Below are 288,358 nucleotides of genomic sequence, written 5' to 3' on the forward strand. Positions count from 1 at the left end.
CGTTGTAATCTTTGTTAGAGTCTCTTTAAAGTAAACCTTAACTGACTTACCTGGGGCCTCCCCAAGCCCCCTGCACGACGATGCTCCAGTCCCCTGCCGCAGCTTAGTTTTGTTTTTGGCCGACTGAGAGTCGGCGGGCCACTGCGCCTGCACGGCTCTGGCTGAGCGCATCCTTGTTCGCGTTCCCATCGTCAAAGGCATCCTGCGCAGACACAGTATGAAGTTTTCTCTTATTGCACATGCGCAGGATGCGTTTGACGATGGGAACGTGAACAAGGATGCGCGCGACAGGTGCAGTGGTCCGACGACTCTCTGTCCGCCGAAAACGTAAATAAGCCACGGCGGGGGACCGGAGCATCGTCAAGGGCACAGGACGGCTGCAGGGGACTTGGGGAAGCCCCACGTAAGTGAAATGTTTTTCAATTTTTTTCAAGTCAATTAAGGTTCCCTTTAATAGTCAACCTGCAGAGTAGAGTAGTATGCTTCTCACGTTGTGGTGGATGTACTGTCTGGGATTGTGCAGTGCTCTGATGCACAATAATGTTCCCAGGGCCGGTCCCCCCCCCCCCCCCCCCCGGGCCCCAGGCGCCTCGATCATTTATTTTTTTTACAGTGGCACCCATCCTCACCCTCCCCACCGGCACCCTCACCACCCACGGGCACCCTCACCCTCCTCCCCACCCACGGCCATCCTCACCCTCCTCACCACCCACGGGCACCCTTATCCTTCTCCCCACGGCCATCCTCGGCCTCCTCACCACCCACGAGCACCCTTACCCTTCTCGCCACCCACGGCCATCCTCACCACCCACGGGCACCCTTACCCTCCTCCCCACCCACGGGCACCCTTACCCTCCTCCCCACCCACGGTCATTCATCCTCACCACCCACGGGCACCCTTACCCTCCTCACCACCCACGGCCATCCTCACCACCCACAGGCACCCTTACCCTCCTCCCCACAGGCACCCTTACCCTCCTCACCACCCACGGGCACCCTTACCCTCCTCCCCACCCACGGTCATTCATCCTCATCCTCCTCCCCAGCCACGGGCACCCTTACCCTCCTCCCTAGCCACGGGCACCCTCATCCTCCTCCCCAGCCACGGGCATCCTCATCCTCCTCCCCAGCCATCCTCATCCTCCTCCCCAGCCACGGCCATCCTCATCCTCCTCCCCAGCCACGGCCATCCTCATCCTCCTCCCCGGCCATCCACATCCTCCTCCCCGGCCATCCTCATCCTCCTCCCCGGCCATCCTCATCCTCCTCCCCGGCCATCCTCATCCTCCTCCCCAGCCACAGGCACCCTTACCCTCCTCCCCACCCACGGTCATTCATCCTCACCCTCCTCCCCACCCATGGGCACCCTTACCCTCCTCCCCAGCCACGGGCACCTCATCCTCCTCCCCAGCCACGGCCATCCTCATCCTCCTCCCCAGCCACGGCCATCCTCATCCTCCTCCCGAGCCACTGCCATCCTCCTCCCCGGCCATCCTCATCCTCCTCCCCGGCCATCCTCATCCTCTTCCCCAGCCACAGGCACCCTTACCCTCCTCCCCACCCACGGTCATTCATCCTCACCCTCCTCCCCACCCACGGGCACCCTTACCCTCCTCCCCAGCCACGGGCACCCTCATCCTCCTCCCCAGCCACGGCCATCCTCATCCTCCTCCCCAGCCACGGCCATCCCCAGCCACGGCCATCCTCATCCTCCTCCCTAGCCACGGCCATCCTCATCCTCCTCCCCGGCCATCCTCATCCTCCTTCCCACCCACAGGCACCCTTACCCTCCTCCCCACCCATTCCAAATAAATATACCACGGTCTCCTCCACCAGTCAGTCTGACTGCATTACAATACATTAAAATACAAAATAGGAGGAATCCGACTCGACCCCACCGTGAAGAGCAGCAGCCAGAGCCAGCCGCAGCAAAGTGACTCACCGGGGATGGTGGGGTCCGGCGACGACGATGGCGGAGGGCAGGCCAGGCGTCGGGCACGAGCCAGCAGCATCCATCTTGTGCCGGCGGCCAGAGGGCAGCGAGCTTGCTCCTCCATCTCTCGCTGGAGCCTGGCAACGGCGGGCAGCGGGCTCATCATTGTCACGGTCACGGCCGGGCGGCAGCACTCAGTGACCCGTGACTATCATGATGGCGGGCAGGCAGCGGGCGGACTCGGAGGCAGTGTGACTCTCCTCCAGTTACTTCCGTTCCCGCCCGGATTCTGCAGGCGGAGCGGAGGCAGCGCAGCGGTGCAGCCAGGACAGCCTCAGAGTCAGAGGCCTAGTAGTATGCGGCCGCGGCAGAGCTCGCCTCGGAAGTCCGGCATGGTGGGTGGGCGTGGGCGGCACGTCACGCAAGTGGCAGGGCTGGCGCCGCGTCACTATGCACACAGCAGGCAGCCAGACCAGGGTCAGGGTGGGTCACTCACCGATTCGGCGTGCTGCCACTGCCAGGCAGGGTCCGGAATCTTGTCTGCAGCACTTGAGGCGGCCAGGCAGGTGGGCGGCGGTAGGTAGCACACACTCCAGTCTTCCTGGAGGGCAGCAAGAACCAGGTGCAGGCACTTCCTCTTAATGCCTGGTGCCGCCCCTCCACTTCCTGCCGCCTGAGGAACCCGCCTCACCCCGCCTCATGGACGGGCCGGCCCTGAATGTTCCAGCTACTGTTGGGAATGCTTAGTCTATTGGGAACAGCAGCCAGACAGCAGAATGGGGAAGGTATGTAAAGTTCAGTCAACAGATTTGACTTTCCACCTACTGGTACCTCCTGAATTGGACAAATGATCTACAGCAAAGTGCCATGCAATTTCCTTCAGGGCCTGTTTCCACTTGTGCGAATCTTCATGCGTTTTCTGCATGCAGATTCACATAACCAATGCTAGTGGATGGGCCTGTTTCCACTTGTCAGAAATCCTGTGTGGTTTTGTGTGCAGGAAAAATCTGCACGGCAGAGCCATCAGAATTCGCATACAATGTATTTAATAGGAAATTCGCATTCGTTTTCATATGTGAATTTTACCACGAATTCGCGGGCATTTTCGCATAAAATCAATGTAAAAGCACACAGACACTGACATGGTTAAATTCGCATACTTACTTACATATGCGAAAATGCCCGCAAATGTGCGGTAAAATTCACATCCGCGTGCAAATTCGTTTTTGCGTGACCCGCGATTAATTCGCACAAGTGGAAACGGCCCTTAGCCTTAATCCTCATGTGATGCTGAGATAAAGAGGCTGGGGATTTGCATCCCTCCCAACTTTTTGAGATGAGAAAGAGGGACACTTAAGCCACGCCCCTGCCACACCCCTAATAATGCCCCCGTCACACCCCTAGTCACGCATACCATAAAGATATTTAATGAGAAAAATATGGTGTTTTATAATTCAAACAACACTGGTACTTTCTATCCTGGTTCATTTTCCTTCATATTAACATTTTAAAATGAGTAATATATCAATTTAAAGGATGGGATTAAAGTTTAGAGTCAATCAAACACGTTTTAGTAGAGAAATATATATATTTACAAAGAAAGAGGGACAAAGTCCTGAAGGAGGGACAAATGAGGCGGAAAGAGGGACAGGGCTCCCAAAGAGGGACTGTCCCTCTGAAAGAGGGACAGTTGGGAGCTATGGATCATTTGTCTTAATCCAAACTATTTATATAGTAGCAAACACTTGCTCTTCATGTCTGGTTTCTCAGCCCCATGTATGCTACACCTCAAACAAATAACAACATACAGTCAGGTGGCATATTGTAACACAGCCAGTCATAAGCAACCATAAAACAGACCAAATTTTTTTTTCCTTTAGTTTTAGTTATACCGTATTGTATTTTATTCTAGATTCTCATGTAGAAAGCATCATTGCTGCATAGCTCCCAACTACTGGGCCTTTTTCAGAGGGCCAGTCCCTCTTTGGGAACTAAATCTCTCTGCCCCTCTTTCTCCTTCATTTGTTCCTCTTTCAGGAATCATGTACAGATCTATGAAAATATAATCATTTTTCTACTGAAAAGCTGGAAGCTATGATTTTATGATTTTTCAGTCATAATAATCTATAAAAGTTAATTGTCCTCCCCCTAAATTAGCCCTAGACTATGATACATACACTACACAACACGTACATAGACATACAGCTATGGTAGGCATGGGCGCGTCCGCAGAAAATTTTCCCGGGGGGGGGGGGGGGGGGGGAGGAAAAAGGCTGAAAATGTGGGGTGGTGCTGAGTGGCGTGCACAGTGCGCCAAAAAATGGGGCTACCTCATATGCGCGCCGCGCCGAAAAATGGGTGTGGTCATGAACCAGAATGTAGGTGTGGTCGTGGGTGGAGACAAGTTTACATGAACTAAGCAATGGTGGGACATTAGATTAGGACAGTGGTGGCGAACCTTTTGGAGGTCGAGTGTCCAAACTGCAAAGTCACTTTACTATCACAAAGTGCCAACAGCAATTTAAACTAAATACAAACGTTTTAACTCATAGATGAACATTATGGAAAATCCAAGTTGAAAATAAACTGTGAAGATAAACAATTTCATCCATCCTACTCCTGAAAAATGTATTCATTTTTTTAGAACCTCCCAGTTTCATTTTCTGTTTTAAAAAGCGGAAAAAGTAGGTTTAATGCTATTGTCTCATATGATGATGATTCAGCTTTTTCTATAGTCTCGCAGTTAGCAATCATGTGACCCCCAACAAGACAAATTCAGCAATCATGAGGCCCCCCCATCAAGACAAATTCAGCAATCATGAGGCCCCCAACATGACCAACTCAGCAATCATGAGGCCCCCAACAAGACAAATTCAGCAATCATGAGGCCCCCAACAAGACAAATTCAGCAATCATGAGGCCCCCAACAAGACAAATTCAGCAATCTTGAGGCCCCCAACAAATCATGAGGCCCTCAACAAGACAAAGTCAGTAACCATGAGGCCCCCAACAAGACAAATTCAGCAGTCATGAAGCACATAAATAGATAGCATTTCACATAAATAGGCAGAATGCCCCCTTAATGGTAGACAGCTCTCACCTGGCAGCAGTTCCCCAAAATACACTCAATCTGACAGCAGTGGTTCCCCAAAAATAGGTAGCCCCAGGTCTATAGGTGTCCCCAGAATAGGTGGCCAGCGGTGTAGATGTCCCCAGAACAGGTAGCCAGGAGTATATGTGCCCAGTATATGTAGGCAGGGGTATATGTGCCCAGTATATGTAGTCAGGGGTATATGTGCCCAGTATATGTAGTCAGGGGTATATGTGCCCAGTATATGTAGGCAGGGGTATATATGCCCAGTATATGTAGGCAGGGGTATATGTCCCAGTATATATAGCCAGGGGTATATGTGCCCAGTATATATAGCCAGGGGTATATGTGCCCAGTATATGTAGGCAGGGGTATATGTGCCCAGTATATATAGCCAGGGGTATATGTGCCCAGTATATATAGCCAGGGGTATATGTAGGCAGGGGTATATGTGCCCAGTATATGTAGGCAGGGGTATATATGCCCAGTATTTGTAGACAGGGGTATATGTGCCCAGTATATATAACCAGGGGTATATGTGCCCAGTATGTGTAGTCAGGGGTATATGTGCCCAGTATATATAGCCAGGGGTATATGTGCCCAGTATATGTAGTCAGGGGTATATGTGCCCAGTATATGTAGCCAGGGGTATATGTGCCCAGTATATGTAGCCAGGGGTATATGTGCCCAGTATATGTAGCCAGGGGTATATGTGCCCAGTATATGTAGTCAGGGGTATATGTGCCCAGTATATATAGCCAGGGGTATATGTGCCCAGTATATATAGCCAGGGGTATATGTGCCCAGTATATATAGCCAGGGGTATATGTGCACAGTATATGTAGTCAGGGGTATATGTGCACAGTATATGTAGTCAGGGGTATATGTGCCCAGTATATGTAGTCAGGGGTATATGTGCCCAGTATATGTAGGCAGGTGTATATGTCCCCAGAATAAGTAGCCAGGTGTGCCCCAGCAGGAGGGGAGCAGCGCAGAGAAGAGAGAGAGCTATGGGCACAGCGGGGAAGGCGGACATCCCCCCCCTTCCCTAACCTTAGGGGGCTCTCCCCTCCGGAACGAAGTGTGCAGCGACTGGGCAGCGGGCGGAACTTACCTCATCGCAGGCGCCGGATGGATTAGCCGCTACTCTGGTCTGGTCTGGTCCAGACCAGAGCGCAGCACCAGAACTTCCGGCGCAGGAGCGAGACGAGGTAAGTTCCGCCCGCTGCCAGCCGCTGCACACTTCGTTCCGGACTCCGGAGGGGAGAGCGAGGGAGGGAGGGAGAGCCCCTTAAGGTGAGGGAAGGGGGGGGGGGAGACGTCCGCCCTTCCCCGCTGTCCGCACATAGCTTTCCCTCTTCTCTGCGCTGCTCCCCTCCAGCTGGCTGCACGGGCACGCGGCCAGGGTGGGGCAGCGGGCAGCCAGGGTCAGGCAGATGCCCGATTTTGCCATATGTGCGGACGCCCATGATGGTAGGAAACCAGGGGATCTGGTTTTTAAAATAGATACAGCTGTGAAGTATTTTGACGGATCCCTCCTAGGATGTGTTTAGAAAGGTAACTTGAAAGTTTGTTTGACTTTCATGTAAACTTTCACCTTAGACAAAGTGTTCCAGAGCATTACGCATACCTCCCAACTTTTTGAGATGAGAAAGAGGGACACTTAAGCCACGCCCTGCCACTCCCATAATCATGCCCTGTCACACCCCTAGTCACGAATACCATAATGATTTTCAAGAGAATTATGTTGTTTTATAATTTAAACCTCACTGGTTCTTTCTATCCTGGTTAATTTTCCTTCATATTTACATTTTAAAATTAGTAATATATCAATTTAAAGGATGGGAATAAAGTTTAGAGTTAATCAAACACATTTTTTTAGTAGATATATATATATATTTACATAGCAACAGGGACAAAGTCCTGAAAGAGGGACAAATGAGGACAAAAGAGGGACAGGGCTTTCAAAGAGAGTTGGGAGCTATGATTACGTCAGAATCAGAATCATTTTATTTCGCCAAGTACAACGGGGGTTGTACCTGGAATTGTTTTTGGCTCATACAGGGTCGGTGATGGTACAAACACATACATGCGAACTACAACACATACAATCATATACAGTATAGTACAAAGTAACCATATACCTATGTGTACATACGGCACATAACTATAGTGAAGGACGCGTGGGGAAGTCTGGAGTGCTGTGTGAGGGGAGCAGCCTGCCGACTACCGACGGCGCTCGCACAGCTCCGCAGCAGCTCCAGATGCCCCGCAGTGTCCTGGAAAAGGGTGGATAGAGAGTGAGAAGGGATAGCTAAGAGAGAATGAAGAAAGAGAACCAAAGCAAGAAGTGAGAGACAGAGGCAGAGAGTCCCTTAGGGCAGCAGATTGGAAACTCGCCTAGGTACAGTCCCAAAACAGTCCGATGGTGGTTGCAGGCAGACCCGGTGCTTCAAGGAGCAAAAAGAACCCGTAGACGCAGAGGCCGATGGAGCTGGTGGCTGACCTGTGTGGAGGAGGGACTGGCAGCCGAGTAAGTTCATCCTTGGATGGCTAATCCCTCCAGGAGACAGAGATGGGGGCCCGACTTGGGGGCACAGCGAGGATATCAGGCTCACCTGGGTAGGGCAGCGGTGATGTGCCACCAGGGATTGATGAAATATTCCCTGTGGCCTGGACAGATGTGGAGGCATCCTGCATGTTCCCGAGTGGCTTCCTGGCAGCAGCGGTGGTGGATCAGGGGCAGGGTGAGTAGAGCAGTGCTCGGGCCTATGGTCACTCCACATGGGTGGCGGCGGCCGCTCATCTGATGGTGTCCCAGCAACCACGTCCTGCAAATCCGGCATGTGTACGATCCCCAGTGCCTTCCTTCCCCTCCACTGACCAGCCTCATCTTCTCTCCAAATAACTCCATCAGAGGTACACCAATCCCCTCTGGGCCGCGGTGGTGGATCAGTCTGCATGTCCCTGCGATGGTGCCTGGCAGCGGCAGTATCGGGTCCTCTCGCTGAAGAGCCTCCGCGTCCTCAGATGCCGGCAGAGCAGCCGCATGTCTCCGGCAGCGTCTGGTTGCTCCGGCCGTAGCTGCCAGTGTGGGCAAAGTCAGGCCGCCTCCGAGTCCCTCGATCGCGGCAGAGCAGCCGCATGTCTCGGGCTGGCGGGCTGCTTCGGCAGCAGAGTTGTGGCTGCACCTCGGTGGGTCTCCGTTCCTCCCAGGCAAAGCGGCAGCGTGAGGAGATGGGTCCCCTTGTGCAGCAACGAGCAGCCAGCTCGCGGCAGGAGCAGTCCAGAAGTCCAGCTTGGGGGTGGGAGAGCACAGGGCCTGAACAGCTGATCGCATGATCAGCTGGGAGCTCGCCGCTCAGACCCAGGGGCTCTATGCATGGATCAGCCCGTCTCTGCCTGTCTCCGATTGTCTCCACGGCATCCCCGCATCCTCCCCTTTAGATTAGGGGGGATTAGGGAGTAAAAATCTTAAGGTTTAAGGAAAGAGAAGAGGCCGGAGCCCTGTGGCCGTGGCTGCCGATGCAGCGCCATCTTGGTGATAGTCCAGCTCAGTACCAGCCCATAGTGGTGCTGGGTATAATTGTAATGCATCTGGGTGCTTCGTATCGTCCAGCACCCCTGTTTTCACGTCCGGTGAATTAGAACTACCGCCACTGATCAGCGGTGCTCTGCAACTTCCCAACGTCATGCCGCAGGTCATAACGCGTGCACAAAATCGGGTTCATGTACGGCATTATGTAATGTGAAAGAGGCCTTAGGGCCTGATTCACAAAGCGGTTCAAAGTGTTTGCACGTGAAAAGCCCTTTATCATGCCTAAATTCAGTTTAGGCGTGATAAAATGAAACTCGCGCGGTGCAGTGCGCGCGATGCGCCCATTAAACCCTATGGGCGCTGCGCACAGAGTTGCGCGATTGCGCGCGCAAAACTTTGCGCGTGGGACTTTGCGCGCGATAAAGAGCACAAAACGGTGCTAACTCAGCAGTGCAAAGGTTATCACGCCTAAAGTCTTTTAGGCGTGATAACTGAGTTATCACCGCTTTGTGAATCAGGCCCTAAGTGTTGTGGTATCCAGGAAAACTTAGCACTAAGAACCCGACAGCTTCCATGCTGTTTCTCACTAGCAAATGTACGCTTCATTCTCATGTGTCTAAACAGGAGAATAAGTGTTTCTGTTGTTCATAAGCATTTGTAAATGTAGTGACATTATTCATAGAATACCTTTTCCAACACCGTACAAGCATAAAACAAGTACAAAACTGTTATAATTCTTTCACTAGCTTATTTTGCTGTAGTAGCAATTATTTTGCTGTGACTCTCAGAAGTGTCATGTTTGAGCTACAACAACATGGCCGCCGCAGGACAGGATGAAGTCTTCCTTGCCGAGAAGAGCCTTGAGTGAGGGCGGGGCTTGATGTCCCTATAGCCAATCAGTGTGCCCTGCCATGCTAACCCGTGGAGGAGCTTGGCAGTGAGACGGCTGGGGTGTCCTGGCTTGTTGTGATAGCAGTGGCTGAGCATGGAGAAGCTGCGCTTCTTGCTACAGAGGTCGCTGGGGTCAGTGAAGCACCACATGGGCACAGATCAGTTTGGAAACAAATACTATTACATCCCTGAGCAGAAATCATGGACAGGTAATCAGACGTGACTGGAGCTATCTGCAGTTATCTGTTACTACAGTTTTGTTAATAAGATACATGTTGTTTATGTGCCAGTTGCACAGATTTATAGGCAGACTGATACATTTGGGTTACTAAAAAGCAGAAATGAATTAAACTTTCCTTTTAGCTGATCCTGATCTCTGCCATTTTCTATGTACGAAAATTACATTCTTGTGGCCTGTTCTTAAAAGAGAGCACATCTGCTACCAGAACAATTAAAGGACAACTGTAGGGAGGCTGCCATGTCTTTTTTTCCTGTTGTGCAATACCAGCTGCCTGGCAGCCCTGCTCTATTTGGCTGCAGTAGTGTCTGAATAACACCAGAAACAAGCATGCAGCTAATCTTGTCAGTTCCGACATTAACCCTCCTGGCGGTATAAAAAAATCCGCCAGGAGGGAGCGCAGCAGTTTTTTTAAAAAAAATTTCCTATATCATGTAGCGAGCCCAGGGCTCGCTACATGAAAGCCGCTGCTCAGCGGCATCCCCCCGCCCTCTTTCAAAGAACAGGATTTACTGGAGGGCTTCCCCCGTCGCCATGGCGACGGGGCGGGATGATGTCACCGACGTCGGGACGTCATTGGGAGTCCCGGGCCACCCCTCGGCGCTGCCTGGCCCTGGCAAAGTGCTAGCTGCGTCCAGCAAAAAAAAAATTAAACAAATCGGCCCAGAAGGGCCTGAGCGGCACCCTCCGGCGGCTTACCCCGAACTACGTTCGGGGTTACCGCCAAGGAGGTTAATGTCGGAAATACCTGATCTGCTGCATGCTTGTTCATGGTCTATGGCTAAAAGTATTAGAGACAGAGCATCAGCAGGACAGCCAGGCAAATGGTATTGCACAAAAGTGAAAAAAAAAAACATGGCAACCTCCCTACAGGTGTCCTTTAATTTAAAGGGAACCTGAGATGGGGCCTTAAAAAGAAAATATACATACCTAGGGCTTCCTCCAGCCCCCTCTGGCCTGATCTTATCCTCATCATCCTCAGTCACCGCCTGGTTCGTCTGCAACGGGCCCCGTTAAGTCGATCAGTCGGAGCAGGTGCAGTCTGGCCGCGCGCTCCCCCACTGTGCAGTTGTGCCGCACATGCATATTTGGCCCCAGTCCGGAGGACTTTCCGGGCCAAATTACTAAAGAACAAGAAGGCAGATGAGGATGACAAGGGAACGATCAGGTTGGACGGGGGCTGGAGGATACTCCCGGTATGTATATTTTCTTTTTAAGGGCCCATCTCAGGTTCCTTTTAAAAATGTTTTTATGGAGGTAAACACGATTCAGCCAATCACAAAGCTTTGTGCTGTAGCGGGTGCTGTGATAGGAGAACTGTTCGCTGTGAGGTTTTCTGGTGGGTCACCTAAACTAGACTGGAGCCAAAAAGTGCCCCTAAGGGTAACTCCTCTTGGGAGGGGGAAGCTTCTGGATCCTCCAGCGGCTTCTCCCATCCTCCACCAGCCCATCCCAGTGCTGGGGCCTTAGAAAAACTCCTGTTTTTTGTCAGCATACGCACTAGCATGGACCTGCTCGGTCTTTAACAGAAAAAAGTGGCGCTAGTCTACTTTAGGGCACCCAACAGGAAACATCATAGGGAAATTCTGCTAACGTGACTGGGTGGACAGCTCCCTCTCAGACTTATGTTTTAGGTAGGTTGTAGCAAAGTACGCCCCCACACTAATTGGCCAATCACAACGCTTCATGCTGTAGAGCAGTGATGGCTAACATTTGGCACTCTAGCTGTGGTGGAACTACAAGTCCCACGAGGCATTGCAATACTCTGACAGCTCTAAGCCTAACTCGGGGAGGCAGAGGCATGATGGGATTTGTAGTTTTATCACAGCAGGAGTGCCAAGGTTAGCCATCACTGCTGTAGAGGGTGATGTGATTGGATTACTGTTCCCTATAAGGTTTCCTGCTGGGCCTCCTAAACTAGCGCCGAAAAAGCTAAGCCTGATCTGGTCTGTGTGTAATGCGCACCGTTCGCACCTGCGCAGTAGCATGGACCCAATCGGGGATGGCTTTTTCTGCCTCCACCTCTTTTATCCCCTTATTCTCATGCATGCTGGTATTGCCACAAAAGCTGAGCCAGTCAACATGGGGCTCTGCTGCTTGAGCAGTACCAGTCCACAAAGCATATGACATGGTAGAGGCCTGAGCAAAAGGAAGGGGGGGTAGAAAAAGGGCTTGTCTATGTTGGGGACAAGGGGCTCATCCCCTTGTGAGGTAGGAGTAACTACCCCCGCATATGTGAAGACAGGTCCAAGGAACCTCAGATGTCTGTCCCCGTCACTGATTAATAGATAAAGGGAGTCATTTTTGCCCACAGGGTTTATATGAACAGTGAAAGGTAAAACTTAATTTGAAGTAAAGTCCAACAATAAAATATTTATTAAAATCATAATAAAATATCCTTTTTTCATCTGTAGCCTGTTTTTACCATTTGTGTTATTTTACTATCTGTTCTGTAACCAAATTTCTGCTTCTGTATCTGTGACATCATCTTGTGTATACCAGTACTTCTATTTTTTTTCCTCTTTTCTTTTTTCTTTTCTTTAGTCCTCTGTTGTTTTCTTCTGCCTCTTTCAATTTCTTGATTGGGAGCCCCATTGCACTACCACCAAAGCACCGCCAGATGCTACAGCAATACTGATAAGGGCTCCCCAGCAAACACTTTAAATCACTTGCCGGGGAGGGGGGGCACTGTTCCATTGATTGGACCAACCCTTCCTGAGGGGTATTGCCATTGGTCAAATAAAAGGACAAAAGGGAAGCCTCAATAGCAGATTTAAGGATGTCGAGATGCTTTATGGCACGGCTGTTTATTCTCTCTGTTGTTGCTGCAATATGAAAGATTCAGAATGTAATTTTCAGGCTAGATGGGATAATGGATCCCAAAAACTCATCAGCCAGAGTCTTTCTACGGCTCTCTTAAAATGGTAGAGTCCCGCTTTTCCAGAATTCAACTAACCAGCAGTCTCAACCAACTAGCACAAATCGCCTGACAGTGAAGTAGTTAGTGGTGGTTTTAGTAGCTCATTCATTTTACTGTTATTGGGATTAGATGATAAAATATACAAGGTATACTTGACCTTGTAGTCCACCAAATGTGCAATTGCTTCTACTGTACCTCCAATGAGAGGAGAGAGTTGCTCCTTTGCTGGAGAGAATGTATGCATGCTGGGCCATTTCTAGGACAATTTCTGCTATAGTAAACCAGTTTTCCTGGTCCCTTGGAGTTTACTATAACGAGATTTTACTGTACTGGTGTTTTTTGGATGACGTATGATTTTATCACTTTCCTCGTTACTTCAATTTCTTCAATCATTTTTTGGGAATAGTCACATTCTAAAGAGGGCTTTTGTAGTTTATCACTGAGTCATAATGTTCTGCAGGTCTGATCAGTTTTCTCCAATGCATTAGTATGGATTACGGGATACATCTGGAGGGGCTCCAGCTAGCGGTATATACCGTACAATAAAACTAATGACAGTGGTTTGTGGACTAGCGCAAGTGACCAGTCTGGGGTTTTCCATTTTGCACGTGGTTAAGTGAAGGTAACTCAGACACTGGCCGCCAGAATTTAAAGCAAACTTCATTTATTATTTTCTTTGAGCTGATCTACATCTCCTACAGCTGCCCATGGTCCTCTGTCCACAACACTAGCGCATCATCTGTGTGTTTGTGCAAGGGCAGTGACATATCAAGGGGAGATAGCACCTAGGGTAAGCACTGTAACCCTCCCCCCACCTCCCTCCTCGGGGCACTAAGAATTTTAATGGTGTGTTTCAAAGTTGAAGTGAAACATAAATAGAGATGGTGGGAGGGAAATGACAGAGTGAGGGATAAGGATGAAAAAGAGGGCTAGGAGGAGGGAATGGAGGATAAGGCGGAGAAGAGGCTGGGAGAGGGAATGAGAGATAGGGCTGCCAGAAGAGAATGTGGCATAAGGAGGAAAGGGGTGGAGGAGTGGGGGGATTGAGGGATAAGCAGGAAAGAGAGGGCTAGGAGGGGGGGGGGGGGGGGGGCGTCGGAGGGAATGGTTTTAGAGGAAAATTAAAGTGAGAAGAACCTGGAGGCTGCCATAGTTATTTCCTTTTTAACCACTTGAGGACCCACCCTTTACCCCCCCCTTAAGGACCAGCGCTGTTTTAGCTGATCTGTGCTGGGTGGGCTCTGTAGCCCCCAGCACAGATCAGGGTGCAGGCAGAGCGACCAGATCGCCCCCCTTTTTTCCCCACTAGGGGGATGATGTGCTGGGGGGGGGTCTGATCGCTCCTGCCTGCCGGGTGTTGTGGGGGGGGGGGCACCTCAAAGCCCCCCTCCGCGGCGAAATCCTCCCCCTCCCTCTCCTACCTGGCCCCCCCTGGTGACCGGGCTGCACAGGGCTGTCCTATCCGTCCTGTGCAGCCAGTGACAGGCTGTCCCCTGTCACATGGCGGCGATCCCCGGCCGCTGATTGGCCGGGGATCGCCGATCTGCCTTACGGCGCTGCTGCGCAGCAGCGCCGTACAATGTAAACAAAGCGGATTATTTCCGTTTGTGTTTACATTTAGCCTGCGAGCCGCCATCTGCGGCCCGCAGGCTATTCACGGAGCCCCCCACCGTGAATTGACAGGAAGCAGCCGCTCGCGCTGATTAATCAGCCTGCAGCTGGCGACGCAATACTGCGTCGCTGGTCCTGCAGCTGCCACTTTGCCGACGCACGGTATAAGCGTGCGGTCGGCAAGTGGTTAAACAATACCAATTGCCTGGCTGTTCTGCTGATCTTTCTGGCTGCAGTAGTGTCTGAGGCCTCTTGCACAGCACGTGCGATTCCGATATATATATATATATATATATATATATATATATATATATATATATATATATATATATATATATATATTTTTTGGTACTTATCCGTTAGCCGGGCGCATCCGGCAGGTGGCGCTAATTACTATTCCTCCTCCAGGCCGACATGGATAGTAGGGAAAGATGTAACTCTGGTGGAGTTTTGTCGCCACCTAGAGGATGCGCCCGGCTAACGGATAAGTACCATTTTTTTTTATTCCGATTAAAAAAGTACTGCATGCTGCTACGTTTTTTAATCAGAATCAAAAATCAGATCGTATAAAGAAATTGGAATCGCATGTAGTTTGCAAGAGGCGTCAGACACTACTGCAGCCAGAAAGATCAGCAGAACAGCCAGGCTATTGGTATTGTTTAAAAAGGAAATAACTATGGCAGCCTCCAGGTTCTTCTCACTTTAATTTTCCTTTTAAAACCCTTCCCTTGAATCAAGCATGCGGCAAATCCAGTCAGACTTCAGTCAAATATCTGGTCTGCATGTTTGTTCAGTGTCTATGGCGAAAAGTATTAGGCAGGGAACACACTAGGCAGAAACGCTAGCGTTGCGTAAAACGCAGCGTTTATGCTTATAATGTTAGTCAATGGGCCGCATAATAGAACCCGTGTGTGCATTTTGTAATATCAGCAAAAACTCTGTATACAGAGGCGCCAGAGTAGAGTAAAATGTTTTAAAAACCGCTTAAGAGCAGAGGAGGATGTTAAGGTGGACTTACCTCCCTCTTACAAAAAAAGAAAACTCACTTGAGTCTCGATAAAACAGAATTGACAAATAATTTATTCAACAAATGCAACGCGTTTCGCGGGCGTGACCCAGCTTCCTCAGGCAAAAATGGGAGCACAACTCAGTGGGTCAAGCAATAGGCTTGAGCGCCTCTGTCAGAGGTGAGTCCACCTTAACATCCCCCTCTGCTTTTAAGTGGTTTTTAAAACATTTTACTCTACTCTGGCGCCTCTGTATACCGAGTTTTTGCTGATCTTCTAGTCCACCCTGGGTGGAAGGGTGCATCCCCATCTACTATCTACAGAGAGCGACTTCTTAACCTGAGTGGGGTCAGGCCCTAATGCTCCCCACCTGCATTTAAAGTGGTTGCCTATGGGTAACCCGTGTTTGTGAGTATATACACATAAAATTGTATTGAACTCTTCATTTTACCTGACAATACTGCACCATATTGGGCTCTCGATTCTCTTCCTGTTTTTAAGCATTTTGTAATATGCGTTTTTAAAAATGCTGGTTTTGTTGCATATTTTTCAAAAACTCATCAAAAACGCACATAATGAAAGTCAATGGTGACACAGAGGTATTGCGTATTGGTGCGGTTTGCATGTGTTTTCATATGCGTTTACAAAAAAAAACTGTTTTATGATGTATTTGCGCTTCCTGTTGAATTCCTAGTGAGTTCCATAAATGCATTAAAAAAAGCATGCAACACGCATATGCATTTTGTATATGCAAACCACAAATGAATTAAAACGCAAACAAAACGCAATAAAAAGGCGTGTGTGAAAAAAACACAAACGCACTTAAAACGCGAAAAGCACACGACAGAAAACGTGACCTTTCACGCACTAAGAAGTGTGCACTCAGCCTAAAGGTGGGTACACACGTCAGATAAAAGTCTTTGGAAAATGAAAGATCAGACCAATTTTACCCCCTTCCATGTAGTATGAGAGCCATACTCTACACAGTCTATTCTATGGAGCTGAACTCCCTATCAGGTAAAAATCTTTGCAAGATTCTGCACACAAAGATGCTGTACACATGCAACAGATCAGTATCTGCAAAAGATCCGTTCCTGCAAAAGATCCATTCCTGCAAAATGCATTCATAGTCTATGACATCTGCAGATCTCATACACACCTTGTTTAATGGACATTCATCTGCAGATCAGACAATTATCTGCCGATCTGAAGATCCAACCTGGTGGATCTGATCTACAGATAATTGTCAGTTAAACAAGGTGTGTACGAGATCTGCAGATATCATAGACTATGAATGCGTTTTGCAGGAACAGATCTTTTGCAGATACTGATCTGTTGAGTGTGTGCAGCATCTTTGTGTGCAGCATCTTGCAAAGATTTATATCTGATGGGGAGTTCAGCTGAATAGAATAGACTGTGTAGAGTATGGCTCTCATACTACATGGAAGGGGGTAACATTGCTCTGTGATCTTTCATTTTCCAAAGACTTTTATCTGACGTGTGTACGCACCTTTAGAGGGAGATGATCGTGACAGACAAGCAATTTATTTTATTTAAAAGGAAATAAATGGGGATAAATATGGCAGCCTCCATATGAGGTTACAAGGCAGCATTGCCTGCTATTTACTGGAGTTCCATGCAGCTTTCGCATAGGTCATAGTGGTCCATAGTAGTGACTTGTAAACGACCAGTGATTTTGCTATGGCGATTGCTTTGTCACACATGCGCGTGCACAACTGCAAATGGGCAGTTGTCTCTTTGCTGAGCTACTAATGCTCATCAAGGTCAGACTTTGTGGGCGGCATGGCTTCAGACCTAATACTGTATGTTTCACAATTTAAAGGACAACTGAAGTGAGAGGGATATGGAGGCTGCCATATTTATTTCCTCTAATACCAGTTGCCTGGCAGCCCTGCTGATCCTCTGCCTCTAATACTTTTATCCAGAGACCCTGAACAAGCATGCAGCAGGTCAGGTGTTTCTGACATTGTCAGATCTGACAAGATTAGCTGCATGCTTGTTTCTGGTGTTATTCAGGACAGTACTGCAGCCAAATAGACCAGCAGGGCAACTGGTATTGTTTAAAAGGAAATAAATATGGCAGCCTCCGTAAACCTCTTACTTCAGTTCCCCTTTAAACATATTCTGGTACAGGAGTATGGGTCATTCCCCATGGACCACTGGAAATTGAACCAACTTACACACTGGTTAGGCTCTCTCAGAGGGGTAAGAGCAATAGTAGACATGACCCCCTGGGAAAAGCTTTTCATACAAGAGGCGAAACCCCCGCATCTAACTTCCTACTTATACCAAGCTCTTTTGGATCTCAAAGGAGATACTAAGGGCACTTTTCCACTAGCAATCGCTAGCGTTCACGCTGAACGCTAGCGATTGCTGAATCGCAATTACCGGCGATTCCCCGACGTTCGCGGCCGCGATTTTGCTATGCTATGCACTGCATAGCAAAATCGCGGCAATAATCGCTCCGCCGCGCGATCGCGATCCGGTCAAAAACGAATCGCGGTAGTGGAAATGACCTACCGCGATTCCTATGCTAAAAGCAAACTGTAGCGATTTGACAAATCACTAGCGGTTTGCGGTTTTGCGATTAAGCAATCGCAAACGCTGTAGTGGAAAAGGGCCCTAAGGCAGATTTTCTGGGAAAATGGGAGAGAGATACGGGGCACACATTATCAGACCCACAAACAAGTAGAGCTCTGGCTATGGCTCATTCTGCCTCAATAAGCTCACATATTCAAGAAGGGTGCTATAAGCTATTAGTGCGATGGTACAGGACACCCTCCCTTCTTGCTAAGATATATGAGGGCCAGAGTCCCAACTGCTGGAGGGGCTGTGGAGAGCATGGCTCAATTCTGCATATTTTCTGGAATTGCCCCTTGTTGCATCCGTATTGGGATGCAGTAAGGGAAATAGTCAAGGAGGTGGTGGGATGGGACTTGGAGGATAATCCATGGCACCTATTGTTTCACCTTTACCCAACATCTATAAAAAAATATAAAGCCACGGTCACCCCATTCTTACTAAATGCAGCTAAGAGCCTTATTCCAACATACTGGAGGACCACGAGGATCCCCACTATTAAAGACTGGTTCTCTAGAATCCATAGAATTCAAGAAGCAGAAGAATCTATTTTGATGGCCAGAGATAAATTTGATAAATACAAAAAGGTCTGGATGCCATGGATCCTCTTCCAAACAACTGAAAGATATCTTTCTATTGTGAATGAGGGGACGGACTAATAAGGGTTCTAAGCGATATTCTCAACTGAGAGGACTATGTCCTTAACACATATCTACAATGCTGTTTAAAGTAGCAACACTATATGCGGTACCTGAGAACTGTTTTGTTTGGTTCTAAAATGTTCTAGTTTCTATTATGCTCTTTACTTTTTGTCTTTCTCTATTCTCACTCGTACAGATAGCGAGAATTATCTATGCTATGTACACTCTAAAGAATACTTAAGTGTTATGAATATGATGTGTATCCACACTATGGCCTCAATTCACTAAGGTTTATCAAACACTTTACCGAACGTTTGATAATTTATTTCATGGCTAAAATCTCATTTTGAATTCACTAAGGTGTTACATATTTATTTAATGTGTTATCGATAAAACATTTGATAAATATATAACACCTAAGTGAATTCAAAATTAGATTTTACCCATGAGATAAATTATCAAACGTTCGGTAAAGTGTTTGATAAACCTTAGTGAATTGAGGCCTATGTGAGAAATGACAAAGTTGTATTGATATGATTCACTTTATTGAAAATAAAAATTACATTAAAAAAAAAAAACATATTCTGGTAGTAAGATTAATACTGTATTTTAGCCACTGGATGGCAGCATTGCATGTAAAATATGTCTTCGCTATCTGTCAACATTGAAGTTCTCATCCTTTGTACAGCTTCTAGCCTTGAATTACAGGTATACTGTGATATGAAAAAATTTCCTCAAGATTAGAACTTTCCATGTTAGCTGATGCCATTCAGCTTGAAAACTTTGCAGTTCCTCTCTGCCACTTGCAAAGCCAGGAGTAGACAGTGCTTCAACGCGGACCTGAACTCAGAACGTCCTCTCTGTTCTAAAAGATAAGCAACAGCATAATAACATTTAAAGAAAAACATTTCTTTGTTACAGCTGATACAACTCCTGCAAGAAATCTGCAGTGTCTACTTCCTGATTTCATGGAAGCCTACATAGGGTTAACATCCTGTGTTTACAAATTAGCTGCTCTCTTATGGCAGAGGAGATTCCTGAGTTGACACAGCTGAGAGATCAAATTATAATCACAAATTAAGGGGTATTAGACAGGCTAAACTCTCTAAGGCCCGGTGCACACCAAAACCCGCTAGCAGATTTTGAAACGCTTTTTCTTATTTTTCTATGGCGTTTTGCTAGCGTTTTGCGGATTGCTGCAGCGTATTTCAGTATAGTAGATTTCATATATTGTTACAGTAAAGCTGTTACTGAACAGCTTCTGTAACAAAAACGCCGGCAAAACCGCTCTGAACAGGCGTTTTTCAGAGCGGTTTGCGTTTTCCTATACTTAACATTGAGGCAGAAACGCATCCGAAATCCCAAAAATGCCTCACCCAGGCATTTTTCGTTTCTGCAAAATGCCTCCCGCTCTGGTGTGCACCACCCCATTGAGATACATTGACCAAGCGGATCCGCAGCCACAAGCGGCTGCAGAAACGCTGAAAAAGCCGCTCGGTGTGCACCAGCCCTCAGGGCTCGTTCACACTGCAGGCGTTTTCTCCATTTTTTTTTTTTCTCCCGCATGTGCCTTTTAAAAATGCCCCCCGAACGCTTGTGCAATGAATGTCTATGAGGAGGTTCCTATCAGCGCGGGTTGTGCGCTGTACGGGCAGCAAAGCTGTGCGTGGATTCTGCCTCAATGGAAGGTATAGGAAAAATGCAAAACGCTCACAAAATCGCTTTGTGCAGCGATTGCGGTTTTAAGAATAAATACATTGTATTTATTCCTTTCCGGGTCAAAGAGTTCACTTGCGTCAGGGAGTCTATTAAAAAAACGATCGGGACAATCGCGTAGAAATGCGCTTTGCACAAAAACGAAAAGAAAAACTCCGCGAACGGCCACGCGAGCGGAACGCAATGTGAACAAGGCCTACAGGCTGCATTTCTCTCTTTTTTCCTTCTGTCCTATGCAAGAGTTCAGGTCCACTTTAAAGTTTCTGTGACTGCACTTAGCACATGTATTTGTGTCACAAGCGGAGGGCTTATGTTTAGTGTTGTACTAGAAGATCTGCGTATATTGGGAAAGTACTGCAGAAGATTGTCTCTTAGATCAAATAATGGAACTCTGGACTGTTTCAGAGCATGACATTTTTGGGAAACAAATTTAGTTTTGTAGTCTGTTGATGCATCCAATTAAAGGGAAACTTAACTCTTAAAAAATAAACATTTTTAAAAATGTACGTGTTAATGTCCACAATAGCTTCTAGCACCAGCGGGAATGCATGCAAAGGTGCGTGTGGCGGCTCACCGACTGAGTCAGCAAAAATGAAACTAGCTGGTGGATGGGACTGGAGGAGCCGTGACTGCGAGGGCACAGGATGGCTGCAGGGGGCTGGGAGATGCCCCAGGTGAGTGAAACTCATTCATTTTATTTTTTAGTGTTAAAGGGACACTTAAGGCAACCTAAAAAAAAATAGTTTTACTTACCTGGGGCTTCTACCAGCCCTCTGCAGCTGTCCGGTGCCCACGCAGTCTCACTCGGATCCTCCTGTTCCCGCCGGCAGCCACTTCCTTTTTCGGTGGCAGGCGCCCACAGGCCTGGGAACGCAAGTGATTCTTTGCGTTCCTGGCCGCAATAGCAGTATAGAGGGCGCTAATGCAGCCAGGTATGCAAAGAATCACTCGCGTTCCCAGGCCTGTCAGCACCTGTCGCTGAAAACGGAAGTAGCTGCCGGTGGGGCCGGGACGATCCGAGTGAGACTGCGTGGGCAGGGGGCGGCTGCAGGGGGCTGCTGGAAGCCCCAGATGAGTTTCCTTTTAAACAATAACAGTTGCCTGGTAGTCCTGCTGCTCTCTTTGGCTGCAGTAGTGGCTGAATCACACACCTGAAACATCCAGTCTGACTTCAGTCAGAGCATCTGATCTGCATGCTTGTTCAGGGGCTGTGGCTAAAAGTATTAGACACAGGATCAGCAGGAGAGTCGGGCAACTGGTATTATTTTAAAAGGAAAAATACATGTCCTTCTCAGTTTAGGTTCCCTTTAAGTGTCCTTTTAAGTTTCCCTTTAAAGTAAATCTGAGCTGGTTGGCTGGTTTTCTTTAGTTAATGCTGATTGTATGTCTGGCTTTTCACTTTGCGGCAGCTCACCTGAGAAGGGATCCAACCACCTTCAACAGACAGGAAACAGGAAGACTATCATTTAGGCCTTGTTCACATTTATAAATAGCGGGGGGGAGGGGGTGGTTTCTACTTCCTGATGTCAGTCAGGAACTGAACTCTTTGACCCGGAAATGAATAAATACAATTTATTTATTCATTAAAGCGCTTAGTAAATCGCAATTCAAAGCGGTTTTTCAAGCACTTTGCGACTTCCCTATACTTTCTATTGATTCGTAGACACTCAGAAAATGGTGCAGGAGCCGCTTTAGCGATTGGATAGAAAGGTCATCGCTTATGTAAGAACACTCACATTAGCTAACATTGCACTATTGCTATTAAAGAGAACCCGAGGTGGGTTTCTGACATGAATATTAGGACACAGGCACATTCGGCATACAATGCCCTGCCTCTGTGTCCTTACAGTGTACCCCCAGGCTTTCCCCGTGCTCTGCTGTCCCCCATTATACAAACCGCCAGGCTAGCGACACACAGATTGTCGCTAGTCGGCTGTTTACCTTTTGGCTGCCATTCCCCGCCGCTTCCCCGCCTCCTGTATAGCGCGGCTCCCCGCCTCTGTCCCTTCCCTCCCCGCCTGCGTAAGTTTCCTCCAATCGGCTTACAGAGTTGGGGAGGGAAGGGACGCAGGCGGGGAGCCACGCTATAGAGGAGGCGGGGGAGCAGCGGTGAGTGGCAGCAGATAGGTAAACAGCCGACTAAAGACAATCCGTGTATCAATAGCCTGGCGGTTTTTATATTGGGGAAAGCATAACGCGCGCGGGGGGGGGGGGGGGGGGGGGGCTAGGGGCGCACTACAAGGACACAGAGGCTGGGCGTTGTATGCCGAATGTGCCTCTGTGAAATAATATTGATGTCAGAAACCCACCTCAGGTTCTCTTTAAGGTTATTTTTAAAATTGCCATCGCTAAAAAAAGAGCAAAATTGCTCTTCGGCCCATTCAAACTAGAGCATTTTGCCGCGATTTCAGCAAAACGCTCAAACGCTAGCGCTTTTTAAAAGCGCTAGTGTCATGAAACCCTATGGGCCCGTTTTTACTTGGGCGATTTGTGCTAATCGCCGCAAATCGCCCAAAAATGGCCAAAAACGTGAAACGCAAACGCATCACCTGCACCATTTTCAGGCGATTTCCCGGCGATCACATTTCAGTGCTATAGAAGCGCTAAACGCGATCGCAGCAAAATCGCTGCAGTGTTCAGTGTTTTTTTTTTTCCCTCGAGAAATTGCGGAAAAATCACTCCTGCAAAACGCCGGCAAAAATCTTTCGCGTTTCTAAGTGTGAATGGGGCCTTAGTGTGAACAAGCCCTCAAAGAGGAACTGTGACCAAGGATCTTCATCCCAGTCAGTAGCTGATACCCCCTTTCCCATGAGAAATCCTTATGCCTAGTACACACGATGCAATTTTTCATCAGATCAACAGCCGAATTGATTAGTTCCAATAGTTCCGATCTGATTTCCGATCGTTTTTCTGATCAATTTTTATAGACGTGATTAGAAAATTTATCAGAAAAAATGACTGGAAATCAGATTGGACCTTTCGGAAATAATCAATTCAATCTCATGGAAAATTGCATTGTGTGTACTACCTTTTCCGGAATAGATCATCAGGAGGGTCCGTAGGGCTGATATTGTGATGAAACCCATCCCACAGTTTGATACCATGACCATGGTCTGACAGTTTGCTGTTTGCGAACCTTGTTGCATTATGGGAAATAACATATATTTTTTTCCAACTGCCAAGCAAGCAATATATCCCTCCCTGTGCATAGAACTCACAGTAACGAGCATTCCATACGGATCACCTGGCAGGACTAAAGAGGTCGCCACCGGTGATACATTTTAGAATATAAATCAGGGAGGAGAAGAATTATTTTACAATGGGCAAACCGTGACTAAATAATCTATACGGTAAATGAATATTGTAAATGGAAAGCAAAAGTTTGCTTTCTTAAAACAGAAAGAATTTGCGATAATTCAGGTTGCAGTGAGCTTGAGATGTCTCCCAGGCACCACTGCTGAATATATGCAAATTAACCATTGTACCCTTAGAAGCTAAACACACCTCCAGAACCGCTGGAATGCAATGATGTGTCAGCTGTTAATTGTAAACGATATGAATATGAATATTGTAAACAATAAGCAATTTGATTCATCATGTTGTTTTCAATACAGTTCCTCTTTAAATTGATCATATTCCTTTCTCTTATCTCTCTCTCTGTTTTTGTTTTGTTTGGTGTGTGTGGTTATATTGTCTCTCATAAATGAGATTGTAATGAGGGGGTTTGGCTGCCATGCCGACACAATCGGACTGGCGAGGAGGTATGGCGGATGAGCCTTCTATTAGAGATTGATGAGAGGGGCTCTTTCCCTTCATTTCATTAGGAGTGTTAATATAAGAATAGTAATGTCTAGGTATCAGGTTTTGGAGGAATTGGTTCTCTTATTTATCATGTGAATGGGAAACAAAGGCACCAATGTAGAGTAAAATTTAGTTAAGATCAGTTTAATCGTGCCCATAAACGGTACGATAAAAATGTTCGATTTTCCCGTCTATTCGACCAAACGATCAAATTGAATGAAAGTCAAAAAGATGTGCGCTGCGGGCGGTGATTGAAATCTACGCCCTGCCAGCCAAGAGCCCACCAAAGCAGGGCGTAGATTTCAATCACCTCGGTCCTAAAGTAGTAAACTTCTATGGGATTCCATAGTATGGCTGGATGTCTGTTGGCACAGTGTGGGTAGCAATCTGTGCTACCGACAGTGTGTAAACCAAGCATCCAGCCATCAAGTGTAGCGGCGGGCAGAGAAATTGCGGTGGCCTCCCTGCAGCCATCCTCCCCCCAGATGGGATCGCTCACCCGCAGTGACCCCCCCCCCCCCCCTCAGCAATTCCCCTCCCAGCAGTAATCTCCCCTCCCTCTGCCGCCATCTTCCCTGCCGCGATCTCCCTCTCCTTCACCCTCCTCTCTCGCCACATACAGCTCCATCTACTGTCTACAGTACCGGGACACGGCTTCATGAGGTCATCAAGCTGTGTCAAGATACTATAGATGGTAGATGGAGCTGTACGTGGTTGGGGAGGATCTGTGATTGTTGCTGGACAGAGGCCACGGAGAGTAAATCCTCTTTTCCTGCAGAGCACCAGGGATCCCTGGGGAGGGGGGGGGGAAGCACATTGGCACCTGCAGCTGGCTACACTTGTACCCTGGCACCTACAGCTGGCTACACCTATACCTGGCTACATATACCCTGGCACCTACAGCTGGCTACACCTATACCTGGCTACTTGTACTGTGGCACCTACAACTGGCTTCATATATTGGCAGTACCTATACCTGGCTACTATAGCTGGCTACATATACTGGCAGTAACTATACCTGGCTACCTATACTGTGGCATGTATGCGTGGCTACCTATACTGAGGGGGCTAAATACTGCTTCACAAATAATGTTTTCGAGCCCACAGGTGGGGAGTGCAATTTTACTCATTCTATGAGAAAATGTATACATGCTCAAACAACAAGTTTAACCCTAGCAAGTCTGGCCTAATTGGCTATTCATGAGGCAATGCTCATGCAAATATGTATTTGCTTTCGCATGCCAAACTATGCAGGGTCAAAAAACCAATACCACAAAGCGGTCGCCCTGCGGGAATTAGTTCATGCTACATTAGCACTATCTAGGAGCGCCATGGGGAGGCTTCCCAATGCCCCCATACAACCGGGGGGGACCGTGGGGTCCCAGGCTCTCTCACTGCCTGGGAACCACAGCGGCACCCCAGAGGGGGAGGCTGGGTGGCGCAGGCGACCCCCCCCCTCCCCAAGCGTGGCCAGTGCCGGGGAGAGCCATCCGCTCCAACCTCCCAAAATTAAAAACGTGCACTTACCTTAACATCCATTGCTATACGGAAATGCAGAGGCGCCAAAGGAGTAAAATTTTCTAAAAGGTTTAAAAGTATTCAGGGGGCGGTGGTGGCGTTCTGCTACATGCGCATTAACTTGGGGGCACCACATGAGAATGGAGTGAAGCATGGGTCACCCCAAGCTTTAGAGCTCAGGGCTGGCTCACACACAACACTCCAGGGGGGGGGGGGGAGGACATGCGCAGACAACTCACTCCAGGGCTCACACCTCCAGAGCAAGCCACCTGCCTCCATAGGATACAACTACAAAAAATGCTTTCCATGAGAAAATGTATACGTGCTCAAACACCAAGTTTAACCCTGGCAAGTTTGGCTTTGCAAATCTGGCCTGATTGGCTATTCATGAGGCAATGCTCATGTAAATATGCATTTGCTTTCGCATGCCAAACTATGCAGGGTCCTGGATCGCTCCTGGATAGTGCTAGTGCAGCATGAACTAATTTCCGCAGGGCGACCGCTTTGCGGTATTGTTTTTTTTGACCCTGCATAGTTTGGCATGCGAAAGCTGCCCGCCTTTGATAAGGCCGTTAGGAAACGGCGAAACATGTTAGGCTACATCACAGCGAGATACTCTGCCACCTTGCCACTTGGGACTCCTCTCCAATAACATCATCCTTCTTCTGGAAACCATTTGGACAGTCGGTTTGGTAACTATATCACCACCCATGCACCACTCTACGTGGATCTCCACTATTGTGTGTGGAACTTTACCAATTGCTGAGCTATACGCTATATCAATATACTCAGATCCTAGGGATCTCTAATGCTGGATTCCTGCTGGCTTTGGTCAACATACTGCTTGCCTACATATGGTTTCTCAGCTTGCTACAGATTCTGTAGTGGAACTGTGCTAACTGCTGTTTGTGGAACTTTGCGTACTGCTGAGCTATATGCTATATAACCGCACTCAGATCCAAGGGACTTTTAGTGCTGGATTTTTGTTGGCCTCCATCAACATACCGCTTGCCTGCGCACTGTTTTTCCAGCTTGCTACAGATGATATTGTGGTCATTGATCCATACACCAGGTGCTGCTGTGTTTGAAACTATACTGCTCACTAACAACCTCCTGACAACCTGCTTGGCTTACTAACCACCTACTAGCACCATTCACCTCTGCGAGTGAGGGGTGCACTTATGTGAACACCAACAGCCATAACAGTGCTTTTGTGTCATTTGTTGTATAACTAGCCCCTGCGAGTGGGGGGCTCAGCTGCTTCACCTCTACACCCTGTTTTTTACAATGGAGAACTATCTTTATCCCCATACATGGTTTCCTTTACATTAATTGAAACATCTCTATACATAACTTTTTTGGGGGACTGCAGCCCCACAGTATAGACGGAGATTTGGAGTTCATAGTGGCCTCTCTGTGGCGGAGTTGTATGACTACAATTTTTAACGTTTATATTTAGATTGTGTGTACATGTTTAGTTTTAGAATATTTGTATTTTTGTACTAATAAAGTTGTTGTGAATTTTCATGCACCCAAGAGCCAACTCTCTCTTTTTTGTTGCTTTCTTATATCTTTGTTGGCAGGATGCATGAAAAAGATTTTTTCTGATAATTAATACTACGTGTTCATTCATCCATTCACTATTCCCAATCAATCTCAGGTTCCCCTTTGAGTAATTTACACATCATTTTTACAATAATTATGTATAAATGATTTAGTCAGTGTTTGCCCATTGTAAAATCTTTCTTCTCCCTGATTTACATTCTGACATTTATCACATGGTGACATTTTTACTGCTGGGAGGTGATGTAGCTGCTGCTTGCTTTTTTGGCAGTTGGAAACAGCTGTAAACAGCTATTTCCCACAATGCAACAAGGTTCACAGACAGGAAACTGCCAGGCGTACCATGGTCCTCAGTTTCTTGTGGGAGGGGTTTTACCACAATATCAGTCATACAGCGCCCCCTGATGATCCGTTTGTGAAAAGGAATAGATTTCTCATGTAAAAGGGGGTATCAGCTACTGATTGGGATGAAGTTCAATTCTTGATCACGGTTTCTCTTTAAAGGAGTTCTGTGGGGGGTTCTGCTAGGGGTAAAAACCGCCACTTACCTGGGGCATCTATCTGTCCCATGTAGCAGTAATGTCCCACACTGTCCTTCTCCGATGCGCCGTTTGCCGCTCCCGGTCTAGCGCGGCACGCCGTCTAACTGCGGCTGCGCGGCCGTGCTTGCTCCCGCCCACGTCATCAGAAGCTTACTGCGCAGGCGCAGTACAAGAAAATTTCGTACTGCGCCTGCGCAGTAAGCATCCGATGACGCGAACGGCAGTGCGCATTATTCGGCTATGACAGACAAATAATGCGAGGAAAGGCAGATCGGAGGAGGACAGCGTTGGACATTACTGCAACAGGGGGCTGATAGAAGCCCCAGGTAAGTGGCGGTTTTTATCCTTGGCAAACCCCCACAGAACCCCTTTAAGTCGGTGTCAGTATAGACCAGAATATTAGGATGACTCCATCACTACTCTGCTGCTGAAGCCATGACTTGTATCCATTGAGTGGATGTATTGGCATCTGCAAAACTCTAATGCTGGGCATACACAATGAGATTTTTCAGTCGATTTACTGTCCGATCTTATTTCCGATCGATTTGCTTATCTTTTCTTATTAATTTCCATTCACTTCTATGAGAAATCGATCAGAAAAATGATAGAAAATCGTACATGTTGGAAATTATCTATCGGATCATCTATCTGCTGAAAAAACTTAGTGTATTCCCAGCATAAAGCTAGGGGAACAATTTAGATTTTGCTTGACTAAAACAATAGTTTGTGATCAACTAGGATGTATATATTTTCATGGGACAACACTTTGATATAATGTAAAGTAGTCAGTGTACTGGCCAATTTACTGGCTCATCAAAATAACTAATTACACAGCTATGAAGACATCACATAGCTGGTGGATGTTAGAGACCTTTCACTCCTCCACCTGGAAGCAGGAAATTTGGGAACATGAGGCAAGTGGACAAAAAGGGAGCTGCCATTGACTCATGTTAAATATCGTTTGGCTGGCGCCGAACGGGAAATTTGGGCGCCCGGCGAATAATAACGTTTACAAGCATACTTACCATATAATAATGGTTACAAACATATTTACCATAGTTATCGTTTCTATCTATGTAAAGTGCAAATACTCCTTAAATGGCTAAATATATTGATTTTAAAAAATAATTTGATGAACGATATGGGAGTTTTAAGGTTTAGGCACCACTAGGGGGGTCTAAGGAAAAGGGATAGGTAGAGGGAGGGATCTGTGTGAGAGTAGGGTTAGTTTTAGTTGTAGTAAAATGTGGATAATATTTACTAATGTTTTACTAAAGTTATTACGAATGTGTGTGTGTGTGTATGTATATATGCATGTATATATGCATGTATATATGCATGTATGTATGTATGTATATATATATATATATATATATATATATATATATATATATATATATATATATATATATATATATATATATATATATATATATATACATACACATACATACACATAATTATTTGACCCCCTCACTGATTTTGTAAGTTTGTCCAATGACAAAGAAATGAAAAGTCTCAGAACAGTATCATTTCAATGATAGGTTTATTTTAACAGTGGCAGATAGCACATCAAAAGGAAAATCGAAAAAGTAACCTTAAATAAAAGATAGCAACTGATTTGCATTTCATTGAGTGAAATAAGTTTTTGAACCCCTACCAACCATTAAGAGTTCTGGCTCCCACAGAGTGGTTAGACACTTCTACTCAATTAGTCACCCTCATTAAGGACACCTGTCTTAACTAGTCACCTGTATAAAAGACACCTGTCCACAGAATCAATCAATCAAGCAGACTCCAAACTCTCCAACATGGGAAAGACCAAAGAGCTGTCCAAGGATGTCAGAGACAAAATTGTAGACCTGCACAAGGCTGGAATGGGCTACAAAACCATTAGCAAGAAGCTCTTAGAGAAGGTGACAACTGTTGGTGCGATTGTTTGAAAATGGAAGGAGCACAAAATGACCATCAATCGACCTCGCTCTGGGGCTCCACGCAAGATCTCACCTCGTGGGGTGTCAATGGTTCTGAGAAAGGTGAAAAAGCATCCTAGAACTACACGGGAGGAGTTAGTGAATGACCTCAAATTAGCAGGGACCACAGTCACCAAGAAAACCATTGGAAACACATTACACCGCAATGGATTAAAATCCTGCAGGGCTCGCAAGGTCCCCCTGCTCAAGAAGGCACATGTGCAGGCCCGTCTGAAGTTTGCCAATGAACACCTGAATGATTCTGTGAGTGACTGGGAGAAGGTGCTGTGGTCTGATGAGACCAAAATAGAGCTCTTTGGCATTAACTCAACTCGCTGTGTTTGGAGGAAGAAAAATGCTGCCTATGACCCCCAAAACACCGTCCCCACCGTCAAGCATGGGGGTGGAAACATTTTGCTTTGGGGGTGTTTTTCTGCTAAGGGCACAGGACAACTTAATCGCATTAACGGGAAAATGGACGGAGCCATGTATCGTGAAATCCTAAACGACAACCTCCTTCCCTCTGCCAGGAAACTGAAAATGGGTCGTGGATGGGTGTTCCAGCACGACAATGACCCAAAACATACAGCAAAGGCAACAAAGGAGTGGCTCAAGAAGAAGCACATTAAGGTCATGGAGTGGCCTAGTCAGTCTCCGGACCTTAATCCAATAGAAAACCTATAGAGGGAGCTCAAGCTCAGAGTTGCACAGAGACAGCCTCGAAACCTTAGGGATTTAGAGATGATCTGCAAAGAGGAGTGGACCAACATTCCTCCTAAAATGTGTGCAAACTTGGTCATCAATTACCAGAAACGTTTGACCTCTGTGCTTGCAAACAAGGGTTTTTCCACTAAGTATTAAGTCTTTTATTGTTAGAGGGTTCAAAAACTTATTTCACTCAATGAAATGCAAATCAGTTGCTATCTTTTATTTAAGGTTATTTTTTCGATTTTCCTTTTGATGTGCTATCTGCCACTGTTAAAATAAACCTACAATTGAAATGATACTGTTCTGAGACTTCATTTCTTTGTCATTGGACAAACTTACAAAATCAGTGAGGGGTCAAATAATTATTTCCTCCACTGTGTGTGTGTGTGTGTGTGTGTGTGTGTGTGTGTGTGTGTGTGTGTGTGTGTGTGTGTGTGTGTGTGTGTGTGTGTATATATATATATCATAAAATTTTGGCTACACCACACGCCCTTTTTTCCAGGTTCTCTTTTTTGATGTACGCCCTCCACCTTCCCTTTGAGGATGCCCCACAGATGCTCAATAGGGTTTAGGTCTGGAGACATGCTTGGCCAGTCCAGCACCTTTACCCTCAGTTCTTATAGCAAAGCAGTGGTCATTTTGGAGGTGTGTTTGGGGTTTAGCAGAGCATGATCCCCTCCCTTCAGAAAATGGGTGTATTCCAACATAATAATGACGCCAAACCCATCTCCAAGACGTCAACTGCCTTGCTTAAGAAAGTGAGGGTAAAGTTGCTGGTCTGGCCAAGCATGCCTCTAGACCAGGGGTGCATACACCTTTTCAGCTCGCGAACTACTTTAAAATTCGCAGAGGCCAGGAGATCTACCGACCTACCCCCTCCCCCCCCCCCCGGGAAAGGTAGTTAGGTATAGGTCCCTTCAGTATAGGTTAGCTGGGTATATGTGCCTTTAGTATAGGTTAGCTGGGTATAGGGCGGGCACACGCTATAACTTACCTCCCTCCAGCGGTGGCGTCCTGGTCTTCACTCCCTGGAGGGCAGATATGCAATTCGGCGGCTGAGAGGCTCCAGCGGGCAGCGTGAGTGGAGGTGGAAGTTTTGTTTCCAGCGCCGCCCCCAGCTATGACACTGCGTCATGGCAGAGCCGCCCCTGGCCTCTCAGCCACGCCTCTCTCCTCTTGATTGGCCGCACGATCAGCGGCCAACAGCAGAATCTGATAGGACGCTGCCAGTCGTTCTACAGCCGCTGGCCGTAAAATTCAGTGGAACGCGACCATGAAGCCGCGATCTACCGATCAGGCGGTCATGATCTACCGGTAGATTGCGATCGACCTATTGGGCAACCCTGCTCTAGACCTAAACCCTATTGAGCATCTGTAGGGCATCCTCAAATGGAAGGTGGAGGAGCGCAAGGTGTCTAACATCCACCAGCATTGCCTTGGAGGAGTTGAAGAGGATTCCAGTGGCAACCTGAGAAGCTCTAGTGAACACCATGCCCAAATGAGTTCAGGCAATATTGGAAAATAATGGTAAGCAGACAAAATGGTGACACTTTGGGCAGGATTGTGTCATCCTTCACTTAGGGGTGTACTCACTTTTGTTGTCAGCAGTTAAGGCATGAATGGTCATGTATTAAGTTATTTGGATGTGGCAGCAAATTTACACCATTATACAAGCTGTTCACGGACTATTTTACATTGTGTCAGTGTCATATCTTCAGTGTTAATAATAATATATTTACCAAAATGTGAGAGATGTACTCACTTGTGTAAGATGCAGTAAACCTCAATACGTACAGTCTCTCGATGTCTTCTTCCTGCTCACTGGCACAAATTGCTGTCCTCTCATTGCACATAAGTGACCAGCATGTATGTACCTGTACTGGCTTGTTCCTATGCTGTCACCCAAAATGTGCCTAAAGCATGCACGTTGCCCGAGGTAGATTGAGTGGACCTTTCTACAGAAGCCATTTGCCCTGTATGGCCTCTGCAGTTCACTGTCTGATTTCATCTGTTGATTTTTGATACAGAGATAGCTAACAAGTCCATAAGCACCTGGAAGCCCTTCTCCAGCTTTTACCAGCCTGTATTCCTGTATGTGAAATCTGGAATGGACCTTGCAACTTCAAAAGCCCTTTCCAATTTGACAGCCCTCACAGGTGTCAGGCACATTTTGGTGGGGTTCTTAACTAGCAGCCTGGAGCACAGAATCATCCTATTTCTGCCAAGCTGACAGTGACGTTGGACAGCTGTCAGGACTGAGATCAGCTTCTGATTGACTGATTGATTCATTAGTGTGTTACATGTTCTCTTTGTGCCAAATGCTGAAGCTCTTTTTATAGAGAACACCTAAGGTATTTTTGTGTCCCATTGTTCGTTGTATTTTCTCTTTTTTAAAGGGCCAGTCCACCCAAAACTTTCAATTCCACATTTGATACATCGACTTGCTTTGGAATTTTGTTTCTGTTTTTTTTTTTCTGAAATATTTTGGTAATCGTTTTTGCTCCTTAATATATAAGGTGATAATGCATTATGCAATGCTTTAGCTTAATGGCCAACTGAACCCAAAACTGAACAACGCAATTTTTTTCAAAGCAGATGTTTTGTTTAGTATAAATTATAATTACCTTTTGAACGGAGCTATACAAATTAAGTAAATAAATTGTTTAGATGTGCTTGCTTGCAGCTGTGTATAAATTGGGTGTGTGTGTGTGTGTGTGTGGGGGGGGGGGGGGGTACAAAAATCATCCGATGACTCAATTTATGAGTCTAATACTTACCAGGGCTGTGGAGTTGGTACAAAAATCATCAAACTCCTCATTTATGATACCACCAACTCCAGGTACCCAAAAGTTGCCTTGACTCCTCGACTCCACAACCCTGGTATAAACCCATACAGACTTCAGACTGTGTGGCTAGTTTTCTGTTACCAGTGGTGAGGTGTTAAAATAAGTTACCACCTACTTCAGGGGTGTCAAACTCAAATAGGCGGAGCATGGCCCCGCTCAAAGCTCCACTCAGAGAAGATGTCGGGAGCGGGCGGAGAAAGGGAGTGAGAGCGCAGCTATGCTCAATCACTCCAGATAGATAGATTGATAGATAGATCGATAGAATTTTCAAAGCCTTGTAAGGGTTTTTTTGCCTTCCCCTGGATCCCAAGTGATCCAGGGGAAGGCAAAAAACCCTTACAAGGCTTTGAAAATTCTATCGATCTATGTATCTATCTATATATATATATATATATCAATTGATCATGCCATATTCTGTGTAGCTTTTGTGTTTTGGAGGATGTAATGAGCACACTTGATTTGGGGGGCACATTGGGGCACTTCTTGTGGGGGGGGGGGGGGCCTTAATGGTAGCAATTGTTGATGAAGTACATAATGTGTGGATAAGTATTGAGGGACATAATGGATGCATACAGTATGTTGTTGAAAGATATTGGCAGCGTTTTTTGCAATGGAGGCCAGAACAGCAGCATGTATTGATGAAGGGGACATGATAGGGCTCTTGTTGTTTGGTAACCTAATGGAAGATCTTGCTATTCATGTGGCTATGCCCACTTTTGTACATCAGGACCACCCATAATGCTTTGCGCCAGACAGTGGACACCGCTATGCCTTAATACCACCCTGGGGGTAATGCCTCTATGTTCTAACAAGAGGATAAATAAGGATTTTGTGTTTGGATCTTTAGAGATTTTCTCTCTCAGCATACATACTGTGTGTTGTTTATATAGCGTTGCTGCTATAACTGTAGATGTATGTGTGCAGCAGGCTGATGCACAGCGTTCCCCTCACCTGCTTGCTGTACGCCTTCTGCCGCCTGGCTTCCAGGATTTGTACATTGCACATTAGTAACACTTTCTCACTTGTCAGTCAGCATCCTGTCACCTTGTTTAATGAGCACCACTACCCAGACTCGCATGCTAAGTTATTATTAAATATTGAGCTGTGTTCTATTCGGCTCTTCCTCCCCCCACTGTTGTGCTGAATGTTTTTGTCATGCCAGTGAAAGGACAGAGAGAGCAGCCCGGGCCTGCATTATTTCCCCTTCTTTCTAATATTAATATATTCTGCATTTCCGCTCATGTTAACAGCAGAGGGGACGGCTGGCTTGTGTATATTTATGGCTGGTGGCTAATTGGTAGCGTATAATGGGGGATGTCTGTGACAGAGTGTCCTGGCGTCGTGCTCTCCACATTGTATTCTTGTTCTCAGTGGCGGCTTTGTGACAGGGTGACCAGCAGCTCAGATCCGTACCACACAACACAGCGCTGTTACCGATCAGCATTTACTGTTTATATGTGGATGAAACAGTCATTCACTCAGGTGACTTAACCATACCAGAGCGTTCAGTTGGTCCAATTCAACATGAATAGGTTTCCTTTGTCTGTTATTTGAAAAATATCAAAAAACAAGTAAACCTGCGACTCTCAAAAGAATTACAAATCGTCCATACTAAACTATGCACCTGCTTGCACACACCACAACCACGCCTACAATGCAAATGCTACTCCACCGCCTACAATGTGAACGCCATCTCCGCCTAAAGCCTATCGCTTCTCAAACCCTGCATGCACACACCACAGCCGCCGCCTTAAACAGGAACGCCGCGTATACCCAAAAGCTACATGCGCACATCACAGCCACCTATAACAAAAACACTGCCTATACCTAAAACCTACATACACATACCACAACCGCCGCCTACAACACGAATGCTGCCCCACCGCCTACAGTGTGAATGCCCACCACTGCCCAAAGCCTGTATGCGCACGCCACTGCTGCCACCTATAACGAGAACGCCACCTATACCCAAAGCCTTCATAGGCACACCACATCTGGGGCCTACATCACAATTGCCACCTATACCCAAAGCCTACATGTGCACAGCACAACTGCCGCATTTATGCATAAGTACATACTTTGTTTAGTATATATAGGATTCTTGGCAGATTGGCTTTTGCATGAGCAGTTGCTACTTGCTAACTGCAGTTTCGCTGTCAACTGGCTGCAGTGTGTCTGTGCATAATTACATCCTTTGTTTAGCATATAGCATAAATACACACCATGGTTTATTGCACCAGGACAAAACAGGGAAAAATCCCCTTTCTTTGTAACCACGGGGGGTTCTCTCTCTCTGCCCTCAAAAGTTGGTGTGTAGGAGGCCTAGAATTTAAAGAATTGTTAGCGATTCTGTTAAAGATTACACTGAGCATGCATGGCAGGAGGCGCAGCTCCGTGATGTAGGGCAGCATGATCTGACAGTTCACCGTTCCTCACCCTCCAAAACAGAACACTCCATTTGGGTATTCCTGAGTCACATGTCTCCGCAGTGTTGCCCACAGGTTCCAGCTTGATCCTGATGACACTAAGGCCAGATTTAACCCCCTTAGTGGTAATCATGAGTTCAGCTCGGGGTGGAAAAAACAAGCCAGGAGCGGTTATCCCGAGCTGAACTCATGGTAGCCTCCGGGAGGTTACTGCTGAGTATACCACGCAGTGGGCATTTTAACTCTCCTCCCGGGGGATCCCGACGTCATCTGCCATTCTTCTTCCCCTCCTCTTAGGCGCTGCTTCCCCCTGGAAATCTCACTATAGGGTTACAGTGCCACCCGGAGGATGGAGGGAAAACTGCAGCGCTGGATCCCAGGGAGGTGAGTCTGTGCTGAGCTGCTGCAGCACTCCCAAGCAGCATGATTTTTTTTCCAGGTTTTAGGGTCTGAAAGGGTGCAAAAAAAAAATTGTACTGCTTTTAGACCCTAAAATCCGGAAAGAATCATAACGTCAAGGGGGTTAAACTGGATTTGTGTGATGCGGTGCGAGCACCACAGAGAAGAAGCTTCATATGACCATGCGCCAAGGGGCGGCGACAGGGTCATATGCATATGCCCACCCCCTGGCTAATGACACACTCCCTGCTGGGCAGATAGTATGTCGCTGGGATTACTGTCGGTCTGTACATGTGCACCGCACCCCGCTACCATCATACACACGGCCTGCGCTGCACATTGACTTGAATTACTGCATGATCTGTGCTGTAAGTGCGGTGCATGCAGTAACGTGCTGCAGACTTTGCGTCAGAACGGATGCGTCCCGCACATTGCGCCGCATTACCTCTGCAAGGCTCCATTCACTCACATTGCACTCACAGCTTCTTTAACACTGCAAATCGCAATTCTGATTAGCGAATCTGATTTTCACTGGATGCTGGCAACACAAGAAGAAAAATGCAGCATGCAGAACTTTTTTTTAATCGCATCAAAAATCGGAATTGCATGTCTGTGTAAAAGAACACTCAGGCTTCGTTTACGCTGCAAATTGCAACTCTGAATTTCGATTTGCGATTCTTACTGGATGCTAGCAACTGAAAAAGAGAAATGCATTAAAAAAAAAAAACTCCTACATGCTGCATTTTTTTTTTTAATTTGCATCAAAAATTGAAATTGCATGTAAAATTGCAACAGAATCGCATGTAGTGTAAAAGAGACCTGAAAAGCCCTTTGCAGAATGGGATTTTTAGTGTAAACTAAGCCAGCAATGTTGTAATGTATATAAAATTTTGATAGTCTTTTCAATTCACATAACTACCCTGGCAGGGGCGTAGCAATAGGGGTTGCAGAAGTAGCCACCGCATCGGGGCCAGAGGGGCCTTGCAGGGCCCTCCCTCAACTACAGTATTAGCTCTCTATTGGTCCCGTGCTGGTATTAATCACTTCTATAGATACTTATAATGATAATCATTAAAAAAAACTGTTCCCCATCCACTTCTTGCTCCTCTGACACTGGTTGTCCTTGGCAGGTTTTGGTGCGCAGTATCAATTATGTAACGAGTACTGGGGGGGCTCAGGGGCAAATCCAGGATTTTCAAGGGGGGGTTCCTGATAGGTCTCTTTTGGCAAGCCGCACACTACCGCGCATGCGTTTGCCCACAAAATCCACATGATGCACAGCATTTCTCCACAAAATACACACAATGCGCAGTGTTTCCCTACAAAATACACATGATGCAGTAGCGTTTCGCCAAAATATATATAATGTGGCAGTGATTAAGTAGCCAGATAACCCCCCTTTATTATGGATAACGAAATTACCCCACCCCTCTTTAGTATAGGTGACCAGATGACCCCCATTTATCACACAGGTAGCCAGATGAGGCCCCCCCCAGTTAGGATAAGTAACCATATGATCCCCATTTATAGTATATAGCCAGATAACTCCCCGTTCAGTACATTCCCCCTTGTATTTCGCCAGATCCCCCTTGTATATATGGCCAGTGTATATAGTCAGATCCCCTGTATATATAGCCAGAGATCCCCCCCTGTATATACCCATATACCCACTGTATGCAGCCAGATGCCTCCCCCTGCATATAGCCAGTGTATATAGCCAGATCCCCCTGCATATAGCCAGTGTATATAGCCAGTTCCCCCTGCATACAGCCAGTGTATATATATATAATCGTAATGTGGGCAGCAGCCATCAGAAAATAATCGTAATGTGGGCAGCAGCCAGCAGTCATCAGAAAATAATCGTAAAGTGGGCAGCAGTCACCAGAAAATCACAATGTGGGCAGCAGGCACCAGAAAATCGCAATGTGTGGGCAGCAGTGACCAGAAAATCGTAATGTGGGCAGCAGACACCTGAAAATCGCAATGTGGGCAGCAGACACCTGAAAATCGCAATGTGGGCAGCAGTCATCAGAAAATCGCAATGTGGGCAGCAGTGACCAGAAAATCGTAATGTGGGCAGCAGACACCTGAAAATCGCAATGTGGGCAGCAGTCACCTGAAAATCGTAATGTGGGCAGCAGACACCTGAAAATCGCAATGTGGGCAGCAGTGACCAGAAAATCGTAATGTGGGCAGCAGTGACCAGAAAATCGTAATGTGGGCAGCAGTGACCAGAAAATCGTAATGTGGGCAGCAGTGACCAGAAAATCGTAATGTGGGCAGCAGTGACCAGAAAATCGTAATGTGGGCAGCAGTGACCAGAAAATCGTAATGTGGGCAGCAGTCACATGAAAATCGCAATGTGGGCAGCAGTGACCAGAAAATCGTAATGTGGGCAGCAGTCACCAGAAAATCACAATGTGGGCAGCAGGCACCAGAAAATCGCAATGTGGGCAGCAGACACCTGAAAATCGCAATGTGGGCAGCAGACACCTGAAAATCGCAATGTGGGCAGCAGTGACCAGAAAATCGTAATGTGGGCAGCAGACACCTGAAAATCGTAATGTGGGCAGCAGACACCTGAAAATTGCAATGTGTGGGCAGCAGTGACCAGAAAATCGTAATGTGGGCAGCAGTCACATGAAAATCGTAATGTGGGCAGCAGACACCTGAAAATCGCAATGTGGGCAGCAGTGACCAGAAAATCGTAATGTGGGCAGCAGTGACCAGAAAATCGTAATGTGGGCAGCAGTGACCAGAAAATCGTAATGTGGGCAGCAGACACCTGAAAATCATAATTTGGGCAGCAGACACCTGAAAATCGCAATGTGGGCAGCAGACACCTGAAAATCGCAATGTGGGCAGCAGTGACCAGAAAATCGTAATGTGGGCAGCAGACACCTGAAAATCTAAATGTGGGCAGCAGACACCTGAAAATCGCAATGTGGGCAGCAGAGACCAGAAAATCGTAATGTTGGCAGCAGACACCTGAAAATCGCAATGTGGGCAGCAGACACCTGAAAATCGCAATGTGGGCAGCAGACACCTGAAAATCGCAATGTGGGCAGCAGTGACCAGAAAATCGTAATATGGGCAGCAGACACCTGAAAATCGCAATGTGGGCAGCAGTGACCAGAAAATCGTAATGTGGGCAGCAGACACCTGAAAATCGTAATGTGGGCAGCAGAAACTAGAAAAAAAATGCACCTGTGAAAAAAAACAAATCACTTACCTGACAGAAGTCTTCTCCTCTCCTGGCATCTGGCACCAGCTCCCCGATGATCCTCCTGCAGCACATCTCCCGCGCTGACAGGCAGAGTGCAGGGCTACGGCAAGATGGCTCCCGAAGCCCTGTACTGGAGACACAGTCTCCAGAGCAGGGCTTCGGCAGCCATTTTGCCGTAGCCCTGATCTGCCTCCGGGAGACTGCGGGGCTGCGGGGAAGAAGCAGCATATCTGGCTGGGGGGTCCCTCAATAGGGAGGGTGACAGCGCTCCCCCCCCCACACGGCTAGCGGGCCCCGGGCCCCCCTACTGCGCACACACATGAGCAAGCGGCAGCTGCACTATTACATTCAGTGGCTGCCGCTGCTCAGATTCCGGAGGCACTTCCGGTCTAGGTGCAAGGGGGTGGTTCCAGACACCCGGAACAACCCCTTCCGTGCGCCAGTGGGCCTATTGTAAAACTTGCATCGGGGCCCACAGCTCTTTTAGCTACGCCACTGTACCCTGGGTGCTTAAATGGATAAAAGGGAATAAAGATCGTGACTGGACTCCATGTTGCTCTCACTTCAAATTTCCCTTTCAAGCAGACGGCTGAGCAAAATATTCCCACAATTTCTGATTAGCCACTGCACTTTTCATACTTCCTGTAAATAACTGTGTGGATTTTCCCCAGCTTTGTCTCTAGTGAGGACGTATATAAAGTCAGGTATGATTCTTGTGAGGCAAACAACCCGCTCATCCAAGGTTGGCTAAATTCCCATGAAGATTCACTATAAACACAATTTCAAACTAAATTGTAATGTTGGGAAAGGAGGATTTACATGATTAGGGCACAATCTGGAGCCTCCTTCTTCATCTTAAAACATGCTCTATCCCCTTTTGTGTGTATTGGTATAACGGTTGTTCCGATTATTGTGATTGATTGTGAACTATTTATGGCCTGAATTTTTCTTTCTTTCTTTTCCAATCTGGTGTCAGTTCATCAATTCTCAGCTGCACAGATCTACAACCAGAGAGACGGAAAAAGTATTTTTGCTGGCATGGAGATAGATGGGAACCCTGCTAGGCAGATGAATGATCCTCTCATCCTGGTGATGCATGGCCTTCTATTCTTTGTTCTCAAACATTGGGCCCTTTTCCACTAGCAATCGCTAGCGTTGACGCTGAACGCTAGCGATCGCTGAATCGCAAAATGCAGGAAAGTTCCGGCGATTGTGTTCATGATTTTGCTATGCTGTAGTGTGCATAGCAAAATCGCGGCAAATATCGCTCCGCAGCGCGATCGCGTTTGAGCCAAAAACGAATCGCGGTAGTGGAAATAACCTACCGCGATTCCTATGTTATTTAGCAATCCGTAGCGATTTAAAAAATCACTAGCGGTTTGTGATTTTGCGATTCAGCATTGCAAATGCCGCTAGTGGAAAAGGGGCCCTTAGGCGTGGAAATCCCATCCTCTATATACTGGATGGAGATCCTGAGAAGCCAAAGCCGCCATGTTCTTAAAGTGAAACTGAGGTGAAAATATACTGATGAGATAAACAGTTGTATTTATCCTGCTACGCCTAATAATCACTCCCTTTTTTTTTTTCTTTGATAACCCATGTTTTTGTTTCTTTTTTTTATTTTAAACACTTAAAGGAAATAAATATGGCAGCCTCCACATTCTTCTCATTTCAGTTGTCCTTTAAAGGAAACCTTAAGTCTGCAAAACAAGATGACTTTTACTCACCTGGGGCTCCCCTCAGCCCCCTGCAGCTGAACGGTGCTCTCGCCGTGTCCCTCCGATGCGCCTGGACTCGCCGGCGGCCACTTCCGGTTTGGCCGTCACCGGCCCAGAGGCTGGGAACGCGGCTGATTGACGGCGTTCCCGGCCGCAATAGCATTATGGAGGGCGCTATTGCGGCCGGGAACGCGGGTAATTGGCCACGTTCCCAGCCTGTCGGCCGGTGACGGCCAAACCGGAAGTGGCCGCTGGCGAGTCCTGGTGCATCGTAGGGACACAGCGAGGGCACCGTTCAGCTGCAGGGGGCTGAGGGGAGCCCCAGGTGAGTAAAAGTCATTTTTCTTAGCAGACTTAAGTATCCCTTTAAGGTGTGCATCACAGTGTGGCTGATGGACATGTAACACGCAAGCAAAACCGTTGACTACTTACGGTATTCTTTATTCTCTATTTTCTGTGATGCCCTCAATCATTGTCACTTTCAATTACTTTTTCTAGCTTGCCAGCAATTGTTTTTTTTTTTTTTTTTTTCCGTGGGCTGTAGGTCAGCCAAAGCATTCTCTTTGACCTTTTGCATCACTGTGCAGCCTTCAGAATTCTGGCGTATAATCTCCATCAAGCAGGAATGTAATAGCGGTGAATATTGGCATATTTTTGGATGTGTGAAGACTGTGCTAGGGATAAAGTGTGCAGGGTCACCTTCCTGATTTACTTGTTCAGTGGGTTTTTTTTTTCCACAGACTGATCACTCAGCAAGTTTATGAAACACTAAGACAGCTTCTATTTGTATTTAAATAACACGTTGGTTAAAGCAGACCTAAACTCAAATGAGATCTCTGCGTAGTTAGGGTGACATTCTGAGGAGGGTGGAGAAGCATATTAGTCATGTGCATAGGCTTACCTATACGTTGTAATGGGGGAGATCTGACTGAATTAGTGCTGGTTCATAATGCATAAGATTTTTCTAAGCACTTTGTGATTTTAAAAGCTCTTGCTAATGTAATACTATGTGTGTGTTCTGGCCTGAGTGATGGGATTTTATAAAAAAATATCCATAGCATTGCAAGAGCTTTTCAGATCACCAGCGCTAAAGCACTTAAAGCGGAATGAAACCCAGCATTGCTTCTTTGCTCTTAAAAAAATATTTACAGCATTTTATATACTACCACCATTTTTTTTTTTTTTTTTTTTTTTACTAGAACAGCATTCAATTAGTTAAATACAGGGCTTGAAAGTTCAGTGCAGAGAAAGCTGGATGCATCTGAAGTGGTGATAATTTTTTCTTGTGTTTACTTAATTGTATCAAGTGAGGAATGTGAAACATTCTCTGACTGCAGACGCTCCAGGACACAGACATTTAAAGCATTTCTGCCTTCAATACAAGATGGATAAAACCAGTTATGCATAAAATGCAAAGACAGCTCTCAAAGCAAAAAACTGTATATTTGGGAACTTGTACTTTCTAAATGAATAATAATACTTATGCACAAATGCAAATATGATAACCGTATAAAAAGTAGATAAACCTGTTTTTATGTCAGGGTTTTATACCACTTTAAAGTAAAACAGAGATCATTAACTATAAAGAATCAGTACTTACCCGGGGCTTCCTCTGGCCCCATAAGCACGTGTGCGCCCCTCGCCGTCCTCCCACAGTCTGCCATTCAGCCGCGATCAGCCCCGGTAACTGACTCAGTCGCGTAAGTCCGGGACTAGTGCACATGCGCAGAAGAGCCAGACTGGACCCGACTGAACCTGTTACCGGGGCTGATTGCCGCTGAACGTTTCAGTAGATATTACTGGACAGGTGTTAACAAAGAGATCTGTCTGGTCACTTTGGCCTTGTCCTTAAATCACAACACCCTCAGGGCTTGTTTCCACTGTTGCGACGCGATTTCGCCGGCATTCCGACGCTTGTAAAAACGCATGCGGATGCGTTTCCACATGCGTTTTTACCCGCGATTTCGCATGGCAGGGTGCCATGCGAAATTAACCATGACACTGCCAGGGCAAAATAAAATAGAAAAAGGTGCGAAATCGCGGGTAAAAACGCATGTAACAAACGCATGCGTTTTTACTATTAAATACATTAGCGGCGATTCGCATGCATTCCACTCGCAGGCAAATTCGTTGGCTCTTTTGTGCGTTTTTTTACCGCTGAAAAAAACGCACCTCAACAACGCTACAGTGGAAACAGGCCCATCCACTTGCATTACATGTGCGAATCCGCATGCATTGGACGCATGCGGATTCGCGATAGTGGGAACGAGCCCTCAGGTTTTGTTTTTTTTTCTCTAGAATATTAAGAAGAGCAGGCTTGCTGCAGAGTGAGGTCTGGCTTCTATTATAGTGGACCTGAACTCTTGCACAGGGCACAAGGAAAACCGATAAATGCACCCTGTGTGTTTTTAGAGCGAAGAGCCTAATTCCCCCTCATCTGTAAGTAATCACTAGTGTAATTTGATATCTCAGTTGTCAGCAATGAAATGTGGCAGTCCTCTGCAGACACCGCTAATATGTTGGCACAGAATGTTAACCCTTTGCTTCCATTAAAGCAGGAAGTAGACACACTACAGATTTATTGCAGGTATTCTGTAAGCTGTAACAAAGAAATGTCATTAAAGGTTATTATACTGTTGCTGATCTTTTAGAATTTTTGCAGGGCCCCTCCCACTTGTCTCCAAACACTCCTCTCTCCATAGAACAGAACAGGTTGCTCTGCAGATAGCCAAAGAGCATATCTGTACAGCTGTTCCTATAAACAATCAACTGAGATGACCACTACTGATTGTTTCAGTCTACGAAAATTATTTTTTTTACGTAATGTAACACTTCACTGGCCATGATACAGAAGTAGATTAGTGACCATCTACTTAGGTCAAGAAGCCAGCCCATGGGTTCACATGCTGACATCAGCCACAGTAGGACTATATTTTCATGATAAAAGCATTGGGTTCTCTATCTTAACCACTTAACATCTCAGTCGTTTTCAGCTTATGCATCCGAGCAATGTTCACCTCCCATTCATTAGCCTATAACTTTATCACTACTTATCACAATGAACTGATCTATATCTTGTTTTTTCCGCCACCAATTAGGCTTTCTTTGGGGGGTACATTTTGCTATGAGCCACTTTACTGTAAATGCATTTTAACAGGAAGAATAAGAAAAAAAATGAAAAAATTCATTGTCAGTTTTCAGCCATTATAGTTTTAAAATAATACATGCCTCCATAATTAAAACCCACGTATTGTAATTGCCCATTTGTCACGGTTATTTCACCATTTAAATTATGTCCCTATCACAATGTATCGCGACAATATTTTATTTGGAAATAAAAGAGCATTTTTTCTGTTTTGCATACATCACTATTTACAAGCTTATAAAAAAGAGAGAAATATTTCATCTTTACATAGATATTTAAAAGGTTTAGACCCTTAGGCAAATATTTGTGTTTGTTTTTTTTTTTTATAGTAATGTTTTCTGTTTCTTTTTTTATTAAACATTTTATGTGGGCATTTTTGGGAGGGTGCGATATAAAAGTGTTTTATTTGGGGAAATATTTGTGTATTGTAATATTTTTTTTTCTTACATTTACTTGTAGTTTTACTTTTTGGCCACAAGATGGCAATCTCTAGTTTGTTTACATGACGTCACTCCAAGCGTACAATGTACACTTAGAGGGACATAGCTTCAGAAAGAGCGAAGCTTCCGAGAGAAGCTGTCGCTTTTTCAGCGGGGGAGAGGAATCCGTGATCGGGCTCTATAGCCCGATACATTGATTCCGTGGCTACCGAATCCGCGGCCGGGAGTGCACGTGCACGCGCGCGATCGGCCGCGGGAGCGCGCCTGTCCTCCTTGACGTTTTTATACGTCAAGGAGGACAAAGTGGTTAAACACTTTTTTAATTTATGGTCTTATTATAATGGCTTTGATTTTTACATTAGACTACTGTGCATTACAGTGGTGAAGTTTTTAGTTGCGCAGTCTGGAATGGTACGTTATTTCATCATTATATACCATTATTGTTTGCTAAGAAAGAATGATCGTTTAAAAGCGACACCTGTTTTGTGTTCTAGATTAGCGTTTCCCAACATCTATCAGAACCTGTACCTTTTAATTAATAATTACGCTGGCAAAGTAACGGTTGGTTAGGCCTCGTTCACATCAGGGCCGTTTCTATGCGTTTTTTACAGCGCACTGCCCTGTGCGATCAGCAAGGTATTTATTTTCCCATGTAACTAAATGTAGCTGGTTCACATCTATGCGCTGCGCTGAGCAGCGTTACAGAAACGTAGTGTTGCATCTGTGCGTTGAGCTGGAAAGCGGACATCAATGCAAGTGAATGGGTGCGCTTTTTTAGCGCATAGAAGCGCATGCGCTTTTTACCCCTAATTGGAGAAAAAAATACATTTACAAACAAAAACAAAGTTTTATTGACAACTGCTGCTGGTACAACAAGCAAAATGTGCTTTAAAGAAGCGCAGCGCACAAACGCACACTAAAGCGCGCACAAGCGCATGCGTTTTTTACCACGCACTTTCACATGTTTTTCAGCGCAGCAGATGTGAACGAGGCCTAACTCATCTTCACTACTCCTTGTTGCATAGTATATAGTTGAGTGTATATTTGTTAGAAATATTCCATAGTTGATTTTCAAAGATTCTGAGATGCATTTAATTAACTCCAAATACTTATTCAAATTGAGATCTATATGATTTATTATCTTTTAATCTGAAAACATTTGATAATGGTGCAAGTACCCCTTGTGCCCCACTTTGCTACCCCCTAGGGTACACGTACCATGTGTTGCCCGAGATATTGTTTTGTTGCTTGTACAAGAAACTTCTCCTGTTCCTTTTGAATTCAAAAAGTTGCTTGCAAAAAACTTCTACAGCACAAAAAATGGGTTGAACTAAAACACTCCTGTTTTCTATTTAATGAATCATTGATCAAAGAGAACCTCCGTGTTCTCCCCAGAATTTTTTTTTCCTGCCGGGTGGCATGAAAAAGTAGTCGTGTGGGCGTGACAGGAAATGCAGGGCCGGCGCAGCTCTGCTTATACTACATAGGAGGAGGGATGAGGAGGTGGGCCGATGACAGCTGGGTGATCACCAAAATTAGCTGGGTGGCGCACCCGGCTAAAAGAGCCTGAGAAGAACACTGAACCTTCACAGATTTTCAGCATTAATTACATGCAGTTGATTTTTAACTTGCAGCAATTCATTATACACAGTGTAAATGATGTCCAATAAACACTGATAATTCTGAATTCGTGCAAACTTTATATACAATTTTGATGTACACACTTGGAAATGGACCAATCGAATAAAGCAGCAGAATTATTAGCATGTCACTGACCATCCCTACTAAATGGTAAAACTGAAGAATGAAAATATTACTTTTTAAATGTGATATTTTTCACTTTTTTTTGTGATGGTTGGGTGTTAAATTAATAATGCAATGTTATTGATAATGAAATATTAAATAGTAATTGATTACAGTACTTTAATTCATGGGCTGCTGTTAGTGTAGTGTAAGTAAACAGATAATGATTTGTATGTGTAGTACAGAAAACAAATAGAACATAAGTAGCAAAGATATGAGTCTCATATTGTTTCCAGCACAGGAAGAGTTTAAACACTTCAGTTATTGATGAAAAAGAACTTCTCTGAGCTGTCAGACCAAGCTCGGTCAGCTACAGTGCTGTTTTCTGAAGCAGTTCTCTCAACCTATCGCTCACAGTTTCTTGTTTGTTTAAAGTTTTACTGCAGGAAAGTTCAAAGGGTGTTTATTATCTCTGCTCTGTTTCATAGTTTAACCATTTCACAACTGAGGGGTTTTACCCCTGAAACACCAGCGCGATTTTTACCTTCCAGCGCTGCTCTCATTCTTGTATTTATATACTATGATTGGTTATTGGGGACTGGAGTCCCCATAACCAATCATTGTACTGCAGAGCCAGGGTGTGTGCACGCGCGCCGGTCGCGGGAGCGCGTGATCGCGCGCTGCACGTTTGTTTATCTTACGTTGTTATGAATGAAGACTGCTTCTGTTTGAAGCAGTCTTCATTCTATTCGCAATCGGCGAGGCTAATTGGATTTAGGAACGCTTGTTCCTAACGTCCAATTAGTCACCTGCTGTGCGGGCTGGCTGGAGTGTGCGCGCGAGTTCCCCGCCCACTCCCAGCCTGTAAACAAACAAGTGCGCCTTTCTCTGTCCCTGGGGGTGAAGCGGTGCGCAGAGGGACGGAGAAATTTAGCACTGGGGGGGTGAAGTGGTTAAATTTAGAGCTCAGTTTGTAAACCGCAAATATTAGAGAATAATGCAATGTTAAAGAAAAAAAGTTATATAACTGAAAATAAAAATGAGACTCTATCCTTTGCTACTTATGTTCTATCAATTATCCTTACTACACCTATGTGAGGAATCGCAGGGAAGCAGCCGCCTCTTCTCGGCGTGAGGCGGCTGCTTCCGTGAAGGGCATGGCGGAACGCGGAGAAACCGCTGCGTCAGACGCGGTGGTTAGCACGCATGGCCCTGTCGCGGATACACCGCAGAGCGGTGCTGGTATGGCTGGGACTCATAGTCCTCCTAGGTTCAGAATGACGCGCGTGCGCGCGGAGAGGCAGAACTTATATGGCAGCCAGAAAAAGGTCAGCTGACCTGGTCGGTCAGCTGACGACTCTGCTCCTTCCCATTGGTCCAGAACTTAGGGAGGTGCTGGAGAAACGTCTGTGTATATATACTGCCGGCTGTTCAGTTGCTGGTTGTCTGGCGTTGCGATCACAATGTGGTAGCACTCAGACCTGAGTCAGATCCTAAAGTGTGCCAGGACCAGCTGGAGCTGTAATCCTACACTTAGCTAGATTCTGTTGATAGTTTAAAGTACTAGTTTGATTGTGATAAAAGGAGAACAAAAACTGGCACTAAATGCGGCAGGGATGGATACTGGGTCACACTGGGCTTACCTGCAGCGTGCTCCCAAACAGTGCAAAGTCCAAGTCAGTCAAGGAGGAGAGAAGGGCACTGCTGCATAAAAATACCCTTTATTGTGACCGGGTCGACACACAGGTTACAGCAGTGGGGGGAGGAAAGTTGTCTGACAGCTGTTTCGCAAGGGTTAACCTTGCTTCATCAGAGACTCTGATGAAGCAAGGTTAACCCTTGCGAAACAGCTGTCAGACAACTTTCCTCCCCCCACTGCTGTAACCTGTGTGTCGACCCGGTCACAATAAAGGGTATTTTTATGCAGCAGTGCCCTTCTCTCCTCCTTGACTGACTTGGACTAGTTTGATTGTGATTATCTGTTATGACCCTTTGCTTGCCTGACTATCCTGCTGAACTCTGATCCTGTACCTTGCCTTTCTGATACTCTGTTGCCGAACCTCGGCTCGTCCTTAGACCCTGCATCTGCCTCCTGATTTTGTACCTCGATATTTCTGATACCCTGTTGCCGAACCCTGCCTGTACTTTAGACTCCGCCTCTGCCTTCTGAATCTGTACTTTATCTGTCCATGTGTTTACAACCTGGCTTGTCCGACCTCGAGAACCGACCTTACTGTTAGAGGCAGTTCCCAGTCCTGGTAGTGACACTCCCTCTTGAGTGTCACTCTCGTTCAGTCGTTCCTTCTCTCAGCCTGACGCCTCCTCCCGAGAGAGTCCAGAAGGAATTGTGCAGGACTCCTCACTGCTTTGAGGCCAGTCCTCTATATATTACTGTTTGCACCAAACACTCTTACTTTTCTCCGGTGACCAGAGGTTAGCTTAAATATCTGATTATCGGTGATACTGCAGATCACCGGTAATCAGATCCTCTCTCTGTGTTATACCGATCGTTACAACCTACAATTCATTGTTTCATATGTTTTTTTTTCACTTCATTGTCACTTTAAAGCTTCTCACATCCAACAAGAGAAAATGAAAAAAGTTTGTTACATCTTGACCATGAAAGTCTTTCAAATGTAATTTTGTGACAGATATATCTTAAAATTACACAAAGAATCTGATTTGAGAAGCACAGACCTTTCCCAGTCTTCTTTTACTAGAACTTGGTCTTTTTTCTTTTCTTTTCTTTATGATTTTTAGATTTTTCCAGTTTGGTAGTGCAGTTAATTATTAGCAGATATTAACATGCTTGTTAACTCTCGATCAAACAATATTTATTTTTATATTTTTTTTTTTATTTAGTCATTTAACATGGGCAAGGGCTGGCGGCGGCTCTGCTGATTCTAGTTTTGGGGATTGTCACCGTGTAACACTCTTAAAAAGTGTACCTTTTGATAACGAGGAAAAATTACTTGCCTCAAATTGATAGACAGGATGTTGAGGTTTGCACGATTTTCCCGCAGCTGAAATTCAAACGGGAGGAAATTGCAGAAATTTACAATTCAATGTGCGTTTCGTCGCATAGAAATCCACAGATTGTTTTGACACACGGTTAGAAATCCAGCATGAAGATGGACGTCTCATGAAATTTGCAGCTGCTGATTGAATTTAGATTTCCATAAAGGCCATCAACAATAGCAGCCTTGGGGCACAACAAAAATATGACAAAAATCGTGAGGCTTGCACATTTTTTTCCCCGGCCTTATAGATGCAAATTATTTTTAATAAGGGTTCCGGCTCACCAGGAGATGCTGAAATTCGGCCAGTCAAAGGGAAATCATTTTACCTTAATTGATTATAACTAAAAATGTCCAGACTTGACATCTAAATATATTAAGTTTTATTCCTTTTAAAAAGTAGATTCATTCCAGGCAAAATGAGATGCTATAGCTTGTAGCAAGTCGTTTTAAACTATTAATAGATTTTTTTTATTTTTATTTTAAATAGCTGTTTAAAAATATATTTAGAATTGCCTAAAGATTTGCATATTTCACTCAATGTTTTCAGGTAGGGTACATTTAAAGGACTTACGAGTCCAAATAACAAAAAAAAGTTAAGTCCCTGAATTGAATTTGAATGCACGGAGGACAGGAGAGCCCGACTCGGGCTGTGGGGTTGGGAGCGGCCCCGAGGGCACTATTTAACTGCGGGGACCCGGCGGAACGGCACGGAGGGTGCGGATGGCGTCCTCCGTGCATTCAAATTCAATTCTGGTACTTACATTTTTTGTTGTTATTTGGACTCGTAAGTCCTTTAAGCTGGCACTGTTCAGTGATAAATGACACCTGAGGTGAAAATAAACTAATGACTTTTTAAGATATTCCACAGTTTTATTTTATGTTTAAATTTACTTTAGGTTTTAACTATTTTATTGTTTTCGCTCAATGACACATTCATTGAAGTATGCCAGAGCTAAAATCTATGAACTATTGGCCCTTTTTATCTCTTCCATGCTTTCAGAAGCCATTTACTGCTAGGAAAGGGTTTTATAGTTGGAATTTCTTATCAGTGAGGGTTACACTGTAGTCACTTCCTGTCTGAGTCAGCCACTTACATACCTGATATTTAACGGTTTCAGGCAGAGAAAGAAAAAAAGGAACACAGCATAGTTATTTGTGTGCTAAGAACTGTTGATACCCATGTCTATCTCATCATGTCACATGTCACATTGGGTATCGTTTAAGTTTAAACTGCATCTAAGTTACAGAAGTAATGCTGACAAAATGAAATATATGTCACTTTTACTTGTGTGTACTCATTCATAGGCCCATATGCAATTCACATTTTCTCCTGAGTTTTCTCCTAGGGCAGTGATCTGCAAACTCGGCCCTCCAGCTGTTAAGGAACTACAAGTCCCACAATGCATTTGCCTTTATCAGTCATGACTGTGGCTGTCAGACTCCTGCAATGCATTGTGGGACTTGTAGTTCCTGAACAGCTAGAGAGCCAAGTTTGCAGATCATTGTCCTAGGCGATATTTTCACACGTTTGCCTTTTAAAGCCCTAGCACAAGCAAGAAAATACTCCAAATAATTTTGATAGTATTTTTTAACCAAACTTGTAGGTACTTTTTCAATTGTAAATTGCTTAAAAGTTATTTTAAAGAGAATATGAAAATGATCTCCTAGGAGAAAACTCGGGAGAAAAAATTAATTGCATATGGCCCATAGTGTGGAGATTAGAATAGCAAATGGTCATGTCCACACGCATGTCCAAAAGTATTACTTATCCATATAATTTTCAGGTAAAAATATATAGCAGTACAACATTTTAGTCCATTGTGCATTCTTGTATCCATTGTTGTGATTTCTTCTTAGGAAGTAGATCTTCAGTTAGAGCTGTTTTTGAATTGGTTACAAAAACACTTAAAGGATCACTGCCACGAAAATGTGTAAGATTTAACACACATGTAAACAAATACATGTAAGATTTACATTTCACCCTGAGTAAAATGCAATATGAATTATTTTTTTTCTTATGTTTCTGTTGCTTAAAGCTGTCAAAACTGATTTTCGACTAGTCCATCTCCTCATGGGAGGTTCTCAGCATTTTCATTATACTTTACAAAAGCAGTTCTTGTAAAGTATCTATACAATGATACCAGCCAGTCTCCCTACTTGTTTGCATAGTGTTTTGGCAGTTGGACTGAGCAACTTCCATTCTGCTAGTGAAAATAAAAAAAACACCTTGATAATCCCCTGTAAGGAGATGGCAAGTCCAAAACCTGTCAGATTTTAACTATCTACTGTAAGTGACAGTGACATAGTAAAAATAAATTTATAGTGCATTTTATTCTGAATCAAATATACATTGTAGAGGTATACATTTTACAGTTTTTTTTATTGATAATTGTCTTTTAATTACCAGCTTGTAAGCCTTTCAGTCTTAAGTGAAAAAAGTTCTTCTTAGTTCAGCCCTGTGCATTTTATGGATTTTGGCAAAGATTCTTTCATTATTTATGTACATAGAAAAACACATGCTCCAAATGTTTTTTTACAGAAAACTGAAGTTTTTGTAATAGAACGCGGAAAAGCCGCCGCGTGTACTGACAGCAAGGCGGCTGATTCCGCGTCCAGTGCGGTGGTTTGCACGCAGCAGCGTGCATCTGGTGTGGCTGGGTCTGTTAGTTCACACAGATTGAGGAATACGCGCGTGCGCGCTGAGGCAGAACCTTTATGACAACCAAGGAGGGATCAGCTGACCAGGTTGGTCAGCTGACTTCAGAGCAGGTGACTATTGGTTGTTCGTTGATGGGTGGCGCCGGAGAGCGCCGCTCTATATATAGTTACTGCTGGTCAGTCTCAGGTTGTCTGCCATTGCGAACACTTACGTGGAAGCACTCAGACCTTAGTCCTACAGTGTGTTAGAACCAGGAGGACCTGGGAATTCACACTGAGCCAGATTCCTTCTGTTATCATTGTGTTATACTTCAGACTAGTTCCAGGGTGTTGAGACCACGGACCTCACACCCAAGACTAGGCATTGTTTTGATATCTGTTATGACCTATTGCATTTCTGACTATACCTCTGCTTTCTGATTCGGTACCTACGCATATCTCATTACCTGTTGCCAACCTTGCCTGCCTTTGGATACCGAATCAGCCTTCTGTCTCTGTACCTTGTCTGTCCGTGTGTTGCCTACCCGGCTTGCCCGACCTTGAGAGCTATCTCTCTCCATCAGAGATAGTCTCCAGACCTGCTAGTGACATCCACCTTTCAGGTGTCACTCACTCACAGGTCCTTCCTACTTTCAGCCTGGGGCTCCACCTCTTTGGAGGTCTCAGGCTGTTGGAAGGGTTTTGCACTTCTCAGAGGGCGGTATCGCCCATACTGCCAAAGACAACCTGCTCCTCGGGTGGTCCAACTCAAAGTCATTACTGTTGCACCAGACACTCACAATATATAGGTGTCCAGAGGTTAGTTATACTTGGATTATCGGTGATTCTGCAGATCATCAATAATCAGGTATATATCTGTATTCTTGGTGATACTGCAGATCACCAATAATCAGATTCTCTCTGTGTGCTGACACCGATCGTTACAGTTTTGAATTGGGATGAAACCAAGTATTGGCTTACTTTTCAAAAGATTTTAAAGAGTAAAGTTTCAGCCTACAGTTTCTCTGGATTTTTGTGAGCTGAAAAATAATTTACAAAGCACAACTTAAATACATTTGAAGGCGGCACATATATTTTTTTTCCTAATACAGTATCAATAAATATTATTAAGGTGGATTGCAACTGGACTTAAAAAAAATGCCTACAAAGATGTTTGCTAATTGCTAAAATGTTGTAACTGTATTTACAATGAAAAGATAAGATCCCCCGTTTATTTCTCAGATGCATAGGAATGTATATCCTGGCCTGTAAATCTAGAATTCACTCAAATAAGTTTAACGAGCTGGAAGAGAAATACGCCAATTAGATTAATTAATTAAAAATTATACAAGCATAAAAAATGTAAATCTCTGTTCAGTCGTTGAGCTATAGTTTTGAACTATGTAAAGTGCTACTGGAAATGTTGATGCTGTATAAATAAATAGCCACTGACTGTATAAATTTGGTTCCCCACATCCTTGCTCTCGCTTTCTCTTTGTCATTTGAAGTCACTCATTAGTACAGCAAACTGGTCATCCAAGCAGTGTCTTTTGCAAGATGTGCAAGTACTGGAAGATCAGTTAAGCTACGTACTTGCCACCCGACGGGTCCAGGGGCGTTCACTTGACGACTGTCATCAAGTGACTACATGATTGGTGTGAATGGGAAGTAAGCGATCGCGGTACTTTGCGCAGAGTCGTCTGGGTTCTTAACTCGCCGATGTGTCTGTCGCTTAACGACGCACGATTGCAGCGGAGTGCAACATCGTTTAACATGATTATGTTAAACGATGTTCCCTGAGGTCAGGTAACATTGCCGCAAATATTGCCTCTTGGGTACGAGGCTTTAGATTGTTGTTTATAATGAATATGTGCATCTTCATATCTTGATAAAGAATTTGCCCTGTTTCTCCTACATAAAGTCATGTGGGGCATTTAACGGGACTCCGAGCACCTCTCATGGGCATGCCTTTAACAGATGACTTCCAATAAAGTCGTGCTATGACCCCTCTGGAGGATCCTCTTGCAATGGCCATGCGTGTCACTTCCTCTTCCTGCTTCATTCAGTGATGCACTTCTCTAACAGAGAAGGCAGGGGTGACCCAGAAGTTATAACATAGCCAAGATGGCAGCCGTGATTTTTAAATTGAAATTGAACAAAAACTATTTGGTGTAGAACAGCGATTTGGGTATGAAATGAAAGATGAGAGCACAAGCTACAGAAAGGTATGCATCTTTAAGTACTTTGCAGTACTGGTCGAAGTCTTCAAGGCATGCCCATGAGAGCTGCTCGGAGTCCCTTTAACACTCATGATCGGGTATACTAGGTTGGTTTATCCGCAGGATAAGATGCTTTGTGTGCGCCACTCCTACAGCTAGCCTGGTGTTGCTAACTAGTGATGTTCACGACTTGGAGCACTCATGGAGAAGCATGTGATTTGTTTAATCAGCTGATAGATTTGCAAAGCTCTGATTTGCTGTGATCACATGCTGCCTCAGTACATGATCATGACTAGCAAATCAGAGACTTGCATATTTATCACCTGACCAAACTGATCACATGCTTCTGCATGAGTTCTCCTAGACATGACCATCACTAGTGTTAATGTGTCTGTGGAACAGATGTGTACAGTATGTAGGTCTCAAACCTTTTTTGCTGGGAGATGCTCTATTCTGAATCGATCTATTCAAGGAGGTTTTTGATATAGAGCTCAGCTTGTCTGTGATTTAGACCTATTACTGATCTTCTCTATGGATCTACAATATAGAAAGCCTTTTGCACTCTGATGGGCTTAGCTCAATGTCTCCTTTTTTTCTGCCTATCTGCTGAAGTGTTTGAAGCCAGCTGGAAAATCAAACATTCTGAGGTCTAATAGCTCCGCTGACAACTCACTAGTGGACATGTTGGAAAATCATACCCGAGAGCTTTTGTTATTTACTGCTACACCTTGCTCTTGCTCATCTTCCCTTTTCTGTAGAGTGGAATGTGCCGCTTGGCATCAAACAGCTTGTTTGTACAGCATTCCAAATAATGATCATTATGGCAGCAAAGTATTTAAACGTCAACTAAAATGAGAAGAATATGGAGGCTGCCATATTTATTTTCTTTTAAACAATACCATCTGCCTGGAAGCCGAGCTGATCTATTTGGCTGCAATAGTGTTTGAATAACACCAGAAACGAGCATGCAGCTAATCCAGTCAGATCTGACAATAATGTCAGAAGCATCTACAAGATGCTCCTGGAATATCAAGTTTAGGGTATTATTTTGCCCTTTAAACCTACAGTATCTTATATGGTGGTAAATACGCTATGGAACTATGCCATAGTCTGTTGTCCCTACTATAAAACTACCATAGTTAAAGAGACACTGAAGCGGAAAAAAAAATGATATAGTGAATTGGTTGTGTACTATGAATGATTACTAGAAGATTAGCAGCAAAGGAAATATTCTCATATTTTTATTTTCAGGTATATAGTGTTTTTTCTAACATTGCATCATTCTATAATATGTGCAGATTACACAACACTCAGCATTCAAAATGATTCTTTCAGAGCAGTCTGTGAACTAATGACCTCTCCTCTGGCAGAGAAAAAGTAAATAGTCCAGGAACAGTTGAGATAATAAAAGTCAGATAACAGCCCTCTCCAGGACTTTGAAAGTGGTAGAGCTTAATGGCTTGTTTGCATAGAGATAACAACTGGAGTTTCTTAACTCTTCCTGTACTGGAAACAATTAGACTGATGTATCTGATCTTAATGTTTTATTTCTTAGCTGTACTACACATACAAATCATAATATCATCATCATTTTTTTTTCGCTTCAGTGTCTCTTTAAAGTCTATTATCCCTACCATAGTCCTAGTCTATTGTACTTACTTTAGTCATAGCTTAATGCTTTATCATAGTCATAATCTGTCACTTTCTACCATAGTCGTAGTCTTATTCCTGCCACTGTCATTGTGTAATGTCACAGGCAGAACACTACCATAATCATACTCCATTGTCCCTGCTATAGTCAGTCTATTGTCCTTTCCATAGCCCTAGTCTAAAAACCCTACCACAGTCCTATTCTAATGTCCCTACTCTAATCCTAGCCTAATTTCCCTATCATAGTCAGAATCTAACGTTACTCTCTGCTAGGCCTGAACGATAAAGTAAATTTTTAAACCAAAATCACGATCACCAAGATCACGATTTTGGAATCATCAAAGCAGCGATTTCCGCGATGACATTTCTGCATGGGGAGGTTTGAAGAAGCGGCTTCAAACTTGCCACAAGTCCCGGGGCGTGTGCGGCCTGCAGCTTCGGCAGCATTGGACATACCTTCCGCACGAGTCCATCGCTGCCTGTCCTCATACAGGAAGGATGTTGTGCGTTAGAGCCTGCGGGAGGTGAAGTGGATAGACGTGCATGGCTGGACTCGTGCTGGAAGGTATGTGCAGCACTTCTGCAGCTTGGGCAACAGAGGGGGCACAGAGAGACACAGAGCGGGCACAGAGTTGGCACAGGGGGCGCAGAGAGAGAGACCCAGAGGGGAGCACAGAGAGAGACCCAGAGGGGGGCACAGAGAGAAAAACACAGAGCGGGCACAGAGAGACCCAGAGGGGGCACAGACAAAAGGGGCACAAAGAGAGATATAAAGTGGGCAAGAGAGAGACCCAAAGAGAGATGCAAAGGAGACACCGAGAGACAAAGGGGGCACAAAGAGAGACGGGACAGAGAGGCGCAGAGTGGGGACAAAGCTTGATTTGAAGGAAGTTGTGAATCGAATTGAATTCGTGATTTCAAACAGAAATCACTCAATTCAATTTTTTTTCCTAAAATCGTTCAGACTTGCTCTCTACCATGGCCACAGTAAGGTAAACACAGCGACTGGCACCATGACAGCGTTTAGAGCAATTCACTTCTTCCAAAACACATATACAACAGTTCCACGGGTATTACACATGTTCAAAAGTCTGCGTGCTCAGGACCCAGAAGTAACAGCAATAAGTCCATACACCAAGCAGAGATGTATAGGATCCGACACTGCATCAATTCTAGTTTAACCACCCTGGCGTTCTATTACCTGCGTCAGGGTGGCGGCGCAGCAGTTTTTGTAATTTTTTTTTTTTTTTTTTTTAAATCATGTAGCTAGCCTAGCACTAGCTACATGATGCCCCCCTCCCTGTGGCGTCCAGCACCTAGTTCCAATTGACGCCGGCGTGTAGCCACGTAAGGAAATCCCGTTCTGAACGGGATTTCCTTAAGGGCTTCCCCCGTCGCCATGACGACGATACGTCGGGACGTCATCCGGAGTTCCGATCCACCCCGCAGCGCTGCCTGGTACTAATTGGCCAGGCTGCGCACTGGGTCTGGGGGGGGGAGGGGGCGGCGGCGGCGATCAGAATAGACACGCAGCAAGCGAAGTGCTTGCTGCGTGTTTGAAGAAAAAAATTAAGCAAATCGGCCCAGCGGGGCCTGAACGGCGCCCTCCGGTGGTAATGGACGAGCTGAGCTCGTCCATACCGCTAAGGAGGTTAAAAGAACTTTATTGCTAATGGCTCTCCAAGTTGCTTAAAAGTATTTCACGTGCAATAATAAACATGTATGGTGCACATACCCGTTGTGGTTAGGTAAAGTTGTGGGGCATGATGGTGGTTACGGCCCGCCTAACGAACGTTTCGCTTTGGCAGCGTCTTCAGAGGCAGTGTGGCCTTTGCCCCCAGGACCCACACTGCCTCTGAAGATGCTGCCAAAGCGAAACGTTCGTTAGGCGGGCTGTAACCACCATCATGCCCACAACCTTACCTAACCACAACGGGTATGTGCACCATACATGTTTATTATTGCATGTGAAATACTTTTAAGCAACTTGGAGAGCCATTAGCAATAAAGCTCTTTTAAACTAGAATTGATGCAGTGCCGGATCTTATATATCTTTACTCTCTACCATACTCATAATATATTATTCTTGCCACAGTCATTGTCTTATGTGTGAATACTTCATCCTACTATCAACTACTGATTCTGAGATGGCCTAAGAGCTTTGAGTCCTATGGGAGAAAAGCACTAAAGAACTGTTAATATGTCCCTACCATCATAGTCTAAGCCCACTAACATAACCCCATCTTAATCATAGTCTATTATCCCTACCCTACTGTCCCCACCATAGTAATAACCTACTTTCCATAATATAATCTTTCTGTCCCTACCATAGGCATAGTCTATTATTTCTGCCACAGTCTGTTGTCCCTATTCTAGCCCAATGTCCCCACCGCACCATAGTCCGAGTGTAAAGTCACTGTCTGTTAGTCCTGCCACTGTAGCCTCTGACATAGTCTTAGTTTCATGTCCCTAGTAGACTCTAAAGCAAAAATAAATAAAACATTGCATTCATTTTGAGCCATTACTTTGGTACAGAATCAGAAAGTAAATTGGCATCCACTTCCCTGCCCTGTACACAGCACAGGATGCGACTGATGTGCTGCCAGGGGCGTAGCAATAGGGGGTGCAGAGGTAGCGGCCGCATCGGGGCCCTTGGGCCAGAGGGGCCCCGAAGGGCCCTCCCTCAATTACAATATTAGCTCTCTATTAGTCCTATGCTCATAATAATCACTTCTAATAGATACTTTGATTAGTGGTAATCATTAACAAACTGTTCCCCCATCCCCTTCTTGCACCTCTGACACTGTAGTTGCCATTGGCAGGTTTTGGTGCGTCGTATCAATTGTTATGTATAGAGTGCTAGGGGGGGGGGGCCCATTGTAAAACTTGCATCGGGGCCCACAGCTCCTTAGCTACGCCACTGTGTGCTGCTGGCACTGTAGCAAATTGCTATGGCTTGTTACATGTACAATATGTATAAAAGGGCTGCTATTGAATAGGTCTCCCATGGCTACCCCATAATATATTCAAATGTAATTGTTTTATTTTAGCAGACCTGTATTAATAGATGATAAAAGCTGACCTCGTTCTAAAAGGCTGCCTGGCTGTCACAATGATCCAGTGCCACTTATACCTCTCTATTCAGATCTAATATGGAGATCCGTTGTTCTGGCTTTTGCTTGGCTGCATACTAGTTGCTTGTCTAAATCTACTAAAACAAAACAAAAAAAATCACCATGACAGCAATAAAAAATCTATTTTTAGAATAAGGTTCTCAATGGCAGCTTACACAGTCTCTCAATATAAACGTTCTTTAAAGGAAACACGAGGTGATAATAAACCGATGAGATAAACAATTGTATCTTTCCGACTCCTCCTAAAAATTCCTTTGTTAAAATATGCTACAGTTTTATTTAATATTTAATTCTACTTTTCAAGTTTTTACCGTTTCATTGTCTCTGCTCTATTACGCATTCATTGAAGAATGCCAGAGATAAAATCTATGAACCACTGCTCCGTTCTTTCTCTTTGCTGCTCTCAGAAGCCATTTTCTGCCAGGAAAGTGTTTTATGGCTATATGGTCCCGACTGGACAGACACTGTCATTTGCATACCTGATGTTTAATGCTACGTACACACTTGCGATAACGATCATTTGCAAGGAACGATAGTTACCAGACGAACAATATTGGAACGATTGGAATGCAACGATGGGATGCAGCGATCATCGTACACATTTTAACGATTGTTCTTGCAGAAAAGAACGATCAGAGGGAAATGCTGCGTACATATTTATATAAAATTAAAAAAAAACCACTAACATGGAGTTACAATAGATAAAAATATATGATAGTTAACTTGAAAACAAAGTTTATTTGAAATTTGTAATGTAACAATCTTTGCTGGTCGCGCTACACAGGAAGTACGGAAGCTGGGCAGAATCCAACGCATGTGCATTAGCCCTTGTAACGATCCTTCTCAGCAGATAACTGTACACACTATAGTTTTGTAATGATTGTCGCTCGATATAATCCGTCCTGTTGGATTTTCTCATCGTGCCGATATCGTTCGTTCGTTCGTTCGTCGTACTTAATGATCGTTTGGTAAAGTTATTTTCCTGATTGTCGGCAGACTGATCGTTAAGCTGCTGTTTCAAACGACCGTAATCGCAAGTGTGTACGTACCATTACTCTTTCAGGCAGAGAAAAAGGAACACAGCATAGTTGTGTGCTTGCTTGGTACTCAACATACCCTTTTCTATCTTATCATGTCACATGTCACCTCGTGTATCCTATAATAATACAGTACATAGCATCATGAAAGTAAAAACAAATAAAAAAAAATCTTATGACCACATCTTGGCCACACACATTTCAATTGTGATTACTTCATGGTACTTTAGATCTAATAAAACCATCTATGTAAACTTGAACGGACAAATAGAGAAAAAATGTTAATTTCAGCTATCTTAAATCAGATTAAATTGTTCTAGGGAGTGAGAGCTGGGAATTTTAGATCTAATCAAGTAGATCTTTTCAAGATTAAAAGGATTAGTTTGGATTTAGTTGTTGATGGTTTCAGATGATTGTAATTGGTGTGTGTTCGTGTGTGTGTGTGTGCGCGCGTGTGTGTGCGCGCGTGCTTGCTTGTGTGTGTGTGTGTGTGTGTGTGTGTGTGTGTGTGTGTGTGTGTGTGTGTAGCACCAGCTCTGGATAATGAGACACATTTACCTAGCCTAGATTGCCTAGATTTACATCACAGGAGCCTATAGGCACAGATATCCTGGCACCATAAACTCCGCCCTCCATTAACCCTCCTGGCGGTTTATTAAAATCCATCAGGGGGCAGCACAGCCGTTGGTTTTTTTTTTTATTTATTTATTTTTTTATATCATGTAGCGAGACTCTCCTGGAGGGCGTCCCCCGTCGCCATGACGACGGGCGGGATGACGTCACTGACGTCAAAGGGGACTCCGATCAACCCCTCAGCGCTGCCTGGCACTGATTGGCCAGGCAGCGCACGGGGTCTAGGGGGGCAGCGGCGGCGGATGGCGGCGGATCGGTGGCGATCGGATTGCACACGCAGATAGCAAAGTGCTAGCTGCGTGTAGCAAAAAAAAAATTATGCAAATCGGCCCAGCGGGGCCTGAACGGTGCCTTAAGCTCAGCTCGGGCTTACCGCCAGGAAGGTTAACCTACAACCCCCTGCGAACCACACCGCAAGTGTGCTGGCTGTTCAGCTGTTACTTCTCCCTTACTTCCCTTGCCCGTCATAGGTAGCTACAGGTGTCCCTTAGCATTAGGTGGCCAGAGGTCTCCTCAGTATAAGTAGCTAGTGGCGCCCCTGAGGGAAGGGAGATCTTGTCAGTGGAATGATGGGAGCTGGGTGAGTAATCTCTCATTTATGCTCTGTTCAGGACTCTGCATAGGTAAGGCAGGAGAGAGGGGGGAGGGGAGTGAGCCAGCTTTCCATCCTCAGGCGCCTGTAGGCATGAGCCTACAATGCCTTATGGTAATTCTGGCCCTGCCAAGATAATATAAGAGTACTGGAGCAAAAATAGTACAGTTGAGGTGCCCATAGACACATCAATTTTCCTATTTGATTCCCTGCAAATGCTATCACTCTGATGAAATCGGATGGGTGTCAATTCCTTTAAATGTTCGATTGATCGAGTTTCTAAAGTATCGATTGAGCAGGGTAGTAAATCTAAGTCGGGGGCAAGGCAGGAGCAGCGGTAGATTGACAACAGAACGACGCTGCAGCTCGATCGATTGGAATCTATTAAAAATCAATGTGCTGTGACAGGAATCGATGCCTTCTGAATCCATCCCCTTCAGAGAAGAATCAATCGTTTGGAACATTGGGTGGAAAACCATTTGTGCATAGCCAGCGTTACACTGAATAACCAATTAAAGTCTTTGTTTAATTCCACAACTGCAGTCTGATTGGTTGCTCTGCTTTTGGTGCATTTTCTTTGCGCCTTTCTTGATGGTCTGTAGATATTTGGGTTAACTTTGTCTTCATATATTGAGGAAGACCGATACAAAGAAATCAAACATTTTGATACATTATGAGAATTTATTCTTCCTGCTTCAGCGCTCAAACTGTAGTCATTTCATACATTACTTATTATTCATTTAACACTGATTTAAAGGAAAAAGGTTGACAAACGAGTAACACAGGAGTGACAGCTTCATAGCAAATTGCAGCAAAATTCTCCATTTATTTTACCATTGTCTATTAACTACTACAGTTGCCTTTAGGAGCAGTCTGCTGATTTACTAATGACTGAAGTTGACCATTTTTCTTTTGTCGGAAGCAGTGTTGTCAGCAACCAAGGCAACTTGTTCATATTAGTAGCTACAAGCAAATGACTTCTAGTGATTATAATCAAGGGTATGCTAATAATATGGAGTTCATGCTAAAATTTGCATCAATGTGAAATTATTTTTTTATTGACCATATTGATTAGTTTCCCCAGCAGCGGGATTCTATAGCTAGCTACAAATCTCCAGTGAGAGAGCGATCTGTAGATGTTACGCTTTCCCCGCATGGCGTTGCCCTTAGGCCATGGAAGTGGTTGTCAGGGATAACTAGTTTTGAATCTATTTCCTTAAAAGCAGAGGAAACCTAGTGATTTACTGGGGTATATTTTACTATTTCATGCTGATCATACGGTTTTACAAAGGGTCATATGATCATGGATAATTCTTTATTTCTGCCTAACATTCGCATTGGTTTTGTGGGATCATAGCAGTAAGCATTGACCTGGATACCATAAAATGAATTTGTTTCGAAAGGAACGCTAGTGTTCATACCTTTCAATATGCTGCTTGTCTTAATATGTCCAGTAGGTGTCTGTACAAGAACGTGACATCTACTGGCTGACTAGCACGTGTTACAAGGGCACTTAGTAATATATGGTAAACTCCTCACTGTATATACTGAAATGACAATGCAAAAAAAAAAAAAAATGCAAGCAAATAGCTGTCAGATTCTCCTTTTCTTTTTTTTTTTATTTGCTTTTGTCACAAAATTGTAAGCTATATTTTTGTATACTTTTCTCTTGTACAGGTAGCCGGTACTGAGACACAATCGTATGATAGATAACAGACTGTAATTAAGCAAAAAATAAAAATCCCACTGCAAAATTAAGGCTAGTTACACACCAGGACGTTGCGTTTAGGGGACGTTATAGGGCACATAACGTGCCCCTAACGCAATGCCTGGTGCTCTCTGCTGTGGACGTCAGAGTGAGCCGCGTTGTGCAGCTCATTCTGGCGTTCGTGATGCCGTGATGCGCACTCTTGGACGCATGCGGCATCACGTGGTCCTGCCCGGCCAATGGCCGCTCCAGGAAGTAAACACTGCACGTCACTGAGTGCAGTGAATATTAATTAGCCATGTGCCCAGCCGTTCTCCCCTCCTCCCCAACATGACTGAGCATGTGCAAACAGTCTAACGCGGCTTAGCCGCGTAGAACGCACAGCATGCAGCACTTTGCTGCGTTACAATGTAACGCAACGTGGGCAGTGTGAACAGCCCACTTGTGTTACATTGCTGTGCGTTGGGGGAGCATTACAGGCTGCACTAGCGTGCGCCTGTAACGTCCCTGTGTGCAAAAAGCCTAAAAGGAACCAAGGATGATTATATATAATCCTTTTAAACCATGCACGTTGCTGCTGATTCATTGCGTTTAATATTTTTAGCCATAAACTCTAAACAAGCATGCAGGAGATCAGATATTTCTAACATTATTCTCAGATCTGACATTAGCTGCATGCTTGTTTCAGACATGTGATTTAGGGCTGGTGCACACCGAGAGCACTTCTGAGCCTTTTTTAAAATGCTTGCACTTCAAAAAGCGCTTGGCTAATGTACTTAAAGAGAATCTGTATTGTTAAAATCGCACAAAAGTAAACATACCAGTGCGTTAGGGGACATCTCCTATTACCCTCTGACACAATTTCGCTGCTCCCCGCCGCATTAAAAGTGGTTAAAAACAGTTTTAAAAAGTTTGCTTATAAACAAACAAAATGGCCACCAAAACAGGAAGTAGGTTGATGTACAGTATATCCACACATACAAAATACATCCATACACAAGCAGGCTGTATACACCCTTCCTTTTGAATCTCAAGAGATCATTTGTGTGTTTCTTTCCCCCTGCATCTCTCATGCACTGAAGTTGCTCTTTTCTTCCTGCAAACAGCTTTGCCCTTGTCTGAATTTCCTCAGTATGTGAAAGCCCAGCCAGCTCAGAGGACGATTTATCCAGCTTGTAAAAGATAAGAGAGCAGAGAGAAGCTGCACTAATCTAAATATCACACAGGCAGTGTGCAGAGAGGGGCCTGAAAGGGGGAGATCATAGCAGAACCACAACACTGATGAACTTGGCAGCCTTCCAGACACAGGCCGACAAGTCTGACAGGGGAAAGATACATTGATTTATTACAGAGACTGTGATAGCAGAAAGTGTTGCAGTAAGCCAGAACACATTAGAATAGCTTTTGGAACTTGTAGGATGATAAAAAACAGGATGCAATTTTTGTTACGGATTCTCTTTAAATGGGATGGAGCACACCAGAGCTATGTGATTTTCTCCCAAACACAAACGTGAGTCCTGCAGCATTTTTGCTGATTTCTGAGGCGATTTAGCCTTAATGTTATGTATATGAAAATGGAAAATCACTCTGAAAAGCGGTAGAACAAAGCGATTTTCCAAGTGTTTTTGTTACAGAAGCTGTTCAGTTACAGCTCTACTGTAACAAAAAAAATGCTACACCAAAACTCTCTAAAAATCGCTAGGAATGATTAGAAAATTGCTAGGTACATACCTAGAATCGCCTAGGAAAATCAATTCAAAAAGAGATAAATAAGCATTTGCCATTACGCTAGCGCTTTTGTGTGCACTGGCCCTCAGACACTATTGACCAGAAAGCTGAGCAGGACTGTGCCAGGCAACTGGGATTGTTTAAAGTCCCAAGTTGGACATGGGCTCCCTAGCCATCCTCCCAAGTCGCTCCATTGTCCTGTGGTGAGTTCTGGTAATTTGGCCAGCTGCCCCCCAGTCCTGCTCCACTGCACATGCCCCTGGCATGCTCTCATTGCTGGGAATGCTTTGTGCCTGCCGCAGCGGGTCCACGCATGCGCAGTGGAGTGAAACTTGTCAAATTATCAAAGCTCGCCAGATGTAGGGCTGGAGGAAGCCCCAGGTAAGTATTAATGATACTGCTACTTATGTCTCCGGTTTCCTTTAAAAGGAAATAAATATGGCAGCCTCCATATGTTTCTCACACCGGGAACTTTTTCAGTACAGTCAATCGAATGCTGTGTTTTTTGTTTTTTTTTTTCCCCCATTAAATTATGGAAAATTAAGATTTGCGTAATGTTAAAGCGTTCGTGCTTTTCAAAATTGAGAAAGTGCCGCGATTTCTCAGAGCGTTCACGATTTGGCTATTGTAGCCAATGATGCGATCACTCCCAAACTACTGCAAACAGCGTTTGCTGCTAGTGGAACGACCCCCATAGGGATAGGCATAGCACACATTAAGACTGGGAACAGGCGATGCGTGAAAGGTTGCGTTTTGCTGCATATGCGTTTTTGTCATAATGAAGTGTGTTGTGAGTGCGTTTGCATTTCACACATGCTTTTTACTGTGTTTGCGTTTCAAACATATGAATCTTAAGAGCCGTTTTTTGTATGCGTTTCTGATGTGTTTAATGCAAATTTTTGGGAATCTGGCCAGTATAAAAGCATGCTCTCGCATCTTTTGTCTTGTGGGTTGTTTAGGAGAGCTTAGACGTTTGTGGTTGTTGGAGTTTACTCGTGTGTTTGAGATGCTTAGCCTGAACATCAAAAATCAAACCCTCTATTGTAAAAGTAGACGTTTCCATTCAATTATCACATTGTTGATGTCCTCTTTGGCTCATCACGAGGAAGTCAACAGGAAGCGGAAATACATCATCAAACTTGATTTTTATACAATAAGGCATAAAAAAGAGCAATAAAACGCCATACCTCTGCATCACCATTGACATAGATTACGTGCAGTCTTCTCCCCAGGCTCTTTTAGCCGGGTGTTCCACCCGGCTAGATTTGGTGACCACCCGGCTGTCATCGGCTCTCCTCCTATGCTGTAAGCAGAGTTGACCTGCATTTTCATCTCAACCCACCCGGCTACTTTTTCATGCCACCCGGCTGGAAAAAAATTCTGGGGAGAACACTGACGTGCATTTTAGATTTGTTTTTGGAATAATATGCAGCAAGTTCTGCATTTCAAAAACGCACATTGCAAAACGCAAACAAATGCATTTTTTTTTCCCATGTGGCCCACTGACTTACATTATGCGCGTTAACGCTAGCGTTTTACGCAACACTAGTGTTTCTGCCTAGTGAGTGCCTACCCTAAAGCAAATTAGAAACTGCACTTCAGAGCTCTACCCGTACCCGCGTCGTTGGCTTGGTTGCCGCAGTTGGCTGTATTTCACATCACTTCTGTGTTGCCCTCCCTCCGTCACATAGACGCAGTTCCGTGTGAACTCTGTATGCATGACACTGTTCCAAACACCAGCTCCTCTCCATGTCACGGCAAACACTAACACTGATCTCAGGCAGTTTATTGCAGCTAATTAGTGTAATTCTGTTGACACCAATAGTCAGGGGTAACTTCACAAGGAATTTTCATGATGTGCTTGGAAAAAAAAAAAAAAGTATCATGTTTAATCCACGCTTGATATATCATCTGTTAGATCAGAGCATTCATAATTTCCTTCTTTCTTTTTTCCTTTATCTACGGTTTGGGGGGGTGGTTGAGGGGAGACATGGTGGAGTCACCTATTTAAATCAGCCTGCTATGTCTCAGAGTTGCTGTCGCATTGGGTTATGTTAATTAATTGAAGCTCTCCGCAGCTGTATCTTTATTCTCATTTTGAATTCGCAGTTCATGCATTAGCTGTCATTTTTCCTTTGCCAATTTCAGCGAAACTGCCTTGTCCTTCCCTGGCACAATATGTTCCTCTAATAAAAGTACAAAGCATTTTTTTTTTTTTGCTCCCCCCCTGTATGTTGTTTAAAACACAGATTGTGTGTCTTGCTCCTTAGCAAAGCAATATTCATTTTAAAGTCCCCCAGCATCCTATAAACCTTTGTACAATTAAAGACATCTTTAAAAGAGAACTAAAGCATAAAAAGTAATAAAGACGCATCGCTATCAGACAGGTCTACTGTTAGTCCTTGAAGATGCTTTAGGCTTAGTTCAGAGAGATGGATGACCGGCTGGCAGTGAATCCAATACTTTGTCCTGTGTCTTGCTCTGGCGTTTATGAACAACTGGTGGTGGTGGCAGTACTGCGATAACAAAGTGCTGTGTGCATTAAAGTAATATCTAGACAGGCGGCAACCACTGACCTCTACACCCATGTAGAAAAGCAGCAACCACCGACCTCTACACCCATGTAGGAAAGCAGCAACCACCGACCACTACACCCATGTAGACAAGCAGCAACCGCTGACCTTTACACCCATGTAGACAAGCAGCAACCACTGACCTTTACACCCATGTAGACAAGCAGCAACCACTGACCTTTACACCGATGTAGAAAAGTAGCAACCACTGACCTCTACGCCCGTGTAGACAAGCAGCAACCACTGACCTTTACACCCGTGTAGACAAGCAGCAACCACTGACCTTTACACCCATGTAGACAAGCAGCAACCACTGACCTCTACACCCATGTAGACAAGCAGCAACCATTGACCTCTACACCCGTGTAGACAAGCAGCAACCACTGACCTCTACACCCATGTAGATGGCCCATATAGTTGTATGTGCAGCAGTTGAGTCTCTCAATGTTTGCTGGGTAGTTGAGCCATGTGGTCCAACCATCCAGCTGAAATATCACTTATAGTTGTAGTAGGTTCAGCTGTGTTCCATCTTTTTCTGCCTGTAACGGCTCCAATGTAATAGCTTCTAAACCCCTGATAGATTACATTTGAGGACCCTTCAGAATACTTTTTTTTTCACATGACAAAGTGGGAGAAATGGCCCCCTCCCGCTCCGGAAGATTTGCTTGCCAGACATAGTGCCTCCAGGAGTACACCTTCTCCTTTGTCAGTACAGTAGGAAGAATGAGGGACAACCAAGCCAACCTGCCTTCAAAGTGCTTTGTAGGAAGGAATGAAGGGAGGGTTAGAGGCAGTATGGGTCTAGCCCTCTCCCTGAAAGGTACTCAATCTGAAAAAAAAACCCCATATAAGCAATTTTTAAAAATCTGTTTGCATACTACTTTGTGCAACATGGACAATAGATTGGATAACTAAAGTCTTTAGTATAAGGTCTAGTACACAGTGCATCAGTTGCGTTGTACAATAATTCTGCATGCCGATGCCAACTCCCTACCCATATAATTCTATGGGCCTGTTCTCAGTACTACGTTGTAACACATTATTCTAATCTTGCTGCATGCAGGCTCTGAATTAATGTCTATGTCCAGTCTCCATTGCTGTTCACACAAATTGTAACGTTTAACAGCCTAATGGTTTTAAAAATGTGGCTAGAAAATGTTACCCTTTTTAAGAAATTGCCAGAACTCCAGTGACTAGCCTACAGCTTCCAGGCAAGGCGCTGAAATGAGACCATGTCTGGTCGCCAGTAGAGGATGACACGGCTGGGAGACAGTTATGGTATTCATCTAAAGGAGTAGACCGTCTCCATTCTCCCCTTATCTCACTCAGACAGGCTCTGCATAGCTAGAGCAGAGCTAAAGTGAAGAATAGGAAGCAGTCAAGCATATCATAAAGTTACAGTAGCAAAAATGCTTAAAATGCAATTTAAACCACTTCCTCTCTGGGGAAGCTCTGTGTGCAGCCTAGTCTCAATAAATGCATTCTTTTATATCTAAAAATAAATACATGCATCTGGCAGACACTACTAGAGACTGCTGGACAGTAGAGCAGTTATTTTAAGCAGTCTTGGAATGCCTCTTATCCACAGTCTATTTTTAGACTATCCCTGTAGTTTAATAGTAGCCCTTGTGTGATGGAGTCTGCCCAGACCACCAGAGATGGAAGAAGTTCTGGTCCACCAGAGATCAGTGTAGCCAGATTCCTGCTGATTGTTGGAAATCACTACTCCCGATTTGCTAAATAAATGTTCCATCAGTTATAGCTAGTTCACAGTGCACCAATGCTGCATTTCAGCTCCCTATCCATACAATTCTACATCTCTGCGTTGTGACGGGTCGCAGTATTCTAACTCGCTGCATGCAGGCTCTGAATCTGCGTCTATGTCCAGTCTCCATTGCCGTTCACACACATTATAACGCATGTGTCATGCTACTCACCACTAGGAATCCAGCCATATTCAAAACTGTGAGTGGTCCAACCAACACTATTCATCCAAAAATGCAAAAAAAAAAAAATCCAGAGGCTTCCAGAATCATTCTGCAGCCCACTGTTCCTGCGCAAGCTCCCTCTTCACATATCTGACTTGGACTTTTCCTCTTTGTTCTTGTTGTCGCACTCCTGCCTGTGTACAAGCGATGATGTCCTGTGCGTGAGCTGCTTTGTGGTACTGGGGAGGTGCAAACCATACCCGTGCATGCAGATAATGCTTCACAAAATGATTTGCGAATGTTTCCTTAATTGTGATTTAGAATGGCTCTAATGCTGCTATAAAACTATATGTATCTGCAGCAGATCTCTCTCCATGCACTATATATGCCAGGTGTCTGCTTCAACCTGTGTCCGTGTGTGCCTCTGTAGTGCGCAAGGCCACAGCCGTGGAAGAGCATAAGTTGCAGCTGTGGGCAAGCACTTGCGGTTCGCGGCTGAGGTTTTGTGAACTCACATGGCCCTGCGCATGTGCATTATGGCACCGCTCCTCACACTAGCACCTAACACCCTTTAGATTGTAAGCTCGCAAGGGCAGGGCTCTCACCCTTTTGTGTCTTGGAATGTTATTCATTTAATAGCTTGCGCTCTGTAATACATTTTATTCATCATGTTACATCTGCTATTGTAATCACCAGTTCTGTATTTTGTCCCATTGTCCATATTTTGATATATATCATTGTCTGTATCATTATGTATCCATTGTTTGTTTTCCTACTTTGTATAGCACCACGGAATATGTAGGCGCTTTATAAATAAATAATATTGATATAACGGGCCTGACAGCTAATCCTGAAATAAATGTACAACTCAGTTGATCATCTTTTCCAAGACCCCTCACCACCAAGATAAATAAAATAAAATAAAAATGGTATTTGAGAGTAATAAAGTTATATTGTGAGCCGCTTTGAGGGACCGTTAGTGATGTGATGAATGTGCTGTCTGTAAACACGCTTTCCTTGTCTTGGAAGTCATATGTACAAATACAAATTCTGTTGATTACTCACAGGATATGGTAGCTATGTACGAACATCAAAAAAAATGCATCTTGTATGAAGGGATCATTTGGAACATAGGTCTGTCACTAATCTCTCTAAATGAGTATGTTTAATATACAACTGTGATGTGTGTTACCTCATTATAGCAATTGTCAGTAGTCCTGCCAGTGCTAGGATTAAGACCCTAATATATTCTAATTGGATCCTTGAAACGGTGATATCTGCCACTTCCCATAGCTCACTCCGTATATGTTCTAAGCAGCAGGGTCTGGGAATTAGATGGGCGCTCTCACACAGGCGCAGCAGCACAATCCCTGGTGAACTGCATAAGCCCAGTGTTGCCTATACTGGGGGTTGCTCTCAAATGCTCATATAAGTGCAGCCTATAACCAGGGCTGTGGAGTCGGTACAAAAATCATCTGACTCCTCATTTTATGAAACCTCCGACTCCAGGTACCCAAAATTGATCCGACTCCTTAGTCTAAAGGCTATGGATTTGATTCAAAAATCATCTGACTAGACTCCTCAGTTTATTGAAACCACTGACTACGACTCCAGGTACCCAAAATTACTCCGACTCCAACTCCACAGCCCTGCCTATAACGATCTTGTTGTGTAGAATGTTATGAAAGCTGATGAACTGACTCCTATCCCGAGAGGGATATGGACAATATATATTTCCTTTTAAACAATACCAGTTGCCTGGCAGTCCTATTTTTCCTGTGTCTCTAATACTTTTAGCCAAAGATCCTGAACAAGCATGCAGCAGATCTGGTACTCCGCTGACTCGGGTTTTAACTGGATCAGCCATATGCTTATTCCAGGGTTTTGAATCAGACACTACTTACCAGAAGATCACCAGTGCTGCCAAGCAACTGGCATTGTTTACAAGGAAATAAATATGGCAGTCTCCATATCCTTCTCACCTCAGGTTCCCTTTAAGAGTAACTGTAAAGGTAGCCATTCAACTAACGGTTTTGAATAAATTGAAAAATCAATCAAATTTATAGGGCAATCTACTTCAGTATGGTTGATCGAAAGTTGATCGACTAGTGGCTCACACACTTCAAGCGATATCCTTTACCAGGGATGGCTAACCTTGGCACTCCAGCTGTGGTGGAACTACAAGTCCCATGAGGCATTGCAATAGTCTGACAGCTCTAAGCATAACTCGGGGAGGCAGACGCATGATGGGATTTGTAGTTTTGTCACAGCTGGAGTGCCAAAGTTAGCCATCACTGTCCTATGTGATTCACCTTCACTAATCCATCTGACCGATGTCCTCCATCCTGCTCGATCGATGAAGCTGGTCGATTTGACATGATATAGGCCACTTTTTTTGTGATTTAATAGGTTGGTTGATTGTACAGCCAAATCTCTAGATGTATGGCCACCTTAAAAGAAGGCATTACCTGCTCCCGGTGCAAGCATCTTCTCCACTTCCTGGTTGGTTTGCAACAAGGCCTCTGCAGCCAGACAATCACCATGCAGGTACTGAAGCCGCATGGTGATTGGCTGACTGCACAGCACTTGCAAACTAACCAGAAAGTGGAGGTTACGCCTGCTCCAGGTGCAGGTAATGTACAATATTGCTGCACTGCACTCTGCATTGTAATGTATCGGACTGCCCCTACAGGTTCCCCCCACCACTGCAGGGGTAGTGGGGGCTATAGTAACACTTACGTTATAAAAGTTTCAACCCTCATAAACAACAGAGAGGTTAAAGAACGCCTTCATGAGATCAGCTAAATAATATGGCTTGATGTTAGTGAGCAAATAACATTATAGGCAATATAGCTCACTAAAATCAAGCCAGGTTATTTTAGCTGATCTCATGAAGGTGTTCTTTAACCTCTCTGCTGTTTATGAGGGTTGAACCTTTACAGAAGGTTTATGGAAGCACTATTTTTGATACTTTTTGATGTATTTTTTGTTTTGAATTAGAAGAACTGTGCTGTGGTACCTCATTGAATTAATCATTGGTCCTTTATAACATATAAGTGTGACTATCGGGTATAGTGGATCACCCTTTTAAGGACTGTGTGTTTTTGCCCTTTTTTCACCTAAAAAGAGCCATCCCGTTATATTACATAGGGGCTATAGTTACGTCAGTGTGCATGGCATTATACATGTAATTTTGACTGCTTAAGATAGAAGGGTTTTTATTAAAAATTTGTTTCACACAAGCAGATACTCGTGTGATACATCACTTCAGCTCAGTGAGCGAGTATGCAAATCATTCATGCCAACACTCATCAGAGCGGCTGGTGTAGTGTGTTTATAGCCTGTTCATTTTACAGAGCCATACTTATCCAACTTGTACACTGCTGATTCATTTTGTTGGCCTACATCAGTGCAAGGTATGGATTGATATGGCTATGTGAGCTTGAGTTGTACACCACCAACTCCCGTATGCAGCCTGGCTTTGCAGGGTTGTAAAGGAATGTAACTGTGAACCAGGGAACAGAACAGCAAAGGGGAGATCTGCTAAAAAGTGAGAAGGGAGTTGGATGATGCTGGAAATTCCTTCAGTTTTATTTAGGCTAAACTATATTTTGCAGAACAGTACTCTAGGAAACCTGTTTTATTAAAAAAAGTGATTGCTGCCAAGCCTCTGGAGTCAACGAGTCAGAGTACCTGGAGTCGGAGGCGGTGGTTTTATAAACTGAGGAGTCTGAGCCGAATGATTTTTGTACCGACTCCACAGCCCTGATTGGAGCACTTATAATGCTAAATATATAAAATTGATTAGAATTTGTCCCCTGATAAGTACATAATTAGTGCTTTGATCACCATACCATAATTGGCCTAAAGTGGCAATCATTCATTGGAATGGAGAAAGTGTGTGACAACCATGACCGTTAAACCTCCTTACAAGGGAGAATTTTCATAAGTGTTAAACCGTTTTTAAGCTCATGTTCTGACGACATGATGCAAATGCTTTCATTTAGTTTTATTTATTTCATACATTTCCTGTAACTGCCAACTCTTATTTTGAAAATGTAGTATTTTGAAGATACTTTTAACTTTTCCAAAGATAAATATTCTGCTGGCCTAGTTAGAAGCTTAATGCTTATAAAAGCAATCTGAGCTGATCTGGCCTGCTGCTTGCCATAAGAGGGTTGCTTTAAAGCATACCTGAAAGGACACGTGACATGATGAAATCAACATAGCTAAATATAGTACTAAATATAATACTAGGCAAACTTGTGAGGCTGTCCCATCCCCCCCCCCCCCCCCCTTGATTTGTAATGATCGCACAGCACTTGACAATTTTTTCTGCTTCATTTAATGTTCTCACATGACATGCTGCAGCTCAACACAATAGCACACTGGCTGGCTGTGAGTCTGGCTTCTCCTCCTACTCAAACTGCATGCTGTTAGTGTAAACACAGTACAAAAATGCTGCCCCTGTAATCTCTGCGCCTGATGCAAATGTTTTACCTTGCTTCATGAGAGAACTGGCCCATAGATGGACAATCTATGTACTGTAACTCAAACAGCCTCTGTGACTAATCCTAACCACTCCCCCCCCCCCGTGCGTAGCTGTAACAACCCCCAGGTGTCCAATGTAAGTTCCCCCCCCCCCCCCATGCCTAACCTTAACCAACACAACGCCCCCCCCCCCTCTTCCCGGTGCCTAACCATCACTCGCCCAGTACGTATACTTGTATACTAACTACCCCATGCATAACCTTATCACCCACCCCGGTGCCTATCCTTAACCTTTGTCCCTAGTGACTAAACAGTCCTTACTCCTAACACCTAAATCACCCCACTGACTAACTCTAATACTGATATTTTGATAATTAATTGCGGCTTTTACTATTGCCGCCTTTGATGGTGCACTTCCTCTACAATTCTATGGGCCTGTTCATAGAACTGTGTTGTAACTGATCACGTTATTCTAACTCCCGGCATGCAGGCTTCGTATTAAAGGGCTGGTGCACACCAGAGCAGTTCTGGAGCGTTTTTAAAAATGCTTGGGGATAGAAAAACGCTTGGCTAATGTATTTCAATGGGCTGGTGCACACCAGAGCGGTTCGTTTTTTCCACAAACGCAAACTCTGGGGCTGCAGCATTTTTTAGATTTCTGAGGCATTTCTGCCTCAATGTTAAAGTATAGGAAAGTGGGAAACCGCTCTGAAAAACGCTAGATCAGAGCGGTTTTCCAGGCGTTTGTTACAGTAGCTGTTCAGTTACAGCTGTACTGTAACAATATTTGTAATCTGCTACACAAAAACACTCCAAAAAATGCTAGGCATGTTTAGAAAATCTCTCTAAACACGCCTAGAATCACTCTGAAAATCTGCTTCACAAACCTCTAGTGTTAGCAGATCTGCTAAGGGTTTTTGGTGTGCACTGGCCAAAGTCTAGGTTCAGTCTCCATTGCAGTTCACACTCATTATAATGCGTGTGTAATGCAATGGACCATTGTGAATCCAGCCTAGCACACCTATGTTTCTAACCAGTTTGTAATGAAAATGGAATATCCCTTTAACTTTGAAGTACTCTGTGGTAGCAGATAGAACTGTGGGTAAAATCCTCATGAACATTCAGCTTGCAGAGAAATGTAGCTTCTGTGTTGATGGTGTTAATGCGTGTCAGTGATGTGGCTTAAGCGGGGAGTTTCAACTGGTTGGTGAGGTTGCCCCAGTGCAATCCTGGCAGCCGCTTTGTGCCTATGGGCCTGACTCCCGAGCCTGCCGACAATGAGAAGTCTTCTTTGGCTTTGATCTTCCACTTTCCTTCATGTGACCTTTGCTGACGGATGAATTATTTCTTTCTAATCCATTTGAGAATATTAAATCCTTAAGGGTGCGTGTTACTCTTTCTTGTTCAAAGCCATGCTAATTTGCAATGCAATTTTCATTGTAAATATTATACAGTAAAGCCATCTTCTTAAGATCTGCTCTGTACTGAAGAACAAATACCTAGAGTCTCCTCCAGCTCGGGAAGACTTGCAGCTTGTCTCAGAGCCTCCTCACTTCCCTCCACCTACCATATTGAGCTTGATGTATGAAGAGGAATCTACATATCCATTTGCCATATGAAGCATGAAGGCTAGACACATGACAGGGAATATATAATGGGAAGAATATAACCTCTGTTGTGCAGTGGAAGGATGACTATCCAGCTTTTGCGCACCAAACAATAAAAGGATGCATTTCCCATTCCCTTTTACATTTACAGTATTTTAAACTAATCTCAGGCTACTGTTATGTTTTCTAGTGTGTTTCTGTATCTAAAAAAAAAGTTAAAACTTTGCGTATCTCTCCAGTAGAGATGGCCTGAACCTCCGATTTTTAGGTTTGCGAACCTCCCGCGAAAGTTCGGTTCAAGCAAACTTTCGCGACCCGCAATAGACTTCAATGGGGATGTGAACTTTGAAAACTAGAAAAATTTATGCTGGCCACAAAAGTAATGGAAAAGATGTTTCAAGGGGTCTAACACCTTCAGGGGGGCATGGCGGAGTGGGATACAAGCCAAAAGTCCCTGGGAAAAATCTGAATTGGACGCAAAGCAGCGTTTTAAGGGCAGAAATCACATTGAATGCTAAATTGCAGGCCTAACATGCTTTAATACCTCTTGCATGTGGATACATCAATCAGGGAGTGTAATTAGAGTACTGCTTCACACTGACACACCAAACTCACTGTGTAACGCACCGCAAACAGCTGTTTGTGTTGTGACGGCGGTGCTGGACTGGTGCGCACCATGGCAAGAGTGCAGGCCGTGGCGGTTTTCAAGCCCATATGGTCGCCGGGCTGACGTAGCTGAATGACAGAACAGTGATTGTACAGCTGATAAAATTTGGTCTGTTCACAATGAAACAACGACCTTATTATCTTTGGTGTGCCACTCCCCGAGACACTCATATAGCCGGCGGTCATTGCTTCATTGTGATACGCAATCCCCTTTACCGCGGCAAGGTAATGATCACAAAGGGGAATGGGCACATGTACATGCCTTTTGTTTTGTTGATGAAGCCGCAGTGCAGCCAGAAAAATTAGGCAGGCATGTACATGCACCAGAAAAAATATTATAGCAGCCGCTGCTAGCATTAAAGACGCCATCTGCACAAAGTTGGATCCAGACGTACTATCCATCTCCTCTTGCTCTTCCTCAGTGACGTCCGGTAAGTCCTACTCCTCCCCCCCCAGCCACGAACAATACCAAGGGAACGTCGAGCAGCACAAGCCCCCCGCGACGCCTGCTGTGGTTGTTCTTCTGCCGCCGCCTCCTCCTCCTCCAAAGAAACACCTTCCTCATCATCCGAGTCTGACTTCTCTTCCCCACACGACTCTTCCCCCATCTCCCCCCTTTGTGCTGCCGCAGGTGTTGAGGAAACATCTGATTCTGATGAAAATTGCTCCCACAACTGTTCCTGTCGTAACTGTTCCTCTTCACGCTCCTCCACAGGCTGCTCTTCTGCGGTGCCGCGCTTCGGCGTGCTCCCGCCCCCGTGCTGTCCCCCGGTAGCCCTGGGATCAGTGAACGGGAACATGGTTCCCGATCACCGATCCATGTCCCGAGCAGAAAAACCGAAGCGCTCTTACTAGAGGCTTCAGTCTTTCTGCAAAAAAAAAAGTTCCTCCGTCTACCTTGTGCTTCCGGTGATCGAAAAGCACAAGGAGAAAAAATAAACTCAAGGTGGCCATCTTGTGGCCAAATCGTAAAACTACATCTACATATTTTTTACATTACAATTTACACATATAATATTAAAAATTAACAGTTTATTTCCCACACCAAAATATTACCCAAATAAAATTTTTAATGGAAAAAAAAAATTGCAATTAAAAAACAAAACCTAGTTACCTAAGGGTCTGAACTTTTTAAATATGCATTTGAAGGGGGTATACTATGAATATTTTTTAAATTATAAGCTTGTAAATAGTGATGGACAGAAAAAATGCACCTTTATTTCCAAATAAAATATTGGCACCGTACATTGTGATAGAGACAAAATTTAATTGGTGTCATAACCGAGAGAAACGGGCAAATAAAATACATAGGTTTTAATTATGGTAGCGTGGATTATTTTAAAGATATAATGGACGAAAACTGAGAAATAATGTTTTCAATTTTTTTCTTATTACTGTAATCCTGTTAAAATGCATTTTTAAAAAAATACTTAGCAAAATGTACCACCCATAGAAAGCCTTATTAGTGGTGGAAAAAACAAGATCTAGATCAATACATTGTTTTAAGTAGTGATAAAATTATTAGCGAATGAATAGGAGGTGAAAATTGCTCTGATGCATAAGGTGAAAAATTCCTGCAGGCTGAAATGGTTAACCTTCCTGGCGGTAACCCCGAACGTAGTTCGGGGTAAGCCGCGCAGAAGGTTTTCTCCGGCCCTACTGGGCCGATTTTCTTAATTTTTTTTTTTTGCTGGACGCAGCTAGCACTTTGCTAGCTGCGCCAGCACACTGATCGCTGCCGGCCTGCGCCCGATCGCGTTGCGGCGCGCGCCCCCCCCCCCCCCCCAGACCCCGTGCGCTGCCTGGCCAATCAGTGCCAGGCAGCGCCGAGGGGTGGATCGGGACTCCCAATGACGTCGCTGACGTCATCCCGCCCCGTCGCCATGGCGACGGGGGAAGCCCTCCAGGAAATCCCGTTCTTTGAACGGGATTTCCTGATCAAAGAGGGCGGGGGGATGCCGCTGAGCAGCGGCTATCATGTAGCGAGCCCTGGGCTCGCTACATGATTTTAAAAAAAACGCCGCGCTGCCTCCTGGTGGAATTTTTCATACTGCCAGGAGGGTTAAGGAAAGGTTAAGATTAAAGTTGGTGTCGGAGAGGGTGCTTTTGTTTTTTGTTTTTAAGGAGGGATTAGGAGTCATGAAGTGGATTTTCGTCTAGAGGAGAGTTTGTTAGGTAGGAGGGATGAGCAAGTTTTTTCCAATGCTATGCAAATTTTGTTGTAACGCATATGAAATTAGACCAATCCAAGTCAGCAGCAACAGTATATGATTGCTCCCATTTCATTCTGCATTCAAACTGCAACTAAATTAGCATCAAGTTAGAATAATGTTCATCTGATTAGCCACCTCTAGCAGTAGGCACCTAACACACACAACTGAACCATGACAACAAAGCACCGCTGGTGCTGATCTCATGCCTGCCAGTGAAAAGTGGTAAAGTTAAAGTGAACCTCCGGACTAAAAATCGACTCAGCAGCACTGAAAAGGCTTGGTGTTTCTTTAACAGTGTCACAGCATCAGAACTTTGTTTCTCTTATACAAGCCTCATTTTTAGTTGCACAGAAGAAAACTGCTCAGGCTTTTTTCCCCTGATGCTGTGCAAAGCATGATGGGATTTCTGATGTTGTTGTTCATTGTCGTTTTGGTGCATTTTTTTTTTTTTTTTTTTACATTTTGAATTTGAGATTTGAAGCCTTGTGCGTGCAGCTGGGAGGGGTTGGAACTGTGTCTCCTGCTCCTTGTCACCTCCTTTCAACCAAAAAGATGGCAGCCCCCATGAATCACAAACATTTGCCTGTTCTTTTAAAACCGGGTTTGTAAAAGATTATATTACCTATCTATTCTACTTAACATAACTAATGTAACTTGATGACAGTATGTTTGTTTAGGCTGAAGTTCCCCTTTACCTCCCATCATGTAAGGCCCTTTTTTCATGACCAATTGATAGGCCGTGAAAAGCCAGTTGAACTCTCACAACTGCTTGCTGCTGCCTGGTAACTGCTCACTGAGCACACAGTTTAGTTGCATGTGGAAAAGGGCCCTTCCTTTACTACCTACACGGCCAATTATTACATTGAATGTTTGAACTAATAACTGACTTTGTAAATATGCAGAGCCTGTCTTTACACCCAGAATGTGAGATACTTTGATTGGGTGCTGCCCTCCTAGCACAGTGTTGTGAGGCTGCTCAGTGTACGCTGAAGTAAACTATTCTTTGGGTTACAGTCGCTGCCGTTGGGTTGTAAAAGACTTCATTGTAAGAAGGGCAATTTTGCATGTCATAATTGTCCTCTATAATCCATTAACTGAATTGCTCTCGCTTTTCACAGCTTCCACTTACTTACCTGAAACCTTTGCTGTTCTGTAAGCCTAACCTTGTGTGTATGCCATAAATCTTACCTGCACCCATAATGGGCTCTTGTTTTGACCACAACGGAGTTCTGGAGAAGCCGGAACCAAAGTCAAAATAAACATTTTGTAGAGCAGCGCCACTGTGTGTTCTTCAGGAATTGAATTATGGCTATTTTTATGCGTTCTTGTTGTTCCTGTTTAGTATTCATTGCAGCTCTTATTGAATGCACCGGTGTACCGTGTGTGATTGGCATAGCAACATACATGTACAGCACAATGCCCATCTTGTTTCTATGTAGCCTACAGACTTCTGTTTTTGCCTTTTTCCTGCTTCTCAGGTCAAGCAGTTCGGGCAAGAAGAATAGTGGAACCAGTGGAGAAAGATGTCTACAAATACGAGTTCGGAAACATTCCCACTGAATGGGAAGGTAATTTCATTTTTTTTATCCATTCACTTAAATTAGGTCTGAAGGAAAACCTTGATGTTGAGTAAATGGCATAATGTGTTCTTTGTGTGTGTTGGGCATACATGTTTCTGTAGGTAATAAATAAGACCAAGCCGCTCACTCTGGGGTAGAGTATAAAATGTATGCATTTTTATGGTAATCACACAGATAAATCCCCTTGCACGGGCAATAGTCCACCAGGAAAACCCTAATGGTTACATAATACAGGGCATGCGTGGATTGCACCCACCGCCAATACCTAGTAGGATGTTCCACCTGTGTGATATTAACATCCAAACAGCACCCACTGACTAGCAGGCACACGGGAGTCCCTGATTATTGTCAGCAGGTGCTCTTTGACATTTGTGCAGGGTCCTCCTCCTGATGTTTACTGTTTTTGTCACAATATTTGTGCTGCTTGGAACTCTGCTTTACAATTTGTTAGTATATCTATGTTCCCCTTGTCGTCTTATTGTGCTTTGTAAAGTGCTGCGGAATATGTTGGCGCTATATAAATAAATAATAATAATAATAATTTGTCAACATGCATTAAAGCTGAAACTGAAATGGTAAGCACTCTGAGGCCTTGTCCACATTGCATTCCGCTCGCGTGGCCGTTAGCGTTGGGCGGTTTTGGAGGAGTTTTTTTTTTTTTCTACTCCCAGCAATTGGGTGGGCGTTTTTGTGCAAAGCGCTTTTCCCGAGCAGTTTTTTTAATACACTCCCTGACGCAAGTCAGGAAGTGAACTCTTTGACCTGGAAAAGAATAAATACAATGTATTTATTCTTAAAACCGTGAATGCAATCGATGCACAAAGCGATTTTGTGAGCGTTTTGCGTTTCTCCTATACCTTCCATTGAGGTGGAATTGCCTCCAAAATGGTCCACACACTGCTTTGCTGCCCGCACAGCTCACGACCTGCGCTGATATGAACCTTCTCATAGACATTCATTGCACAAGCGTTCAGGGGGCGTTTTTAAAAAGCGCACGCGGGAGAAAAAATTAATCCGAATAATAATCCGAACATTTGTATAGCGCTTTTCTCCTGTCGGACTCAAAGCGCTCAAGAGCTACAGCCACTGGGACGCGCTCAAGAGGCCACCCTGGAGTGTTAGGGAGTATTGCCTTGAACTCCTTACTGAATAGGTACTTGACCTAGCCAGGATTTGAACCCTGGTCTCCCATGTCAAAGGCAGAGCCCTTAACCAGTACACTTTCCAGCCACTACAAATTGAGAAAACGCCTGCAGTGTGAACGAGCCCTTAGTCAGGGCATAACCTGGCTTTCAGTGGTGTAACAATAGCTCCTGTGACTCTTGCAGCTGCAGGGATGCTATAGGCGCCCATTCCTCCCCAACCCCCTCAAACGCAGGAAGCACTGCATTGGGTCTCTGCTTCTTCCAGGCATCTGTGTTCTGTATGCTCCTGATACATGTGATAAGGAGCCTTAGGGGGGCAGCATGTGGCTCCCGGGAGAAAGAGGTGACCAGAGGCAGCGATGACTAGTTAAATATGACTGCTCCCTGTGCACAAGAGGGGGGGGGGGGAGTTGGGGCGGAACAGCTGACCACTACAGTGGTCTCTGTCCGGCCATGATGCGGAGTGGGAGGTGCCCACCATGATACTGCTGCAGGGGGGCATGGACCACTGACGTTACACCTCTGGTAAGGCTGCAGGGAGGGGTTTCTCAGCCAGTTAAAGGCACCTACTGCAATTGTACCCCAGTGCAAACAAAGCAGGAACTGAAAAACTACTGAAAATTCAAATAAACAAGACACTTGTTCATATGGCTGCACACAAGGGCCAGAAACGCCCTAATTCTATTATTTGGGGACCGCAAACTGCCTTGTTATATTGTTTGGGAGACACTCTGTCTAATTTTATTTGACGGCATACACAGCCTATATATTATTTATTTGTGTAGACCTGACATCTTCTGCAGTACTTGACATGTCACTGACTGTCCTCAGTGGAGCTCACATATTGCCCCCTACCATAGTCACAGTCTTATGTCCCTACCATAATCCGAGGAAAATACTTCAGGGGCACCGATTTAACTTATCAGTATATTTTTGGGATATGGGAGGACACCAGAGTGTGCAGAGGAAACCCAAACACTGGAGAGAACATTTCAATTCAATGAAGTGTCCTGGCCGGGATTTGGGACTTTAGACTCTCAAGTGAGCATCTCTCTTCATTAACTGGGACTTCTCTGCTTTCTTATAGCAAACCTGAGGTGCATTAAAAAATGTATAATTTGTGGTAAAAAAAAAAAAGCATTTAGTACTGCTGATTTTTGCCTTAAAGAGACACTGAAGCGAGACTAAATCTCGCTTCAGCTCTCATATATAGCAGGGGCATGTGTGCCCCTGCTAAAACGCCGCTATCACGCGGCTGAACGAGGGTCCCTGTCCCCCCAACCCACCCCCCGCAAACCTTGGTCGTCTTCTTAGTCGCAGATTAGCCCTTCCTAGAGGCAGGGCTAACGGCTGCAGCCCTGCCTCACACGCGTCTATCAGACGCGCATCGCCGCCTCTCCCCCGCCCCTTTCAGTGAAGGAAGACTGAGAGGAGCGGGGGAGAGGCGGAGATACGCGTCTGACAGACGCGCGTGGGGCAGGGCTGCGGCGGTTAGCCCTTCCCCAATGCGGAAGCGTTCCCCCGCATTACGGAGGGGATTTGGGGGGACAGGGACCCCCGTTAAGCCGCGGGATAGCGGCGTTTTAGCAGGGGCACACATGCCCCTGCTAGCTATGAGGTCTGAAGCGAGATCTATTCTCGCTTCAGACTCTCTTTAAAGAGAATCTGTATTGTTAAAATCGCACAAAAGTAAACATACCAGTGCGTTAGGGGACATCTCCTATTACCCTCTGACACAATTTCGCCGCTCCTCGCCGCATTAAAAGTGGTTAAAAACGGTTTTAAAAAGTTTGTTTATAAACAAACAAAATGGCCACCAAAACAGGAAGTAGGTTGATGTACAGTATGTCCACACATAGAAAATACATCCATACACAAGCAGGCTGTATACAGCTTTCCTTTTGAATCTCAAGAGATCATTTGTGTGTTTCTTTCCCCCTGCAGTTCTCATGCACTGAAGTTTCAGGCTGCTTGTTTCTTCCTGCAAACAGCTTTGCCCTTGTCTGTAATTCCTCAGTATGTGAAAGCCCAGCCAGCTCAGAGGACGATTTATCCAGCTTGTAAAAGATAAGAGAGAAGAGAGAAGCTGCTCTAATCCTAAATAACACACAGGCAGTGTGCAGAGAGGGGCCTGGAAGGGGGAGTTCATAGCAGAACCACAACACTGAAGAACTTGGCAGCCTTCCAGACACAGGCCGACAAGTCTGACAGGGGAAAGATACATTGATTTATTACAGAGACTGTTATAGCAGAAAGTGCTGCAGTAAGCCAGAACACATTAGAATAGCTTTTTGAACTTGTAGGATGATAAAAAAACAGGATGCAATTTTTGTTACGGAGTCTCTTTAACCACTTGCCGACCGCACGCTTATACCGTGCGTCGGCAAAGTGGCAGCTGCAGGACCAGCGACGCAGTACTGCGTCGCCAGCTGCAGGCTGATTAATCAGGAAGCAGCCGCTCGCGCGAGCGGCTGCTTCCTGTCAATTCACGGCGGGGGGCTCCGTGAATAGCCTGCGGGCCGCCGATGGCGGCTCGCAGGCTAAATGTAAACACAAGCGGAAATAATCTGCTTTGTTTACATTGTACGGCGCTGCTGCGCAGCAGCGCCGTAAGGCAGATCGGCGATCCCCGGCCAATCAGCGGCCGGGGATCGCCTCCATGTGACAGGGGACGTCCTGTCACTGGCTGCACAGGACGGATAGCGTCCTGTGCAGCCCGGATCACCGGGAGGGAGAGGTAGGAGAGGGAGGGGGGTGAATGTCGCCGCGGAGGGGGGCTTTGAGGTGCCCCCCCTGCAACTAGCCTGCACGCAGGAGCGATCAGACCCCCCCCAGCACATCATCCCCATAGGGGGGAAAAATGGGGGGCGATCTGATCGCTCTGCGTGCACCCTGATCTGTGCTGGGGGCTGCAGAGCCCACCCAGCACAGATCACAACAAACAGCGCTGGTCCTTAAGGGGGGGGGGGGGGGTAAAGGGTGGGTCCTCAAGTGGTTAAAGGCAACTGAGCACCAATAAGCCTTTTTTTTTTTTTTTTTTAAATGAACCTCCCCATAAGGGGAGGTTTGTAATGGAGTGTGGTGCATGGGTTGAGCCTCACTATTTACCTATGCGGTGCTTCCTTGACCAACCGCATCTACCACCTTTTGTAGTTCTCTTCAGGTGTGCCTGCCACAATGCATGCTGGGAGATGTAGTCTGTAGATGCAAGAGCCTCTCTGTACTTACATCCACAGACAACCTCTCCTTATGGCATACCTCCCAACTTTTTGAGATGAGAAAGAGGGACACTTAAGTCACGCCCCGCCACACCCCTGATCACTCCCCTGCCACACCCCTAGTCACACGTACCATATTGATTTCATAAGAAAAATGTTTAATAATTTAAACCACATTGGTGCTTAAACTTATCACGCCTAAACTTATCATGCCTAAACTGAGTTTAGGTGTGATAAGGGGCTTTTCACCAGGGTGCTGTTAGCACCGCTTTGTAAATCAGGCCTATACATTTAAATAGAAAGAAGGACAAAGTCCTGAAAGAGGGACAAATGAGGAGGAAAGAGGGACAGGGCTCCCATAAAGGTACTGTCCCTCCAAAAGAGGGACAGTTGGCAGCTATGCCTTATGGGGAGGCTCAGTTTAAAAAAAAAAAAAGTTTCTTAATGCTCAGTTCCCTTTCAGGGTCTCTCCCGTTCCCCAATCTAGCTTCATCTTTCTTTATGCAATCCCATGCGGTTTCCTCAGGGCCGTGCAAATGGCATTTGATGTGGGTGTGCTAAGTTGGGAAATGCTTGTCCACCTACAGGCATGATTGCTTCCGCTAACCAAGCACGGGCACTTCTGGCTAACAGCAGTCCACTACATTCAAATACTAAGATAATGCAGGACAGGGAATGGGAGTGACCCTGAAAGCAACAAGCAACAGTAACAATAGAGGTTTAGTGCTTTATGCCAATAATGTATTTATTTATTTTCCCAAAGGAGATCTTCAGGGTGCTACCTCTAAAATGGCTGCTGTATCCTGCCCCTTCTGAGCACCATCACTATAGGATGGCAGTGGGAGCTGTCTTAAAGTGAACTAAGCATTCAGTTTGAATAACATGTTAAAGGAGCCTCCCCCTAAGGGAGGATCGCAAACTGTGTGGGACTTTCAGGGTTGCAGCAAGCATTCACTTATGGGGTGCTGCTCTGTAGAGTAAGCCCCCCCAGCGACCATAACACATGCTGGGGATGCACAATGCATACTGGGAGATGTAGTCCCTATTGATGTGATTACATCAACTGGCCAGGAGATATAACCACACCAATTACCTTCTCCTGGCATACATCGCGTGTCCCTGGCATGCATTGCAGCCCCCAGAGGATGTGGATATCATTGCATATTTTCAACCTATGGCACTGAGTTAGAAAAAAAGATGGAGAATTCCATACAGATTGGGGGCAGGGGCTATGGAGCAGTAAATGTCAGCTGCATGCCAACATCCCACACAGTTTGCCCCCCCCTTCCCCCAGAGGGAGGTTCATATCATGTGGTTGCCTGACACAGAAATCCTTTAACTTACATAGTGGCTGCCTAATTATAAGTAAGATGTTTGGAAGCTGCAGGGCAGATGGACCTGTAGACTGAGGCAGAAGAGGCTTCCTGATCAGAGAAGGGTGGAGCCTAGAGCCAGGATGTCACTCACTGGAGAGGGTAGTACAGCGCTTGCTCCTCAAAGAGTACGTTTCACGTTTTGCCTGGAGATGAGAATGAATGTGTCCAGCATCTGCCAAGAACCAGAATACCAGTTTTGTCTGGACTGTCCGTTTAAAGTGAACCTGAACTCAGAAATTCCTCTCTTCTCTAAAAGATAAGCATCAGCATAATAACCTTATAAAGAAAAAAAAAACATTTTTTTGGTACAGCTGATATAAATCTGCAGTGTCTTCTTTCTGCTTTCATGGAAGCAGACATGGGGTTAACATTCCATGTTTTTATGAATATAGAATTAAAGCAGCAGGCACAGTGGATTTCTGAGTTGGGGAGGGTTTTACCTTCTGGTACAGGTGTATAGGGTATCACCTTTTGTGTGCTTCAGATAGTTGAAAACACGTCACAGTATAATAGAAATAAAGGATGAAAATATCTGGCACTGCTCCAAGGTCTTCATTCTGTCAGTTTAATGTCATATTACATGTACATGGGTTCATTCCACATCATACTGTACAGTATACTCTGACCTACCCTATAGCCGTCCTTGCTGTGGGGTAATGTGGGAGCAGCAGCGGCCTGCCTGACAACCGCTTCGCTCAACGAGCTTCTTCTGAGTTGAGCTTAATGGAGCCTCAGTAGAAGCTCGTTGAGCGAAGCGGTCGACAGGCAGGCCGCTGCTGCTCCCACATTGCCCCACAGCAAGGACGGCTATAGGGTAGGTCAGAGTATACTGTACAGTATGATGTAGAATGAACCCATGTACATGTAATATGACATTAAACTGACAGAATGAAGACCTTGGAGCAGTGCCAGATATTTTCATCCTTTGTTTCTAACATCCTATGTTTACAAACTAGCTGCTCTGCCGAGGCAGCCAGCTGATGCAGCTGAGAGATCAAATTACAATTAGATTAGTCACAGATGAGGGGGAAATAGATGGGCTAAACTCTCGAACAACATACAGGGTGCATTTCTATATGTTTTCCTTCTGTCCTGTGCAGAAGTTCAGGTCCACTTTACCCTTCACCATTTAGCACACAATAATGCGTGGTGAATGGATATCACAGGTAATAACTGTACAAGACTACGAATTCTTTGAAATAATCCCCAGTAAATGCCATGAGGGACTCTGAAAATCAGAGTGTGTGCTTTGTTGCCGGCATTTGAATATCTAATCCCCAACGGCTCGCGCTCCCCCTCCCCTCCCCAATTCTCCCGTATTCCTCTACCTTGGCAAATTACCATTCCATAATTTTCATGCTGAATGGTCACCTATTGTCTATGCTGACAGAATATTTTATTTACTTCTTCCTCCTTGTGTCAGCAGCGCTCCTGAAAGCCGATCCGTCATTGCCAGGACCTATGGAGATTTAGCAAGAGCATGCCTCCCGCTTCATTTTACTGCCTGCTTGTTCCTGCCTCCCCTTTTCCCGTAGCATTTAGTGATTAATGGCAGTTTTAATTTGCATGCTCACTTTTATGCTCATTAAAGTGTATTATGTGCCAGTAGGAGTATAAAAGTTCAATGGAAATCTCATGCATACTAATCAAAATGCAAATAAGTGCAGATGAAAGAATGCTGGGGCTCGATAGGTGCAGAGTGTCCAGCGTTTTTTCTTTCTTTTTTTTTCAATGCTCAGCTTAGGTGCACACAGTGCTGCTGGAAGCAGATCTGTTTTGGGGAGTGTTGCAATGCTGTAGGAAACACTTAAAGGGAACCTGAACTGAAAGGTATATAGGGGCTGCCATATTTATTTCCTTTTAATCAATACCAATTGCCTGACAGCCCTGCTGATGGTTTTAGCTGCAGTAGAGTCTGTATCACAAACCCAAAACAAGCATGCAGCTAATCTTGTCAGATTTTTGTCAGAAACATCTGGTCTGCATGCTTGTTCAGGGTCTATGGCTTTAGTATTAGAGGCAGAGGATCAGCAGGATAGCCAGGTAACTTGAGTTGTGTAAAATTAAATAAATGTCAGCCACCATATTCCTCTCACTTCAGGTTACCTTTAAGCTTTTCCATCAAGGCAACAATTACTAAGCCATCTACAGTGGAAAATTAAACATTGAGGATCATTGTGTTTTCTTCAAGGGGTTCTCCAGGGGGGTTGAAAATAAAAACAGACACTTACCTGGGGCTTCTATCAGCCCCCTGCAGCTGTAATGTCCTGCGCCGTCCTCCTCCGATCCGCTTTTCCTCGCCGCTGGCCTTGGTTTAGCGTGGCATCCCATCTAATTGCGTCTGTGCGCATGCTCGCTCCCGCACGTTATCGGAAACTTACTGTGCAGGCGCAGTACAAGAAAACTTTGTACTGCGCATGCGCAGTAAGTTTCGATTACACGAGCGGGAGGGTGCATTATTCGTCTTATTAGGCAAATAATTGCCCGGTGCCGGCGGTGGGGAACGGCAAATCCGAGGAGGACGGCGCGGGACAACTACAGGAGGCTGATAGAATCCCCAGGTAAGTGTCAGAATTTATTTTCAAACCTCCCTGGAGAACCCCTTTAAGTATTGATGGAAAAAAATGATGAGGTAACTTTGTGCCAGTATAGAAAGCTACAGATCAAGACAGGTAAAAAAGGCGCTGCTTGGCGTCAGAGATTTGGGCGCCGGCATAGGCCGTAATGTAAATTAAACAAAAACCAGGGCCCAAATGACAAAAAAAAAGGCCATAATTTGGCTGTCAGCAATAGCTAGAAGCCATATTACGTCTTACCCTCTGAACGACGGCTTCAGAGGGGGAAAATAGTATTCTAGGTCGCCGAGAAATTTGCCAAAGCATGATGAGCCTTGGGGGACAGCAACCAGGGGTTTCAGCCATGTTCGTCGTTCGTAATTAACTGAGACTGCCATGCACTTGATCGATCACGTCGGCCAAGATCTACTGATGGATTTTTGCGTAAAATCAGTTGAATCGTCGATTCGGACGTGCTTGTGGCAGCATCCATTTTCATCTGACTCGATATTTATCGAATCAGATAGTCGATCAGCTGCCAAGTCGACAGATGTATGGCCACATTCAGAGTGATTAATTTATTTAGCTAATCACCCAAACAAAAAGCCTGTGCACTGATATACAGCCACACAGTGCCCGGAATAAACCATCCTGAGCTAGTGGGGGAGGTTGGAGCTATATTTCCAACATCCTTCCTGTATCTCATTGTTTAAAAGGAAATAAATATGGCAGCTTCCATAGATCTCACACCAAAGGTTCCTTTGAAAAACAACACCAGATACCTGGCAATCCTGCTGATCTTTCTGGTCAGAAGGGTCTAAATCAGGGGTCTCAAACTCGCGGCCCGCGGGCCATTTGCGCCGCTCGATACAATATTTTGTGGCCCTCGCCGGTAAAAGCTTCCTTATAGTGCGCTTCAGTGCTCCCAAGTAATCCGCCGCATCCCCGCCGCTAAACAAGGGCTGCAGAGCCCCCAAATCGCCCGGGGGGCAATCCGCCGGCATTTCCTGGAAGGGGCAGAGCTTTCAGCTTCAGCTCTGCCCCTCCTGACGTCAAATCGCCGCACGGATCGCCGCCCCTCTCTGTGAAGGAAGAGTGAGAGGGGCGGGCAGAGGCGCCGCGATTGTGAAATTCCTTATGCGGCCAAGCCTCATCCTGACTTTGCCTCCTGCGGCCCCCCAGGTAAATTGAGTTTGAGACCCCCCTGAAACAAGCATGTAGCTAATCTCAGATTTTTCATAGATATTTGACCTGCATGCTTGTTCAGGGTCTATGGCTAAAACTATTCCAGGTAGAGGATCAGCAGGACAGCCAGCAATGTGCATTTTTTTAAAAGGAAATAAATATGTCAGCCTCCATATCCTTCCCTTTCAGCACTAGAGGAGTTAAAGAATATGAAGAATGAATTGCACATGCTAATGCAATTTTGACCTTTTCAGAACAGTTTAACCGTTTGTGGAAAACTGTTTTGTAAAAGCTGGAAATGAGGCGGGCTTTGCAGAAATGGTTATGAATGCGCCATTAATCAGGTTGACAAACTGCTGGATTTGTTGGACTCATAAGCTGTGGCCTTTCTAATGGCAGTTTATGGCACAGTTGCTCTTTGTTGGAAAGGTTACATTATCAGGAACACATCTTGAACTTTCCTGTTACCTTTCTCTATATGAAATCAGTTCACTTGCCGCTCCGCATTAGCCTGAAAGTTAATTTTACTGGCTGACATTTTGCTGCCTCTGAGCTGCCCACCAAAGTCCTGCGCCGATCATTGCTTTGCTCTTTTGTCGATAAGGAGACCAGCTCTATTGCCTTGTAGGAAGCCGAGCTGCATGGGGGACGTTTTTGTCAAGTGATGCTCTATGCAGGGAGTTTTCTACCATCTAAAGGTGGACAAGAGCACTGTGTACTGGGGAGCGGGAGATTGTCCCTGAAACTGAGAGGCCATGTAGGGGAGTGTGAAAGGTTTCAAGGGGAAAGGGCCCATCTTTCTGTTAGGTGGGTGGGAGCAAATGAAGATTCCTGGAGTTGAGTTAATGAGCTTTATACCCAGAATGAACATATAGGTGACTACTGGCATATAGATGTGAGGCGCATGTATGACATCACACATGCCCCACATGCAGTATGCGGGCAGTCACATGGGATGAATCCAGAAGAACGGCACAGATATTCAGCATCATCTGACAGGTAAAGCATTTACATGCATGGGCACTGGGCGGACCAGGGGCGGTGAGGCGGTGTCACAAGGCCAATTCCTGAAAGATTTCATGCTGAAATCGATTGTCAAACGCCCCGCAGTGTTTGGGCAGGCAACAGATCTCTCTCTGATCAGATTCAGTCAGAGAGAGATCTGTCTCTTGGTCCATCTGCTAATGCATCACCTGATGTATGGGCACCTTAACATTTCCAAACGTTTGGTTATTTGTGTGCCCTCAGTTCCCTTACTGATTTTTCATGATGTCCAGCAAATGACTAGGTGTATTTTTGCAGCATGGTAATCGTGATGTAGTCTGAAAACCAGGGTTGCATACAAAGGCAATCTATAGGGACCTCATCACTGGTGAAAGGGTCTCGTACGGAAGGCCTTTGCATGCAAATACGGTACTATACCCCACTCTATATCCATACCATGAACTCTGTATTAAATGTTAAAATACAGTCATTGAAAGTATATTAACCTTGGGGGAGCTGGGGAACTCAACCTTAAAGGGGAACTGAAGTAAGAGGTATACGGAGGCTGCCATATTGATTTCCTTTTAAGCAATACCAGTTGCCTGGCAGCCCTGCTGATCCTCTGCCTCTAATACTATTAGCCATAGCCCCTGAACAAGCATGCAGCAGATCAGGTGTTTCAGACTTTAAAGTCAGATCTGACAAGACTAGCTGCATGCTTGTTTCTGGTGTTATTCAGATACTACTGCAGAGAAATAGACCAGCAGGGCTGCCAGGCAACTGGTATTGATTAAAAGGAAATAAATATGGCAGCCTCCGTAATGCTCTTACTTCAGTTCCCCTTTAAAGAGAATCTGTACTCTAAAATTCTTACAATAAAAAGCATACCATTCTATTCATTATGTTCTCCTGGGCCCCTCTGTGCTGTTTCTGCCACTCCCTGCTGCAATCCTGGCTTGTAATTGCCAGTTTTAGGCAGTGTTTACAAACAAGACATGGCTGCTAAAAGCTTGTGATAGGCTCAGAGAAACTCCGTCTGTGACTCATACAGAGCTGCAGGGGGCCTGGAGAGGGTGTGTATAGCTTCTATTCTATCACAAGCAGAGCAGCAAATTCCTGCCTGAGTGCCTGAGCCCGGCAAAGCCGTCAGAGGAAAGAAGATTAAATTATACAACAGAGATAATACAGCCACTGTTCAACTAGAAAAGGCTGCAGTAATCCAGAGCACATTAGAACAGGCATAGGAACTTATAGGATAGAAGAACTAAGGCTGAAAATGTTGTTACAGAGTCTCTTTAATGGAAACCTGAAGTCATTACATAAAAGGCAGTTTTACTTACCTGAGGCTTCTACCGGCCCCTGCAGTCGACCTGTGCCAGTGCCAGTACTCTATGATCCTCCGTCGTGGCTCAGTTTCGCTTTTGGCAACTGCAGCCGTTGCCGGCCACTGCCACTAGAGGATCGTAGAGTACCGGCACAGGGCGACTTCAGGGGGCCAGTAGAAGCCTCAGGTAGGTAAAACTGCCTTTTTTGTAATGACTTAAGTATCTCTTTAAAGCACAGCAGAGCCCACAAACGTGGGCCTTCACCACTGTGAGTACTGCCGGCGAATTGTGTTGTTTGGTTGAGACTACTGGTTAGTTGAGTTCCAAATAACAGGGACTGTACTGTATTACAAAACAGTCCAAAACAAGAAAACAGAAATGGGCACTGCCAACTAAAAGCCCTTTATTGGGGCTGGGCAGACTTGTTGTGCCATGTTCTACTGCTATAATAAAGAGTATTTTTGCTGGATCATCGAGCGGAACATCACTTATCTGGATATTGGCTGTTTTGGGTGGAGTTTACTCGTTCCTGCTCTGACCCTGCTGGGTGGCCGGTTGAGCGGACCTCACTTCACATGTATTGTGGCTGGATAGTGGTCTACAGCAGTGGGGGTAAAACAAAAAGCCTGACAGCTGTTTCGCAGGGACTAGCCCTGCTTCATCAGAGGCTGACATGTCAAAGTCATTTTGTAATACAGTACAGTGCATAGCATAGCCTCTGATGAATCAGGGCTTGTCCCTGCGAAACAGCTGTCAGGCTTTTTGTTTCCCCCCACTGCTGTATACCACTACCCAGCCACAATAAAGGGCTTTTAGTCGGCAGTGCCTGTTTTCTTTTTTGGATGGTTGAACTACTACACACAGAAGCACACCGGACGTGAACCCACCAGTGGCTTGCGGATCCCTGCTGCATACTGGTGCCAAGGTATACCTTTTTCTCTTTTTTTGTTCTGTATTACAAAACTGCTTGTGTAGAGCACAGATATGTTATATCTTTCTTTCAAATAACATATAACGTTCCTTTAACAGCAATGAAAATGGTGACAAGATCACTTTAAATGTACACATGTTGCCAGTCACCGCATCTTCTTTTTTTTTCTACTCTGATTTAAAGTTGTTTATTCTTCTGCTCATAACTTTGAAACGTACACATGTATTAGATCTCCGCAGTACTTCCAGTTTGGAAGGCAGACTTGGCTTTGTGACAAAATAGAGCTTTCAGTTTGACATCCATTATTTATGAAGTCTGCTTTTGAACATTTTCAAAATAAAATTATAGAAGCACAAGCTACTTCTGCATGAAAAATGATTTTGTATCATTCACAAAAGTGGATGTGAGCGTTTCACATGCCTCGAGCTGGCAGACGATACCCAGTGTTGTTTTTGGAGCTTTTCAGCCATTCAGAGAATTGCTTCACGCTTAAAGAGGACCAGTCACAAACAAATTAGTCATATTTTTATTTCATTTCATTTTACTTTCCAGTTTTCAGTTATTATCGAGCTTTAAAGCTCTTAAAGGGACACTTAAGTCAAAAAAAAAATGAGTTTTACTCACCTGGGGCTTCCAATAGCCCCCTGCAGCTGTCCGGTGCCCTCGCCGTCTCCCTCCGATTCTCCTGGCCCCGCCAGCAGCCACTTCCTGTTTCGGTGACAGGAGCTGACCGGCTGGGGACGCGAGTGATTCTTCGCGTTCCTGGCCACAATAGCGCTATCTATGCTACTATAGCATATATCATATACCATATAGCAGCATAGAGGGTGCTAATGTGTCTAGGAAAACGAAGAATCAATCGCGTCCCCAGCCTGTCAGCTCCTGTCACCGAAACAGGAAGTGGCTGCCGGCAGGGCCGGAAGGATCGGAGGGAGACGGTGAGGGCACCGGACAGCTGCAGGGGGCTATTGGAAGCCCTAGGTGAGTAAAACTCATTTTTTTTTGTTTGACTTAAGTGTCCCTTTAAACAAACCATTGCACGAGCCTGGAAAAAGCTGAATGTGGATTGTGCTGAGGTCAAAACCTGGATTTAAAACTTCTATATGTATGAGAGCCTGACCAGTATCTTCATGGATGAGTACAAATAGTTTGAGGGGGTCTGAAGTCCCTGGATTAGACTAGGGGTTTACGCAGGAGCTGGGCAGGGGTTTTGTGCTGATGGGGAAGGGGGTGCCACTATAGAGTTGCATACTGGCATGGTCAGCCTGGGGCAGCATGGTGGTGTAGTGGTCAGCACTCTTGCCTTGCAGCACTGGGTCTCCGGTTTGAATCTCAGCCAGGTCACCATCTGTGTGGAGTTTGTGTGATCTCCCTATGTCTGCATGGGTTTCCTCCCAAATCCCAAAGACATACAGATAAGTTAATTGGCCTCCGCCAAAAAATGGCCCTAGACTACGATGGACATGGGACTGTGGTAGGGATTAGATTGTGAGCCCCTCTAAAGGATAGTTATCAACATGCCTATATATACTCTGTAAAAGAACTGTAGAAGATGTCAGTGCTATAGAAGTACTAATTATAATGCTGGCCACATTTTATGGTGATCATTAAAAGTATATGTAGTAGAACCTTTAGTAGAAAGTTTAGAAAACAGTCCACCAGTTGTGTGCACCGCCATGTGCTTATACTATCCAAAACTACTTAAAGAGACTCTGTAACAAAAATGTCATCCTGTTTTCTACCATCCTACAAGTTCCTAAACCTATTCTAATGTGCTCTGGCTTACTGCAGCACTTTCTACTATCAACTTATCTTTCCCCTGTCGGATTTGTTGCCCTGTGTCTGGAAGGCTGCCAACTCTTCAGTATTGTTGATCTGTTATGCACGCCCCCTCCACGCCCCATGTGTGTTATTTAGATTAGGCAGCTTCTCTGCTCTCTTATCTTTTACAAGCTGGATACATAGTCCTCTGTTAGGCTGTGAAAGGAGCTGTCTGCCTGGGCTGTCACATGCTGAGGAATTACAGACACCGGGCAGAGCTGTCTGCAGGAAAAAACAATCAGCCTGTCACTCTTCAGTGGATGAGAGCTGCAGGGGGTAAACACACAAATGATCTATTGCGATTCAAAAGGAAGGCTGTATACAGCCTGCTTGTGTATGGATGTATTTTCTATGTGTGGACATACTGTACATCAACCTACTTCCGGCTTTGTTGGCCATTTTGTTTGTTTATAAACAAACTTTTAAAAACTGTTTTTGACCACTTTTAATGCTGCGGGGAGCGGCGAAATTGTGACAGAGGGGAATAGGAGATGTCCCCTAACGCACTGGTATGTTTACTTTTGTGCGATTTTTAACAATACAGATTCTCTTTAACCCCCTTGGCGGTATGAAAAATACCGCCAGGGGGCAGCGCAGCAGTTTTTAAAAAAAAAATTTTTTTTAAAAATCATGTAGCGAGCCCAGGGCTCGCTACATGATAGCCGCTCAGCGGCATCTCCCCCCCTTCGGCAATCTCCGATCAGGAAATCCCGTTCAAAGAACGGGATTTCCTGGAGGGCTTACCCCGCATCATGGGGTAAGGGGCGGGATGACGTCACCGACGTCGGGACGCCATTGGGACTCCGGATCCAACCCTCGGCGCTGCCTGGCACTGATTGGCCAGGCAGCGCACGGGGTCTGGGGGGGGGGGTGCGCGCCGCACCGGATAGCGGCGATCGGGCGCGCGGCAGCGGCGGCGATCGGGGTGCTGGCGCAGCTAGCAAAGTGCTAGCTGCGTCCAGCAAAACAAAAATTATTTAAATCGGCCCAGCAGGGCCTGAGCGGCACCCTCCGGCGGCTTACCCCGTGTCACACACGGGGTTACCGCTAAGGAGGTTAACCACCCTGGCGTTCTGATAAGATCGCCAGGGCGGCTGCGGGAGGGTTTTTTTTAAATAAAAAAAAAAACTATTCCATGCAGCCAACTGAAAGTTGGCTGCCTGAAAGCCCACTAGATGGCGCTCCGGATGCGTTCTTCTGATCGCCTCCGGCGGCCAGAAGTAACACGGAAGGCCGCAATGAGCGGCCTTCCGTGTTTCGCTTACCTCGTCGCCATGGCGACGAGCGGAGTGACGTCATGGACGTCAGCCGACGTCCTGACGTCAGCCGCCTCCGATCCAGCCCTTAGCGCTGGCCGGAACTGTTTGTTCCGGCTACGCTGGGCTCGGGCGGCTGGGGGGACCCTCTTTCGCCGCTGCACGCGGCGGATCGCCGCGCTGCGGCGGCGATCAGGTAGCACACGCGGCTGGCAAAGTGCCGGCTGCGTGTGCTGCTTTTTATTTCATTAAAATCGGCCCAGCAGGGCCTGAGCGGCAGCCTCCGGCGGTGTTGGACGAGCTGAGCTCGTCCAGACCGCTCAGGTGGTGAGTCTGAAGTGAAAAGTAAAAAACAGATACTTACCTAAAGAGAGGGAAGGCTCTGGGACCTATAGAGCCTTCTCTTGTTCCTCTCCTGGCCCTGTTGTTCCTGTTCTGGCTCCCCTGTTATCAGTCTCCAACCAATGGGTTGGAGACTGCTCTCCGCTGCGGGGGAGCTTTGGAAGTCTTTGGGAACCCGAGTGCTCCTGAAGACAGACAGCTCCATACTGCATGAGAGAGCAGATTGTCAAAAAGAGGTGGACAAATCCACACCACACTAAACATGTTCTTAAAAATTAAGGATATTAAGGAACTGGTCCCCATATCTATGTCTATAGCAGCCTTTACTCTTTTTAGGGAGGCTTTGACCCATTCTGACACAAGAGCATCAGATAAATCAGGTACTGTTGTGGTCTTGGCTCTCACAGTTGCATTCCAGATTTTTTTATACGCATGCTTTAAAACGTTACAACTTTATTTGAGCTGCACTGAATGCCATTAATATGCAGACAGCTAAAATCTGAAGTCTCAACCGCTATGTTCATTCTGGGTATAAAGCTCATTAACTCCACTCCAGGGATCTTGTTTTGCTCCCACCCACCTAACAGAAAGATGGGCCCTTTCCCCTTGAAACCTCTCTCACACTCCTCTGCAGGACCTCTCAGTTTCAGGGACAATGTCCCACCCCCCGGTACACAGTGCTCTTGTCCACACAAGCTTGGTGTCTAAGGACCTGGTTCCACTACACACAGATTGGATGCAAATGCCTATGGGCCTGTTTCCACTAAACGCGATTTTTCTGATGCAGGTTTTCTCATAGGCATTCATTGGAGTCAGTTTTTCTGCATCCAATCTGAGTGTAGTGGAAACAGGCCCTTGTTTTGGATACTGCCCTCAACCCCAAGGCCACACCTCCATACCGCAGGTAAGGAAGAAGTCCTCTCTAACCATCACTAAACGCCACCCCTTCCAAGACAAGGTTGGTTTCTGGCTGTTTACAGCCCTTGATCCTGAGTCCACACCTCCATATTGCAGGTAAGGAAAAAGGTGAGCCCTCTACCCATCACTACACACTACCCCCGTCACTACACCCCACTTTCTCCAAGACTCAAAGACTGAATCTGGCTATTCGGACACAGCTCAAATCCTCCAGGCCACACCTCCTGCCCATCACTACGCATTGCCCCCCATCACTACACACCACCCTTCCAAGACCTGGTTGGTGTCTGGCTGTTTAGATACAGTCATCAACCTCGAGGCCACACCTCCATATTACAGGTAGGAAAGCAGGTGAGCCCTCTACCCATCACTACACACCACCCACATCACTACACCCCACTTCCTCCAAGACCAGCTTGGCATCTGGCTGTTTGGATACAGCCCTCATCCCCAGGCCACACCTCCATACCGCAGACAGGGAAGAAGGCGTGCCCTTGATCCATCACTACACACCACTCCAGTCACTACACCCCTCTTTCTCCAAGACCAGCTTTGCATCTGTTTATTTGGATACAGCCCTCATCCCCAGGCCACACCTCCTGCCCATCACTACACACCACTCCCATCACTACACCCCCGCTTCCTCCAAGACCAGCTTGGCATCTGGTTATTTGGATACAGCCCTCATCCCCCAGGTCACACCTCCTGCCCATCACTACACACCACCCCGGTCACTACACCACCCCCCCCCCCCCCTTCCTTTAAGACTAGCTTGGTATCTTGCGGTTTGGATACAGCCCTCATCCCCCAGGCCACATCTCTCCCCATCACTACACGCCACCCCTGTCATTACACCCCCCCCCCCCCCTTCCTTCAAGACCAGCTTGACATCTGGCTGTTTGGATACAGCCCTCATCCCCAGGCCACACCTCCTGCCCATCACTACACACCACCCCCGTCACTACACCCCCCCCCTTCCTCCAAGACCAGCTTGACATCTGGCTGTTTGGATACAGCCCTCATCCCCAGGCCACACCTCTTGCCCATCACTACACACCACCCCCGTCACTACACCCCCCCCCCTTCCTCCAAGACCAGCTTGGCATCTGGCTGTTTGGATACAGCCCTCATCCCCCATACTGCAGGTAAGGAAGAAGGCGTGTCTTTGACCCATTACTGCATCCCTCCAAGACCAGAAAATGTACAGATTTTATATCCAGGGAAATGAATATGTATGTACTTCTCAAACTTTCACTGTTGCAAATATTAGCTACCCCTTTGGAAGGGATGTACATCTAACATTGAGGTGTAGAGTGGAAATGTGTGCCACACCTACGGACATTTGCAGTGTATTGCCATTGTGATGTACGGTATAAGACTCCACTAATGTCATGCAGCGCTTTTTAATAAGCCGTAAGCAGCTGGACGGTATCCAGAGAACAGGCAGGAGATTGGCTTATTCCTGCTGTATGATTTATACAGTTCCCTTAAGCTTCCCATAGTCTGAAAGCACGAAGCTAAATAATTGTAAGGTAATGGGAGCTTTTAGAGAAGGTTTCTCCAGGCTTTGGGGAATTTCTCAGAGACAAACAATTTTATTTTTATTTTTTTTCCTTTTGAAAGATGTTAAAAAATTCATTAGCTGGCCATTTGTGTAAGAGGCGAGATCTGGAATCTTTTCAAGACGATTCCTTGCTCCTTCGGAGTTGAGCCGTTGGAGCTCAGTCTCTGCTTCGCTTCACATAAGTGTGTGACTTTTCTGTAATAGCTGATGTCTGCATTTCACAGGTCCAGCATGATGTTCTCTGTTTTCTGTTGTAGCTTGGATCAGAGGCAAGAGGAAAGACCCACCAACAATAGAGGTGAGCTCCTTTTCCATGTGTTAAAGTGAACCGGTTGGCATTGAGTCTTGCAGACCCAACTCATTGCCTTTACCTTCTGCAGCAGTGTTTGGGTTTTGATGCCCCCATAAAAGCCTCCATTTGTCCACAGCAGGAGTCCTGCTAGGATAAACATCGGCAGGTGGAAAATGCACACGATTGTAGCGCACATGTAAAAAAGAGCACAATATTAAAATATTGGTAATCTTTACCAATATTTTTGTAAGACCTAACCCTACTCTCACACAGAACCCTCCCTCTACCAGTGCCTAACCCTAAGACCCCCCCGGAGGTTCTTAACCTTAGTACCTGAGATGGAACATAGTGCTGTCTATATACTTACCTGGGGCTTCCTTCAGCCCCATGTGGTCTGTGGGCTCCCTCACCGTCCTCTCTGGCCACTCCGTTCTTTCATTATCACCTCCGGTAATCTGGAAAGTTGTTCTCTTGCAGGGGCGTAACAATAGACCCCGCAAGGGATGCAGCTGCAGGGGGGCCCAGAAGCCATAGGGGACCCCATCTTGAGAGACTGTCAACTAGGGGCACGGAAAAATAAATGTTCTGCTCTCTGCACAATTGTTCTGAGTGCATCTGCTCAGCCACTGATAAGGAATCGTACAAAGTTTTGCAGACAAAGATTTGTAGACCGTCCCCATTCAGTGTGCAGCAGGGTCTTGTGTACATCATCCAGCACCCTTTGTTGGAGGGGGCCTCATTTAAAGTTTAGCGGGGGGCCCAGTGATTTCTAGTTACGCCCCTGCTTTTACACATGTGTTACTCGGCCACACGTGCGACCTTATCACGCCCCTGCGACCGGAACTGTTTTGCGTCTGCGCAGTACTACTTTGCAGGCACAGAACGCTTCTAGCTGCGTATGCACAAGGGGAGTGTGTGTGATAGCAGAGGTGAAAACTGGAGAACAGAGCGTCCTGGAAGGGCAGCGTGGGAGTTCACACACCACATTGGCTGGTGGAAGCCCCAAGAAAAAAAAAATCAAAAATTGAGATTTCTCCCACCCAGCATGGGTATGTGTAAAAATACACCCCAAAACACATTATACTACTTCTCCTGAGTACAGCAATCCCACATATGTGACACTTTTTTGCAGCCTAGGTGCACTAAGGGGCCCAGCGTCCTATGAGTACCTTTAGGATTTTACAGGTCATTTCGAGGCATTTGGTTTCTAGACTACTCCTCACGGTTTAGGGCCCCTAAAATGCCAGGGCAGTATAGGAACCCCACAAGTGACCCCATTTTAGAAAGAAGACACCCCAAGGTATTCCGTTAGGGGTATGATGAGTTCATAGAAGATTTTATTATTTGTCACAAGTTAGTGGAAAATGACACTTTGTAAAAAAAATAATAAAAATCATTTTCCGCTAACTTGTGACAAAAAATAAAATCTTCTATGAACTCACCATACTCCTAACGGAATACCTTGGGGTGTCGTCTTTTTAAAACGGGGTCAGTTGTGGGGTTCCTATACTGCCCTAGCATTTTATGGGCCCTAAACCGTGAGGAGTAGTCTGGAAAACAAATGCCTCAAAATGACCTGTGAAATCCTAAAGGTACTCATAGGACTTTGGGTCCCTTAGCGTCATACTAAGGAGAAGTAGTATAATGTGTTTTGGGGTGTATTTTTACACATACCCATGCTGGGTGGGAGAAATATCTCTGTAAATGGACAATTGTGTGTAAAACAAAAAATAAAAAAAAAATCTCATTTACAGAGATATTTCCCACAACCAGCATGGGTATGTGTAAAACTACACCCCAAAACACATTATACTATTTACCTTGAGTATGGCGATACCACATGTGTGACACTTTTTTGCAGCCTAGGTGCGCTAAGGGGCCCAAAGTCCTATGAGCACCTTTAGGCTTTACAGGGGTGCTTACAATTTAGCACCCCCCAAAATACCAGGATAGTAAACACACCCCACAAATGACCCCATTTTGGAAAGAAGACACCCCAAAGTGTTCAGAGAGGGGCATGGTGAGTCCGTGGCAGATTTCATTTTTTTCTGTTACAAGTTAGCAGAAATGGAAACTTTTTTTTTTTTTATTATTATTTTTTTTTTGTCACAAAGTGTCATTTTCCGCTAACTTGTGACAAAAAATAAAATCTATGAACTCACCATGCCTCTTAGTGAATACTTCGGGATGTCTTCTTTACAAAATGGGATCATTTGGGGGGTATTTATACTATCCTGGAATTTTAGCACCTCATGAAACATGACAGGTGCTCAGAAAAGTCAGAGATGCTTCAAACTGGGGAAATTCACTTTTTGCACCATAGTTTGTAAACGCTATAACTTTTACCCAAACAAAAAAAAAATCCAATAAGTGTCTATCTATTGATCAAAGACGTAGCACAATAAATTTAGACAAAAATTTATATAGAAATTTTACTTTATTTGAAAAATGTCAGCACAAAGTTAAAAAAAAATCGTTTTTTTTTTTTTTTGACAAAATTCATGTCTTTTTTGATGAATATAATAAAAACTAAAAATCACAGCAGCAATCAAATATCACCAGAGAAAGCTGTGTTAGTGACAAGAAAAGGAGGTAAAATTCATTTAGATAGTAGGGTGCATGACCGAGCAATAAACCGTTAAAGCTGCAGTGGTCTGAATGGAAAAAAGGTGTCTGGTCCTTAAGGGGTTTTAAAGAGTAAGGCCTCATACACACATCAGACCATAGTCTTTTGAAAATGAAAGATCACAGACCAATCTTGCCACCCTTCATGTAGTATGAGAGCCATACTCTACACAGTCTTTTCTATGGAGCTGAACTCCACATCAGAAAAAAATCTTTGCAAGATGCTGCACACACAGATGCTGTACAGACACAAAAGATCAGTATCTGCAAAAGATCTGTTCCTGCCAAAGATCCATTCCTGCAAATTGCAATGATAGTCTATGAGATCTGCAGATCATCATACACACATGATTTAACTGACATTCATCTGCAGATGAATGTCAGTTAAATCATGTGTGTATGATGATCTGCAGATCTCATAGACTATCATTGCAATTTGCAGGAATGGATTTTTGTCAGGAACAGATCTTTTGCAGATACTGATCTTTTGTGTCTGTACAGCATCTGTGTGTGCAGCATCTTGCAAAGATTTTTTTCTGATGTAGAGTTCAGCTCCATAGAAAAGACTGTGTAGAGTATGGCTCTCATACTACATGAAGGGTGGTAAGATTGGTCTGTGATCTTTCATTTTCAAAAGACTATGGTCTGATGTGTGTATGGGGCCTAACTGTCAGGCTGCAAAAGCTAATTTAAACCTCTATTCTCCTGTGTTCAACAGTTTAGAAGGAAGCCAAAAAGGCAATACTGAAGTTAAAAATCTCTCTTAGGCCCAGTGCATACCGAGCAGGTTTTGGAGCGATCCGCCGGCCGCATCCGCCTGGAAAAATGCTTGGCTAATGTATTGCAATGGGATGGTGCACACCGGCGGTTTGAGGTTTTTGCCAAGCCGCAAACGCGCCTCCTGCTGCGCGTTTGCGGTTTGCTAAAAAACCTCAAACCGCCGGTGTGCACCATCCCATTGCAATACAATAGCCAAGCGTTTTCACTGGCTGATGCGGCTGGTGGATCGCATACAAAATCTGCTTGGTGTGCACCCGGCCAAATATCTGCTCTCTGCTCCCAAAACCGCTAGCGTTTTGACGATCTGCTAGCAGTTTTGGTGTGCACTGGGCCTTACTTTGATGTGTGCTGAACAGCAAGGCTGTTATTCCCAAGCTCCTAAGGAGGCCGCAGGACGCATAACAGATACTGCAAAGCATTCTGGGGCTGCTTCTTCTCCCCAGTGCACTACCTTGGGTCCTCCCCTTCATTTCCCTATCACGCCCTAAGGCTGCTTTCACAGTGAGAAGTTACAGGCTCATGTTACAGCAGCTTGTAACAGCAGCCTAAACTCACAGCACTGAAAAATGACAGGGCACATGTTCCATTAGAGTATACTGCATGAGTCCGCTATTGTTCCTAGCCACATGGCTAATTAATATTCACTGCACAGTAGTGTTGTCCATTGGGATCTTTTTTGTGAGTTGAATCATCAGGAAGCAGGGAGGATATGACATCACAATTGGCTTCATAGGAGACATACAAACATGGAACCTGCCATGAGCTGTCAGGAGCATCATTCTCTGCAAATACTATATAAAATGCATATGTAATGTAAGTACAGCCAATATTTCGCTACTGATATGTGTTTTTTTTTCTCTGAGACCCTATACCTAACAGCTCCTCTTTAAGACTGCAGTCCTTAATGAATTCGAGATGAACTTTTACTCATTGCATAACTGTGTTCCTTTCCTATTGTTTATAGGGCATTCCTCAAGCCAAATACTTTTTGTTTTTGTTTTAATACTCTAATTCCCTATAAACTAAACAAGCCTCGCCCACAGTTTTTCAGAGAGCCTTGGCAGTAGCAAGGGCTCATGGGAGCTCAGTCTGGGCAGGAGGAGGGGGAGGTATTACTAGCCAGAGATTGCGGAGGGGGGGGGGGGGGTTAGGTTTTTTTTCATAGAAGATGCAGATAAGCTTGCCTGTTTGTAATGTTTACAAACAACATGTCTGCTGTCATTGTATCACAGGAAGAAATAATCATATTCTATTGAAGCTGTTTGCAGCTAGATTTGCTGTGTAAACTATCTAAACTTTAGATAAGATATATAGACAAGTTACTTGTTATAGTTAGTTTTTCATCTCGGATCCGCTTTAAGTGGTTAAGCTTCTGGGAGTCACCATTGCAGTAGACCAGTCCTGGGCTGACAACACCTTAGCTGTAATTTGCAAAGCACAACACTTTTTTTTTTTTTTTTTTTGAAAGCGGTAAAGAAGCGGTCATTATGGGCACTGAACTGCTATCACTGTTCTATGATTTGCTGTATGAGGAGAGCCAAAAACATTATCAAGGATAACATTCGTTAAAAGGGAACCTGAAGTGAGAGGGAGAGGCTGACATATGTTTAATTTTTAAACTAAACAAATTGGTTGTCCTGCTGAACCTCTGTTTATCTCCTGCTGATCTTCTACTTTTAGCCACAGACCCTGAACAATCATACAGATCATCTGCTATGACTGAAGTCTGACTGGATTAGCTACATGCTTGTTTCAGGTGTGCGAATCAGACACTACTGCAACCAAAGAGATCAGCAGGATAGCCAGGCAACTGATATTGTTAAAGTGTAGCTGAAGATTATAATAAATGAAAGTGTTTTGCTTACCTGGGGCGCCTGCCAGCCCTGTGCAGCCTTCCTGTCCCCCGCCAGTCCTCCAAGATCCTTTATTCTCCCAGCGCCAGCTACTTTCGTTAAAAAAGATACATGTGGCTCAGGGTGCGCAGGCCCAGTTGCCGTCACGGTAGTGAAGTAGCTGGCAGCGGGAGAAAGGAGGATGGGCGCAGGACAGGAAGGCTGCACGGGGCTGGCAGAAGCCCCAGGTAAGTGAACCACTTTATTAGAATCTTCAGTTCTGATTTAAAAAGGAAATAAATATGGCAGCCTCCATATACTTCATACTGCAGGTTTACTTTAACATAGTCCCCCCACCAACACGTCTTTTTTTTGTTTGTTTGTTTGTTTTTGTTTAATAAAAAATATTTATACTGATACCTATATCTCCCTGCATTGAGCTGACAGAGAAGTACTTTATTATGGCTAGTATCTGAAATATTTTTACATTAGAGTTGAAATGCATTAGGTTGTAGTCTTACACCAACTCTAAGGCTACTTACACACCAAGACGTTGCGTTTTAGAGGACGTTATGCTCGCATAACGTGCCCCTAACGCAACGTATGGTGGTGTTGAAGTTGGACGTCAGATTAAGCTGCGTTATGCAGCTCTCAAAGCAGCCGCTCCAGGTTAGTGATACGAAGTCCGGATCTTTTTAAGGATTCGGATCATTTGAATCGGATCATTGAAAAGATCCAGATCTTTGAACCGAATCATTTGAATCATTTTACTAGGGAAGCAGACTGGGTGAAATGACTAGCAGGACAGGACTTTCCCTGCACTGTACATTCTGTATGTTCCTGTTTCTTCCAGACAGACATCCACTGTGAACCGAATCTTTAATTGTGGTGATCCGGATGATTCGTTCATGATCCGGACAACACTACAGTCCTACCACGAGTCTCTACAGTGCAGTGAATATTAATTAGCCATGTGGCTGGCTGCGGAGGAGGACGGGAGACCTCCTCCTCCAACATTACTGAGCATGTGCAAGCAGTCTAACGCTGCTTAGCCCAGTATAACGTACAGCATGCAGCACTTTGTTTAAACGTGCTGCATTACTATGTAACGCAACGTGGGCACTGTGAACAGCACATTGATTTTACAGTGCTGTGAGTTAGGCTGCGTTACTGGCTGCTGTAACGTGGGACGTTAACGTCCCACTGCGAAACCAGCCTACGTGTTCGATTCACAAAGCGGTGCTAACCCAGTTAGAGACTTTAGGCGTGATAATCATTGTACCACGCTGGTGAAAAGCCAGTTTAGGCGTGATTAGTTTAGGCGTGATAAGTTTAGGCATGATAAGTTTAGATCGCGCGCAAAGTCCCGCACGCAAAGCAGCGCCATTAAACTCTATGCGAAGTGCACCAGATTTTGCTAGCGCAAAACTTTTGATCAGCTGTGCACTGCGGTGCTAACCCACTTGGTGCTTAAACTTATCACGCCTAAACTTATCACGCCTAAACGCCTGTGAAAACCCCCTTAGCACGTCTAAACCAGCTTTTCGCGCGTAAAACTTTACGCGCATAAAACTTTATGCGCGCACTGCACAGGGCGCTCCGCGCGAAGTGCCCATTAAAGCCTATGGGACTTAGCGCGCGCATAGGACTTTGCGCGCGTAAAACTTTGTGCGCGATCTGATTTAGAAATCTGGTGCTAACCTACTTAGCACCCTGGTTAACACGTCTAAAACTTTAGACGTGCTAAGTAGGTTAGCACTGCTTTGTGAATCAAGCCCCTAAACTTCTCACACCTAAACTTACCACGCCTAAACTGAGTTTAGGCGTGATAAAGGGCTTTTCACCAGCGTGCTAACTGTTAGCACCGCTTTGTGAATCAAGCCCTAAGTACTCAATAATGGATTCTGACTCTGATTCTGACAACACAACTCAGACTCCGCAGCTCTACATAACACCGCATGTATTTGTGCAAATGCCCAATCAATGTAATTGAAAACTCGATAAGACATACTTGGAACAAAAGAGCCATAGTATACATGGCAGTGACGGGATAAAAGTTAAGGCCTTGTTTCCATCTGTGCGCTTCTATCCGCTTCTGTCCACTTTTTATCAGCACATCAATGTTGCAGATTGATACAGGTTGCTGAAAAGCGGACAGAAGCAGACAGAAGCGCACAGATGGAAACAAGGCCTAAGGGCTCTGCTTCTGACAAAGGAGACCTGGTTTCAAATCTCAGCTATTCCTGTTCAGTAAGCCAGCACCTATTCAGTAAGGAGACCCTGGGCAAGACTCCCTAACACTGTTACTGCCTATAGAGAGCTTCCTAGTGGCTGCAGCTCTCGCGCTTTGAGTCCGCCAGGAGAAAAGCGCAATAGAAATGTTATTTGTCTTGACCATACATGAATGTTGGTTTGGCCACATCCTTTTCCAGTCAGGAAATCAATCAAAGGTCAATCACCTGAAAAGTCAGCTGCATTCTGATTCAGTTGCGTGTATTGCTAGTTACCTCTATTTCTCCTGGATGAAAAGTAATTGCATGTTCCCAGCTCTTCTCCATCCCCTCAGCACAAACCTGGGCACCGAGCTGAGCATTTGTCACACTTCTGCTTATCTCTACGGGTTTCTTCCATTTTATTCTCTCCTATATTGTCTGTCTTTCAAAATAACATTATGAAACGGCAGCATAGAGGGAGGTGAGATGGTAAAGAAGAGAAACTCCTGTGTGCCAAACTCTCGGCTTCCATTATCCCCATAATCGCTGTTGTGACAGCCACTGTTTTAAGGATGTGAGGGGAAACTGTACTTATGGTAATGATCACAAATTGTAATTTTAACACGTCTAAAAAAAGTGAATCTTTGCAAGTTGAAAAAAAAGTATTATTTTCAACACCTCTACAAGAAGCTTCCATTTTATAATGCTAGTTACGGTACTTCTTACCTCAAGGAGATCTTTAAAATGAGATTACAAAGTGAGAAATTCATGGCCAAAACTAGAGTAAAAGAAAAGAAATCCTCTGAGAATGTAGACTTACTGTTATATCATAGCAATATGTACTAGATGTAGCAGTATAAAATAATGAGCAACATATCGTATTTTCCGCCATATAAGAAGCTTCAGAATATGAGAGGCACCCAAGTTTAGAAAGCAAAAACCAGAAAAAAAAATGTATACTAAATCTGGTGCATCCATGTTCCAAGAGCGTCTTGTACATGTTCTCCCCAAATGGTGGCCTCCTGTGTCCCCGTGTGTTCTCCCGTATCCCCCATGTGTTCTCCTGTATCCCCCATGTGTTCTCCTGTATCCCCCATGTGTTCTCCTGTATCCCCCATGTGTCCTCCTGTATCCCCCATGTGTCCTCCTGTATCCCCCATGTGTCCTCCTGTATCCCCCATGTGTCCTCCTGTGTCCCCATGTGTTCTCCTGTATCCCCCATGTGTTCTCCATGTACCTGCTCTGGCTTGCCGCCGGCAGCTCAGTGCAGCGTATAGCACGCAGCGGGTGTTTTTACTCACCTCCCGGGGGATCCAGAAGTCGGTAGCCATTCTCCTTCCTGTCCTCCGAGGCTCTGAATCACTCTGGTGAGTGACAGTCAGTAATCTCACTACAGAGTTACAGCGACACCCGAAGGACAGAGGGAAAATTGCAGCGCTGAAACCCAGGGAGGTGAGTGTGTGCTGGGGTTGCTGCTGGCTTTCTGGCAGCATGATTTTTTCCTGTTTTTTAGGTTCCAAAACATGCTGAAAAGACCCCAAAATCCGGAAATAATCATACCGCCAGGGAGATTAAGGACATTAGGTTTTTAACCTATTGTGAGGACATTTAGTGGGAATTGTTCAATTTGGTCTGTAAAGCATCAGGAAAAATGTGTCTGCATTATACATTGGCACAGTAAGTCTGGCCATGTACTCATTGCTAACTTCTGCTTGCCCCTAACTCTCCCAGGCCTGCATCCTCCATTGACTTCTTCTTGAACCTAACCATCCTTACCTGACACCTGCCTCCACCTCTAAGCCTGGTTATCTTGGCCTGCCACAATCCTCACCCTCAGTCAGATTATCGCCCACAACCTGTGCTGATATCTTCAGCTGAAATCCTGAGCTCATCTCCAACTAGCAGCCACTTATTTTTCATGTTCTTACTGTTGAGGTTATACTAGGTGCTTCAGCATGGGAATATTCTACAGCGCAGTATCTAGTAGCGGACAGAGATGATGGAACATCATCCTTATGGAGTGCTTTTTAAAAACCAAAAGGGTTCCTTGGATTCTACGTCCTGAGTGAGATCACATGACCTGCTGGGGGTTTCAGAACACATACAGTAGCCTTTATGGGATCCTTTACTTGGGCATTGAAATGCATTTTTGGAAAGATAAGAAATTTTAACAACAAGGCAAACAGCTGCCTAGGTAACATCGCTGTTATAGCAATTACAGGGTCAAAATACAATTTATCATATATGCTTATTCCTTAGTAGTGCTCATTAACCTTTTTTATGTACAGTTAATCAATTAAACTGGGTGACAGAATTTTGAAATGATCAATGCCGGGTAGATCATGAAAATGTTTAGTTATGGAGGATTTGTTTTTTTTTAATAGGTCTTTTAAAGTGTACCCGAGGCGACATGTGACATGATGAGATAAACATGTGTATGTACAGTGCAAAGCCTATTAATAACCAGGCCGTTTTTACTTGGCTGCCTTAACCACTCTGCGACCACCTAGCGCCAATCAGCAGCCACAGAGTGGCTCCCCCAAAACCGCCTAACGCCGATTGACGTCAAGTCCTGGGGGCGTAAATTGCAGGGAATCGCGCGCATCCCCGCTGAATGATGGAGCGGAGTCCTGAGATCCGCCTGCCTGGCTGTTACATGGAAAAAACTGTTTATTTACATGTACAGCGTGCGATCTACTGCAGCACTGTACGGGGGACAACTCTGATTGATCACTATGATTGGCTGTCGGGCGGGGGGATACATTTAAATAAATTAAAAAATAAAAGATTAATAAAATAAAAAAACTACATGTCACAGCAGCAATCAGATGCCACCAACAGAAGCTCTGTTGGTGGCAACAAAAGGTAGTAAAATTAATTTGAGTGGCTCTACTTCGAGCTGTTAAAGCTGCAGAGCACTGAATTGTAAAAAAATTGCCTGGTTACTAAGGGGAGTGTAAGCTTGTGGTCCTTAACTGGTTAAAGAGTTAATTTTTAGACATGGAAGTGACAGCTTCTGCCTTGTCAGTACCTTGTCGGGATTATAGTAAAAATCACTGATAAGCTAATTACAGCCATAAAAGTGTACCTAGCAGAATACAACTTCTGAGGACGGGGAGAGGAAGGACGAGGTCAATAGTTCATGTATTTTCACTCTCGGACACTTAATAGACTGCTACTGATTAGAGACAGTAAAACATTCAACCTACTTTGTGAATCTTTAAATATTAAAGGAAAACCCTGGGAAACTTAGAAAAGTCATTTTTAGGGGTAGGGGGATAAATAATAATTGTTTAGTTCGTCAGTTTATTTTCACCTCGGGTTCACTTTAACATGTATATTTTTTTTAACTTTTTGAAAATGAGAAGGCTGCTCGTGTTCATATCTGGAACTTTACAAGAGCACAGTGCGCACCAACACTAATTATGCTCATATTTTAATCATGGGAGTTTCATCTGCTCTCTTAGCACAAGTATAATAAATCATGGAGGACATTTCCATAATTACTTCTTGCTCTTCATAAAAGTTATTCGTTGAAGTTGTACTTTAGGCTTCTTTTTTTTGTTTTTTTTCTCTATTGGATTTGTATGCCAGCTGATAAGACCTGAATACCTGGGTACCAGAGGCTTGATTGACAGAGCTGTTATGAAAAACGTACAACGTTTGGGGGCTGTCATTTTATTGTGGATTTTGTGTGTAGTAGGTGATTTGTAGATGAAATATTCTTTCGTTCAATTTGTTTTCTTTCATCATCCAGCAGCAGTTAAAGTGGAACCCTCGCACCATGTTAAAAATGGCCTCAGTTGTTGCTATGAATAGAACAATAAGTCCCAGAAAGCAGTGTTGAGGTCCACAAAACCATCCTGCAACTCTTCTCACCACCACCACATGGAAAAGATACACACAATAGCGTAACTGCGTAGGGCAGAAGTTTCACCACCACCATCCATGTGGGTGCAAAGCTCTATGCCCGTTCACTGCTACTGCAAACCTCCAGTGCGGGTGCTCAGACTCTCCCTCAATCTACCTGTACTCACCCAATTGGCCTCCCATAATATCCAGAGGTAGGAATGCTCACTTTGGGAAGAAGATAAAACCACTCAGGATAGAACCAACTGGCTGCTTGTCCAGCATTGAAGGCTCGCATTGTCATAAACTGAAAATGCTCTACATAGAGGTCAATTCATAAAGCTGTACCGCATTTGGTAATGCAGAAAACAGCTGACTTTACTGAGCACTTAGGAAAATGTCAATTCATAAAAGCTGTTACCACATGAAAAGCTGAAGTTACCAAGCAGTGAGGTAAATTACCAACGTGTGCGGTAATTACCTCAACACATGTCAATACATGTCAATTCATAAAGATTAGAACAGGCCGTAAAGGCACGGAAGGATACTGCCTGCTTTGAAGTGGTGATAAGAGAGCGAAGTCTATGCAGGACTGTGCTGGGAATGGAGACTCACAAGCAAGAAGCAGTGAGATCTCCCCCAGGCAGCAGCAGAGCGACCAGAACAAGCCAGGCTTCCCCTGAATACCTTTTGGCTCTGTGTGGCTGTTTAACCTCTTGGTTTCCTGTTTTTAAGATGTGTAGGAGCTGGAGGTGAACATCACAAAGCATGGCATGTGTAAAGTTTCTTGAAGTTCTTCTAAGCTGTGGCAATTAAATAGATTAAGAAAGACTAATAGGTTCAGAGCAGATTCAGGGCAAGCAGAGGCAGTATAACAAAACATGGACATGTAAAGGGAAGTTGGGATGCCTCTTATATTGTAATGATGTCTCTGCACGGAGAACAGCAATATAACAACTCAGGCAGCTACTCTTCTCATGTTACCCATAGTTGAGCTTCGATAAATCACCGCACTTCTATCGCACACAAAAGTCTAAAATACCGAATGCGTTATTTTCCCGACCAGATTTTAACGCACAGCCTTTTATGAATTGACTCCAATGTGTAAAACCATTTATTGCCATAAAAGAAAGTTAAAAATTTGCACTCACAGATTGCGCATAAGGAATCCGCATGTATAACACTGGGTTCCCGGGCAACTGCTCTCACGAACACCGGTTCAAATCCCTGTGTGCCGTTTTGCACCCATGTGGATGGTGGTGGTGAAACTTCTGCCCTACGGAGTTACTCTGTTGTGTGTTTTTCTTTTTCATGTGGTGACCATATGAAGAGTTGCAGGAAGGTTTTGTGGACCTAAGCAAAGTGCTTTCTAGTACTTGTTGTTCTATTGTACTCAGCCGGAGTTGCAGGTGTATTACAATTTAATTCTTACTTAGAGCACTGTCCGCAATCTTTTCGTATTTATTTTCAATTCCAGTAATCACCTATTGGTAAGATTTGCGCTCCACATTTCTTGTATTTTATTGGTTTTCCAGAAGCACATAGCCTGGGTTCTTTATTATTAGTTGTTGCTATGGCGATTATATTAAATGCTGTGGAATTTTAACACAAAAATTAGTCCAAACATAGAGATTTTCATTAGAGTATCAAAGCTTCCTGTCCTGTTGGTTATAGAGGCAGCAGTGCGAGGGGGGCAGTTTGCATCCTGCTCTGACATCGTGGGTAGAATTTGAGAAGAAACCTTGCTCCATTCTCTTCTCACCTATCTAAGGTTCACAACTTTTGAATAATATGTAAATGGTGTATAAAGCCTGTGATTTAGATATGAACTGTGCTTCCTAAAGTTATAATGGTCATGTAGTAGTAACATTTTACCTTTTTAGATTGACGTTATTTTTTTATTACTATACATACTCGAGTATAAACTGGACTCCCTTCGCCTTTTCTACCTAAAAAAAATGGGGGGGGGGGGTTTGAGTCAAGTATAGACCAAGGGGGACTTTGCTGCCCCAGAGCCTGTTCTCATCTCCCCCCCCCCCCCTTTTCCCCATCTTCTGTAGCCCTTCAGTCTAGTCTGCCCATCTCCTTCGCCTTCCCCATTCTCTTTCCCCCCTCCCCCGTTCCTTTGCCTCCAGCAGCCCCTTGACATGGCTGTGGGAGGAGTTATGGGGGAGAAAAACAGGCTGCAGGAATGGTGTGAGGGAAAGGGGGAGGTGGTTGGAGAACAGTGATAGTCTATTTGTTTGAGTTAAGGTCGTGGAGAACTGAGACTGGCAGCTTGTGTTTGGGGAGAGAGGGAGGAGACCAGTGACCGGCTCCGACCAAGAATTGAACTTTATCCCAATCAGTAGCTGATACCCCCCTTTTACATGAGAAATCTATTCCTTTTCACAAACAGACCATCAGGGGGCGCTGTATGACTGATATTGTGGTGAAACCTCTCCCACAAGAAGCTCTGAGTACCGAGGTACTTCTGGCAGTTTCCTGTCTGTGAACCCTGTTACATTGTGGGAAATAGCTGTTTACAGCTTTTTCCAACTGCCAAAAACAGCAAGCAGAAGCTACATCACTTGCCAGCAGTAAAAATGTCACCATGTGGTGTCAGAATATAAATCAGGGATTTAAAATATTTTACAATGGGCAAACACTGACTAAATCATTTATACATAATTATTGTAAAATTGAAGCACTTTTTTTATTACATTATTTTCACTGGAGTTCCTCTTTAAGTCGCCCAGCCCACTTTAATCTCGTCGCCACTTTCTGCTAAAAATTTGTCGTTGTTCTATTTAGGAAGTGGTGATGAACAGCGGAAGTGAATATTTTCTAATACATAAGTTTTTATTTTGTGTATATTTTTGTTTGCTTCTTAATTGTGTGTGTGTGTGTGTGTGTGTTTTGTTTGTTTGTTTGTTTTTTTGTATTCTTTAGCAGCTAAATCAAATCTCTTAGGAAACACAAAATCCAAGCTTACCTTTCTTCTTTTTGTTTTTGTTTTTTTTATTTGTATTCCTGTTCTCATATTTGACAGATAATTGCTTATGCTACTAGTTGTTACACATATGATGCATTTTGTTGCTTTTATAATGATACTCATTTTATGAAATCTTTAATTTCAATATAATCTCTGTTTGTCTCTCGAGCATTTCTAGTTGTCGGTGATAAAACGAGACAATGTTTGGTAATGACTAGCGTGGATCTACAAAATGATCGCTAAAATGCCCCGAATGGAGCTGGCAGATGTAGAGATGCGTAAGAAGAATAATACGGCAAACACTGACGCTAATTAACTTTTGGGGAAATACATTTTTTTGGAAGTGTTATTTTTCTAATAACATTAACATTTCTAAATGAGATGCTGCAACGATCAGGATCCCCGGTGTTTGTAGAAATAGTTTGGATACTGTGATTTGTGCAAGAAATTATGAGATTAGACTGTGCACCTGCAGTTCTTGTTCTGGAATTGTTCTCTACAGTGCTTGACGGGAGCTAAAGATAGCTCTCTTACTCTGTTCTACCCAGAGGATGGTTTAAAGGTATCTGAACCAACTTTATAAGTTTTAAACAAGCACAAAGGCTGTGGTAGTCTCAACCTTATCACTGAGGGCTCCTCCTGTCAGGCATAAAATCAAGGGATCAGTTTTTTATTTTTATCTGGTAAACAAATAATAAGGATGCTAACCAGGCAATCCAAAAGTTAAAATCACTATAAATGATCATTCCCCAGTTTACTTGACTCTTATTTGGTACACACAAAATTTGGTACACAAAAAGGAAGTTGCAGGGCATGCTGGGTTGTCCTTTTTTGCTTCTCTACTTTCCCCTCAGACTTAACTCATGCAGCCTGATTGGCTGAAGCCTTTTCCCTCCTGTTTTTCCCTCCCACGCCTCTGTTCCTCTCTGATTGGCCAATATTTCTCATGCTGAGACAATTCACTTTTTATAGTGGAGGGCGGGCAATGCATACACAATTAGGCAGAGGAGAGTAAGGGAGGAAATTGCATCAGGATTGGATTTTTTTTTTTTTTTTTTTTTTTACTGTAGAACAATCACTAAAATCAAAACATGAAGAGTGCAATACATATGTTATGTAAGTAGAACAAGTATTTATCTACTTATATATGTGGGTTTTTTTCTGAGATAGTATGGCTGACAGCTCCTCTTTAATATACCTCCACTATGCCCCCCAGTGGGTCCTGTTAATATGATGCTGTACCCCAGCTGATGCCATCCTTAAAGAGGAACTTCAGCCTAAACAAACATACTGTCATTAAGTTACATTAGTTATGTTAATTAAAATAGATAGGTAATATAATCTCTTACCCACCCTGTTTTAAAAGAACAAGCAAATGTTTGTGATTTCATGATGGCAGCCATCTTTTTGGCTGAAAGGAGGTGACCGGGAGCCAGATACACAGTTCCAACTGTCCTGTGTCCTGATCAACCCTCCCAGTTGCTAGGCAACATGAACAACAACATAGGAAATCCCATCATGCTCTGCACAGCATCAGAGAAAAAAAGCCCTGGATTTTTTTCTTTGATGGGTAGAGCTTAGCTAAAAATGCAGCTAAAAATGATGCTTTGGTAAGAAAAACAAAGTTCTGATGCTGTGAAACTATTAAAGAAATGCCAAGACTTTTCAGTTCTGCTGAGTAGATTTTTAGTCCGGAGGTTCACTTTAAGCTTGAGGGAGGTTGGAGCATTGCCATAGAGTAACTAGGCAGGCCAGGTAGTGCTGTAAACCTTGACTCTGCTTGCAGTGGGGAAGGGCATTCCTGAGATTTACTTTTATTTTGTTTTGAATATTTTGATCCACTTTCGAACCCTTCCAGTCTTATTTATAGGTCATCCACATCCACCCCCAATCTCTTCTTTTATCATGGCAGTGTGGGCGAGAGTACGTGGTAGAGCGTGTTGCCGGAGGAGATGCAAGTGTTGACTGTGTCTGACTGAATCTGCCGGCGCCGTTGCCAGCGGCAGACCAGCTTTCCCTTGTCGAACATTGTGGAGAAAGCTCCTCATGTCCGACCATATATGACAGTGGGTTGCAAAGAGTTTAAAGAGACACTGAAGCGAGACTAAATCTCGCTTCAGGTCTTATATATAGCAGGGGCACGTGTGCCCCTGCTAAAACGCCGCTATCCCGCGGCTTAACGGGGGTCCCTTCACCCCCAACCCACCCCCCGCAAAAGTTGGTCGTAAAATGGTCGCTGGTAATCTTCTTCCTGGAGGCAGGGCTAACGGCTGCAGCCCTGCCTCCCAGCGCGTCTATCAGACGCGCATCGCCGCCTCTCCCCCGCCCCTCTCAGTGAAGGAAGACTGAGAGGGGCGGGGGAGAGGCGGAGATACGCGTCTGACAGACGCGCATGGGGCAGGGCTGCGGCGGTTAGCCCTGCCCCAACCAGGAAGCGCTCCCCCGCTGCACGGAGGGGGTTTGGGGGGACAGGGACCCCCGTTAAGCCGCGCTATAGCGGCGTTTTAGCAGGGGCACGCATGCCCCTGCTAGCTATGAGGTCTGAAGCGAGATCTATTCTCGCTTCAGACTCTCTTTAAGTGATGTGAAGAGAGGAGCACTCCAGTGATGAAGTGCTCAGACCTGGTAGCCCGCCAGGGAACACCATTATTATCATTATTATTTTTATTGATTTATAAAGCACCAAGTATTCAAACTCACTTATACACCATGTGAAAGTACATTGGTCGGCACCATTAAGAAGTTAAAAATAATCTCTTTATTTAAAACATGTGGTTGGATAAAAATAAAGCTGTATCACACGTTTCAATAAAAAGCTTATTTTCTTGTTGGTGCAAATAGTACAGGTACACTTTTAACAAGGGCTGTGGAGCCGGAGCAATTTGGGTACCTGGAGTCGGTGGTTTCATAAACTGAGCAGTCGGAGTTGGAGTCGGATCATTTTTGTACCAACTCCACAGCCCTGCTTTTAACTAAAGGTGGATTTATCAATACTACCTCAATAAGCAGTGATCACCATACGCTGCAGTTAGTATACATATGAATTGGCTGCTGGGAACCTTGGGAACAGTAAACAGCCGGTATATGGCTTATCCTGCTGCTGCACAAGTTCCCGGCGGCGTTAAATTCTATTTCCTCTCTAGGTTGACGTGGATGGTGGGGAATGATGTACATCTTTGTGTACTGCAGCCTTAAAACCCCTTAAGGACCAGACACTTTTTTTTTCCATTCAGACCAGGATTCCTATACTGCCCTGGCATTTTAGGCGCCCAAAACCGTGAGTAGTTGTCTGGAAACAAAATGCCTCAAATTGCCTGTTCAGTGGTATAAGCATCTGCAAACTTTGATGACAGGTGGTCTATGAGGGGCTGAATTTTGTAGTACCGGTCATAAGCAGGGTGGGTTCTTAGATTACAGGTTGTATTGGCACTGAAGCGCAGGATGTTGTCAAATCGTGACCTGGACATGGCAGCAGAGAACATGGGCATGTGATGTATTGGGTACGTAGAGCAATAAGACCGCAATACATTCTTTTTGACTAGACCCATGTTAAAGAGAAGGCCCCTAAAAATGTTACGTTCGGAAACTTGGAGTGGTTTCCACCGAAAAGGCTGGGCATGGTAGCTTCTCGGATTGGCGGTTGCGTATTGTGTGGTATAACGGTTGGTCTCAGCCACAATTAAGTCATAGAGATCCACGGTGCAGAACAGATGGAAGAAAGTCTAGGGCCAATCCTAGATCACCTGTCTCCACCTGGACTCCAGACTGGGCGGTGAAAGGGGGCAGGACGGGTGCGGTGGAACCAGGGGATTGCCAGTTGGAATTTGCCAGCACCTCTGGGAGACTATGGGTAGTATGGGCCCTTTTTGCTGGTGGCTGCAACTCGGGTCTTAATGCACATGCCACCAAACCAGTTTCTACTACCATGCTGGTGCTCGCCACTTCACCAGGGTCTATGGTAGTACTGGATCTAGGTCCAGGCGATGCTACGCTGCTGGTGCATGCCTCACCAAGAAAACTCGGATCAGCGCTAGCACCACTCTGCTGCCCTTGAGTCTGATCCTGCGCCACCTGCAGTCCAGTGACATGGGGTGTGGTACGCCTGGCTCTAACCAGGACCTCAACCTCGTCATTGCTATTGGTCAGAGAGCCACTTCTGTTCACCGGTTCGTATTCTGACCCTGATGATTAGTTGGATGTAGCTTCCCAATCGCACTCACCCCACTGGGCCAGAATCTCGGCGGCCTCTTCAGCGGAATACCCATTTTTTTGCCATGGTGGACTGCTAAATTTAGGGGGTATTCCTCTGAGACTGCCCAGGAAAAAGAGCACCTACCTAGTAAAAGGGAGTACTTGTGAAGTAGAAAGCTGTGGTCACTGAGTTTTGATAAAAAAAAAAATCAAAACTGATCTTTACAGCGCCACAGCTATTGTACAGTGTTTTTTGCAGTGATCAGAAAAAAAATTCTGTCACTGCGGTGGTGCGGGCTGAACGCAAGTGCAGGGGAACGATCAGGCCTGATCGGTCAAACACTGCGTTTTTAGTCTATCCTAGTGACCCTAATATAGATCTGACTGCGATCAGTAATGATCACTTACAGATACTATATAGTAGCAATGCTGATTAGCGACAGTGATGATGCTAATCAGCAACTAATTAGTGACTGCGGTGTGGTGGGCTGGGTGCTAACTGACGCTAAGTACCCAACGACGGGCCCTTGCTAAATAACTGGCCTAAATGTTAACACTAGTGATACTAAAAAAGTGACCGTTTTCACTGATCACTGTTTTTAGATCACTAGGATAGTGACAGGGGGGTGATCGGGGGGAGGGGGGTTCTGAGGGGGATCTGAGGGTGTGGGCGGGTAATCAGAAGCCAGCAGGGGGAAGATTAGGCCCTGATCTGATGGGTAGGGGTGAAAAGTGGTGACAGGAGATGATTGTTGGGTGTCTCAGGGGGTGATTAGAGGGGAGGATTTATTATTATTATTTAGTATTTATATAGCTCCGACATCTTACGCAGCGCTGTACAGAGTATATTGTCTTGTCACTTAACTGTCCCTCTGAGGGGCTCACAATCTAATCCCTACCATAGTCCTATGGCTATGCATGTATCGTAGTCTAGGGCCAATTTTAGGGGAAAACCAATTATCTTATCTGTATGTTTTTGGGATGTGGGAGAAAACCGGAGTACCCAGGGGAAACCCACGCAGACACAGGGAGAACATACAAACTCCTTGCAGATGTTGACCTGGCTGGGATTCGAACTGGGGACCCAGCGTTGCAAGGCGAGAGCGCTAAACACTACACCACCGTGCTGCTCAATCAATGCATTGGGGAGGTGATCGGGGGGGTCTGAGAGGTCTCTGAGGGTGTGGGCGGGTGTTTGGGTGCCCACAAGGGGCAGATTAGGGTCTGATCTGATGGGTAGCAGTGACAGGGGATGACGGGGTGATTGATAGGTAATCAGTAGGTGATTACAGGGGAGAATATATGCAAGCAATGCACTGGCGACTTGATCAGAGGGGGTCTGAGGGCGATCTGAGGGTGTGGGCGGGTGATTGAGTGCCCACAAGGGGCAGATTAGGGTCTGATCTGATGGGTAGCAGTGACAGGGGGTGATTGATGGGTGATCAGTTGCTGATTAGAGGGGAGAACAGATGTAAACAATGCACTTGGGAGGTGATCTGAGGGCGGGTCTGCGGTGATCTGAGGGTGTGGGCAGGTGATCAGGTACCTGCAAGGGGCAGGTTAGGGTCTGATCTGATGTGTGGCAGTGACGGGGTGATTGATGGGTGATTGACAGGTGATCAGTGGGTGATTACAGGGGAGAATAGATGTATACAGTACACGGGGGGGTGGGTGATCAGGAGCCCCCAGGGGGCAGTTTAGGACCTAATTAAAATATAGCGTTGACAGATAGTGACGGGGTGATTGATGGGTGATTAGGGGGGTGATTGGGTGCAAACAGTGGTCTGAGGGGGTGATCAGGGGGGGTCTGAGGGGTGCTGTGGGCGGGATCAGTGTGCTGGTGTGTTAACATACACAGCTGCCTCCTCCCCTGGTGGTCGCTCGGTCACTGGGACCACCAGGGGAGGAGGCAGCCAGTATAATACACTTTGTTAGCTTAACAAAGTGTATTATACTTTAGTAACGGAGAGATCAGAGGGTTAACAACCCACCGGCACTGCTAATTGGCCGGCGGGTTGACTTAGCGGGTGGGCGGAGCCTAATGCCGGGGGAACGCCGTCTGTTCACAGGAAAATCTTCCACGTGCAAGCACCACACCTCAAATAAACTCCAGGCCTTTTATCTGCTTAATTGATCACGGATTTGCCCACACCTGCCTATGAAATAGCCTTTAGCTACCCATACACTACGTTGATTTCCCGTCGATATACAGCAGATTCCATCTGCTGTGAAATCGATAATGCAAATGTTGACCGATCGATTTCCTGGTGGACAGGTAATGTATTACTGCTGGCCGGGGGAGCACACAGGGTGGCGAGCAGGCGGCAGCTCCACAGGTTGTGAATCAATTTCAAGCTGAAATCGATTCAAAATCTGTGTGCAGTAATGAGCAGCCAATAGATCCCTCTGTGATCAGAGAGGGATCCATCTGTTGGTCGATCTGGTGCCAATTGACCAGTGTGGCAGCCTTTTGAGTCGATTGTCCAATTACTTTTGAGCCCTTGAAATGAGATTTTATTAAAAAAAATGCTTTTGTTGCCTCGTATTTTTAAACAATCGTTGTGTTCACTCCTCTGAATTTGAAAGTCTGCACTTCAATAATGTTGCTGAAGTCTCCACCTTATTCGCTCTGGTTGGAGTGGATAATGTGTTGTTGTGTTTCACCCAGTATTGGGTATTTCACCCAGCCACTGTTAAACTATTGTGTGGTTTCGTGCATTTCAAGCTATACCAGTTTCAGTCAGCAGTATGTGGCCCAAAAATTGAGGTGCATTATAGCTTCTCCCTCTATTCCACTGCTGGTGGGCAAAGGAACCCTTCAGGCAAACCCTCTGGCTCTTACAGAGGACAATAACCGTAATAAGGGTTTATGGTACTACGCAAATCAGATACGCAACCCTGCTTCATCTCTCGCGTTTATAAGGGTCTCCTGAGACACCTGGATATGGCATACTAGTACAGAAGGATCTTGAAATGTTTGATGAACAGATAAATGAGAAAAGGAATGCCAGGTTTTTTACTAACTGGCAAACTGCTGTGGACACGTAACTTGGACAAGGAGTTAGAACAAATACAATTCTAAATTGCATAAAAGGGGAGATAAAAACACAAAAGGCTAGTATACTACTGCTTTTATATAAATCACAAATCTGGAATGCAGTTTCAAGCATCACATCAGAAAAAGGAGTTTAAAACAAGTACAAAAATATTCAACTAAACTAATCGTAAGTATGGAAGGTCTCACCAAGAAAAATTAGACAAAGTGAACTTTTTTAGATTGGGTAACACAACGTGGATTAACATGTATAAACCATGGAAAGGGAAAAGGACATACATTTATAAACTTGGCAAATAAGGTCATTGAGAGATCCGCCACTTAGACTGGACTTTTTAAAATGTGCCGTTCAAGTGCTTTTAAAGAATCACAAAGAAACTGGTGAAGCTGAAATCGTTATACGCAGTGGTCTGCAAAGGGAACTTAGTGCGGCAGATGAAAGACACCTCATGATTCCCTCCCTTTGAAATCAGAAACGGTTCAACAGAGTTATCAGCTCCAAATTGGCAGAAACCTGTCTTGAGAAACTAAGCCAGAAGAGGTCTTCATGGAAGAATTGTGGCCAAAAGCCATACCTCCGATGTGGAAATAAGACTAAGTGACTAAAAGACTCATAAGAACCAGGGTGCAAAAAATGGCAGCAGGTGCTCTGGACTTAAAGGGAACCTGAAATGAGAAGATATGAAGGCTGACATTTTTTTTTCCTTTTAAACAATACAAGTTGCCTGGCAGTTTATCTGTAAATGGAGGTGGGACTTTGGTCAGGATTAAAGGTGTCCTTACTACATGAAGAGATTAAGTCAGCCTACATGGACAGAGGATTTGTGGTTGGTTCTCCAAAATGTTTGGAACAACCTATCTGCCAATACCTTCAAAAACCATGTCTATGTGTACTTAGAAGAATGGATGCAGGTTGAAGGCAAAGAGTGGTCACAGCAAATAACGATTTGATTTAAGCCTCATCTACACAGTACAATTTTCCGTCAGATCGGATCTATAAGACGGATCTATTCGATAATTTCCAATCGGTCCAATCGGATTGTGTTAGATTTTGCAATAGATTTAGGGTACTTATCAAAGCAAAATCTATCGCAAAATTGATCTGAAACAATTTGGAAGTCTACAGACGATGCAATTTCCTATTAGGTCAATCTAATAGATCCGTCTATCTGATGGAAAATTGTACCATGTAGATGAGGCTTTAGATTTCTCTTTTGTTCGATCACATTGCATTGTTAATATGATAATAATAAAGAAAAAAAATAACTACTAAAGGTGTGTACACACGCACTACATCCGGCAACGACGGGTCTGTCAGACCCTCCCGCTGGGCGGACGTTCAGCCGACAGTAGTGCGTGTGTACGCGCTGTCGACGGACTGATAAGGCTGTTTCTGAACAATCCGCTCCGCTACTGTTGGCTGAAAGTCCGCCCAGTGGGAGGGTCTGACAGACCTGTCGTTGGAGGCCGTAGTGCGTGTGTACGCACCTTACCACTTCTGTTTATCAAAGCTTGTAGATGGGAGCTGCTGAGCACTATATTCTCTTAATGTACTGTTCCCATCGCTGCTGTAAAATAATAATAAAAAAGTTTAGCATTTTTGAGCAATTTCATAATTTATAGTTGCCTAAAGTTTGAAATGGAAAGAATTGTAGTAGTGTTACAAAATGGCTTCTATGTATAACACTATGCCTTGTTTAACCCTTTCCAACCCATTGTCAAACTTTGTCCAACTGTGGATAGTTTGACTACTTTCGCACCAAAAATCCCAAAACGCCAACACGTTTTGCAATTTTCACTATGTTGGTCTCAATTGAATTGAAAAAAAGCCACAGAACTACGATTGCCATTTTAGAAAATCGGGAATGCATTCAGTATGAATGAATTCCCACGATTCCAGTTGTAACTTTACTGTACTTGCGTATGGAAAATCACAAGCCCTTTTAAAAACGGAACGTAGACGGCGTAAAAGGGCCCTCTGACAAGGAGCAAGATGGCTGCCGCTGGAGGTGGTGTTGTCTGATATATCTGACATAGTGTTAGCCCCTTTAGATCAATGTCACACTAAGGCTCAACACACACCATAAAATCTTGATCGTTCAATCTTACCACTTTCATGTAGTGTAAGAGCTTAACCAATCAATCATTCAAGGTATTTTCAATCTGTTGGCCCTTATACTACATAGATTTGGTAAATTTGTACAACCAAGATTGTATGGTGTGTGTTGAGCTTAACTCCGATACTTTCATCACCGCCGATCCCATGCTGCGCCACATAATATAAATGTTATGTGGGCTCCCTGATGTCTGCGTTACCAGTGGATCTGGTCCCCCACAGTGTTGTAATAAATATTTGTTCGTTGCTATGGGCAACAACACTACACCTTTGTTTGGCACCATATCACAGAACATGTGATAACTTGACACTCGTCACAGCTTCCGCAAAGGAGATAGAACTGGTTAAATGTCTTCAAAGTTTAAGGAGTTTTTTTCCAGTAAAACAGATCTACAGATGTGCTTATCAGCAATCTTCGTTACATGTTCGTCACCTCAGCGAAGCAATCAATCTGTAGAAAGTCATCTTAAGTGTTTCATGCTCTTGGTCCATTCCTTCTGAATAGACCAGGCCTTCTCTTACGAACATCTATGCTACGTGGCGCTAAGATAGCACCTAGCCTGTATACAGCATACATATAAATGACAGGAAGTTACAAGAAGTTAGGAAGTGAATAGGAGTAGAAAGTAACTAGAAGAAACTGGAGGTGGGCTCTGGAGCCCATGTCGGCCATTTTATAGGCTATTTAAAAGGGCCATGCAATAACCGACACTTTGCTCTACATTGGCACTAATGGCCACGTCATTACACAAAATCGTCGCACGTGCATTAAGGGGCAGAGCCACAGCGAGCAATACATGCCCCCTGCTAATGGACGCATCACCTTCTGTCACTAGTGCAAGGAGGTAGAGAACCACCAGCACCCCCTGCAACAGCACAGGCAGATCACCCCCACCTCCCAGCATACACAAGTAAATAGAGAAAGTGACATTTCACTGTAACCTTCTGTCTGCTATATTTGTCTTCCATCTGACTGAAGTCTCTATAGATCTTCAAAATACATATCCCTATGAAAACTATTTTCGTAGTCTCATCTGAGCTGCTAGTATAAGAGTAATTAAGGACTAGACTGCACCGAGAGTAAATCTAGTTACTTGTATCAAACAAAGTGAAAGAGATAACAGGAGCCAACTGTTCACCCAGCCTATGCCAAAATCCTTTGATGCTGATGCCAAAAAATGAAGGAGCGATGTAGCTGGATATTGGCTGGCGCTGTAATATGCTTACAGAAATGTTCTGTGTGTCAGATGTGATTCTGTCTGGAACTGGTGATGCAGCATTGCTGTATTACTTCCAAGTCTGGTCTGGGTTCTGGGATGATTACATGCAATCGAAAATCACCCTCTCTTTACTGCCCCCTTTCAGAAGGTACGTTTGAGCAATGTAGGTATTTGATTTAATATTTAGCAAGATAAATAATAATAGTTCGTGAGAACAATTCAGTTCAATTTCTTGTGTATACACATTCATTTACAATTGGTAGACCAGTGTTCTCCCCAGAATTTTATTTCTAGCCGGGTGGGGTGAGATAAGAGAATGCAGGGTTGGCGCTTCTCTGCTTACGCCAGAGGAGGAGGTGAGCAGATAACAGCCGGGTGGTCACCAAAAATAGCAGGGTGGAGCACCCACCTAAAAGAGCCTGAGGAGAACACTGAGTAGATTGATACTTTTCTTTTAAAGTTAGTTTGAATAAAACTACTATAATTGAAAAAAACAAATCACACGATTTTAAAGAACCTTTGTAATTGTTTATTATCCTTTCAAGATAACTATTGTTCTCAGCATTACCAAATGATTATTAATTACCGTATATGTTAAATTGCTTGGTTAATTTTATTGGTTCTATGCTTTCTTCCATTCTGTACAAACAGTAAGTGAAAACGTACTATCAACATTATTTCTAGTATTTTGTTACTTGCTGGTGGCTTAAAAAGAACCTGTAATGAGAAAAAGTGCCCCTGGGGGTACTTGCCTCTGGAGGGGGAAGCCTCTGGATCCGATTGAGGCTTCCTGCATTCTCCGCTGTTGCACGGCGGTCTCTCTAGACCGCTCCCAACGGTGGCCATGTAAATATTTTCCTTCCCCGGCTCCAGCGCAGGCGCAGTAGCAGCTCTTGGCTAGGATCAGTCGGAACTAGCTGATTCCAGTCGGGCCCGCTCTACTGCGCAGGTGCAATATATGTTCACCAAACATATATATGTATATATATATTTATTCCCTTGTTGATGTGATCTACTTCGTTTCCTGCCCGTCTCCTCATTTGGAAAGTTGTTTCAAACATGTTCCACTTTTTTTTAAACTCGGAAACAAATGTTTTGGCTGAGGCTAGACTTTATTATAAACGTTGCAACGTTTTTGTACCTAGTGTACTATTTTCTGCTTCATTTGCTAATTCTTACAGTGCACAGTGCCAAATTCACTGGCCACTCAATATATTGTCTGCTGCTGGAGATGATAAAAGAAACTAAAGACGCTTATTGCTGGCTGAGGGCCACATAAAAGTTCCTAGGGCCCTTTTTACACATGCCATGGTTTGATCTGATTTTTGGATTGTTCCCGATTTGCTGTTTGCATAGGCACCATGATTAACATCATAATCGCAGTGCCTTTTAATATTTCGTGCGATTCGCGGTTCCCATTTACACCAACACAGTGCATTCTGCCGTTTTCCTATGTTGGTGTTCAGGTCAAGTCAATGGGCGGGAGCACAGGAAAAATCGCATGCCCATTGTGGTGCTAGATTTTCTTGCGTTCTACCAACTTAAAATATTTTTACTGTGCTTTTTTTTTTCTTTCTACCCTCCGTCAGAAATAGCTATTGCGCCATGAGACACCGATTATAATGCAGAATAATCACCTCATAAAACAAGCGCCAAGTGTAGCGTGCAGCACGGTGGCGTAGTGGTTAGCACTCTCGCCTTGCAGCGCTGGGTCCCCAAGTCGAATCCCAGCTAAGCCAACATCTGCAAGGAGTTTGGTTCGGTTTCCTCCCTCATCCCAAAAACACCCAGATAAGTTAATTGGCTTCCCCTAAAATTGCACCTTGACTAAAATGGACATATGAATATGGTAGAGATTAGATTGTGAGCCTCCTCTAAGGGACAGTAGGTGACAAGACTATATACCGTATATTCCGACATATAAGACGACCCCCCCCCACTTTTCCAGTTAAAATAGAGTTTGGGATATACTCGCCGTATAAGACTACCCCTCTTCCAACGCACACCAAATTAAAATAATAAAAAAAAACATCATATACTGGTGCTATGTATGAACAGATACTGGTGCTGTACTGTATGTGGTACCCAGTATATAACAGTATATAGTCAACTGACTGGTTGGATTGGTCAACTCTCCCTCTCCCTAAGCGGATTGGTCAGCTCTCACTGTCTCCCTGTTGATCAGAGCGGTATGGAAGAATAGATTGCGCTGTCCCCTTAAAACGCCTCTTTCACCCGTCTGGCCCACCCTTGTATCTTATTTACCTCCTTCTCTGCCTCTCAGATCTCGCACATGTGCGCCTGCGCCGCTTCACCACATTCCTCAGCAGCCAGATCTGAGAGTCGGTAACAGGACAAGCCGTATCACCCAGCAGCAATCTATATAGCTGTGGAAGGTGAGGTGTTTTTAATTTCCTTTTCTCCCATTTAGTTGACTCTTGGGTTTTTGGATTAGTTCCCACTAGACTGCTGATAAAAACTAGCTTTGCATGGTTAGAGTAGGACTCACTAGATCGGGGACACTTTGGTGCAGTTGGTGAGCTTAAGCGCGTTAAAGCACAACAAAGAGCCCCTGTCACTGTTTTCCTTTTGTGTGCTGCAGCCCCTCTGTATGTTATATATATTTCTTGTGGGGATTGGGGTCTCCACTGCTGCGTGCATGATTTGCAAAATAATTGCATTAAAAGTTGGTTTGTGCTGCTCACCCCTTGATATTAGATTATATATATATATATATATATATATATATATATATATATATATATATATATATATATATATATAGTATTTTTTGGACTATAAGACTCACTGCATCTTATAGTCTGCATCTTATAGTCCAAATGCAGAGAGTCCCTGACCTGTGAATGCCTGCCAATATGAACCTACAACCTACCGCAATGCCAAGGACTCCCTGTACTGTGCCCATGCAAAGGACAACACAGGGACAAACTGAGGACACTGGGACACAAAGCGTCATAGAGGAGTACACAAGGAGGATACAAGGGGGCAGAGGAGGACACAGGGAGACACAAGAGGGCATAATCCACAAGATGCCCCTTCACCATGGATGCACCAGGTTTAGTATATATTTTTTCCCCTTGTTTTTGTCCTCTAAACTTAGGTGCGTATTATAGTTAGGAGCGTCTTATAGTCCGAAAAATACGATATGTATATTCTGTAAAGTGCTGCGGAAGATGTTGGCACTATATAAATAATAATAATAGATGAAATTGTGATCATGATTTTAGGGCCCCTTTCCACTATCAGCATTTTGCGATCCAATTCCGATCACTTTCGCAAAACATTAGGTACTTAGTTAAATAATGGAAACTGCGGGGATGTTTTCATTAGTGTGCTGTGTTCGCACCACGATTTTTCCAGATCGCAATGGGCTGCCTGTTTTGTGTTTTCGTGCGTCTGTGCTCTTATTATACATTGTATAGCAGCACATGAAAATTGTATAGCAATTTTTATATTCATGTTTTCCGTGATTGGGCAATTTAAAAATATTTTGTCCCTTTTTTTCTTTTTTTTTTTACTCCAGTCTCAAATGCACAGCAACTGCGCCATACACTTGACGAGTCATGGTGGAATCGCAGTAGCGAAAAATAGAAACGTGATCTTGTTTCTTAGTGGGAAAGGGACGTTATGCGCCTTCAGCGAGGATTCCCATTTATATTGAGGGCTCGTTTCCACTATTGCGTTGCGAAATCGCTGCAGCAAAATTCGCATGCAGATGCGAATTTTGCATGCACGTGCATGCAAATTTTCGTGCAAATTCGCATAAAAATTCGCATGGATGACGATGTATGCGAATTTAACCATGGCAATGCCGGTGTGCTTTTTTCGCATACCAAAACAGCATGCGAATTTCCTATTAAATACATTAGCGGCGATTCGCATGCATTCCACTCGCAGGCGAATTCTGCGGCTCTCTTGTGCGTTTTTCCACCGCTGAAAAAAACGCACCTCAACAACGCTACAGTGGAAACAGGCCCATTCACTTGCATTACATGTGCGAATCTGCATGCGTTGGACGCATGCGGATTCGCGATAGTGGAAACGAGTCCTTATGGAAAACGTGTCCGTAGGTGGAAAAACATTCGCCACTTTTTTTTTGCATTAAAGTGTCTCTGCTCATTGGTTTCCATGGGTTGTCCATTGTAATGTGATTTCCCATTGCGGTAAACCGCATGCGAAGTAGTAAAGTGTGAACCCTGCCTTACACACCTGATATGTTTAGCGCACCTTAGAAAATATGGCAAAAATATGGCATTGTATACAGTAGGCAAATATTTCTGCTAGTTAGTTATAATTGCTCCCGCGCGTATACTCTTATTGGAACAATAGGAGCATCTTTTATTAATTCCCCACAAATAGATGGATAGAAGTTCTATGCTATATTGCAGCTTGGGGACAAGAAAAAAAACTTTTCCCCTCATGATAGAAATGGAGTGCCAGTTGTCCCCGAGGCCCCAAGGACTTTACAAAGCAATTTGTTGCTTATGATGGCAGTAAAATACTGAAGGGAGCCCAGTCTACAGTGTGAGTCAAAGAATCCAAACACATTTCACATTTTAATTATTGTAATTGATCAAAGGATGTTCGCTGCAAAATTGAATTTGAAAAAATTAGGGCTGACATTGATTTGGCAAGTGTTTACATTTCAGCTGGCAGACGCACAAAGGAAATGCTGCCTTTTTTTCCACTGTCTCACTTGGATGCTCTTTGTTGTTCTGAACATATCCCTGCCGTGACTGAAATCACTTCTGATTGGCTGATGCATGTTGTGATGGGGAATTCTGGTTTTTATAGTTCCATAAAAGAAATAGAGAAAAACTGAATGCGCACTGCTTATGCTTGATAACCGTTATATAGCCCTGAAATACAGAATACTTGGAACATTATGGAAGCATACAGTTGAAAAAGTCGTAAGCTAGTTTAGGCGCGATGTTAAATACCGATATTACTAGCAATTTCGGTAAATAATTGAAGCGCAACGTTAAATAACAAAATCGTTAACAAAAACCGGTAAGTAACAATTTAATTGCTGTATTACATTATCTGTAAATTTACCGATAATGTTGAACCTAACTATAACCTCTACCTACTCTCACACAGAACCCTCCCCTGGTGGTGCCTAACCCTAAGATCCCCCTGGTGGTGCCTAACCCTAACACCCCCTGATCCCTGCTACCAATAATATAATACTTTTAATTGCAGCCGCCCGCTAAATCGCGTAACGGCTTTCTATATTACGATAAATAACAATTATGCCCACATATATCAATAAATAACAATTGTGCCCATTTTTTGGCTTTAACTGCTCCTTTATGGAGAACTGTTGGGACATTGTATAAGGGTCCTTTTACATGGGTACAGTATGATTAGCAGGCGGCACAAAGAGCTAGCGCATCGTACCGCACCATTACACACACTTAAGTATATGCGGCAGACTGCGTTGACAAGAAAATTGGACACAGCCAAACTTTATAAAATTACACCCTTCAGTCACATGTATAATGCTGGACAAAAAGTACGTCATCTGAATATATGCGCACTGCACACGCACCAAAATTTAAAAAATTGCTCCTTACTGTTGACTTTTGAATTGCTTGCCGTAACTCACTGCAGCTTCTGCATCAGCTGGAGCACTTCCATCAAATTGCAGGAAGTGTGTCATGTTTCATTGGCTTTAACCACTTGCCGACGGCACGCTTATACCGTGCGTCGGCAAAGTGGCAGCTGCAGGACCAGCGACGCAGTACTGCGTCGCCAGCTGCAGGCTGATTAATCAGGAAGCAGCCGCTCGCGCGAGCGGCTGCTTCCTGTCAATTCACGTCGGGGGGCTCCGTGAATAGCCTGCGGGCCGCCGATGGCGGCTCGCAGGCTAAATGTAAACACAAGCGGAAATAATCCGCTTTATTTACATTGTACGCCGCTGCTGCGCAGCAGCGCCGTAAGGCAGATCGGCGATCCCCGGCCAATCAGCGGATAGACGGATAGCGTCCTGTGCAGCCCGGATCACCGGGGGGAGAGGTAGGAGAGGGAGCGATCAGACCCCCCCTGCACATCATCCCCATAGGGGGGAAAAAAGGGGGGCGATCTGATCGCTCTGCGTGCACCCTGATCTGTGCTGGGGGCTGCAGAGCCCACCCAGCACAGATCACAACAAACAGCGCTGGTCCTTAAGGGGGGGTAAAGGGTGGGTCCTCAAGTGGTTAATGGCCATTGCGACGAGGTGAGGTGGGAAAGGCCAGCGCAATGCAGTAAGTGTAAAAGGGCCCAAAGGGTTTAGAAAGGGCCAAAAAATCCTCCACTGAAAGTATTGTGAAGTACAGTATTGCTTTCTTATGCAATTATACTGAAATTCTAAGAAAGGTAAGTTGGGTGTCTACTGTACTGCTGTTGAATCCAGTGAGGAGATGGAGCAGGCTGTACTGCAGTTGCAAACCAGGGCTGTGGTGTCAGAGCAATTGCTGGTACCTGGAGTTGGATGATTTTTTAACCAAATCCATAGCCTTTGTAAAAATAAGACTAAGGAGTTGGGGTCGAGGAGTCTGAGTTGCAGCAATTTTGAGTATCCGGAGTTCGAATCGGTGATTTCATAAACTGAGGAGTCAGATGATTTTTGTACGTACTCCACAGCCCTGTTGAAAACACATTTGTCCACATTTGATACAGTGCATAGATACTGTATCTATTCGCTTATCCTGATTCCTTTTAGAATTTTGGGTTTACTTGGACTTTAAAATAAAGAAAATTCATATCGCCACTAGTTTTCTAAAAAATAATATTAAAAAAAGTTCAGATTGGCATTCATATGCCATTCAGTAGTGTAACTGTGACATCAGCTGACATTAAAACCATGCATACATTAGTTCTATCTTATGTAAATCTGAAATGTTTCATTGTATTTTTTCACATTAGGAAATCCTCAAGAATGAGCTTCAACGACAGGAAGTCAGTTCTAAGGTGCAGGAGCTGTTGCAGCAGGAAGCCCGTCTGCAGAGCACAGAAGAAAAAGGACTTCTCACTGAGCCAATGAAAACGCAGGTTAAAGGTCATGCCTCCGCTTCAACTTATGGCAAAGTAACCTCCTCTGAAGAGCCAACTAGTACTGCTAATACGTTTGAACCCGGATCCTGGAACCCGCAGAAAAAATAGCTTAACATCACAAATGGACAATGGCTTTATATAAATATTTTTTGTGGAAAAATGCAACAGAAAGCTTTATTGATTCATCACTTGCTATTGCTGGTTTTTGGTGCTTTTTAGTATACGTTTGAATTTTTTTTTTGTTTGTGTTGTGTAGGCATTTCTATAACTAAAAATAGATTTTCTAGCTAAGCATATCCAGCAACTTACCTGGACAATAATAGTAGTAGCCTAACAATGCAGACAGCACCATAAAATATACACCATACCACATTTTACTGTATAAGACCTAAGGAATAAAATTGCTTATTTTTATAATTTCATTTATAAATGATTTAGTCATTGCTTGCTCATTGTAAATAGTTACCTTACTCCGATTTACATGTATCATAAAGAAAAGAAGTTTCGGAGTGGTATTATGGGATTCCCTGGCCACATGGTCAACCACGTCATATATAGAGAGGCTAGATAATGTTGTGTGCTGGGCATACACGGCATGCTGGGCAGGCTTATCAATCGAGCCTGATGGCTCGATTGATAATATCCGACAGGTCCAATGACCTGCCGGATAGATTCCCCGCTCGATCGGGGATGAGCGGATATCAATCCGCACAGACGAGCATGGACGTGGCGGGGGTTGATCCGGCGGCTAATCGGCCGCCGGATTGACCCGTGTATGCCCAGCATTAAAGGTCCACTATTATGAAACAATTGTCCCAGAATAAAACAGGGCTGTGGAGTGGGTACAAAAATCGTCCGACTCCAACTCAGTTTATGAAACCTCTGACTCCAGGTACCCAAAATTGCTTTGACTCTGACTCCTTCTTACTCTAATTCTTACCAGGTCTTTGGATTTGGTACAAAAATCATCCCACTCCGACTCCTCAGTTTATGAAACCACCGACTGACTCCACAGCCCTGGAATAAAATGCACTATAAATTACTTTTTTCCTATATTCCTGTCACTTCCAGTGGGTAGTAGAAATGTCACAGATTTTGGACTAATCCATCTCCTCACGGGGGATTCTCAGAAGATCCTTTATTTCAAAAGCACTCCCTGGATGGCAGTGGCATATATTACCTGCCAGAATAGTCTGCACAGGAGGAGAATGGCTTTCCAGCACCGTTGTAAAGGTCCTTACTTGGGAGTGCTTTTGTAAGGAATAAAGAAAATACTGAAAATCTCCCATGAGGAGATGGATTATTCCCAAACCTGTCAGATTTTTCTTTCTACTGTGATAGCAACATAGGAAAAAAGAAATAAATAGTGCATATTACTCTGGGACAAATGTACAACTAGTATTTTTACATTTTACAAATTTCATGATAGTTGTCTTTAAAGTATGTAAGCGATAACAGCACCAACCTACTTGAAGTAGCTTTATTCCAGCATAGAATCATACTAGTGATTACAAAGGAAGTCCCAGGACACCCAGAGTGAATCGGGGTGGTGGTACCACACAGCTAAATGCTGTTTTTTTCATTTGGATGCCGCTTAGTTACAGCAAGGACAGTATAACCGGCGCTGCGGCAAAACTGAGCTTTAAATGTCAACTGACATTACCAAACACCATCCCCTTGGTGGCTCCTATCCATTCATTACCTCAGAATTAGGTGTGCTGGGAACGGATCTACAGCAGTTCGAGAGGGCTGTAACCAGGCAAATGTACACATCAGTAATATTACCATTGAACTAACAATAGCGAATATATTTTTGCTGGCCAGCTATTGTTAGTTCAAGCATCATTACTGATGTTATATTAATGGAAATTAAGACTTTAATAGTTTTTTTTTTCATCATTGTTTTCATAAAAAGGTATATGCCCTTTACAGGCAGTCTCTGAGTAACGAAATCATCTGGATGGATTAAAATATATACTTTACTCCCTATTTTATTCTGCAGGTGTCTGCTTCTGTAATGTGGTAAAGATTTCAGTGATTGTTCCTTAAGGGTGACGGTTAACTCACCCTTGAGGCCGCCTCCATGCACTGCCCTCACCAGGCATTTTTGCAGAAGTTTGGGGGAGGTGGTCAAGCAGCTGGATCCCTGCAGGGTCTGGCTGGGCTGTCGCCCCCCGTGTGGCCAGGTGTCCCCCCCCCTTGTCAGCAGCAATCAATCACCTTCCAAGCTCCAGCGACGAGCCACAGCGGATTCCTCCTCTCCAGCCAGCATCTCAGCTCCTACTGCCGCTTAGTTCCGGGTCGCGGCTTGATGACGTCATCAAGCCGGGACCTGGTGCTGACATCAGAAGGAGCAGAGATGCCGGCAAGAGCGGTGGGGGGCGCCGATCGTCGCGGGACCGGCAGGGAGTGGAGTGGATCCTCTTCTTTCCCCCCTACCGCCGCAGCTGTCAAACTGATCACTACGATCCGACGGCGATCGTAGTGATCAGCAGCCATACGCAATGGCTGCTGATCACTGAGGGTAGATGCCAGCGTCATATGACAGCTTAATCTCCTCTCTCCAGTGCGCAGGATCACGTCGGGATGGTTCGTTAGTGCGGACGTTGAATCAACGTCTGGTCAGAACAGTAGCACCACCTGCTGGACGTTGATTCAACGTACCTGGTCCCCAAAATGTAATGCTCGGTACACATTGGGCTCTATTCATAAAACTTCTGAGTCGGAAAAAATCCTGGAGGTAAAATACCGCAGCGGTATTTTACACTTCTGGGTGGTCATTCATAGAAATCTTGCCAGCTGCGATAGCAGAGCGGAGATCTCCCGCTGAAAGCTGGCGGTAAGCTGTCGGAAGACATGCGGAAACACTTCAGCCGGCAGAGTCCCTCCGTGCGCTGCTCTCTCTGGGAGGTCTGTCCCATTCACTTGTATGTAATCCGCAAAATCAGAGGAAGCGGTATTTCCCGTCCACATACCGCTTCCTCTAAACTTTATGAATGGCCATTTTGTTACTTTTTTCTAGATAAATCTAGAAAAACACTGGAGAAGGCGGAAATTTCTCGCTCTGCTGGGGGATCGTAGATTTTCATGCGGGAACAGCTTTTATGAATGCCCACTTTGCTAAATGGTCGGAAAAATCCGCTGTTTTGAGCGGAAAACTTGCGGTAAGGTTTTATGAATAGAGCCCATTGAGATTTTTTGGTAGATTTACTGTCAGATCAATTATTTCCAACATGTCCGATCTGATTTCCAATCATTTTCTGATCGATTTCCAAATATTTTCCATTCACTTCTATCAGAAATTAGATTGAACATGTTGTAAATAATCAATCTGACAGTAAATATGCCAGAAAATCTCATAGTGTGTACCTAGTATTACAGGGAGTGCAGAATTATTAGGCAAATGAGTATTTTGATCACATCATCCTCTTTATGCATGTCGTCTTAAGGTGGGTACTCACGTCAGATAAGTCATTGGAAAATGAAAGATCACAGACCAATTTTACCCCCTTTCATGTAGTATGAGAGCCATATTCTACACAGTCTATTCTATGGAGCTGAACTCCCCATCAGACAGAAATCTTTGCAATATGCTGCACACAAAGATGCTGTACACATGCAACAGATCAGTATCTGCAAAAGACCAATCCCTGCAAAAGATCCATTCCTGCAAAATGCGTTCATAGTCCATGACATCTGCAGATCCTCATACACACCTTGTTGAATGGACATTCATCTGCAGATCAGACAATTATCTGCCGATCTGAAGATCCAACCTGGTGGATCTGATCCACAGATAATTGTCCGTGAAACAAGGTGTGTATGAGATCTGCAGATATCATAGACTATGAATGCATTTTGCAGGAACGGATCTTTTGCAGATACTGATCTGTTGCATGTGTACAGCATCTTTGTGTGCAGCATCTTGCAAAGATTTTTATCTGATGGGGAGTTAAGCTCCATAGAATAGACTGTGTAGAGTATGGCTCTCATTCTACATGAAAGGGGGTAAAATTGGTCTGTGATCTTCGATTTTCCAAAGACTTATCTGATGTGTGTACCTACCCTTACTCCAAGCTGTATAGGCTCGAAAGCCTACTACCAATTAAGCATATTAGGTGATGTGCATCTCTGTAATGAGAAGGGGTGTGGTCTAATGACATCACTCTATATCAGGTGTGCATAATTATTAGGCAACTTCCTTTTCTTTGGCAAAATGGGTCAAAAGAAGGACTTGACAGGCTCAGAAAAGTAAAAAAATAGTGAGATATCTTGCAGAGGGATGCAGCTCTCTTAAAATTGCAAAGCTTCTGAAGCGTGACCATCGAACAATCAAGCGTTTCATTCAAAATAGTCAACAGGGTCGCAAGAAGCGTGTGGAAAAACCAAGGCGCAAAATAACTGCCCATGAACTGAGAAAAGTCAAGCGTGCAGCTGCCAAGATGCCACTTGCCACCAGTTTGGCCATATTTCAGAGCTGCAACATCACTGGAGTGCCCAAAAGCACAAGGTGTGCAATACTCAGAGACATGGCCAAGGTAAGAAAGGCTGAAAGACGACCACCACTGAACAAGACACACAAGCTGAAACATCAAGACTGGGCCAAGAAATATCTCAAGAATGATTTTTCTAAGGTTTTATGGACTGGTGAAATGAGAGTGAGTCTTGATGGGCCCGTGGCTGGATTGGTAAAGGGCAGAGAGCTCCAGTCCGACTCAGACGCCAGCAAGGTGGAGGTGGAGTACTGGTTTGGGCTGGTATCATCAAAGATGAGCTTGTGGGGCCTTTTCGGGTTGAGGATGGAGTCAAGCTCAACTCCCAGTCCTACTGCCAGTTTCTGGAAGACACCTTCTTCAAGCAGTGGTACAGGAAGAAGTCTGCATCCTTCAAGAAAAACATTATTTTCATGCAGGACAATGCTCCATCACACACGTCCAAGTACTCCACAGCGTGGCTGGCAAGAAAGGGTATAAAAGAAGAAAAACTAATGACATGGCCTCCTTGTTCACCTGATCTGAACCCCATTGAGAACCTGTGGTCCATCATAAAATGTGAGATTTACAAGGAGGGAAAACAGTACACCTCTCTGAACAGTGTCTGGGAGGCTGTGGTTGCTGCTGCACGCAATGTTGATGGTGAACAGATCAAAACACTGACAGAATCCATGGATGGCAGGCTTTTGAGTGTCCTTGCAAAGAAAGGTGGCTATATTGGTCACTGATTTGTTTTTGAATGTCAGAAATGTAGATTTGTGAATGTTGAGATGTTATATTGGTTTCACTGGTAAAAATAAATAATTGAAATGGGTATATTTGTTTTTTGTTAAGTTGCCTAATAATTATGCACAATAATAGTCACCTGCACACACAGATATCCCCCTAAAATAGCTAAAACTAAAAACTACTTTCAAAAATATTCAGCTTTGATATTGATGAGTTTTTGGGGTTCATTGAGAACATGGTTGTTCAATAATAAAATTATTCCTCAAAAATACAAGTTGCCTAATAATTCTGCACTCCCTGTAGAGTATGTTCATGCATATACTGTAGATATGCAAGGACATCAGACATTGCATATAAACAGTTGTCATTCACATTACTGCACTGTACTTTCTCATTCATTTTAACCAGGGATGGTCAGTAAAATGCAAAAAATTCAGAGTTGATACATGTTTATGCAAATTCACGTAGCTTAAAAACAAACGTCAGCATTTTCAATCCTATTTGTATAATTATGCATCAGCCTTGAATTATTTGCAGCTCATTGACCATCCCTAGTTATAACTGAACGTGGCCAAAGCTAATGAGTGCGCCCCAAGTCTCGTACACATTCATCTGATCTCTTAGGCTACATTTATAGTGTTGCGTTGCAGGAGAACGGCAGCTTTGTAATGTGGCTTGTCGCACTGCAATGTAACACCTACGCAATGTTCACAGTGCAGAGAGTGCGCTGCAGTATAAAGCAGCATCATAACGCACTGCATGCAGTGTTACTGCAAAATGCGCACGTTCACAGTTACAGTGAAGCATGCTTTTTATTGCCTGTATACTTCACTGTACACAACGCAGTGTGCAGATGACGTGAGGCGTAGCTTTCCCGATCCGTTCCTCCTGTGACAGGGAACATGTCCACTGTGAACATGGCCTTACACAATTTATTTTTTTCACATACAGCAATAAGTGTTGCTCCTATTAAAAAAAAAAAAAAAAAAGCTCCTATTTTTCAAAAGTGCAATTTCAGCTCACCAAAGAATGTAGTATTTTTTTGTTTTTTTTAATAAACTAATCTCTTATGGCTTTTTCACTGAGGTGGAGCACAAATCATAGACATAGAAGTCAGGTAATAAAAGAGCAGGAAGTATTAGGAGATATCCTATATGGAGCCCAAGCATCAACAAAAGCCAGATTTTACATTCGGAGCCTCAGAATGGGCTCTATTTACAACTTGACTTCTCATAAATGACATATCACATAAGTGATAAAAATAACCTTTCAGCACATTTACAAGCAAAATAATCACTCAAAGTAAGTTGCTTCTGATTAACTTAATTTCAATATTACGTTTACCTTAATTATATTACCACATTTTGCAGACTGTAAGACACTCCTGACCATAAAACATAACTAGGTTTAGAGGACAAAAACCAGGGGAAAAATATATATATATGCTAAACCTGGTGCATCCATGGTGAAGGGGCATCTTGCGGATTATGCCCCTTTATACCTCATGCCCCCTTGTACCTCTCGTCTCCCCGTGTCCTCCTCTGCATGGGCAGGTTGGAGGTTAGTATTGGCAGGCATTCACAAGTCAGGAACTCCCTGTATTTGGACTATAAGACATAGTGACTTTCCCCCCGCACTTTTGGAGGAGGAATAGTGAGTCTTCTAGTCCAAAAACATATTTTTGCTCTTTGGGAGTTTAAAAATGTAATAGATAAGAGGAAAACGGGTGAAAAAGCTTTGTGAAGCCCGTTGAGCTGATCCCTTCCACTGTCCTAAATACACAAGTATGCACTCATCTAAGGTTGTATTGGTCCCAGAGTCAAATGCATTATAAATTTTGTCCTGTGTCACTGTCACTTAAGCAGCAGGCAGTACAAATCTTACAGGTTTTGGACTATTCCATATGTACACAACTATTTTAACTTTAAACTTAAAGGAAACCTTAACTGAGCGGGATATGGATGTTTCCTTTTAAGCAATACTAGTTGCCTGACTACTCTGCTGATCTCTGCGGTTGCAGTAGTGGCTGAATCACACACCTGAAACAAGCATGCAGCTAATCCAGTCTGATTCAGTCAGAGCACCTGATCTGCATGCTTGTTCAGTAGATTATGGGGAGGGAAAAAGTCAAAACGGTAAACAAATTGATGCTGCAGAAAAATCCATAGAGATCTTTGCAGAACAGCAGATGCATTGGGTTTGGTGGTCTCTCCTGGCAAATCACAAAGGGGGCTCGATTCACAAAGCCGTGATAAATGATAGCACGGCCGTGATATGCTTAGTGCGCGTACAGGTTTGCGTGCATTAACTCCCCCGTTCACGTGAATGGAGAAAATTAATGTGCGCAAACCTTTTATGTGCGCACACCTGTACACGCACTAACCTGTACACTAAGCATATCACGGCCGTGATATCATTTATCACAGCTTTGTGAATAGAGCCCAAGAAGTGCAGAGCAATATTGGAGGACATTTCTGCACACTTTACATTTTTGGAAAAATAATCATGAACAATTATTTTGGGAAAAGCTAAATGTGTACTCTGCTTTGATTAAGTTTCACAGTGCAAACAGGGCTGTGGAGTCGGAGGTTTTATAAGCCAAGGAGTCGGATGATTTTTGTACCAACTCCACAGCCCTGGGTGCAAACTCCATTTATACCAGTGATGGCTAACCTTGGCACTCCAGCTGTGACAAAACTACAAATCCCATCATGCCTCTGCCTCCCTGAGCTATGCTTAGAGCCTTCAGAGTATTGCAATGCCTCACAGGACTTGTATTTCCATCACAGCTGGAGTGCCAAGGTTAGCCATCACTGATTTATACCATTATTTTAGGCTTCATGTACGCAACAAATATCTGGCGTGTATATAAAGCACAACCTATTAGCTAATACCTCAATGTGGATGTGAGTCTCTTTCAATCTCCACATAATGCCTACAAAGGCAACTCTAGCCAAGCAGTAGAACTGACACGCCTGAAGATACTGCCAAAGTACCTTCTACAGGTAGTCCCCAGTTAAACAAGATAGGGACTGCAGGTCCACAAGTCCAAACACTGTGCCATCTCTGTCCCCCTGTACCTCATCTGTGCCACCAGCGTTATTCCTGTTCCCCTCCCTCCCCTGTGCTACCTCTGCTACCTCTGTGTAACCCCCCAGTGTACAACAGCAAAAAAATGGTTTTCTTGGGTCTTTTTGAAAAAAAAATGTTTTTACTTGTTTCCATAAAATCAAATTTTATATTTTCAGGTTCCTTATGGGTCAGGGACTACCTGTATAGAAATGACTGCCCCCCCCCATCCAAACAAGTGAAATCCCTTTCATGTATTCAAACATTGACAAACAAATCTTAACAATAAACTTGTGATTAGAAGAGACTAACAAATCATTTCATTAAGAAACAAGACAGAGAAGAAGCAGTTATCTTTGTAGTGACAAACACTGAACACGCTGCTAACAATATCCAAATTGGTCAGACATTCCGTCGCTTGGAAGAGTAAGTATAAAAAGCATCTTTAGTTTTTGAAGAGTTTGTGATGATGTTAGCCCATATTCCCAAGCTCAGTCTTTCTTTGTTCTCTTTGCTTTTGCAATGTTTTCCTGCCGTTTCTGCTTTTTCTTCTGCTCCCGCTCTTTGGCCTCGATCATTTTAGCCAGTTTCCATGAGAGGACTGCGCTTGCGAGGAAGAGAGGAGTCAAGGCCAAGATCACCGTCGTAAGGAAACCATATGGGTCCTTGGCAGCCCATTCCACTATATACTCGGCCCAGGCTCGTATATCAATCATGTCTTCTGCAGAAGGTCACTGCGGAGACAAAGCAGAGAGCTCAGAACAGTAATATACTATTCATAGTATCCATTCTCCTTATACTGCCTCATTTCAAGAAGCACAAGACAAGAAAGCAACTTTTTTTTGCAGATTCACCATACATAATAAAAAAAAAAAAAAATTGACTTCCCTATGGCCCCTTTTACACTTGCATTGCACCCAAGTCAATGGGGTGTAATGACAGATAGTACCGCCTGGAAGCAGCTTTCCTCACTGAGTATCACGGATGCTCAACAGACATGAATATTTTTCTGAAATATCTCAGTTTCTGCACCTCCTACACTCCCCAAATTTTCAGGGTGGAGAGGAAACACCCCCCTCTCCACCCTGAAAATTAGCAAATTTGCTGTTTCCACCATCCCCCCCCCCCTCCAGGGACAGAGCTAAGGGGGGGCAAGCGGGTATCTTGCCTTGCCCCAGGCGCAGTTTGTTGAATTCTTAAAAAGGCGGCAAAATGAATGGCAGTTTAGGCGCCAAAACCTGACCTTGCCCCAGGTGCGACTTGTTCTTGATCCGTCCCTGCTCACCTCAGCTTCAAATTGCAGCCCCCAAGCCCTGCTGGTTACTGAGACTGATTACAGCAAACCTATCTTGGGAATCAGCGGGGCTCGGGGGCTGCAATTTGACGCAGATGTACATCAGGGGGTCTCCTCTCCACCCAAGCATTTTGCCAGACTTTTTATGTGTTTTAACAAGAAGTTTTCAATCAGGTGGATACCATTTATTGGCTAACTTAGAAGTACCGTGAATAAAAAGTAAGCTTTTGGCTATTAGCTTTTGTAAAAAAAAAAAAATACAGTAGTCAGGGATTTCAATAGGAAACAAATGTTGATGGGAATAGTAGTGCTGGTTGTATTTTTAAATGCTTTGCAGAATTACAGTTGCCTCCTGAAAAAGCAGAATCCCCATATTACATGCTTACGTGCTTTTTCATATTGCAGCAAAACGCTGCAGTTTTTAGAAGTGTGAACCCTGCCTTAGGCTTCTTTCACATCCTGCACGCATTATGGCCTGCGGCGTGTTGTGGTGCGACACAATCAGCAGTGGTAGTTATTAATTTACCCGACGGGCAAATACCAGCTTCCGACAATTAAAAGCTCCTGCGTGCGTTGAACCGCAACACACCAAAATGCAGCATCAAATGTAAGAGGTAAAATGAATGTCTATGGAGTATTGACTTTGCGTTAAACCGCAGAAAACGGGCGCAGATGTGAAAAAGCAATTTGTGGGAAGCTTGAAAAGATTAGGCAACAGCTGTAGCTGGTAAAGAAGGCTTGGCTACCTGGCTCCTGTGATTTGTCCACCCCTGTTTATTAGCACCTTTGCATTTGTATCCCCATAGCTGCATTCTACACAAAGGCAAATCCGCTTCTTCAATAACCTTACCTATGACAGTATGAAATAAAGTGACCCATGGGAACTAAGAGTATTAGTCAAAAGTTTTCACTTCAAACATCTAATGTATTACGGGGATTTAACAAAGGTCTACATATATGACTGGCTGATCAGTGGGACTTGACTGCACGTCTCCGTTAGCAAATCACCCCCCTGGTGCATTAATAGTCCTTTCCATACATGGCACCACAGCGATGAGGCAAGGGTCCAGCTCAAGTGATGTGCTATACAAAAGCATTAACTTAATTTACTGCCTATTCATATTGCCTGCTGGTAGGCAATCAGCTTCTTGCCTTGCTTGCACAGTTACCATAGAAATGGCACAGTATGAAAAGGAAAACATGCAGGTCTTAGGTGGACAAAAAAGATGAATTAATAGGAAGAAGATAGTAATAGCAGCAGAGCTCACACAATGGAGTAATGGTGCTACACCTGAATACGGAGAGACAATAGAGAAGAGAGAAAGAATAACTTACAGAACAGCAATATAAAAGCAGAAAAGATGTGCTCAGGGAATATCTATGGGGCTTTCAATTGTGTTCTTATCTAAAGACATATATGCTCCATGATAAAACGCACTTCAATAAGAGACTAATATTAGAACCACAAGACGTTCTACTAGCATATGTAACAGGAACGTTTGAAAGGCATCATTGAGACGAAGATGAAGGCTTATCGGTGCTAGTATGGATGAGGTGAGCCACGGCCGCTCGCAGCAAAATGGCTGCAATCACCAATTTGTAAGAAATAGGGGACCAAGGGGGGGAAACACTAACATTGCACACCAGGACCCTCGTCTGTGGCCTTCATGCACGGTGGTCACTTTGGCTACAGTCTGCGCATGCACAATTTTAGTGAACCTATTTGGTTGGTTGTGTGGATAGTGATTTCTACTAATTAGTGGTAGCCACCAGTAGGAACCGGCTGTGGGTCTATGAAGTTTACCATTGGCTCACCTTTCATATACAAAAGAAACCATGTAAACAAGTTAAAGCATCAAGGAACCACAGAGTTAACCTATGGCACAAAAGCAACGGTTTGTAGCATAAAACAACTATACAGGTAATAACAAATGGCTACTAACGTGCAATAGTCGCTACCGTAGCAAAACGGATAAAAATAATTGCTACATTTTTACAGCTGTACCTTAAAGAGACTTTGTAACAAAATTTTGAGCCTTATTTCTTCTATCCTATAAGTTCCTATACCTGTTCTAATGTGGTCTGGCTTACTGCAGCCTTTTCTAGTTGCACTGTCTCTGTATTAAATCTTATCTTCTTTCCTGTGTCGGCTCTGTTGGGCTCAGGCTGGAATGTGTGGAATGTGCAGCACTGCTTGTGATAGGCAGAAGCTTTACACACCCTCTCCAAGCTCTCCTCTCAGCCTATCACACTCTGGTTAGCAGCCATGTCTTTTGTTTGTAAACACTGCCTAAAATTGGCAATTACAAGCCAGGATTGCAGCAGGGAGTGGCAGAAACAGCACAGGGGCCCAGGAGAACATAATGAATAGAATGGTATGCTTTTTATTGTAAGAATTTTAGAGTACAGATTCTCTTTAAAGAAAACCTGAACTGAAAATGAAAAGTCAAAATAAACATATACATATCATACTTACCTTCCATGTAGTCTACTCATCAATCTCTTTCTCCTGTCCTGCATCCTGTTTGTCCACTGGGATCAAGGGAATTCTCTGTCCTCCATTTTGAAAATGGCCGTTACCCCATAACAGCTTTTTGGTCAGCACACTGTTAACCCACCTGGCGGTATGAAAACTTCCGCCAGGAGGCAGCGCAGCTGTGTTTTTTTTTTTTTTTTTTTTTTAAATCATGCAGCGAGCCCAGGGCTCGCTACATGATAGCCGCTGCTCAGCGGCATCCCCCCGCCCACTTCGATCGCCTTCGGCGATCTCCGATCAGGAAATCCCGTTCAAAGAACGGGATTTCATGGAGGGCTTCCCCCGTCGCCATGGCGACGGGGTGGGATGACGTCACCGACATCAGTGACGTCATTGGGAGTCCCGATCCACCCCTCGGCGCTGCCTGGCACTGATTGGCCAGGCAGCGCACGGGGTCGGGGGGGGCGCGCGCGCCGCAACGGATAGCGGCGATAGGGCGCGGGCCGGCTGCGATCAGTGTGCTGGCGCAGTTAGCAAAGTGCTAGCTGCGTCCAGCAAAAAAAAAAAATTATGTAAATCGGCCCAGCAGGGCCTGAGCGGCACCCTCCGGCGGCTTACCCAGTCACACACGGGGTTACCGCCAAGGAGGTTAAACTGTAATATCACCCACTTGAGCCATAGGGAAACATGGACATTACCTGGCAAATTAGCTGTCATCTCAACTATAACTGACAGCAACTGATATATAACTGACAACAACTGATATATTTCAGTTCTGACAAAATGTTGTCAGAACTGGAAGGGATCATTGTCAGAAGAAAATGATGAGCTTCTGAGAAGAACTGATGGCAAGGTAACTATGTAATGTTCATTTGAATATACCTCATGTGTTTATTTTAAATAATTTTACACAATTCAGGTTCCCTTTAAAGAGGAACTTCAGCCTAAACAAACATACTGTCATTAAGTTGCATTAATTATGTTAATTAAAATAGGTAATATAACCTCTTACAGACCCCGTTTTAAAATGTTTGATTTCACGAGAGCAGCCATCTTTTTGGTTGAAATGAGGCGACAGGGAGCATGAGAAAAAGTTCTAACTGTCCTGAGCACTCCTCCCAGCTGCTAGGCAACGAGAACAACATAGGAAATCCCATTATGCTTTGCACAGCATCAGGGGAAAAATGCCCGGGCAGTTTTCTTTGATGGGGCGGAGCTTAGCTTCTGTGCAGCTAAAAATTAGGCTTAACCACTTGCCGACCGCACACTCATACCGTGTGGCGGCAAAGTGGTAGCTGGAGGACCAGCGACGCAGTTCTGCGTCGCCAGGTGCCTCCCTAATTAATCAGGAAAGGCAGCTCGCGCGAGCGGCCGTTTCCTGTCAGATCACGGAGCGGGTCTCCGTGAATAGCCTGCAAGCCGCTGATTGCGGCTCGCAGACTAAATGTAAACGTAGGAGACACATGTCTCCTTTGTTTACATTGTACGCGCCGTAAGGCAGATCGGCGATCCCCGGCCAATCAGCGGCCGGGGATCGCCGCCATGTGACAGGGGACAGCCTGTCACTGGCTGCACAGGACGAATAGCGTCCTGTGCAGCACCGATCACCGGGGGGAAGCAGGTAGGAGAGTGAGGGGGGAATTTCGTCGCGGAGGGGGGCTTTGAGGTGCCCCCCCCCCCCCCCCCGCAACACCCAGGCAGGCAGAAGAGATCAGACCCCCCTGCACATCATCCCCATAGGGGGGAAAAAAGGGGGGCAATCTGATCTCTCTGCCTGCTACCTGATCTGTGCTGGGGGCTGCAGAGCCCACCCAGCACAGATCACTAAAAACAGCACTGGTCCTTAAGGGGGGGGGGGGGGGGGGGTAAAGGGTGGGTCATCAAGTGGTTAAAGAGAATCTGTACTCTAATATTCTTACAATAAAAAGCATACCATTCTATTTCTTATTTTCTCCTGTGCCCCTCTGTGCTGTTTCTGCCACTCCCTGCTACAATCCTGGCTTGTAATGAAGAGTTTTAGGCAGTGTTCACAAACAAATGACATGGCTTCTTACCAGAGTATCATAGGCTGTGAACAGCTATCTGGTGTGACTCATGCAGAGCTTGGAGGGTGTGTGTAAAGCTTCTGCCAATGACAAGCAGTGCTGCATTTTCCACACATTCCAGCCTTAGCCCGACAGACACGACAGAGGAAAGGAGATAAGATTTATTACAGAGACAGTGCAAGTAGGAAAGGCTGCAGTAAGACAGACCACATTAGAACAGTAATAGGAACTTATAGGACAAAAGAAATAAGGCACACAATTTTGTTACAGAGTCTCTTTAACCACCTTAGCGGTATGGACGAGCTCAGCTCGTCCATTACCGCCAGAGGGTGCCGCTCAGGCCCTGCTGGGCCGATTTTGATCAAATAAAGAGCAGCACACGCAGCCAGCACTTTGCCAGCCGCGTGTGCTGCCTGATCGCCGCCGCTCTGCGGCGATCCGCCGCGAGCAGCGGCGAAAGAGGGTCCCCCCAGCCGCCTGAGCCCTGCGCAGCCGGAACAAATAGTTCCGGCCAGCGCTAAGGGCTGGATCGGAGGCGGCTGACGTCAGGACGTCGGCTGACGTCCATGACGTCACTCCGCTCGTCGCCATGGCGACAGGAGAAGCCAAACACGGAAGGCTGCTCATTGCGGCCTTCCGTGTTACTTTTGGCCGCCGGAGGCGATCAGAAGAACGCCTCCGGAGCGCCATCTAGTGGGCTTTCATGCAGCCAACTTTCAGTTGGCTGCATGAAATAGTTTTTTTTTTATTTACAAAAAACCCTCATGCAGCCGCCCTGGCGATCTTAATAGAACGCCAGGGTGGTTAAAGGGACTCCGAGCACCTCTCATGGGCATGCCTTTAAGCCAGACCACTTCCAACAAAGTCGTGCTAGGACCCCTCTGGAGGAGCCTCTTGCAATGGCCATGCATGTCACTTCCTCTTCCTGCTTCATTCAGTGATGCACTTCTCTAACAGAGAAAACGGGTGACCCGGAAGTTATAACATAGCCAAGATGGCAGCCGCGATTTTTAAATTGAAATCGAAGGAGAGCACAAGCTACAGAAAGGTATGCATCTTTAAGTACTTTGCAGTACTGGACAGATTCTTAAAGGCGTACCCTTGAGAGGTGCTCGGAGTCCCTTTAAGTAAGAAAAACAAAGTTCTGATGCTGTGAAACTGTTAAAGAAACACCAAGCCTTTTCCGTACTGCTGAGTAGATTTTTATTCTGGAGGTTCACTTTAAAGAGAATCTGTAACGTCAAAACGTCCCCTGGGGGGGGGTACTCACCTCGGGTGGGGGGGGAAGCCTCAGGATCCTAATGAGGCTTCCCACGCCATCCTCCGTCCCTCAGGGGTCTCGCTGCAGCCCTCCGTAAAGCAGTGACGTCAATATTTACCATCCCGGCTCCTGCGCAGGCGCTCCGACAGCTGTCGGCTCCGAACTAGGCGGAAATCTCCGATCGCCGTCGGGTCTGCTCTACTGCGCAGGCGCAAGTCTCCGGCGCAGTAGAGCGGACCCGACTGAGATCGGGTATTTCCGTCTACTTCGGAGCCGAAAGCAGCCACAGCGCCCCCGCTGGAGCCTGCAAAGGTAAATATTGAATCAACAGGCGGGTCTGTTGCCGGCTGTTCGGAGGGCTGCAGCGAGACCCCCGTGGGACAGAGGACGGCGTGGGAAGCCTCATTAGGATCCCGAGGCTTCCCCCACCCCCCCCACCCGAGGCGAGTACCCCTCAGGGGATATTTTTGATGTTACAGTGTCTCTTTAAGACAACAGTTGGACAAATCTCACTGCGAGGTATCTATTCTGGTGACCACTGTCAAATGTGAAGCTACCTTCCCATTAAAATCTAATATCCAAAACTAAGGCCTCTTTTCCACAGATGGCTCAACTGCTCATTTGTCGAGCAGTTCAGCCACCCGGCTGCCGGCCAAAAGCGTCACTCAGCTGCAATTACATGAGGCAGTTCTTCGGCAGCGGCATTACCCAGCAGTGAAAGACCATCTCATGTCACGTCTGAGCACAATGGAAGTACATGGGACGGGCCACGTGCTGAGCACTGGCCAGTGAATGGGAGAAGCTAACAGGCACTGAATACACTATCTTCAGCTGATTGTGGAAAAAAAGGCCTAAAGCTTGAAGTTAGCTTCTAAATGATAGACAGGGGTGATGAGCTAATTTACTACCAGACTGTTTGAGAATTGCAAAAATGTATACAGTAGTATATTTAGACCAAAGTTCGTAGATAAAAACTATCCTATATAATAATTTGGAAGTGTCTCTGTGTCCCCTGTCCCTGTGTGTGTGTGTGTCCCTGCTTCCAGACCTGACAGTTTTCTGTCTGTGAACCTCATTGCATTGTGGGAAATAACAGTTTTTTCCAACTGCCAAGCTAGCAATATCTCCCTGTTCTCTGTGTGCAATATACTTTGGACAGCGATGGTAGATGAGCAATCGGGACGCGTCTGTGCACGCAATGGGGGGGGGGGGGGGGGGCGTGGCCTAGCGCCTGGTTTTTAATGGCCAGGCCTTTTTACTAGTACTATATAGTAATATCTCTGTTGATGCGTCCTCCTGTGTCCATTGTGCCTGGTACGAAGGGGTGGGTGTCGTGGCCGTGCACGTATTGCGGATCTGTGCGCGAGGTCACAGCGCAGCACTCGGCCAGTTGGCTAGCACCCATAATTTAACAGGTGGGGTTTTTATTTTACTTATAAGTAAAAATGTCACCAGAAAAAGCAGATAAGATTACAAGGCAGAAAAAAAAATGAAACGTTTTTCAGAGAACAAGCGTTCTGAAACACAACACGGATAGCATGCTTCCCCAGTAATAATAAATGAAGCCTTACGATATCTGCACAGTCCATCTCAAACACAGACTGGATTTACTCTGGTGTAAGCAGAAGCTTCTTCCAACACAAATAGCATTCTGTCCTCGTCTGAAACGACACGATCCCACACAGTGTGCAGAAACTGCAGCAAAACAAGGACTGTAACACGCAAGCAGCCCTCTCACTACTGGAACATGCACCAAAATAAGGACACTAGCGAACCAAGGGTGAATATATGGCAAGGCTGCGCCTGATGCCAGAGGCAGTTAGACAAAATTCCTTAAAGGGAACCTGAAGCAGATAAAATTATTGAAAATAAACACATGATGTACCTGCAAATGAATATTACATAGTAACCTCCCTGTCAGTTCCTTTCAGAAGCTCAACATTTTCTTCTTACAGCGATTCCTTCCAGTTCTGACAATATTTTGTCAGAACTGAAATATACCAGTTGCTGTCAGTTTTTGATCAGCAGCTGTCAGTTAAAACTGAATGTGCAAGGTAATATCCATGTTTCCATATGGCTCAAGTGGGTGATATTACAGTTTAACAGTGTGATGACCAGGAAGCGGTTATGGGGTAATGGCCATTTTTAAAATGGAGGACGGAGAATTCCATTGATCACAGTGAACAAATGGGACACAGGAGAGGAGAAAGACTACACAGGAGGCAAGTATGACCTGTGTATGGTTATTTTACATTTTTATTTTCAGTTGAGGTTCTCTTTAAAGAGGACCCGAACTCAGAACCTCCTCTCTGCTCTAAAAGATACACAACAGCATAATAACCTTTAAAAGAAAAATATTTCTTTGTTTCAGCTGATACAAATACTGCAATAAATCTGCAGTGTGTCTACTGACTGCTTTCACAGAAGCAGACATATTGTTAACATGCTGTGTTTACCAATTAGCTCTGCAGCTGAGAGATCAAATTAGAACGTGTGATTAGACTCAGATGAGGGGTAATTAGACAGGCTAAACTCTCTAAATACAGGGTGGGCCATTTATATGGATACACCTTAATAAAATGGGAATGGTTGGTGATATTAACTTCCTGTTTGTGGCACATTAGTATATGTGAAGGGGGAAACTTTTCAAGATGGGTGGTGACCCTTGCGGCCATTTTGAAGTCGGCCATTTTGAATCCAACATTTGTTTTTTCAATAGGAAGAGGGTCATGTGACACATGAAACTTACTGGGAATTTCACAAGAATGCTCGGACCTGACACCCATAATGTGGTGGTGCACCATAGTATGGGTGTCAGGTCCGAGCATTCCTAGATGAACAGTTTCCTGGAAAGTGGATTGGTCATTGTGGGCCAGTTGAATGGCCCCCAAGGTCTCCCGATCTGACCCCCTTAGACTTTTATCTTTGGGGTCATCTGAAGGCAATTGTCTATGCTGTGAAGATACGAGATGTGCAGCACATGAAACTACGGATACTGGAAGCCTGTGCTAGCATTTCTCCTGCAGTGTTGCTATCAGTGTGCGAAGAGGGTTGCATTGACAATCCAACACAATGGGCAGCACATTGAACACATTTTATAAGTGGTCAGAAACTTGTAAATAACTCATGAAAGAATAAAGTTACGTTAAAACCAAGCACACCATAATTTTTCTAGTGAAATTCCCAATACGTTTGATGGGTCACATGACCCTCTTCCTATTGAAAAAACAAAAGTTAGATTCAAAATGGCAGACTTCAAAATGGCCGCCATGGTCACCACCCATCTTCAAACGTCTCCCCCCTCACATATACTAATGTGCCACATAGAGGAAGTTAATATCACCAACCACTCCCATTTTATTGAGGTGTATCCATATAAATGGCCCACCCTGTACATACAGGGTGCATTTCTAGGTTTTCCTTCCAACATGAGCGTTATGTATGACATGTCACTAACCAGGTCTGTGTAGTCTGACATCTTTGGGTCTAGGAGTCTGATTCCAGGAAAATATGCACCAAATCCTACTCCTAATAAAAAGGTCACAGGTGGCAACATCTTTAGTGCTGTCAGTTGCATCTCTGTGGAATGTTTTTTTACTCTTTGTTACAAAGACAGTAGAAATAATACCTTGTCTACCAGAGTGCTCTGGGAGGGGAATTGTGCATAGCTAATCAGCCTAGGCCAAGCATCACTGGTTGGGGGGGGGGGGGGGGGGGGGGAGGTTACATACCAAAATACAGCAACACACTCATAGGAAGCGTTTCTGATGCTGAAACCAGGATAATTAATGTAAAAGTAGGTATCCTGAATCATTTAATACATTTTACTATGTCACTGAGGGGCCTCTATAAACCCGGTCTTCTATAAAACGAGCATGCTTTGTTTGGTTATACAGAACTGGGCCAACACAGATAAACCTCATCTGCCAAAGAAAGCTTTACATTGCTTATTTTCTAAGGAAAAAAATAAAAGAATGGACTGCAATTTATCCCTCCACTTCCTCATATACCGGGATGCTAAAAAGACTTTTCAGTCATGCAAAAGAATAATAATAAAAAAAAAAAAAAATTCTAATTATACAGAGACTCCTGAATTCTATAATCCCATAATCCCTTTTTATAAATTCACAAAAGACAGCCCCTTTCAATTAACTTGTGTCGTTGTTAATATTAACATCACCCACACCTATATTATGGATTATTCCCATTAATACATTGCTATAATAAAACTAGATTTCAAGATGAAAAGAATTCTAAGAGTGCCTTTGAAGTTATCACTGCTATTGGCTGGTCCGAGATGAAACCTCCATTTTTTACCGTAATCATCATTGACTTCATTTTTTTTTTACATTTTTATTCTTGCTGGGAAATGTTAAGCTTTACAGTGATTGTGATCTGGATCGCATAACTTAAGGCTGAAGACCAAGAAGCCTTATTCATTAACATTTAAAATAAATGGATGTAGTTCCCCACGCATGAATTATTGCAGAGTAACTTACCTCACTGGATGCTCCATTAATTTACCTAATGTGCAAATCTTGGCACCTGTAAGCAGCTGCAGTAAAACGCAGGAGCCGCTGGTTATCTCACGCATCCATCTGGGTTCAGTCTTATCAGGAAGTACTGAACATTTAGGGCCTGTTCTCATTGGGGCGATTACCACTAATCACTGGCAATTGCTAGCGCTTTTTAAAGCGTTAGCGCAATATTAAGTATATGGCAGTGATCTCACTGCTGCGATTGCCGCCGATCGCTTTTTACGGCGATTTTAGAGTGATCGTGTGTAGAATGCTAAAAAGCGCTAATCGCAATGGCTCAAAAATTGAGAGAGTGTACATTAATTTGCCTGCGCTAATCGCGGTAGAATTACAAGGGCGACCACAAGTGAGAATGGGCCCTTAAAGAGAACCCACGGTCCTTGTGCTGCCACTGTCAGTCTCCCCCCCGGCTCTGCTGTCCCCCCAGCGCAGGTGAATAACAGGCTTGTCTCTAGCCCGTTATCTACCTGCGTTTGTCACTCCATTACAGGCTCCCCCGGCCGATCCCCATTGCCACTAGCTTCCTCCAATGGGAACCTAAGCCACGACCCAGGAAGTACTTGCTGCTCTTTAGAATGCAGTCTTAAAAATTCTGAAGAGAGAATATGTAAGCTGCCATATTTATTTACTATTAAACAACAACAGTTTCCTGCAGGGCTGTGGATTTGGTACAAAAATCATCTGACTCCCGACTACTCAGTTTATGAAACCTCCGACTCCAGGTACCCAAAACTGCTCTGACTCCTCGACTCCCAACTCCACAGCCCTGCTTTCCTGGCAGCACTGCTGGTTTATTTGGCTGCAGTAGTGTCTGAAGTGCACCAGAAACAAGCATGCAGCTAATCTTGCCAGATCTGACAATAATGTCAGGAAACCGTGTTTGTATTTGCAGAGAAAGACAAAAAGCGAGTGGCACTCCCTATACTATATTTGCAAGCAGTGCGTAAGAAAGCAAATAAATTCTCACCATACCATCAGCGGTGACACTTGTCTGTTGCTGGGACGTGTGCTCTGCGGTTGGGAGATGAAGAAAGCGTAGGTGCAATTTTCCAAATGAAGAGAAAGAACTCCGGGCACCTTCCGTCCAGTGCTTTTATTGCAAGTGATGGCAGACAATGTTCTGGGCACCGTATCAAAGAGATACCTTCATCTGGTGGTCCTCAGTGGTGATGGGGCAGTGGAGGTGAAGGAGCCAGGGCACTAAGTGGGACTGGCGACGGCCGTTTCGCGTCTATCCAGATGCTTGGTCACGCTGCGTACCACTGTCTATCCAGACGTTTGGTCACGCTGCGTACCACTGTCAGACAGTGGTACGCAGCGTGACCAAGCGTCTGGATAGACGCGAAACGGCCGTCGCCAGTCCCACTTAGTGCCCTGGCTCCACCGCACCATCACCACTGAGGACCACCAGATGAAGGTATCTCTTTGATACGGTACCCAGAACATTGTCTGCCATCACTTGCAATAAAAGCACTGGACGGAAGGTGCCCGGAGTCCTTTCTTCTTTCTCTTCATTTGGAAAATAATGTCAGGGAAACCTGATCTGCTGCATGCTTGTTCAGGGTCTATGGCTAAAAGTATTAGAGGCAGAGGATCAGAAGGTTAGCCAGGCAACTGGTATTGCTTAAAAGGAAACAAATACGGCAGCCTCCACATACTCCTTGCTACGGTTGCACCTTAAATTTAGAGGATACCTGAGGTGACATGTGACATGATGAGATAGACATGGGTATGTACAGTGCCTAGCACATAACTATGCAGTTTTCCTTTTTTTCCTTTCTCTGCCTGAGAGAGTTAAATTACTTCTTTAAGTCAAGACAGAGCGTGGCGAGTGCACACAATAAAGTCCACTGTAATAACTTCAACACCGGTGGTGCATCATCCGGATATAATTGCATAGATAATTCAATGTTTTCAAAGAAGGGGTAAAGATTCCAGGAGCAGCTCACCATCACTTTAACCACTTAACAACCTCTGCCACGCTTATCTACGCCCCTTTAAACTTCACCTGATTCACAGGGGCGTAGATAGGCAACTCCTGTTTATTTTGCTGCTGTGCGCGTTCGCGTGCGCGTTCGCGTCCATGCAGATGTGCATACGCGTCGGGCACCCGCTGGTCCGTGATTGGCTGATGTGAACATGTGTTCACAAAGCCAATGACGGTGCTCATTCATGCAGAATGTGTGTAAACATTGCATCAGTCTGTACGCTGTTACAGTTACTGAGATCACTCGTGAGAGGATCTCAGTTAACTAGCACAGCATTAGTGACTGATCAGCATCAGTGAGGTTTTTTTAAAGGGGAACAAACATACTGTCATCACGTTACATTAGTTATGTTAATTAGAGTAGATAGGTAATATAATCTTACCCACCCTGTGTTAAAAGAACAGGCAAATGTTTGTGATTCATGGGGGCTGCCATCTTTGTCATGGGGGCAGCCATCTTTTTGGTTGAAAGGAGGTGACAAGGAGCAGGAGACACAGTTCCAACTGTCCTGTGTCCTGATCACCCCTCCCAGCTGCACACACTAGGCTTCAAATGTCAAATAAAAAAAAAAATTGCACCAAAACGGCAGAACGAGAACAACAAAATCAGAAATCCCATCATGCTTTGCACAGCAACAGGGGAAAAAAGCCCGGGCAGTTTTCTTCTGTGCAGCTAAAAATGAGGCTTGTATAAGAGAAACAAAGTTCTGATGCTGTGAAACTGTTAAAGAAACACCAGGCCTTTTCAGTGCTGCTGAGTCGATTTTTAGTCCGGAGGTTCACTTTAAATAAATTATACCCCCATTAAGCCCATTAACCCTTGCCTCCCTTAAATGTGAAAATTGCTGTGGTTTTTAGGTGAAAAACCCTGTGGTAGAGAAGTGGTTAAAAATATACCATTTATTCCAACATTGTTAAAAAATTGAAAAAGCTATAAACACTGTATAAAAATATACTTATCAAGCACAAGAGTGGATAAGAGGTGCAGAGGATGAGTCAACGGCCGTTTCGCCCCCACTTAGGGCTTTCTCGAGACCGAACCAGTTCGGTCTCGAGAAAGCCCTAAGTGGGGGCGATAGGGCTTTCTCGAGACCGAACCAGTTCGGGCTCGAGAAAGCCCTAAGTGGGGGCGAAACGGCCGTCGACTCATCCTCTGCACCTCTTTTCCACTCTTGTGCTTGATAAGTAGATTTTTATACAGTGTTTATAGCTTTTTCAATTTTTTAACAATGTTGGAATAAATGGTATATTTTTAAAGTGATGGTGAGCTGCTCCTGGAATCTTTACCCCTTCTTTGAAAACACTGAGTTAAATATCAGGTATGTAAGTGGCTGACTCAGTCCTGACTCAGACAGGAAGTGACCCTCACTGATAGGAAAGTGTTTTATAGCTGGAATTTCTTAACAGGAAATGGCTTCTGGGAGCAGGAAAGAGATAAAAAGGGTAAATAGTTCATAGATTTTAGCTCTGGCATACTTCAATGAATGTGTCATTGAGCAAAAACAAAACAGTTAAAACTTAAAAAGTAGATTTAAAACATAAAATAAAACTGTGGAATATCTTAAAAGTCATTTTTAGGAGAAGGAAGATAGATACAATCGTTTATTTCATTCGTTTATTTTCGCCTCAGGTGTCCTTCAAAATAAAAATATGAGATTCAGTTCTAGGTTACCTATGTTCTATTAACCATCAGAACTACACAAACAATTATCTTACAAGTTTACTTTCTGTTCAGGTGTGCTTTAAAGGGATGGGAAAGCAGCATTAGCAGCCAGATGTCACACTCTTTGGTCATTTTGCTGGAATGCTGGACAGAACAAATACTTCTCTGGGTAATCATCTGCACTGAAACACAGGGCTCAAAATAAACCTTATGTTCAGAGTGCCATGAGTGCTGCCTGTTTGCGCTGCTGTGTACTAAGCCTAATAACTCAGAATGCGATAAACAACCCTAATAGATATGTACCTAGGTGGAAAGAGGAAAAAAAAAAAGAAAAGGGGAAAATACACATTTTCTTCTGGGACAGCTTTAAACACTGCAAGGATTTTACCGGTTATTGCTGCATAGAGCTTTCCTCTGGCTGTAACAAAGTACCCAGCAAGCTCATGGTGAACCAGAACTCCTATGTGTGTGAAAAGGGCCCTTTTCCACCAGCGCGTTTGCGCTGGCTGAATCGCAAAAACGCAAACCGCTAGCGATTTTACAATCGCTACGGTTTGCTTTTTAACATAGGAATCGCGGTAGGTCATTTCCACTACCGCGATTCGTTTTTTACTTGATCGCGATCGCGCCGCGGAGCGACTTTTGCCGCGATTTTGCTATGCAGTGCATAGGATAGCAAAATCGCGGCCGCGAACGTCGGGGAATCGCCGCTAATTGCGATTCAGCAATCGCTAGCGTTCAGCGTGAACGCTAGCGATTGCTAGTGGAAAAGGGCCCACAATAAGGGGCTACAATGAACCAAAAAGCCCTCTAACATGCATGGAAAACAAAAGTTAGTTTTCCTATGGCTGTAGCTCTCTGTCTGCCTGCTCGTTTATAGGCGATAGCGCTAGGTTTTGCTTTTAAGAAGGTCCAGTTTAGTATAGCAAGGCCAGCATTTACTATCCATGTACAGTAAAATCCCTTTATAGTAAACTCCAAGTTTACTATATCAGAATTCATCATAAATTGTATATTCATACAGGCACATGGTCGGGACCTGAGGACTGAGGTTACTATAGCCAGAGGTTTACTATATAAGGGAAAAAGTTAGGTGTACGAGAGAAATCGCCGCTGGGAGACTGATGCAGGATACAGCTGATATACAGCTTACCCTGCTTATGAACAAGTTACGGTGGCGTTAATTACTATTCCTCCTCTGGGACCACATGGATGGTGGGGAATTATGTAATTTGGCTTCCAGCTTTTGCTAGCGGCCGAATTACAGTGTTTTACAAGTAACTTTAGCTCCGTCTTCTGGCGTCGCCAAAGTTACTCACTATGCGCCGCTATAGCTGTAATTCCTATTAGGGCCTAAGGTGGCGCTGGCTGCACCCAAATCTCCTGCGCTATAATCCACGTGCTGGAAAGTTAGATACTTTCTAGGATTCTAGGATAGAGGGAAGCTTCTAGATCCTCCAGAGGCTTCCCATCTCCCTCCTCTGGAAGTTTTGCAGCCACACTCCTGGCAATGAACAAGTGCGGCTGCACTTGTAGCACAGAGTCACTTGGGCTCAGCTTTTTATGCCGCGCCCAAGCCTATCTGAGCAACTGTGCAGGCCTAAGGCATTGTGCGATGTGTGGCCACACAATTTCACATAGGTCTACTTCTAGTAAGACGCTAAAGGAAAGCTGTAATGTACTTTAAAAAAAGTTGAACTTACCTCAGGCTTCTACCAGCCCCCTGCAGACGTCTTGTGGCCACGCCGGGACAAAACGATCCCCCAGATGCCCCACCAAGGCTCAGCTTCGTCTACTTACAAGTCGTCGGCCACTGACCCTGCATGGCCCTGGCCGAACACGTCCTTGCTCCTATCGCCCACTGCGCAGGCGCAGTGGCCCAGAGGATTGGTTTGGCACAGGACTTCTGCAGGGGGCTGGTAGAAGCCCCAGGGAAGTTCAAGTTTTTTTTTTTTTAATTCATTACGGGTTTCCTTTAAACTCTAGTAAGACGTTAAACTAAACTCTACTGAAGTGATTGGAGCTGTAAATCACTAATACGGGTTAAATGGTACCAAGACTGGAATATGATTGTCCTTTTATAAATATTTTAAAAGTGAATTTTAAAAACAGGTAATTTTTTTGTTCTCTACCAGCTTATAGCTTACTAATAAATACTGCTTTCTGTTATTAGCATGGGAACCTCTGAGGTTTTTATTATTGTATAAACCTCCATTCAGAAGATTCTGCTCACTTCTTGACTGCCACACTTACACCTTTATGTTAGTTGATGATGGGTGGAATAGGAATCAAACTGAATAAGCCAAATACAACTAAGATAGATAGAGATATAGAGATAGATAGATAGATAGATAGATATAGATATAGATATATATATATAGATATATATATATATATATATATATATATATATATAGATATAGATATATATATATAGATATAGATATATATATATAGATATAGATATATAGATATATATAGATATATAGATATAGATATCCGGTCACTCGGCATCCAACACCGCTCCAGCGGTTTACTGTTTGCGGGGAGTGCTTAGCCGAGCCGGCTCAGACACGCGACTTCCAGTCCTCCAATCTAGAGAAGAGACGTCACTACCTGATGCGTCTCATTCGGAATGCTGTGGCCACTTCTTTGCGTTCCACCTGGCCAATTCTCTTCCGCTTGCCACAATACCGCAGTATAACGTGGCAAGCGGAGGACCGGAAGTCGCGTGTCTGAGCCGGCTCGGCTAAGCACACCCCGCAAACAGTAAACCGCTGGAGCGGTATTGGATGCCGAGTGACCGGAGAGAACCCGCGTACAGGGAAGGATCCTTAGAACCAGCAGACGACATCTAAGCTGAGGTCTCTGAGCGAGACCGCTGGGAGTGGTGAGACCCAATAAGTAACTTTCTGTGCATTAGTTTCTCTTGCAATCCTGAGAATTAAGGGTCTGTCTATTTGAAGAGGATACGAGTTACAACTCAAAGATCTAACAATCCAATACGAACATTGGTAATACTGCACAGTGCTCCCAGGATCATACTAGTCCTATATGTCTCAGGAGTAATTTTCCTCCACTTAATATTTTAATTTCTAATTTTAATTTTGTAATATTTTTTCATTTTTGTAGCTCTTTTTGCTACCAGTTTTAATATTTTTTTCGGTGGATTTGTATTTTTTAAAGGGGAACCAGCATGCTCTATGTATGAATGTATGTGCGCATGAGAGTGTGTATATGTTCTGAGATACAAGGGCTGCTAGATGAATTATTGTCCATAATAAAACGTTTTCTTACCACAAATACAAAATCTCTGTACTAATTGATGTCCAGCGCACTCCCTACCACTATATATTCAACCTCTGAACCATTAGCACAAGTGCGAGATGGCCATCGCTTGTGCATGGCTATTTCCTCTGTGCACAAGCAGCTCCATGCTATCTTGCAGGCACGGGCAGTCAGTCCACCCGCGCTTGTTGTCAGACGGTAGCATGTACCGCAAAGAAGAGCAGCCTGGCGACCAACCGTGGAGTCAAGAGGGAGCAGAGAAGCGTCTGAACCATCAAGAGATTTCCCCTCTACTGAGGTAAGCCTCTAACTTTTTGTTAATTAAAAATCACAGGTTTGCTTTAAACCACATCCCTGTCACACCTCTAATCATGCCCCACCTCACCCATACTACAAAGAATACATTAACAAATGACCACGTTTTCTTTTTCAAAATGCACTGGCTCTGACACTTTCTGTTTTTCCTTCTTGTTCACATTTGAAATTACAAATAAGTCATGAGGAGAGCGAGAGGATTTAGGCTGCATTTCCACTTGTGCGGTGCGAATCGCCACGGTAAAAATTCGCATGCGAATTTCGCATGCGGATCCATGCGAATTTTCATGCGAATTTGCATGGATGACGATGTATGCGAATTTAACCATGGCAGTTCTGGTGTTCTTTTCCATTGTTTCTATGCGAATTCGCATGGAAATTCGCAAACCCAAACCTCATGCAAATTTCCTATTAAATACATTGTATGCGATTCGCATAGCGGTATGCGAATTCTGATGGCTCTGCCATGCGAATTTTTCCTGCACAGAAAAACTCAAAGGAATCCTGACAAGTGGAAACAGTCCCATTTACTTGTATTGCTATGCAAATTTGCATGCGAAAAACGCATGCGAATTCGCGATAGTGGATATGGGCCCTTATAGTTAACTGGGGCTACTACCAGCCCCCCTGTAGTCTGTTATCTCCCTCGGTATCTGTCCTGTCAACTCTGGTCTTCCGCTGTCAGCCCCAGATGACACTGACTACTGCCCACGCAGCCCCAGCCGTGTGCCTCCTCGATCGCGCTCCCATGATCAGGAGCATTCTACGCCTGTGCAGTTAGTTAAAGTAAACCCGAGATGATGTAAAAGAAATAAATTATACATACCTGGGGCTTCCTCCAACTCCTCCAGGCTGATCGGTCCCTCGCTGTCCTGCACAGCCTGGATTCTCCGCAATTTGCCCCGGAAAGTCCTCCGGTCCAGGCGTACTATGCATGCACGGGCCAGCCGCACACGAGCACTCCTGTGGCCGGGAGAATTCTGTGCCTGCGCAGTATGCTTCTGACCACAGGAGCACACATGGCTGGACTGCACCTGCACCAACTGGAGGATTTTCTGGAGCAAATTGCAGAGGATCCAGGTGGCGCATAAGGGCAGCTTGAGACTGATCAGCCTGGAGGTGGCTGGAGGAAGCCCCAGGTATGCATAATTTCTTCCTTTACACCATCCCATGTACCCTTTAAAGCTTGTAACTTGTAACAGGTGCAGAATGCTCCCGGTCACAGGAGGGTCATAGGGTACAGTAGATAGTCAGGAACTTTACCATGATTGATAGGTGGAGAACAGAGGCGTTCGGACAGACACAAGGGTTCGGAGCAGACGGACTACAGGAGGCTGGATAAAGCAACAGGCAAGTATAAATCCTTTGTTGTGGTTGTCTTAGATACACAAATGTATAAATTTAAAGAGACACTGAAGCAAAAAAAAAAAAAAAAATTATGATATAATGAATTGTATGTGTAGTACGGATAATTACTAGAACATTAGTAGCAAAGAAAATATTCTCATGTTTTTATTTTCAGTTAGTGTTTTTATAACAGTGCATCATTTCTAATATTTGCAGTTTACACACTACTCAGCATTCAAATGATTTTACAGAGCAGCCCAGTGAACTATTGACCTGTCCTCTGCAGTGAAAAAGATGATACAGTAACTGACAGTTATCTCAACTGTCAGTCACTGTCTCTATTTTTATCTCAACAAGCTTCAGAAGACAGAGCTCTCCACAACTTTGAAAGTCATGGAGCTCAATGGCTCTTTTGCAAAGATATTTCTTAAAGGACTACTGTAGGGGGGTAGGGGGGGAAAAAAGAGTTTTACTTACCTGGGGCTTCTAACGGTCCCCCGCAGATGTCCTGTGCCCGCACAGCCAGTCACCGATGCTCTGGTCCCCGCCTCCGGTTCACTTCCGGAATTTGTGACTTTACAGTCGGAAAGCCACTGCACCTGTGTGGCCGCGCCTGCGCTCTCACTGACATCACCAGGAGAGTACTGCGCAGCTGCAGACTGTACTGGGCCTGCGCAGGACACGTCAGCAGGAGCGAGGACGCTGCTGCGCAGGTACAGTGCTTTTCCAACTTCAAAGTCGCAAATTCTGGAAGTGAACCGGAGGTTGGGACCAGAGCATCGGTGACTGGCTGTGCAGGCACAGGATGTCTGCGGGGGGGGGGGGGGGGGGACTGTTAGAAGCCCTGGGTAAGTTCAACTCCTTTTCCCTCTACCCCCTACAGTAGTCCTTTAACTCTTCATGTACTGGAAACAATATTAGACTTATGTCTCTGCTCTGCTTTTTTAGCTGTACTACACATACAAATCATATCAAGTTTTTTTTTTTTTCACTTTAGCATTTCTTTAAGCGCTGGGAATTAAGTTTAAAATGAACTAAACATTTTTCAGTAGAAAATAAATATATATTTAGACAGATTTGGAGAACAGTCCTGAATGATAGAAGAGGGAATCCTAAAGTGAGACTATCCCTGTGAATAAGGGACAGTTGGGGAGATACTGAATTCATTTCACTAACTCGTCATCTTGTAACGGGTGTTTGTGCTTTAGGTAGTGATTACTGTATGCTGAATTAATTCCGCATGGAGCTGCCAGAATCAGACATAATGACCCTGCTGGGATTTGTAGTTCTGCAGTGCTGCATACAATCACCTTCCCTCCATCCCCCGAGATGCAGCGTGCCCCACTCACCAGCTAGCTCATGTATGCCCCGTCAGCCGCCAATTACAGCTTCCTGCCAGCCGCACGGTACAGCGCTTCCTGGTAGTGTTGTCCGGATCATGAACGATTCGGATCTTTGATCCGAATCTATTTTATGAGTCGATCATCCGAATCATCAAAATGAACGATTCGGATCGCAAAAGGGGCGGGGCCAGAAGCGACACGCCCCCTCTCAGCGGGCAGCGGGGGCCTGGAGGCAGAGCTGAGATGGATCGCTCTGTTGTATGGGAGGCAGCCTTGCAGGGACAGCAGGTAGATGAGAGAGAGGGGACATGGGTGCCACTGCCAGATATGTGTAGAGCACCCATACTGGCTATAACGTGCTGCCCATTACAGGCTGGCTGTTCCGTAGTGCTGCACAGTGATCACATGGGAAACTTTTGGCTCAGCACAGCTCAGTAACTTTGCAGACAGTGTGATTGAAAGGCAATATAATCCTCCTGCACTCGGCACTAAACAGCTGCACTTATCTTCTGGGAATGCTTTCCTTCACTGTGCGACCTTTTCTTTCAAAGTGTACAGATGAGCATATAGGTGAAATGTATGTAAAGCATATGATTGCAGCATGTGGGTATTACGTGCAAACATTTCTGCTCTCTGCTCGTCCCTCCTCCCTTCTCTGTCCACTCCCTGCCCTCTGTCCATCTTCTCCCCTTCTCTGTGTGTCCACCTCCCTCCCCTTCTCCTGTCCACAGCAGGGAAAGACCTGTCCTGCTAGTCATTTCACCCCGAATGCTTCGGTAGTAAAATGATCCGAGATTCGGATCAAAGATCCGGATCTTTTCAATGATCCGATTCGAATCATCCGGATCATTGAAAAGATCCGAACTTCCCATCTCTACTTCCTGGAAGTGACACGTGACACGGCAGCACTACGGAAGCCGCCACCTGATTGGACACGTCGGGGCTCGCTTCATTGAGCAGATCGTTCGGAGCCGCCGCGCGTTTGGTGACGTCACAGACACTTCAGGCTGATATAGAGCGGAGGCGTGGTCTGTGCTGGCTGGCAATGCTCACTGTAAACCCGGATGTGGTTGTGTGTTTGGAGCCTGTGCTTCTGAAATAAGATGTTATTATAAGTTGGTCCTCTTATCTACTGTTAGACATATAGCTGGAGCAAATCTGGAATAAGATGTTATTATAACATGGTACTCTTATCTTGTAGGAATATTGCTGAAGCAAATCTGAAGGAAAAAAATACACCAGGTTTTACATGTATAGGGAAGGCTCTGGACTAGAAGTATGCTTGCTTTCTATATAGACCTTTTACATTTGACTTAGGGGTGTCAAACTCAAATACAAAGTTTGCCAAAATTGAACGCTGGGACCAAGTAGCGGGTCAACCTCTGTCTAGTTGCCAATTTATAAAGTTCCCTGGTGTCTAGTGGTACCCCTACCTCCCCTATACAGTTTCCTGTACTAGTGGCCTTCCTCCCTCACCTATGCAGATTCCTGGTGTGTAATGGCCCTTCCCCTATACAGTCCCCTTGTGTCTAGTGCTTCCCCCCTCCATACACATACCTCCCAACTTTTTGAGATGAGAAAGAGGGACACTTAAGCTACACCCCTGATCACATCCCTAGTCACACATACCATAAAGATTTCATAATTCAATCCACACTGGTCCTTTCTATCCTGGTTCATTTTTATTCATATTAACATTTTAAAATTAGTAATATATCAATTTAAAGGATGGAAATAAAGTTTAGAGTCAATCAAACACATTTTTTAGTAGAAATATATATATATATATATCTATATATATATATATATATATATATACAATAACATTTCTATAGCGCTTTTCTCCCATAGGACTCAAAGCGCTTGGGCTCTCTCAGATTCAGTAATTAGTAGGATGAAGTATTCACACAACAAAAGTTATATTTCTGCAAATGCCAAACTGAACAGGTGGGTTTTCAGTCTGGATTTAACCCTCCTGGCGGTTTGCAAAAAAATCGCCAGGGGGCAGCAAATCTTTTTTTTTTTAATTTTTTTTTTTCATGTAGCGAGACAAAGTCTCGCTACATGATAGCCGCTGCTCAGCGGCATCCCCCCAGCCCCTCCGATCGCCGCCGGCGATCGGAGATCCGGAGATCCCGTTCAAAGAACGGGATCTCCCGGAGGGCTTCCCCCGTCGCCATGGCGACGGGGCGGGATGACGTCACCGACGTCATCGACGTCGTGACGTCAAAGGGGATTCCGATCCACCCCATAGAGCTGCCTGGCACTGATTGGCCAGGCAGCGCACGGGGTCTGGGGGGGCGGCTGCGGCGCGACGGATAGCGGCGGATTGGCGGGTAGCGGCGGCGATCGGGCACTGCACGCAGCTAGCAAAGTGCTAGCTGCGTGCAGCAAAAAAAAAATTATGCAAATCGGCCCAGCGGGGCCTGAGCGGTGCCTTCCGGCGGCTTACCCCGAGCTCAGCTCGGGCTTACCGCCAGGAAGGTTAAACACGTCCAGGGATGGGGCTGTCCTGATCTGTTGAGGCAAGGAGTTCCAAAACGTAGGGGCAGCATGACAGAAGGCTCTGGGACCAAACGTTTGCAGGTGGACTCTGGGTATGACTAGATTATTAGAACCTGTGGATCTGAGAATGCGGGGATTGCTACGCAGCTGTAACATATCTTTCATGTATCCAGGGCCTAGATTATTCAGGGATTTAAATGTCAGTAGGCCGATCTTGAATAGGACCCTCCATTCTATAGGTAGCCAGTGAAGGGAATGCAGGACTTGCGTTATGTGGCAGTGACAGGGTTGGTTGGTTAGCAGTCTGGCAGCAGTATTCTGTATCAGCTGTAGGCGGTACAGGGCCTTTTTTGGAAGGCCAGTGTAGAGAGTATTGCAGTAGTCCAGTCGGGATGTGATGAAGGCATGGACTAAGGTTGGCAGATCTTCTGGGGGTATGAGGTGCTTGATTTTTGTAATGTTCTTCAGGTGAAAATAGGATGATTTCACCACAGCAGAGATTTGAGTTCTGAAGTTTAAATCCCCATCAATTAGAACTCCCAGGCTACGCACATGATCAGAGCTGCGTAGATCCGTGCCTCCTATTCCCAGTGGTGAAGGCTGCAAGTTAAGTTGTTTTGTTATCATGCTCTGCCCTCCAATCAGAAGGACTTCAGTTTTGTCTGCATTTAGTTTCAGCCAGTTGTCATTCATCCATTGCTGTAGTTCACGTAAGCAGGCGTTTATAGTTAGAGTTGGGTCTGTCACACCAGGCTTGAAGGAAAGATATAGTTGGGTGTCGTCTGCATAGCAGTGGTATGTCAGGCCATGTTTTTGGATTAGTTTTCCCAACGGTAGCATGTAAATCGTGAAAAGCAGGGGAGAGAGGATTGAGCCCTGGGGCACCCCATACTTAAGTGTTACAGGGGTGGACAGGAAGGGCCCCATAGACACTTTATGGGTTCTGCCACTCAAGAAGGATTGGAACCACTGAAGTACTATGCCATCAATGCCGCAGTATTCCTGTAGCCTGTTTATCAAGATGTCATGGTCAACTGTGTCAAAGGCTGCAGAAAGGTCTAGCAGTATGAGGATCGAGCACTCTCCTCTGTCTCTTGCCATGAGCAGGTGGTTGCATATTTTATATATATATATAAAATGCATAGAAAGAGGGACTAAGTCCTGAAAGAGGGACACATGAGGAGGAAAGAGGGACAGGGCTCCCAAAGAGGGACTGTCCCTCCAAAAGGGACAGTTGAGAGCCATGTACACTTCCCTGGTGTCTAGTGGTTACCCTCCCACCCCTAAATAGTTTCCTTGTATCTAATGATCCCTCTTCCTCTCCAGTCGACTGCAAACTTTTCTAAAAACGATGGATCGATGGCAATTTTATTAATGGGAAAAATGGTTTTGTAATCGGTTGTGATGGTTAGCAAGTACAGATTGGCATTTAAAAACAATCGCATTTATCTAATCGCTCTAACGATTCTTAGCTAAAAAATTGACCATTAGTGGCCAGCATAATTCTGGTGGCGGCTAATTACTTCTCACTCTGAGTTTCTACAACTCAGAGGGGATATAGTATTTAACGCAGCCTGGAATTTCAGCAGGATGAGCCATCATTCCGCTCAATCTGCATCAACTGGGTGGCAAAACCATACGTAGTCCTGGCTCCTCTGGACTGCTACTACCTTCCACATAGCTGTTTCTTCCTTACTAATTTCTGCAGAGGCAGCTGTATAGCATCACTCTGCAGCCAGTAGATAGAGATATCTTCAAACGGTAACCAGAAATAATGCTGGTTCACACTTGTGCGGATGCAGAACGGAAACGCAAGTACATCCGCTAGATGGATGCGCACCGTCCGTGCTGCATCCGCATGCAACAATTTTCTCCCGTCCATTCCGCGTGTGCACCATGCCACATGTCTGCAGCGCCAATCACGGCCTGTACGCCTCATCGCTCACCTGTCCCGCCGCTCGGTCCCTTAAACAGCTTGGAGGCCGGCAGATGCATGTGGCTCTCCATAGGCTGCAGCAGGCCATTTTTGCCTAGCAACAGGGAGAATTCTCTTTGGTTCATGCTTGACCAATGAAAATTGAGGACTCCCATTGGTATTTTGCAGCCCAATGGAGATCCCCGGCCACCAGGGTTTTTTGAAGGGACCAAGTGGTTGCAATAGGCTGCAGGACCCGTGAGTATGATATCACGGCGGCAACATGAAACGGGCGGTATGGATGCGGCGACTAGCCTAGTGAGAACAGACAGTGTCCATTCCCATAGGCTTTCATTAGACATGCTTTCCTGTCCGGTCCAGGAAAATGTGCCAAGTTGGGACTTTACCGAACGTAAACTCAACTTTGCTGTGAATCACTTTTTTTTCTGGACTGCCAGTAAATGTACTGGGCCCTTTCACAGGTACTGTGCTCCAGGTAACCGCTGGCAATATCTGTGGGTTTAAGCGGCCCTGCCCACACACACCTTTCCCTACAAACCTAGGTGCGTGTTTCAAATTTGGCAAATGTTTTAGCTCTGAGTTGTATCCTTGTCATGACTCCCAACTTCTCTGGTATCTCACAAATCAGTAAGAGTGCAGGCAATGGGATACTTACATGCTTTATTGATTTGTGCAATGGGTGTGGTAATGTCCCAGGTTCAGGGATCAAAGCCAAAGATATAAGGTAGCATAGACACAGGTATGATGAGTTTACCTGTTTGCCTCTGATCTTGCTCTTCCCCCACAAGAATCCCCTTCCAGAGACCTAATGCCCTCTTTAAATATGGCAAAAACCTCAGGTCTGAGGTGGATAAATATCACATTTCCCACTTCCCCTACATCACACAAACCCATGGAAATTCTAGGAGTATCTACTAAGATATTCTCACTGGTTTGTGTGACATGTGGTTTGTGTGGTACAGCTGCTAGCTAGAGCTGAACTGAATGCCAGAAAAATAGCATCAAAGGACAGGATTCACAATCAGGGAACCTATGATGGAGCGAACCCACTTCTACAGGTCTGGGTACACTTTGTAAAAGTGGGAAATAGGTCAGTTCTTGGTTTGGTCCCCACCATGACTCCCAACTTTTGAATCACGCAAATTACCCCAATTAGGGAATCTATGAGACACAGCAGGAGGCCTAGGTACATATTATAAGTGCGACAACAGGTTCAGCTCTGAGGTGGAGCTCTGTCATGACCCATATACCCACCCATACCCTCCCATGTTCCACAAACCAATGAGAACTCCAATGAATCCTGATGATGTGCTGTTCTGGATTTGTGTAACAGGTGGAAGCAAGGCCTGGCAGAGCTCTTTGTCCAGAGCAGAAGTGAGAGTCACATATAAAGTAGGTGTGCCACTCTGACAATATGGGTGCATATTGTAAATATGACGAGTTCAGCTTTAAGTTGGGGCTCTACCATGCCCCCAATACCCTTCCATGACACTCCAACCAACGAAAACATTTATTTTCACACAGTGGCGTAGCTAAAGAGCTGTGGGCCCCGATGCAAGTTTCACATGGGGCCCCCCCAAGCACTCTATACATAACAATTGATACGGCGCACCAAAACCTGCCAAGGACAACTACAGTGTCAGAGGTGCAAGAAGGGTATGTGGAACAGTGTGTTGAGGATTACTACTATTCAAAGCATCTATAGAAGTGATTATTACCAGCACAGGACCAACAGAGAGCTAATACTGTGATAGAGGGTGGACCCTTCGGGGCCCCTCTGGCCCAAGGGCCCCGATGCGGTCGCTTCCTCTGCACCCCCTATTGCTACGCCCCTGTTTTCACAGATTTGTGAGGCTAGGGGCACACTAGACTGTGAAGAAAACCATGAGTTTTCTGCATTTTGTGTTTTTACATTTTTGGTGTGTTTTTGTAGGCATTTCTTTCATGTGTTTTTGGTGCTTTTGCTTTTATGTTGTTTTTTTTTAGTATTTTCCGTTTTTCAATGGAGTACAATACAGTATAACTTTTTTAATATAAAAAATGCATCAAAAAAGCATGTAAAAATGCTATTTTTACATCCTCTGCGTCTCCATTGAAATACACTATGTAACTTTTACATGCATTTTATAGAAGTATGCACATTGTAAAACGCAGATATATGCTTTTTTATGCGGCCCATAGACTTTTCTTATGGGCAAATACGCATGCGTTTTCCGCAATGCTAGCTATTCTGTCTAGTGTGCTTATAGCCTGACTCATTGCCTGTCCCCCAATTGGCACATTTTACTAATAATTATGCAATAAGTTACTGTCATGTTATTTGGAAAGCAGTTATTTGCTGGTTATTGGGAGAGCTCTGGAGGCCATTGTAGCTGTGAGTTCTGGATTAGTTTTAGTTTTCAAAATCTCTTTATTGAAAACATAGGGCTTGATTCATTAAGCTTCACTGCTAAAGCAGTGCAGCTTCATGTGTGGGAGCGCTCATTAAAAAGAAGAGCGGCCACTATGGATGGCTTACATAGCAGCGCGTGTTGCTATGTAAGGAGCGTGCCTTCCTTAGTTACACGCTTTGCTAGTAAATGCGGGTGGTTTCGTGTAGTATCGCGACCGCCAGGGGCGTAGCAATAGGGGGTGCAGAGGTTGCGACTGCATCGGGGCCCCGTAGGGCCCTTCCTGAATGTCAGTATTAGCTCTCTATTGGTCCTGTGCTCATAATAATGACTTCTATAGATACTTTCAATAGTGGTAATCATTAATAAACGGTATTCCTTTCCCTTCATGCACCACTGACACTGTAGTTGCCATTGGCAGGTTTTGGTGCACCGTATCAATTGTTATGTATAGAGTGCTTGGGGGGCACCAATGTAATACTTGCATCGGAGCCCACAGCTCCTTAGCTACACCACTGGCGACCGCGATACTTCATTAGCGGCTGCTACTATGTTAATTAACATTGTAACTATGTATACTAGCCTCTTCTTTTTACTACCGAACGCTCCCTCACATTAAGCTGCACTGCTTTAGCAGCGCAGCTTAATGAATCAAGCCCATGATAAGATAACAAATTGTCAAATGCAGTATCAAATAGCACATAAGTATGAAAGTGAAAAAGAACATAGTTAGCGACAAAATATATTTAGAATCGAAAGAGTGTAATAAAGTATATAAGCAGAACAATAAATATACTAAGAGTAGTGGGTACAGCTACCCACTGGTCCCTGATAAACCTCCCCATGAGGAGGGTTTCTGTTGGCGAGATTAAAAGGGAAAAGAGAGAAACAGCCCAGGATCTCCTCCACCACAGCGGCTCCCCTCTGTGAATCCCTCCACTGGCTTCCTATCCTGTCCAGAATCAGATTCAAGATACTGTGTCTGACCTACAAATCTGTCCACAAAACCTGTCCAACCTACATTTCCGATCTTACTCAGAGGTACACACCTAGCTGCTCACTCCACTCCTCTAAACTTCGCCTGACCGCCTCCTGCATCACCCAGTCCCGTGCACGCCTCCAGGTCTTCTCAAGAGCTTCTCCAACACTATGGAACTTCCTACCTCCACCCATTAGGGCAGCCTCCTCTTTCAACATCTTCAAGAAGGCCCGCAAAACTCACCTTTTTACTCTGCCCCCCAACCCCCCCTCACTAGTGCTCTAAACCTACAGCTGAACTCTGGTCCCCTACCTTTCTTGTCCCTACCTCTCCCTCAAGATTGTAAGCCTTCGGGCAGGGTCCTCCTCCTTTGTGTCCTACCTGATCCTGCACCTCCATTACTGTGTGCACCCATGCTATGCATTTGAGTGAACTTAACTTGCCTAATCTCAATGCTCCCATCCAGTGACTGACTAAGCATTACCTTGTACTTGTACTGTTATTAGTGACTGATAGGACTCTGGACCAACAGTTTGCAGCTACATGGGTCTTAGCAGCATTCATAATATGTTGCATAAGTGTTTGCTCAGGGTGTTGGAGAGACGGTGGTTTGTGGCCCAATAAAATTGACCAGGGGTCCTTAGCTATATGTTTATTGAGTACCTTGGAAGCCAATTGGATAATTTTATTCCAGAAATTAGAATTTTTGCAACAAGACCACAGTATGTGGATTAGGGACACCTGATTTTGGCAACCTCAAAATCATTGGTCCAATACTGAGCTATCGAATATATGTAGTCTGCGAGAAGTTAAATATGTTCTATGTAGGGGTCTCCAATATGGGTGCTGTACTAGGTACCTTTGCCCAGAGTTTCCAGAGCTTCTGACCATTTTTCCTGCTCGGGTTCTGAACTTAAAGTAAACCAGAGACGAGAAAAAAAAGTTTTATACATACCTGGGGCTTCCTCCAGCCCCATGCACACAGATCGCTCCCACGCCACCGTCCTCCGCTGCCTGCAGCTCCGGTACCGGGTCCCGTAACTTCCTCCAGTCGCAGCCAGTCTGCGCAACAGGAAGTGCGCTCTCTATGCATCTCTTATTATTGCCGTTAAAATACATCTAGAATAAAATAATTCTTAGCAAAATGTAACATCCAAAGAAAGCCTAATTGTTGGTAAGAAAAATAAGATCTAGATGATTTAGTTGTGATAAGTAGTTATAAAGTTAGTGGAGACTGAATGGACAGAGCGCTGAAAGTCAAAATTGCTCTGGTCCATAAGGTGAAAAACCCCTTATTGGTGAACTAGTTAAATAAAGATTCTATTTACAATAAGGCTTGGAACACTCATGCAGTTCCATGGCTGATCTTGTGGGCAGTGTGTTGTGCCAATCAGTGTTTTGTGATTGATCAGATGTAAGTGCCAAATGCACATACACGTCTGTGTTGACATTTCTGCCCGATCTTTTGATCCCAAGCTAGATCCTGTTTCTGTCAAACTGGGTTGCTCTGCATTACACAGGATATGTGTGTGATCGTTCACTATTGCCATCACATCCAACTGCCAAATAACTAAAGAATGAAGTTTAACTTCTATAAGCAGGGATTCCCCTATAATAATATATAATTAATAAATACATAAGGAGACAGCATGTTCCCTAAACATATTTAGGTAGCATTTCAAATCAATTAGGCAGCGTTCCCCATCCTAATCCACCAAACATAAGTAGACATTGGCCTCAATTCACTAAGATCATGCTGGAGATAATAAGGCAAGAGAAAACACAAAGACCACTACACACGTGACCAATCCCTGTACAGCTGGATATTTCCAGCATGCTGAATTTATCAGCCAGAAATTGATCGAAGTGACGATCAAGAGGCTACATTGTGACTCAGTGATGCAAATCTAGTAATGTAGGAGCACCGTAAGTTTCATTATATGTTTGTGTTTCGATTGTTCAGGTATCTGCAGGTTCCCTTTTTGGTTTATTAAGTCAATAATAGGTGAATCAAATTGCAAAATGTTAACTTGTTATTCTTTTCAGGGCCCTTTCTTTGCCATGTCTTTTCATCTTCTTTTGTTTTCTCCTGCATTTCATCATGACGTGGGTGTCCTGCTCACTGGCTGCTTCCAACATCTGCTGTAATCCGTTCAAGGGCAGACTATGCACAGTACATTTTATTCATGCACCAGCATGAGGGTACAATAAGCAGTCTGCGTGCTGCCTGATATGAATGGACTATTTTTCATCCCATTTTCTTGGCACACTACTTCATTCATCTAACAAATATCCATCTCATTGACCCAGGGGCCAACCAGATGTAGACCGACTGTGCATTAAAACAGATAGAAGATGTTCAGTCAAATGAAGAGAACAAAGTCACCTTCATGAATGTCAAAAACTAAAACTATTTGTATTTTTCAAGCAACCAAGAGCAAGTTTCATAAACTTCATCTATTGATTAGTTCATCTGTTTACTCTACAGAGTACATTGACATGTCTCACTCTCTACCTGTCTGGCCTCACAACCTGATGTTCTTACCACAGTCATAGTCTCAGGCCCCTTTAACACTAGCGCATTTTCATTGCGTTGCGTTACCCATTTTCAACGCAAAGTGACACTAAAGCATACAAGTCAAACTCTGGGCCGCAGGTCAAATCTGGCCCTCAGAGCCAGTAAATTTGGCCCCCAAGTGGTTTCCCCACTTTGCATTATGTTTGGCCCACCATAGACCACCAGGGAAGCTATATTGGAGGAGAAGCCCTGGATCACCAGGGAAGCCATATGGGGGAGGTAGGAGAAAGCACTAAACACTAGGGAACTGTAAACAGGGGTGGGGCCTCTAGACACCAGGGAACTATATAGGGGAGGGATAACCACTAGACACCAGGGATCTGTAAAGGGGTTGGATGGGGGCCGTTAGTCACAGATGAACTTTATTAGGGAGGAAGGTGGCCTATAGACATTGAGGTTGGCCCACAACTAAGTCCCAGTGTACAGTTTGGGCCCACTTTGTATTTGAGTTTGTCACCCCTGCGCTAAAGCATTGAAAGTTTATGGGACATTTCATACCTGGTGCAATGTGATGCAGCAGAATTATTCGATTTGATGCGAGTGCAACAGCGCGTTATGGGACAACATCTGCGGTGATGCATGTTGCCCGGAAGTCATGTAAGTCAATGGTGCCGCAGATATTTTAAACTGTTTCGCGTTAGCGTTGCGGTATGCATGAGCGACAGCGACATTTTTCAATACCCTTGCTTCCAATATGTTTTTCCACCACAGGAAGTGAGAGCTAGAGATCCTCATTTATGGAATGTTTTGCAGACATCAATACATTAACGTAGATTACCGCAGATATCTACAAAGCTTGTTTTAGTGGTGCAATCATAAGATCATTGTGCGATCATGCAATCTCTCCTCAGTGAAAACACTGGTTGCAGATATGAAACCGGCCTTAAAGCGGATCCGAGATGAAAAACTAACTATAACAAGTAACTTGTCTATATATCTTATCTAAAGTTTAGTTAGTTTACATAGCAAATCTATCTGCAAACAGCTTCAATAGAATATGATTATTTCTTCCTGTGATACAATGACAGCAGCCATGTTGTTTGTAAACATTACACACAGCAAGCTTTTCTGCATCTTCAGCACTCAGCCTGTGAAAAAAACCTAATCCCCCTCCTCCTCCCTCCTCCCCTCTGCCTCTGAAATCTCTGGCTAGTAATACCTCCCCCTCCTCCTGCCCAGACTGAGCTCCCATGAGCCCTTGCTACTGTCTGAAAATGCCAAGGCTCTCTGAAATGCTGTGGGCGAGGCTTGTTTAGTTTATAAGGAATTAGAGTATTAAAACTAAAAGTATTTGGGTTGAGGAATGCCCTATAAAGAATAGGAAAGGAACACAATTATGCAATGAGTAAAAGTTCATCTCGGATGCACTTTAAAGGAATCATGACGCATAATTGTAGCAAATCTGATTTACTTACCTGGTGCTTTCTCCAACCCCTCACAGCTGTCTGTCCCACACAGACAGCTCGGTTCGCAGACAGCTCGGTTCACAGGCACCGGCCCGGGGTCCCCGCACGGTGCAGAGGCTGACCTCGAGGTTGTCCTTACTGCACTTGCGTGAAGCTTCGCTGTCAATCAAACCCATGTTGTCTGCGGCATACTGTACAGGTACAGAACTACTGCGCCTGTGCAGTACCCAACCTTCCCATACACTCCACACAGATTTTGAATCGATTTCAGTATTCAGCTTGCCTCGCTGCCCCCAGGCCTCCCCCCATTCGGGCTCCCCCAGCCAGCAGCAATAATATCACTTGTCCGCCATCGCTAGTCTCAGGGTCCTGCTGTCACTTCTTTCAGCGCCCTCTGTGTCTTTTTCACTTCCTGTCCTGTGACAAGCCGCAGATCAAACAGTAGAGGGCGCTCTACTGTTTGAACTTCGGCTTGTTACAGGATGGAACAGGAAGTGAAGAGGACATGGAAAAGAAGGCCAGCCGGAAGAAGTGACAGCATGGACCAGGGACTCGCACCTCTGGACAGGTAATAGTATTGCAGCCATAGCTCCCAACTGTCCCTCTTTTGGAGGGACAGTCCCTCTTTGGAAAACCCTGTCCCTCTTTCCTCCTCATTTGTCCCTCTTTCAGAACTTTGTCCCTCTTTCTATGTAAATATATATATTTCTCTACTAAAAAAATATCTTTGATTGACTGTAAACTTTATTCCCATCCTTTAAATTGATATATTACTAATTTTAAAAGGAAGGAAGAAATGAATGAAGGAAAATGAACCAGGATAGAAAGGACCAGTGTGGTTTGAATTATAAAACAACATATTTTTCTTATGAAATCTTTATGGTATGCGTGACTAGGGGTGTGATGGGGGCATGATCAGGGATGTGGCAGGGGCATGGCTTAAGTGTCCCTCTTTCTCATCTCAAAAAGTTGGGTGGTATGATTGCAGCCGTTATGCTGCGTTGGTCGTCGCCTAATTGAATGCCGCTGGCAACGCGCACCTGACCCGCCAACGATCGAGCGAAATTTTCAAACTGGACTCTAATGAATTTAGTTCGCAGATATTACCAGCACACCACAGGTTACGATACGCACTTTATTGTGCCAGTTTCCACAGGTTAATCCAACAATTGTTTCGAGGGCCGCACAGGGTTCCCCTTTATCAAGGCAAGTGGTTACCAAGAGGGACCCTGTGCTATATATATCTATTTGTGGCACTGCCTATGCCACTTTACCAAGCACCCCAAAACAACTGATGGTGTGCCAACTTCACCCTGTGACATCGGTCGAATGAATCGACCGATGTCGGATCGAAATCGGTCAATGTTTGCATTAATGATTTCACTGTGATCGAATCTGCTGTATATCGACAGGATTTTGAACAAGTTTATGGGTACCTTAAAGAGGACCTCCAGAGTAAATCCTAAAATCCGGCAGCCTGCAAGTAAAACAAAGTTATATTTACCCGAGAAGCCTTGTCTCGCGATAGCTTGGTGTTTTTTTCCGGGGAGAGAGAGGAGGCGGGGCCAGGTGCCAGAAGTCGGGTGATCCAGGGACTTCGGGACGGCATCGCGGGACAAGGCTTCTTGGGTAAATATAACATTGTTTTACTTGCAGGCTGCCAGATTTTAGGATTTACTCTGGAGGTCCTCTTTAAGGAATGAACAGATCTCTACTGCTGGAAGGAGCTTGTAGAAAAGTATTTGCAAGAAGTTACAGCTTAGCCAATGTCTGTGTCAGGCACATTTGACAATGCCTTTTTCAGTTCCTTCCTACACAAAGATTTTCCAACATTTAAGACATAAATCTAAATACCAGCATGCAGAGAGCTGTTGTGATAAGAAATATGAAGGGAAAACCCCTATTCTTTATGGATGCCATTCAGGGTTATTATAGTATACTGGCTCCCTTCTGGACTTGGCTTTCTTCTATTTATTAGGCCCTGCACTTCATTGTTCATCATGGCTTAAAATTAAAGCTCATTTAGTCATTGCCATTCAGTTTCTGATGTCAGTTTCTGATGTCCTACTCCCTCTGATCATATAAACAGTCAGCTAGATGTCTGGTTTTAAAGGGGAACTGAAGTAAGAGGTATAAGGAGGCTGCTATATTTATTTCCTTTTAATCAATACCAGTTGCCTGGCAGCCCTGCTGGTCTATTTCTCTGCAGTAGTATCTGAATAACACCAGAAACAAGCATGCAGCTAGTCTTGTCAGATCTGACTTTAAGGCTACTTACACACCAAGACGTTGCGTTTTAGGGGACATTATGGTTGCATAACGTGCCCCTAACGCAACGTATGGTGGTGTTGAAGTTGGACGTTAGATTGAGCTGCGTTATGCAGCTCTCAATGCAGCCACTCCAGGTTAGTCATAGGAAGTCCGGATCTTTTTAAGGATTCGGATCATTTGAATTGCATCATTAAAAAGATCCGGATCTTTGAACCGAATCATTTGAATCATTTTACTAGGGAAGCAGACTGGGTGAAATGATTAGCAGGATAGGACTTTCCCTTCCAGACAGACATCCACTGTGAACTGAATCTTTCATTGTGATGATCCGGATGATTCGACTCATAAAAAAGATCCTGATCAAAAAGATCCTGTTCATGATCCGGACAACACTACAGTCCCACCAAGAGTCTCTGCAGTGCAGTGAATATTAATTAGCCATGTGGCTGGCCGCGGAGGAGGAGGGGAGACCTCCTCCTCCAACATTACTGAGAATGTGCAAATAGTCTAACGTGGCTTAGCCCAGTATAACGTACAGCATGCAGCACTTTGTTTTTTACGTGCTGCGTTACAATGTAACGCAACGTGTTACTGTGAACAGCAACATTGATTTTACAGTGCTGTGAGTTAGGCTGCGTTACTGGCTGCTGTAACGTGGGACTTTAACGCCCCACTGTGAAACCAGCCTAAAGTATGAAACACCTGATCTGCTGCATGCTTGTTCAGGGGCTATTGCTAATAGTATTAGAGGCAGAGTATCAGCAGGGCTGCCAGGCAACTGGTATTGCTTGAAAGGAAATAAACATGGCAGCCTCCATATACTGTATATTCCTGCGTATAAGACTACTTTTTAACCCTTGAAAATCTTCTGAAAAGTTGGGGGTCGTCTTATACGCCGGGTGTCATTGATGCTGGGTGATACGCCCTATCCTGTTACCACCTCTCAGATCTCCCTGCTGAGGGAGCGCAATCTATTCTTCCATACCGCTCTGATAAACAGGTAGACAAGGAGAGCTGACCAATGCAACAAGTCAATTGACTATATACTGGTATATACTGGGTAACACATACAGTACAGCACCAGTATCTGTTCATACATAGCACCAGTACATGATTTTTTTATTTTAATTTGGTGTGCATTGGAAGAGGGGTAGTCTTAGACGGCGAGTATATCCCAAACTTTATATTTTAATTGGAAAAGTTGGGGGGTCGTCTTATAAGCCGGAATATACGGTACCTCTCTCTTCAATTCCCCTTTAGAGAGGAACTCCAGTGAAAATAATGTAATAAAAAAAAGTGCTTCATTTTTACAATAATTATGTATAAATGATTTAGTCAGTGTTTGCCCGTTGTAAAATCTTTTTAATCCCCGATTTACATTCTGACATTTATTACATGGTGACATTTTTACTGTTGGCAGGTGATGTAGCTGCTGCATGCTTTTTTGGCAGTTGGAAACAGCTGGAAACAGCTTTTCCCCACAATGCAACAAGGTTCACAGACAGGAAACTGCCAGGAGTACCACGGTCCTCAGAGTTTCTTGTGGGAGGGGTTTCCCCACAATATCAGCCATACAGCGCCCCCTAATGATCTGTTTGTGAAAAGGAATAGATCTCTTATGTAAAAGGGGGTATCAGCTACTGATTGGGATAAAGTTTAATTCTTGGTCGGAGTTTCTCTTTAAGTTCTACTGGAAAACAGTGCTCTTGGAAATGTGTTGTGTTAAATAAGAACTCTCAATACCAATCTATTGGCATCTGAATACACTTTGAATTAAAGTAAACCCGAGGTGAGAGTGATATGAAGGCTGCTATTTTTATTTCCTTTTAACCCATTAGAAGCTTCAAATGGATTATCTCATTTGAAATAAGTGCACTGCTTTTGACCTCTGCCGACAAAACTCTTTGTTGTGTAGAGTAAACACAGCGCACATGTACTTTTCTCAATAGTCGATATGCTTCTCCACTCCTCCACCTGTATGCACTCAAAGTGCAAAATAGAGCAAACAGGGAGGCTTTTAGTGGAATATACACAAGTTTTATTGCTGGATAAAAGGTACAGACAGGCAACCCGAGGATAGGGACTTACTTTAAGAGGGTCCTAATCCACTTAGGACACTCCCTGGCTGGTAATGCTTCCCATCTGATGTGGTACTATGGCCCCTCTACTCGAACCTGTAACTTTGTTGCCCGCTCCTGTCCCGACTAGTTTCGGCTACTGCCGTCTTCAGGGGATAAAAAACCTCTTTGTGCTGTAAATTCTTGGAATGTGTTTTTATGTATGAGCAAAATGTTGCAACAAGTTGTGCATGCTCTGGCATAGGTGATCCCCACACCTGCATACACCCCCCGTAATAATTAAATGGCCATGACTGGTGAAATGCCCCACATTGCACATGTGAGAAGGTCTGCTGAGACCTGTAGAGGTATGCCTTTGGGTGTGAACATTATCTGGTGGCTCTTACAAATTTTCACTAAGCCCGAGAATACCAAGATCAATAAAGATATTCGGTATCCTACCCATCTGTAGGGATGCTGGCTATACGTATACAGTATCTGGAGAAATTACTCCCACCTCACTGACTGCTGAGAGCAAAGCAAGGCAGCCTTCACAATGAAACGTGCAGGGCTTCAAAGATGTGGCTTTGGAAAACATCAGAGTAACCACAAGAATATCTGTGTGATGCAGCCTGTTAAAATACTTTTGAACTATAATTTGATAAGGATTGTGGTTTCCTTGGAAAATTAGAAACAATTTAAAGCACTCCTGAACTGAGAGAGATATGGAGGCTGCCATATTTATTTCCTTTTAAACAATACCAGTAGCCTGGCTGTCTTGCTGTTCATCAGGCCTTTAATAGTTTCAGCAGTGAACAAGTATGCACATCAGATGTTTCTGACTGAAGTCTGACTAGATTAGCTTCATGCTTGTTTCAGGTGTGTAATCCAGATACTACTGCAGCCAAATATATCAGCAGGACAGCCAGGCAACTGGTATTGTTTAAAAGGAAATAAATACAGCAGCCTTCATAACCCTCTCAGTTCAGGAGTGCTTTAATAGGCATGAACAGGACCACTTTTCCATCACTGTGGAAACAAGCAATATCCCTCCTGGTTCGCAATCCTCATCTGCTAGCACTTAACATATTGCTCAGTAGTTAAACCCTCCTCACACCGTAAACGAGTTAACTCGTCTGAGAGAACTTAGTGCAGCAGTCCGAGTACAATAAAATGCATGCAGTCAAGTGATTGGACAATTGGACATGTAAGGACAGTATTAGCAGAGTTTCTCTGCTATTTCTCCTGACTTCCTCTACTGTCATCTATTGGTAATATATGGCACTACACTCTACTGTATTCTCTTGAGTCCCTATACCAAGTATGGCTAAGGCTAGGAAAAGTAATCAAACCACACTTTCATTATATGAGCAGCTGTGCATAGTTTCATGCTATGGGGCAAAACACACATAATTTTAACATGATTAGGCATTCCTAGTGTGTCCATCTCCCTTCCCCTTAGATTGTTAGCATTTGGAAGGGTCCCCCCTTCCCTAGTGTAATTTATATGATCGTGTGCTCCTTTCCTATAACTGCCTCATACTTGACTTCTTGGGTCTACCTAACCAGCCCAAAATCACATGATCATGTATCTTCTACCCTGTTTGCCTTGTATAGCTTTGTCCTATGTTGTATAACCTTGTTACGTCTGTCATCCTTTGTATCATTGTATAGATTTATTGTCCAGCGCTCATAAGAAATAAAATTATATTTTCTAAAATATATCATCCAGTGCCACCTGCAACTTACTAGTTAAATTGGCTGTTAAAAGGCTGATTAAGGTTTAGTCTTTAGATGTAAGTGTCACTTATCAATGGTAATGGCGCAATTTAAAGAGACTCTAAAGTAAGTCTAAATTCCCATTTTAAACTAGTATTTATGTAAAGCACTATAGGTAATGCTAAACAGCCGCATCCCCGCGGCAAAACGAGGGGTTTATACCCCCCAAATCCCCTCTTCTAGGTCCGGGGAGCGCTTCCTCATAGAGGCAGAGCTTATGGCTGTAGCTCTGCCTCTTGGCGCGACGATTCCCGCTTATCGCGCCAAGATCCGCGCCAAGATCCCCACTGGTCACGCCCGGGGGAGAAGCCGAGATCCGCGGTGAATTGACGCGCATGGAGGCAGAGCTGCAGCTCAAAGCTCTGCCTCCATGAGCAGCAAAATCCACGACCAAGAAAGCTGTGGATTTTGCAGAGGGGATTTGGGGGGTTTAAACCCCTCATTTTGCAGCGGGGATGCAGCGGTGTAGCATTACTTATAGTGCTTTACATAAATACTCGTTAAAAACGAAATTTAAACTCACTTCAGAGTTTCTTTAATGGAGGAAAACTGAAGTGCACAGAAACGTGTCCATTTAGGCCGGTTTGACACTATAGCAGTGGGGTGATCATGTGGCAGGAGAGTGTGCCGCCACATCACTGCACCACACAAATCCATCTTCATATGACTCTGCGGCATGGTGCGCCGACAGGGTCATATGCATAGCACTGCCCACCACTCAGTGACATACTTCCAGCTTGGCAGAAGGTACGTCACTAAGATTCTTGTCAGTCCACGTATGCACAACACGCTACGCATTTACACAGACTGCTTTACCCATTGACATGCATTACTGCATGATCCATGCAGTAGGCACGGCTCATGCAGTAATGCACTGCAGACTTTGCGACGACATTGCGGCAAAATCTACACTTCCGTCGTTCTGCCTTGCGTCAGCATCAAAGTCTACATGCCTTAGTAGCCTCTTGCAGTAAGATTGCTTACCGCAATGTGCCAGTAATTACTGATGAGTACGTGATAAAGGTGTCCAGATGTTAAATAACCAACAGCATTTTTTAAAGGATACTTGAAGTGAGAGGGATATGGAGGCTGCCATATTTATTATTTCCATTTAAACAATACCAGTTTCCTGGCATCCTGCTGATCTCTCTGGCTGCAGTAATGCCTGAATCACACACCTGAAGCAAGCTTGCAGCTCATCCAGTCAGACTTCAGTCAGAAAAACCTGCTTGTTCAGGGTCTATGGCTAAATAGAGGTCTATAGCTAAAAGCATTGGAGAAAGAGGGTCAACAGTATAGCCAGGCAATTTGCATTGTTTAACCTGTTCACTACTGAGGGTTTTTTCCCGTTTTGTGCCTGAGCAATTTTCACCTTTCAGCACTCCTTCTATTCATTCGTTCATTCATTCATTCATTACTACTTATCACAACGAAATGATCTATAGCTTGTTTATTTCGCTACCAATTAGGCTTTCTTTGGGTGGCATGTTTTGCTAATAATTATTTTATTCTAAATTCATCGTAAGGGGAAAAATAAGAAACAAATGGAAAAAATTATTTCTTTTTTGTCCATTATAGTTTTAAATGAATTAATACATGCTAAACCCACACAATTTATTTGCCCATTTGTCCCAGTTATTGCAACATTTACAATATTTCCCTAGCACAATGTAGGGCACCAATATATTATTTGGAAATAAAGGTGCATTTTTCCAGATCTGCATCCATCACTAATTACTAATTACCATATTTTCAAAATTAACAGTAATATACCCTCTTGACATTTTTATGGAAAAGTTTTATTTGGGTAATTATAGGAAAGTGTGGGTGGTAAGGGGTTCATTTATTTTAAATGTATGTGTGGGTCTTTTTTATTAAAATAAATGTATGTAGGTGTAATTTTACTATTTGGCCACAAGATGTCCTCGCGCAATATTTCCTGTTAGCGTACTAGTAGTAAGGAAGGAAGTAATGTGTGAATGTGTTATTTCCTTAGTTACAGTGACTACAGGCATCTCATTAACATGGGGACTCAGATCAATGAGTAGGAACAGCGTTCCCTTTCATTGATCTCCCCACTAATAGGCAGCAAAGAGTACCCATGCGGGAGCGAGCATGTCAGTGAGTAGCGGATATCCGCCGCAATGGAAGGTTCCCTTCATTCCTGAGCAGGAACTGAAGTCCTGCAGGATGTAGATAATCCATCTCAAAGTACATAAGTGGTTAAAAGGAAATAAATATGTCAGCCTCCATATCCCTCTGAGTTCAGGTGTGCTTTAAAGTGTAACTGTCGGGCATAAAATCAAAAATCAGTTCTTTATTTTTATCTGGTGAACAAATAATAAGAAAAAATATATATAATACCTGCGCCTTTACATATCAATTATGCAATTTGGAGTTAATAAAATGTAAATTTATTCAAAATACACCAGTAGTCTTAAAAGTTAATCTCAATAAATCCCACACATAAATTCATACCTATTCAATAAATGCACTAATCAATACTGGCCAGTATCAAAGAACTTGCTGTGCACTGCAGTGCTAAAATATGAAAAAATGACTAAAAAATGCCTAAAAAATGCCTAGAAAATGACTGAAGTCTCTTCCCTTGCTGACATACAGCTTCTTCTGAGAGTAATCAGTTTGGTATTATATAGTTCGCTGATATGCAACTTCTTCTAAAAATGATCAGTTGTTCCAATGGTAGGGTTAAGGAAGATGAAAGATGAAAAAATGACTAAAAAATGCCTAGAAAATGACTAAAAAATGCCTAAAAAATGCCTAGAAAATGACTGAAGTTCCTTCCCTTGCTGACATACAGCTTCTTCTGAGAATAATCAGTTTGGTATTATATAGTTCGCTGACATGCAACTTCTTCTAAAAATGATCAGTTGTTCCAATGGTAGGGTTAAGGCTTTTGATAGCCCACACACTCACGGTTCCGTTGCTTAGCTTGGATACTTCCTTTAGTGTTCGTCCACTCAAGTCTGTAGCAGTTTTCTAGACTGGGGAGGAGTGGGTCAGGCTGCGTTCCCAGCAACTAACGATCGTTGTTACACAGGTCCCGGCCGGAGACCCGCTGCTTGAGGTTCGTGCAGCACACGGGGAGAGCTCCGATATGCGTGTTTGGAGTTGTGGGTGACGTCACCACTCTGCTTCCAATTGCCGACCGGTTTCAGTAGGCACGCCTACCTTCGTCAGGGCTTGCTCTATTGGATACTCCCCCGCAATTTCATAGCCACTGGGACATGCCTCCTCCTTCAACTCCTCACATAGGTACCGCCTTGTTTGCTAAAATGCAAACAATTCTATGTCCAAGTTTAACCCTTTCGGCGCTAGACTGTCTAGTGTGAATATCCATTGTGATTCGGCTCGGGACATTTTTTTAATATAATCTCCTCCTCGCCAGTCCTTCTCTACTTTTTGAAGCGCATAAAACTTCAAAGTATTTAGTGTACCCAAAGGGCAATCTTTAAAATGTTTGCTTAGCGGATGTTTACTTTTACCACCTTTAATGTGGCTAACGTGTTCTCCAATTCTTTCCAATAATTTCCTCTTAGTCCTCCCCACATACTGTTTTTTGCATCCACATTCTATAACGTAAATTACACCAGATGTTTCACAGTTCAAATTTCCGCTTATCTTAAACTCCTCCCCAGTAACATTGGATGTAAAACCACTGATTGGTGCTGCTTTTCTCGCGTTCCTGCACGGAAAACAAAAGCCACATCTCTTAAATGTCCCATCCTTTTTCACCACTGTTGGTTGTATTTCAGTCACCGTTGGGGCAATCATATTCTTTAAATTAGAGGCCCTCTTAAAAATCAACTTCGGTCTCTCTGTCAGTATGCCATTTAAAGTTTTATCCTGCTGCAATATATGCCAATGGGTTTCTATTACCTTCCTAATGTCCCTCGATTGATCACTGTACTGCAGTAAAATCCCCGATGGGGGTGTGGATTCAATTTTACTTTTTTCTTTCAATAAATCGTTTCTATTCAGAGTTCTTACATTTCTTATATCATCCTGCAGCCTTTGCTCATCATACTTCTTTTCAGCGAATCTTTGTTTCAATACATCAGCCTGTTCATCAAAAATAGATACATCAGTACAGTTCCTTCTTATTCTAGTGAACTGATTCCTCGGAACATTGCTCAACTACTTAAATAAATGGCAACTGTCTCTCAAAATATAACTATTTGTGTCAACCCTTTTAAAATAAGTCTTTGTTTTCACCTCATTACGTTCAATATAAATCTCTAGATCCAAATAGTTAACCCTCTCCTCACTATATTCACAAACAAAATTCAAATTGAAATCATTTTTCACATTCAACCATTCCACAAACACCTTCAGTTTCTCCTCCCCCCCCTTCCATACAAAAAGCGTGTCATCTATGAACCGCTTCCAAAGGACGAGGTCCGCACCGGGGCCCCCCGGCCCCCCCAAAATAGTCTCCTCCCAGTAGGCCATAAATAAGTTAGCGAACCCCGGCGCGAACCTCGTCCCCATCGCGGTCCCCACCCTCTGCAGGTAATATTTGGAATCATGCATAAAATAATTATGAGTTAGTATAAACAATATAGCTTCTTCTATGAATTCAATTTGTTCTTTTTGCATCGTTGTCATTTTTTCCAGGAAGTGTGACACTGCCATAGTTCCCAACTTATGATCAATAACTGTGTATAATGAACTTATATCGGCTACACACAGGATGTACCCTGGTTTCCATTCAATATCCCCCAAAATCCGTAAAATATGTCCGGTATCTTTGACATATGAGTCAGTCTTAATTACTACTTTCTGCAAGTATTCATCAATGTATTCTGATAAATTTGAGGTCAGTGACCCAATCCCTGAGATTATAGGTCTCCCGGGTGGGTCACTGACCCTCTTGTGTATTTTCGGCAAATGATAATATACCGGTAATCGCGGATGTTGTTGGATTAAATAATCAAATTCCTTTTCCATTAATATACCTTGTTCTTTACCTTTTCTTAATAGGGTTTCCATTTCCCCCTGGAATTTCTGACTGGGGTTATTGTTAAGAATCTCATATGTTTTTTTGTCCTGCAGTTGTCTATTCGCTTCTTTCATGTATTCAGTGGTGTCTTGAACAACAACCCCCCCCCCTCCTTATCTGCAGGTCTTACCACTATGGATGGATCCTCTCTCAAAGTTTTAATTGCCTTCTTTTCCTCGGCTGTCAAATTAGAGTTCTTTTTTAATTTAATTTTCCTCATATCTCTCAAAACCATATTTTCAAAAGTGATCATAGAGTCACTCATTTCATAAGTGGGGTTAAATTTCGATCTTTCTTTCAAATTGGTGTGCATATAAACATCTCTATTTAAATTCATTATTGGTTCTTTCTTTAAAAAATATTTTTTTAGGCACAATTGTCGCATGTATTTCTTAATGCCGACAAAAGTGTCAAACTTGTTCAGTTTATTAGTTGGGGCAAAATTCAATCCCTTCTTTAGCAGTGTTACTTCCGATTTGTTCAAACTTCGATTGCTGAGATTAAATATCCCATTTCTTATTTCTTTTGGTCCCATGTTTACTTCATCCTTTTCATTTATTTTTTCTTTTTTACCACGGCCCCTCCCCCTACTGCCTCTTGCTTTGGCTCCTCTGCCCTTCCCCTGTATAAAAAATGGTTCGTAATTCTATTACTTTGCACCCCACTCTGACTATGATGTGGCGTTTTCATGTTAGATCTTAATTCCATTTTTCTTTTTTCTGGGGCTTTGCCTCTCTGGTCTAGCACTGTTCTATAATCTATAAAGTTTAAGGATCTCCTCGGAGCCTCCTGAGTATTAGTTAGGGGTTGAAATTTATTGTGTGTTGGAATCTGTACAGTTACATTGGTTTCCAAAGGTATTGGTGGTTTGTCCAACCCTATAGCCGTTATATCCACTAAATGGTCTTTACTACCAAAGCTAATTCTACCCTTTGTCCTTTTGCTACTCGTCTTATTCTTCTTTTCCTCCACTGTTCTAACAACCTTCTTTGGTGTCTGTACTCTAACCCCCTCCCCCCTCCCCTCCCCCTGATTGGTCTCCAATTCGTCTCCAATTCGTACTGTTCTGAGATGGCTTTCTCCCCATTAATTTCTAGATCTTCCTTGCTTGTGCTCCCTGTTTTCAAATTAACTCCAAATTGCATAATTGATATGTAAAGGCGCAGGTATTATATATATTTTTTCATATATTGCTCGAAGGGGATGAGAGTGTAAAACCCCAATTAATTACCTTGCTGCCAATTAAGTGGAACTGTTTCACATTGAATCACAGCGCGGCGACATAACATTTTTATTTTTATATTTAGTTTACTCTCATACTGTTGCCAGCAGCTGGTATGATGGAGGACAATTCTAATAATATTTTTGACTATAGCTCAGACCTGTGGAAATACAGGGAAGATAGATTGAGTAGGATTGAATCGTTTTTCCATTCAGGGAATGAAAGACCAATTAACAATCATGATGATGATGTAATTAAGTACAATTGCCGCAAACTTGAGAAATTACTAACCCAAGAAACTAAGAATCTTTGGGAAATTTATACACTTGATAGATACAGGGAGCAGGGGAAGTGTCCACCTGGTTTAGAAGTTTATAAAAATTTAGCTTATGATTTACACACAGAAGAAATTCAGGAAAGTTGGGACAGGATGTTTAAATCATTTTCTATGCAAGTACTGGAGTTTGTTAAAGAAGTGCGGGAGATGCAGGTTATGGCGAGAAGTGAGGAAGTTAGGAGTCTCTATGGGAAATTAGAATCGTTTGCAGATAACGAGACCTTTAAGAATTTAGATTGGAGTATACAGGGGAGGTTAATTAGAATGGAGGAAGAGATTATGCAGAGGAAATTAAAGAAATTCACAAGAGATTCAGTACATTGTGAAGATTTGCAACCATTTAGGTGCAGGGGAGGTGAGCAGGAAGTGGACAGTCAGGAAATACAAGACACTAGTGAAACACAGTTAGTGGTCTTAGATGAGTATGTAGCGACACCAGACCAGACACCAATTGGGGAGAAGAATTTGAAAACAGGGAGCACAAGCAAGGAAGATCTAGAAATTAATGGGGAGAAAGCCATCTCAGAACAGTACGAATTGGAGACCAATCAGGGGGAGGGGAGGGGGGAGGGGGTTAGAGTACAGACACCAAAGAAGGTTGTTAGAACAGTGGAGGAAAAGAAGAATAAGACGAGTAGCAAAAGGACAAAGGGTAGAATTAGCTTTGGTAGTAAAGACCATTTAGTGGATATAACGGCTATAGGGTTGGACAAACCACCAATACCTTTGGAAACCAATGTAATTGTACAGATTCCAACACACAATAAATTTCAACCCCTAACTAATACTCAGGAGGCTCCGAGGAGATCCTTAAACTTTATAGATTATAGAACAGTGCTAGACCAGAGAGGCAAAGCCCCAGAAAAAAGAAAAATGGAATTAAGATCTAACATGAAAACGCCACATCATAGTCAGAGTGGGGTGCAAAGTAATAGAATTACGAACCATTTTTTATACAGGGGAAGGGCAGAGGAGCCAAAGCAAGAGGCAGTAGGGGGAGGGGCCGTGGTAAAAAAGAAAAAATAAATGAAAAGGATGAAGTAAACATGGGACCAAAAGAAATAAGAAATGGGATATTTAATCTCAGCAATCGAAGTTTGAACAAATCGGAAGTAACACTGCTAAAGAAGGGATTGAATTTTGCCCCAACTAATAAACTGAACAAGTTTGACACTTTTGTCGGCATTAAGAAATACATGCGACAATTGTGCCTAAAAAAATATTTTTTAAAGAAAGAACCAATAATGAATTTAAATAGAGATGTTTATATGCACACCAATTTGAAAGAAAGATCGAAATTTAACCCCACTTATGAAATGAGTGACTCTATGATCACTTTTGAAAATATGGTTTTGAGAGATATGAGGAAAATTAAATTAAAAAAGAACTCTAATTTGACAGCCGAGGAAAAGAAGGCAATTAAAACTTTGAGAGAGGATCCATCCATAGTGGTAAGACCTGCAGATAAGGGGGGGGGGGGGGGTTGTTGTTCAAGACACCACTGAATACATGAAAGAAGCGAATAGACAACTGCAGGACAAAAAAACATATGAGATTCTTAACAATAACCCCAGTCAGAAATTCCAGGGGGAAATGGAAACCCTATTAAGAAAAGGTAAAGAACAAGGTATATTAATGGAAAAGGAATTTGATTATTTAATCCAACAACATCCGCGATTACCGGTATATTATCATTTGCCGAAAATACACAAGAGGGTCAGTGACCCACCCGGGAGACCTATCATCTCAGGGATTGGGTCACTGACCTCAAATTTATCAGAATACATTGATGAATACTTGCAGAAAGTAGTAATTAAGACTGACTCATATGTCAAAGATACCGGACATATTTTACGGATTTTGGGGGATATTGAATGGAAACCAGGGTACATCCTGTGTGTAGCCGATATAAGTTCATTATACACAGTTATTGATCATAAGTTGGGAACTATGGCAGTGTCACACTTCCTGGAAAAAATGACAACGATGCAAAAAGAACAAATTGAATTCATAGAAGAAGCTATATTGTTTATACTAACTCATAATTATTTTATGCATGATTCCAAATATTACCTGCAGAGGGTGGGGACCGCGATGGGGACGAGGTTCGCGCCGGGGTTCGCTAACTTATTTATGGCCTACTGGGAGGAGACTATTTTGGGGGGGCCGGGGGGCCCCGGTGCGGACCTCGTCCTTTGGAAGCGGTTCATAGATGACACGCTTTTTGTATGGAAGGGGGGGGAGGAGAAACTGAAGGTGTTTGTGGAATGGTTGAATGTGAAAAATGATTTCAATTTGAATTTTGTTTGTGAATATAGTGAGGAGAGGGTTAACTATTTGGATCTAGAGATTTATATTGAACGTAATGAGGTGAAAACAAAGACTTATTTTAAAAGGGTTGACACAAATAGTTATATTTTGAGAGACAGTTGCCATTTATTTAAGTGGTTGAGCAATGTTCCGAGGAATCAGTTCACTAGAATAAGAAGGAACTGTACTGATGTATCTATTTTTGATGAACAGGCTGATGTATTGAAACAAAGATTCGCTGAAAAGAAGTATGATGAGCAAAGGCTGCAGGATGATATAAGAAATGTAAGAACTCTGAATAGAAACGATTTATTGAAAGAAAAAAGTAAAATTGAATCCACACCCCCATTGGGGATTTTACTGCAGTACAGTGATCAATCGAGGGACATTAGGAAGGTAATAGAAACCCATTGGCATATATTGCAGCAGGATAAAACTTTAAATGGCATACTGACAGAGAGACCGAAGTTGATTTTTAAGAGGGCCTCTAATTTAAAGAATATGATTGCCCCAACGGTGACTGAAATACAACCAACAGTGGTGAAAAAGGATGGGACATTTAAGAGATGTGGCTTTTGTTTTCCGTGCAGGAACACGAGAAAAGCAGCACCAATCAGTGGTTTTACATCCAATGTTACTGGGGAGGAGTTTAAGATAAGCGGAAATTTGAACTGTGAAACATCTGGTGTAATTTACGTTATAGAATGTGGATGCAAAAAACAGTATGTGGGGAGGACTAAGAGGAAATTATTGGAAAGAATTGGAGAACACGTTAGCCACATTAAAGGTGGTAAAAGTAAACATCCGCTAAGCAAACATTTTAAAGATTGCCCTTTGGGTACACTAAATACTTTGAAGTTTTATGCGCTTCAAAAAGTAGAGAAGGACTGGCGAGGAGGAGATTATATTAAAAAAATGTCCCGAGCCGAATCACAATGGATATTCACACTAGACAGTCTAGCGCCGAAAGGGTTAAACTTGGACATAGAATTGTTTGCATTTTAGCAAACAAGGCGGTACCTATGTGAGGAGTTGAAGGAGGAGGCATGTCCCAGTGGCTATGAAATAGCGGGGGAGTATCCAATAGAGCAAGCCCTGACGAAGGTAGGCGTGCCTACTGAAACCGGTCGGCAATTGGAAGCAGAGTGGTGACGTCACCCACAACTCCAAACACGCATATCGGAGCTCTCCCCGTGTGCTGCACGAACCTCAAGCAGCGGGTCTCCGGCCGGGACCTGTGTAACAACGATCGTTAGTTGCTGGGAACGCAGCCTGACCCACTCCTCCCCAGTCTAGAAAACTGCTACAGACTTGAGTGGACGAACACTAAAGGAAGTATCCAAGCTAAGCAACGGAACCGTGAGTGTGTGGGCTATCAAAAGCCTTAACCCTACCATTGGAACAACTGATCATTTTTAGAAGAAGTTGCATGTCAGCGAACTATATAATACCAAACTGATTATTCTCAGAAGAAGCTGTATGTCAGCAAGGGAAGGAACTTCAGTCATTTTCTAGGCATTTTTTAGGCATTTTTTAGTCATTTTCTAGGCATTTTTTAGTCATTTTTTCATCTTTCATCTTCCTTAACCCTACCATTGGAACAACTGATCATTTTTAGAAGAAGTTGCATATCAGCGAACTATATAATACCAAACTGATTACTCTCAGAAGAAGCTGTATGTCAGCAAGGGAAGAGACTTCAGTCATTTTCTAGGCATTTTTTAGGCATTTTTTAGTCATTTTTTCATATTTTAGCACTGCAGTGCACAGCAAGTTCTTTGATACTGGCCAGTATTGATTAGTGCATTTATTGAATAGGTATGAATTTATGTGTGAGATTTATTGAGATTAACTTTTAAGACTACTGGTGTATTTTGAATAAATTTACATTTTATTAACTCCAAATTGCATAATTGATATGTAAAGGCGCAGGTATTATATATATTTTTTCATATATTGCTCGAAGGGGATGAGAGTGTAAAACCCCAATTAATTACCTTGCTGCCAATTAAGTGGAACTGTTTCACATTGAATCACAGCGCGGCGACATAACATTTTTATTTTTATATTTAGTTTACTCTCATACTGTTGCCAGCAGCTGGTATGATGGAGGACAATTCTAATAATATTTTTGACTATAGCTCAGACCTGTGGAAATACAGGGAAGATAGATTGAGTAGGATTGAATCGTTTTTCCATTCAGGGAATGAAAGACCAATTAACAATCATGATGATGATGTAATTAAGTACAATTGCCGCAAACTTGAGAAATTACTAACCCAAGAAACTAAGAATCTTTGGGAAATTTATACACTTGATAGATACAGGGAGCAGGGGAAGTGTCCACCTGGTTTAGAAGTTTATAAAAATTTAGCTTATGATTTACACACAGAAGAAATTCAGGAAAGTTGGGACAGGATGTTTAAATCATTTTCTATGCAAGTACTGGAGTTTGTTAAAGAAGTGCGGGAGATGCAGGTTATGGCGAGAAGTGAGGAAGTTAGGAGTCTCTATGGGAAATTAGAATCGTTTGCAGATAACGAGACCTTTAAGAATTTAGATTGGAGTATACAGGGGAGGTTAATTAGAATGGAGGAAGAGATTATGCAGAGGAAATTAAAGAAATTCACAAGAGATTCAGTACATTGTGAAGATTTGCAACCATTTAGGTGCAGGGGAGGTGAGCAGGAAGTGGACAGTCAGGAAATACAAGACACTAGTGAAACACAGTTAGTGGTCTTAGATGAGTATGTAGCGACACCAGACCAGACACCAATTGGGGAGAAGAATTTGAAAACAGGGAGCACAAGCAAGGAAGATCTAGAAATTAATGGGGAGAAAGCCATCTCAGAACAGTACGAATTGGAGACCAATCAGGGGGAGGGGAGGGGGGAGGGGGTTAGAGTACAGACACCAAAGAAGGTTGTTAGAACAGTGGAGGAAAAGAAGAATAAGACGAGTAGCAAAAGGACAAAGGGTAGAATTAGCTTTGGTAGTAAAGACCATTTAGTGGATATAACGGCTATAGGGTTGGACAAACCACCAATACCTTTGGAAACCAATGTAATTGTACAGATTCCAACACACAATAAATTTCAACCCCTAACTAATACTCAGGAGGCTCCGAGGAGATCCTTAAACTTTATAGATTATAGAACAGTGCTAGACCAGAGAGGCAAAGCCCCAGAAAAAAGAAAAATGGAATTAAGATCTAACATGAAAACGCCACATCATAGTCAGAGTGGGGTGCAAAGTAATAGAATTACGAACCATTTTTTATACAGGGGAAGGGCAGAGGAGCCAAAGCAAGAGGCAGTAGGGGGAGGGGCCGTGGTAAAAAAGAAAAAATAAATGAAAAGGATGAAGTAAACATGGGACCAAAAGAAATAAGAAATGGGATATTTAATCTCAGCAATCGAAGTTTGAACAAATCGGAAGTAACACTGCTAAAGAAGGGATTGAATTTTGCCCCAACTAATAAACTGAACAAGTTTGACACTTTTGTCGGCATTAAGAAATACATGCGACAATTGTGCCTAAAAAAATATTTTTTAAAGAAAGAACCAATAATGAATTTAAATAGAGATGTTTATATGCACACCAATTTGAAAGAAAGATCGAAATTTAACCCCACTTATGAAATGAGTGACTCTATGATCACTTTTGAAAATATGGTTTTGAGAGATATGAGGAAAATTAAATTAAAAAAGAACTCTAATTTGACAGCCGAGGAAAAGAAGGCAATTAAAACTTTGAGAGAGGATCCATCCATAGTGGTAAGACCTGCAGATAAGGGGGGGGGGGGTTGTTGTTCAAGACACCACTGAATACATGAAAGAAGCGAATAGACAACTGCAGGACAAAAAAACATATGAGATTCTTAACAATAACCCCAGTCAGAAATTCCAGGGGGAAATGGAAACCCTATTAAGAAAAGGTAAAGAACAAGGTATATTAATGGAAAAGGAATTTGATTATTTAATCCAACAACATCCGCGATTACCGGTATATTATCATTTGCCGAAAATACACAAGAGGGTCAGTGACCCACCCGGGAGACCTATCATCTCAGGGATTGGGTCACTGACCTCAAATTTATCAGAATACATTGATGAATACTTGCAGAAAGTAGTAATTAAGACTGACTCATATGTCAAAGATACCGGACATATTTTACGGATTTTGGGGGATATTGAATGGAAACCAGGGTACATCCTGTGTGTAGCCGATATAAGTTCATTATACACAGTTATTGATCATAAGTTGGGAACTATGGCAGTGTCACACTTCCTGGAAAAAATGACAACGATGCAAAAAGAACAAATTGAATTCATAGAAGAAGCTATATTGTTTATACTAACTCATAATTATTTTATGCATGATTCCAAATATTACCTGCAGAGGGTGGGGACCGCGATGGGGACGAGGTTCGCGCCGGGGTTCGCTAACTTATTTATGGCCTACTGGGAGGAGACTATTTTGGGGGGGCCGGGGGGCCCCGGTGCGGACCTCGTCCTTTGGAAGCGGTTCATAGATGACACGCTTTTTGTATGGAAGGGGGGGGAGGAGAAACTGAAGGTGTTTGTGGAATGGTTGAATGTGAAAAATGATTTCAATTTGAATTTTGTTTGTGAATATAGTGAGGAGAGGGTTAACTATTTGGATCTAGAGATTTATATTGAACGTAATGAGGTGAAAACAAAGACTTATTTTAAAAGGGTTGACACAAATAGTTATATTTTGAGAGACAGTTGCCATTTATTTAAGTGGTTGAGCAATGTTCCGAGGAATCAGTTCACTAGAATAAGAAGGAACTGTACTGATGTATCTATTTTTGATGAACAGGCTGATGTATTGAAACAAAGATTCGCTGAAAAGAAGTATGATGAGCAAAGGCTGCAGGATGATATAAGAAATGTAAGAACTCTGAATAGAAACGATTTATTGAAAGAAAAAAGTAAAATTGAATCCACACCCCCATTGGGGATTTTACTGCAGTACAGTGATCAATCGAGGGACATTAGGAAGGTAATAGAAACCCATTGGCATATATTGCAGCAGGATAAAACTTTAAATGGCATACTGACAGAGAGACCGAAGTTGATTTTTAAGAGGGCCTCTAATTTAAAGAATATGATTGCCCCAACGGTGACTGAAATACAACCAACAGTGGTGAAAAAGGATGGGACATTTAAGAGATGTGGCTTTTGTTTTCCGTGCAGGAACACGAGAAAAGCAGCACCAATCAGTGGTTTTACATCCAATGTTACTGGGGAGGAGTTTAAGATAAGCGGAAATTTGAACTGTGAAACATCTGGTGTAATTTACGTTATAGAATGTGGATGCAAAAAACAGTATGTGGGGAGGACTAAGAGGAAATTATTGGAAAGAATTGGAGAACACGTTAGCCACATTAAAGGTGGTAAAAGTAAACATCCGCTAAGCAAACATTTTAAAGATTGCCCTTTGGGTACACTAAATACTTTGAAGTTTTATGCGCTTCAAAAAGTAGAGAAGGACTGGCGAGGAGGAGATTATATTAAAAAAATGTCCCGAGCCGAATCACAATGGATATTCACACTAGACAGTCTAGCGCCGAAAGGGTTAAACTTGGACATAGAATTGTTTGCATTTTAGCAAACAAGGCGGTACCTATGTGAGGAGTTGAAGGAGGAGGCATGTCCCAGTGGCTATGAAATAGCGGGGGAGTATCCAATAGAGCAAGCCCTGACGAAGGTAGGCGTGCCTACTGAAACCGGTCGGCAATTGGAAGCAGAGTGGTGACGTCACCCACAACTCCAAACACGCATATCGGAGCTCTCCCCGTGTGCTGCACGAACCTCAAGCAGCGGGTCTCCGGCCGGGACCTGTGTAACAACGATCGTTAGTTGCTGGGAACGCAGCCTGACCCACTCCTCCCCAGTCTAAAAAACTGCTACAGACTTGAGTGGACGAACACTAAAGGAAGTATCCAAGCTAAGCAACGGAACCGTGAGTGTGTGGGCTATCAAAAGCCTTAACCCTACCATTGGAACAACTGATCATTTTTAGAAGAAGTTGCATGTCAGCGAACTATATAATACCAAACTGATTATTCTCAGAAGAAGCTGTATGTCAGCAAGGGAAGGAACTTCAGTCATTTTCTAGGCATTTTTTAGTCATTTTCTAGGCATTTTTTAGTCATTTTTTCATCTTTCATCTTCCTTAACCCTACCATTGGAACAACTGATCATTTTTAGAAGAAGTTGCATATCAGCGAACTATATAATACCAAACTGATTACTCTCAGAAGAAGCTGTATGTCAGCAAGGGAAGAGACTTCAGTCATTTTCTAGGCATTTTTTAGGCATTTTTTAGTCATTTTTTCATATTTTAGCACTGCAGTGCACAGCAAGTTCTTTGATACTGGCCAGTATTGATTAGTGCATTTATTGAATAGGTATGAATTTATGTGTGGGATTTATTGAGATTAACTTTTAAGACTACTGGTGTATTTTGAATAAATTTACATTTTATTAACTCCAAATTGCATAATTGATATGTAAAGGCGCAGGTATTATATATATTTTTTCATATATTGCTCGAAGGGGATGAGAGTGTAAAACCCCAATTAATTACCTTGCTGCCAATTAAGTGGAACTGTTTCACATTGAATCACAGCGCGGCGACATAACATTTTTATTTGAACAAATAATAAGGTTGCTAACCGAGCAATCCAAAAGTTAAAATCACTATTACTTTTCTTGTTGATAAATGATCATTCCCCAGATTACCTGACTCTTATTTTGTACACACAAAATTTGGTACGCAGAAAGGAAGTTGCTGGGTTATCCTTTTTTGCTTCTCTAATGCCTGATTGGCTGAAGCCTCTTTCCCTTCTGTTTCCCCTCCCACACCTCTGTTCCTCTCTGATTGGCCAATATTTCTCATACTGAGACAATGCACTTTCTATAGTGAAGGGCAGGCAAATCAGACAGAGGAGATTTAAGGGAGGAAATTACATCAGGATTGGCTTCAGAATAGCCACACTTAAAATGGGAAACGCTAAGAAGGATTTTCTCTTTTTTTTTTTTTTTTCTTTTTTTAGTTGTAGAAAAATCACTAAAATCAAAACGTGAACAGTGCAATACATATATTATGTAAGAGCAAGTATTTATCTACTTATATACATTGCACTTTCTATAGTGGAAGGCGGGCGATGCATACACCATCAGGCAAAGGAGAATAAGGGAGAAAATGACAGCAGGATTGGCTTCAAAATAGCCACAGTTAAAATGGGAAATTCTAAGGATTTTCTCTTGTTTTACTGTAGAAAAATCACTAAAATCAAAACATGGACAGTGCAATACATATGTTATGTAAGTAGAGCAAGCATTTATCTACTTATATGTATGGGGGTTTAACTGTTTAAAGAGTAACTGTCAGGCTGCAGAAGCTAATTTAAACCTCTATTCTCCTGTGTTAAACAGTTTAGAAGGAAGCCAAAAAGGCATTAGTGAAGATAAAAATCTCTCTTACCTTTGATGTGTGCTTATCAGCAAAGCTGTTAGACCCAAGCAGGACGCAAGCCGCATACTATACTGCAAAGCATTATGGGGCCCTCCCCTCGGCTGCTAATGAGACGTTACAGCAGCTTGTAATCAGTCCAGCGCGTAGCACTGATAAATCTCAGGCAGAGTACACTGCAGGAGTCCGCTATTGTTCCTAGCCACATGGCTAATTAATATTCACTGCACACTGTGTTATTCAGTATGAGCTTTTCTGTGATCAGGAAGCAGGCAGGACATGATGACACAATTGGCTTCATAGAAGACAGAAAAACATGGAACCTGCCATGAGCTGTCAGGAGCATCAATCTCTGCATATACTATATAAAAATTCTGTGAAATCCAAACGTGGACAGTGAAATGCATATGTAATGTAAGTACAGCCAATCTTTAGCTACTGATATATGTGTTTATTTTCTCTGAGACCTTATACCTAACAGCTCCTCTTTAACAGATCAGGATCCAACCATATGCAAAATCCTGATGATAATCAAAATCTAGCTGGGAAATTGATTTTGCAAGTGAAGCTGGTTTACCCCTGTCCATCTGTAATAATTTTCCTGAATCAAAAGAAGAAAAAAAACGAAAAAAAACCCAAAGAATCAATTTTCTTACTGAGTAGAATAAACAATAAATATTATAGAATGAGTATACATTCCCTTTAAAGGTCATAGTCTTCCTTTCAGTTGGAAAACCACTATAAGAGCCCACTCCAGCGAGATGTCATTCCTTGGAAGGATTTCTCATTTTTCCAAGCCTCAGCAATGCGGCGAGAGCAACATGCAAGAGGCTTTCATATTTGTCCATCTATCTAAATATTTGTACAGTTTTGACAAAGACGGATAATGTTTTCATTTAACATTGCCAAATTCTCCTCCCTGTGCAAGATTCTTTGTCTAAAGGTTCGTATACACGTCCGATAAAGATCGTTTGAAACGAACGATTCGTGACGTAAGAACGATATTTTAAATCGGGGGAATATATCGTCCGTAACGAACGACTGCGTACAGATAAGAACGATGTAACCCAAAAAATATGAACGACGAACGATAGAATATGCGTGCGCAGAGGGAAGTGACGTCAGAAACAAATCGTGCGACCCCGTACACACGTACAGATAATATTTTCTAAACGTTCGTTATGTTAGTATTTGTTTAATATAGTGGAGTGGGAGGTGCGTTATATAACGTTCGTTAAGCGGAAACGTGTCATAAGAAACAGACGCTAACGTCATACAGGTGCCCAATAGATTTTAGGAAGTGACGTAACGATCGTCGAACGTATTTAAACCGAGTGTTCGTTCCCTTTACAAACGTTGCTATTGTGTGCGTTTGTTGGCATAGTGGTAGGATCGTTTGAAGATGTCTCCGTACATTTCTCCAACCAAGAGAAAAGCAGCAGTGGCTCTGCTTCTTTTGCTGAGCACTGAAAAGGTTGAAGACAGTCCCCCCAAGAGGCAGCGAATTTGGACCAAAGCCTGGCTACAAGATCGTGATGTCTTATCACATGACAATTTACTGAGGGAATTAAGGCTGTCAGCACCTGATGATTATAAAAATTATCTGCGAATGCCAGAGGATGCTTTCAACCATCTTTTAAGTTTAATTACTCCTTGCATCAAGAAACAGGACACATGCATGAGAAGAGCCATAACTCCTGAGCAGAGATTAACTGCCACTTTGCGCTACCTAGCCACAGGCCGTGCTCTGCAGGATCTTAAATTCACTACAGGAATCTCAGCTCAAGCACTTGGCCACATCATTCCAGAAACATGTGCCGCTATTATACAGTGTCTTCAGAATGATTATATGAAGGTAAATATGAATGTTATAAATATTGTGATAAGTAATGATGTCAGATTCCCCATTGAAAGGATTATGCACAGTACCCACAACTACAATATGTGTAAGGTAACAACATATTTAGTGAATGCATGATGTATTCATGATATGTAGCAAATGTCACCATATAATCAGTATTTTTAAAATTTGAAACATATCATAATGTAGTTATTAAAGGTACTTATCCGTTAGCCGGGCGCATCCGGCAGGTGGTGCTGTTGATGTTAATTCCAATTATAAATTACTTCACGTAAACCTGTGAATTGTAAACGCCGGATGCGCCCGGCTAACGGATAAGTACCTTATTAAATGTATTATCAGCAATAAATTATTTTATAATTTTGATCAGACGTTAAAATGCAAGAAGGCCTCACTATATTGTACAGAGCTGCATAGCTCTCAACCACGTGACATCACTTGACGATGTGTACTGTAAAATATACATATCTGTCCTTCAATAGTCCTCTCGTTAATGAGATATGTATCAGGTGTGTAAAAACATCTTGCGTAGTGTGTGATGTGAATGTTTTCTCATCTCATACATTAATGGCAGCTGTAGTAAAAAAAAAAATGAAGGTTGTGTACACAATGATTTGTAATAGGTATACATAGAATGTTTTTCATTAATGTAATTTGTTTTTTATTTTATTTGGAATAGTTTCCATCTACAACAGAAGAATGGCTGAAGATATCCGAAGGTTTTGCTAAGACCTGGAACTTTCCCAATTGCGGTGGTGCCATAGACGGAAAACACATACGCATAACTGCTCCTCCAAATACAGGCTCTTATTATTTTAATTACAAGGGATTTTTCAGCATAGTTTTGTTAGCTGTTGTGAATTCTCAATATGAGTTTTTGTATGTAGATATAGGAAAAAATGGCCGAGTTTCGGACGGAGGTGTGATTGAACAATGTACTTTCTATCATAAGCTGCGAAATAATTTGTTAAATGTACCAACTAATTCGCAAACATTTGGTGGAATGAATTTTTCATTTGTTGCTGATGATGCTTTTGCATTACATGAGCATGTCTTAAAGCCTTATCCACTGAAAAATATAAATTATGAACGGAAGATATTTAATTATAGACTGGCACGTGCTCGAAGAGTAGTGGAGAATGCCTTTGGCATTTTAGCTAATCGTTTCAGAGTACTGCACACAGCAATTAGTCTTCGTCTGGATAAAATAGATATTGTTGTCTACGCTTGCTGTGTGTTACACAATTATTTGAGGAGACAGCATGGAGGCACTTACCTGCCCACTCAAGCAGTTGACTATGAGGACTTGCAGACTGGTGAAATTGTTCCTGGCGAATGGAGATCATATCCTGCAGTACTTACCAATTTGCAGATATGTGTGCCAAGAAATATCACGTGTAATGCTAAACAAAATCGGGAGAAGTATCTGCATTATTTTAATGGAGTAGGTGCTGTGGAGTGGCAAAACAGGAAAATTGTGTAATGTTATCATGTAAGGCAGGGGTCTCAAACTCTATTTACTTGGGGGGCCGCAGTAGGCAAAGTCAGGATGAAGGTGGGCCGCATAATGAATTTCACAATCGCGACGCATTGCCGCCTCTGCCCGCCCCTCTCACTCTTCCTTCACAGAGGGGCGGGGAGAGGTGCCGATCCGTGCAGCGATTGACGTCATGAGGGCCAGAGCTGAAGCTGAAAGCTCTGCCCCTTCCAGGAAATGCCGTCGGATTGCCCCCCCGGGCAATTTGTGGGCTCTGCACCCCTTGTTTAGCAGCGGGGATGCGGCGGATTACTTGGGAGCACTGAAGCGAACTATAAGGAAGCTTTTGCCGGCAAGGGCCACAAAATATTGTATCGAGGGCCGCAAATGGCCCGCGGGCCGCGAGTTTAAGACCCCTGATTGAAGGGATGTTGACTTTGTAAACATACCATTTGACTGGCAGTCCTGGTGTTCTCTTTGCTGTAGTAGTGGCTGAATCACAGACCGCAAACAACCATGCAGCTAACATTATTTGTGTTAAAGCAGAACTGTAGTGCAAGATATATGTATGCTGTCATATTATGTTCCTTTTAATCAATACCAGCTGACTGGCTAATCAGCTAATCCTCTGCCTGAAATTCTCTCAGACATAGGCCCTCATCAATCATGATGGAGATCAGGTTGTTTGCACAAATTATACAGATGTGTCAAGATTAGCTGGCTGCTTGCTTCAGTTGTGATTGAGACAGTAGTTACACCTTAACATATCAGCAGGGCTGCCAAGCAAATGGTATTTTGTTAAAGGTAACAAATATGTCAGACTCCATATATCTATCACTACAGATCTCCTTTAAGTCTGATTTCATTATAGCTGCATGTTTGTTTTGGTCCTGTGGTGCAAACACTCTTGCAGCCAATGAGATCATGAGGACTGTCCGGCAAATGTTATTTTTTATAAGTAAACATCCATTTCACTCTCAGTTTATTGTTCCTTTAAAGGTTCAATATTAGTATAGTTTAAGGTAGTATAGAAGTTTTATACCCTTTACACCAATTTCAATGGCCGCACAGGACTGGCCTTATGTTTTGATGCAGTACTCTGTTGAATGTGGTCGGACACAAGCATGCAGTCAATGTACTAAGAGATGTCAATGTCACAACCACTTTATGTGCAGCATGAATGTTCACAGGATAGTCAGTTTAGAACAAAGAAACATCAGGGTAGGCAGCGTTCTAATGTTATTATAGGTTAATACGTTTAAACAAATATATGACATGTCGTTTGCCATTCAAGGATACCCGAAGTGACATGATGACCTAGACATGTTTATGTACAGTGCCTAGCACACAAATAACTATGGTGTGTTCCTTTTTTTCCTTGTTTGCCTGAAATACTTAAATATGAGGTATGTAAGTGTATGTCAGAAAGAGACTAGAGTTTGACCCTCACTGATAAGGAAATGCGAATCAAAATCACTTTACTACCATAAAATTAATTTGGTGGGCCATAAATATGTCAAAAGTGTTTTTGGATATATAAGTGAGGCTCACACTGTAGTCACTTCCTGTCAGAGTCCGGACTGAGTCAGCCACTTACATACCTGATATAGAACTATCAGGCAGAGTAGGAAATTCAGGAACTCTGTCTATGTATTAGTGTATTCTGCACTGTACATACACATGTCTATATGTTCATGTGGCATTTCACGCCGGTTATTCTTTCCCAATGCACACTCCATATTATTGTCGGTGATGTTTATGTACTAATGTTGTATTCAAGTGTTAATGCACAATTTATGATCACACACACTATTTTTCACAAATATTTGTACTGTATGTACAAATATCTGATGATAAATATGTTACAAAGGTACATATTTGTTTGAAGTAATGGTGTTGCTGACCTTCTTTGTGTTTAAAGGTGCTACAGTAAAGGGTATATGTAATACATGCCTAAATATGAGTTTGCTCACTTTGTTGTCGTTTGTTTTCCTCTTCTGCATTGATTACTATGTGTGGTCTTGCACATGTATGATAGTTGTAGCTGTAGTGTGATGTAACACTGCATGCTCTGTGGACATGTGGCTCTATTAACATGTTAGAAGAGGTTATGCTGTCATTTTATGTGTGCACATACATAGCAGGAAGAAATGTGTTTCAATAAAAAAACATGTTTAGTTGCAACAAATTTGTTGTTTATTCTTGTGTTTTCAATAAACAAACATGTTAAATCACATAGAACCAAATGTCTAATTGAAAAGCATAACATCCAACAATTATCAGAACAAACAAATGCTCCATTGTGTTCAACAACACTCTAAATCATAATATTTACATACTTCAGACACGTTTGTAGCAAAATGACATAACACATCATAAGTTTTGATAGTGCCCTTTATCAGTATTCCAACACATATCGGGGGTATGAAAAATATCACCTTGTGCTTGTTCTTTGCCTGGTCCTGGGGGATATGCATTAGTAGAATAATAGGCTTGGTGGTAATCTGGTCCATAAGGTTGATAATAAGGTGTGTTGCTGTGTTGAGGATGTGGTGGATACACATATGGTTGTGTGTGAGGGTTAATATTATGTTGCCCATGATGGTTTGGAGGTAATGGTGGAGTTGTTTCAGGTATGGATGGAATGTGTGGTTTGGTTATTTGTAAAGATGTTTTGTTCAGAAGGTCAAGTATTGCAGTTTCAGTCTGAAACCTGTGTTCGATAGGTAATGCTCTTAGTTTTTTGGCAACAATGTTAGCGAATGCATCACACTCATCATCATCAGTGTTCACCATGGATATTGCTTTGAGAATGGCAACATCCTTTCCAGCATCATCTTGGTTTTTTTTTTTCCTTAGTTTTTTCAGTTGAACTTTCCCAATAGTTGTGGAGGTAGCTTCCTTCATGGTTCCTGCATTTGTTTGCTGTTAGTGAAGAAAAACATATAATACAGTTACAATGACATTGTGAAGCACATTGAAGCACACAACACATAATTTGGTTACTTTTAAGTGGACACTAACCATGTGCTGCAAAGGCATTACTTGCTGCCTTGGTGATGTGTATACAATGAAATAGAATGAAAAAACTATATGGTGTTAGTGGACCACCATAAGTTTTTAACATACTCTCACCAAATTAGAGGTAGTACATTACTCTATAAACTATCATTTTAAACACTTGACATCCCTTTTGTGCGTCTGGCCAATATATACACACTTCTAGGCAAACAAGCTGCCTTTCAACTCACAGGCAGCCTATGTGTGTGATTGAATTGTGTGTGTCTATTTAAATGAAAAAACGATTATACCTTACATGACACAGGCTCTTACTATAGGGGCTTAAAGTTATTGCGTGTTGCAGCAAAGGTAGTTAGTAATGCATGATACTACAGGAGTTTAACGACTGTAAGTAATTTTTTAAATCACACACACTAAACTACACTACTTGAGCACTCAATCGGCCAGTAATAATTCATCCTTTACATGTCCAGGGCCGGCGCTACCATTGGAAACAATAGGCAGTCGCCCCAGGGCCCCAGAGCCTGTAGGGGCCCACAAGGTGTCTTTCCCCATCTTAACTGTTGCTCCCCAGGGACTCTGCAGAGTCTGTTAAGTTGGGAGGTGATTGTGGGAGGGTCAGCAGCCAGCTCTTGGGCCCAGGAGGAAAATGTGGCTGCAACAAAGGGCCTATAATGACGCTTTTTGGTTGGTGGTTATCTGTTGGGGGGCTCCCAGGCTAATTTTGCCCTAGGGCCCAATTGTTACTTGAACCGGCCCTGTACATGTCGACATCAACATAAAAACATTGGTGTGGACACCCATAGGTCAGGCACCCCTGCCCTTGTATTACATGGTAGCTCAATAGGTTAATGTGTGGACACACACTCATGGCCGAAATACAACCTTTATATATGCTTTCACTGAAGCCAGAAATTAACTTGTGTGCAGTTGTGTGTGTTTGTGTGTGTTTTGGAACATCAATAACATAGATGTTTTACAGCAAAACACACACAAATGCACACAACAACATTATTGTGCTGAGTCCATAATAACACAGGTGTCAGGAGCCATTTAAGTGTAATAGTGTTACATCTATGGACATTCAACCATAGTTTTCTGTAATGTTGCATGTTCACATTTGTATCAACAGCATATTGCTCATAGTTAGGTTTCCGTAAATATAGTACACACACTTCAACAGGTGTGATTGTTGCATGGTACTAATGTTATAAAGTGTTGCATACTTTATTTACCGGTTCATTTTCTGAAGTCTCAAGTGTTGTATTTGGTTCCTGTGATGAGCTAGCCACCACTGATGTTGGTGTAATGTCGTCATCTACATTATCGACTGTTTCCCGACCTTCTTCCTGACCCACAATAAACGTAAGGAGGTTATAATACCACAAGCGTGGAGTGTATATTTCATCCGTACCAGCCCCAGATCTCTTTGATTGAGCAACCTTGTTGAGTTCTTTTTTGAAGACGGTACGAATATTTTGAATTTTATTTTTCACAAAATCTACATTAGCAAATGGAAAATAAGGCTTACACACTTCCACCAGAGCATCATACCCCTTATTTTTGTGTAACCGGTTAGAGTATTCTTTGGATCTAATTTTCCATAAACAGGGATAATTCCTATACACATCAATGAATTCGGTTACAAAATCTCGGTTGTTAAAGACATCTGCTGATACATTGTCCTGAAAAATGAAAAGTACAAAAGAGTAAAAAAATGTATGAGTGTCATTATAGGCAACAAATCTCAATACAAAGGTAAACACAAAGCCAAGCAAAAACATTATGACGTGCCCATATTAAGGCATGCATGTATAGTTTCCATGCTTCACTTTGTACATAGCTCTGACTTATGGGATATTATGTGTGTGTACACACATTTATGACATTGAGACTTCTGTACGTGGAGAATACAAGATTATATTAATATATATTTTACAGCCACAAACATTTACATGACCCATTTACAATGAGCACTCTAACATTGCACACACATGTACTGATAATGTTCCTATCATGCATACATGGATACTAACATAATTAAAAAAATTTTTTTCTACTATGCAGTATGTCACACTACTTGCATAAGTAACATACTTGATTACATCCACAAGTAATGTACAGTAATTGCACTAAGCAATACATAACATTCGTAAATAATTGCTTTTCTTGGAACGTACGTTACAATACACGAACGCATCAATATAGCAAGCACGCTTACTGCATTTGTAAAGGTTAAAAGTTACGATACTTACCATTGTAACTTTGGGATCAGTCATGACGGGAATCTGCACTCTCCAGGACACAAACTAGCATCATGGTGAATACTACACACGTTTGTTCGTTTTTAAACGTTCGTTACACGAGGGGCGGGCCAGTACAGCGTGATTGCTTTACTTCCTGTTGCGTGCGTGCATTGCGTCACTTCCCCTATGCGATCTCTCAGCTCCTGAACGAAGCATGGCTGAGAGAAGGAGATCTAGAAGACAACACAGGAGAGCAACTCCAATGAGCATGCCAGAAATGTGTGACATGGTGCGCATTTTTGAGAAGTACGACTACGATGGGCGTAAACACATCTATACAAATCCCATAGAGAGGAAGAATCAGATAATGGACCATGTCCTTGATGTGTTGGAGAAGGAGCATGGAGAGATTAGAGAAAAGGCACAGTTGCAGCGAAGGTGGTCAGACCTGAAGCTCAGAGAGTCTGACGTACTTGAGTCCATTCATCGCAAAATACAGCGAAAAAGTAAGTACTCAATGTTAGCATTCTGAGTTATGAAACATGTGTGCATTATTTTTTGAAATAAGATGTTATTCCTATGAACGTTTGTTATATGTGTAAAGGCTGTGGCTAAATAAATGTTGTTGTTTTGGTTGTTATGGCAGAAAACAAAAACAAGAGAAGGAGACAACGGGAAAGGCAAGAAAGGGCGAGGCAGGAACAGCTGCAGGACACAGCCAGAACAGATGTGGAAGAAAGAAGATCTGAGGAAGAAGACATGGGGGAGATGGACAACCAAGGTTTGTTTGGAAGTTTCCTGTAGAAATAGTAATGGATTTTTAATATATAACATTTTTAACATCTTATTGCGCACTCACAATCCTGCAATGGTGCTGGACTTGTAGGTACACACTTTACATCACAGATCAACAGGCCTGTCCTGATTTGTCATCAAGATTAAATTGACATATACCATGGTGCGTCTTGCACAGGCCGGCACGCCATTACACAATTTGCTGACCAAGACACTTCTTTAGGCATTGGGCCACCCTCCATGGCCCATACCACTGGTTGAAGTGCTTGGCCACTAGCCACCCCACCCCATGTGCGTGTGTGATTTTCCCTGAGGACCTAAATGAGCATGGTTAGTAAAATAAAGTTAGTTCCATGCACACCCTCATGTGGCAAGTTGTGGGTGGAGCCCAATAGTCCGAAAATACAGGGATCCCACTGTTTAAACATTTGACAGCGAGTGGTCTCTTGGTTCGTATCCTTTATCCCTTTTCTTTTGTCCACCTCTTTCCTCTCTGTGCCTCTTATGTGCGACTCTGTCCCCCCCCCCCGCCTGTTTTATACCTGTGTTACCACTTGACCCCTTTGGACTGTGGTCGTCACTCTGGCGTAGCCAGGTGCCACCAGTATAGGTATACAGGTACCGTTTTAAACAGTATAAGTAGGCAACTATAGGTAATACCCCAGTAGAGGGAGACACGCAGGCCCGTTCAATGTTTTTGGGGGTGTACCGCCACCTGAAGGTCTGGCCCCTTCTCTGCAGTGTCAGTTTTCACCCCCTGATGGGTCTGGTGCGCACAGGTGAGGTAATAATTAGTGATTAATCACACATACATAAATATATGTATTGATGTGTTTTGAAACAATCAAATGTTGATGTGTGATCCGAAGTGGGTTGTACTACACTTGATTTAATGATTACATAATACAATACTATCTCTTTATTGGAGTGCCTTTGCACGCACATTCAACTTAAGCAACATAGGATAATGAGTATCAATTCACAGCAAGTAACTGTGTAGGTGAGTGATGTGTCTGTGACAAAACCATTTATGTGCTATATGTTGAAATTGGCATATCCACATTGTTGTCTCAACAAATAATGTTCATACCTGCTCTACCTTTGACCTCATGAGAAATGTCATAGCTGCAATTAACAGATAGTGCTATGTGATTGTGTGATAAGCAATATATGATCATGCAAACACTTGTAATCTACATATAATATTGTTCTCACAGATTTGAACACACCAACACAACAAGATGATGTGGATGAATGTGTGGATGAGCCACAGGATGTTGGTGAGTGTACATATTATAGTTTACCTGTATTCTTGTCACATAACAGCCAACACACCAGCCACAGTAATGAAAGATGCAGAGATTTTGCCTAGGCCCAGCATTGTTGGGAATCAAAACCTACATGAAATAACTGCTCTAAAAGCATTAGCTTATGTTTGTTGTTGTGACCCAGCAGTCCTAAGTATATAGGCCATCACCTTGAGTATAAACGTTGTGTCAACAGTACTGTATGCCAGGGTGAACAGTATGGGGAGTTGTGACGCTAAAGTACGAAGCCCACCACTGCACTGCACTGCACTGGAATAAATATTGGACACGATGTTCTACTATATTATGCAAATGGACATTTTTAATCATATTGGTAGACAATCCTAACATATAACAGATGGATAACAGAATGGAAAAAATAACAATGTGTTCGTGTTTTTTAATTTTTTGTTTGTTTGAAAAACAACAGTGTTATATCTTACTTCACAGATAATCCACAACACAGTGACCAAGAACAACCACTGGAAGTTGAAGCAAGTGGAACGGACTTGCAATTAACGGAGGAGGAGTGTCAAACAGGTAATGATTGTATTTCATGCAAGACATATGTTATTTAATCTGTGGACACATGACTTGGCCATGACAAGGTTTTTTTCTTTTTTCCTGCTTTACCAAAGACCAATCAGTCATAACACCATCAGTATAGTTCACAATGAACTATATAGGTAAGGTACCTACAATGTGTGGAAACCTAACCCCTTGTGTTTCAAAATAAAATGTTTTCACACTCTCCAATCATTATCACCTCCATATGTGTATCTGTGGCCTTGACATTCTCACTGTGACTGGGACCATCACACACCATAAATGTTTGTTTCTGTGATGTTAACAAATTGTGTCACCTGTCGAGTGGTTTGGTGTTTCTTTCCCTAATACACTATAATACACTAATGAAATGTTTAAATATTTACTACACATGTAGCACATTTTTCAATTATAACATTCTATATGCAGATGCTAATGTAATCAACATCCCGGATAATGTCGTTGAGGAGGTTGAAGATGTAGAGGTTGAGGACTTGGAACCACACACCATGACCATTAGTAAGTATATTATTGTTTCAGATACAGCTACATCACCAAGTGCTTCACCCACATACAACTTTCACGTACATTCACACCATGATAGAAATATAATAGATTTGAATCAACATGTATCCCTTTCATTTACAGCATATGACTTTACACACATTGATTTGTAAACAAGCATGTGTGTGTCAGTTCATCATGTCTTCTCATCTGTAACAGGCAAAGCAAACCCCACCAACAACAAAAAAATAGCCATCACAAGATTATAATGCACACTTAACAATAAACATATGACCGAATGTTACCTTTGTATACAATAAAGGATGATGGACATTTGGAATGTATAAAACATGTCATTGTGTGGCACGTACAAAATATAGCATGATATTTTTTTATTTTACATTTTTAGACATTAAACAATATTAACACACATTTTTGATTGTATTTTTCAGACGTTCAGACAGCAAGACAGTTAATAAGTGACATGGATGATGCACTCATGCGTTTAGAAATTTTCAAAACCAATATGTGGGCAACTGCCTGTGCCAACCAAAGAGAAATACAGGCAATAAGGAACCGAGTAGCAGAAATGTTCAACTTGTAAAATTTAAAAATTTCTTACTTTATTATGTTAAGTTATGATTCATATTGAACATTTTAGTATTAAAAAAGGACTTTATTACTTTTATACTTTATCATTATGTTCATTACTTCTCCAATAAAACTGTACACAAAAAAAGGAGGGAGAGGAGGAAAAAAAGATGTGTGTTAAAATAAACCAAAAACAAACATTTAAAATAAATAAAAAAAAAAAAAAAAATTAACAGCAAAAAAAAAAAACCCAAAACAAATATAAACATACAACGTACGTATATATACTCGCACATTAAAGTTAATACAGTACAGAACGAACGTTACAGTAACAAACGTTAGAGGAAAAAGACAAATGAAACAATTCAAAAATTAAGATCCTTGCCGTAGGTAACTTTCTACATGGATACGACACTTCCGGATTTTTGAACATGCGTACTCTTCAACAGATCTTAACTATCGCTCGATATGTGTACACATTACAACGATGTACCGATAATCGTGAGAAAAAATCCGCCGGGTTGGATCGGTCCAACTGCCCGATAACGATCGTTATCGTTCACTGGAACGATCGTTCGTGATTTTTTCGTACACGATTATCGTTCCAATTATCGGTATCGTTCATTTTCAAACGATCTTTATCGGACGTGTGTACTCAGCATAAGAAACCATGGCGACATCTCTAGTTAAAGCACTTATTTGCAGCTAAATTATTCATACTAACCTTGCCGTGGAAAAGGGAAGAAAAAAAAAATATCTGGCATTTCCAGTTTGGAAATATTCTTGCTATTTCCGACACGGAGTTAGGTTATGCTAGATCTGACTCATGACATCCATTTCCTCAAAAGACTTGGCCTCTGGCCTTCATCCTCCCCAATGTACTCACTTGCTGTGCACCGAGCCCTCCTTCTGTCCGCGGCCTTAATTATACATATATATCTTCTTCCCATTTACACATAGGCTCGGGCTATAATTACAAAATGACAGGAACTTCCAAAGGTGCGCTAGAAAGAGTAATTAACTGTGTCGTACAAACACTGGGCATGCCATGATTGCTGCCCCCCCAGCTGGCTCGCCATTTCTCTGCATATTGCCAGTGCATTATTGAAAGGGCACAGATTATTATCATCCAGCCACGTTGATCATTTCTACCCTTTGAAATAAGAACATTTTCTGTGCTTCCCATTTACTGAATTTCATAGTGTTTACCAAAATGTGCTGCAGCAGTTGCTTGAGAAATACATAAGATGATACGGTTATTAATAGAAACCTGCACTAAAAGAAGTGTGGAGGCTGCCATTGCTGACTTCCTGACCTTTCCAATATATAAAAGATTACTGCTGTCATGCTGATCCCCTAACATTAGCATGGAACAACAGTCTGGTATGGCATATAATTAAAATCCTGTCTCCCAGCTGTATAGTGGCTGCATCGTTATCCAACCTGCCTTTGACCCCTGTGTAAGAATATTAATTTTCCCAGGTCATGCTGGAAGCTGATATCTTGCATAACAGTGTAGTATTTAGTTTGATCTGTAATCACCAGCACGCTGCTATTTTTAGACAGCACAGATAATACACAAGTTAATATATTTGTGCCTTTCACACAGAAGCTCTCTGTAGCTTTACAGCCTGCATTCAGAGATAAGAAATAAAAGCACGGAGAGCTGTGCAGGAGAGAAATAAGCAGTCTGCTACCTACAATCAGTGCAGGTGCCTCCAGATAATCTCCCTGTTGTGTTTAGGTAGTGTTTGTAAGGAAGTGGTAATATCTTATACGTAGTGGTATCGGTCTCGGGAACTTGCTTCTAAAAGGGATCAAAGGTCTCAATTCCTATGGAAAAGGGAAGACCGGGAGTCCGATGGTGCAGTATCGTTAGATACAAATGATGTACAGATTGTCTAGAGAGTATATACTCACAAAGCTGGGTTGCAGTCCTGCAACCACCGTATAGGCCTGTGGGAAAATACTGTTCCCGCTCGGTGTCCCGGACCTGCTGGATCTGCGTGGTCGCTCTCCTCCTATGGTCCTTTCCACTGGTCGATCACGTCCTCAAGTGGGAAGGGGTGACACCTCTTTGAGGTGTGAGGGTACACTAACTGTATTGTTTGGGGAGACGCCCAATGAAATGTGGGATATATGAGTTTATATACTCTAGTGTATATGATTAGGAGGTGCCTTACCTCCAATGAAGACTCACCACGGTGTAAAGGAGTCTTTATTGTACACACGGTTTTACTATACAGTAAAACCATGTGTACAATAAAGACTTTACTTTACACCGTGGTGAGTCTTCTTTGGAGGTAAGGCACCTCCTAATCATATACACTAGAGTACATAACATAAGCTCATATATCCCACATTTCATTGGGCGCCTCCCCAAACAATACAGTTGGTAATATCTTACTCACTTTAAAATTGGAATTGACTCCAGTCTTATGAATGTAATTTTTGGCATGCCATGAAACGACCCTATTGTGTCTCTAGTGTACTTGTAAGGAATAGCGGAGATGCCGCCGCGGAGACAGGCGGCATGGCAGCTGTCTCTGACGCGCAGTTTCATGCTGGTGATCTGCCTGGTCCTTCCATTGCACATAGATTGAGAGCTACGCGCGCTCGCACCAGGCGACAGGACCTTTATGCGAATAGAAGGGGAGTCAGCTGATCTGTCTAGTCAGCTGACTCCAACAGTACTTCGGATTGGCTGAGGGGCTGGGGCGGCGCTGCGGAGCAACTTAGTATATATAGTACCAGACTGTCAGTTGCTCCGTGTCTGCTGTTGCAAATACTTGCGTGTGAGCGCTCAGACCTTAGTCAGATCCCAAAGTGTGCTAGAACCGGCCGGAGCTGGGGATCCACACTTAGCCAGATTCTGTTGATAGCATAAAGTACTATTTACATTGTATTATCTGTTATGACCTTCTGCCTTCATTGACTATTCTCCTGCTTGCTGACTCTGTACCTCTGCCTATCTGATTCACGTTGCCGACCCTGCCTGTACACAACACTGAATCAGCCTTCTGTCTTTGTACCTTGTCTGTCTGTACGTTTTCTACTCTGCTTGTCTGACCTCTCTATCCTCGCCAGTGGGCCTAGCCACTGGTGAGGGATCTGTAGCAGTCACCTGCTCCTCAGGTGAAGCTTTACTATTGTAGTACTGTCTGTAATACCTGCTCCACAGGTATCCAATAGCTGTAGTATAGTCTTAACCACCTGCTCCTCAGGTGCTCACCTTTGCAGCTTACCGGTGGCACCCGCTCCTCAGGTGTCCACTGGCTACAGTACTGTCTGAATCACCTGCTTCTCAGGTGATCAACCTTGCAGCATTACCAGTAGCTCCTGCTCCTCAGGTGCTCTTTAACTGTTGTACGTCCAGACTCGCCTGCTCCTCAGGTGATCCTTGGCTGCAGTATTGTCTGTAGTCTCCAGCTCCTCGGGAGACCTTATCTTCCTCATTACTGTTGCACCAAACACTATCTCACATTGGTAGTCCTGTGTCTGGCTATACTAGCATTATTGGTGATTCTGCAGATCACCACATAATCAGGTATAGCGTCTGTATTATTGGTGATACTGCAGACCACCAATAATCAGAAAATCTGTTTAGCTGACACCAATCGTTACAGTACTGAAATGAGCTTTAAAATGGATCAGCACTTCCGCTATGTAAAAAGTTCTTCTTTATTCAGATCAAAACGTAAAAGTAATCACATAGTTACATAGTTATTTGGGTCATTGTCTGTTATAATCTTGTCTTCGAAAACAAAATGACTGTAAGCTGATACTTCAGTGGTGAATTACTATTTACCTCTAATGCCCTTTCTCGCTCTCAGATATCTCTCCTATATAGATTGCACTACAGCTCTGTATCAATAACATTCAAATAGTGTTCCAAGGGCCTGATTCACAAAGCGGTGATAACTCAGTTATCACGCCTAAAAGACTTTAGGCGTGATAACCTTTGCACTAGCAAAGTTATCACCGCTTTGTGCGTACGCGTGTACGCAAAGTCCCATAGGGCTTAATGGGCGCTTCGCGCGAAGTGCGGCGCGCAAAACCTTGCGCGCGGGAGTTCACGCAAATTCCTTCAGATCACGCCTAAACTAAGTTTAGGCGTGATAAAGGGCTTTTCACAGGCGTGCAAAGTGTTTGCACCGCTTTGTGAATCAGGCCCCAAGTGTCAAACAGTCACACTATGAGCAGCCCCCGGACAGATATGATGGTAAACTAGTTCCATCCCTCTAGGAAATAGGACCTCCTAGGATTCAGACATGTGGCTAACACGGTACAGTACTCTACTGCTATTACTATGCAATAAGGTATGTGACTGATATGCAAATGGTTGCTCACTATATGTAATAGATTAATTTATTCAGCTATAAGGCAATCTAAAAACAACAATTATCGTAAACAAAAAAAGGGGAGCATACCTTTGTGATAATTACCATCTCTGCAGAGATAAATATCAGCTTCTTGTCATTTTGTTCTAAACTATGACATTACTGCTGGTGGTGCATGCCACGCTGTGCAGGACAGGAGTGAGCACGCCAAGAACACAGCACAGCGGTCAGAGGTGGGTGGGGCAGGAGGGGGTGTGTGCGGGATGGAAGGACATACAGCGGATAGCTTGGGAATTATTATTATAGATAATATAGCATTTAAAGGACCACTATGATTAAAACTGTAACATTGAAAATCTCTGTGTATAAAAATACATATAAGGGGTATATTTGTCCCTGAATAAAATGGATTATTTTAAATTTGAGAGAGGAAAAAAAGGAGGCTTAGCACTCTGTGTTGATGCAGTGTAAAACAAACTAACAGCTAGGTGAATATATTGTAGATCAGTCACCACACCAGCAAAGGTGATCCGAACACACAGGAAGTGCATACAACAGCAGACCGATCCAGGTATATGCAAAACAGAGAAAGCAGAAGGCGGGCACTGTCCAAGCGTGTTTAGAGTTCAAGTCCAGGTACACAAACTATGAGGATAAACAATTCCATATTTGATGCAGAGCTCGCTGTTGTGTAGAGGGTGGGTGCTGTGGTGCAGTGGGGACTGTCACAACAGCCGTTTCACGTCTTCAGTGACGCTTGCTCACAAGCTGGGTCTGCATGGAATATTTGATCGTCATGGTTTGTGTTCCTGGACTTGAACAATAAACATGCTTGGACAGTGCCCGGCTCTTGCTTTCTCTGTTTTGTGTAAAATGGGCTACACAACTTATTTAGTGCACAGTTGTAACTTACAGCAGGTATTATTTATCTGATGGCTCTGAACCTCTTACTAATAGGTTTTGGAGTAGACCATCTCTCTCCCACTTAAAGTGAACCTCCGGGCTAAAAATCGACTCAGCAGCACTGAAAAGGCTTGGTGTTTCTTTAACAGTTTCACAGCATCAGAACTATGTTTCTCTTATACAAGCCTCATTTTTAGCTGCACAGAAGAAAACTGCCCGGGCTTTTTTCCCCTGATGCTGTGCAAAGCATGATGGGATTTCTAATGTTGTTGTTCTCATTCTGCTGTTTTGGTGCAATTTTTTTTTTTTACATTTTGAATTTGACATTTGAAGCCTAGCGTGTGCAGCTGGGAGGGGTAATCAGGACACAGGGCAGTTGGAACTGTGTCTCCTGCTCTTTGTCACCTCCTTTCAACCAAAAAGATGGCTGCCCCCATGACAAAGATGGCAGCCCCCATGAATCACAAACATTTGCCTGTTATTTTAAAACAGGGTGGGTAAGAGATTATATTACCTATCTATTCTAATTAACATAACTAATGTAACTTGATGACAGTATGTTTGTTTAGGCTGAAGTTCCCCTTTAACAAACCTAAAGATTGATCCCTCATCATCGTCGCCTACCCCAACACTAATTTTCACCTGATATTTGGAAGAAAAATATTCAGTGATTATGTCACTCCTGGGCATCTGTCAGTTTCCTGGCCAACTTGACATTGTGATGGGTCAAACTTCCATTGTGACATTTGGGACCACTCACCCCCTTTTTCACTGATGATTGAAGGAGAGGGGTTGCTGGTAGTGTTGGGCGAACATCTAGATGTTCGGGTTCGGGCCGAACAGGCCGAACATGGCCGCGATGTTCGGGTGTTCGAGCCGAACTCCGAACATAATGGAAGTCAATGGGGACCCGAACTTTCGTGTTTTTTAAAGCCTCCTTACATGCTACATACCCCAAATTTACAGGGTATGTGCACCTTGAGAGTAGGTACAAGAGGAAAAAAAATTAGCAAAAAGAGCTTATAGTTTTTGAGAAAATCGATTTTAAAGTTTCAAAGGGAAAACTGTCTTTTAAATGCGGGAAATGTCTGTTTTCTTTGCACAGGTAACATGCTTTTTGTCGGCATGCAGTCATAAATGTAATACAGATGAGAGGTTCCAGGAAAAGGGACCGGTAACGCTAACCCAGCAGCAGCACACGTGATGGAACAGGAGGAGGGCGGCGCAGGAGGAGAAGGCCACGCTTTGAGACACAACAACCAATGCTATACAGTGGCGGGTGAGCGGTGTACTACTGTTCCCAGCAGAGACACAGAGTGGCAGTAAACACAATGCTATATAGTGTGGGGGAGCGGTGTACTACTGTTCCCAGCAGCGACACAGAGCACAATGCTATACAGTGGTGGGTGAGCGGTGTACTACTGTTCCCAGCAGTGACACAGAGCACAATGCTATACAGTGGTGGGTGAGCGGTGTACTACTATTCCCAGCAGCGACACAGAGCACAATGCTATACAGTGGCGGGTGAGCGGTGTACTACTGTTCCCAGCAGAGACACAGAGTGGCAGTAAACACAATGCTATATAGTGTGGGTGAGCGGTGTACTACTGTTCCCAGCAGAGACACAGAGTGGCAGTAAACACAATGCTATATAGTGTGGGTGAGCGGTGTACTACTGTTCCCAGCAGCGACACAATGACTGGGGGGACCCTGGCTAGCCTGGCTGGAGAGAGAACTACCCTGCCTGCCTACCCAAAGCTAAACCCACAGACAAATGGCGGAGAAATGACGTGGATCGCGTATTTATTTACCCGAACTACGTGACTCGTTCGGCCAATCAGAGCGCGTTCGCGTCCGAACCACGTGACCCGTTCGGCCAATCACAGCGCTAGCCGAACGTTCGGGGAACGTTCGGCCATGCGCTCTTAGTTCGGCCATATGGCCGAACAGTTTGGCTGAACACCATCAGGTGTTCGGCCGAACTCGAACATCACCCGAACAGGGTGATGTTCTGCAGAACCCGAACAGTGGCGAACACTGTTCGCCCAACACTAGTTGCTGGTACAGCCACAGACATCACCTATTATATTAAGGTGATGGAGGGTATATTGTTACAGTATGAGATGCAGTGGGAGGCCGTGACAATGGTGGAAGAGACAAGACAACTGGGTTTCTGGGATGGGGCGCAGCGGGCTTTGAGGCTGTGGACAGTTGGAACAGCTATGATAAGAACCAAAGCAGTTTGAAGGCTCTTCAACTCCATGTCTTTTTTTAATTGGATGGCACCGTCACAAGAATGAAGCCCTTCAGAGGTGAGTATAGGGGATATTTGAAGTGAAGGAGCTGTGGGGTATGTGTGCAGCCTTAGGTTAGTGGGTAGGAGGGAGTGCAATTTAACTGGTTGCTGGTCCAAGTACAGTTTATCTACACCCCTTGAGACCTCATCTTACCCTCTGGGGCTTAGATATACTTTCCTATGCGCGTTCTCACTGCCACCTGTCACTACATGGATCAAGCTGATCAAAGTGCATGTAATTGTGAGAAAGCGCGGAGGAGCCGCCGCCATGAGCCAGCGGCGGGCGGCTCCTTCCGCACTCAGCAATTACTCGCACGGAGAGGCAGCCGCCTCCTCGCATCATGAGGCGGCTGCCTCCGTGCATCAGCCTGCAGAACGCGGCGAAACCGCCGCGTTGGATGCGGCGGGTAGCCGGCAGGTCCCCGCTGCGGAGACACCGCAGAGCGGGGCTGCCGTGGCTGGGACTCGTAGTCCCCCAGGGTTCAGAGTGACGCGCGCGCGCACACTCAGACAGGACTTAGTACACTCAAGAGGGAGTCAGCTGACCAGGCAGGTCAGCTGACTCTAGCTCCACTCCCCATTGGTCCAGCAATCAGGGAGGTGCTGGGGGACACCTTTTAGTATATATACTGCTGGCTGTTCATTCATTCCTTGTCTGGCGTTGCGTTCACATACGTGGGAGCACCCAGATCCGTTAGTCAGATCCGTTAGTGTGCCGGGACCAGCTGGAGCTGTAATCCTACACTAAGCTAGATTCTGTTGATAGCTTAAAGTACTAGTTTGATTGTGATTATCTGTTATGACCTTTGCCTGCCTCGACTATCCTCCTGAACTCTGACCTTGTACCTCGTTATATCTGATACTCCGTTGCTGAACCCAGCCTGTACCTTGACTCCGCCTCTGCCTCTTGATTTTGTACCCCGATATTTCTGATACCTGTTGCCGAACCCTGCCTGTACCTAGACTCCGCCTCTGCCTACTGAATCTGTACCTTATCTGTCCGTGTGTTTACGACCTGGCTGGTCCGACCTTGAGAACCGACCTCACGATTGGAGGCGGTTCCTCGTCCTGTTAGTGACACTTGCGCCTGAGTGTCACTTTCGGACTTTCCTTCCCACTGTCAGTCTGACTCCTCCCATCTTGGAGAGCTCAGACCTGTGGAAGGAATCTGTGCAGTTCTCCTTGCTGCACTGAGGCTTGTCCTCTATATTACTGTTGCACCAATCACACACTCTACTCAGGTGACCAGAGGTTAGTTAGTATATTGGATTATCGGTGATACTGCAGATCACATATAATCTGGTATACGTCTGTATTTCCCGTGATACTGCAGATCACCGGTAATCAGACCTCTCTGTGCTTCACCGAGCGTTACAGTAATCAATGATTACCGGCATCAGTGGTCATTAACAAAGTGAAAATAACACACATACTGTGAACAGTACACAGGAATAAAGGGGGTGGGGGCATCTAGTGTCTAAATAGTATAAATACACCTACCTTCATTAAATTAAAAATAAATAAAATTCCCCATTAATTAACCCCTTACTTCCCCCCATAGTTACCAAAATAAAACACTTGTAAAAAAAAAAGTAACATTTAAAAAAATAAAGAAATAGTTACCTCAGGGGCACAACTTTTTAATATGTACTGTATGTCATGAGGGTATATTGCTGTTATATTGCAAATAATTGCTTGTAATTAGTGTTTTAGTATAAATCAACACAAAACTGAAAAAATACACCTTTCCAAATAAAATACTGTCTCCACACATTGTACTACATAATTTAAATGTTGTAATAACTGGGACAAATGGTAAAATAAAATCCACAGTAGAACATTTATTTAAAAACTACAATGGCTTATTGTAAAAAAAAAAAAAAAACTATAATGGCTGAAAACTGAAAAATAATGTTTTGTTTTTCTAAATTTACTTATTATTCCAGTTAAAATGCATATTGAACAAAATATTGAATAAAATAATTGTTAGCAAAAAGTACCACCCAAAGAAAGCCTAACTGGTGGCGAAAAAAAAAACAAGCTATAGATCATTTTGGTTTGGTAAGTAGTGATAAAGTTATTGGCCAATTAATGGGAAGAGCACTGAAAAGTGAAAATTGCTCTGGTCCATAAGGGGAACACAACCTGTAGTGGTCAAGTGGTTAAAAAGAATGTGGAATGGGGCTTAACGTTTGTTGCAAAGAGACTACAGGCAAGCTGGACAGGTGGGAGATATGTGTGGTGTTGTATATGGAAAGCCTGGTTATTCTGCTGCAGCTCATCTATGCTCAGCTCTGAGGTAAGCTCCTGCGTTAGATGAGGTAGTGTTTTATTACAATGCCCTTTTAAAATGGAATCACACAGAGGTATTGTCATTAGTGCAGCTATTACCAAAGTTTTAGCAGATTTTACATTTTGTGTTTTACATTTTTAAGAAATAATGCATCAGCCGCCTTGAAAACCTCTCGCCGTATTGGTGGGGATCTCGGCTGGAGTAATGGCTCCTGTGGCGATAATCAACCTTACTAAAGAACAGTCCACTCCTTTTTGTTGATTTAACGCTATTTTCAGGCCGTGGTGTTATTAGACTAGAAAATCAATGCTTGAAAGAGCAAGGCCTTTCCTCAAGTTAATTGCGAATGTGAAGGCTTATTCTGAGGACTTAAGAAAACCTTGTGAAGTGTATTCCTCACGCTGTGATTCAGGAATGAATGCATTGAATTTAAAGCTAATTGATATTGACAGCAGGATATTCTAGTAAAAAAACATAACATTTAACCTTACCGTGTTTACACTGTGAGGAAGAAAACGCGCTCGGCAATTAGGAAGTTTAGGTAGCGCAACAGTGTATAATTCAGTGTATTACTTCAATGGGGGACGGTGTGGATGGGGAAACTGCAGGGGGTGTGAAAAAGCAAAATGTAAAAGAAAAAAAAATCAAAATTTGTTTTTTCTTCCAGGATTATGAAGTTTTTTGTGGTCAGTCTCTAATATTGTCATTCATTATATATTTATTATATAGTGCGGGCATCTAATGCAGAGCTGTAGAGAGTCTACAGTCATGTCACTAACTTTTCTTCAGAGGAACATACAATTCAGTGTCCCTATCATAGTCATAATCTGTTGTCCCTATCATAGTCCTAATCCAGTGTCCCTATCATAGTCCTAATCCAGTGTCCCTATCATAGTCCTAATCCAGTGTCCCTATCATAGTCCTAATCCAGTGTCCCTATCATAGTCCTAATCCAGTGTCTCTATCATAGTCATAATGCAGTGTCCCTATCATAGTCCTAATCCAGTGTCTCTATCATAGTCCAAATCCAGTGTCTCTATCATAGTCATAATGCAGTGTCCCTATCATAGTCCTAATCCAGTGTCCCTATCATAGTCCTAATCCAGTGTCTCTATCATAGTCATAATGCAGTGTCCCTATCATAGTCATAATGCAGTGTCCCTATCATAGTCCTAATCCAGTGTCCCTATCATAGTCCTAATCCAGTGTCTCTATCATAGTCATAATGCAGTGTCCCTATCATAGTCATAATGCAGTGTCCCTATCATAGTCATAATGCAGTGTCCCTATCATAGTCCTAATCCAGTGTCCCTATCATAGTCCTAATCCAGTTTCCTATCATAGTCATCATCTGATGTCCCTATCATAGTCCTAATCCAGTGTCCCTATCATAGTCATCATCTGATGTCCCTATCATAGTCCTAATCCAGTGTCCCTATCATAGTCCTAATCCAGTGTCCCTATCATAGTCATAATCTGGTGTCCCTATCATAGTCCTAATCCAGTGTCCCTATCATAGTCATAATCTGGTGTCCCTATCATAGTCCTAATCCAGTGTCCCTATCATAGTCATCATCCGGTGTCCCTATCATAGTCCTAATCCAGTGTCCCTATCATAGTCCTAATCCAGTGTCCCTATCATAGTCCTAATCCAGTGTCCCTATCATAGTCCTAATCCAGTGTCCCTATCATAATCATACTCCAGTGTCCCTATCATAGTCCTAATCCAGTGTCCCTACCATAGTCATAAAGCAGTGTCCCTATCATAGTCCTAATCCAGTGTCCCTATCATAGTCATACTCCAGTGTCCCTATCATAGTCATACTCCAGTGTCCCTATCATAGTCCCAATCCAGTGTCCCTATCAGTCATAATGCAGTGTCCCTATCATAGTCCTAATGCAGTGTCCCTATCATAGTCATAATCCAGTGTCCCTATCATAGTCATAAAGCAGTGTCCCTATCATAGTCATACTCCAGTGTCCCTATCATAGTCCTAATCCAGTGTCCCTATCAGTCATAATGCAGTGTCCCTATCATAGTCCTAATCCAGTGTCCCTATCATAGTCATAATACAGTGTCCCTATAATATTATTATTATCATTATTATTATTGATTTATAAAGCTCCAGCATCTTATTGGCGCTGTACAACAGCATACTGTGTATAACAATACAAAATAAACAATACAACAGTTAATACAATACGCCCCCAAGGCAACAAGTAGCCAATCCAAGCAAGGGTGGACAGAGCGGACCTGATGGGGAACAGGCTAGACAAAACGCTAGCCAATAAGATTCAAACATTATTCAAAAATGACAGCTCACCAATCAGGTTCGGCAGAGTCAGCCATTCACACAGCAGTGCAGAAGCACGTAACGGCGCATCATCCCCATGCCGGCTTCCCCTTATATATACCTAAAAACACGCCTTGGGGGGCGTGTTTTTAGGTATATATAAGGTGTTTGTGCACTTCTGTGGTGTGATGATTTTTTGTGCAACTTGACAAAGGCTGTTTGAGCGAATCAGCGGGCTGTCGTTGCTGATGATTACTTTGATGTTGCAATAAATCACTTTTCAGCTATAATACATTGTGTGGTGCCGGTCCTTTGTTGCTGTTGGACTATTACGACCCCTTGGTACTGGGGTGAGGACCTTTGGCACACCATTTTTGATTTTTGGTGGGCGCTCCTGGTACCTTGTTCTGCAGTGCTCCTTTCATAGTCATAATCCGGTGGCCCTATCATAGTCATAATCCAGTGTCCCTATCATAGTCATAATCCAGTGTCCCTATCATAGTCATAATCCAGTGTCCCTATCATAGTCATACTCCAGTGTCCCTATCATAGTCATAATCCAGTGTCCCTATCATAGTCATACTCCAGTGTCCCTATCATAGTCATAATCCAGTGTCCCTATCATAGTCATAATCCAGTGTCCCTATCATAGTCATAATCCAGTGTCCCTATCATAGTCATAATCCAGTGTCCCTATCATAGTCATAATCCAGTGTCCCTATCATAGTCATAATCCAGTGTCCCTATCATAGTCATAATCCAGTGTCCCTATCATAGTCATAATTCGGTGTCCCTATCATAGTCATAATTCGGTGTCCCTATCATAGTCATAATCTGGTGTCCCTATAATCTGGTGTCCCTATTTATTTATTTTATTTATTTATTGTATTTATAAAGCGCCAACATATTACACAGTGCTGACCCTATCATAGTCAAAATCCAGTGTCCCTATCACAGTCATAATCCGATGTCCCTATCATTGTCATAATCCGGTGTTTCTATCATAGTCATAATCCGGTGTCTCTATCATAGTCATAATTCGGTGTCCCTATCATAGTCATAATCTGGTGTCCCTATTATAGTCGTAATCCAGTGTCCCTATCATAATCATAAACTGGTGTCCGTATTACAGTCATAATACAGTGTCCCTATCATAGTTATAATTCACTGTCCCTATCATAGTCATAATCTAGCTGTCACTAATATAAAGAGGCAAGTATGGCTACCTTAGTGAGAAGCTAGATCAAATTAATTTGGGGGTGGTAAAAAATTGCCTAGAAACAATCCATTCCAAAATTTGGGAAGCATGCAGACTTCCAGACGAAGTCCCAGGAGGAAGTACCAGGAGGCGTGGAGACAAAGGCAGCATATTTTATCTACTACTTGTTGTGTTATGGTGGGGGTCCTAGATGGCTGAGACCCTGCACCTGAGCTGTACTTTTTTTATTCATATTATGTAAGAAAGAAATGCCTGATATAATTGGGGTTCTGTTTTATCGCTTTTGTGATAAAAGTTTTGCAGTGAACACTTAGTACACTGCATGTGCTTTGATCAGTTTATCGCAACAGGACATTTGCATTTTCAGGCAAATCATGGAGGCTTGTGTTGAAAAGTGATGTGACCCAAAGCTAAGCCTGCTGCATTTTTGGTTACATTGTCTTCCAGTGCTATTCAATGGGGCTTCCCAGTGTTGTATTGGAAGCTGGAAAAGCTGAGGAAATCCACTTGCTGGCCAAGCAGCAGTAATCAGGTGTTGCTACTTACAGTGAAGACTTGCTGCAGGTTTCTATTGGGAGTGATAACACAGGGTTTCTGCTGCTTGGCCAGCGTGTGGATTTCCTCAGTTTCTCCACCTCCCAGTCCGACACTGGGGCTTTCCAATCACACTCTATTCAGGACAGGCTGCAAGGCATGAACGAGGGAGAGGGTCCGAAATGGCGGACTGTAGCCACACTGCAGCTATGTTCTGTCATCCTCTGTACCAGTTTTAAATATATTTAATAAAGTAGTCGTTTTACAGAAGTGGTGCTGGATTTCATTTTGGTGAAGAAACTGAGGTCCTGAGGATACACAGGACATATGCTTAGCACACTTCAACCCAGTCATTTGAGTGTGACTTTAACCTGCTTTGGTACCACTCTATTCAATGGGACTTTCCAATCACACTAAATAGAGCTTAAAGCATCAGCAATACTGGTACATCTTCATTTGATAAAGTGCAGCACAAACAGAAAACCTTGCCCATATGACTTTACAGTCTAGAGCAGGGGTCTCAAACTCAATTTACCTGGGGGCCGCAGGAGGCAAAGTCAGGTTGAGGCTGGGCCGCATAAGGGATTTCACAATCAGCAGCTCCCGCCCCAATCCCGCCTCCCCCCGCCCTTTCCTTGCATTGATTTTTATTTCAAAATCAAATTCACACTGAAGTGAACTATTTTGCCTATTTAACCTTATAGCTCGCTTCAGTGCTCCCATTACAAGTAATCCGCCGTGTCCCCACCGCAAAACGAGGGCTGCAGAGTCCCAAATCGCCCAAGGAGCAATCTGCCTGCATGTCCTGGAAGGGGCAGAGCTTTCAGCTTCAGCTCTGCCCCTCCTGACATCAATCGCGGTGCTTCGCTGCCTCTGCCCGCCCCTCTTACTCTTCCTTCACAGATAGGGGCGGGGAGAGGCGGCGATTGACGTCAGGAGGGGCAGAGCTGAAGCTGATTTGGGGGCTCTGCAGCTCTCGTTTAGCGGTGGGGATGCGGCGGATTACTTGGGGTAAAGTACTGAAGCGAACTATAAGGAAGCTTTTGCCGGCGCGGGCCACAAAATATTGTATCGAGGGCCGCAAATGGCCTGCGGTCCGCGAGTTTGAGACCCCTGGTCTAGAGGATAGTGGGGTGGGGCATTGGGTGTGGAGGTGAAGGCGTTATCCGATGAGGCAGTGATCTTCAACCTCTGACAATCATAAATAATGAGTTTGTGAATAGAACAATGCCCAGAGAGCACTGTATATATCTACAGAAAATATGTACTGTATATCTAGAACTGTGCGTATCTAGAGATAATTAACAATCGTATATCAAAAGGGGAGAAAAGCATCTCACAACGCATCAGCAGGTAGAGGTAATACAAAAACAATAATAATTAAAATTACTACATGTAAGACCATGACATAGACAAGATACATGACATGGGAACACATTTAAAAATGTGGGGTAGGCTAACACGTGTGTCGTGGGCATGCCTGCTTCCTCAGAGACCACGCCGCTTCCTCAGAGACCATGCCATGCCACATCTGCAAATGTTTTGTCCATATTAAAACTATATGCAATCATTTTACATATATAATTCTCTAGACTTGATCAAGTACCCACCACCTTTTGGACTTGTTGTGATTATGCAACCTACCACCATTTTTAAATTTGTTCCCGTGTCATGTATCTTGTCTATGTCATGGTCTTACATGTAGTAATTTAAATTATTATTGTTTATCTATAATAAAGATTATTTTTGTATTACCTCTGCCTGCTGGTGCGCTGTGAGATGCTTTTCTCCTCTTTTGATATATACGATTATAAAATAATGAGTTTGTCTGAAGGGATGTATTTTAGGCGTGTGTTTGAAGGCTTCCAGGCTCAGAGCATGATGGACAAGCTGTCAGAGTGTTCCAAAGGAGAGGTGACACTCATGAGAAGTCCTGGATGTGGCAGTGAGAGGAAATGATCAGGTTAGGGGACAGGAGGGTGTCATTGGGGGAGAGATGGTTCCGCATGGGATGGTATGGGGAGATTTGTGAATAAATATATGGAGGGGACGGTTTATGTAGAGCAGTGCATGATAGGGTTTGGCGTTTGAACTGGATGCTTAAGGTATTTGGCAGTACTCGAGACAGGAAGCTATTAGGGCATGCACAAGGCCAGTCAGCAGAGGGGCTTGGATTCATCTAATAGGCCAATCACTATCTCTCTGCATGCCCATGTGACCAAACTGGAAGTACTTCAGACTGTCAGGGTGCAAACAGGCTTCTGCATGTCTCTGAGGAAAAGAGGAATTAATGCACTGGCGTAACAATAGGAGAAGCAGCCCCTGTCCCCAGTGGGGGGACCCCTCTGGGGCCCGCTCATGGTCGTTTTAGGGGGGCTGGAGGGGTCGCAGCATGAGGGGAGAGCTTAGTAGCACGTCGGTGGGGAGGGGGGATGCCCCCCCCCCTCCCTCAACTCAGGCTCTCCCCTCTGCGCTCCCCTCCTGCATCTATGTAAGTGTTAGCAGCGTCAGCGGCAGCTATAATTACCTTCATTCACCACGGAGGTTGCCTGCAAGGGCTTCACATTACTTCCTGTTAAAACGGGAAGTAATGTGAAAGTAATGTGAACACCTTGCAGATCGGCAACCTCTGGTGGTGAATAGAGGTAATTATAGCTGCTGCTGCCACCGCCGCTGCTAACACTTACATAGATGCAGGAGGGGAGCGCAGAGGGGAGAGCCCAAGGTGAGGGAGGGGGGGGACCTACCCACCGACGTGCTACCAAGCTCTCCCTCATGCTGCAACCCCTCCAGCCCCCCTAAAACAGCCATGAGCGGGCCCCAGGGTGTGTGTGGGGGGGTGCTTAAATTCTTGCAGGGGGGCCTGGGGACTTCTAGTTACGCCCCTGAATTGATGCAAAATGTATAATTTTTATTTATGTAACAAAAATTACAAATTTACAAAACTTAATTTGTATTTATACATAATTAAATGAATGTTCTGTTAAATCCATATAAAAACGAACAAACAAAAAAACTGTGCATGACAGAAATGTTGCTGAATGCGGGGAAAAATGTGAATGAGCGCCCCAAGACCTATGTACACATAAGCAGAGCTCAGTGGCGTAGCTAAGGAGCTGTGGGCCCCGATGCAAGTTTTACATGGGGCCCCCCAAGCACTCTTTACATAACAATTGATACGATGCACCAAAACCTGCCAATGGCAACTACAGTGTCAGAGGTGCAAGAAGGGGATGGGGAGCAGTTTGTTAATGATTACCATTATACAAAGTATCTATAGACGTGATTATTATGAGCACAGGACCAATAGAGAGCTAATACAGCAGTTGAGGGAGAGCCCTTTGGGGCCCCTCTGGCCCAAGGGCCCCAATGCGGTCGCTACCTCTGCACCCCCTATTGCTACGCCCCTGGCAGAGCTGGATCATCCACAAGTAACCTAGGACCTGATGGGTGTCCAGGGGCCCAGCTGACACCTTTCTGTCCCCTGTTCCTTATCGTATTGTATAAAAGAGGCCAAGTGGCCAGTAGAGGGAGCCACATTTGGTATCTTGTCTAGGGCCTCATTTTATATTAATAATTCTGTCCCCAATGGCAATGTGCGGTCAAATACAACAGTGCATACTGTAGATATATGTAGTCTACAATGAAGTAAGGGGGCTTTTAGGACCATTGTAGCCCCTCACACACTCCTATGAGTTCTGGTTCACCATGAGCTTGCTGGTTAGTCTGTATCTCTCGGTGTTACAAGTCGTACTCCATAGAGCCAAATTAATCCATGCCATGCACTGATGAGGATCAAACAATCCGAAACAGTCTGTATGCATGTTGGGTTATTATGGCTCTGTACAAATTAACAAGCTGACACATCATTGCATTCCAGCGGTTCTGGAGGTGTGTTTAGCGTCTAAGGGCAACAATGGTTAATTTGCATATATTCAGCAGTGATGCACTGGGAGAAATCTCAAGCTCACTCCAACCTGAATTATCACAAATTCTTTCTGTTTTAAGAAAGCAAACTTTTGTTTTCCTTAGTATTTTAGTAAGAGGGCTTTTTGGTCCTTTATAGCCCCTCACACACTCCAATGAGTTCTGGTTCACCATGAGCTTGCTGGTTAGTCTGTACCCCTACAATGAAGTAAAATTGATAAAATAATAAAATGGCCACCTGTGAGCCATTTTGCCACACTCCCTTTGTTCTATACAGTTACTCGTATTAGTGATGGGAATTCCGTCTCTTCTCGGAGAATCGACTCTTCTGAATCGGCTCCCATTAAAGAGCCGGCTTTTACGGCTCTGAATCAGCTCTTCATTAAATATCACTAGACACCACTCAGAATCGGAGTAAAAGCCCCGCCCTGTCTCCATGACAACTCCAGACTGCTTCTCAGACTGGGGCAATCCCTCCTGCTACTGCTCTGCTCTGCCCCATACACGCCTACAAGCTGCAAGAGGAGGACTACATCTCCCAGCATGCCTCAGCGCCCTTTATTACACAGCAAATCAGAGCTGTGTGGGGCGGCTGAGGCATCGGCTCTTTCAAAACTGAGAACTTTTGTCGTTCGCAGCAAAGAGCCGGCTCTCAGAGCCGGCTCGTTCGTGAACGACCCATCACTAACTCGTATAAGACTAGTCCTCTTCTTTCACATGGTTTCATGGGTTTGGAATGTGCTACTAGGGATGATTAGTGCTGTCTTGTAGATAAGGGATGGCGCCATGTGAGTCTCACCAGTCAAACTAACTTTACATTAAACAAACTACTATTCAGGCAAATACCTCTAATAATAATTAACCACTAACTGACCTCATCTATTTAAAGGGATACTTAAGTCAACGGGAAAAAATGAGTTTAACTCACCTGGGGCTTCCCTCAGCCCCCTGCAGCCGATCGGTGCCCTCGCAACCCCGCTCCGATGCTCCAGGACCCGCCGGCGGCGACTTCCGGTTTCGCCGTCACCGGCCGACAGGCATGGGAACGCGAGCGATTCTTCGCATTCCCAGCCACAATAGCACCCCCTATGCTGCTATTGCTGTCGGCCGGTGACGGCGAAACCGGAAGTCGCGGGTCCAGGAGCATCGGAGCGGGGCTGCGAAGGCACCGATCGGCTGCAGGGGGCTGAGGGAAGCCCCAGGTGAGTTAAACTCATTTTTCCCCGTTGACTTAAGGTTCACTTTAAAGGGGCACTATGGCGAGAAATTGTAAAATGTAAAATATATGCAAACATAGACAATTAAGAAGTACTTTTTTTTCCAGAGTAAAATGAGCCATAAATTACTTTTCTCCTATGTTGCTGTCACTTATGGCCCGTACTCACGGGCTGCAGAAGTGGCCTGTCGCCAGCACAAGTGAGCGTGCTAGCGACAGGCCGGCGACAGCTTCTCTCCAGGTCCCTCCACGTACACACGCGGAAGAGGGACCAGCGGCGAGACGGAAGCTGTCGCCGACGTTCCTCCTCCCCCGCCGGAAGCTCCATTTACCTCTATGGAGGTTGCAGTCGCTAGTCCGCGTACTCACGCGGACTAGCGACAGTTGCGGGGGAGGTGCGGCGGTGACTGTCGCCATGCGATTGAAACTTTCAATCGCATGGCGACATGAGCGACGGGCGACAGTTCGGGGTGCGCGCGCGCGCGACGGCCCATACTCACGGGCGACCTGTCGCCGCAACACGCGCGCGCCGCGTGTTGAGGCGACAAAAGTCCCTCGTGAGTATGGGCCATTACAGTAGGTAGTAGAAATCTGACAGAAGCTACAGGTTTTGGACTAGTCCATCTCTTCATAGGGGGTTCTCAGCAAGGCTTTTATTCTTTATAAAGATATTCCCTAAAAAAGGATTTAAAGAATGATGCTGGCCAGTTTCCCTGCTCACTACACAGTTTTTTTTGGCAGTTGGACATAGCAACTGCCATTCACTAAGTGCTTTTGAAAATAAATAAATCCCTGATAATCCCCCATGAAGAGATGGACTAGTCTAAAACCTGTAGCTTCTGTCAGATTTCTACTAACTACTGTAAGTGACAGCAACATAGGAGAAAAGTAATTTATGGCTCAGTTTACTCTGGAAAAAACATACTTCTAATTTGTATATCTTTGCACATATTTTAAATTTTACAAATTTTTGCCATAGTGCCCCTTTAAGTATTTATATGTATTTATGTATTCATGTATGCAGTATTGTGTGTTCTAATAGTTAGCTCAGATATTTTGCAAGTATCCAATCATGATCTAAGTAGGAGGAATGATTGTAATGCGTAATTGGAAGTATATAACTTCTGTTCCGAGCTTTCCTAGCCAGACACTGCTATTCAGTGCATGTCTCCTCTACAGTAAATAAACCAATACTTTACTTCTAAGACATCGATTTGTGGCATTTATCAACAATCTCTAGTCCTGTGGGGTCCCCCACCTGCCTCTGGGCCATGTAGAAGCTACTATGGTTGCCATGGCTATAAGGATGGCAATGCTTAGGAGAACTCATGGAGAAGCATGTGATCAGTTTGATCAGCTGATCTTAAGGCTCTGATTTGCAGGTCATGATCATGCATTCAACCAGGGAGTCACAGCAAATCAGAACCTTACAAATCTATCAGCTGATCAAATTGATCACATGCTTCTCCATGAGTTCTCATAAGCATTGCCATCTCTAAATGGCTATTGCTGTGCCCTTGGATATTAAACTTGACCACTACAGGTTGTTTTCCCCTTATGGACCAGAGCAATTTTCCCCTTTCAGCACTCCTCCCATTTATTTGCCAAAACCTTTATCACTACTTTTCACACTGAAATGAAATATATCTTGTCTTTTTGGGGCCACCAATTAGACGTCCTTAGGGTTGTACTTTTTGCTAAGAATTATTTTATTTTAAATACATTTTAAAGCAAACCCAAGCCAAAGCTCAGGTTTAAAATTAATAATTGCTGTGCAGAGAGGGAAGCCTCAGGATCCTTTTGAGGCTTTCTTCGGTCGTCCGCAGTGCCCCGATGCTGAGCGCGGACCTCCGACTCGTTGTGGCTGTGCGGGTCCCTTTCTGCATTCATGGCCACGCAGTAGCATGAAGCCGCAGGCTCTGTGCTACTACGCATACGCAGGTGGGCTCAGTCGGCAGTTTGCGGCCATGAATGTGGAAGAGGAGCCACGTGACCCTGATAGGATTAGCGACAATGCATTGTCGATAATGTTCAGGGGGGCACGCTCAGTGATGGGGGACACCAAACCACCGTGGGAAGCCTCAATAGGATCCCAAGGATGCCCACTCTTTGGGTAACTATCAGATTTTGTGTGCCCTTAGCTTCGGCTCGGGTACACTTTAACAGCTACTGTGTACAGCACACAGGAAGTAATGTGTATGTGCTTTTACTTTCACTTTGTCAATGACCACGGAATCATACTGATGCTGGTGATCATGGATTATAGGCACTTTGATTGGCTTTGGGAACACTTGTTACCATTCACTGATCAGTGTAATAACAAGCAGCGACGGGAACGCGCACAGGAGCGCTCGTGCCCCTGAGGCTAAGGTGAAGTCTTAAGGGGTACATATACTCAGGGCCGGTTCTCTCATGAAGCAATATGAAACATTTGCATCAGGGGGCAGAGATTACGGGGGCAGCATGTTTGTACTGTATTTTCACTAACAGCATGCAGTCAGAGTAGGAGAACTGAGAGGACTGTGAAGTGAAGAGGTCATCATGGGGGAAAGCAGCTTGTTGTGCTGTGTGAGGAGTCTGACGGTGAGTGAGGAAGGGGGAGGCAGGAGAGCAGCAGTGTTTTATTTGACTTGCACAGCAGAAGGGAGGCGATGGCACTGCTGTCCTGACTGAGGAGGAATGGAGTGGCTGAGGGTGAGCAGTTTGTTTATCAGAGACTCACAGCCAGCCAGTGTGCTATTGTGTTGAGCTGCAGCATTTCATGTGAGAACATTAAATGAAGCAGAGAAAATTGTCGGGTGCTTTGCAATCATTCCAAATCGGGAGGGGGATGTATCCTCACAAGTTTGCCTCAGGCAGCAAAAAGTCTAGAACCGGCCTTACTTACTAAAACCAAGAACAGGTTAAAATTTTAAATCACAGGAAGCATCAAAAAATAAACTCCCCTTTACGAATTTAGTTCTGCTTTAAATAGTGCAGTTCAGCTACAAGAGAGACAGTTGTGAAGGGAATAGGGGACATGAGGATCAGGGAGACAGTTGTCATCTGTGCATCAGCTCCTTCTGTATACATTTACACTTAGGTTTTGCAGCCTTCATGCCAAGTGCCTCAATTAAAGTTACTTGTAGAAGTGTGTGCTGCGTGTGAATGGAGGGTTGCATTCCGCAGCTGAATGTGGCGCGTTCTGGTGTTTACTGATCAGTGGGCCGCCTCCTGGAAGAGAACAGGTGCAGGATGTATTTTGCACAGCCTGATTTGAAAAGATTCTGTGTTAATGTAGCATATCTCTGAACATAAGAGCCAGTGTTCCTGGTATTCAGAGTCGCTAATCCCGGCAAATGTTTATTCCAACAAACAGCAGGACGACAGTTTTCATCCAGGCAGGATAACACATCAGCGCATTTCAACCCATTTGCCTATAAATAGTTTTTGTCTCCATCTGAAAGCCCCGTTCACTGTTCTCGCTGCTGGATGCGTGCGTGCTTTAAGTAATAACGTTTATATTAAATGCACCTTTTATGCTTTAATTACGCTTTGTACGTTGTGTGTGGTTGTTGAGCTGATGTGTGTTTAACGGAAATAATGAAATAATGTCAGTGTGTTAATAGAAGCTCTGGCATTTAGAGTTTGCCAACTGGCTGGATAAGGAGATCGTGTGGTTCTGGCCATGGACATAGCGGGAGTAGGATGTACAGGCTCCATTCAACCGCTTGGAGGCATATCTGTTACTGGCTGTCACATAAACACAAACCTGTTTGTACTGTATAGATCACTCGAGCATAACGTACACGATTTTGCCAATGGATAGGGGAAGAGAGTGGACTGCAGCGGATGCCTTCTGCTGTTAGCTTCTGCCAGGAGAGATATACGACTTTCATATCTTTCCGATGGATCTTTATCTCTGTGACTGGTCACCTGCATGGTCTGCTGGTGCCAAAAGTAGATACGTTTCCTGAAAAACTGTCATATTTTTTACTTAAAGGGGTTCTTTCGCGAAAAAAGTAGGCAGTTAAAAAATGTGACAGATGACAGGTTTTGGGCCAGTCCATCTTTTTAAGGGGGATTCTCAGGGCTTTCTTTGTTTTCAACAGCATTTCCTGAACAACAGTTGCAAAATCTAACTGACATAATAGTGTGCAAGTGATTAGGGAGGCCGGCTGGTATCTTGCTATTTTGGCAGTTAAACTGCTGTTCAGGAAATGCTGTTGAAAACAAAGAAAGCCCTGAGAATTCCCCTAAAGCTGGCCACTAACTTTCCAATTTCTAGCGAAAAATCGTTCGAGCGATCAGAAATTCTGATCGGATTGGTTGTAAATAATCTCCATTGGTGGACACAATCGATTATGAACGAGTGAAAAAAATGTCGCCCGAATGAATTTTCGTCGAATGAAAATTTGGATTTTCTTGGTGGTCGTGATAGATAGGAAGCAATGATTGGTTAGTTGATGGTGTAGTGAACGATTTTTTGTCCGATCAGAATTTCTGATCGCTCGAACGATTTTTCGCTAGAAATTGGACCGTTAGTGGCCAGCTTTAAAATGACATTTTTTAACTGCCTACTTTTTTCGCGAAAGAACCCCTTTAAAGGCTTCTTTTCCTTCAAAGACTTGAAGACAAAAAGAAGAGTTTTACTCACCTGGGGCTTCTGCCAGCGCCCTGCAGCCTCTCTGTGCCCGTGACGTTACCAAAGGATCCTCCATTACCCCATTGTGGCTCTGTTTCTTTGCCGCCGACTTAGGGCCTGTACACACTGCTGCGCTTGCGTTTTTAAAAACGCATGCGTTTTTAAAAACGCAAGGTCTTTTGAAAAAGAATGAAAATCGTAATGACTTGTACACACTGGTGCGATGCGTTTTTAAAAAAACGCAAACGCAGTGCCTGCTGCGCTTTTTTAAGCGCAGCGCAAGAAAAACGCATTAAAAACGCATGCGCTTGCGTTTTTGCCTGCGTTTTTCAGAAGTCAGTATCCCAGAAGACTCTGCAATCTCCTGATTCCTGTTGAAATGTAAACTAGAAAAAAAAACAAAGGATTCTTTAGCCAATCAGCAATTACAAGAAAAACGCAAACGCACAAAAAACGCAGGCAAAAGCGCATGCGTTTTTAAAACTACAGGCACTTTAAAAACGCATGCGCTTGCGTTTTTGCCTGCGTTTTTCAGTGTGTACAGGCCCTTACAAGTCGATGGCCACTGTGCCTGCATGGCCCTGGCCACGTACATCCTCGCTCCCCCGCGCTTCGCCAAGAGCATCCTGTGCAGGCGCAGTACGAGAAAACCTTTGGTAATGTCGCTGGTTGCTGGGGTTGCGCAGGCACAGTGGCCCGCCAACTTGCAAAGTGAAAATGAGCAACGGCGAGGTACCGGAGGATCGTTTATTCCACGACACGGGCGCAGGACATCTGCAGGGGGCCGGTAGGGTTCATCACTTCGGATTTTACCTATTGCACCTTTTTAAACATTGTCTAGATTTTCCATTAAGGCCCGTGCCCACTTTGCGATTCTTAGCTCGATTCTTCCATTGATCGGGGAATTTATGAGCGATCATTTTCCCGATCTTGCGAGGTGGGTATGATTGCACAATTAGGTGGACGATACTTTGTGATGCGCGGTGGCAATGACCATCACGGCAGACCAGATGTTTAAGATCCCTGACGACTCCTGCACAAAGTGAAGTGATCGTTTGAACTCTCGTTCGCGTCCGAGGTGTGCCGTCACATGTACCCACTGGCAGGAAGATGGATCGGGAAACGATCATCGTTGAGGACATTTCTGTGATTCATCTGCCTGTGTGGTTCGGTCAGGCCCTGATTTACCATAAGGCACTGTAGGCACGTGCCTACAGGTGCCTGATGATGGAAAGGCGGCTCACTCCCCTCTCCTATTGCCTCCTTCCCTATGCAGAGTCCTGATGAGAGTGTAAATGAAATGTTACTCACCCTGCCCTCTGCATTCCACTGAGGAGATCTACCTTCAGTCGGGGGCACCTCTAGCTACGTAATACTGAGGGTACCTCTGGCTACCTAATGCTATGGGACACCTGTAGCTACCTATGACGGGAAAGGGAAGTAAGGGAGAAGTGACAGCTGGGTCAGCCAGCACATTTGCAGTGGCGGGTGTTTGCAGGTTCATGGAGGGTGAAGTCTAAGGTGCCAGGACATCTGTGCCTATAGGCTCCAGTGAGGTAAATCCGGGCCTGTGTGGTTAGGTGAGTATTCAGCATTAGAGCATTGTCCAGATTTTTCATTAGAATGGAGCTGTCAGCGAGTCTATATTTCTGAACAATAGCTACCTGTGCATCCCGCGCAGTCTGAAAGCACTCACGGGGGTCTGAGATCGCCAGATCATTTATTTTTAGGTATGGAAAACACAAGTCAGCCTGCTATATCTTACAACACCTAGGGGCAGGTTGAACGCACTATATGATGTTTTCCTATGACTATTGCTCTTTTTATTTCCTTATCCCCGCTGTTACATAAATCTGTGTCTGTGTGGTGGCTGTAATGTGTGTGCCTGGGGAAGAAGTTAGAGGAGAGTTACATAGTGCTGAGTCAGTTCAGCATTTCCTTAGGCAACCTCTGCGCACATAAGTAAGAAACACTGCTCTTCCTTCAGCTGATTCAGCAAAAGTTTACAACAGCAAACTAATAGCAACTGGAATATCAACAGGCAAGAAAATGTTTCTTAGTTAATTTATTGACTGTTCCATATGAACAGCAATCCAGCATTGAACTAAGAGTACACTATTTCAAGGACACCTGAAGTAAGAGGAATATGGAGGCTGCCATATTTGTTTCCTTTTAAACAATGCCAGTTGTCTGGCAGTCCTGCTGATCTCTATATGTGCTGGAGCACATGTTCAAGATGATTAACTAGTTAACCACTAAGGGTTTTTTCCCCTTATGGACCAGAGCAATTTTCACATTTTAGCGCTCCTCCCTTTCATTCACCAATAACTTTACCATTAATTATCACATTGAAATGATCTATATCTTGTTTTTTTGACACCAATTAGGCTTTCTTTGGGTGGGACATTTTGCTAAGAATTATTTTATTCTAAATGCATTTTAACAGGAATAATAAGAAAAAAAATCATTATTTTTCAGTTTTCGGCCATTATAGTTTCAAAATAAAATGTTGTGTGGATAAAACCTACACATTTTATTTGCCCATTTGTCCTGGGTATTACAATGTTTAAAATATGTCTCTAGTGTAATGTATGGTGACAATATTTTATTTGGAAATAAAGGTGCATTTTTTCCATTTTGCAACCTTTACTAATTACAAGCCCATATTTGCAAAAATAACAGTAATATACCCTCATGACATACATATTAAAAAAAAGACCCTAAGGTAACTGTTTATGTACATTTAACATTTTTATTTTGGTAACTATAGGAGAGTGGGGGAGGTAAGGGGTTAATGTAAATTGTATGTATTATTATTAAATTAAGGAGGATTTAATGGCGTTTGGAGGTATAATTTTACTATTTGGCTTCAGATGTTCAGCAAATCTGACAGAGCAGACAGTTTTAGACTACTCCATCTCATCATGGGGAATTCTAAAGGTTATCTTTGTTTACAAAAGCATTTCCTGAATAGCTGGTTAGTGTACTGGTTAAGGGCTCCACCTTTTACATGGGAGTTCGAATCCTGGCTAGGGTCAGTATCTATTCAGTTAGAAGTCCTTGGGCAAAACTTCTTAACACTGCAGGCTGCCCTTGAGTGCGCCCTTAGTCGCTGCAGCTCTTGAGCGCTTTGAGTCCAACAGGAGAAAAGCGCTATACAAATGTTAGTATTATTAATAGGACTATCAATTGCAGTTGCTAAGTCTAACTGCCAAAAATAGTGTGCAAGTGAGTAGGGATGCTGGCTGATATTTTACTAGTTTGGCAGAACACTGATGGTAAGAATCACACTATAGTAGAACACTGATTGCAAGGGTCATGCTATTGAAGCACCCAAAAATCTTAGGATTACTGTCACCTTGCTTCTCGAGGTTGGCTGTAGCATACCTCCCAACTTTATGAGATTAGAACGAGGGACACGGACACCTTTCAGACACATCGCTGCCACACCTCTAACCATGCCCCGCAAATTAAACTTCTCAACTTTTTCCACCCAAGTACCCCCTATCGCAATTCAGTTCCAGCCAAGTACCCCCCATGTGTATATATATATTTATATATATATATACACACACACACACACACACACACACACACATATATATATATATATATATATATATATATATACATACACATATATACCCCCCAGGTATAGGTGCCCCTGGTATAGATAATAGCCATGTATAGGTGCCCGCCCCCAGTATAGGTGCCCTTAGTATAGCTAAGTATAGGTGCCCCCAGTAAAGCTAGGTATAAGTGCCCACGGTATAGCCAGGCATGGGTTTGTTCCCCTAGTATAGCCAGGCATGGGTGCCCCCCAGTATAGCCAGGCATGGGTGCCCTCAGTATAGCCTGGCATGGGTGCCCCCAGTATAGCCTGGCATGGGTGCCCCCAGTATAGCTAGGTATAGGTACCCCCAGTATAGCTAGGTATAGTTTCCCCCAGTATAGCTAGGTATAGGTGCCCCCAGTATAGCCAGGCATAGGTGCCCACAGGTTAGTCAGGCATGGGCGCCCTCAGTATAGCTAGGAGGGGGACGCAGTGCAAAACGGGGGAGCATGCCCACACATAGCAGCTGGGAGGGGGGTCCACTCCCCCCCCCCCACACACATACACACACCTTGGGTTGCCCCGTCAGCGCTTCCCCCTTCGACAGCGGCGCCATGGTAAAAGGAACACACACTTACTTCGATCTTCTCTGAGCCTGACACTACTTCCAGATAAACAGGAAGTAGCGTCATCACTAACAGAGAAGGACCTCCGGCGTGGAACGCGGAAGTAAGTCCGCGTTCCTTTTACCATGCCGCCGCTGCTGCTATTAATGAGTGTCGGAGGGGGAAGCGCTGACAGGGGAGCCCAAGGTGAGGGAGGGGGGGAGTGGACCCCCCTCCCCGCTGCTATGTGTGGGCATGCTCCCCCGTTTTGCGCTGCGTACCCCTGTCTGTGGTCTTGAACCGCGTGTTGAGAAACACTGGATTTAAACCACACAGGTTTTTAATATCATTAGTTTTCCTTAATATTAATATTTGAAAATAAAAAATATAATTTACAGGATGAAAACAAGTCAGTTAGACACATTTTCCAGTAGAAAAATAAAAATATTTACAAAGAGGGACAAATAAAGACGAAAGAGCGACTGAGGAATTTGGTTCCCAAAGAGGGACTTTCCCTCCAAAAAAGCGATAGTTAGGAGCCATGGCTGTAGAGGCTGAAATGGTAGACGCATGCCATGTAGCTTGGGAACCGAGGGACCCAATAGGACAAGCTGAGAGCCTGCCACTAAGGGTGAGGTTTCTTGAAGATGATCTACAGGAGGATCATGAACTATCTTTGACTAGAAAGAATGCTTCAATGGGCAACTGATTGGTGGTGGTAAATGCTGTTCTGGGGCACTGAGCAGAAGTGGATGGTGCCTTAGGCACAGATTTTATTGTAGCGGAACAGAAATTAGATAGGCAGTAGAGTGTGCTGAGTGGTGGAGAAGGAAGTTTTGGAATTCTGTATGGAAGTGACAGGAAAGGTAGGCGGCCAGGTTGTAGATCTTGTTGCTGGTAGTAATGAAAGAATGCCAAGTCGTTTCAGCACTTTAGCTGAAATAGCAGGAAGCAAGGAGCAGACATGTGCTAGCTAAATCTAATCAAGTGTTAATTAGATGAAGAGCTATACATACATCATTTACACCCACATTTACTAAGCCCTGTATAGAGCAAACACTTTCATATAAGGATTAGGATTTCTTAAAGAAAACCTGAACTGAAAATTAAAAGTCAAAATAAACATACACAAGTCACACTTACCTCCCGTGTAGTCTGCTCCTCAATATCTTTCTCCTCTCCTGCTTCCTGTTTGTCCACTGTGATCAAGGGAATTCTCTGTCCTCTATTTTGAAAATGGCCATTACCCCCTAACAGCTTTCTGGTCAGCACACTGTTAAACTGTAACATCACCCAGTTGAGACATAGGGAAACATGGACATTACCGGACACATCAGTTGTCCTCTCAGCTATAACTGACAGCAACTGATATATTTCAGTTCTGACAAAATGTTGTCAGAACTGGAAGGGATCATTGTCAGAAGACAATGGTGAGCTTCTGAGAGGAACTGATGGCAAGGTAACTATTTAATGTTCATTTGAAGTTACCTCGTGTTTATTTTAAATAATTGTACTCAGTATAAGTTCCCTTTAAGGGGCCCATACACTTATACTATTTCCCACCCATATAAAGCAGATTCGATCACTGTGATCGAATCTGCTGTGAAATCGTTGTGCAAACGCTGACCGAATGATCGATTTTCGTCCGAAATCGATCGTTCCCGTCGATCTGTCCATGCGGAAGATTTCGCTCGATCGCCGGCGGGTCAGGAGTGCGTCGATAGCGGCGTTCGAATTTCCAAAGACCAACGCTAACGGCAATACATTACCTGATCCGGCCAACGCATATCCCCACTGTTCCCGCTGTGCCTTCTCCGCTGGGCTCTGGCAGGCTTCACTTCTTCCTGTCCTTACAGGAAGTTTAAACAGTAGAGCGCCCTCTACTGTTTAAACTTCCCTGGACTGGAAGTGAAGTGAATCTGGAGCCCAGAGCGGAGAAGAAGACAGCGGAGACTGGGGGAATCGCGCCGGCCGGATCAGGTAATGTATGCAGGGGGGCGACGGCAGCTGCACAGATTGTGAATCAGTTTCATAGTGAAATCGATTCAAAATCTGTTTGCAGCCAATAGATCCCTCTTTGATCAGATTCAATGGTCGATCTGGTGGCAATCGACCTGTGTATGGCAGCCTTTAGAACGTTTTTGAAAAGAGACATTTTACTATAATTTAGTATTTATATAACGCCGGTGTGGTGCTGGTATGCCCTAGAATGCTACTGTGCCGTAAATGTCATGGCGTAGCCATCACATTACTCATGCGCAGTACAACTTTCAGTCTCCGAAAAACAGCTGATGGACAGCTGATTTCGGAGACATGCATTTGCCCTTTAATAGTGTGCTGCCCTGCCTAGAAGCAGCAGCGAAAAAAGGACTGCACCAATCTCCTTACTGGGTGCACCATTCTCTCTACGGACTGCACCATGACTTTCGTACTGCAGCAAGCAATAGCTGAGAGACAGGAGGAGGTGGGATATCACCTGGCTATTGCTTGCTGCAGGACTAAAGTAATTGTGCAGTCCGTACGGAGAATGGTGCAACCCATATGCAAAATGGTGCAGTCCTTTTCACGCTACTTCCGGCCTGAGTTTTCTGTCATTCCTGAATTTGGACGGAAATCGGTCAAAGGAATGACAGAAAGGCCATGTTGCGGTACCCATTCTCTTCTGATTCTAAAAAAAATCGGAAGGTTGATAGGGCTGCAATATCGAGTAATGTATGAGCACTTTGAAATTTTGTCTGTTTGGATCTCTTGCTATGAATAATCCCTATTCATAGCAAGAGATCCAAACAGACAAAATTTCAAAGTGCTCATCCCGATCACAAATATGCAAAAGTTGATGCAAATGTATGCAATTTCAATTTTGTATGCAAATACGTGCAGCTTGAAAATGGGGTGCTAGTAAAAAAGGGCGCACAGGGATAGTGGACAAAAAGGGCGCCGCCATAGACTGCAATGCAAAATTGGAAAATTGAATACTCACCTAAAAAGCAATTTTCCTTTCCTGGCAGACTCCATGGCAGCATAACATTTGGGCAGTTCCTCGCGTGTAACTGCCAGATAGGACCACCCCGAGTATAAAAGAGACTCCACCCACTGCTCAGTATTCCTTAAAAATGTACGAGCCGCCTGAACAATGGGTGGGAATGTATGCTGCCATGGAGTCTGCCAGGAAAGGAAAATTGCTTTTTAGGTGAGTATTCAATTTTCCAATTTCCCTGGCAACTCCTATGGCAGCATAACATTTGGGCACTTAACTAGCTAAGAAAAAAACACAAGGGAGGGAAATGCAATCAAAGAAAGGTTTTTAATTATACAGTATCATATGACACTCAAGAGAAAAAGGAACAATACACAACCCAGTAGTACACATGAAATTATATCACAGACTCTGATCAACTGCTAGGGAAATAACTTTCTTTCCAAAGTCAGAGGTTGACAAAGCTGCCGGCTCTATCTTGTAGTGCCTAATAAATGTGTGGCCAGAGGCCCAGTTTGCTGCTCTGCATATGGTTTCAATTGAAACTTTTCCGAGCGAAGCCCAAGAAGTCGACATCCCCCTAGTCGAGTGAGCCGAGATCACTTGGGGAGGCGCAAGATTTTTGGCTTTATAAGCTTTTTGAATAGCGGCAACAATCCATCTTGCTACCGTTCGAATTGTCGCCTCTTTCCCTTTATTAATTCCAGACGGAGTAATCGGAAGCTTTTCCGAAACTCTGAATGCTTTTGTTGCATCCAGGTAAGCCTTTATTGTAGAGACCGGGTCGAGAGGATGAGGATTGTTCTTATTCAAAGGGTCTTTAAAGCAGGGAAGAGCCCATTCTTGGTTATAGTGGAAGTAAGATGAAACTTTTGGTAGGAAAGCTTCCACCGGCATCAACACTATTCTGTCTTCGAAGAATGTTAGGAAAGGCTCTTTACAGCTTAACGCTTGTAGTTCCGAAACCCTCCTTCCGGAGGTTATTGCAATGAGAAAGGCTGTCTTAATGGTTAAATTATAAAGGGAACATTTTTGAACTGGAATGAATGGAGGTTCAGACAGAAAGTCTAGTACTAACGGTAGGTTCCATTGTGGAAATCTAGGCTTCCTGGGAGGTCTCATTTTCAGCGCTGCTCTGAAGAATTGTTTTACTAGTATGTCAGATGACCAAGTAACTCCCAACACTGCTGATATTGCAGACGTATGTGAGCGAAGGGTACTATATGCCAGACCCATTTGCAGACCCTTTTGTAGAAAAGAAAGTAAATGGCTAATCTCCGGATGCAAAGGATCAAAGGAAGATGCCTCAGCAAATTGAACAAACTTTTGCCAAACCTTGTTATACACCTTCGTAGTGGAAGCTTTTCTGGCCGATAGTAAAGTGCTTACCACCTCCTGCGGGCATCCTTGGGCTAGTAACCGGTGTTTCTCAACCTCCAAGCCGTCAAACTCAACCTGTCCAGACTGGGATGTAGAAATTCCCTCTGCAAAAGTAAATCCTGTACTAGCGGAAGGCGTATCGGCTGATCTATCACAAGAGACTTCAGCAGAGTGTATCAAGGCCTCTTGGGCCAGTCGGGAAGTATAGCTATTATCTCTCCCTGACAGGTCAGAGTTTTTTGAAGAAATTTGAATATGAGCGGTACTGGTGGGAAAGCATAAGCTTTGCTGAATGTCCATTCCTGTGCCAGTGCATCTGTCGCTACTGCCTGTTCCTCCGGATACCGAGAATAATAGGCCTGAACCCTCCTGTTTGCTTTCGTTGCGAATAGGTCGATCTGAGGCAGACCCCACTTTCTCACCAACTGCTGGAATATCCTCATATTCAGCGACCATTCGTTGTTGGAAACGATCTGCCTCGATACAATGTCCGCCTCACCTACCTTCCTTACCTATTATCTTTATAGTGGTCTTTTGATGTATGTTTCCCCATGGTAACAACAATAGATAGCTGTAATAAATACAAAGAAAAGACTCATTTTAGAGCCCATATTGCAGCAGCCACTAGTATGCGTAAGTGAACGATTTGACAGCATCAGTTAGATCATCTCACCTTGGCTATGCCAATCCTGAGACCAAATTTCTCTCAGCGATCCCCAGGCGTCCACACCGTTCCTGGGTAAGTCTATGGACAGACAGCGCCGGCTCATATCCTGCTTTATTGCCGCAGGACCTACCGACGCTGCTGCCCTCAAGTCAGGATGCGACTGTAGCCCCATAATCATAGCCGAGGTGCCAGTAGCTAAGATGGCCGCCGCGACCTTTGCTCCCTGCGCACATGCGCAGAACGTCACAGGGTCGGCGCATCAGGAAGGGATTGACATCGGCGGCTAAGTCTACTGAATAGTATCCTCTATCCGCCCTAATACACCAGGCGCCTTAACTCGGCCGGCGAACTCCAGTACAGACCAGGTAACTGAAGTGTCATGAATCATATTTAATGATTGTATGTTTATACTGGCGACCAACCAGAGACAACTGACCCCATAGGCTCATTTAGAAACCTGGGATCAGAGCTTCAGCCGGTGGCCTAACTGGCTGGAAGCTGCAAAGCGCAGAGGTAAGGTTATATTAAAATAAATCACAAAAAAACGAAAAAGGTACTCAGGGAAATAGAGTAGAAGGAAAAGGTCACTTATCTGGCGGCGAGGACATGAAAAGGAATACTGAGCAGTGGGTGGAGTCTCTTTTATACTCGGGGTGGTCCTATCTGGCAGTTACACGCGAGGAACTGCCCAAATGTTATGCTGCCATAGGAGTTGCCAGGGAAAACAGGAAAAAAGAGCGCCCGAGAAATAGCGGTTACAGGGATCGTGTTAACAAACGTTTTCGTTTACAGAATAAGGTTTATAACAAATATCGTTTACAAGTTCGTTTTGAGTTTGTGTTATACTTATTTTTTCGTTTTTAACTTTCGCTTATATCAGTTTTTACTTATTATTTAGTTTAAAAATTTCGCTTACAAAAGTATAACAACTAAATTTTCGTTTACACTTCTTTGATCATTTAAAAATTTGTTTTCATATGTATAAAGCGTAAATACAGTTTTCAACCTTATTGTATTAGAAATACATCGCTTTTGGTATTAACTTTGTTTTTACACTTATAATGCGTTCATTATAGTTACTAAAATATCGCTTTTAATATTACTGTTATTTTAAGGTTGTTTTTACACTTATAATGCGTTGATTATAGTTACTAAAATATCGCTTTTAATGTTACTGTTATTTTAAGATTTCTTATGCTTGTAAGGAGGGCATCTATTGTATTGTATATATTTATATATACTTTTCTCTATTTATAATATTAATGTATACGAGATTTTAAGGCTATTTTAAGGCTATTTATTCTATTACAAATATATAAATTATTTAATTCATGTTATTTGTAGAGAAGTATTTTAAGGATTAAATATATTATTGTTTATATGTGTTTAGGGTGTTTGTGCGGTGGGGATGGTTAGGTTTAGGCATTACCAGGGGGGTCTAGGGGTTAGGGATAGGTACAGGGAGGGTTAGGTATAGTTACAGTATAATATACGCAATCAGGGGGTGATTAGGGTTAGGCACCACCAGGGGGGTCTTAGGGTTAGGCACCACCAGGGGAGTCTTAGGGTTAGGCACCAACCGGGGGGGTCTTAGGGTTAGGCACCACCAGGGGGGGTCTTAGGGTTAGGCACCACCAGGGGGGGTCTTAGGGTTAGGCACCACCAGGGGGGGTCTTAGGGTTAGGCACCACCAGGGGGGTGGTTAGGGTTAGGCACCACCAGGGGGGTGGTTAGGGTTAGGCACCACCAGGGGGTCTTAGGGTTAGCCACCACCAGGGGGGTCTAGGGGTTAGGGATAGGCACAGGGAGGGCTCTGTGTGAGAGTAAGGTTAGGTATAGTTACAGCACAATATATGTAATATATACAATTTATTAAATTATGTATATTTAAACAAAGAGGGGTCTAGGGGTTAGGGATATGGATAGGGAGAGATCTGTGTGAGCCTACAGTTTGGTACAATTACAGTAAAATATCTGTAAAACCTACCATTGCATTGCTATGCTTAATACAAGTTTAAATATCGTTTTTGTTATAAACGATATTTGACGTTTCTTTTCAGAATTCGTTTGTTGTTATAGACGGTATTTTGCCGTTTCATTTCCGTTTATTTAACCTATTTAGCACTAAATTTTCGTGTACAACCCCTTAAAAGAAAAATATGCTTTTGCATTAAAACTTACAATTTCGCCTATACCCCGCGCCCTTTTTTCCAGGCGCCCTTTTTTGATACACGCTGAAAATGGACCAATCAATTTAAACCTGGGTTTAAATTGATTGATCCATTTTCAAACTGCATATATTTACATAAAAATTAGCATTATTTTGGAAGAATTTGCATCTCATTGATCATTCTTACCTGTGAAACCCGAGTGTGTAGCGTTGAATCTGGTAATGAATAAGCTTTATCCACTGACCAGTCTACCTTCTGGTCTCCTGTGTATTCCAGCACTTTGCTATCTGTCTTGGCTCTCAAGGAGATCACTGGTGGCCTCCTGCCTTCAGTTTAGATTTCAGAGAAAACTTTGTGGGACCCCATGCTAAAACCTGCTCCCTCCATAAGTGTGGCTTTCCTCTGTGACCCCCAGGCCCCTCTTAACAAGAGCAGCACAGTGTGCACTTACTTATGTCACCACACCTCCGTTCCCTCCTGTTCAATCTGCAGCACTGCAGCTTGTGCTAGTTTTCCTCCTCAAGGCCCAATGTCACGTGACATGCATTGGGGCCTTATGGAAGAATGCTGGTGCACACTCACTTGCTGCAGTGTAAAGAGTTGGGAGTGGAGCCACGGTGATTGGTTGTGCTGTTCTGCATGTAATTGTATGTAGAACAGAGGCACCAGCAGGATAAAAGTCAATAACATTTTTAAAAATTGCTTGGAGGAAGTGGTGGGCTTGCCTCCCAAAAGCAGACACGAGATCCTGTCTTCATATAATTCAATACATTTATTATACGGAACCCCAAAAACAGTGCAACACGTTTCGTAGGCCCAGCCCGCTTCATCAGGCAATTAACGTGGGGACAAAACAAAAGTTCGGCAATAGCAGGTGTAGCGCCCCACTGAGGCGCTACACCTGCTATTGCCGAAATTCTGTTTTGTCCTGAACCGTGCGAGGACTTTTTGAGAGCTTTCTTTCACTATTCAAAACTCACGCCTGTGCTGTTCATAATCACTCTGTGCACCTCGGAGGAACCTCTGCGTGGCTGCAGTGATAAGAGGACTGGAGAGAGCGGACCCTGAGGACAACGAGCAGCACCAGCACACAATGGAATAGGTAATCTAGCCCACAATGTGCTTCAAACAAATACATTTTCCCCAATTCAAGGGTACTTTAAAGTGGTATGAAATTCAGCATTTCCTAAAATATTATTTACAGCATAAAGAAATACTACCACAAAAATATTGTAGCATAACAGCATTCAAACAGTTAAACGTATTTTATTCTTCAGTGGAAAGCTTGCTTCAGTGGGTAGCTTCTGGCTGCATCTGTAGAGGTGATAACTTTATCTTTTGTTTACATTCATTTGTCAGATACATTCAGTAAACATTAGCAAACTGCCAAAACTGAGCTGTACTGAGCTGAGAAGCAGAAAGAGCTAAGATCACTAGATAGATTTTAATAAATACTGTAAGTACAGCAGCTATGCAATAAAATGCAATGGCAGCTTTCAGAGCAGATACACTGTACTTTGGAAATTTGTAGACAGACAATATTACTTGTGCGCAAAAGTAAATATGACACCTGCATGAGTAATAAAAAGTAGGAAAACATTTTTATTGAATGTTATGTCAGAGTTTTATCTCACTTTAATTTTTACCTCCTTTTTACACTTACAGATTTTGAGTTTAAAACTGCTTGAACCATTTGTTTTTATTTACATAGAATTTAGAATTGCTAATTGTCAGATTCTGCCAAGCATCTTTGTGGCCTTCAACATAACATAGGAGGCCCTTTGCTTAATTACAATTCAGCACTGGGTTCCGTTTGCGTTTGACAGGCCTGCATCAGAGGTGCACAACACAGAGTACAGACAGCTCCAGGCTGACTAATCTCAGGGAAAGGCTTTTCTTAGCTGATCATTAATGCTTTCCCAAATTAAACTGGGACTCCGCTGCCGCGGCACAGGGTATATATCCGTAATGCTCAGCTGTGTAGGTTCTCGCTATGATCTCTGTGCATTTATTTTGATTGGCGTCTCAAGTCAATGAGAGTCTTTAGTGCTTGCACTAGTCTTACTCCTGACCACAGCCTGCAGCAAAAATATAAGAAATTTGAAGAAAAAAAGGAAAACTCTTGAAATAGAAGCAAATGTTGTCATGTGAAGGCAGTGATTGGTTATTACTCCCCCTAGAACAGCAGGGGCCTGTCTAATTGGCCTCCGCATGCCTTCCTGTGAGCAGCGCTCTGCAAAGGCTACACAGAGATACATTAAATGAACACCCATTTTGCTGTTATTACTAAAAGCTTTCCTTAAATGTTTTTTTTTTTATTTTTTTTAAGAGAAATGTCACAAATAATGTTTTAGCTTTTCACAGTTGTATTTTTGTAGGGAGATTTATTGTCAGAAGCAGAATTATCATAATTGTGTATTTATATGGTGCTGACATCTTTCACAGCGATTCCCATAGTGTACAAAGTCATGTCAAAGCAAGAAGTTTTGAATCAGGATGATACCGTTTATTGGCCAACTTAAAACATATATAAGAGTAAGCTTTCGGAAATTGTGCCTTCATCAGACTGAACCCTGTATGCTTACAAGATGTTAGAACAGACAGGTATATACATGCTACATCAAAAGGTGGTACATGTTTTTTTTTAGGGGGGGGGGGGGGGGGGGAACTAAAATACATATCATTACGATGACTTAATTGAAACAAAACATGCAAATAGTGTCTTGAGAGGATGTTAGCGGATTTATGACACTCAATCCTCACATAACTGAGACTTTGGCTGGTACACAGGGTCTTATCTGTTTGGCATAAATCAGCTAACATCCTCTCAAGACCCTATTTGGAGGTTTTGTTTCAATTTAGGCATCATGATGACATGTATTTCTGTTTCCCCCAAAAAAATCTATGTATCCCCTTTTGATGATGCCTGTATATACCTGTCTGTTCTAACAGCTTGTAAACTTACAGGATTCAGTCTTATGAAGGCACAATAGCCAAAAGCTTAGTCTTATATATTTTTTAAGTTAGCCAATAAATGGTATTATCCTGATTCAAAACATCTTGCTTTTACTGATGGCTAGGCTAAGGCCTGGTCCACACTAGGTCCGGAAACGTATCCGTGGCTCCATTTTTAAAACCTGATTAAAACCGGAGCTACGGATAGCAATGTTAAAAATAGCAGCTGTCTTCACCGAAACAAAAAAATGACCCATTTTTAAAACCTGAGCGGAAGGTCCGGATCTGCTGCATTTTCACGCAGCGGATCTGGATCCTGATACACGCAGGGGTAGTGGCAGGCAATGGAACCCGTTACCAGTCTTTACAGGCAGATTTGGACACAGAAACGGATCTGTTTCTGTGCCACAGCCTGGAGGGGTCGAGGGGCCGCCATGCTGGAGGGTGATAGCAGCCTGCAATGCCGCCCTCCAAAGTATAGAGGGTGGCATTGCAGGCAGTGAGGAGGACGTAGAGAGAAGGTAAGCTCCCCACTTGCCGCATACAAACATTGTAATTACTTTTGTGCAAAACTAGCTGGAGGGGGTAGCGCGGACAGGGGACCCAAGTGTGGAAAGGGGGACGTCCCCCCCCTCCCCTCTGACCGCTTCCACCCCCATCTTGGCTGCTATTACCCTCCAGCATGGCGGCCCCCTCTCCCCCCATAGGCTGTGCGTACGTTTCCACGGACTGGAATGCTACAAAAAAGGCATGTTTAGCAAACACGGAGGTGGGAGGGGGGGAGAAGGGGGGAGAAAACAGATCTGATCTGCTATGGAGCTAGTGTAGACCTAGCCTAACACGGTACAATACTCTGGTGCTACCACATCCACATGGTCATGTCGCTAATTGTCCCTCAGAAGAGCAGGGACGGACCTAGACCAAGTTGCGCCTAGGGCAAGGTCAGGTTTTGGTGCCTAAACTGCCATTAATTTTGCTGCCTTTTTAAGAATTCAACAAACTGCGCCTGGGGCAAGATACCCGCCTGCATACCCCCCCCAAGACCCGCCCCTGCAGAAGAGCTCACAATTTAATCCCTCCCTTAGCATACCTCCCAACTTTTTGAGATATGAAAGAGGGATGCCTTAAGACACGCCCATGCCACTGCTTAAAATGATCACATGACGCTACGCTAAAGTTCTGAAAAGTGCCAGTGCGGAATAATACTATAATTGTTTGAATTAATATTATAAAACATATATAATATAATACAATATAAAATAATATAATACAGTTATACTAGGAGATGTGTGTGTCCTTTAAAACTAAAAATATATAAAAATGACATACAATTCAGTGTAGGCGATATTATTTTACAGCAATGGATATGATTAACGTGTCTTTCATTATTACACTGGTGTTGTGTTTCAACTCACACACTTCACTGTAATTTCCCAAAAGTGGCCGTGTGTGTGGTTAATATCTAGGCTAAACAAGGCTTGATTATATCCCGCTCTACCGACAGGAGGTCTCGAAGAGCAACCGGCGAGATTAAGACAACACGGAGTCAGGTTACCCCAGGCAATCTTTAAACAATACACACATAGGGCGTAATCGCCATTATAGAGCACAACCTGGAACGCTTACAAATGGCACAAAAATAGCGAAATGCCCAGAAACGAAAGAGCCATTCAGCAATGTCAATCTGTAATTTGAAACTCTGACCTGAAAGTTCATCTAGATTATTAACTTCACAGTTACATGAGCCCTCTGCCATCTATCCTCCCAAACACAGTCCAGCAGGAAGATATTGAACTCTATCCATTTGCAATGACTGCCTTTCAAACCTTATTTTATTTCCAGCATAAAGACAGAGCAAAAGGGCATGAACTAGTAAACAGGTGATACGTTTCCCGGAACAAATGTAGGAAAACAAGGGCATTACCTGCGCTAAAGAGCAGTAAATACTGAAAATTGGCGCATTAGGAAAGTTAGACGTCAATTTTACCAATAAGGATTCAAATTAATGCAAGTAGATAAGGAGGTGGTCAATTCTCTTGAAGTATTTCATGGATTTCTTTGTGCTGTGTGCAGCTGGGTAAAGTTAAAACACTGCGGCTTAAGTATTTTGGATATCAGCACCGGTTTTGGGACACTGTAAGACTTTGGGGCAGGGCTGGATTTTCCATAAGGCAGTGTAGGCATGTGCCTACAGGCACCTGATGATGGAAACGGTGTTCACTCCCTTCCCTGGAGGCCTCTCTCCCTCCTTCCCTATGCAGAGTCCTGATGCGAGTGTAATTGAGAGGTTACTCACCCTGCTCTCGGCATTCCACCCTTCCCCTCCCTTCAGTCAGAGGCACCACTAGCTACTTAATACTGAGGGTACTTCTGGCTACATAATACTAAGGGACACCTGTAGTAACCTATGACAGGCAAGGGAAGTAAAGGAGAAGTGACAACTAGGACAGCCAGCAAACTTGTGGTGCGGTTTGGTGGGAGTTTGTAGGTCATTGGAGGGTGAAGTCTAAGGCGCCAGGACATCTGGGCCTCTAGGATCCTGTGAGTTAAATCCAAACCTGCTTTGGGGACAATAATTAAATTCAGATATTTAACTGTCTAACCCACTATGGGCTTGATTCACAAAGCGGTGCTAACCTACTTAGCACGTCTAAAGTCTTTAGACACGCTAACCAGGGTGCTAAGTAGTTTAGCACCAGATTTCTCAATCAGATCGCGCGCTAATTTTGCACGTGCAAAGTTTTATGCGCGCAAAGTTTTACGCGCGCTAAGTCCCATAGGCTTTAACCAGCTGGGCGGTATGGACGAGCTCAGCTCGTCCAGTACCGCCGGAGCCTGCCGCTCAGGCCCTGCTGGGCCGATTTGCCCCAAATAAAGTGCAGCACACGCAGCCGGCACTTTGCCAGCCGCGTGTGCTGCCCGATCGCCGCCGCTCTGCGGCGATTCGCCGCGAGCAGCGGCGAAAGAGGGTCCCCCCAGCCGCCTGAGCCCTGCGCAGCCGGAACAAAAAGTTCCGGCCAGCGCTAAGGGCTGGATCGGATGCGTCTGACGTCAGGACGTCGGCTGACGTCCATGACGTCACTCCGCTCGTCGCTATGGCGACGGTGTAAGCAAAACAAGGAAGGCCGCTCATTGCGGCCTTCCTTGTTTATTCTGGGCGCCGGAGGCGATCGGAAGAACGCCTCCGGAGCGCCCTCTAGTGGGCTTTCATGCAGCCAACTTTCAGTTGGCTGCATGAAATAGTTTTTTTTTAATTTAAAAAAAACCCTCCCGCAGCCTCCCTGGCGATCTTATCAGAACGCCAGGGTGGTTAAAGAGTAACTGTCAGGCTGCAGAAGCTAATTTAAACCTCTATTCTCCTGTGTTAAACAGTTTAGACGGAAGCCAAAAAGGCAATAGTGAAGATAAAAATCTCTCTTTCATTTGATGTGTGCTTATCAGCTAAGCTGTTAGACCCAAGCTCTTAAGAGGACGCAAGCCGCAAGGGTCAAGTAACAATAGCATGTAACTCAGTCCAGCGCACAGCACTGAGTACACGGCAGGAGTCCGCTATTGTTCCTAGCCACATGGCTAATTAATATTCACTGCAAACTAGTGTTATTCAGTACGAGCTTTTCTGTGATCAGGAAGCAGGGAGGACATGACAACACATTTGGCTTCATAGGAGACAGACAAACATGGAGCCTGCCATGAGCTGTCAGGAGCGTCATTCTCTGCATATACTAAATAAAAATTATGTGAAATCCAAACGTGGACAGTGAAATGCATATGTAATGTAAGTACAGCCTATATTTAGCTACTGATATATGTGTTTATTTTCTCTGAGACCTTATACCTAACAGCTCCTCTTTAATGGGCACTTCGCGCGGAGCGCCCTGCGCTCTGTGCAGTACGCGCGTAAAGTTTTACGCACATAAGTTTTATGCGCGAAAAGCTTGTTTAGACGTGCTAAGGGGGTTTTCACAGGAGTGCTAACAGTTAGCACCGCTTTGTGAATCAAGCCCTATGTGGCTCAGGTGACAGAGAGATAGTGCACTGGTTCAGGGTACTGCCTTTGATATATAGTGGACCAGGGTTTAAAAATGGGTTAAAAAACAAGATGAAAACAGAACAACAAAATGTTTGTTGTTTTTTAAAGGGGGTGGCAGGTGCAAACCCAGGATTTTCAAGGGGGGATTCCTGAAAGGTCTCCCTCAGCCACGCACAATACAGTTTAATAATATGGTAGGACATCATGCTGGGTACACGCAATGCAATTTGCCACCCGACTGACAGGATCTGCCAATTATTTCTTAAATGTCCAATCTGCTCTCAATCGACAACGGATCAATCAGGAGCAGTTTGGATACAGATAATAATGAGGACAGCTGACAGTGGTAATGAAGGGGAAAGTGAAGCATTCACACAGCAGGGCACAGGGCTGTGCTCATATCTGACTCTGTTAAGTTCCCCAGAGCTACTCCATGCTCTGTACACACGCTGCTGCTCCATGCTCTGTACACACGCTGCTGCTACATCCAAAGTCAGCTGTAGTATGGAAAGAAAGGGGGCAGTGCTGCTGTGAGCTGCAGGATACTTGCAGATATTCTGGTGTCTCATCTTGTACCTGTCCCCAGACACTGCACTGGCCCTGGTCTGAGGGGGGATTCTGGGCAGCTGTAATCCCCCCCTGCGTTTGCCAATGGGTGGGTGGTTAGAGTCTGAAGAAACAGACTCAGAAACTCACCTTCTCCCAAAAATTAACAATGCAATTTATGCATGCAATTTCCTGCATGCTTTTGCTATTTTTCAGGTATTTTTTGAATGAGCTTTTGTGCACGTTTTTTGTTTATGTGAAAATTTTCAGATTTAAATTTTTCCCTGCATACCAAAGAAGTTAGTTTATATTGGAAATGTAACTAACTTAATTCAAAAACAATGTTTCTGCATTGCCATTGACATTAACCACTTCGCATTCAGTCATTTTCACTTTATGCATCCGAGCAATGTTCACCTCCCATTCATAAGCCTATAACTTTATCACTACTTATCACAATGAACTGATCTATATCTTGTTTTTTCCGACACCAATTAGGCTTTCTTTGGGGGGTACATTTTGCTAAGAGCCACTTTACTGTAAATGCATTTTAACAGGAAGAATAAGAAAAAAACTGAAAAAAATCATTATTTCTCAGTTTTCGGCCATTATAGCTTTAAAATAATACATGCCTCCATAATTAAAACCCACGTATTGTATTTTCCTATTTGTCCCGGTTATTACACAATTTAAATTATGTCCCTATCACTATGTATGGCGACAATATTTTATTTGGAAATAAAAGTGAATTTTTTCCATTTTGCATCCATCACTATTTACAAGCTTATAATTTTAAAAAAAATAGAAATATTTCATCTTTACTTTGATATTTAAAAAGTTTAGACCCTTAGGTAAATATTTACATGTTTTTTTTTATTGTAATGGGTTTTTTTTGTTTTTTTATTAAACATTTTATGTGGGTATTTTTTGGAGGGTGGGATGTAAATTGTCATTTTTAAATGTAAATATATGATTATTTTTATATTTTTTTACATTTAGGTGTAGTTTTACTTTTTGGCCACAAGATGGCAGCCATGAGTTTGTTTAGTGACGTCACTCTAAGCGTAACATGTACGCTTAGAGGGACGCTAGAGCCAGAAAAAGCTTAGAGTGACGCATCGGGAAGGGAACAGCCAGAAAAAGCACAGCTTCCGAGAGAAGCTGTCGCTTTTTCTGCGGGGGAGAGGAATCAGTGATCGGGCACCATAGCCCGATTCACTGATTGCCTGGCTAACGAACCGCGGGCCAGGAGGGCGCGTGCACGCGCGCGATCGGCCGCGGGGGCGCGCAGGAGCGCACATGGCCTCCTGGACGTAACTTTTACGTCCAGGAAGGTTAATTGGTTAAACACGAATTGCACATCGCACACAGAAAAAAAGCAGACCTGCTGTTCAATTTAAAAATGCATAAAAATCGCAAAACACAGAAAGGCCCCATTATTGCGGTTTAATTCAATTTTGGCATTGGTTAGTAATGATGGTCATGTCTAAGGCCAGAAACCCACTGGCTAGTGATTTGAAAAAGCTCTTGCTAATGCAATGCTATTGGGAATTTTTATAAAAGCACATCGCTCAAGTGGGATCACACCCATTGCCACAGCCGTCTCAGCCACCAGGCAGCTATGAATTTTTGCCTAGGGCGGCAGGAGAAGGGAAGAGCGCCGTTGCACTGAGTAGTGAGAGAATAAATGCCTCTCAGCTCACTCAGGGGTCAGATTACAACAGCAGCTAAAAGCAGCGCCTGACTCCACTCATAGCTGATTCATTCAGTTCCTTCAGCTCAATGATTCAAAGAACCACAGTAATGAATGAGTCAGTGAGAGAAGGCACTCGTCCCAGCTCACTCAGTTCCAGCTCACTCAGTCAGGGATCCATCGGAGTACAGCATCAGCTCCTGAGTCCTGACTCTTCACTAATTAATTCAGTTCCTCTCTCTTTCTCTGCTACTGGTAACTACATGGATGTAGAGAGACTGAGTGTAGCAGCCAGGCATGGACTGCCCCCCAGGCCACCTTTCATTCAGTGATTTAGGGCTTGTCCAGTGTCTGATGTATTCAGGTTTGTTGTTGTAAGGCAATGTCAAACACTAAGCTAGCAGATAAAAGTGCAATTAGAGGGCAGGCAAGCTGGTAAATATACACAGCATGATGCAGAGCTTGCCTGGAGGGTCTGTGGTAAAACATCTGTCTGGTCTCTCCCCATTGTTAAAATGACTGCATGTGCAGATAAGGTGTAAAACAAGTGGAAAAATGTTGACAGTCCCTACACTCCAGGAGGGCTGCTTTCTGACTTGTGTTAGAGACTGGCAGGGACAGGAATCCTATTACAGGTAAGTAGTCTCTGTGTAATGTAGGACTGCAATACAGATAAGCTCTCTGCTCCATCTCAGGCTATTCTCAATTTCTCCACTCCGCCTCTCTCTGGGCTAGTGCATGACAAAATCGCAATAGCATTCGCTAGCAGTTTGCGAATGCGACTTTGTGAAGCGATTTTTCAAAGAATCGCTCCAAAAAATTTGAAAAAAATCCCAACACTGCTGTGGGAACACCGTCATAGGGTAACAATAGCCCAGCGCTTTTCAAAAAGCGCTCAGAAGCACTCTTGGTGTGCACCAGCCTCCTTCATTCACCTTTGTTTCCCTCTTTCCCTAGTGCTGGCTGGCTGTGTCTTCTTGTCATACAGGAAAGCTAAATAAAAGTGCAATCCTGATGAGTCAAATATCTTCTTCCCTCTCTTTCAGCTTTTCTCTCCTCATTATTACTCTGCAGACGCACTATAAGGTAGCGAAAGCAGGGATTAGTAGAGATGGTGGTGAAGGGGAGGACATAGGTAGGTGTGTGTGTGTGTGTATAGTGTAGTGTGCGTGCATGTGTATAGTGTGTGCACTGTGCGTGTGTGTGTGTGTGTGTGTGTGTGTATAGTGTGTGTGTGTGTGTGTATAGTGTCTGTGTATGTATAGTGTGTGTGTGCGTGTGTGTGTATATAGTTTGTGTATAGTGTGTGTGGTGTGTGTGTGTCTGTGTGGTGTGTGTGTATAGTGTGTGTACTGTGTGTGGTGTGCGTGAGTGCATGCCGCAATAAGTATATTTTATGGTGAAACGCTCTGCTGCATTACCACTATTTTCTGGTGAACCCATGCCGCAATAAGTGTATTTTCTGATTTTCTGGTGAAACGCTGCTGCATTATGATCATTTTGAGGGGTTTTGGGGGTGGTGTTCACCACGGGGGTGGGAGATATGGGGCTGGGGGGCAATCACGGGGGGGGGGGGGCGCCACAGGATTTCTCGCCTGAAGTGACAAAATAGCTAGAGGCACCCCTGCCCATAGCATTACATTAGCAAGAGTTTTCATATCGCAAAGCACTCAAAAAAGCGCTCCTAGTGGGTTTCTGGCCTCAGAGAACTTATAGAGAAGCATGTTATCAGTTTGGTCAGGTGATAGATAAGGCTAAGGTTATTATTATTACTATTACTATTATTATTTAGTATTCATATGGCACTGACATCTTCCACAACACTGTACAGAGCGTATTGTCTTGGCACTCAACTGTCCCTCAGAGGAGGGATGTGGGAGGAAACCGGAGTGCATGGAGGAAACCCACACAGACACAGGGAAAACATATAAACTTCGAGTAGATAGTGCCCTGGCTGGGATTTGAACCACTACTCCACCGTGCTGCATGATCATGTGCTAAAGGATGTTATCACAGCAAATCAGAGCCTTGCAAATCTGTCAGCTGATCAAACAAATCACATGCTTCTCATTAGTTCTCCTAGACATGACCATCATTGTTTAGCTGTAGGCACAGGAGTGGAGAGGAGGGTTCCTCCGATTGGCCACACTGTCAGCAATACTGTGCTATTACGTGTGACTCTCGATACACTTCATGTGGAAGCCTGAAGAGTTAAAATGCCATATAAATGTCTTTGCTCGGAGTTCTACATCAAGAAGAGACCTTGTACTTCCTTCATTCTGACTGACTGATGAGTTTTTGGAATATTTTTGGACTCCCTCCTGTTGATGTGATGGGACTGCAAATGTCGACACAGCTGCAGGTCAACACAGCGAGTCGTCTTTGGACGACCTTGTAGAGCAAATGTGCGTTTCCCTGTAACTTTTCTCTCCCATTTCCTCGTTTGACCTATCCCGCTCATTATGGATGGAATGTATTCATAATCTTTTGGCATCTGGAAAGCAGCATATGTCCAATTTCTTTGTTGTATTTGGGTACTTGCAACCTAATAATGACTGGAGTGTAATACAATAATGAAACCCTGGTAAGAAGACTGCACAGAATCGTGGCATTTCTTAAACAGAAAATATAAATAAAATATAAATGAAATACATACATATGTATACCCGATCTGTTGTAATTTCTTACTTTATCTTGGACTTGGGTAGGAGAAAATAAACAAAATATTAAAGGCAGAGATGAGCTGATGCAAAATGAGATAGTCGCTCCGACTCCCTGGTTGCTGCCTTGCTTTTTTGGTAGCGTCACACAGACTGGATTAAAGCTCTCGGTTTTTTTTTATCATTCCTATAACGTTGCAGTGCTTTTTACATTGTGTACATAGGCGGCATGTTACTTAAGGTAGCCATGATGGGCAGAGTCGCCCAAGAGACAATTCTCTCTCTAATCGAATCTGATCTGGATCTGATCTGATACACCACAAGCCGATTCCCGATCAATTTCATACTGAAATCGATACAGAATCGGCCTTGCGTCCAACCGCCTCGCCGCCTTGACATTGTCCCCCTAATGTGCAATTTGCCTCTCCCCCCAGTGAACTATACATTACCTGTCCCTGTCTGCCCCCGGCTCCGTCCTTCGTCCATGCACACACCCCATGCGGTTGCTGGAGTAACGCATGTGCTTATGTGACGTCACACAGTCGTCCACCTTACTCCCGCAACCTACTTTGGATGTGTGTGTGGATGAAGGACAGAGTAATTAAACAATTTTTCCTCGTTTTTAGGTCATATTAAAACATAACTTTTAATAAATTACATCTGCTGTCATGAGCAGACATGCTCTATGATTCTCTGTTTTTTTTTTATTTTAATGTAATTGCACTTTAACACTCTGCACTATGTACTATTGCATTTCACTTTGTTCCCTTGAAAAAGCTTCCGCAAGGAAGTGAAACATGTCGGGTTATTGTTTTGGTGGGGGGTATATGTAATTACCTTAATGTATTATTGAACTCAGGGGTGGAGATACTCTCCATTATAGCTCACTGTAGACCCCGAGTTTATAAGTAAAAAGGAGATATACAAGTAATTGACAGACAGGCTATCTGTACATTGTTCTATTTTATCAGATGTAATTTATTAAAAGTTATGTTTTAATATGACCTAAAAACGAGGAAAAATTGTTTAATTTGTATGGTAATCAGGTTTTGTGATTAGTGATGAAGGACAGAGCCCTGAGCCAGCAACATGGACAGTAATGTATAGTGCACTGGCGTCAGGGGTGACAGTGTCACCCGATTGAGCAAATCGGCCCTACATCTTGCAGCATGCCCAACCGATTCATTGATTGGACATGCACTTGGCGGCACCGAATTTCATCCGATTTAATAATAACAATCAAGTCGGATGGTCGATCAGCCACCAAGTCGCCTGATCTATGGACACCTTAACTGTCCCTCGGGAAGCTCACAATCTAATCTCCAACATAGTCTAATGTTCCAGTATAGTCTAAAGGCCAACTTTCTTTGGGTGGGTGGGGGGACCAAATAACCTGTATATACAGTAAGTTTTGGGGATAGGAAGGAAACCAGAGTACCTGGAGTAAACTCATGGAAACACATGGAGAACATGCAAAATGCATGCAAAGTAGTGGATCCTCGCCCAGTCTTGTACCAGGGACCCTAGTGCTGTAAGGCAAAATGCTATCCACTTTGCCACCATGCTGCCATAGTTTAGTGCTACAGTATTAACAATTGAATTTCCAAGTCAGATGAGATCCTGCTATGATTTTCTAAAATTTCTAGGAAATTCAAATTTCAGCATGCTTGCATGCTTTATAGCAAGTATAGGTAGCCCCAAAAGTACTCAAGTATAGGTAGCCAACCCCCAAGTATAGGTAGCCAGATTAACCAGATTAGCCCCCCCCCCCCCCCCAGTATAGGTAGCCAGATTAGCCCTCAAGTATAGGTAGCCAGATTAGCCCCCAAGTATAGGTAGCCAGATTAGCCCCCAAGTATAGGTAGCCAGATTAGCCCCCAAGTATAGGCAGCCACATTAGCCCCCAAGTATAGGTAGCCAGATTAGCCCCCAAGTATAGGTAGCCAGATTAGCCCCCAAGTATAGGTAGCCAGATTAGCCCCCAAGTATAGGTAGCCAGATTAGCCCCTAAGTATAGGTAGCCAGATTAGCCCCCAAGTGTAGGTAGCCAGATTAACCCCCAAGAATAGGTTGCCAGATTAGCCCCCAAGTATAGGTAGCCAGATTAGCCCCCAAGTATAGGTAGCCAGATTAGCCCCTAAGTATAGGTAGCCAGATTAGCCCCAAGTGTAGGTAGCCAGATTAACCCCCAAGAATAGGTTGCCAGATTAGCCCCCAAGTATAGGTAGCCAGATTAGCCCCCAAGTATAGGTAGCCAGATTAGCCCCCAAGTATAGGTAGCCAGATTAACCCCCAAGAATAGGTTGTCAGATTAGCCCCCCAAGTATAAATTGCCAGATTAGCCCCCAAGTATAGGTAGCCAGATTAGCCTCCAAGTATAGTTAGGACCCCCCCCCCCCCCCATATGCAGAGTAGTGAGTGGAGTTCTGGAGAGAACCAACATACTTCTCCGGACTCCACAGGTGACTAGAGATGGCCCGAACCTCCAATTTTCGGTTCGCCGGGTTCGCGAACTTTCGCCAAACGTTTGATTCGCACGAACTTTCGCGAACCGCAATAGACTTCAATGGGGAAGCGAACTTTGAAAACTAGAAACATTTAGGGCTGGTTCACACGGGCGTCTGCTGAGCTTTCGCTTGGCATTGCGTTCAAACGCCAGCGTTTAAACGCCAGCGTTTAAAAGCTAGCTTTTGAAGGCTTTTGGGAAGCGTTCAAGGCTAGCAGTTCTGGTCTCGGCTATTGTTTCCTGGCGTTTACCGCCTCTGAAAGCAGCATGTTGCTTTCGAGACTATACGCAACGCCGGGATCTACCGCCAGGCTTTCATGAAAGCCTGCAAAAGCCAGCTCTAAACGCTCCCATTTACTTGCATGGGATGGCAGTAGATCCCAAAAAACGCTGCGTCTGAAACGCCGCGTTAAACGCCACAAAAACGCCCGTCTGAACCAGCCCTTATACTGGCCACAAAAGTGATGGAAAAGATGTTTCAAGGGGTCTAACACCTGGAGGGGGGCATGGCGGAGTTGGATAGATGCCAAAAGTCCCGGGGAAAATCTGGATTTGACGCAAAGCAGCGTTTTAAGGGCAGAAATCACATTGAATGCTAAATTGGAGGCCTAAAGTGCTTTATAACATCTTGCATGTGTATACATCAATCAGGGAGTGTAATTAGAGTTCTACTTCACAATGACACACCAAATTCACTGTGTAACGCACTGCACACAGCTGTTTGCGTAGTGACGGCCGTGCTGGACTGGTGCGCACCATGACGAGAGTGCAGGTGATGGCGGCTTTCCCGGGCTGAGATAGCTGAATGACAGAATAGTGACTGTCCACTGGGTGCACTGTGAACAACAGGTAGGTAGGTAGGTATATGCAGTGATGGGTATTACAATGTGCACCTGTCACACACAGACAGGTAGCGGACAGGCACAGTGACACTGCGTGCGCTCAGCTCACATAGGGGGGTGGGTGCACAGTGAACAACAGGTAGGTATATGCAGTGATGGGTAATGTGCACCTGTCACACACACAGGTAGTCACTGGATGTGCTGGGCCTGGCAGTGGCACACACAATATGAATGATCAAGACTGTCTATGCAACACAAGTGTCAGTGGGACACACACAGAAAAAAATAGATCACAAGAACAAGATTAGCTCTCAAAAGAGCTGTTGTGGGGTGCTATTTTAGCAATAAGAATCAGCAAGGAGCAAGCTAAGAAGCCTACAAGAGCCTAACTAATCTTTCCCTATGAGAGAGTCTGCAGCAGCAGCTGTCCCTTCTCTATTTACTGCAGGCACACGAGTGAGTAAAATGGCCGGCGATGCCTGCCTTTTATAGGGGGGGAGTGGCTCCACGAGGGAATGTAGCCTGATTGGCTACAATGTGCCTGCTGACTGTGATGTAGAGGGTCAAAGTTGACCCTAATGGTGCATTATGAGGGCAAATAGAACTTCCGGTAAAGTTTGCGGTTCTCCACGATCGCGAACTCCCGGAAGTTCGCCTGGGACCGTTCGCCGGCAAACCGTTCGGGCCATCTCTACAGGTGACCCACTTTCTCCATGTGTCTGAGTCTATGATTACAGCACCCTTTCATGGGTTACTTGACGAGAGGGCGTTATGGTCTACACAAGGCCTTCTGTGAACCCCTTATGGTCAGCAGAGACCACTGGCCCCGCTTGGCTACGGGGCCCCATAGTAGCTGCTGTGGCTATGCCACTGCTGGTGTAGAGTTTAGAAAACAGGTACAGAGGCCATGTGACCTTTTGGTCTGAAAAATGAATTTGCACGTTATTTTGTTCCGTAGATGTGGGCTGCTTATCTTCGATGTGAGTGCTGGGGAGACCTTGAAACTGTCCATACCTTAAAAAACACATAAGAAAATCTTTGTATAGAGCTCACATGGAGAGGGTTGATTTTCTGAAAACCTTCAGTTGTGCTTATTTTTAACAAAAGCTGTTTAAAATGTATTGTTTTTAAAATTCCCAATAAGTCTCTCAAAGGGTAAAAGGAAGGAAAATAATACTAATAATAATAATAATAAAAGGTTGTTAGCATACATATCATTTTAGTCAGGAGGCTTTTTGATATCTTTCAGCCCCTTACACACTAGAATTTCTGCTTCTCCATGAGCTTGCCGGGTACTCTGTAACGGTGGGTGTTTCAAGCCCCATAGAGCCACATTAATCCATGCCATGCACTGATGATGATCAACCAGTATGAAACAGTCTTGGATGTTGGATTAGCTTGGTTTGGCTCTGTAATATTAAAGTGAACCTTAAGCCTGTTAAAAAAAATGAGATTAACTCACCTGGGGCTTCCCTCAGCCCCCTGCAGCCGATCGGTGCCCTCGCAGCTCCGGTCCGATGCCTCTGGACCCGCCGGCGACGACTTCCGGTTTGGCCGTCACCGGCCGACAGACATGGGAACGCGAGTGATTGTTCGCGTTCCCAGCCTGTATACCGCCCCCTATGCTGCTATTGCGGCCAGTAGGTCGCAATAGCATCATAGGGGGCAATATACAGGCTGGGAACGCAAACAATCACTCGCGTTCCCATGCCTGTCGGCCGGTGACGGCCAAACCGGAAGTGTTCGCCGGCGGGTCCAGAGGCATCGGACCGGAGCTGCGAGGGCACCGATCGGCTGCAGGGGGCTGAGGGAGGCCCCAGGTGAGTTAATCTCATTTTTTTTAACAGTCTTAAGTCTTAATAATGTGTCACTTTAACAAGCTGACACATTATTGCATTCCAGTGGTTCTGGAGGTGTGGTTAGCTTACAGGGTCAACAAAGACATGATTTGCATATTCAGCAGTGATGCATTGTGGGACACCTCAGAGCTCACTCCAACCTGAATTATCGCAAATACCTGCTGCTTTAAGAAGGCAAACGTCTGTTTTGCATAGCTTTTTTGGAAGGAGGCCTTTCGATTTCCTTCAGCCCCTTACACTAGGAGTTCTGGTTCACCATGAGCTTGCTGGCCAATCTGTAACTGGTTTGGTAAAGTGAACAGTTACTGGTAAATAAAGGGGTGTGCAGCCATGAGTGGGCCCACTAACCTAAGGGGCACTCAGGAGTCAGCCTGCCTTGTGCTCTCTCTGTAACTACACCTAAACTGTATGATAATGAATTAGAGAAGACAAGTTTGTATTTGTACAACCTGATCATCATATAAGCATTTGATGTGCTGTAACACCATTGTCTGAAATAATCAACATAATCCGCCTATTTTGGGAATAATAATGAGTATGCAGCTCTTCAAAAGCAAACGTATTAAGTCACATTAAAATACACAAAGTGAATGACAACCAGAGGCGACACTGTTGAATAAATAGCTGTCCACAGGCAGTAGTAAAGCTGAAAAGAAGAAGACAATGCTGAATTTAAAGGGAGTCTGCAATGTTATTTATTTATCACATTCACTATGAAAGCAAGTCCTACCCTATAGAGCCACATTAATCTATGCCATGCACTGATGAGGATCAACCAATCCGAAAGTCTGTATGCATGTTAGACTAGTCTGGCTCTGTAACATTAACAAGCTGACACATCATTGCGTTCCAGCAGTTCTGGAGGTGTGTTTAGCTATCAGGGACAACAAAGCTATAATTTGCATATAAATCAGTGATGCACTGTGGGAAACCTCAGAGCTCACTCTAACCTGAATAATCGCAAATACCTTCTATTTTAAGAAGGCAAACTTCTGTTTTGCATAGCATTTTAGTAAGAGGGCTTTTTGGTCCTTTGTAGCCCCGTATGAGTTCTGGTTCACCATGAGCTTGCTGGGTAATCTGTAACTATGAAAGCAGAAAGTTCTGAATAACTGTAAGGCCTCGTTCAGACTATACATGCGGCATTTCAGCAGCGCGTATAATGTGCGACACGCAAGAACGGTAGAAGGGCATAGACAGCCCTTCTACCGTTGCCATCATATGCGCTACGCAGCAATGCGCTATCTCACTGCTGCATGCATTTTTCAAGAATTGCAGCGCTGGCCCACTCACTGTAGTGAACGGGATCAGCAGCACATAGCAGCGCAGATGGCGTGCGATCATACGCATTGCGTTCCGATCACTCAGCCGGCTGCGCTAATTGATGTGAACGAGGCCTTAGTGATGGCTAACACAGTAGAAATACTCTGCTACTAGGCCCACAATTAAAGCAGGTTTATGTCATTGATTCAGTATTTTCCTCATTCAGAGAAAATAGGCGGTGGCAGGCATGATGCATGTAGACATATATGATGTATGTAACAACACGTTACATGCTAGTAGTGCGCAGTGCACTCCATTCATTGGGTGAGCCAAAGATGCCTGGAAGGAAACTGACATCTTTGCTTAACTGTCAGGAGGTGTTGAGCTTACACTAAGTGCTACATCCTTTCTGCTAAGCCCCACCTTTTCCTCTGCACGTGTTAGAGCTGGTACTAGCACACCTATCACTAGCTAACACGTGTACACATAGTCTTGGTTTTATTAGTTCAGCACCATTACAGTCAGTGCCCTACTTACGAATAGGTTCATTCCCAGAGACCGTGGGCCATATGCAATTAATGTTTTCTCCGAGGAGGTACATTGTCAACTTCTTTTTAAAATAACTTTTAAGCCATCGGAAAGCAAGAAAATACTCAGAATTATTTCGGCAGTACTTTTCACTTATTTTCTGGTACTTTTTTAATTGCAGGATGCTGAAAAGTTATTTTAAACAGAACATGAAAAATTATCTCCTAGGAGAAAACTCAGGAGACAAAGTAGATTGCATATGGGCCCGTGTGTTAGTCCTTTTTGTTTGTAAGTTTGCCATAACTATTATTATTACTTTATTAACATTAAACTATATCAAAGCGCTATAGCTGAGGTGCAAATAGTTCACAGAGTGCGCTGCTGCCAGGTTTGACAACCCCTATTACAGTCAGTTTATTATTGTTTAGCGCACATCCGTATGCTCCAAAAGTTCACATACTGTATACACTGTGCTGATTCCAGTGACCTATGCTGTGATCGTCCACCATAGACACGCGATAGCATACAGACTCACCAGATGTATTGGCCACTGCTAGACTGGACAAATGTGCACAAATCCAGGAAGCCTAGGAGCCTCAGGATCCTGGTGAGATCACAGGTAAACGCCACTGGACTGCCTTTTATGTCGCACAGTGTCTTCCAGTATAAACTGTGAGGATGCAGCTGCAGGCCGGGGCACGTTGCTGGCTTCTGCTGGACGAGGCATAGGATGGATGGCTAACACTGACCGGCTGGCTGTGTGCAGTAGGTGGAACTACCATTATTATTAATACTGTATTTTTTGGACTATAAGTCTCACTTCTTTTTTCCCAACAGTGGGGAAAAAAAGCTGGTGCATCTCATAGTCCAAATGCAGGAAGTTCCTGACCTGTGAACGCCTGCCAATACAAACCTCCAACCCACCGCAATGTCAAGGACTCCCTGTACTGTGCCCATGCAGAGGAGTACACGGGGGGGGGGGGGGGGGGGCGGAGGACACCAGAAGACAGAAAGGGGCATAGAGGAGGACACAAGTGGGACACAAAGGGGCATAGAGGGGACACAAGGGGGACAGAAAAGGGCATAGAGGGGCATACAAAGGGGCATAGAGGAGGACACAAAGGGGCATAGAGGAGGACACAAGGAGGACAGTAGCAGACAAAGGAGGACACAAGGGGGACAGAGGAGGACACAGGGAGACACAAGAGGTACAAGCAGGTATTAGGTACAAAGGGGGCATAATCCACTAGATGCCCCTTCACCATGGATGCACCAGGTTTAGTATATATTTTTGCCCTGGTTTTTGTCCTCTAAACCTAGGTTCTTCTTATGGTCAGGATCGTCTTATAGTCTGAAAAATACGCTAAATACAATAACATTATTATACAACAACATTTGTAAAGGGGTATCTTCCATAGGAAGAAGGCACATTGATATGTCTCAGATCAATACATAGTTTCATGGTGGGCTTTGTTACAGAGGAAATAGTCAATGTCCATAAAAAGGTGGCTTTTCAGTTTGGACTTAAATGCCTCCAGGGATGGAGATGTCTTGATTGAGTTTGGCAAAATGTCCTTATTGGGTTTGGCAAGGAATTCCAAAAGCATGGCAGAAGTCAGGGGCGTAACTAAGAGCCCCCGGGCCCCCCTGCAGAAATTGTGAGCGGAATCCTCCTCTCCCCCCCCCCCCTCGGGCCTGCTCGTGGCTTTTTTGGGGGGCTGGAGGGGTCGCACCATGAGGGGAAAGCTATGGCCACACTCGGCGGGGAGGGGGGAAGGTCCTCCCCCTCACCTCGGGCTTTCCCCTCTGTGCCCCCCTCCAGCTTCTAACTATACAAGACAAGTGCAGTGAGCGGAGCAGCGGGCAGCGGCAGGCAAACATACCTTCCGTGCGTCCAGGCGCTTCTCGCTCTAGTGACTGACGCGACTTCCTGTTTTATACAGGAAGTCGCGTCAGTCACTAGAGCGAGAAGTGTCTGCGCTGGAACGCACGGAAGGTATGTTTGCCTGCCGCTGACCGCTGCTCCGCTCACTGCACTTGTATAGTTAGAAGCTGGAGGGGCGCACAGAGGGGAAAGCCCGAGGTGAGGGAGGGGGGGGACCTTCCCCCCTCCCCGCCGAGTGTGGTCATAGCTTTCCCCTCATGGTGGGACCCCTCCAGCCCCCCAAAACAGCCACGAGCGGGCCCTAGGGGGGGGCCGGGCCCCCCTCCCCCCCCCCCGCGGGCGCATGGGCTGCATCCCCTATTGTTACGCGCCTGACAGAAGTCTTTGGCTACCAAGGTTATTATATTCTGTTATTAGATACTGTTGAATGTGAGTTGGCCAATCTTGGAGAGGATTGTGGCGGCGCTTATTCACGGATGGAAGTACACCAGTTAACTTCCAGAGGGTCCTGGTGTCCAGCGGTGATCAGAGAATGACGTGGGAGGCTTCCATCTACCAAGGTAAGTATCTGACTTTTCTATTTCTCAAAGTCACAGATTTGCTTTAAGATTTTCTTTATAGTTTTTGTATGTAAGTGCAAGGCGGATGTTCAAGGCTTTGCTTCTGACTCACAATAAAATCATGTTAGTAATTCATCTTCAAGGATGCAAACAAGCTCTGCCACCTGTTATAACAAGGAGATAACTGTAAGCATGTGCGCCTCAAAGGATTATGGGTAAAAACAATGGGTTTGGCTTACTGCAAATGATTATAGGTAAAAACAGAGGATCAGAGTTATGACCAGGCACTTTTTAATGTGGAATGAAATGTGCACCAATTAAAAGCTCAATTGCAGAATAGAGCAGATGTTAGAGGGGAAAAATTATATATGTTTGCTCGCTTTCTTTCCTTCTGCTCTCATACTTACCTCCTGTGTGATCTACTACTCAATCTCTTTCTCCTCTCCTGCTTCCCATTTGTCCACTGTGATCAATGGATTTCTCCATCCTTCATTTTAAAACTGGCCATTACCCCCTAACAGCTTCTTGGTCAGCACACTGTCAAACTGTAATATCGCCTACTTGAGCCATAGGGAAACATGGACATTACCTTGCACATTCAGTTGTAACTGACAGCTGCTGATATATAACTGACAGCAACTGGTATATTTCAGTTCTGACAAAATATTGTCAGAACTGGAAGGGATCACTGTAACAAGAAAATGGTGAGCTTCTGAGAGGAACTGACAGTGAGGTTAGTATGTAATATTCATTTGCAGCTACATCATGTGTTTATTTTAAATAATTTTCCTCGCTTCAGGTTCCCTTTAAAGGAGCAACTGTAGTGAAAATAACATAATTAACAAATATTCATTTTTACAATATTTATATAGAGATTATTTAGTCAATCTTGGCCCACTGCAAAATCTTTCCTCTCTCTAGTTTACATTCTGAAATTTATCACTTGTGGCGACCTCTTTAGTTCTGCCAGGTGATCTGTAGGGAATGTTCCTCACTGAGAGTTCTGTGCAGAGAGGGAGATATTGCTTGCTTGGCAGTTGGAAAAAGCCATTATTTCCCACAATGCCACGAGGTTCACAACAGCAAACTGTCAGGACCATGGTCATGACATCACACTGTGGGAGGGTTTTCACCACAAGATCAGCCATACGTACCCTACCCCCCCTCTCTCCCCCCCAAAAAAATGGTAGTATCAAGCTACATATTCACCGAACACCGCAAGAAGGATCCAGCGACGAAGACCCACCACAAGCGACCCCCGACCCATCTTCCTTCTGGCGGGTATACGCGATGTTACACAACAGACTTGAATGAGAGTTAAAGTGATCACAGTACTTTGTGTGGAAGTCATCAAAGATTTACCTGATCTGAACCGCCGTGCCAGTCGCTTAACGATGCACGATCGCCGCGGGTGGCAACATTGTTTAACATGCTTCTGTTAAACGGCGTTGCCCGCCGTCGGGTAACGTCACCGCTAGTATCGCTCGATGGGTATGGAGCTTCAGCTACTGATGGAAGGAAGTTCAGTCCTGGGTTAAAGTTCCTCGAAGTGGAACTGAAATATAAAAAAAAAAAAACTTACCTGGGCTTCTGCCAGCCCCCTGCAGCCTCCCTGTAGCGCACTGTCTCTGAACGATTCTCTGGTCCCATGCCGCGCCTCACTTTCAGTTTAGCTGACTTTGGCTCTCAGCGAGGCGAATGTGACTGAGGATGGGCAACCAGGGTCGCGCAGGCGCAGTTACCGTCGACTTGCAATATCGAAAGTGAGCTGTGACAGGGGACCGGAGGATTAGTCAAACGCGGTGCGGGCACAGGTTGGCTGCAGGGGCTGGCAGAAGCCCCAGGTAAGTGAAAATCTTTTTTTTGTGTGTGTTTCAGTTCCTCTTTAAGTTTGCTTCCATGGGGCCTTGATGTGTGAGGATTTTGCATGTGTGAATTCAAAAATAGGTCAGCAAGAAAAGCTTCCATAGTCTTACAGCTTCACCTTTTCTGGATTTTTACTGAACACAAAGCTGATACAAAGGTGAGGGTTGTTTTTTTTTTTTTTTTGCTTGTCTTTATTTCTTCTTGAGATGTACCTGCCAGTCTTTATGAAAACACGGCTTTAATGAGAGTCTCGCACAAAAGGGGTGTCACTGACTAACATCTCCCCCGAGACTATAACAGAGACCTATTAATTACTGTACAAAACATGATAAAACTGGGTTTGTCATGAGCGACGCCATCTGTTCATTTTGATACCATCTATTACCGATCCTCATTAAAAGAATTTCTTTTCTTAACCTTTGTTAGAGTGATCAAACATAAAAAGATGATTAGTACCCTGGCAGGAATATTTCATCTCTCGTACTCTGCAATTTATTGAATTGTTAGAATAAACAAACAACATATAATTGCACCAATTATCACTTTACTGCTTAAAATTAACCTAGCAAACAATACCACATATTGGATAAATCAACTGTTTCAAAGTACTGTTTTTTTAATATGTTTAATAATTATTATGATAATGGCAGCTGTCACAGGGTACAAGAGAATTAAATATGTGATGTGTGTTTGGTATGTATAACCTTCTAGTAGAAAATAGGAAAACAACAAGAATATTACAGAAAATAAAAGGTATTGAAGCTGAAGTGTAATGGTGCCCATTAATGGTACACTCTCCTCAACCATCGTCCATTGATTGATCAGATTAGGTACCGTTAATTGTGCCGATCATTCCATCAGTCTGAATTTCCGAACGATTCTTTTGGTCTAATCGGATTGTTTATAGTTTCCCCTCTGTTGTTGGGCCCATATGATAATTTTCGATCACAATGACTAGATCGGATGGTCGACCGTTCAGGAAATTGTACCATTAGTGGGCACCTTAAAGGACGCCTGAGGCAAAAATAAACTATTGTATCTATCTTCCTTCTTCTAAAAATGACTTTTTAGGATAATCCACAGTTTTATTTTATGTTTATACTGTAGCTACTTTTTAAGTTTTAACTGTTTTATTGTTTTTGCTCAATGACACATTCATTGAAGTATGACAGAGCTAAAATCTATGAACTATTGACCCTTTTTATCTCTTCCCTGCTCTCAGAAGCCATTTTCTGCTAGGAAAGTGTTTTATAGTTGTAATTTCTTATCAGTGAGTGTCAAACTGTAGTCACTTCCTGTCTATGTCAGGACTGAGTCAGCCACTTACATACCTGATATTTACAGGAGTTCTGTGTTAGGCCTCATTTCCACGGACTGTTGATAGGCAGTGAAATGCCCCTCAAACTCTCACAACTTCTCACTGATGCCTGCTAACTGCTTGTTGCTGCCTGGTAACTGCTCACTGCTGCCTGGTAACTGCTTGCTGAGCACACAGCTCAACAGTTCGTGGAAAGGAGGCCTTAGTCAAAAAGTAAAACAAGCTGACACTTACCTGGGGTTTCTATCAGCCCCCTGCAGCAGTAATGTCCCGCGCCGTCCTCACCCGATGCACCGTTCCCCGCCGCCGGTCCCCGTGTAATCACGTGAGTGATTACACTGCGGCTGCACGGCCGAGCTTTTGCTCCCGCATGCGTCATCAGAGCCCACTGCGCAGGCGGGGTACAAGAAAATGACGTACTGCGCCTGCGCAGTAAGCTCCCGATGACGTGAACGGGAGCACACATTATTTGGCTATGCCAGACGAATAATGCACGGTGCCGGTGGCGGGGAACGGGTGATCAGAGGAGGACGGAGTGGGACATCACCGCTGCAGGGGGCTGATAGAAGCCTGAGGTAAGTGTCAGCTTGTTTTGATTTTTGACTACCACAGAGCCCCTTTAACTCTTTAAAGCAGAGAAAGAAAAAAAGGAACACAGCATAGTTATTTGTATGCTGGGTACTGTACATACCCATGTCTATCTCATCATGTCCCATGTCACCTCAGGTATCCTTTAAGCACCAAAGAGTGCTTGGACAGGCAGAAGTTCACGAATTACATAAAACGTCATGTTTTGTCTGAATTTGTCATTATCTCACTAATTGCACAACTCTGGGCACAAATATTATTGTATATTTTTTGTATATTGTATTTATATGGATGCCAATTATTTTAAGGTTGGACTTACTGTATTGTTTACTCTTATTTTCAGGTAGCCTTGAACATGCTGGAAAAGAGACAAAGTCAGGCAAAAGTAACTACTTAAAGCGAACCAAGCTCCATTTTTAGCACCCAGGGCATTTCAATAGCACATTAAAAATGCATGCTAACAGTGTCACATTATTTAAAAAAAAACTTTCATTTTACCTTTTCTTTTTACATTTAAAAGTTAGCAGAGGTTTTATTAGCCTACTTCAGCTGGCCTGCCCAGCAGTAGAGGTTTCAGGAAGCTAAGAACTAATGTAATTGTTTTATTGCACACATTAGCAAGAAGTAAACAATGCCTTTCATCAACAGAGGAAGTGGGTAATAAGGGCAACTGCTTCAAAGAGTTTATACAGAGGGAAGGTGTGAAGATAGCATCTGTGACTTCTGTAAATAAGGACAGTTAGAAGGGGAGTCTGTAACACAGCAGCTCCTATAGCTATTAGAAACCAGGAGAAATTCCAGGGGAAAAAGGTTGCTTAGTTCCCTTTTTAAAGTATAGGAAGTTTAGGGGTGGGTGGGGCAAAGTCTGTGCCTTCAGACAGACATCTTCTAGAAGAGAATTATAGTCATTGACCTAAAGGATCATATAATACAGCATATTTTAATTGTAATATGTTAATGGAGCTAGCAGATTGTGTAAGACATGAATATCTGTTACCTTTTTTTTTTTACTACAGGGGACACTCGAAAAATTAGAATATTGTTCAAAAGTCCATTTATTTCAGTAATTCAACTTAAAATGGTCTGAAAGCCAGCATTTCTGCGTTGCTCTAAAAGATTCCTCACAGCTTGAAAGCTACTATCCCAGATTTTTTTTACCAGAACATCACTGAAATGGTTAAACAAAGCACTTTGTCCTGCTATTCAGATTCAAATCCGCATCCAAACTGTAGATAACAGTATCTTTGTTTACATTCCAATGTTGTTACAATGTGTGTAAACACAGTGTAACAGGGAAAAAGGAGCTCTCTGTCAATCTCTCTGTGCTTCACACACACAGACAGTTCAGAATAGCTCATTAGAAGAGGTAATATATAATAAAAAGCAGTTTGAATAAAATGCAATGCCAGCTTTCAGGGCAAGATAAACTACACTGTGGAAACTTGTAATTTGTAAACAGACAATATTACGTATGCACAAAAGCAAATATGATAACTGTATGAGTAATAAAAAGTAGGAAAACACAGTTTTATTGAATGTTATGTCAGTTAAGATCACTTTAAAAGTTGAAACTAATAAATGAAATAGGAAGCCTTTGCAGGTGTTTTGGATTACTTAGCTGATAAGAGTCTGATACTGTGAGCCTAGACTATTGAACCTTTTCACAATATTCTAATGGTCTGAGGTTTTGATTTTGGAGTTTTCATAAGCTGTAAGCCATAATCATCAAAATGATATCAAATAAAGGCTTCAAATATCTTATTCGCATTTGATGAGTCTATTTTATATATTAGTTTCACCTTTTAAGTTGAATTAGTGAACTAAATTGAGTTTTCACGATATTCACATTTTTTCAGTTTCACCTCTATTAGAGTTTATTTACAGTGGGTTGCAAAATATTCGCCCCCCTTGAAGTTTTCCACATTTTGTCACATAACTGCCACAAACATGCATCAATTTTATTGGAATTCCACGTAAAAGACCAATACAAAGTGGTGTACATGTGAGAAGTGGATAGAAAATCATACATCATTCCAAACATTTTTTACAAATAAATAACTGCAAAGTGGGGTGTGCGTAATTATTCAGCCCCCTAAGTCAATACTTTGTAGAACCACCTTTTGCTACAATTACAGCTGCCAGTCTTTTAGGGTATGTCTCTACCAGCTTTGCACATCTAGAGACTGAAATCCTTGCCCATTCTTCTTTGCAAAACAGCTCCAGCTCAGTCAGATTAGATGGACAGCGTTTGCGCACAGCAGTTTTCAGATCTTGTCACAGATTCTCCGTTTGGATTTAGATCTGGACTTTGGCTGGGTGTAACAATCTGCTCAGCTGTCTGCACGGCCAGACAGTTGTTTTCCATTCTTTAGGTCTGAGGGCTGCAGGTCTCTGGAAAAGAGACCTGTCTTCGCTTTGCAAGTTTCAGAGTTGCTCTGCTGAGGAATTTGCATACACTTGTCATGCAAATTGCCTAGCTGCTTCCTTCGATGGCTTGCAGTATAAATACCATTTTCTCCCAGAATCCCTGGCTGGTCATGATGGTTTGTTCCTGCAGACTCTCCTGGAGTATCAGCCTTGCTATCATTTGCTAAGATTATCTTAGAGTAATTCCTTGGGACTGCACTAGGCATCCCTTCTAGTGCAGTCAGGTTGTATTATCTGTATTGCCTTGTTCTGTCTCTCTGTCTCGATTGTCTTGTAGCCAGCGGCGGTCGACAGGAAATCGCTCTGTCTGTCTGGGAGTGTAGGCCAGAGCTGCGGTTGCTACTGGCTGCTCCCTCTGTCTGGATTGCATTCGCCCTAGTGGTAGTGGCAGTGCTTCCTTCTGTATTCTGCCTATTTGTCTGTCTGGATCGCATCCGCTCTAGTGGTAGCAGCGGTGGTTCCTTCTGTATTCTGCCTTGGGGGTGCTAGCCAGAGCAGCGGTTGCTACTGGTAGCCCCATCTGTCTGTCTTGTCTGGTACGAATGCTTGCTGTAGGCTCGGTGAGGTAACCGTTTAGCAAGCATTCGCGTTCTCTATTTCATGTTTGTGTTTCATTGGTTAGTTAGGGTGGCACGCTTATCACTGGGTGCCTAATGCGCGGTGATCGAGTCGTAAACGCGTTCGCTGTTGCGAATGAGTGCGGTGTTCGCGTTTAGCTAGCGTTTGTTATTTTCCTTGAGTTCTGATTGTTGTTGCTTGCTGTTCCTTTTGCTACTCTCGTGTTCTGTCCTGCTCGGTCTTGTGTCTGTTGGCAATCGCCAGTCTTGCGATTGCATTCATACTTCGTTTCTGCTGGTGTGTGTTCACCGTCGCTGGGTGGTGACTAGATTGGTAGACACACATTCATTCTGTCTCTGTGCTCTCTCTTTTTAAGGGCTATCTTGCCCTGCATTGCTTCAACTCGTACAATTCCCATCTGGCATCTGTGGCCGTGCAGAGGCTGTGCTCGTCTGCACTCCACAGCTCCATCTGCCGGTGGGAATTGCCCTTTACAGGTACATTGCACCCAAGCTGGGTTCTATCAAATTACACGCTTGTGGAGGATTTCCGCGGTGTCAGCGCGCATCTTGTGCGCTGACCACGGAAATAATTCCCCGATCGTTACACTGGGCCATTCTAACACATGGATATGTTTTGTTTTAAACCATTCCATTGTTGCCTTGGCTTTATGTTTAGGGTCATTGTCCTGCTGGAAGGTGAACCTCCTCCCCAGTCTCAAGTCTTTTGCAGTCTCCAAGAGGTTTTCTTCCAAGTTTGCTCTGTATTTGGCTCCATCCATCTTCCCATCAACTCTGACCAGCTTCCCTGTCCCTGCTGAAGAGAAGCACCCCCCGAGCATGTTGCCTCCACCACCATATTTGACAGTGGGGATGGTGTGTTCCGAGTGATGTGCAGTGTTAGTTTTCTGCCACACATAGCATTTTGAATTTTGGCCAAAAAGTTCCATTTTGGTCTCATCTGACCAGAGCACATTCTTCCACATGGTTGCTGTGTCCCCCACATGGCTTGTGGCAAACTGCAAATGGGACTTCTTATGCTTTCTGTTAACAATGCCTTTCTTCTTGCCACTCTTCAATAAAGGCCAACTTTGTACAGTGCATGACTAATAGTTGTCCTATGGACAGAGTCTCCCACCTGAGCTGTAGATCTCTGCAGCTCGTCCAGAGTCACCATGGGTCTCTTGACTGCATTTCTGATCAGCGCTCTCCTTGTTCGACCTGTGAGTTTAGGTGGATAGCCTTGTCTTGGTAGGTTTACAGTTGTGCCATACTCCTTCCATTTCTGAATGATCGCTTGAACAGTGCTCCTTGGGATGTTCAAGGCTTTGGAAATCTTTTTGTAGCCTAAGCCTGCTTTAAATTTCTCAATAACTTGATCCCTGACCTGTCTTGTGTGTTCTTTGGACTTCACGGTGTTGTTGCTCCCAATATTCTCTTAGACACCCTCTGAGGCCGTCACAGAGCAGCTGTATTTGTACTGACATTAGATTACACACAGGTGCACTCTATTTAGTCATTAGCACTCATCAGGAAATGTCTATAGGCAACTGACTGCACTCAGATCAAAGGGGGACGAATAATTATGCACACACCACTTTGCAGTTATTTATTTGTAAAAAAAATGTTGGGAATCATGTATGATTTTCGTTCCACTTCTCACATGTACACCACTTTGTGTTGGTCTTTCATGTGGAATTCCAATAAAATTGATTCATGTTTGTGGCAGTAATGTGAAAAAATGTGGAAAACTTCAAGGGGGGCGAATACTTTTGCAACCCACTATAACTAAAAAAATCAGGTACAGAAAATATGTACCATAAATAGTATTTTACTACAGGTAGTCCCCTACCTACAAACAACTTGAGTTACAACATTTCCAAAATACAAACAAAGTGGTCTTTATGTACGAAATATACAATATTGTTTTTTATTATATATTTTTGTTGTTAATTTTTAAAGTATTGTAAAAACTGTTATAAGTAGTTTAAAACACTTCACAATAACGTTGAAAACAACCATAAAACAAAGGTTTATACTTTATGGTTCTGTACCAGGAGATTGTTTGAACGTTACATTTGTTTGTAAGTTGAGTAAACGTGGATGAATTATTTGCTTTCAGACAACTCCTGTTTGTAAGTGGAGACCGCCTGCATATGTTCCATTTTACCCAAAAATATTACTATATTATGTTTATATATTTTTAGTAATAATATTATTTTTCATTATTTCTTATATAACAAACAGTTTAGTTTCAGTATTGAAAAGCAAGGTTCACATGGGAAAATTCACAGTGTTATGGATAATACAGTGACATGTACATTAGTAAGAGCTTGTGCCAGTTGGAACAGTTGGGAGGGGCAAAACTAAACCTCCAACTGGGAATGACAAATTTCTCATCCCAGGAATTAAAGAGGAACTGTAGTCAAAATAATATAATGAATGAAAGTGCCTTTTTTTACAATTTGCCCATTGTAAAAATCTTTCCTCTCCCTGATTTACTTTCTAAAATGTATCACAGGTGATCTCTGCAGAATGTTTGTTTGCAGAGAGTAAAAAGCCAGGAGAAAAGATCTCTGGTCTCCCTGAATGCTTGGGGGGAATCCTGCTGATAAACAGCCTAGGATAAGCCTCAGTGGGAGGGTGGAGCTACATGCCATTATACAGTAATTTCAATATATAACTATAGTAAGTGTTTCTGATGCTGAAACTAGGATGTTTCAAATGGATCCAAGATAAACTTCTACTCATTGCATAATTGTGTTCCTAACATATAGTTTATAGGGCATTCCTCAAGCCAAATACTCTTTTTGGTTTGTTTTAATACTCTAATTTCCTATAAACTAAACAAGCCTCGCTTACAGCTCCTCCAGTGCCTAGGCACTCTGAGACCCATGTAGCAAGGGCTTATGGGAGCTCAGTCTGGGCAGGAGTAGGTTACTAGCTAGAGATTTCAGAGGCAGACGAGAGGAGGATAGGGGAGTGGAGTTTTCACAGGCTGAGGGGTGGAGATGCAAAGTAGCTTGTCTGTGTGTAATGATGACAAGCAGAATATGGCTGCTCTCATTGTATTACAGAAAGAAATAAGCATATACTGTTGAAGCTGTTTATAGCTGGATTTGCTGTGTAAACCATGTAAACTTAACTTTAGATACGATATATAGACAAGTTACTTGTTATAGTTAGTTTTTCATCTCGGATCCGCTTTAAGGTAGGTATCCTGAATAATTTACTGCAGGAATTTTAGAAACTCATCCATCCTTCCCCCACCGCACCCCACTCACTGTGCTTGATTCCCTATCTAGATAAGTCCCTGGATTCTGATCCTTAAATCACCTACCAGCAACGCCTGGGTTCATGTCTATTATCTCAAGTTTACAAGGTTGTATGTAAAGCAGAAGTTAATCATTTGCTATATTATAATGCTGTAAGCCTCCTAAAGTGCCACTTACCGTAGTTGTTCTATTAGGTACCAGCTTGTGAGTACAAAATTGCTCATTAGTGTGCTCCTCTCTTGAGAGTTAAGATGTGTTAGGATACAGTTTCTCCAGTTTTACAAAAAATATTTTTGCTCTTTTTTTCTTTTGTTTCTAAAATGTTGAGCTTCTCCATATTAAATACCCAGAAAAGCTCTGTTTTAACTGTAGGCACTGTGGGGATGGGGGACAGAGGCGGGACAAGGTCCTCCAGCACCCAAGGCTGAGACAGCAAACTGCGCCCCCCCCCATCCCTCCCACCCATCCTTCATACACTGATTGCTATTAGACTAAGAGGTGCCCCAGGGCCCCCAACACCTTAATCTCTAGTTATCTGGTTTGCAGTCGCTGCCATATATCCCCTTTTCTTATTTCTCTCTGCTTCAAACACAATATGGGAATGATAGCTGAGTGAGTTGTGCGCCCCCTCCTACACTGCGCCCTGAGTCTGGAGCCTCTCTTGCCTCTGCCTCGGACCGGCCCTAATAAGGGATGTCTATATGTGACAGGTCCATAAACAGTGAAGGAGATCTGTGTTGGGCAGCTGATACTCTGGGTAATTATGACTTATAGTGTGTGGATGGTGTTCTATACTTGATGTTAAAGACGTATTTTTCTTTATGAATGAGCAATAAATGGGAGGCAGTCCAGCCATCACTTTTTCTACCAGAGCCGGTTCTAGACTGGCACATATGAGCAGGCAATCAAAAATGGGAAAGGAGCATCATGCATAAGGAAATTTGTGGCGCACGAAGCGTGCTGCGCTGAAAAAATGGGTGTGGTCATGATGCCATGTGGGCGGGGCTAACTGTAATGTAGTCATACCAGCTAGTGTAGTTACAAAAAATAAATAAAATTTTTTTAATGGTAAACATTAATCTTGTTGGCTCAGGGAACATACAGTGCTGCCCATAATTATTCATACCTATCAAATTTTGACCTAAAGTTACTTTTATTCACCCAGCAAGTAATTTCCAAGCTATTCCAAAGTATCCTAATTACCCTCATTAATTGGGAACAGCTGTTTTAATAAACTCAACAGGTGAAAAACAGCAGCTCTCTACAGGTTTGTGGACAGCTATGGCTAAGACAATGGAGCTCAGTTAGGACTTGCGGCTGCACATTGTGGCTGCTCACAAGTCAAGAAAGGGCTACAAGACCATTTCTAAATGTTTTCAAGTTCCAGTGGCTACAGTGCAAAGTATTATTAAAAAATACAAGATTTTCCACAGTGTGGACAATCTAGGAGGACGTGGTTGGAAGCCAAAAGTGACACGTGTGCTGCCCTGGAGGATAGTGAGAGAGGTGAAAAAGAATCCAAGGATCACCACCAGGGCCATCCTGGTGAATCTGGGCTCTGCTGGTGGCAATGTCTCAAGGCATTATGCACACATCAGATAACTGCCGGATTTTTGTGCTGAAATACAGAAATATTTTTATATAAAGGTTAATATGCTATGCTGTTGCGTATTTTTCACAGCAAAGAGCGTGTTATGCACACTTCAGATAATTGCAGGATTTTTGTGCTGAAATACAGAAATATTTGACTGAGCAGTCACATGACTGCTGCGCACCTCCCACCGATTGACATCCGTGCCGTCTCCTCACTTCGCTTGATCTGCGTTCCAGAACCAGGAAATAGGCGGAGGGGGCAGATTGATTATTTAAAGGGACGATTCCCCCTCTTGCCCCACGCTAGAGCCGGCCCCGTTTTATACACTTTCTGTTAGTTCATGTCCTTTCAACATCTGCTATTGTATCATCTTTAAAGAGACTCCGTAACAAAAATTGCATCCTGTTTTTTATCATCCTACAAGTTCCAAAAGCTATTCTAATGTGTTCTGGCTTACTGCAGCACTTTGTACTATCACAGTCTCTGTAATAAATCAACTTATCTCTCTCTTGTCAGACTTGTCAGCCTGTGTCTGAAAGGCTGCCAAGTTCTTCAGTGTTGTGGTTCTGCTATGAACTCCCCCTTCCAGGCCCCTCTATGCACACTGCCTGTGTGTTATTTAGACTAGAGCAGCTTCGCTCTTCTCTCTTATCTTTTACAAGCTAGATAAATCGTCCTCTGAGCTGGCTGGGCTTTCACATAGTGAGGAATTACAGACAAGGGCGAGGCTGTTTGCAGGAAGAAAAGAGCAACCTGAAACTTCAGTGCATGAGAGATGCAGGGGGAAAGAAACACACAAATGACCTCTTGAGATTCAAAAGGAAGGGTGTATACAGCCTGCTTGTGTATGGATGTATTTTCTATGTGTGGACATACTGTACATCAACCTACTTCCTGTTTTGGTGGCCATTTTGTTTGTTTATAAACAAACTTTTTAAAACTGTTTTTAACCACTTTTAATGCGGCGGGGAGCGGCGAAATTGTGACAGAGGGTAATAGGAGATGTCCCCTAACACACTGGTATGTTTACTTTTGTGTGATTTTAACAATACAGATTCTCTTTAATGCTGGGAATACACGGTTCGTTTTTTGAGGTGATTAGATGATTCGATGGATAATTTCCGCCATGTCCGATCTCCCTTTCGATCCTTTCGCCGCTCGATTTCTGATAGAAGTGAATGGAAAAAGATAAGAAAAATGAGTGGAAGATAAGAATCGACTGCAGAATCGAGCGGCAAAAACGATTGAAAGGAGAATCGAGCGCCAGAAAGGAACCGTGTATTCCCAGCATTAGATCTTTTTACCAGGCTTTCATAGAAAGGATTTTGTGTTATCTTTTTCTAGATTCACATTTGTATAGTAGTGGCAATATTTTGTTTTCTTGACCAGGAACTATACAGTGGCCAATGCTGATGTCCCTCAGGTGAGATGGCAATGGTTTCACCCATAGTTAGAGATAGCCCGAACCTCCGATTTTTGGTTTGCGAACCGGGTTCGCGAACTTCCGCAAAAGTTTGGTTCATGCGCACTTTCGCGAACCGCAATAGACTTCAATGGGGAGGCGAACTTTGAAAACTAGAAACACTTATGCTGGCCAGAAAGGTGATGGAAAAGATGTTTCAAGGGGTCTAACACCTGGAGGGGGGCATGGCGGAGTGGGATAGATGGCAAAAGTCCTGGGGAAAAATCTGGATTGGACGCAAAGCAGCGTTTTAAGGGCAGAAATCACATTGAATGCTAAATTGCAGGCTTAAAGTGCTTTAAAACATCTTGCATGTGTATACATCAATCAGGGAGTGTAATTAGAGTTCTACTTCACACTGACAGACCAAACTTACTGTGTAATGCACCGCAAACAGCTGTTTGTGTAGTGACGGCCGTGCTGGCCAGAGTGCAGGCCATGGCGGTTTTCAAGCCCATATGGTCGCCGGGCTGTGGTAGCTAAATGATAGAACAACAGTGACTGTCCAGCTGATCAAATTTGGTCTGTTCACAATGAAGCAACGACCTTATTATCTTCGATGTGCCCCCCCGAGACACTCATATAGCTGGCGGTCATTGCTTCATTGTGATACGCAAACCCCTTCACCGTGGCATGGTAATGATCACGAAGGGGAATTTGCACATGTACATGCCTTTTGTTTTGTTGTTGCAGCTGCAGTGCAGCCATAAAAATTAGGCAGGCATGTACAAAAATTATTATAGCGGAGTCCTGGACCCTGTTGGTGGTGGCAGAGAAGGCAGTCAAGCGGCCTACGGGCAGAGGTGCTGTGTGGGGAGCGACTTAGTCTTGGCCCGGGCAGGCAGTCACACGGCGTGCAGGCAGAGATGCTGTGTGTCCTATTCTTCGGGCGGGCAGTAGCCCTCCGGGATCCATGCCTCATTAATTTTGATAAAGATCAGGTACTGAACACTTTTGTGACTTAGGCGACTTCTCTTCTCCGTGACAATGCCTCCAGCTGCGATGAAGGTCCTTTCTGACAGAATGCTTGAGGCAGGGCAAGACAGAAGTTGGATGGCAAATTGTGACAGCTCTGGCCATAGGTCAAGCCTACGCACCCAGTAGTCCATCGCTGCTCATTGCGCAAAGGTGGATCAGCGCATCACCAGGCTGCCTTCAAATGGCCACCAATCAAAGGTGCGCTGAGCCCCCGCAAAGAAACTACAAACACACCTTGAAACCAAACAGAAGCTCTGCATGAACATCAATAAGCAATGATATTACATGGGAGCAGCTGACCAAAGTTACTTACATTTGTACATGGCGAGGAAAGGAACAGCGCTACTTAAAAACAGATTGCATCCTTATGACTACCTGCTTGAGAGTGCAAGCCCCACTAGTGGGATAAAATACACACCCAGCATTCAAACAAAATGCACCTGTCTACCACTGGAGGATGTTGGTTTCCATAATAGCTTGCATGCAACTTATTAGGTACTCGTCCCTCCCACTGCGAAGAAGTCATCCCCCGTGGGAGGGGCCCTAACACTAACTAATCCTAAATTATGCATATGCATACAAGAAAGCAGAACAGGAGAGGACCCGCAACATCCACACACAACCAAGCCAAAGGGAGCCAGGAACCTGTAAGCTCAGCTCAGCAACCAGTGGAAAAAAGAATTCCGCTACATCAATGGCTGGGTGAAAAAAGGTTCTCCATTTATTTATAACATCAGTAGATACAAAAAGTGTTAAAACAGCTCACGCGTATCGGAGCTCATGGCTCCTTAATCATAGCTCAAAGCTATGACTGATATTGTGGTGAAACCCCTCCAACAAGAAACTCTGAAGACCATGGTCCTGGCAGTTTCCTGTCTGCGATCCTTGTTGCATTGTGGGAAATAGTTGTTTACAGCTGTTTACAACTGCCAAAAAAGCAAGCAGCAGCTACATCACCTGCCTGCAGTAAAAATGTCACCATGTGATAAAAGTCAGAATGTAAATCAGGGATTTAAAATATTTTACAATGGGCAAACACTGACTAAATCATTTATACATAATTATTGTAAAAATGAAGCATTTTTTTTTTAATTACATTATTTTCACTGGAGTTCCTCTTTAAGGAACTAGAAGTCCCACAATGCATTTGCCTTTATGAATCATGACTGTGGCTGTCAGACTCCCGCAATGCATTGTGGGACTTGCAGTTCCTTAACAGCTGAAGAGCCAAGTTTGCAGATCACTGTCATAGGTGATCCAGCAAACCTGGACTTGATTTGCGCGGGTATCCTATAGTTAACATTATTGAACATGGAGTTTAACTGTAAAGGAAATTTTAAGTATTTTTCTGGTTTACTTATTTTATCTCATACTTAAAAACTATTTTAAAAAAAATCCCAGGGTTAATCACTTATCTGAGCAGACGTAATTCATTAAATTGAGCGCTCAGCCCTCCCCAGCAATGTGGCCGTGGCAGGCTCTGTCTCTTAGGCCTTGTTCACATCAGAGACGTTTCTGTGCGCTTTCCACAGTACACTGCCCTGTGCGCTCAGCAAGGTATTGATTTTTCCATGTAACTAAATGTAGCTGGTTCACGTCTATGCGCTGCGCTGAGCAGCGTTTCAAAAACGTAGTATTGCATGCATTTCTGTGCGCTGAGCTGTAAAGCGCACATCAATGCAAGTGAATGGGTCCGCTTTTTTAGCGCATAGAAGCGCGTACAAGCGCATAGAAGCGCATGCGTTTTTTACCCCTAATTGGAGAAAAATATACATTTACATACAAAAACAAAGTTTTATTGACAACTGCTGCTGCTACAGTAAGCAAAACGTGCTTTAAAGAAGCGGAGCGCAACGCACAAACACGCACTAAAGCGCACACAAGCGCATGCATTTTTTACCACCCGCTTTAACACGTTTTTCAGCGCAGCAGATGTGAACGAGGCCTTATGCTGTGAATACACGATGCGTTTTTACGGTTGATTTTCCACCCATTCGATTTTCGATTCGTTTTTCCGATCGATTTCCCGATCGATTCTCTTATCTTTTATTATCAATTTCCAGTAACTTCTATGAGAAATCGAGCGGTAAAACGATCGAAAGTAAGATTGGACATGTCAGAAATTATCTATCAAACCATCTGTCTGCCGGAAAAAAACGCATGGTGTATTCCCTGCATTATGCTGGAGGTACTCTGAATACTACATTTTACATATAAATGTATCATGTTTATCATTTGTAACCACAAGGTGATGCTCTTTTGGCCCACAGAAAGATTAGAGACAGAACAGACTAATGAGTTATTATTATGTATTTATATAGCACCAACATCATTTGCAATGCTTGACAGAGTATATATAGATTTGTCACTAACTGTCCCCAGAGGAGCTCACAATCTAATCCCTACCATATTCATGCATCATATTCTAGGGCCAATTAAGGGAGGAGCCAAGTAACTTATGTTTTTGGGATGTGGAAGGAAACCCATGCAGAAACGGATAGAACATACAAACTCTGTTCAGATAATGCCTTGGCTGGGTTTAGAAGTAGTGACCCAGCGCTGCATGGTGAGAGTGTTATCCGCTTCGCCACCATGCTGAGTGAGTTATTAGGTTAATGTATATGACTCTGTCCCACTGAACATAATGTTTAGAGCTGCTATTAAGAAGTGAGATTCTGTTATGCTTTAATATTCAAAAGCCCAAGAGACTTTGAAAACTGAGTATGACTGAAGAATTTAAACATTTATTTTTTACTCCACCGCAACAGACCCAGCCAATCTCCTTGCTGCTTAAAGACACTGAAGTGAAAAAAAAATTATGATATAATGATTTTTATGTGTAGTACAGCTACGAAATAAAACATTAGGAGCAGAGACATACTGTAAGTCTAATATTGTTTCCAGTACAGGAAGAGTTAAGAGAAACTCCAGTTGTTATCTATGCAAAAAAAAAAACAAAAAAAAACATTGAGCTCCACTTTCAAAGTCACAGATAGCTCCTCTTTTGAAGCTTGTTATCTCAACTGTCAGTTACTGTATTTTCTTTTTTTCTCCAGCGGACAGGTCAAAAGTTCGCTGGGCTGCTCTGTAAAATCTTTTAGAATGCTGAGTAGTGTATAAACTGCAAATATTAGAGAATGATGCATGTTATAAAAAACACTATATAACTGAAAATAAAAATATAAGAATATTTTCTTTGCTTCTAATGTTCTAGTAATTATCCGTACTACACAACCAATTCATTATATCATAATTTTTTGTCGCTTCAGTGTCTCTTTAAAGGGTAACTGTTTGAGGTCAGCACTACAACTTTATAAAACCTATGTGTACCTCTCATCCTTCTGCCCTGCCTACAATAAAATCAGTGCTGTTTAATTTCATTATTTTTAAAGACCTATGAGGAAGGTTTTAGGAAGGGTAAATGCTTTATTGCATACTGAGTAGGCAGGAAGTAGTCAGGCAATGGCAAATTAGATCCTTCAGTGTTGCAATGCTGATTACAAAGAGTCAATCTCTCTCAGCAGCAGGGAGAAGGTGGGAGGAGTCAAGTGATCTACTCTATGTTTGCAGTAAAAGCCTATCAGATGCCCTCTACCAGCTCCTACTCATGTAGGTGATGATGAGATGGGGAGGAGTCTGGACAATTTAGAGACTGCTGTTCAGTCTAACCAAAGTGGCCCTCACATTTACACAGGGGCAGAGCTTTACAAACCCAGTAAGTCAGGTAACAAAAATGTTTGTTCATTGCATATTATGATGCATTTCACACAACGTATATAAAACAAGAGCCTAAAATAGGCTTTTAAAGTGTACCAGAGATGGCAATAATGTGTGTATTTATACTTACCTGGGGCTTCCTCCAGCCTCATGAGGTGCGTTGGCTCGTGTGCCGTCCTCTCTCGGTTCACTTGTTATCACTCCTGGTAATCTGGCCAGTAGTGCGCTCCTGCACATACGCAGCCCTGCCGCGCTCCCATCCCTGGGAGCATTTTGCTCGTATGTAGTACTACTGAGGCTGAGGGAGTGTGACGCGGGGTGTGCGTGCAGCCAAGCCGCACATGTGCAAAACAGCACACACAGCCATTCCCCGCCTCTTGTTTCCCCCCATTCCTTTACATCGTAAGCTCGCAAGGGCAGGGCCCTTTTGTGTCTTGGAAATTGTTATTCATTTCATAGCTTGCACTCTGTTATACATTTTATTCTTCATGTTACATCGGTCACTGTAATCACCAATTCTGTATTTGGTACCAGTGTCCATATTTGATGTTTATCATTGTCTGTATCATTATGCAGGTCACACGCACCCGTCCGCCCGGCTCACTGGCCCCGTCCTCAAGTCCCAACGGCTGTCTGGGTCCGTGCTACGCACATGCGCCGTAACAAAAAGCACGGACCCAGCGACTCTAATTACATAGGATAATAATAATAATATTATGGGGGGGGGGGGGGGGGATAACGAGTGAACTGAGCAGCCGGAGAGGACGGCGAAGGAGCCCATGGAATTCATGGGGCTGGAGGAAGCCCCAGGTAAGTATAAATACCAACAATAGTGCCATTTTAGGGTTCCTTTAAACTATAATAATAATCCGAACATTTGTATAGCACTTTTCTCCTGTCGGACTCAAAGCGCTCAAGAGCTGCAGCCACTGGGACGTGCTCAGGAGGCCACCCTGCAGTGTTAGGGAGTCTTACCTTGAACTCCTTACTGAATAGGTACTGACCCTAGCCAGGATTTGAACTCTGTCAAAGGCAGTGCGCTTAACCAGTACGCTATTCAGCAACTACTAGTTTCTCTGCCTACTTGCACGAGATAATGAGACAAATATTGTAATGCAAAAACTGAAAAAAAATGTATGTACCTTTTACTTTTACATGAACAGTAGATACAGCTCCAAAACTTCAACCTTTTAGCTTAGAAGATAGTTTAAGATGTATAGCTCAGAGCCCTATCTGACAGTATTATTATTAATATGCAACTGACAGGTTGAGGATAAAAAGATCAAATCCTATCCATTATTCTCTTCATTTTGAATGTTATTTTTCCCCCCTTCCTGCTTACTATTATCTTTATTTCTGGTAAAGTGCTGTTGTTTTATATTAACAGTGACATGCACTCTCGCTAGTCTGTTCAATGTTCTCTCGCTTTCTCTCCCTACACTCATTAAAAAATACAATTATAGCCAACTCACTTACGCATTCGGAGGAATTTGTGACAAAAATGATAATGCCAGAGTCTCATTAAATACTCTGTCAGAAGCCGGAGCGCTAGCCATTAGGGGCTACCTTATCTCCATGGCAAAAGATAAAATCTAATAATTTAAGAAAAATAACTGATGCAGCAAATTGGGGTATTATAAGCATGGAATAAAATGACTTGCTCAGGAAAGATTAAGGGAAAACTTTCTGATCTCCTGGGTATCGCATGTACAAGAGAACACTTTGAAGAGATGGGGGGAATTAGCTCCATTTCTTTCTTTTTAAATTCAATGAAAGGGAAATATCGGAAGCCCGGCTAGTGTGTTCTGCCAAAATGAGATGGGTAAAGAAAGTTATAAGGTTGTCTTTCTTCTCCGGAGTCACTGAATTTTCATGGGCTGCATTAAGGCAGAGCCTCGGTGATCAGCTAAAGCAAGCATTGTTATAGAGATAAAAAGCAATTACACAGCGCTGCAGTTGTGTAGCAGCGCTACAATCGCTGAAGAAAAGATACGCTTGGTTTTCAAAATGGACTTGTACAAGCGCTGTTTGTGTCCTAGAGGATGAGACTGGCCCGTAGAAGATGAGAGGTCCACTTGAGTGGCAAAGTACAAGACATATGTATAGCTGTAACGATTGTGGAACTTTCTCCGTAATCAGCGCACAACGCGTGCGCTGACACGGCGGAAATCCTCCACAAGCGTATATTTGCAGGCACCCAGCAAAAGGTGCTACGCACCTGTAGAGGGAAATTCCTGTCGGCAGATGGCGCTGGGGAGTGCAGAGGAACCAATCCTCTGTACCTCCACAAGTGCCAGACAGGAATTGTACGAAGCGCAGAACGCAATCGCAAGAGAGGCGATTGCGAATGAGATTGAGCAAAGGGACAGGTTGTATGTGTGTGCGCCAATCCAGTCGCCACCCCGCGACCGCGCACACACAACAGCAGATATGAAATAGGAACGCGATCGCGAGAGGTGCGATAGCCAGATGTGACACAAGGCAGATCAGAATAGAATACGAGGGTAGCAAAGGCACAGCAAATAATACAATAAGGAGATACGGAAAATAACAAACGCTAGCTAACCGCGAACACCGCACTCATTCGCAACAGTGCACGCGGTTATGCGCGGTCTCCACGTGATAAGCACAATAGAGACAAGCACGCCTAACTAACCATCGACAGACAAACATGAAACAGAGGACGCGAGCGCTTGCTCAACGGTTACCTCACCGAGCCTCCAGCAAGCGTAGCAGACAAGACAGACACACGAAAACAGGGACAAGCGAGAGATAGGATCCACAGCACTAGCGAAAAGTGGCTAGCACGATCCAGGTACAGAGTAGCAGAACAGAAGGATCCCCAGCGCTAGCGAAAAGTAGCTAGCGCGATCCCAGGAGACAGAACAGAAGAGATAGCTGGTAGCAACCGCTGCACCAGCTATACTCCAAGAACAGAGATCAGAACCATTTCCTGTCGACCACCTTTGGGACAGGACAATGGCAACAGGCAAGACAAGACAGAACAGGCAATACAGATAATACAACCTGACTGGGCTAGAAGGGGAGCCTAAAGCAACCCCCAGGAATTAACTATACTAGATAGCAATGGCTGACACTCCAGCAGTGTCCATCAGGAACAGACCATGGAAAGGAAATGACCAGCAAAGCCTTCTGGGAAACATAAAGCTCTTATAGTGCCAGTCATCAAAGAAGGCAGGTAGGGGATTTGCATAACGAATGTATGCAAATTCCCCAGCAAGAGAACAGACCAGAAACTTGCAATGGAAAGACAGGTCTCTGTTCCAGAGACCTGCAGCCCACAGACTAGAGGAATGGACAAACAGCTGTCTGCCTGTGCAGCCAGCTGAGCGGATCATCACAGTACCCCCCCCCCCCCTCTAGGGATGGATTCCAGACATCCCTCAAAACTGGTATCATCACAAAACTCTAACTGAAGACTCATGAAGGTCGGGACAGCCCGACAAGGCCCAATTCCAGAGTCAGTCCATCCGAAACCGACCTCATCGGAAGCAGAAGCCACCGAAACATGCCCATCAGCACTACAAGTCTCAGCGTAACACCCATCAGGACTGTGGACACCAGAGAAGAAGCCATCGACACCCTCCAGACAATACCCACCACCTTCCAAGGAGCGTCCAAGAATACCAAACCTGCCGCAATACCTGTTCGAAGTGTCCCTTACAACACCAAAGCCATTGCTGATCGTATTCAGGGCACCAAGCAAAACCTTTCCCGGAATCTCCCAGAACGCCTTGAAGCTCCGCAGAGATCCCAAGAAGCCAGAACGCTCACCAGGCTCACATGGAGAACCACCAAGAACCCCTATGGAACCTATGATCATTCTAGACTCAAAATTAGCAGGACACCCATCAAGATCAGGACTTTCAGGGACCACTTCTGGGCATGCAAGCAGGCAGGCTATATCAGAACATGTCTCCACTGAGGAAGCATCTGAGTACGCTGGTAACCGAGGCACACTTGGGCTTTCTGGGTCACAGAGCACATCGGGGTACACTAGTACAGGAGAAACCTCAGGACATGTCGGGGAACTGCCAACCTCAGAGTCCGACACGACAAGACCAAAACCAGTACCGGGCAGAAAATCATCACGAGTAAAGGTCACAGGTACTGGTCTTTCACAAGAAGACTCGGACTCAAATTCAGAATTTTCTGTAACTGTAATATCATCATTGACTACACATGAATGAAGCTCCACAAGAGCTGGAAAAGTAGTCAGCAAGGCAGCAATGCCTACTGAAGTGGGCAACACCTCAGAAGGACCTGGGGGGCAGGAGACATCTCCTACAAGTTCTGCACCCTTTGGGAGGACTTTTGTTGTGAAACAAGTTGAAACAGCTAAAAAAAAAGTCTTTTGCTATTGTTCAGATCCTCACCGTCTAAAAAGTCTTCATTTATTACAGCTCTTTAAAATCAGAGCAGGCATGAAAAAGTGTGCCGGGTCGCCATGACGCACGGCGTTTCAGAACATACAGTAGTTCTTTCCTCAGATGGCATCAAAACACACTAGGTAGTGTGTTTTGATGCCATCTGAGGAAAGAACTATGTTCTGAAACGCCGTGCATCATGGCGACCCGTCACACTTTTTCATGTCTGTTCTGATTTTAAAGAGCAGTAATAAATGAAGAATTTTTAGACAGTACCGATCCTAACATCTTATTTGGAACCATTCTCTGCGCACTCCAGGGAAGATCGCTGCAGGTCACTATCCATTGGTGCTGCTACATTTTGAAGTTTTGCTATTGTTCAAAAAGATAGCTGATAAGATTGATAAGAAGTCAATCCAACTGTTGGATTAACTTCTTATCAGTCTTATCAGCTTTTTGAACAATAGCAAAATACTTTTTTAGCTGTTTCAACTTGTTTCACAACAAAAGTTGTTCAACACTTGTGCTGCATAAAAGTCTGCTGTTGAGAGTGTGTATTGGGGTTTACACTTTCACAGCGTATGGCTCAGTTGTACTTTTTTCGACATAAACAATCTTGGTATTGTTTTTTGTTTCAGGACGGATAGGGCTTTTTTCTATGTTAAACATTTAATCCCACACGTTACAAACTGTTTGAGGTTTGGTGGGCTTTGCTGTAGGATGTCCCTCAGGTTCAGGCTCCTTGCAGGCCTAAGACAGAAAAAGCTGACCATAAAAAGGATTAGGTTGAGTACCAAGCTTACAGACTAGTTTATAGTTGGAAACAAGTCAGAGAGTCAGGGTAGGTGGTGGACAGATATAGTCAGTATTCAGTGGGAGTAAATCTGCAACACAAGAACTTCACCAGCATCAAACAACAGAAATAATAGTGGAAGTGGCAGGGACTAGTTGTCCCCAGGAACATTGAAGACAGCAATCACTGGAGACATCACGAAAACAAGTAAGAACCAACAGTTAGCAAGAGGCATCACCTGAAACGGCAAACAGTGGTCCACAGCTCCATCACCAGATGCAGTGGAGACCAGTAATCAGCAGAGTTGTTACCAGGAACACTTAGAGTCTGTGGCTAGCAGAAACAACCTCAGCTATAATAGGAGCCAGTGGTCAGCAGAGAATAAAGGGAGCTGATAGTCAGCAAAGATGTCATCACGAACAATGTAAACTAAGAGAGAGAGAGAAGTCACCAGTAACAATGGAAGTCATAGGTCACCAAAGATGTCACCAGGAACAATAAGAAACATTGAAATTTACGCATTAATGACCTGGATCCGACTCAGGGTGAGGAACTTGGGGGAAATTAATAATAGGAATGGTGAGCACCTGAAGCAAAGGCTTTTTCAATATAAGACATTTCCATATTCTCCCTCACAATAACATCTGTTCAGCGTAGGGGGCAGCATGGGGAGGCTCTGCGACTTACAAACACAGAGCTCCTTCTTCATTCTTAATATTGAGCCCCAGACACATAGCTAAATACGGAGCTGAAATGCAAGAGATCTTCCTTGCCAAAATGTTTTTAATTCCATCTAAGGGCTGAGACCTAAATCAAGAAAGCTAACAACATCACTAGGACTCAGCTCCTGGAGTACAAGCAGAACCAGGAAGAGAGCCGTGTCCCACTGGTGGTCACCTACAACCCACGCCTGGAAATCTTAAGAAAGATTGCAAATGAACTTCATCCTGTTCTATACAAGAATCAGAGACTGAGAGAGATATTCCCCGACCCCCCCCCCCCCCCCCCCAGCATTCCGATAGCCACCCAGTCTTGAACAGAGGATTGTCAGGAGTGCCTTAAATAGGCCAGAACAGAATGGAACATTCCTCTGACGAGGGAAAAGGTGTGGGACCTGTAAACACATCCATTCCACTGACAGGATACTAATACCAGGTACACAACAGGAATAGAAAGTACATGGCACCTTTTCCTGTGACTCATCTAATCTGGTATACCTGATCATGTGTGAAAAATGCCCCAAAGGAATTTATGTGGGAGTAACAGGACAACCTCTACAAAATTGCATGAAACACTACAGGTTCACTATTAACATCAGAAAAAAGGATATTACAAAATATACTGATCTCCCAATACCCACACACTTTTGTTTACCTGGACACAGTTTAAGTAATTTTCTCATCACTGTATTAATTGGTGGCTTCAAATCGAAAAAACTGAGACTAACGCCAGAAATAAAATGTCTACATTGATTTAAAGCTGTAGAAGATGATTTAAACAAGGACTTCTTGTGCTGGTAGGATGGGTTTTAAATGTCACAATTCTTTTTATTTTTTGTTTCATATGCTGGTAAGATGGCGTTTACTGTCACTATTCATTTTATTATTTTTCATGTGCTGAGAAGATGGTTTTAAAAACCACAATTCTCTTTAGCTTAGAACTAATGGTGCATGTAGTCAGCCCAGTTACAATTTGAACTCAGAATTTACGATGTCTTCCCATCACCAGAGTCTGCTTTTTGTTATGTTAAGGAAATTGTTGATCTTATCAATTAACCACTTCCCGACCGCCTAACGCACAGCGGCGGCCGGGAAGTGGAGCCCTTAAGGACCGGCTCACCCACAGAGGCGGCGGTCCATTTAAGGGCATGGGCGGAGCGATCGCGTCATCCGTGACGCGATCCTCCGCCGGCGCCGGTCACCGCTCGCTCGCCGCAACATCCCGCCGGCTATACGGAAGCGCCGGCGGGATGTTAACCCCGCGATCGCCGCATACAAAGTGTATAATACACTTTGTAATGTTTACAAAGTGTATTATACAGGCTGCCTCCTGCCCTGGTGGTCCCAGTGTCCGAGGGACCACCAGGGCAGGCTGCAG

At 44.0% G+C, this 288,358-nt stretch overlaps 3 protein-coding genes across 3 annotated transcripts; 2 read left to right on the forward strand and 1 right to left on the reverse strand.

Moving 5' to 3' along the window:
* The first annotated feature begins 9,459 nt into the window (after positions 1-9,459).
* On the forward strand, positions 9,460-130,899 carry NDUFAF2 (NADH:ubiquinone oxidoreductase complex assembly factor 2). Its single transcript, XM_068249606.1, has 4 exons — positions 9,460-9,662; positions 79,550-79,639; positions 98,529-98,569; positions 130,349-130,899. The coding sequence occupies exons 1-4, from the start codon at positions 9,548-9,550 to the stop codon at positions 130,583-130,585; spliced, it is 483 nt and encodes a 160-aa protein (XP_068105707.1). The 5' UTR covers positions 9,460-9,547; the 3' UTR covers positions 130,586-130,899.
* Positions 130,900-139,059: 8,160 nt separating this feature from the next.
* On the reverse strand, positions 139,060-160,438 carry SMIM15 (small integral membrane protein 15). The gene is made up of 2 exons (XM_068271779.1): positions 160,332-160,438; positions 139,060-139,502 (listed from the first exon to the last, which is right to left on the reverse strand). Exon 2 carries the CDS (start codon positions 139,482-139,484, stop codon positions 139,260-139,262), a length of 225 nt encoding a protein of 74 aa, XP_068127880.1. The 5' UTR covers positions 139,485-139,502; positions 160,332-160,438; the 3' UTR covers positions 139,060-139,259.
* Positions 160,439-196,026: 35,588 nt separating this feature from the next.
* Positions 196,027-197,968, forward strand: LOC137542013 (putative nuclease HARBI1). The gene is made up of 2 exons (XM_068263638.1): positions 196,027-196,479; positions 197,165-197,968. The coding sequence occupies exons 1-2, from the start codon at positions 196,027-196,029 to the stop codon at positions 197,966-197,968; spliced, it is 1,257 nt and encodes a 418-aa protein (XP_068119739.1).
* Positions 197,969-288,358: the final 90,390 nt, after the last annotated feature.

The sequence above is a fragment of the Hyperolius riggenbachi genome, chromosome 1 (genome assembly GCF_040937935.1).
Source record: "Hyperolius riggenbachi isolate aHypRig1 chromosome 1, aHypRig1.pri, whole genome shotgun sequence".
In the NCBI taxonomy this organism is placed as follows: Eukaryota; Metazoa; Chordata; class Amphibia; order Anura; family Hyperoliidae; genus Hyperolius; species Hyperolius riggenbachi.

Coding starts and splice junctions, on each gene's coding strand:
- NDUFAF2 (XM_068249606.1), top strand. CDS start 9,548: ATGGAGAAGCTGCGCTTCTTGCTACAGAGGTCGCTGGGGTCAGTGAAG. Junction 9,663..79,549: donor TGAGCAGAAATCATGGACAG/GTAATCAGACGT, acceptor CCTGCTTCTCAG/GTCAAGCAGTTCGGGCAAGA. Junction 79,640..98,528: donor CATTCCCACTGAATGGGAAG/GTAATTTCATTT, acceptor TTTCTGTTGTAG/CTTGGATCAGAGGCAAGAGG.
- SMIM15 (XM_068271779.1), bottom strand. CDS start 139,484: ATGATTGATATACGAGCCTGGGCCGAGTATATAGTGGAATGGGCTGCC.
- LOC137542013 (XM_068263638.1), top strand. CDS start 196,027: ATGTCTCCGTACATTTCTCCAACCAAGAGAAAAGCAGCAGTGGCTCTG. Junction 196,480..197,164: donor TTCAGAATGATTATATGAAG/GTAAATATGAAT, acceptor TATTTGGAATAG/TTTCCATCTACAACAGAAGA.